We start from the raw sequence: 272,000 nt of genomic DNA, 5'->3' as shown, positions 1-272,000 counted from the left end.
ATGTAGCTATATCTATTATCTATATTATCTAATATATAGATATATATCTAATATATATCTACCAATAAAATATTATATTATATTATATATTATACTTATAAAATCTATATTATCTATGTCTATATCTATAGATATATATTATATATCATATTCTCTATAATATATTTATTATTTAAATCTTATTTATTTATCAATCCCCCCCCTTATTTATGACATTTACTATTTATAAAGAAACACATTTTCAAAGCTTTCAGGAGGTCAGTATTGACAAAATCAACTGGAATTTTTTTGCTACAAAATCAGTAACATGCAGTCAGTGATAAATTACATGTTATTTGTTTAAAGGCAAAAGGGCCACTGCAACAGTCAGGAGTTTTTTGTAGTTATTTGGGAGATAAGCAGAATTTTTTTGTACTTACAGATAAGCAGAATTCTGAGCGTTTCTCTGACCACAGAGTTCTGCAGCTGGGGCTGAGCTGCCATCAGGGGTGGCTGGGCTGCTCTGCAGTTTCATGATCATTTCTTTAGCTCGGTCAGGGATAACCATGGAAGTGGTTATCCCTGACCGAGCTAAAGAAATGATCCTGAAAGCTAAAGAAATGATCCTTGGGGTAGGAATTAGGTGACGTTTCTTTGCTCCCTGCACAGTCACAGCCTGTGCTGGGTCTCACACTGTGACAATCAGTTCACGCCGTGAACACAGTTGTTCTTTGGGCAGTCCCCGCTTGAACAAACGTGTTAAAGCATCTCTTTTCCTCCTTGGAATGGGCAGAGGAGCTGGACAAGCTGATCACCGACAGACCCGAGAGCTGCAGGCGGCCCAACAAGCCGGCAGAGCCCGAGGGGCCCCCCCTGGGCCGGATCCCCGTGTCCCAGCTCCAGCCCCAGCCCATCATGACGCTGTCCCTGCAGCCCCTCCCGCTGCACCACCAGCTCCAGACCCAGGCTCGCCTCGCCCCCAACTCTCCAGCACCTGCACAAACCCCTCCTCTGCACACCCTGCCTGACATGAGCCACAGCCCCCTGCCCCACCACCCCATGGGACGCGCCCCGGACTTCCCCAACGTGGCGCTGGACATGAGCACGGAGGTGGACGCTCTGGATCCCAGCATCATGGATTTCGCACTGCAAGGTACAGGGCAAGGCACTGGGGGAGCAGAGCTGGGGTTTGTGGATGTGTTAACGCTGAATATCCAGCCAGGATCCTCAGTGGGATGTTCTGGAATGGGGTTGGGTGGTGGCATCTGCAGGGTGACTTCCTGGGTGGCCCTTAGTGGATTTTTGTCCTTGCGCCAGGTGGGACAGCAAAGCACTTTCCTGGCTCCAGTGGGGGGAAGCAGGGGTGTCCAACCAGCTGGATCTGGGACACCACATCTCTCTGCCCCTGGGAAAACACAGCTCTGTTGTGCTTTGGGGTTCTCCTTCTGTGCAAGTAGAACTTCTCTGGTTTGTGGCAATGCCTGACATGGTCCTGGGTAGAGCACAGGTAGAGAGGTGCTGTCTGGAAAGGTCTGGAAGCAGAGGATCTGGGAGATAGACACACTTCCTTCCCAGAAAGATCTGGAATCACAGGAACTGGGGGGGGGGAGGATCAGACACACTTGCTACCCAGAAAGGTCTGGAATCACAGGATTTGGGGGATCAGACACACTTGCTGGAGAAAGGCCTGGAATCACAGGATTTGGGGGATCAGACACTTGCTGGAGAAAGGTCTGCAATCACAGGATTTGGGGGATCAGACACTTGCTGCCCAGAAAGGTCTGGAATCACAGGATTTGGGGGATCAGACTTGCTTCCCAGAAAGGTCTGGAATCACAGGATTTGGGGGATCAGACTTGCTTCCCAGAAAGGTCAGGAATCACAGGATTTGGGGGATCAGACACTTGCTGGAGAAAGGTCTGGAATCACAGGATTTGGGGGATCAGACTTGCTGCCCCTTGCACCACCGTGGTCCCACCCTCGAGCAGTGAATACAGCCCTTTAGCCCCAGCCCCAGGGGACCTGGGGATGTGCTGCTGTGAGCTTGATCCCATCTTTTCCAGGGAACATTTGGGAGGAGATGAAAGACGACAGCTTCAGCCTGGACACCCTGGGCGCCTTCAGCAACTCCCCCCTGCATCTCTCCGACTGCGAGCTGGGCACGCCCGGCCTCACGCCCGTGTCCAGCGGCAGCGACCGCTCCTTCTCCGACCTGCAGGTCACTGGCCTTTACACCACCTACACCACCCTGGACAATGTGGCAGCTGCTCAGTACATGAACCCCCAAGGCAACAAACCCATCCCTCTGCTCTGAGCTTGGCACCGTTCCACGGATCCCGAGGGAACGGTTCTTCCCCATGGTTAAAATCCGACTGGGAAGCTCCAAGGGCTCGTCCAGCTTTGGGATATGTTGGCTGCTTCCAGCGTGTGAGGCCAAAATAAATCAAGCTGGGACTTGTAAAACCACTTTCCCCCATGGCAAGGGCGTGGACATTTGTGTTGTGGGACTGGGGAGCTCTCCAGGAGGACCTGGAAGGCAGCAGGAACTTTCACCGGAATGTAGCTGAGCTAAAAATCACCTGGTTAAGGGAATTAAATTTATTCCACACCGTGGTGGAGCTGCTGTGTCACCACTGCCACAGAAGCCACCACAAGCCAAGGGGCTGGCCAGCCCCAAGTGTGTTGATTGTGCCCCCCTGGTGTGTCATTTTTTCTTAATTTGCCAAATTGGACAAAGACCTCCCCCAGTTCCTGGAGATGTTTGCACCACTAACACTTTTCTGATGTAACTGTTGTTAATTTATTGTTAGGAGGTAGGAAAAAGGAGCAAAACCACTAAAAAAGGAAAACTCACCTCCCTAGCAGACCACTGTTATATCTAGATTTGTAAAAGTCCTCATCCCTGAAGGAAGTGGTACTACTGAACTATTAAACTGATCACTGACTAGAGGATTTTAGGAATTATGTCAATTTTTAGGATTTAAAAAAAAAATAGATTTATAGTCTTGTGTATTGTGCTTCTGTCTATTCTTGTGCTAGGCAGTATTACTATTTGTAAATTTATTTATATTTATTGTTATGAAAAGAAATTATGTGAACTGAGCACTGTTCAATTTGTATAATGCTGCAGTAACCTTTCTTACAGCCACTAAATTATTCATCATCAGAACCACAACCATCTTATCAGTTTTTACACTACATTTCTTTAATAAGCACTTTTGATACTGTGAAACTCATGCTTTTTAAAAAATTCAGAGACCAAATATTGTCACTGTACCTTTCATAATAGTCTTTGCTAATTAACTAAAAAACCTGATTCTAATGTTGCTTTTAAAAAAAAAACTTCAAACCCTGCTTTGTACTTGTTAACATACACTGAAAATAATGTGATGAAACATCTGAAATATGTTGGAATTTAGCATTTAGTCTACTTATACCTCTGTGAGCAAAAAGTGATATTTATATCTTGGGTTTTGTCTGTTCCTGTGCATTCAGAGAATTTCCCGGTGCCGTATCCAGGTGCTCCCAGGCTTTTCTCTCCCACACCCATCCATGGATGAAAGCTGGAGGGTGCAGGATGCTGGATTGGCCCCACAGGGCACTTCCTTGCTTGAAAAATATGAAGATTGGAAACATCTGTGCTTGTATCCTCCTAGTGCATCCCTCCATGGCAACCTCTTCCAAAGGGCACCGTGATGCTCCACGTCATAATTTATTGCCCAAGGACAAAATGTGATGAATGATCCTTTGCTGTGACTGGTGTCACCTACAATGTCTTTGCTTTTTTAAATAAACATTTCTTAGCACTATGCCTGGGGCATTCTGGATGTGCTGTGTGGTGCCTGCTCTGGTGTCATGCTGGGTTTTCCCCATGCTTCATTCCCTTTACAGACCCTATGGCCAAGTTGAAGGTGGATCCTTGGCTCAAATCCTCCAGGAGAATAAGAGTTTACAGGTGTTTACTGTAAGAGTTTACAGGTATTTACTGTAAGAGTTTACAGGTGTTTACTGTAAGAGTTTACAGATATTTACTGTAAGAGTTTACAAGTGTTTACTCTAAGAGTTCTTCCTCTGTGGTGTCACCCTGTTCCTGAAACCCTCTGAAATGCCTGGAAAAGCTCTGGAGTGGGGACAGGGGCTGGCAGGAGGGATGCTCAGAGCTGCCCCACCCCAAACAGGTCCTGTGCCACAGAAAAGGGGCTGCGCAGTGCCAGAGACACCAGGCCCTGCTCAGGACAATGACAGAAGGCACAGAGATCAGGGAGTTCTTTGGGAGCTGAGCTCAGTTTATTGCCTGTCAGCAGTGACACCTTCCAGCCAGGAAGGGACCCACAAGACCATTCCCATCTCCATCCCAGGACAGGGAGACCTCCTACAGACTCTGTGGGATCCCCCAACCCCAGGAGGTGTCCAACACCTTCACCCCAGGGCAATACCAGCACTGCACTTGAGCCAGGTGTGCCACCTTCCATTGCCATCCCACCTCCTCCTTTTGAGCCCAAGGTAAATCTGTGCTGGGGAAATGACACACCCAGAGGCACCGGAAAACTTCAAATTTCCCCTCCATGACCGAGATGATCGAAGGCTACCTGAGCAGCAGGGTACAGGTCCCAGCAGGTGACAGCTCCCCCTGGCTCTGCTGCTTCCAAGGAGGAACCAGGTCACTGGGGCAGGAGCACCTGGAGCCATCCTCCCTCCTCTCCATGCTCTGCAGGAGCCAGAAGGGACTCGAGATGGGAGAGAGGCACAGCCAGGTCAGCCAAAGCCTGGTGGATCCTTGGACATTCCCATGGGAGCAGCTCCCAGATTAGCTCACTGAGGTCTTTCCTGGACCATCAGCTACTCATGGCCACATCTACTCTTTGCCCCCTAGGGAGGGGAAGGATGACAGAAATTGCTCCTCATAGTTTATAAAGCATCACTTGGAGGCTGCTTCTCATTTCCTGGTCTTGGTGCCTGGTCAGCTTGAACCCAGCCAGCTGGACACTGGCCCTGGCCAGGGGTCTGTGCCTCCAGCTCTGTCCAGTCTCATGAAACGTGTCTGACCTGGTGCTTGTCTGAAAGACCAAGGGCTGGCAACTAAAACAGGAAAATATTTTGGATTCTTTTTAAAACCAAGTTCTGCACCAGGTCCAGATTCCAGGCTTGGCTCAGGACAAGTTCATCTTCTGCCAATCTGCCCCTCTGGCAGCACTCCCAGTGCCAGAGGGGACTCTGTATGGATGGCAAGATCATCTCCATGGCTTAAAATACTTAAAAGCACTGGTGTCCTTTATTTAGGCACATGAGCAAGAGTCCAAGGCTTCAGTTCAAGGGCTGAGGAGCCAGGTGGGCAGGTGAGGTCTGGCTGTGTCCTGGTGCTTCTCCTACCCTGTGGTGATTGTCCAGCTCAGGAGGGATCATCAGTGTCCACCCTGGACAGGAGATGGGCAACCTGGGCCTTCTGTGGGCCGGTGATGTGCTGAGCCATCTGCACGATGCAGTCCATGGTCAGCTCGGGGTTGGCCTGGAGCAAGCTGCAAGGCACAGGGCAGAGAGAGGTTTCCTGAGAGGCTGCAGTGAGAACTGCCTGGTCTCCACCACCTGCTGTTCCCATGCCAGGGACCCCCTTCTCATCCCAGCTCCCACAGGCTCTCACCTCCGGATGTGTTTGAGGATGTAGTCCCGCTTCAGATACTTGATGTTCTCCCTGATGGCTGACTGGGTGCCATCCTCCTCCTGCATGTGCTTCTCCAGCCACTCCACCACCACCTGGTTGTTGTCCCAGAGGTAGCCCTGGAGAAAGCAGCCCTGTGGGCAGGGGGTTCTGCTGCCTGCACAGCCCAAGCCCTTCCCCTCCTCCTGGAGCCCCAAATCCAGGCCACAGGATTTTTCTTCCCTGACCTGCACCTATTGGCAAACCACTTAAAAAGCAAAAAGCTAAAACATTGTTCCTTAGCAAGTCCTGCTTCCTGAGGCAGGCACAGCAACCTGAGTGTCATTTGAGAACAGCTCAAATGCTAAAAACACCATTTTTGCCCTGGGAAGCCCTGTCATGGTAAAAAATATTTATCTGGGGACCATTTTGCCATCGCTGAGCACCAGCACCCAACTGGAGTCACCTGATTTGAAGAGCCAGCCCCAGCCTAGGGCTGCTTCACTGCCCATCCTCACATATTCCCATCACACATTGAAACACTCAAACCTCTGAATGGTGGCAGAGCGAGGTGAGATCCCTCGGGATGCCCTGGCTGTGGAGGTGCCTCAGGAAGCCGGGGCTGGGGGTACCTTCTCAGCTCCCTCCGTCTCCATGAACCAGCGCCGCAGCATGGACTGGATGTGGATGTGGCTGAGCTCGCTGTTGGCCTTCAGCACCTCCCCCTTCACCATCTCCTCCAGCAGCAGCCGCCGCAGCCTCCAGTAGAGGAAGGAGCGGGCGCTTTTCCACTCCAGGATGTCCTGCGGAAAGCGGAGCACAGCCCGGGTTTGCCGGCGGCTGCCGGCTCCCGGCTCCGGCGGGATGGAGGGCAGAGGGCAGGGATGTCACAGCGAAGGGACTTTCCCCCCACCTTTGCCTGTCACCTCAGAGCCCCTCCCCGGCGCCCGGCTCACCGTGATGACCCCTTTCTCCTGCATGCGGCCCGGGGTGTCGTGCAGGTCTGCGAAGCGCACGGCCACCTGGTGGTACACGGGCAGCAGCAGCTCCTCCCGCGCCTTCAGCTGCTTCTCCAGCTGCTTGCGCTGCGCCTCCGACAGCTCGGGGGAGCCTGCGGGACACAGCGGGCTGAGCAGCCCCCCGGTGATGCCACCAGGGCGTCGCCTCTGTGCTCCCACATCGGCCACCACGCCCAGTGCCACGGCTCTTTCCTTGGCACACCGACACCACAGCCATACAAGCCATGGCCACAAAGAAATCACACCACACTCAGTGCTTGCTACATGAGAGGGGAGAGGGCATTTGCCAGGGGGACCACGCTGTAGCAGGCTGGAGGGACATGAGGGAAAGGAACTCTCAATGCAGCAGGAACCAGTTGAATGCAGCCATGGCCATCCTTCATCTCAAAGCATGGGAGAAGACCCCAGCCCCATTTAACCCGCAGACAAAGCCCCCAGGAGATACCAGGTGTTCTAAAGTACCACCACATCCTCTCAGCTCCCTCCACAGAAAAGACAAAAAGAGTTTTCCCAGGACACTGGTGGTTGCCACCAAAGCGCTTGAGCCTCATGTTTAACTTACCACCACCAATGTCCACAACCCCAAACCCCCCTTCCTTACCCAGCTGTTCAACAAGCTTGGCATAAACTGTGTCAATCCTTCTCATGGTCTTCACCAAATCCTTCTTTCTGAACTTGATCTCCACTGTTCCTCCAGGCTCCAAAATGCCTCCCCTGGAAGGGAAGTTTGGTAAAGCAAGGACTGGTGTGCATAGGAGAATAAATCCTAGGACAAGGTGTCCAGGCAGCTGACACACACGGGTATTTTGGATGACACACAGAGAGGTGTCCAGGATGCTGACCTGCTCTCCTTGTCAGCGTAGAGCTCCACGTGCAGGGGGTTGATGGTGGAGTCGATGACCACCCAGGAGCCGCCGCGCAGCTCGGCGTGAGGGGGGATGTACACCAGCACCGGCTGCTTGAAGTCCCGCAGGCTGTCCACGATGAAGGCGCCGAACTTCAGCATCTGATCGTACATGTCTGAAAGCCAAAGGGACTCAGGGGATGGGTGTCCCATTGCCACCGTCCCAGCCTCCTCCCAGCTGCCCAAAGCCACCTTGTCTATTGGAGAGACAAAGCAGCCTGCAAAACCAGCCAGCAGGAAGCCACCAAGCCCTGGGACCTCTGCCCTGTGATTGATCCCCCATGACCTCCCCAGCCCAACCCAACCCCACATCCCAGAGTGGTGCATACCCTGGTAGGCTGGGCCATCTCAGGACCCTGTGGGGTGGCAGGGGTGACAGAGTTTTGTCACACACCACGGGAATGTGGGCATCCCAAGCACAGGTACCTTTCATGCCGCTGGAGAAGCCTCTCCAGTTGGCAAAGATCATCAGTGGGAGGTGCTCCCGGTTGAAGTCCCGAATGGCCTGGGCTGTTTTAAAAGCAGAGTCTGGGAACCAGACCTGTCCAGCCTGCTGGATTATCTGGAAAAGACAGAGAGCAGCTGAGACTGTGCCAGTTCTTCCTGGCATGCCGCATGAAACAGCTGCAAGAAAACCAACTGCCCCAGCATCCTTGATTTCATCTGAATCAAGGAAAATTATGCCCAAGGATCATGCTGAGCTATTACTCCTCCCTTCCCTCCAGCTCCTCTCAGATGCCACCTGGCCCCAGCTGTACCCCTCTCACCTTTGCCTCTGAGTCCAGGTTGGCAGGGTCAGCAGGTATTGTCACCTCCACGGTGCGGGTCTCAACAGCGATGACACCCACGGGGAGACCTCCCAGCCTGTGGCAGGGCAGGGTGGGCTCAGCAAGGCCAGTTCCTCTCCACCCCAGCCCCACCAGAGAGCTGCTCCCTCTCCACCATCCCAAAAGCAGTGCCACAGACAGGGATTGAAGGTGAGGGGCCACACATGCAGGATCCCAGCTCCATCCCCTGCTCCTGGCAGTACCTTGCTCTGCCAACCACCACGGTCTGAGCCCACGGCTTCATGATCTCCATGAAGCTGCCCTGGTCGAAGAAGCCGCTCTGCCAGGTCCCTTTGAGAGCTGCAGAGCACAGGAAAACATGGAGTGGTGCAAGGGCAAGCCCTGAAGGGTTCCTGAGCACCAACCCACAGCCAAGAGCATCTTCTGCACCTAGAGGATCATTTGGGAGCAGTGCTGCACAGGCCTTGGGTTGTTCTCACTTACTTGGATGGGGTCTCCCTGCCAGCATCCACCTGGGGTCATAGGGGACTTTGGAAGGGACAAAACCAATTTCTCTTTCAACAGGGTCAACTATGGCAGTGACAGGCACCGGGCTCTGGTTATCCTGTAAGGGAGACCCCGAGGGCAGGTCACCAGCCAGGTAGGGGTGACATCCCCCTCCTTCCCCCCTGCAGCACCCTCCTACCTTGGGTATGTATGAGAGCCACTGCAGGATGGTGTAGACCCCCTCAAAGTCATCTGGGACAGTGACATGAGAAACACCATTGTTGTGCATGATCTGCACTCCTCCCAGCTGGTTGTTGGATGTGTAAACCTCCCGTCCCAGCACCTAGGGAAACACATGGGGCTCTGCTGACACAGGAGCTGCTCCCTTGCTCTGTTTGTCAGCCCAAACCTCTGCACAGGCAAATTCCCTCTAGGCTGAGGCTGAACTTCCACCTCTATCCAGGCTGATGTTCCATGGGACAGGGAAGGAGCCCACACAGGTAGTGGTGAGAAGGACAGTGCCATGGAGGACATGCAGCCAGAGCTTGGTACCTTGTTGAGAGCTGTGACACCTGTGAGGATGATGTGGGAGTTCTCCACCTGGATGACACGCTGGCCCAGCCTCACCAGGTAGGCACCGATCCCGATGGCACGACAACTCACCTGGGCACACACAAAGGGACACCTGGGGTCACTGGGGCTGCAGCACAGACCTGGAGAAGGATGCTGTGAAGGGCTTGTTGCATCCTGTCACCCCTCCCATGGTGACTTTAAGAGCCAGCAGGAGAGAGGGGAGGAGCAGAGAAGGGAAGGGCCCCACTGTACCATGCTGATGGTCACTATTTCATCATAGGCACGGGAGGATTCCCCAGCAATGGTACCAGCAGCTCTCAGGTTTTCTACCCCAAATCCATTGTCCTTCCCAATGATGTCCAGCAGGACATACCTGCAGGGAAAGTGGAGCTGTGGTGTGGGAAGCACTCACGGCATCCCCTGTGCCTGGCAGGATGCTGAGGTGGGAGTTGCATCCTGGTGGGGTGTAGGGCAGAGCTTGGGGTGGCTCTGTGTGTCTCATGGGATACGGGACTCACCTGGACTCTCCACCTTCCTCCACGTGCTCACAGCGCACCGAGTTCATGGCACTGATCCTCGTGTAGTCCTGGGGAGTCAGGTACAGGTACCTGAACCCCTGCAAGGAAAGAGGAGAAGGATGACTTGTGGAGCCCTCTACACACATGCTCACGTGGAACATGGCCCTTTCCCAAACCTATCCCAAACCATGCTGTGCAGCAGCTCAGGGACCAGAGCTGGACAGAGCAGCCATGCCAGCACTGACACCTTCACCTCCATCACGTGGGAGAAGCCAAAGGAACCATCCCCATGGTGCTGGGTGCAGGTATGGCCTCACTCCTGCTCTAATCCCACAACTTGACATCCCAGCTTAACTCTGCTCATCCCTTCCCCAGCTAGACCCTCTGTTGTTTCCTGTGTTGCAGAAGGGGAGGTGCCCACACACCTTGTAGGGCTCGGCTGGGTCCACCCAGGCCACCTGGAACATGTGCTTGATCTCATCAGCGAAGCCGATGCGGGCACCGCTGTTGGCGGCAATGTAGATGCGGGGGATGCCCTCGGCCCGTGCCAGCTCTGAGGCCCTCAGGAACACCAGGTCCTCCTCAGGCCCAAAGGAGCCAATCTTGTGTGTGATGTCGTTGCAGATGAGCACAATGTCCCGGCCTTTGGGGTACTCGGGGGTCTTGAGCTTCATTTTGAAAGCAACCATCCCCACCTGCCTCGAAATGGCACAAGGTTACAAGGAAGAATTTCCAGAGAGTCATAGAGTCATAGAGGCATTTACAGAACCACAGAATTAACCAGGTTGGAAAAGACCTCCAAGATCATTGAGTCCTATGCTTGACTGATCACCACCTTGTCAACTAGACCAGAGCACTGAGTGCCACGTCCAAGAGACACGGGGGCTGAGCTGCAGGTGGCATTTACCAACAGACAAAATGGTTGAGGAGCATCCCGCAAGCTTTAAACACAGCCAGACTAAGTCACCAGCCATTCCCACCTGCTTTCTCTGCCCAATTCCAAATCATTCCCTGCTACCTCATTCCCTCCAGGGACCCTGTTCATCTGCACAAGGTGCCCCTGAGAGTCCAGGACCAGCTCAGTGTAGGTCATGATGTCCTTGGGAAACACGTCCGAGGAGCCCCACAGCTTGAAGAGAGCCTGTGAAAACACAGCACATTGCCTGGAATGGTTTGGCTTGGAAGAGACCTTAAAGACCATCTAGTTTCAGGAATTTCAAGAGCTAGGAATCGGTTTAGAAATGTTTCATACAACCAAAAATGTTGGAGCTTGGTTCTTTTTGTTTTCTCATTCAACAGCCCAAGGAGAGGGACCTTTTCCTCAGGTGGCAATATTTGGGGATAAAGAGCAATAATTTGGAGCCTCTTTCTGCTCAGCCAGACTCACCTGCCTGATCATCTCTGGGAAGTCGTACACGTAGGTGGTGCCCAAGGACTGTGCCTGGAAGCGCTTGGCCTGAAGCAGGTCCTTGGTGACATAGGGGGTGTTGATGAGCATCCCATGCTGTGGCCCCTGCTTGTCCCCGTATGACTGGAACATGATCTGGAAAGGAGAGCAGAGCATTGGTTGCCTTCCCTGGATGTCATGGTGACTCTTCTTCCAGAGCACTGCTGAGCCCTGCTTGGTCAAGGTGATTTTCCACCCATTTTTTTGCTGTTGAGGGGACTGCCACACTGATGTGCTGCCAGTACTAGTGACACCCCAACAGTGACCATCACCTCCAGCATTCAAAACTGCCCAGCTCCACACCAGCATCAACCCAAGGAACCCAGCTGGATACAGACAGATGGGATGAAACCAACCCAGCTGTGGGAATGCTGTTGGAAGTCTAGGGTGTCTGGGCAGACCAGCACTGCAGGTTCACAAGGAATTTTGCAGAAGCCTCCCCAAAGCTCTGCTGGAGCTGGCAGCACTCGGGCAGCCATGGCTGGGTTCCTGCAGTCACTGCTGGGGTTACTCACACTGCCAGTGCCGGGATCCCTCACTTCCTTGTACAGGCTGATGTCCAGGTAATATCCGGACTCGTTGGTGAGGAAGAGGCGGATGGGGATGGCGGTGGCAGTGGGCGTCAGGCGGATGTTGATCTTCACCTCAGCCTGCAGCACCCGCAGCTTCCAGAGGCGGCTGCCGTAGCGCATCACCATGGAGCGCACCGACTCCTCAATCTGCACGGGGACGGCACAAAAAGGGGTTGGTGACCTCAGGGACAACACTGAGCACACAATGCCAAGGCTGGAGCAGCCCTGTTGCATGTCCACCCCAAACAGCCATTTTGGATTTGCTTTGGGTGAGCCCCTTCTGTCTCTCCATGCCTCCTGGTGGGGCCTGGTGCTGATATTCACCCTCTCCATTGGGGACAGGGAAAGATGGTGGGGGGTGGTTGCCCATCTGTGCAGTGGTCCTGAGCATAGGAGATGACAGAGTAACTTTTCCAGGACAGAGGAAGCAGGACCCCAAGAAACACACCTTGGACGGGTCCATGATGACGGTGGGCACAAAGTTGAGGAAGATGTGGTTGCAGTCAGTGCGCACGATGGTGTTGTTGAAGGCCACCTCCAGCTCATCCATGGCCTCCAGGAGCAGCCGCTCGCCCTCGTTCTGCAGGTACTCGAAGGAAGCCTCCTGTGATGGAGCAGGTGGCTCAGCAGGGGCCAGGCCACCCCTGCACCCTCACTGTGCCCCCGGGTGCCACCCTGCCTTGGTGATGAGGTCGGAGTGGCGCACGATGGCGCGGATGAAGAAGCGGTAGTCGGTGGCCTCGGTGCCCGCCTGAACCTTGGCAGCCCCCAGGTACAGGTGCATCTTGTGGTTGGCACAGGGGATGGCCGTCAGGTCGAAGTTGCGCATGCGGCTCAGCTCCAGCTGGAAGGCGAGCGCCGGCTCCAGGTGACGGTAGATCCGATCCTCTGCGAACTGCCAGGCACAGCCGTGAGCCAGGGCCGCGCCGGCGCCGCGCCAGCACCGCTCCCACGGGATCTTACCTCGTCCCTGGCTCTGAACGTGAAGAACTTTGGGAATTCTCTCTGCAGCAAAAGGGAGAGAGAAGCAATGTGAATAGGCCTGGCCCACAGAGGTTTGTTGATTCTCCATTGATTGATCCTCCATTAAAAAAAAAACCTTGCAGGCTTTGTTCTGCCCCAAAGGGAAAAGAGCTGGGAGGGATTGATTAGATTGGATTTTAGGAAGAAATTGTTCCCTGCGAGGGAGGTGAGCCCTTGGCACAGGCTGCCCAGAGAAGCTGTAGCTGCCTCATCCCTGGAAGTGTCCCAGGCAAGGCTGGAAAGGGCTTGGAGAAACCTGGGAAAGTGGAGAGTTCCACCCCATGGCAGAGAGTGGAACAGGATGAACTCTAAGGTCTCTTCCCACCCAAACCACTCTGGGCTTCTATTCTGTGATGGCTTCTAAAGGCAACTCAAAGCTATGGAGTGGCTCTGCAGGAACCACGTTACTGGAAACATGAGCAGGATAAAGGATGATACAGGAATCTCTCATTGAATTGCTCATTAATTAATTCCCAGCTCCTGAAGCACAGTGGGTCCATCCATCACTCAGTGCTGTGCCTGTAAGGTATTTATAGATGCCAGAATCTCGGTTGCACTCACCTGCTGGGCAATGAGGAATGTGATTCTCCGGAGACCACGTTCAACGAGGATATTTTTCTACACAGAAACAGAAGATGCCACCAGTTAAGAGAGCTTAAACATTTCCACCAAGGGAGCAAACAAAACCTAAATTGCAGCATTTTGGGGTGCACTGTGTGGAGAGGAGGCAGTGCCTTAGGTACAGCGTTCTGGCTTGCAGGGTTTACAAAAAGAGGGTCCAGCCCCAGCAACAGACCTTGGACTGGGCAAAGGCTCTGAAGATGGGCACCAGCTTCTCATCTTCCACGTGGTCAGCTGAGCAGAGCGCGATGTTGAGGATGTGGATTGGCTCCTCACGGATGTTCTGGCAACAAAACCCTACAGTCAACCCTGGCCAGCAGCATCAGTGCTGTCCCAACCTCACCCGGGGGTACCAGCAGCAGCTTCACGCCCACCTTGGTGTCCTCCTCATCGTAGGTAGTGGCCTTTGCATCACTGAGGAGCCCGCTGTCCGACGAGGAGTTGGAGAAGCACGAGATCACTTCATCAAAGTTCCTGCCCAAACAGCAGAGGTGGGGTCACAAGCCAGCACATTGTACCCACCTCCTGCCTGAAGGGACAGCACCAGGGACCCACTGTGACAGTGTGACAGGGACACAGGTACCAGCACAATGGCCCCACCATCCCACAGCAAACCCACAGCTTAAGAAATGCAGCTCTGAGCTCTGCTGCATTAATGTTCAAATGTAAGCTGTGCATGTAAGCTTTCCCCACGTTCCTCATGTCCCCACAAGGTAAGTGGTGTACTGAGAATACCCAGTCTGTAGCTATGCTGGGAACTGGAGCTGCTTCTAGCACGGCCCAGCTTCCCCCTGTTGTGGCTCTTCCACCCCAGTTTGCTCTCCAATGACCCAAAATGCACAAACACTGTGGCCAGGTGTGTCCCTGCACCCCCACCTTGTGAAGTCCTCAAATCTGCGGAAGGCCACCATGACTCCCATCCTCTGGCTCGTGGGGGAAAAGCCACTGTCCATGAAGAGCTCAGTGCTGTGCCGGGCCAGGTCAGGGTTGGTGATGCTGATAGGGACGGATATCCTGCCACGGGGAGCAAGTGTCAGCTCTGGGGAAGGCACCATGTGGGACCACACAGCTCCCACAGGGGACCTTGACCTGTAGAGGGCTCATCCTGCTCCACTGGCAACAGGACAGTGTGGTGGCAGCACCCACTTTGCACAGAGGGGATGATACAAACCCCAAAGCTTTGTGAAAAGAAAGGCTTTGTGTCCAGGGGAGCAGGACAGGTGTGTGGGAGGGACTCCTGTACCTGTTGGGGTGAGAGGAGGGCAGCATGAACTGGAACTCCACGAGGCAGGTGCCATCAGAGAGCTGCTGGTGCTGCAGGCTGTGCAGCTCGTAGGCGATGTACCCCCGCCGCACGTACACCTGTGAGGGGACACAGGAGGTACCACCTTGCCCCTGCCACCCCTGGGCTCCCCATGCCACCCTCAGGCCCTCTCTGTGCCCCCCAGGCCTCACCTCCAGCGCTGCCATGCGCACCACCTTGTTGGTGTGGTAGAAGAACACGGGGAGCACATCAAAGATGGAGGTTTCTGACAGGATCAGTTTCTGCGGGAAGAAAGCAAAATTTAGAGCAAGGATGAAGTGAGATTTAGGGGGTCCCTCAGTGTGGAGGGACTGGTCACTAGGGTGCCATGGAACACCCAGCCCACCATGGGGAAACCACTAGAGCCAGACATGAATCCACACATCTATCCGCACATCTGTTCCCTCCCAAATGGAACACGGAGCAATGGATAGGGACTGGCAGCACTGGGGTGCACCCCCTCCTCTGCTCAACACAGCCACTACAACAGGGCTTTGAGTGATTTTTAGCTGTTTTTAGGACTAAACCACTTGCAGCCAGACCCCTTCCCCAAAGCCACCCAAATTCCCTCTGGAAAAACACATAATTCCCAACCTTCAGGTTCTCAGGGCAGTACTCATGTCCGTACATGTCGATAGCAGAGATGAAGATGGACTCAACCTGGTTGTGCCGCAGCTCGTAGGAGGGCATGTGAGAGGCAATGAGCACCTGCCAGGGGAGAGAGGAGCTGGGAGCCTGGGGGACAGGGATGGGGACAGGGATGGGGTGGCACTGCATGGTGCTGGCTGACCTGCCGGGCTCTCAGTGCCACTTTGGAGTGCTCGGTCTTGCTGAGCTGTGTCAGCTCATGGAGGATGGTCGTCAGCTCATCTGTCAGCGTGGGGTCACGGCCACACAGCTGGTCCTGCAATGTCACAACCACCATGGCTCAGCTCAGGCTCCTCACTGTGTGGGATGGCTTCGTCCTGCATCCCAGCCCCATACAGCCAAAGGGGACAAGACCCAAAGCACAAAAATGGGCTCTCTCTGACCCAAGAGTAGCCACACAACACGACAGAGGGAAGATAATTAAAATAAAGCGATAATGAGGCAGGAATGGACACTTAAGCAGTGCAGAGCTGCCTTGACTGTTCCCTGCCACCAGCCTTTGCTCCTGGAGTCTCAGGCATGGGCTGTACTCACAATTAACATGATGACCAGCTGGTTCTTCTTGGCCACCTGGGCATGGGAGAAGATGCTCTCCAGCACAGGGGTCATGTTGGGTTTGCACTGCTCCCTCAGGCTGATGACACACTTGTCGTAGTGAGCTGTGGGGCAGGGTCTGGTGAGCCCTGCAGCTCCTCCAGAGAGCCCTGCAGCTCCCCCAGAGAGCCCCGAGTCCTCACCATGCTGGAATTGTGTCTCCACTTGCAGGTAGCGCCTGAGCAGGTCCAGCACCACTGCCTTCATGTAGCCCCGGATGCCACTGCGGTACCTGGGGAGCAAAGAGCCCATCATGCTGTGAGGAGGTGCCCCTGGGGGGACATGGGGGTCACAGACAGCATGGGGCTCACCTCTGCACCAGCTGCACCAGGCTCTGTGTGTTCATGAAGAAGACCTCCCGCTCAGCCTTCCTCTGCAGCGTGGCTGCATGGGTGTCCAGCACGTTGGCGATCTGTGGGGAGAGGGGACGGGGTCCAGGGTGGCTCAGGGGCATGAGGCCGCCATCTCCCCCTTTGCTTACTCCACCCAGAGCCTTTCCCTTGTTTGTTTAGTTTTTTTCCCCCCAAAGTGAAAAATGCAAAGTGACAAATGAATATAAAAAAGAAAGGCACACATAGAAGCAAATACACGTACAAAACCAAACACACATACAAAATATAAACCTCCACATATTTCCCTCACTCATTTCATTTGTTATAAAATCCTGGCAGCACAAATTGAGGCAGGAGCTCCCATCTGGCTCCAGTGAGGAGGATGTGAGCCCCCTTTGCCACTCACCTGCTGGCTGGGGAAGCGGCAGAGCACGGAGGTGATGTTGCTGGCGTACTGCGCCATCACCTTCCGGATGGATTTCTCCACAGCCAGCGGGATCCGTCCCGAAATGCTCGTCATGATCTCCTGCAGCTCCAGCAGGGGCAGGGCAGGGTCCCGCAGGGTCTTCATCAGCTGTGCCACCCACTCCTTCACCTGCAGGAGCAGAAGCTGGTGCTGCTGGACTTGCCCTCGTGGCAACTGGGTGGTACCCATGGTGCCTGGCACCCACCTTGGTCTTGAAGTAGGGCTCGGGCAGGCAGTAGCCGTTCATGACGTTGGTCAGGTTGTCCAGAACATTGCGCAGAACCTGGTGCTGCTTCTCACCAGTGATGGGGAGGGTCTGCTGGGATGGGAGCCCCCCTGTGAATGGCTGTGCCTGGAGAGGGCAGAGGGAGGTTGGCTGAACTGTTGTTGTTGGCAGAAACAGAGCTCCTGAGAGCTGCAGGTGCCCCAGAAACCCAGCACAATCCATGATTTGGGTCAGATATGAGCAAGCACTTGACATTGAGCATAAAGGATCTGCCAGTGTCTCACGATGAAAATAACATGGAAAAACTGGAGATTTTAGTGCTATAAATGCACTTTTTTAGTGCATGTGAGCGCCTGCACATCGAGGAAGCAGAGCAATCCATGTGGAGCAGCACTTGAACCCAAAGACAACCCAAGGACATGGCATGACCTTCACTGTGATGCCCCACCAGAGCATCTCCTCCATTTTGTCCCCTAGGGAGCATTCCCAGGATGCCAGCTGGGAGCTGGCAGGAGGCGATGGCCACCCCTAGGAGACTCACAGGCTTCACTTTGGAGGGATCATCCAGCTGGAGGCGGGCGATGATACAGCCGGCCTCCAGCAGCGCTCCCGGCCGCTTGACGTAGTGCAGCTGCCCCGCCTCCTCCACCGCCAGCGTCATGATGATCTTCATCACCTGGCAAGGAAGGGACGCGGTCACCAAGCCAGCAGCACCAAAAACGTTGCTCCTCCAGATCTTCTGCAAAGCTCACCTCGATCTCTGCATAAACCTTCCCCCCGTCCACGTGGCCGCCGTCCTCCACCGTGTACTGCAGCAGCTTCCCCGCGCAGGGCGAGCGCAGCACCGTCGGGTCCTTCTCCTTCTCGAAGGTGCACGTTTTGTTGCCGATGGTGATCCGGTACCTAAGGGACAAGGAAAGGTGTCACCAGCCAGCTGGTGGCCTCTGGGGAGGGGATATGGCAGCCCTGGCAGGGGGTACCTGTCGATCTCCTCTTTCATGTAGGTGGTGTAGCTGCAGCCGTCGTAGGAGAGCAGCAGCCCCCCGTCGTTGAGGCGGTGCACGTCGATCTCGATGTGCGTGCGGTTCATGATGACCACATAGGTGGTCAGAGACTGGCGGGCCACCTGCGGGCAGGGGACACCCTCAGTGCAACACCAAAACACTCTGGACAGCAAGGCTGGAGGCTGGGGGCCACCTCCCCATGCTCAGTGCAATGGCTGCTGCCATGGGATGGGGCTGTGCTGGGAAGGCAGGAGGCATAACCTCAGGCTGCACCCAGGAGCTGTTCAACTCTGCCCAGAGCTGGTTTAACTGACAGCCCAGAACTGGTTTAACTCAACTCACAGCCCAGAACTGGTGAAACACATGGCTCACCGGCCACTTTCATTCTGAGTAAGGAGTTTTGCATGAAGTCCAACTAATTTGGTTTAAAAGCAAGAAAATGAAGTCCCTTAATAAACTCAGGGCAACGGGGTGTATGAAAATGTCTGTCAGGTTAAAATGAGGTTATTAAGGTTATGAGGTTATTAAGCTCATTTTTATGCTGCTCATTTTTAAAGGACAGTTTTGTATTTATTTCAGTTTTCTCCCCTGGGACAGAAGCATGTCCCTGACCCCTTGAGAAGCACTGTGGCCGGTTTGGGGGGAGCACAGCCCTGCCCTCACCTGCAGAATGTACTTCACACCCTCATAGAGGAGCTCCACATCAACGATGTTCAGCAGAGAGGCTGCTGGCAGCACCTGGCCCCTGAAACACAATGGAGGGATCAGGCCCCAGGGCATTCCCAGCCTCTCCAAGCATGTGGGATGTCAGCAGTGCTCCCAGTCCTGGTGGGAGGGCACAATGGTGACCAGAGGGGACAAGTGTCAGCTTTAAGTGACCCACATGAGCACCATGCACAGCCAGATCTGGAGGGAGGCCAGGCACTGGGAAAACACTCAGATAAGGCACATGGGAGAGCCCTGGGAGTCCTCCAAGGCTGGAGGAATAACCTTGATATTCAACAACAAAAGCAAACTGCACAGCCAAGCCACTTCCCCTTGAAAACTGTCTTCCCAGCCATGGGAAACCTTTTCTACTGTCCAGACAAACTGATAGCTGAGGATCCAGATACCCCTGTCCCTGCCTGTCACTGAATTTGTAAAGCCAAACTGGAAGGAAGATGTCCCAGAAGAACAACACTCAGGTGTCCATTGTGGCTGCCCCAGTCCTGGAATTCCTCAAGGCCAGGTTGGATGAGGCTTGGAGCAACCTGATCTGGTGGAAGGTGCCTCCCACATGACTGAGCCCCCCCTGGGCAGCCCCCACTCCGCACCTCTCCAGCGTGTGCAGGAAGTCGCTCATGCACGTTCTGAAAGCAGCATCTGCCACGTTCAGGGCACCACAGACAACCCCCAGCATCGTGTCTGGCTTCTCTGCCTGTGGGGGCAAAACCAACAGGGTTTGGGTCCTAGCCCAAGGGAGGGGAGTGGTGACCCCGGGGCATCATCCCCACCTGCACTTTCTCGGCGATCAGGTGGTCCAGCCAGCCCGTGTGTATCTCGTTGTTCTGGAAGCTCTCCGTCTCCAGCAGCTTGATCAGGTACTCCACCGTGGTCCGGAAATCCCCACGGATAGACAGCTCCTTCAGGGCCACCACCATGTTCCTTTCAGGGAGAAAAGTCCTTCATTAATGACTGAGAAGGTGGCACTTGGCTCCCAGCAGAGGGAACTGGGGAGCTTCAGGGCCTAGGCTGATGAGCTCCTGAGCCCCCAGCACCTTTATCACCACTGCATGGTTTGGGTTGAAAGGGACCTTAAAAATTCTCTTAATCCACCCCCTGCCATGGACAGGGACACCTTCCACTGGATCACGTTACTCCAAGCCCCATCAGCTTGTCCATGAAACTGCTGCTCAGTTCCTGATGGACACTGCTGCTTGTGAGCACTAAGCAATGCTCAGCAGATGACTTCAACATGTCCTTGAGGACCAGGGGGATGAAGTGGGACTGTAGCATTACCATAGTCCAAAACATTTTGGCTTTGGCCAGACAGCCAGGTGCTTAGCACAGCAGCACTGTTCTGGTCCTGTCAGATAAAAACCACTTTTCCCAGCTCACACACCAACTGTGACTCCTCCCAAGGCCACATGCCCTCCAGCTCATCCTGCCACACTCACGAGGTGGCCTCCTCCCGGTTCTCTCCCCATGAGAAGCAGTGTCCAAACTGGGAATCAGCAAACTCGTGCAGCCCCCCGGCTGCTGCCACACTGAAATACCCCCAGACGTTCTTGCTGCTGCGGAAGTTCAGCTCCTGCACCGTTCCCGAGCTGGGCTTGAAACCCTGAGCCAAAACAGAGCAGAGATGGAGGAACCAGGATTGAGACTCGTGCAGCAAGACAGGGAAGGGGAACCCCCATGGACTGCACCAATCCCATTGTCTGGCTGGGGAGGACCATACCCAGTTCAACCCCACAGGTGGCAGAGTCCCCTTGTCCCCACCCCGAGCCCAGCTCACCTCCTCGGGGTTCTCGCTGGTGATCCGGGCAGCAATGACGTGGCCCCTGGGCACGGGGGGGTTGGAGGGGCTGTGGAAGGAGATGGGGGTGTCCCCCCAGGGGCTCTCCCCATACAGCACCCGGATGTCTTTTATCCTGTGCAAGGGGATGCCCATTGCAATCTGCAGGAGAGACAAAGGCCTGAGCTGCCAGGGAGACACCGCCAGAGTCTGAATGGAGAGTTCCCAATGGGAAGTCAGAGTAGAAGGAAAGCTGCCACACCTCTTTCACCTGCACCCTCCGTGCTGGGATATGGGACAGCTTCCCTCTGCCAGGCTCCAGCCCAATGCCCCTCCCTAAATGCCCAAAGTGCTTCCTCTAACACCCCTGGAGCGAGCCCTGCGTGCAGGTACCTGCAGCTGGGCCGCCGGGAGGTTCACGTCCGCCACCATCTCCGTGCACGGGTGCTCCACCTGCAGCCGGGGGTTCAGCTCCAGGAAGTGGAAGCTCCCGTCCTCTCCGTACAGATACTCCACGGTGCCTGCACTGACGTACCCAACCATCTGCGCCAGGCGGACAGCGCACTGCGGGAGAGGGAAACCCCTGGGTCACGGAATCCTGGCTGGGAAGGGACCCGCAGGATCGGCATCCAGCTCCTGCTTGTGCAGAGGACACCCCCAAAACCCCACCGTGTGCCTGGAAGTCCAAACGCCCCCTGGACTCTGGCACACTTAGGGCTGTGATCGCTTCCCTGGGGAGGCCGTTCCTGTACCCGACCACCCTGGACAGGGAGTCCTGCTCAGCTCAGGGGTCCCTCCCCCTCTTAAAACCCCAATAAACCCAGCCCAGTTTCCCATTAAAACCTCATGCTGCCCTTAGATCAGGCCACCCACCTTCTCCATCATCTCGGTGACAGCGGGAGCAGCGATGGTGGCGGGTGCCTCCTCAATGATCTTCTGGTGGCGGCGCTGGATGGAGCAGTCCCGGCTGAAGAGGGAGATGGCGTTGCCGTACTCATCTGCCAGGACCTGCACCTCCAGGTGCCGAGCGTGCTGCGCCAGCTGCATCAGGAAAATGGGGGATCCGGGCGCCTCCGCCTGCACCTGCAGTGGGGGACAGGGTCCTGCTCTGGCATCACCCCCCAAAATCCATCCCAGGATGGAGGCAGAGCTGCGGCAGGAAGTGGGAGGTGCCCCGGCTGGGAGTAGGACCCTGCCGGGATGGGATGGAACAGGGATGGGGGTTCCAGGCACCTCTCACCTGCCGGAAACAGGCACTAAATTCCTCTGCTGCCTCCACTTTTCGGATGCCTTTTCCCCCACCACCTTCTGCTGCCTTGATCATCAGGGGGTAGCCGATCCTCATGGCCACCTGGGAGGGTCAGGGCTGGGGTGACTGTAGTGTTTTGGACGCCAGCACACCACCCTGACGGCCCACACAACTCCAGGCATCCCTGAGCAGGATTATCCCAAGTGACATTCATTCAGTGGGACAAACTGCTGCTGGCACAGCCTTGTGTCACTGTGGTGTGTGCTGGGAGGCCAGAAGGGCCAGGGCAGGCAGGCTCTGAGGAGGAATCATGGTGGGCAAGAGATAAGCAGCTGCCTACAGGCTCAGCTTTACCTCCAGGCCTTCCTCCACGTCCTTCACGCAGCCCTGCGCGTACGTCTCCAGGGGGATGCTGATGGCCTGCTGATGATTCTGGTCCTCCTCAGACCACTGAGCCACCAGACCTGCAGATATGGCCAGGGCTGTGGTCACTACCAGGGTGGCACAACTGGGGTGGCATGCTGGGTGTGCTCAGGGAGCTGAGGCTTCCATCATTTCTCTTGTTTCCTTGCACTCCATCTCCAAAAAATCCCTCTCCCCAAATCAGCTGCTGCAATGGGGTCCCCAATATGTGTGGCCAGATGGAGCAAGGACCCCAATGCTGGTGCTTGTTTTGTGGGGAAGGAGAGGCAGGAAGGAGGGAAGAGGGGAGCAGGGAGAGTGTGGGGGCTGTGAGGAGGCACTCACCACTCCCGCTCCACGGCAGTGTGGGGATCTCCAGGGTCTGAGCCACGATGGTGGAAGCGACTTTGTCCCCCAGCGCCCACATGGCATCACTGGGGGGACCTTTGGAGAGGGAGAGAAGAGTTGAGGAGGTGCCCAATCCACCACCCACATCACTGAGTCGGCCCCACCAGCCTTCTGCAAGGACTGGGGATGCAGGAAAGGAACCTCCCCAAACCCACTGCTCAGCTCAGGACTGGGAATCCCACAAGGTCTGCTCCCACCCAATGTTCCTCTGTGAACTGCATCAGCCTGAACATTACAGGGAAAACCCAAAAACCAGCAGGATTCCTGGGAATCCTGGGAATTCCAGCCCCAGGAAACCAGCGTGAGGACTGCCACTCCATGGGCTGGGCATGCCAGAGGCACCAAAGGGGCATTCCCAGTGCAGTGTCCCTGGCAGTGACTGTGAGTGCACACACCAGCCCAACAGCCAGCACGGAGAAGCAGTGAGACCTTACCTAGGAAAGCTATCCCATTTTTCTGCAGCAGCTCTGGCAGCTTGTGGTTCTCTGAGGCGTGTCCCCAGCCAGCCCACACCGCCTGGCACAAGGAGAAGCAGCAGTGGGAGCATTACCCCTGTGCTGGCATCTCCCACCATGCCCAACTCCTCAGCACACAGGGACATCACCCCCTTTTGGGGTGTCCCCTCTGCCCAGGAACCGCCCTTGCAAGGAGGTGGGAGATACACAAATGGCCACTACCTGGACTGGGATCCGTTTGGAAATGTCCACGATCAGCTCCACGTTGGCGTAGTTGTTGTTGTTCGTCCCTCCAGGGACTGGCACGTAGTGATCTGCCATCTTGATGTACTCTGCAAGAGAGCACGGGGAGTGGTAGGAGCCAGATCCCCTGAGCCAGATCCCCTTCCCAAATCCTCCATCCCGGAGCAGGGAAAAATTATTTACTCCTGCATTTGGCTGTGCGGGAGTAAACTGTGTGACTCCAGGCTGTGCAGAACCCTCACATGCCAGACAGGAAAGGGCTGCCCCAGCTCAGCTCCAGGTAGGGAACTTCCTTTTTGGGGATATTTTCAGGAATTACCTGCATTAGCCTTGAGGTCCTCGGGGGTGACCATGACCACGAAGCGAATGGCGCGCTCGTTGCGGAACATCTCGTAGGCCCAGCGGCGGATGGAGCGCATGCACTTCACAGCAGCGATGCCATTGTTGGCAATGAGGACCTGGGGGCACAGGGACAGGGGGTGAGGGCAGGGTGAGCCCTGTCCTTGCTACCTCAAGGGATGGCAGTGTGTGGTAATGTTCCTCACTCGAGGTCACCAAATCTGGTAACGCTCCTCACTCGAGGTCACCAAATGTAGGAATTGCGGGCATCCCCGACGTGGGAAGAGATGAGAATCTTGACTCCATGTTTCAGAATGCTGATTTATTATTTTATGATATATATTATATTAAAAGAAAATGACATATTAAAACTATACTAAAGAATAGAAGAAAGGCTTTCATCAGAATGCTTGAAAGGAATAGAAAAGAATGATAATAAAATATTGTGACTGCTCACAGCCTCGACACAGGTGGCTGTCATTGGTCATCAAGTAAAAACAATTTCACAAGCTGGGTAAACAATTCTCCAAATCACACTCCAAAGCAGCAAAACATGGAGAAGCTGAAGCTTCTCAGCTTCTCAGGAGAAAAGATCCTAAAGAAAGGATTTTTCATAAAATATGTCTGTGACAGCAGTGCAGGGGCAAGGGGTAAGTGTGGAGCAAAGCAGGGGGGTTGTGCTAATCAGGAGATTTCCAACAGCTGGTTGTACATCCCAGCAGAGCATGAGACTCCTCAATAACACTGCTGATGTCTGGCACTGGCTATAACCAAGGATGGGATTTTCACCATCGTTTGTGCCAAGCTGCTGCCTGGGGTTCCCTCTCCCAGCCCATGAGAGCGAGTGAAGCCATGGAATGAACAGCTCTGGGCTGCCATTTCTACAAGCCTGGCAGACACAGGACATTTGGGCAGTGACCCCCTAGCCAGGCACAAGCAGGGATGTGTGGGGACAGACCTTCTCGATGACACGGTTGCCCCCAAAGCGGGTGATGAACTCGGCTGGGGAGGCAACGGAAAAATCCCGCTGCAGGTCCATCTTCCTGTGGCTCCTCTTCGCCAGGCTCAGCCCCGACATGCTGGGCCTGTGGTGGGATGTGGTGGCTGTCACTGAGCCCAGGGCCACCCCAGAGAGCCCAGAGCCACTCCAGCGAGCCCTCCCCCAGCCCCTGCAACCCTGCAAAGCCTGTCCTGAAAAGGTCACCAACCATATCTACAATGTGATTCAAGAAATTCTTTGTGGAAGGATGGAAGAGCAGCACGGATCCTGCTGGCAGCACCACCTCAAACCCTGTGTGGCAAGAGCCACCATCGGGCTGTAGAGTGTCACAACATGTCCCTGCAGCTAAAGGTTTGTTATTTTTAGCCAGAGCAGAGCAGCTGGAGGAGGCAGGCAGCAGCATTTGGCTTCCAAGTCGTTTCTTCTGGATATCATCTGTGCTCCCATGGCAGCTGCCCAGTGCAGCCAGCAGGGAGTCAGCTGCCCCACATCCAAACTACAGATTTTGGAGAGCACCCCCTGCCCTAGTTCTTGCAGGTGGCACTGCTGTCACACAGCCAAGGACACTGGCTCTCCTCCCTCAAAGGGAGCAGGACTGGGGGCATCACCTTGTGGTTCCGAGGAGCACCAGCACATGTCGACCCCAATTTTACCAACAGCAATGTACTCACCACAAGTACCCGCCCTCCCTAACCGGGACATCCCTACCCGACCACGCTCCGACCATCGGGGGTTGCCATCCGTACCTGATGCCGGCACTGGGCTCCACAATGGTGCTTACGGTGGGCGGCTCGGGGACGGTACCCGCCACCCCGGCCAGGCTGCTGCGCCGCCGGCCCACCCTGAAGGCCGTGGCCATGAGCTCATCATCGGAGGAGTTGTCGTCGAAGGAGCCCAGCACGAACTTGGCGAGGGCCGGGCGGCGCAGCGCCGCGGGGTTGTACACGGCGAGCTGCTCCTGCTCCGCGCCCGCCCGCCCGGCCCGCGGCGGCGGCGGCGGCTGCGGCTGCTGGCCCGGGGGGCTCTGCTGGCCCGGGGGGCTCTGCTGGCCCGGGAGGCTCTGCTGGCCCGGGAGGCTCGGCCCGGCGGGGCTCTCCTCCGGCTCCTTCTCCTGCTCGCACCGAGAATTGGACATTTTGGCCCAAAGGAGCAGCAGCAGCAAACCGAGCAGGAGCAGCGCAGCCGGCAGCATTCACGGGCCCTGGGGGAGACGGAGCACGGCGGTCACGGCTGTGCCGCTGAAAACAACGGCCCCGTCCCAAACGCTCCAGCACCGGCCGCCCTCGGCCGGAGCGGAGCTCCGTGAGGAGCCGGGGGTGACACGGCCTGGCCTGGCCGGCCCTCACAGCACCCTCAGGATGGCGGCCCCCAGCCCGGCCCTCACACGGGGGGCGTTGAACGGGACCCCCGAAGCGCGGTAAGTGCGGGCGATTATCCCCGTGAGAGCTGGGCATGGGGGTGAGAGAAAAGCGCCTCCCCTTCCCCTCAGCCCCTCACCTTCCCCTCAGCCCTCGCCCCCTCACCATGGCTACCAGCCCCGAGCCCCCTCCTCGCCAGACCCCGCCGGTCACGCAGGGCTCCCGGCTGGCTGCGGTGTCAGCGGTCAGTCCGTGTGTCCATCTGTCCCTCCCCGCTCTCCCCGGGCCGGAGCCCACGCGGTGCCAGGGCCGCCCCCGAGGGAAGCACGGGCCCCCCCCCCTCTGCCCGGCTGTTCCAGTTTGGTCTCGCACGTGACGGTCACGTCAAGCAGAAATATTTCCCTGCTAACGTGTCTGGAAAACTTCTGCTGGAGATGAGGGTGGAGGGAGGGAGGGGGACACCCGATCCTTGGGGGACAAAGGTGCCCTGGCCCTGTGCCTGGTCACGGGGACGGGGACAAGGACATGCTCATGGGTTTGGCTCCTTGGGGGGAACAGGGACTCCCCATTCCAACCCCCCTCCCTGCCCGAGTTAAAATACCAATGCAAGATCATGTAAACAAAGTCATTTTTATTTTAAAAAACACACTGGGGGAAAAAAACCCAAGCAAACATATACAGCAAGGCCACAGCCAGTGTAAATTCACTGGTGATAGTGTCAGCTCAGAGAGAACACCAGAGGAAGGGTTACAAGGACATTCTATAAAAACTGGTATCATTTCAAAAACAACAAAAGGGCTTTTCACTTCCATTAAAGTAATCACAAAGTCAAAGATGGGCTGGAAACCCAGGAGTAGGAAGTCAACACCTCTCCCTCCTGCAAATCCTAACAGTTCTTGCCAACACTAGGTGGAAACTTGAATTTCCTCCCGGGTGGCAAAGCACAAAGTTCCCTCTTTGAAGATCTTAAAAAGATCTGAAGTAATTTGCAGCTCTCAGTCCCTGAATTGGGAGATGTCAATGAACAAACCTTTGCTGCTGCCATCAGCAAATACCCCCAGGTCCTTGCTCAGCACAGCTCACCTGTCATCCAGGTGATTCCACACCCGGGAAGAACCTAAAACCTTTTGATTTTCCTGTCTAAATGCCAACAAAACATTCAAAAGCATTACCAAGGGTCTTGGTCACAGCCTCCCTGTGGCTGAACAGAGGATTTATCCCAAATTCTTGAGATCATGGATACACCAAGCAACACTCCTAACCCTGTATTTTCTTTACAGCCTTCAGAAGCCATTTTTGTAATAAATCTGTAGCAAAAAGCTAAAACCAAAAGCCTTTTCCTCCCATGGAGACAGCTCCATTCCCCCTAAATAGGCAAACTGGATTTGTGTGGGATGGAGGAAGCAGAGCATGCACAAAAGCTGAGCAGCTCAGTAAGAACTGACATCCCTTCACCAGAGTCTGAAACTAAATTCCCATTGCCACAAAGACCACAAATTAATACAGAACTCTGGTGTCTGGGGTCTTTTTTTTTGGCTTCAAACCAGGCTCTCTCTACTTCTCCTTTCCTTCTCCCCGTATTCGCCTTCTCTCGCTCCCTTTCCCCCATTCCCTCTCCCCCCACAAACCCGGCTCCTTCCTGTCCTGTCCCTACCCCGCTACTCCTTTCTGTTCCCCCCTCTCTCCCTCCTCTGTCCACCCTCCCGGGCTTTCCCTTCCCGTCCCGCTTTCCTGCACAGCCCGAGCTCCCTCGCCGCCCTTTCTCGTGCCCTGCTCTCGCTCCTCTCTTCCCGTGCCCCCTTTCCTTCTTTGCCCCGCAGCCGCGGGGCTCGGGCTGCCGGAGAATAAAGCCCCGAGGGCCGGAGCCCGGCGCCCCTGGGCCCTTGCGGGAGTCCCCGCGCGGGGCCGGAGGCTCTCGGCGGATCCCCCCGTGCCGCTCAAGCACCCCCTGCCCGACAGCGCCGGAGCTGCGGCTTTGCCGGCATCGCGCTGAGAGCGGCCCCCGCTCCGTGCCGGGCCGTCCCCGCCGTCTGTGCCGCTCCCTCTCTCGCTGCCCCTGGCCCGTGACAGCGAGGCTGGGCAGGAACCTCAACCCTTCTGGGGGCTGCCCCCCCTTTCTTGTTGCAGCAGAATCCCTTGCTGGGGGGATTCTGTGGGAAGGGCTTGGGGGAAGCGCTGCGCTGCTGTCCAGGGCAGTCGGATTCGTTCTGAGCCTTCTTTGGGGGTCAGGAAAAGGGGGGGTGAAGACTCGGGGCTCTGATGCCGTTGGGGGCACCCCAAGGTGCCCAGGAGAGGGAGCCCCACTGCGGTGCAGGAGCAGGTGGGGGGCGGGCGAGGGGCGGGGGTCACACTGGGTGCCGTCCCCCAGAGGGACCCAAAGCTGCCACCAAATGCACAGGGAGGGGTGAGTGGGTGTAGAATGCTAAAACCTGTCAAGTTATTCGGTTTTATAGGTATTGGTAAAGAATAGGAATTTGTCTCTAAATTCATTTGGGGAGAAACCTTCTCTATCCACTCATTTGTTTACAGGAATGTAGGAAACTCTGACTGGAGATGGGTAGTAGTTTTGAAAATATTGCCCTAGCGTTTTTATCTAAGAATGGACCAAGCTGTGCCCTGAAACCATCAGAACAGCTGCAGGGGCTGAAGGCAATAGAAAGGGCTCTCTGGCACCTTTTGCCTCCGTTCTCTGCCAGTCCCCAAATCATGTCGCAGTCCTGGAAGAGGCGCTTGTCATCCAGAGAGCCAAAAGGAAGACCTGTAAAATCCCAGCTCTGCATTGTGGAATCAGACGGACTAAGAAAAGCCAGCACCCGTAGCAGATTCTGTTTGCTCTGTGCCTGTGAGAAGCGGGCTGTGTGCTGGACAGGGAGAGGCACTGTTGGAGAGTGGCATCAGCCCCAGCTGTGAGTGTGAGGATGATGGGGGTTCGGAGCAGCCCCAGGTGTGAGTGTGAGGATGACGGGGGCTCGGAGCAGCCCCAGGTGTGAGTGTGAGGATGATGAGGGGCTGGCTCCTGCCGGGGGGAGGCTGTTTTAGGGGGAGGGTTTGCCTCTGCTCCCTTTTGCATGGAGCCAATTCCATCACCACTCCAGGTTTATCTCTTGACAAACACTTCCAGCCCAGCAAAACCAACCCTGTAGGGTCAGACCTGTGTCCCTTGGCTTCTCAGGGCTGCCTTGTGCCAGCACCAGGTGGCTGCAGGAACCGCCCAGTGCCCACCAGCTGTGCCCAGGCCCTGGGAACTTCCCTGGGACCCACCTGGGTGGGTTGGGCAGGGAAATGCTTCACTGGGAAGGGGGATATGGAGGAGAATACAGCTGGATATAGAAAGGTTGAGGGTGGAAGGGACCAGTGGGGGTCATCCAGGCCACCCTCCTGCCCAAGCAGGGTCTCCAAGAGCTCTGTCCAGGCCCTTCGGGAGGCCTCCCTGGACAGCCCGTGCTGCAGCACGCTCACAGGGCAGGAATATACCTTCGAAATACTCCACCTCCTTCTCCAGCTCCTGGAAGATCTCGTCCGCCTCGGCCTTGCCGAAGAGGATGCGGTAATCACAGCTGAGCCCCTCGGCGCGGATCTCCCGCGGCAGCGGCCGCTCCGGACCAGGCTTCTCCAGCCGCGGCCTCTTCCCGCCGCTGCCGCCGCCATCCCCCGCCGGCCCGCGGGGCAATTTGACCACGAACGCGTCCATGGGCGCACCCGGGACCGGGAGCGATGCCTGGGAGCGAAGGAACGGGAGCCGCGATCCCGCGGGAAATGGGTGCACGCGAAGCCCCGCCCCCTCTCCAGCTGGCCACGCCCCGGAGCGCACGCGCGCGGTTTTAGCGCCAAATCCGAGTCCCACCCCCCCCCTCCGTTCCGCGCCGCTGCCGCCCCTCACTCAGCCCCGGCCGCCCTCGCTCGCTGCCTGTCCCGCACCGCCGTAGCCATGATCGGGCAGAGGACGCTGCACTCCTTCTTCAGCCCCGTGCCGGCCAAGAAGCGCGGGCGCTCCCCGGAGCCGGGCGGCGATTCTGAGGTAGCGGTCGGGGGGCTGAGGGGGCCCGCGGCTGCGGAGGAGGGGAGAGCGGAGGGAGGAGAGGGGTCTGGTGGCGGCATGTCCGTGCCTGGCTCTGTGTGGCGCTCTGAGAGGGCTGGGGGCGCTGCCGGCCTTTTCTGAGGGGAGTTTGGGGGGGCGGGGGGGCACAATGTCAAAACTCCCGCGCCTCTCCACGCGTGGTTGAGCTGCCAATCAAGCGGCCACGCTCCGCTGCCGCCCAATGGGCGCTGACCCCCCTCCGTGACGTCACAGTTACTAGGTGAAAACCTCCCCTCCAGTCGCGGCGAGCCAGTGGAGAGACGCGAGCTTTTTTCCCCGGTGACCAATAGCGAGCGGGCGTTTGTGCTCTCTGCTGCGGGCGGCCAATGGGGGCACGTTTTGTGTTTTGCCGCGCAACCGCCGCGTACGGCGGGGCCGCCCCTTGGGCGGGGCGCGTCCCGCTATGGCCGCGCGTTGTGCAGGCATGGCCGGTGCCGCCGTGGCCGCGCGTTGTGCAGCCGTGGCCGTGGCCGCGCGTTCTGCCATGGCTGGTTCCGCCGCCGCCGGTGCCGCGCGTTGTGCAACCGTGGCCGGTGCCGCCTTAGCCGCGCGTTGTGCAGCCGTGGCCGGTGGCGCCGTGGCCGCGCCGCTCTCCCGCCCCGGGCCGCTCCTCCGCCCCAGGCTGCACTCCCGCACCAGGCTGTCCCCGCTGCCCTCCCGCACCCTCCGCAGCCACCCCCCTGCCCGCTGCTTCCAGGTGAGCGCCGCCAAGAAGGCGAAGGAATCCGGCGGTAACGCGAGCCAAGCGCTGAGCGCGGAGCAGCAGGAGCGCATCCGCAAGAACAAGGAGGCGGCGCGGCAGCTGCTGGCGGAGCGGAACGTGCCCCCGGGCTTCGGCGACAGCTGGCGGCGGCAGCTGGCCGGGGAGTTCTCCAAGCCCTATTTCGTGGAGGTGAGCGGCATTCCCCGACCCCCCCCCCACCGCCCCGAGCGGCCGCTGAGCCCCCCTGAGCCCCCGCTGCCCCCGCAGCTGATGGCGTTCGTGGCCGAGGAGAGGAAGCGCTACACGGTGTATCCGCCCCCCGAGCAGGTCTTCACCTGGACGCAGATGTGCGACATCTGGGATGTGAGTAGGGCCGTGGTGTGGGGGTCTCTGAGCTGGTCAGGGCAGTTTAAAACCCTGGAGGTGCAGGGTGGGTGCACAGACTCGTTCCTTACGTGTTTTGTCCCTTAAACTTGGGTCCCATGGGATGGGGACATTGTTGTTTGGCTCACCTAACTCATAAATCCACTCTTCGCTTTCATGTCTGCTAAGAAACCATGATTTTATGGTTTTATTACCCTCACAAGCCACCGAGCATCCTCTGGTTCTTTTGATCTTTTTTCTGGTGTTAACAGCTTAACCTAGCTCATAGCTTTTTGATCTTGTGCATCTCTTGTTCTTAAGGACTATTAAAGAAAATAAGACGACACAAGGTAATGTTATTTCCAATAAAAGCTGTCAAAAATATCACAGCAAGTGTGGCATAAAGCTGAAATGGGATGACACTTACTTGGAAAATAACAAGGTGCTTTTTTGTGACTGTGAAAGTGTTGGTCTTCTGCTCTCAGATTGTACTAGTTGTATTCATTATTTTGGCAGCAAAGCCATAGGATATTAATCCCTAGTATTAGGTGGGCTCTGTGCTCTTTAGCAATGAGATATCTGGGGTTTAACTTCAGTTTCTTGGAGGGGTTGGTTTGTGGCAATTTTTGTCTCTATTTTAGGATAAAGCTCATTTATAAACCTTTTTTTCCTCACTCTCTGGGGAATAATACTGATTACAATTCAGTGCTAAGCAAGGTCTGCTTTCAGGTGAAGGTTGTTATTTTGGGACAAGATCCATACCATGGACCTAAGCAAGCTCATGGGCTCTGCTTCAGTGTCCAGAAACCTGTTCCACCTCCCCCCAGGTATGAACATTTACAAAATCCCTTTTGTTATTTAATGATTTGCAGTTCTGTGGTGCTCAGGGCTGGGCAAATTGATGTGAAGCGGTTTGCAACTACTTAAATCTGAGTTGTGCATCACCTGGAAGGATAATTCTGTGTAGTTTTGGTGATATTCTGGATGTAAATTTTCATTTCCAGTCTCATTAAAGCTTCCAGGCAGACACACAGAGTCCCTGCCTCTGCAAATGGCTTTATTATCTTAAATAATAAGCTTAAAATCCATGCTCTTCTTGCCTGCTTAGAGCAATAGGTGGTGCTGCTTGCTCTTGTCATATTACAAATCTTCTGCTGGTTTGGTTTGCAGCTTGGAGAATATTTACAAGGAGCTCTCTGAGGACATTGAGGGCTTCACCCACCCTGGCCATGGGGACCTGACGGGCTGGGCCAAGCAAGGTGAGCTCAGAGACACTCAGTGATGTGCCCCCTGTGGAGCAGGAAAGAATCTTATCCAAACACCAGCCCTGTGGCTGGAAATAATCCAACTGTAGGAGAGAAAATCACTTCTGAGCGCCTTAAAATGAAAATTTGCTTCAGCAGGAAAAAAAAGAAGTTTGGATCCCAGAATGGTTTGGGTTGGAAAGGAGCTTCAAGCTTATCCAAGGGACACCTTCCACTCTCCCAGGTTGCTCAGAGCTCCCTCCAGCCCGGCCTTGGGCAGTGCAGGGATGGATTAAGCCTTGTTTCACCCTCTGGGGGTGCTTTGTTTGCCAGGGGTGCTCCTGCTCAACGCGGTGCTGACGGTTCAGGCTCACCAGGCCACGTCCCACAAGGAGAGGGGCTGGGAGCAGTTCACAGATGCTGTGGTGTCCTGGCTCAACAAGAACTTGCACGGGCTCGTCTTCATGCTCTGGGGAGCCTATGCCCAGAGGAAAGGCAGCTCCATCGACAGGGTACACCTCCTTCTCCTCAGCCCTTCCCTCTCCCTGCTTTTCCCCGCGGGTTGGTGGACACTAGAGGGCACTTCCCTTACAGAATTGGGAATTTTTCCTGCCTGAACTCTGTCAGCTCGAGCTCTGCTTCTGCTCCAGCTTAGCCTTTGCCAGAATGAAGCAAGAAAAGTGGAGCAAGTGTAAGCTCCTGTTGTCAGCAGTGTCCCACAAGGACAGAGCTGTTTTGTCCTAGCTGAGGGCTCATGAATCAATATTGAAATCTGCTGGTGGCTTGACAGCAATTGGGAAATGCGAGGGCATTTGTGGCTTTGCTTAGTGGGACAGAAGTCTTGGTCCTTGTGGCTGGATCTTTGGGTCTCAGGCTGGAGCAGGAGGGCGTGTAAGGGGAGATCCCACCTGCCCAGGAGGAGGAAAAGGAGGAATGGGGATAAATCACACCTGTCCTGGAGCAGGAATGGGGGTAAATCACACCTGCCCTGGAGCAGTAGGAGAAGGAATATGGGTAAATCACACCTGCCCTGGAGCAGGTAAAGGAGGAATGGGGCTGAATCACCTGTCCTGGCGGAGCAGGAATGGGAGTAAATCACCTGCTCTGGAGCAGAAAGAGCAGGGCTGGGGGTAAATCACAGCTGCCCTGGAGCAGGAGCAGCCCAAAGCCTGCAAATCAAACAAGTGGTTTCCTCTGCTGTCCCCAGAAGCGTCACCACGTCCTGCAGACGGTTCATCCCTCACCCCTCTCTGTCAACAGAGGGTTCTTTGGCTGCCGGCACTTCTCCAAGACCAATGAATTCCTCAGGAAATCTGGGAAGAAGCCCATTGACTGGAAAGCACTCTGAGCAGGGGCTGAGGCTTGGGAGCAGCCCCTGGGCCATTTCTGAGAAACTCCTGCTGACCTGAGAATTGCTCTTTGAGTCTTGATCAATTTCCAGACTTTCTGAGATGGTTCTAGTTTTGTTTGAAATGTTTATTTTCTGAGAGCACGTGGGAGTGTTTGATGGACAGCTCTGCTGCTGAAACAAATCTTAGCCTGGTTTGAAGCCAAAAAAAAGACCCCAGACACCAGAGTTCTGTATTAATTTGTGGTCTTTGTGGCAATGGGAATTTAGTTTCAGACTCTGGTGAAGGGATGTCAGTTCTTACTGAGCTGCTCAGCTTTTGTGCATGCTCTGCTTCCTCCATCCCACACAAATCCAGTTTGCCTATTTAGGGGGAATGGAGCTGTCTCCAGCTTTTGGTTTTAGCTTTTTGCTACAGATTTATTACAAAAATGGCTTCTGAAGGCTGTAAAGAAAATACAGGGTCAGGAGTGTTGCTTGGTGTATCCATGATCTCAAGAATTTGGGATAAATCCTCTGTTCAGCCACAGGGAGGCTGTGACCAAGACCCTTGGTAATGCTTTTGAATTTTTTGTTGGCATTTAGACAGGAAAATCAAAAGGTTTTAGGTTCTTCCCGGGTGTGGGATCACCTGGATGACAGGTGAGCTGTGCTGAGCAAGGACCTGGGGGTATTTGCTGATGGCAGCAGCAAAGGTTTGTTCATTGACATCTCCCAGTTCAGGGACTGAGAGCTGCAAATTACTTCAGATCTTTTTAAGATCTTCAAAGAGGGAACTTTGTGCTTTGCCACCTTGGGAGCAAATTCAAGTTTCCACCTACTGTTGGCAAGAACTGTTAGGATTTGCAGGAGGGAGAGGTGTTGACTTCCTACTCCTGGGTTTCCAGCCCATCTTTGACTTTGTAATTACTTTAATGGAAGTGAAAAGCCCTTTTGTTGTTTTTGAAATGACACCAGTTTTTATAGAATGTCCTTGTAACCCTTCCTCTGGTGTTCTCTCTGAGCTGACACTATCACCAGTGAATTTCCACTGGCTGTGGCCTTGCTGTATATGTTTGCTTGGGTTTTTTTCCCCCAGTGTGTTTTTTAAAATAAAAATGACTTTGTTTACATGATCTTGCATTGGTATTTTAACTCGGGCAGGGAGGGGTTGGAATGGGGAGTCCCTGTTCCCCCCAAGGAGCCAAACCCATGAGCATGTCCTTGTCCCCGTCCCCGTGACCAGGCACAGGGCCAGGCACCTTTGTCCCCCAAGGATCGGGTGTCCCCTCCCTCCCTCCCTCCCTCCCTCCACCCTCAACTGCAGCAGAAGTTTTCCAGACACGTTAGCAGGGAAATATTTCTGCACAGCTGTCATAAAACTGCCATAAAGCGTGACTGTCGTAAAAAAAATTAAAAAAAGAAATAAAAATAAAATTAGAAAAATAAAATAAATACTTTAAAAATAGAAAAATTAGAAATAAAAATAAAATAAACAATAAAATTAGAAAAATAAAATTAAAAGCTTTAAAAATAGAAAAATTAACAAAAATTAAATAAAAAATTAAAATTAGAAAAATAAAATGAATGCTTTAAAATTAGAAAAATTAGAAAACAAAATTTAAAAAAATAAAATAAAAAAAAAGAATGCTTTAAAAATAGAAAAATTAGAAATAAAAATTAAATAAAAAATTAGAAAAATAAAATCAGAAGCTTTAAAATTTGAAAAATTTAAATAAATTTTAAATAAAAAATAAAATTAAAAAACCCCTTTAAAAATAGAAAAAATAAAAATCAAAAATTAAATGAAAAATAAAATTAGAAAAATAAATACTTTAAAAATAGAAAAACTAAAAATAAAAATAAATAAAAAATAAAAAATAAAATGAAAAACTTTAAAAATAGAAAAATTAAAAATAAAAATTAAAAAAAATAAAATTAGAAAAATAAAATCAAAAATTTTAAAATTAGATAAATTAGAAATAAAAATTAAATAAAAAATAAAATTAGAAAAATAAAATGCTTTAAAAATAGCAAAATTAGAAATAAAAATTAAATAAAAAATTAAAATTAGAAAAATAAAATCAAAAGCTTTAAAATTAAAAAAAATTTTAAAAAATTAAATTAAAAAAAAATGAAAACCTTTAAAATTAGAAAAATAAAAATAAATAATTAAATAAAAAATGAAATTAAAAAAATAAAAGAAATACTTTAAAAATAGCAAAATTAGAAATAAAAATTAAATAAAAAATAAAATTAGAAAAATAAAATCAAAAGCTTTAAATTAGAAAAATTAAAAATAAATATTAAATTAAAATTTTAAAAATTAAAAATAGAGAAATTAAAAATCAAAAATTAAATAAAAAATAAAATTAGAAAAATAAAAAAAACTAAAAATAGAAAAACTAAACATAAAAATTTAATAAAAAGTAAAAAAAAAATAAAAATCTTTAAAAATAGAAAAATTAAAAATAGAAATTAAATAAAAAATAAAATTAGAAAAATAAAATAAATACTTTAAAAATAGAAAAATTAAAAATCAAAAATTAAATAAAAAATATAATTAGAAAAATAAAATAAATACTTTAGAAATAGAAAGACTAAAAAAAAAAAAGAAAAAAAATGAAAAGCTTTAAAAATAGAAAAATTAAAAATAAAAATGAAATAAAAAATATAATAAATACTTAAAAAATAGAAAAACTAAAAAAACAATTAAATAAAAAATAAAATTAAAAAAATAAAATGAAAAGTTTTAAAAATAAAAAAATTAAAAATAAAAATTAAATAAAAAATGAAATTTAAAAAAAATTAATTAAAAATAAATGAAAAACAAAATAAAAACCGTAAAGCAGAACTGTCGTAAAAGATGCCGTAAAGAAACACTGTCGTAAAAGGTGCCGTAAAGCGCGACTGTCGTAAAAGGTGCCATAAAGCGCGACTGTCGTAAAAGGTGCCGTAAAGCAACACTGTCGTAAAAGGTGCCGTAAAGCAGAACTGTCGCAAAACTGCCGTAAAGCGCGACTGTCGTAAAAGGTGCCGTAAAGCAACACTGTCGTAAAAGGTGCCGTAAAGCGCGACTGTCGCAAAACTGCCGTAAAGCGCGACTGTCGTAAAAGGTGCCGTAAAGCAACACTGTCGTAAAAGGTGCCGTAAAGCAACACTGTCGTAAAAGGTGCCGTAAAGCGCGACTGTCGTAAAAGGTGCCGTAAAGCAACACTGTCGTAAAAGGTGCCGTAAAGCAGAACTGTCGCAAAACTGCCGTAAAGCGCGACTGTCGTAAAAGGTGCCGTAAAGCAGAACTGTCGTAAAAGGTGCCGTAAAGCAACACTGTCGTAAAAGGTGCCGTAAAGCGCGACTGTCGCAAAACTGCCGTAAAGCGCGACTGTCGCAAAACTGCCGTAAAGCGCGACTGTCGTAAAAAGGTGCCGTAAAGCAACACTGTCGTAAAAGGTGCCGTAAAGCAACACTGTCGTAAAAGGTGCCGTAAAGCAGAACTGTCGCAAAACTGCCGTAAAGCGCGACTGTCGTAAAAGGTGCCGTAAAGCGCGACTGTCGTAAAAGGTGCCGTAAAGCGCGACTGTCGTAAAAGGTGCCGTAAAGCGCGACTGTCGTAAAAGGTGCCGTAAAGCGCGACTGTCGTAAAGTGTCGTAAAAGGTGCCGTAAAGCGCGACTGTCGTAAAAGGTGCCGTAAAGCGCGACTGTCGTAAAAGGTGCCGTAAAGCGCGACTGTCGTAAAAGGTGCCGTAAAGCGCGACTGTCGTAAAAGGTGCCGTAAAGCGCGACTGTCGTAAAAGGTGCCGTAAAGCGCGACTGTCGTAAAAGGTGCCGTAAAGCGCGACTGTCGTAAAAGGTGCCGTAAAGCGCGACTGTCGTAAAAGGTGCCGTAAAGCAGAACTGTCGTAAAAGGTGCCGTAAAGCAACACTGTCGTAAAAGGTGCCGTAAAGCGCGACTGTCGTAAAAGGTGCCGTAAAGCAACACTGTCGTAAAAGGTGCCGTAAAGCGCGACTGTCGTAAAAGGTGCCGTAAAGCAGAACTGTCGTAAAAGGTGCCGTAAAGCGCGACTGTCGTAAAGTGTCGTAAAAGGTGCCGTAAAGCGCGACTGTCGTAAAAGGTGCCGTAAAGCGCGACTGTCGTAAAAGGTGTCGTAAAGCGCGACTGTCGTAAAAGGTGCCGTAAAGCAACACTGTCGTAAAAGGTGCCGTAAAGCGCGACTGTCGTAAAAGGTGCCGTAACGCAGAACTGTCGTAAAAGGTGCCGTAAAGCGCGACTGCCGTAGTGTCGTAAAAGGTGCCGTAAAGCGCGACTGCCGTAAAAGGTGACGTAAAGCAAGACTGTCGTAAAGTGACGTAAAATGAGCGTTTTACGACCGTTTTGCTTCACGGCACCACCATTTATGGAACTTTTATGGTACTTTACAGCACTTTACGGTTTTTAGTTTGTTTTTCATTTACTTTTAATTAATTTTTTTTTATTCAATTTTTTTTTACTTTTTCTATTTTTGAAGTATTTATTTTTTTCTAATTTTAGTTTTTATTTAATGTTTATTTTTAATTATTCTATTTTTAAATATTTTCATTTTATTTTTCTAGTTTTTTTAATTTAAATTTTTTTTTAATTTTTCTATTTTTAAAGCTTTTCATTTTGTTTTTTTAATTTTTTTTAATTTAAATTTTTAATTTTAATTATTCTATTTTTAAAGCTTTTAATTTTATTTTTCTAATATTATTTTTTATTTACTTAATTTTTCTAATTTTAAAGCTTTTCATTTTATTTTTTTAATTTTATTTTTTATATAATGTTTATTTTTAATTTTTTCTATTTTTAAAGATTTTCATTTTATTTTTCTAATTTTTTTTAATTTAAATTTTATTTTTAATTTTTCTATTTTTAAAGTATTTTATTTTTTAATTTTTTTTACTTTAATTTTTCTTTTAAATTTTTCTAATTTTAAAGCTTTTCATTTTATTTTTCTAATTTTTATTTTTATTTAATTTTTATTTTTAATTCTTCTATTTTTAAAGCTTTTCATATTATTTTTCTGATTTTATTTTTATTTAATTTTTATTTAATTTTTCTATTTTTAAAGATTTTCATATTATTATTCTGATTTTTTTTCAAATTTTAAAGCTTTTCATTTTATTTATTTAATTTTTTTTGTATTTTTAAAGCCTTTCATTTCATTTTTCTGTTTTATTTTTTAATTCATTTCTATTTCTAATTTTTCTATTTTTAAAGTATTTTTTTTATTTTTATAATTTTTATTTTTTTAAATGTTTAATTTTAATTTTTCTATTTTTAAAGCTTTTCATATTATTTTTCTGATTTTATTTTTATTTAATTTTTTAAATTTTTCTAATTTTAAAGCTTTTCATTTTATTTTTTTAATTTTTTTTTCTATTTTTAAAGCCTTTCATTTCGTTTTTCTATTTTTATTTTTTATTTAATTTTTATTTCTAATTTTTCTATTGTTAAAGTATTTATTTTTCTAATTTTTATTTTTTATTTAATTTTTTTTAATTTTTCTATTTTTAAAGATTTTCATATTATTTTTCTGATTTTATTTTTATTTTTTATTTTTAATTTTTCTGTTTTTAAAGATTTTCATTTTATTTTTCTGATTTTATTTTTAATTTTTATTTTTATTTTTTCTATTTTTAAAACTTTTCATTTTATTTTTCTAATTTTATTTTTTATTTAATTTTTATTTCTAATTTTTCTGTTTTTAAAGTATTTATTTTATTTGTCTAATTTTTATTATTTATTTAATGTTTTTAAAAGAATTTCTATTTTTAAAGATTTTCATATTATTTTTCTAATTTTATTTTTATTTTTTATTTTTAATTTTTCTACTTTTAAAGCTTTTCATTTTATTTTTCTAATTTCATTTTTTATTTAATTTTTTTTAATTTTTCTGTTTTTAAAGATTTTAATTTTATTTTTTGATTTTATTTTTATTTAGTTTTTATTTTTATTTTTTCTATATTTAAAGATTTTCATTCTATTTTTCTAATTTTATTTATTTAATTTTTATTTTTAATTTTTCTATTTCTTAAGCTTTTCATTTTATTTTTCTAATTTTATTTTTTATTTTATTTTAATTTTTAATTTTTCTATTTCTTAAGCTTTTCATTTTATTTTTCTAATTTTATTTTTTAGTTAATTTTTATTTTTAAATTTTCTCTTTTTAAAGTATTTATTTTATTTTTCTAATTTTATTTTTATTTCATTTTTATTTTTAATTTTTTTACGACAGTCACGCTTTACAGCAGTTTTATGACAGCTGTGCAGAAATATTTCCCTGCTAACGTGTCTGGAAAACTTCTGCTGCAGATGAGGGTGGAGGGAGGGAGGGAGGGAGGGAGGGGACACCCGATCCTTGGGGGACAAAGGTGCCCTGGCCCCGTGCCTGGTCACGGGGACGGGGACAAGGACATGCTCATGGGTTTGGCTCCTTGGGGGGAACAGGGACTCCCCATTCCAACCCCTCCCTGCCCGAGTTAAAATACCAATGCAAGATCATGTAAACAAAGTCATTTTTATTTTAAAAAACACACTGGGGGAAAAAAACCCAAGCAAACATATACAGCAAGGCCACAGCCAGTGGAAATTCACTGGTGATAGTGTCAGCTCAGAGAGAACACCAGAGGAAGGGTTACAAGGACATTCTATAAAAACTGGTGTCATTTCAAAAACAACAAAAGGGCTTTTCGCTTCCATTAAAGTAATTACAAAGTCAAAGATGGGCTGGAAACCCAGGAGTAGGAAGTCAACACCTCTCCCTCCTGCAAATCCTAACAGTTCTTGCCAACAGTAGGTGGAAACTTGAATTTGCTCCCAAGGTGGCAAAGCACAAAGTTCCCTCTTTGAAGATCTTAAAAAGATCTGAAGTAATTTGCAGCTGTCAGTCCCTGAATTGGGAGATGTCAATGAACAAACCTTTGCTGCTGCCCTCAGCAAATACCCCCAGGTCCTTGCTCAGCACAGCTCACCTGTCATCCAGGTGATCCCACACCCGGGAAGAACCTAAAACCTTTTGATTTTCCTGTCTAAATGCCAACAAAACATTCAAAAGCATTACCAAGGGTCTTGGTCACAGCCTCCCTGTGGCTGAACAGAGGATTTATCCCAAATTCTTGGGATCATGGATACACCAAGCAACACTCCTGACCCTGTATTTTCTTTGCAGCCTTCAGAAGCCATTTTTGCATTAAATCTGTAGCAAAAAGCTAAAACCAAAAGCCTTTTCCTCCCATGGAGACAGCTCCATCCCCCCTAAATAGGCAAACTGGATTTGTGTGGGATGGAGGAAGCAGAGCATGCACAAAAGCTGAGCAGCTCAGTAAGAACTGACATCCCTTCACCAGAGTCTGAAAATAAATTCCCATTGCCACAAAGACCACAAATTAATACAGAACTCTGGTGTCTGGGGTCTTTGCTTCAAACCAGGCTAAGATTTGTTCCATCAAACACTCCCACGTGCTCTCAGAAAATAAACATTTCAAACAAAACTAGAACCATCTCAGAAGGTCTGGAAATTGATCAAGACTCAAAGAGCAATTCTCAGGTCAGCAGGAGTTTCTCAGAAATGGCCCAGGGGCTGCTCCCAAGCCTCAGCCCCTGCTCAGAGTGCTTTCCAGTCAATGGGCTTCTTCCCAGATTTCCTGAGGAATTCATTGGTCTTGGAGAAGTGCCGGCAGCCAAAGAACCCTCTGTTGACAGAGAGGGGTGAGGGATGAACCGTCTGCAGGACGTGGTGACGCTTCTGGGGACAGCAGAGGAAACCACTTGTTGGATTTGCAGGCTTTGGGCTGCTCCTGCTCCAGGGCAGCTGTGATTTACCCCCAGCCCTGCTCTTTCTGCTCCAGAGCAGGTGATTTACTCCCATTCCTGCTCCGCCAGGACAGGTGATTCAGCCCCATTCCTCCTTTACCTGCTCCAGGGCAGGTGTGATTTACCCATATTCCTTCTCCTACTGCTCCAGGGCAGGTGTGATTTACCCCCATTCCTGCTCCAGGACAGGTGTGATTTACCCCCATTCCTCCTTTTCCTCCTCCTGGGCAGGTGGGATCTCCCCTTACACGCCCTCCTGCTCCAGCCTGAGACCCAAAGATCCAGCCACAAGGACCAAGACTTCTGTCCCACTAAGCAAAGCCACAAATGCCCTGGCATTTCCCAATTGCTGTCAAGCCACCAGCAGATTTCCTATTGATTCATGAGCCCTCAGCTAGGACAAAACAGCTCTGTCCTTGTGGGACACTGCTGACAACAGGAGCTTACACTTGCTCCACTTTTCTTGCTTCATTCTGGCAAAGGCTAAGCTGGAGCAGAAGCAGAGCTCGAGCTGACAGAGTTCAGGCAGGAAAAATTCCCAATTCTGTAAGGGAAGTGCCCTCTAGTGTCCACCAACCCGCGGGGAAAAGCAGGGAGAGGGAAGGGCTGAGGAGGAGGAGGTGTACCCTGTCGATGGAGCTGCCTTTCCTCTGGGCATAGGCTCCCCAGAGCATGAAGACGAGCCCGTGCAGGTTCTTGTTGAGCCAGGACACCACAGCATCTGTGAACTGCTCCCAGCCCCTCTCCTTGTGGGACGTGGCCTGGTGAGCCCGAACCGTCAGCACCGCGTTGAGCAGGAGCACCCCTGGCAAACAAAGCACCCCCAGAGGGTGAAACAAGGCTTAATCCATCCCTGCACTGCCCAAGGCCGGGCTGGAGGGAGCCCTGAGGAACCTGGGAGAGTGGAAGGTGTCCCCTGGATAAGCTTGAAGCTCCTTTCCAACCCAAACCATTCTGGGATCCAAACTTCTTTTTTTTCCTGCTGAAGCAAATTTTCATTTTAAGGTGCTCAGAAGTGATTTTCTCTCCTACAGGTGGATTATTTCAGCCACAGGGCTGGTGTTTGGATAAGATTCTTTCCTGCTCCACAGGGGGCACATCATTGAGTGTCTCTGAGCTCACCTTGCTTGGCCCAGCCCGTCAGGTCCCCATGGCCAGGGTGGGTGAAGCCCTCAATGTCCTCAGAGAGCTCCTTGTAAATATTCTCCAAGCTGCAAACCAAACCAGCAGAAGATTTGTAATATGACAAGAGCAAGCAGCACCACCTATTGCTCTAAGCAGGCAAGAAGAGCATGGATTTTAAGCTTATTATTTAAGATAATAAAGCCATTTGCAGAGGCAGGGACTCTGTGTGTCTGCCTGGAAGCTTTAATGAGACTGGAAATGAAAATTTACATCCAGAATATCACCAAAACTACACAGAATTATCCTTCCAGGTGATGCACAACTCAGATTTAAGTAGTTGCAAACCGCTTCACATCAATTTGCCCAGCCCTGAGCACCACAGAACTGCAAATCATTAAATAACAAAAGGGATTTTGTAAATGTTCATACCTGGGGGGAGGTGGAACAGGTTTCTGGACACTGAAGCAGAGCCCATGAGCTTGCTTAGGTCCATGGTATGGATCTTGTCCCAAAATAACAACCTTCACCTGAAAGCAGACCTTGCTTAGCACTGAATTGTAATCAGTATTATTCCCCAGAGAGCGAGGAAAAAAAGGTTTATAAACGAGCTTTATCCCAAAATAGAGACCAAAATTGCCACAAACCAACCCCTCCAAGAAACTGAAGTTAAACCCCAGGTATTTCATTGCTAAAGAGCACAGAGCCCACCTAACACTAGGGATTAATATTCCTATGGCTTTGCTGCCAAAATAATGAATATAACTAGTACAATCTGAGAGCAGAAGACCAACATTTTCACAGTCACAAAAAAGCACCTTGTTATTTTCCAAGTAAGTTTCATCCCATTTCAGCTTTATGCCACACTTGCTGTGATATTTTTGACAGCCTTTATTGGAAATAACATTACCTTGTGTTGTCTTATTTTCTTTAACAGTCCTTAAGAACAAGAGATGTGCAAGATCAAAAAGCTATGAGCTAGGTTAAGCTGTTAACACCAGAAAAAAGATCAAAAGAACCAGAGGATGCTCGGTGGCTTGTAAGGGTAATAAAACCATAAAATCACGGTTTCTTAGCAGACATGAAAGCGAAGGGTGGATTTATGAGTTAGGTGAGCCAAACAACAATGTCCCCATCCCATGGGACCCAAGTTTAAGGGACAAAACACGTAAGGAATGAGTCTGTGCACCCACCCTGCACCTCCAGGGTTTTAAACTGCCCTGACCAGCTCAGAGACCCCCACACCACGGCCCTACTCACATCCCAGATGTCGCACATCTGCGTCCAGGTGAAGACCTGCTCGGGGGGCGGATACACCGTGTAGCGCTTCCTCTCCTCGGCCACGAACGCCATCAGCTGCGGGGGCAGCGGGGGCTCAGGGGGGCTCAGCGGCCGCTCGGGACGGTGGGGGGGGGGGTCGGGGAATGCCGCTCACCTCCACGAAATAGGGCTTGGAGAACTCCCCGGCCAGCTGCCGCCGCCAGCTGTCGCCGAAGCCCGGGGGCACGTTCCGCTCCGCCAGCAGCTGCCGCGCCGCCTCCTTGTTCTTGCGGATGCGCTCCTGCTGCTCCGCGCTCAGCGCTTGGCTCGCGTTACCGCCGGCTTCCTTCGCCTTCTTGGCGGCGCTCACCTGGAAGCAGCGGGCAGGGAGGTGGCTGCGGAGGGTGCGGGAGGGCAGCGGGGACAGCCTGGTGCGGGAGTGCAGCCTGGGGCGGAGGAGCGGCCCGGGGCGGGAGAGCGGCGCGGCCACGGCGCCACCGGCCACGGCTGCACAACGCGCGGCTAAGGCGGCGGCGGAACCAGCCATGGCAGAACGCGCGGCCACGGCCACGGCTGCACAACGCGCGGCCACGGCGGCACCGGCCATGCCTGCACAACGCGCGGCCATAGCGGGACACGCCCCGCCCAAGGGGCGGCCCCGCCGTACGCGGCGGTTGCGCGGCAAAACACAAAACGTGCCCCCATTGGCCGCCCGCAGCCGAGAGCACAAACGCCCGCTCGCTATTGGTCACCGGGGAAAAAAGCTCGCGTCTCTCCACTGGCTCGCCGCGGCTGGAGAGGAGGTTTTCACCTAGTAACTGTGACGTCACGGAGGGGCTCAGCCTCCATTGGGCGGCAGCGGAGCGTGGCCGCTTGATTGGCAGCTCAGCCACGCGTGGAGAGGCGCGGGAGTTTGGACATTGTGCCCCCCCGCCCCCCCGAACTCCCCTCAGAAAAGGCCGGCAGCGCCCCCAGCCCTCTCAGAGCGCCACACAGAGCCAGGCACGGACATGCCGCCACCAGACCCCTCTCCTCCCTCCGCTCTCCCCTCCTCCGCAGCCGCGGGCCCCCTCAGCCCCCCAACCGCTACCTCAGAATCGCCGCCCGGCTCCGGGGAGCGCCCGCGCTTCTTGGCCGGCACGGGGCTGAAGAAGGAGTGCAGCGTCCTCTGCCCGATCATGGCTGTGACGGAGCGGGGCAGGCAGCGAGCGAGGGCGGCCGGGGCTGAGTGAGGGGCGGCAGCGGCGCGGAACGGAGGGGGGGCGGGACTCGGATTTGGCGCTAAAACCGCGCGCGTGCGCTCCGGGGCGTGGCCAGCTGGAGAGGGGGCGGGGCTTCGCGTGCACCCATTTCCCGCGGGATCGCGGCTCCCGTTCCTTCGCTCCCGGGTATCGCTCCCGGTCCCGGGTGCGCCCATGGACGCGTTCGTGGTCAAACTGCCCCGCGGGCCGGCGGGGGATGGCGGCGGCGGCGGCGGGAAGAGGCCGCGGCTGGAGAAGCCTGGCCCGGAGCGGCCGCCGCCGCGGGAGATCCGCGCCGAGGGGCTCAGCTGTGATTACCGCATCCTCTTCGGCAAGGCCGAGGCGGACGAGATCTTCCAGGAGCTGGAGAAGGAGGTGGAGTATTTCGAAGGTATATTACTGCCCTGTGAGCGTGCTGCAGCACGGGCTGTCCAGGGAGGCCTCCCGAAGGGCCTGGACAGAGCTCTTGGAGACCCTGCTTGGGCAGGAGGGTGGCCTGGATGACCCCCACTGGTCCCTTCCACCCTCAACCTTTCTATGTCCAGCTGTATTCTCCTCCATATCCCCCTTCCCAGTGAAGCATTTCCCTGCCCAACCCACCCAGGTGGGTCCCAGGGCAGTTCCCAGGGCCTGGGCACAGCTGGTGGGCACTGGGAGGTTCCTGCAGCCACCTGGTGCTGGCACAAGGCAGCCCTGAGAAGCCAAGGGACACAGGTCTGACCCCGCAGGGTTGGTTTTGCTGGGCTGGAAGTGTTTGTCAAGGGATAATCCTGCAATGGTGACTGGAATTTTCTGGAGATGCAGTGGTTGAGGGATGTGATGGGGGAGGACAAGACAGAGTCCAGCTTTGCTGGGACACAAACCCTGGGAGCAGGGATGACAGCTTTTGGCTTGACATGAGCCTCCTCATTCCTATTTGGAGATTCCCAGAAGCTGCAGATCCAGGAGAATCCTGGACTGTTCAGACACAATACAAACCCCAGGTTTGATCCTTCCCCCAGATGAGATGACAAAGCTGCAGGTGTTTGGCACGTGGCACAAGATTCCCAGGAAGAAGGTGACCTATGGAGACCCCGGCCTGTCCTACACTTACTCAGGGGTCACGTTCCACCCCAAGCCCTGGATCCCGGTGCTGACCCGGATCCGGGAGCGCGTCACCTCAGAGACAGGACACACCTTCAACTTCGTCCTCATCAACAGGTACAGCCCCTTCCCAGCTGCACCCAGCGGCTTTTTCTTCAAATGTAACAAAATAACCCCCAAATTTATATGTTGGAATCTGAAATGCAGGCAACTCTCAGGGATTTAGGCCTGTAAGTTAAAGCTTAGAATTAAACATAGAATTTAAGACCTTAGGAAAATGCTTTCAAACTTAAGTGCTAGAAGCAAGAATGTGGATTTGTGGTTTAAAGCAGAGACACTAATAAAACTAAGTAAATCTAAGTTTAAATTAAGGAAAAGGAAGTTGAGAATTTTAGAGTTTAAAATATAGAAAATATAAAAGTAGTTAGAAAGATAAACAAGAAGTTTGGAATGCAGCACTATAAATTAATTATTCTTAAATAATTGATTTAAGAATTTGGTAATTATTAATGAAATAAATTATTAAAGCAATTTAATTATCTATTATTAAATTAATAAATTATATATAGTATATATTTATATGTTATATAATTAAGTATAAAATTCAATATAAAATGTAAAATTAACATATATAAATATATAAAATATATAAATATAAAATATTTTAAAATAAAATTTATTAAAAATATATTAAATATAAATATATATTTAGATATATATTTAAAAATATATTTAAATATTTTTATTTTTAATATATTTAAATCAAATATATTAAAAATAAAAATATATAATTAAGTATAGAGTTAAATTTAAAATATTAAGTTTATATATTTATAATATATAAATATACAAATATAAGATATAAATATGTAACTATATAAAATTATAAATATAAAATATTTCGGAAATAAAAACATAATTAAGTATAAAATTAATATGTATTTATAATATAAAATTATATATAGACTAATACATGTAATACAGAAAGATAAATATTAATTTAATTATAATTATTAAATTAATGATGATAAATTTAATAATTTAAATTAAATCAATGACCAACCCAGAGTTAATTCCCAGGTATAAAGATGGCCTGGACCACATTGGGGAGCACCGTGACGACGAGAAGGAGCTGGTTCCGCTCAGCCCCATCGCCTCGGTTTCCTTCGGGGCCTGCCGGGATTTCGTGTTCCGGCGCCGGGGCCGGGCCGGGGCTCGGGGCCCGGGCAGGATCTGCCTGCAGCTGGCCCACGGCAGCCTGCTCCTCATGAAGCACCCCACCAACGTGCACTGGTACCACAGCCTGCCCCCACGCAGGAGGGTGCTGGCCCCCAGGGTCAACCTCACCTTCAGGAACGTCCTGCCCGTCTCCAGGAGGGGAAATGTTCAGCCAGGGGGGACTCTGGGCTCTGAGAAGTGAATTTAGTTCCTGCTGGAACTGTGGATTCATCTATTCCAGCAGGTGAATTCTGGATTCACCCCCTGGTCCATCACCTAATGGACAAAATTTAATAATTTTGCTGCTGAAACCTGTGACCACTGATTTCAATGGCAAGGTTCTTCCCTCTGGGAATTGTTGCTCTGGTCCTGCTGATCCCTGTTTTTGCTGATTGTTCCCCTTGTTTTGCTCGGGGAGAAGTTTCTTCTCAGCTGATCTTTATCTAAGCAGTGTTCCAAGAAGATGAAAATGCTCTGTGGCCTGGAGGCAGCAGTTTATAAACACTGTGAGCCACAAGCTGTGGTTATTTAAAGCTGATATTCTACAGGTGGCACTTTCTGTCAATGAGCTCTGGTTTGCTTGGGCTTTTTTAAATTAAAATAAAAGCAAAATGAGCCTGACATGGAGAAGGGGAGTGCTGAGATGTGAGGACTGGGTGTGGCTGGATGTTTCACTCCTGTCTGCTTGAATTCCTCTGCTCCTGAGGGAGGCTCCTCTTGCAGAAGAAGCACAAGATTTTCCCTCTCTCAGGTCCTTTAAAAACCAGGCAGCAGAAAATGCCCTTGTGGGGAATAACTGGGTTGGTCCCATCTCCGTTGGAAGGCTGTCACTCTGAGAGTTTATTTTCCTAAATAATTATCCCTAGGGATCTCCTCCTGACTGCCTGAAAGCCACCACCTCCCACACCCACAGGGAATCCTGCTGGAAAGGAGGGAATTCTGTCCAGTCCCCAAGAGATCTTGAACCATCAAGGAATGGTAAGTTCTGGGTGAGAGTGGGAACCAGGTTACCAATCCTGTGTAACCTGGCTACAGCCACTGGAATTGGGGCTCTGGCCTTCAGTGGTGGGTCCATTATTCCTATGGAATTAAGGCCTGGTACTTCCCACCCTCTGCCACTCTGAGATGCTCTGTGGAGCTTGGAAATCTTTCTTATCCAGGGCCTGTGAAGTGTTGTTTCAACCCCTTTGGCTCCCAGCTTGGTGTTTGTTTCAAGACATTCCCACACTGATTTTTCTACCAAGTTTGTTCTTTTATTGCTACTGTACAGTTACAAAAATACCCTGAAGTGGAAAAAAAAAAAAAGCAACTTCAAACAGCAGTGCAGTGCTTGGACTGGAACAGACATTTTTAAATTAACACACAAAATAAGACAAGAATAATCCAAACACAGAAATGTCATCTTGGAGCTCTTAATTCTTTACAATTTATTAACATCTTCTCCACCATGGCAGCTTGGGAGGGACGAGTACCAGAGTTTGAGCCTTGTGGCTGCACAGAGCCCTCCCAGATGGGAAGTTTGGCTGGAAAACAGATCCCAGTGACCTCCAGAGGGGAGGTTTGGCTGGAAAACAGAATTCTGTGACTTCTGGAAAGACAGATCCCAGTGACCTCCAAAGGGAGGCTGGGCTGGCAAACACAGAGCCCTGGGACCTGCAAAGGGGAGGGCTGGTTCCCAAACACCTGCACAAATTCCAGTGATCTCCACAGGTGTGGTTGGCTGGAAAACAGATCCCAGTGACCTCCAGAGGGGAGGATGAGCTCCCAAAGCCCTGCACAGATCCCCAGCTCACAGGGGGCTGGCAGGACCTGGCACAGCTCAGGGCCAGGACTGAGGTGCTGGGCTTTGCTCCCTTCCTCACCTGAGGGTTAAGCCAAGCTCATTTACTCCTCCCCACCAAGCAAAGCCAGAAAAAAGGCTCAACCCTCCCCTTGATAGCCCTTGAGGGAGATTCAGAGTCAATCCACAGCCCAGGGGAACAGCTCTTGGCAAAGAAAACCTGCTGGTCCCAGCTGCCAGATTTCAGGTTTCAGTCCATAGTGTGCGTGTCCTCTGCCCCTCCTCCAGCACAACCAAGAGGCTGCTCAGCTGAACCCCCAAATCCAAGAGAAACCCCCAAATCCAGGAAAAACCCCTAAGCAGAGCATTGAGCCTGGAGAATGCAGGACAGCCACTGCTGGCACTGGGAATGGTTTCAGTTCTGAGGTGCAGGGGCAGATGTGCTGGAGGGAGATGTTGGGGTGATGGTTTTAGATGGGAGGGCTGGCTCCTTCTCCAGCTCTGTCAGCTCTCCCTTCAGTGGCCAGAGCAAATTTTTGGCATTTTGCATCCTTCGAGGTTTTTTTTTGTTTGTTTGTTTGTTTTCTTGGTTTTCTGTAAATTAAAGCAGGTTAAAACCAAGCTACTGCTCGTGCAGCACAACCAGGAAACCAGGTCCCAGTCCAGCAGTGGATTTATCAATATTTATGTACTATGAGCATTACCTGGGCCAGGAATTGTGCTCCAGACTCTGGAATGATGAGTTGTGTAAATAATTTTGCATATCCACCCATTTTACCACTCCTGCTTTGGCTGGTTTGGAGCCTCTCCTGAGGAAGTGTGAACACCCCCGAGCTTTGGGCAGCACTATGAATTCATGAGGTACAAAGTTGCCCTAAAAAAGCTATTTAAGACAGTTGTTCTTTGAAAACTTCACACTGAAAAAAAAGCTTGTCTGATGAGGGATTTTTCTCCTCCAAGCTTACAAGGACAGAAAAGAGCTAAAAACAACCTACATATTTTATTCCTGGTCATTTAAAAGCAGGTTTTTAAAGGAGGAATTTTGCTGCTTCTCCCTCTGTGCTTTGGGATTTTTTTTTTTTTTTTTTTGCACATCAAACAATCCAGAGCAGCAGAATTCCCCTTATTTCTATTTACAGGGCAGCTGATGCAGGATTCCCAGATTTCTTCATGAGACCAGTAAGTGCCCACCAGTCCTGGCCCTCTTGTTCATATTCCATTTAACAAGGCCAGGGGCTGCTCTACAGCTGAGCTGCAAGCCAGGAGCATGGATCCCAATGCTGGGAATAGCAGATTCCAGCAATAAAATGGGAAGGGCAAGTCTAGAACAGTTACAGCAGCTTGGAAATCACAGCATTAAAAGTTGTAGTTGATGCTACAAAACAACTGGATTCAACAGTGCTGAAGGAAATGACAACACTGAGCACTAGCAAACACTTCCATGTGCTGATTCCAGCTAGATTCCAAAGGTATGGAGCAATAAATTAAAGTTTCAGCTCTTAATAGATACAAAATTATATCTCCTGGATAAAGCAATTTAGATCAGGAGAAGGACTTTATATTATAAAGGGGGAGGAAAATTGTGTGACATGGGAAATCTTTTGGATGGGGGCAGTTTGTGGAGATGCCTTGACTTGATGGGTCAGGAGAAATGGGACTCCATGGGTTCATCCCATGGGTGTGAGGCATTCCCAGGACACAGTGGGCATGCAGAGGGCTGGGCCAGTGGCAATGCAGCTGCTCAGGGAAGCTCAAGGCACTTTGTGTCTTAAATCATTGCCAACAGCAGCTTCCCATCACCCCCTCCCAGGGCTCCCCACTGGGAAACATTGGGAATAGAGCCTTGGTATGATAAAATCCCTGCCTGACAGACAAAGGCTGCTCAACAAACGCTTGGGGCTGGAACAGCTCTGGGAATTTTGGTACAAAACACAATTCCCAGCCATTGCCACGGGAAGGGAACCTGGAGGGGCTGGTGCATCGTGGAGAGGTGCCAGGGGAGGGATTGGGATGGGGAGGGGCTCCTCAACAGCACTTGACATCAACCCTTTGCAGGGCTCCCCCTTGGGAAGTGAAATGTGTGGGATAAAGCATCTCCCTGGGAAAAGTGCGGTGTCAGGACATGGAACAGAGACTTGGCACAGGCAGAAAACACTTCTCAAACACACACCTGGGGCTGCACGGTGCTGGCACAGCAGGATCTGGGTACAAACCACAACTCCCAGCTGCCCCCACCGGCAAGGGAGCCTGGAGAGGGGGAGGTTTGCATAATGGAGAGGCTCCATCCAAGGGCTGGGACCATCCCAGGGGCTGGGATGACCCCGAGGGCTGGGACCATCCCAGGGGCTGGGGTGATCCTGAGGGCTGGGACCATCCCAGGGGCTGGGACCATCCCGGCAGCGCTGGCTCAGCTCTGGGCCGGGCTCTGGGGCTGGCCCCGGCCGTGCACGCGCTCGTAGAACAGCAGGTAGGCGCTGGCTGCCAGCACCTCGTGCAGGCTGGCCCTGCGCACGGACTCGTCCGAGATCCAGAGCCACTGGCTGCCGCGGGCGCCCGGCGCGCGCCGGAAGGTGACGAAGTGTCCCGAGTGCATGTCCCCGTGGTGCACCACCACGGCCATCAGGCGGTACAGGTACAGCGGGGCCCTGCGGGGACACGAGTCAGCCTGGCCACACACACACACAAACGCCAGAGCAGCCACAGTTCCTGCCTGGAGCAAGGGCGTGGCTCCCTGTGCGGCTGCTCCGCCCCTGCTCTAATGGAAGGTGTCCCTGCCCTTGGTGAGTGGTGGGATGGGATCATCTCAAAGTTCCCTTCCAACCCAAATCATTTTGTGATCCAAACTGCTTTTTCCTGCTGCTCCATCCCTGGAAGTACTCAAGGACAGGCTGGATGAGGTTTGGAGTGACCTGGGATAGTGGAAGGTGTCCTTGCCCATGGTAAGTGGTGGGATGGGATGATCTCCAAGTTCCCTTCCAACCCAAACCATTCTGTGATCCAAACTGCTTTTTCCTGCTGCTCCATCCCTGGAAGTGTGTAGGAAAGGCATTTTGTGCTGTTCTTGTGAGCCAGCAAAGGCTTCCTAAAGATAAGGAAAGCCCCGTATCTCTCTCAAGGAAGACACCAAGGCTATCCCCATGACAACATGATGGAAGAGAGGAAGTTAAAAGATACAGACTCCAGCTGGCTCACAGAATGACGTGGCTCCTTGTTCACCTATTGAGAATTTGTTTCTTTCTTATGACCAATGGGCAGTGAATGTGTCTGTTAAGTAAATGTAAATATCTTGAAAAACTATAAAGGCAACATGTTGCTCTAATAAATCTCTCTTGTGCACCCTTCTGATGGAGTCTTGGTGCTTTGCACCATGTCATGCTCTATAGTGACATAAGTGTCCAAGGCCAGGTTGGACAGGGTTTGGAGCAGCCTGGGATAGTGGAAGGTGTCCCTGCCAATGGCATCTCCAAGTCTCCTTTCAACCCAAGCCATTCTGGGATTATGGGATTCAAACCTGCTGCTCCATGCCTGGAAGTACTCAAGGACAGGCTGGATGGGGTTTGGAGTCACCTGGGATAGAAGAAGGTGTCACTGCCCATGGGAAGGGGCCTGCACTGGATGGTCTCTAAGTCCCCTACCAACCTAAACCATTCTGGAATTCTCCAGAAAAGGGTTATCAGCAGAAGGACAAGGACAGAAGAAAAGGAGACAATTTGAAGGACAGAATTGAACAGACAGGGTACAAATCTCTAACTTACCTGCACTCAGGGAATGCAGCAAGTGGGAAAGTTCCTGGGGACATTAAAAATGAGGGAGAGGAGGAAGAAGAGGAGGCACCATTCATGAAGAGAGGTTTGGTACCAGCTGGTTGTTCTGCATCTGCCAAAAGAAGGAGAAATTCAAGGATTTAATTTGAATGCTGTTGCTAAGAACAGAATCCCTGCTCCTCAACATGGGATATGAAGGTATTTTATTGTTTTTTACATCCAAGGCAATGGATATTTTATTCAAATTAATTTTACATGACAAACATGGAAATTGCCATGTGTCCAAAATCCCAATTAAAGGAATAATCAGCTGCCTAAGGACAGACTTCTACTGCTGGATTTTCCAACTGTTTTTGAAGAATTCACCATTCCCAGCATTCCCTCTCTGCTTGTCCTGAGGCCTTGGGAGAGATCTCTAACAAGAAAAACCCTGGGACATCCCAAGTTCAACACTACTTTGGACTTAACCTTTTTTAAAATACATATATATATATATTTAGTAGGATCAAAATGAAATTTTCCAAGCTGAACTGTAAATTTGGGAATGGCAAAGGGATTTCTGTCCCCTTTGCAGAGCCCCACACCAAGATGCCGCTCATGGCTTGATCCTGCAGAGAATGTTTGATCCCTGACATGCAGAAAGAGCTGCACTATTTTATTGGCAAAGGAGGTACCTGAAGGTTTCCCTGCTCTCCCATCCTTTATTCCAGACATTGTCTCCTCAGGGTTTTTCTGGCTGAGCTGCTCCTGGCAGGATTTGGCACCAGGAACTCGATATTTGTAGATGTCCATGACCAGGAACTCGTTGAACTGGACGTGCTCGTGTCTCTTCAGGGGAGTGCCTTGGTTGGACCAGCTCAGCCTTTGCAGGTGGATGCACAAACACTGGGGCAGCTTCAGGAAAGGAAAATCCACATTTTTTCATGGAAAGAAACAGCTGGTAAGTCCAGGGAATAAGGAAATGCATTTCCCTTATGTCTGTGTAAGCTCAGTGGCAACACTGTCCTTAAAATGTGACAATAATTCTTGTGATATTCCTGGTATCTCCTAATCCCCAAAAATTAATGGCTTTGCACAGGGGAAAACCAAAAACATTAATTGTTATAAAGAGCTGAAATTCAAAATCATTGCTGTAGCAAGAAGTACATTATTATTATTATTATTATTATTATTATTATTATTATTATTATTATTATTATTATTGGCACCTAAGGCTCCTAATTGCCCTGCTGGCCTCTGCGTGACAGGATTACAGAGCAAAAAAACCTGAGTTTTCTCAAAGAAATCACACCTGATGTTTACTCACCAGCTGTATTCAGAATATTTTAATTTCTCTGAAATGGGGAATTGCTAAGATGCTACAAACCCTGTCAATATAAATCAATTTGCTCACTGAAGAGCAAATGTAAAATTAATGTAAAATCTAAGACATGACACAGAGCCAAATTCACATTTAAGTGTTTTTTCTAAATAACAGAAGAATATTCACATCCTGTAAGTGTTTAATGTGGATGTTTTGCTGAGTTGAAGCCTCAATGCCCACAGTTATTTGCCAGGTGAGTTTACTTTGAAAAATAAAACATTTGTGGTCTAGCAGCAAGAAATGGGCACAACCAGCTCCAAGAGAGAAGTTACTGTGACAGGATTTAGGAGATTTGGAGGGGTTTTTTTTGCCTCACCTTTCCTAATTTTAATTGCTTAACAAATGTTGTTCTCTGGTTTTCTATGCTCTGCCCATTCAGAATTCCTTGTGCCTGGATCTGGAATGAAAAGGGAAAAAAAAAAATGAAGGCACCTGCAGACAGGAGCAGTCAATTGTCTGGTTTATGCTCAGTGCATTAATCACACCCAGGAATGCTCTTCAGAATTCCTAAAGGGTCAAAATTCTAAACCAAAACCAAGCAGAAATGAGCATTTAGAGAACTCCATCCATTCAGAACTGCACTCATTTGCCTCTTCTGTTGATTTTTAAACAGAATTGATTTTTAATACCAGAGCAAAATAATTATCCCTGGTGATAATCCCTGGCAAGTACAGAATAAAATATTTGTAGATTTTTGTAACAGCAGTAGTAAGTAAAGTAGTAAGTAAATAAGTAGTGCCAATAGTTCGTGAGGTAAGAACTCCTTGTGAAATATCTGAAATCCCAGAGCCTTTCCCCAAGTCCTGAAGAAAAAAAGAGGTGGAAAATGAAGCCAGGGTTTTGTCAGCAGGCCCAAAACTGAGCAGGGAGGTGACAGGAATTAAAGTGACAAGAATCAAAGGGGACCTACTTTGGTGCAGTTGTCACACACAACATCCTTGACAGACTCTGAGGAGATGAAGTGATGGAGGCAATGGTCCAGTGTCATGGGACGACCCTGAGTGCCAAGAAAAACCAGAATTATTTGCAGGAATTTTAGGGTGCAATCCCACTGGATTTTGGGAAGGGATTTTTAATAATTCCTTCCATAGAAAAACTACAGAGCTGCGGATTTATTTCATGAAAGAACTGACTAAATGGCTTTGGGTGATCGTGGAACTGTGGGGATTCTACTTTAGCCTGGATTAAACATGAAAAACTTTGCAGCCTTTTGATAACAGCAGCAGTGAGTCCCTGTGTGAGCCCTCCAGTGGGGTTTTAAACCACAGATTTCTGTCCTATTCCTATTTATCTCTCATTCCAGCACTTCAGGGGTCACTTCATGCTCTCTGGCCCTCTCCATAGGACAGATACAGCTTTTAATGGGATTTAGGCCTCTTTGCTGCCCTTCCTCATATCCTGCCCTGCCAAGGATTGGATAAAACAAAACACAAAGAGCAGAAGATGTGTCCAGATTTCAATCCTGCCTGTCCAGGAGGGCACTCTGCAAACAGGAATCACAATTTCCATGAGCTGTGGAAAGGAATCACTACCAGACATGAAGTAACAAACTCTTACAGTCCAAAAATATCCTGCAGATGTTGCCCTAAAAACCCACAATGTTTTGTCATTTTGAAGTTTTTCAGAGCCAGAAAGAAACGGAAACAATTCCCAGTTGAATTCACCCCCTGGAAAAGCCTGGATGGGGTAAGGTGTGAACTGCCAGCTGAAGGTCACCTTCCCAGCCCTTGGGATATGATCTGGGCTCTTCAAATTTGTGGGATTTGTGCAAAAGACCAAATTCTCCACCAGGAGAAACAGAAAGCTCTGGTGGCATCACCAAGTTCTGCTTGTTGGGCTCATCAGAAGCTCTTACACCAGTTAGGGAGAAGGAGCACAGGATTGTAACAGAGCAGGAAAATCAAGTCCTAAAGGAGCTCTGAGTGTTTCCTGCACCTGAGGAAGGGCTGGGAAGGGCAGGGAGGATCAGGAGCAGGGGGATACGTACCCACACAGCTGCTGGAATGCTCAGGGAGAGGCTGTCAAAGGTGTCAAACCTCACAGGGCTCTGCAAGAGAACATTCCAGAGCCAGCATTTATGTCAGTGATGCCTTCACTTTTAGCTTTCATATTTTCCACATTCTGCACTGCACTAGGATGTAACTCTGGAATTCACAGAAAGTGTTAGCAAGTTCTCCTCACAGCTCAGACAAAGCAATCCTTCTCCAGCCCCAGAAGCAAGGACACTGCTGCAGCTTCTAAAAAGTGTAAACAACAAAAAGACCCCAAAAGTTCAAAAAGTGTAAATTGAGGCGAGCAAACTGGGAGGATGGGACTTCATAACCTGAAGTTGTAATTGGACAATTAACCCCAATATGGAAATGGACAAAAACTTATAAAAAAGGGTGAAAACTCGTGACCATCTTGGGTGTAGCCCTGGCCAAGCTCTTGTACTGCCCAAGGTGTATCCTGTCAAGGCCTTTTTAATAAATATCTACTTTATTCTTTAACACTGTGTAGTCTCTGTTCAAAGTAGCCTTCAAGGCATCATCAGTCCCCAAAAAATCCAACCCAGCTCTCCCAAGGTGAGCCTGTGCCCTGTGCTGTCCATAATTCCCTGGAGGAACAGGATCCAAACCCCTCAGTTTCCCAGCCGGGCCAGGGCACATCAGGAATGTTCTGCTCAGCCTCCTCCTCCTCACTCCCATTTGTCTGGGAGGTTTTGAGAAATAAAATGCAAATGTTTTCTTGGTTTGGGCTATAAATGAGGTTTATTTTCTGTATTTTTTTCCATTGTTCAGGTTATCTGCATCTCCTTATTTGGGATAAGTGGATTTTGCAAAATGTGCTGAACGAGCAGCGAGTCCTAAACTCACCCAGGTGAGTGGGTTTTCAGGTAATATTATGAATTAATTAATTGTTAATTCAATGATAGAATAAAACAACCATTATTCTGGTTGATGAAGGAGCTGTTGCCCCCACAAGGTGCATCACATGGATTTTTTTTTAGTCTATTTAGGGATAAATCCTTGTTCATCACCAAGGGATGATGGTTCCAGGAAGCACTCTGAGTGTTGGAAATCCCTCCTCACATGACAATAATAATAATAATAATAATAATAATAATAATAATAATAATAATAATAATAATAATAATAATAATAATAATAATAATAAATATTATCTATTTCCACACCTGGTGCTCACAGTGTTTGCAGACCATGTTGCTGGTCAGCCTTCCATGGAAAGGGTGCTGAGATTTCCAGTGGTTGGACACAGGGGGAAGTGATCCTGCAACAAAAAAATTGTCCTTGGATTTTCCATTCATCCACTTTCATCACTCCAATCCCACACTTTTGCCCTTCAGTTACAAAATTAATGCATCCAAAGCACATTTTTGTCTCAGTGATTAATAATTAATTGAGGTTTATTTGTATTTTTGATTTCTATTTCAGTTCAGTACAAAGATCAATTAATATTATCCCTTTAATAAACAAAACTACCCTATGAATATTCAGAATATCCAGAAGGGATAAAATCCTACCTCTTGTTCTGCAGCTTATTTGCTTTTGGATTATTTCTGGTTGCTACAGAGGAAGATAAAAACATTTCATTAACCCTACCTCAGCAACATTGAAAAGATTCAGAAATTTAATACATGAAGTATTAAATGTGCTCCTATTTCATCCCTAGTTGGCTTTTCTGCCATTAGAAAAATTGTGGCTCTTTTTTAATTGTAAGAACAAAAAAAAAAACTGGTACAAAACAAATTTATAATTGACAATTGTTTGAAAAAGGAATCATTAATCTGCAGAACTCTCTGCCTCAGAGTATTAAAATAGGAGATTTTGTCTTTTTTTTTTTTTGGTCTATATTTTAGGCAAAACCAGATTTTGCCTAAAATTTTCCATCTGCATCAAGTTTATCAGCAAGCTGGAGGATAAGATCTATTTTACCTCCATAAAACTCTTCCAGAAATGCCCTTTTTTACAGTTTTCAACTCTTTTTCAGGTAGGAACTACAGATCAGAGAGTAACTAAATTAAATCCCTACATCCCATGGATTTAGGGATGCAAAACCCTCAGGAAAGCAGGAACACTGCAAATTCAAAGATATTTTATTTGGAAAACCTGAGAATTCTTTAAATTTGACTTATTGGCGAGTCCCTATCAAAGGATTAAAGAACAGCTTTGGGAACAGAATCAAAATATCCTAAATATGCACTTTCTACTTGGGAATCTGGGCAGGTGACAGGAATTTCTGAGAAGAAAATGAGTGGGATCACCTCCAGGGAATGCACATCAAACAGATGGGCCACACGGGGCTGCCGATCCCGCTCGTCCTCCAGGGAAGAGGTCAGGACATGGAACAGCTCATGGGCATCCTGGAAACGGAGTCAGGGGAAAAAAGACATCAAAAAACCACCCCAGGAAGGCTGGAATTCCACAGGAAATTCAGGAAAAATTACAGCTCAGAGCCTGGATTTGTATTTCTATTTATGCCTATATTTATATTGATACTTCTAATTTTGTATGGATAATTTTATAGAAATATAAAACATAAAATAGAAAAATTTAAGCACATCTAAAATGTCTAATCTAGATTATATCATATATAATATTATATATAAATATATAAGTACATACTAAATATAAATAATCATGAAAAATAAAGTTTCTAAAGAAATGTATTAAATATAGTTATTCAATTATATATATTAAGTATATATTATATTTTATATAAGTTTTATATAGCTACTATATACAATTACTATTGTATATAACTTTTATATAGATATATTATTTATATTATAATATATTGTAAAAATTATATATCATATATATATTATTATTACATATATATTATTATATACAATTACTATTATATATCACTATTATAACTTCTTCTTCTTCTTCTTCTTCTTCTTCTTCTTCTTCTTCTTCTTCTTATTATTATTATTATTATTATTATTATTATTATTATTATATTTGTGTTTATATTGAATACATTTTGTTGTGCCCAAAAGCTCCCTAACAGCACAAGGTACTCAAGACATTCTGGGCCATATAAACTCACAAAAAAAACTAAAACACTTGGGAGGAAAAAATAGCCCCCAAATGAATTCCCAAATCCCTGTTTTTTCTGGATTCTGAGGGAAGCATAATTGAAATCTATCCTTGGAAATCAGGAATATGTTTTAGGAGTGGGATAACTGATGAAGTGCACTGGAAATACTGACAAAAATTGCAAATAATTAGGATTACTGAAAAAAAATGGGAACAGATCCGTTATCCAGAGGGAAATCAGGGATCTGCTCTGCTTAAATCTTCCTGGCCCTGCTGGTAAGGACAAGGTTTGGAATTCCCTGAGGTATTCCCAGCCCACTGAAAGCCCCATTCCCATTCCCAAGCTGGGGATGTTTCCCATCAGTTTTTGGAGCAGGATCCAGGTCTGACCCTCCAGCCCTGGGGATTTTCCGTTTTCCCAGCTTGCTGCACTCAGCTGCTCCTCAAAGGAGGAGATGTGCTAAGGACAAGGTTTGGAATTCCCTGAGGAACTCCCAGCCCACTGAAAGCCCCATTCCCATTCCCAAGCTGGGGAGTTTCCCATCAGTTTTTGGAGCAGGATCCAGCTCTGAGAGCCCCAGCCCTGAGGGTTTTCCATTTTCCCAGCTTGCTGCACTCACCTGCTCCTCAAAGGAGGAGATCTGCCACCTGTTCATCCTGAGCACCTCCAGCAGGCAGCTGGCATCCAGGACATCGTCCTCTGGCACCTCCTGGCACGACAGAGCTGGGGAAGGGAAGGCAAGAGTGTCAGGAGGAGCCAAAAATGGGGAAAAATCTGTGGTTTGTGGGGTTAAAGCACCACCAGCCTCACACCACTTCCACAGGAACGTCCCAAGGCAGAAATTTCCTTTAAAAACAACCTGTGAGGGAAGCCAGGAGGTTGCTTGAGGGTGTCAGAGATTAATTTAGACCAAAAATTAATCACCTTGAGCTTAAAATCTTAAATATTTTACAATAATATTTTGCATTTTACATAATATTTATTATATAAACTCATTTATAAAGATATTTATTTATTAGTTTATTCATCTAAATAAATAAATTACAGTTAAATTACATAAATGTATATAAAATTCTGTTATTTATTTTATAAGAAAATTTCATATTTATATATTTTATAACAATATTTTGCATATTATATAATATCTATTATATAAGTTTATTTATATAGTTTATTTATCAATTTATTTCAATAATTTATTTATTGTATAAATTTGTTATATAGAATTATATTATTTCTTTTATATTTAATATTTTATAGTTTATATTTTCTAATAATATTTTGTATGTTATATAATACCTATTATATAAACAGGTATTAATAGAAATAATAATTATATATAATTAATACATATAAATTTACTTATATAGTTTATTTACTAATTTATCTATTTACAGAACGTATTTCTTATATGAATTTATAATATACAAGTATATTATTTATTTTATAATAATATTTCATATTTATATTTTATCTCTTATAATAATTTTTAATATCCAAAACCTTGCAAAGTGAGGTTGAATAGCCACAGGTTTTTAGGAAAATAGTAAGCTTGGGGAAAACAAAAAAGCTTAAATTATTTGCCAAGATTTTTTTAATAGAATTCTAAATTTCTTGAATCCTATGGAATTCAACCTTTTTGTGAAAGGTGCCTGAACTTTGCCCAAGGCATTTCAATTAATCTATAAATTAGAGAGGGAAATAACACAGGGAATACAAACCCCACGAGCTTCTTTCTTTGGGAAAAGAGCCTAAAAATGACAACACTTCTCCTTAAACATTTAACCCTTGCTTTGCCACAAGAGGAAATGTCCCAGTACCTCTGAGGAGCTGCAGCAGAGTCACTGAGAGGTGCTGGGGCTGCTCCTGGGGCTGCTCCTGCTCCGTCCTGTACTGGGCTGTGAACTCCTCCAGCCACCTGATGAAGGAGGGGCAGGAGGACAAGCCCTGCAGCAGGGAATTCATGAAACACGTGTTGCCCAGGTTCAGGAGGCCTGGCACGAGCCCTGCAAAGAGAATTGTGAGAGTTTCCACCACGAAATCCGGGGCAAACATCCTGGTTTTCAGTAGGAATGCTGTGTAATTACAGAAAAAGGAATTTCAGTTAGTTCCGTTTTCAGTTTGTGGTGTTTCAGTTGATTTTTGGTCCTCCAAAAATTTCACAATTTTTTTCAGTATCCATATAATTAATATATGGTGCATATATAATTAATATGGTGCATGTTTGTATAATATGGTGTATATGTGTAATATGTGTATAATTACTATGGTGTAATATAATTAATATATGGTGTATACGTAACTAATATATGGTGGTATTATATATTAATATATATAATTAATAGATATAATAATAGATATCATTAATATATGGTGTATATGTGTATAATATGGTGTATATATAATTAATATATGGTGGTGTTATATATTAATTAATATATATAATTAATATATATAATAATATGTGAAATTAATATGGTGTATATATAATTAATATATAGTGTATATATAGTTAATATATGGTGGTATTCTGTATTAATTATTATATAACTAATATATATGAATGTATTAATTAATATATAATTAATTAATGTAATATAATTAACCCCAGCCCCCCGGTACCTCTCCGCCGCCGTTTCCTGCCGCTGATGGGGCCCCACAGGACATAAATCCCGGCCGCCAGCGCCGCCGCCGCGCCCCCGAGCACCCCCCAGCTCCGCATGGCTCGGTGCCTGCCTCGGGAAAAACGGGAATAGGGTCAGGAGCTGCGGGAATAACGGGAATAGGGGCAGGAGCTGCGGGAAAAACGGGAATACGGGTCAGGAGCTGCGGGAAAAACGGGAAAGGGAAGGGGTCAGGAGCTGCGGGAACAGCGGGTCAGGCTCAGGAGCTGCGGGAACCCCGAGAGCCCGCAGCCCCCCGGGCCTGCCCCGGGAACCGGAGCGCAAAGAGAATGCGGATATGGGAAAGGGGAAATGGAGCAGGAAAAGGGAAGGGGAGAAGGGAAGAAGGAAAGGAAAGGGAGAAAAGAAGGGGAAAGGGAAATGAAGGAGGTGAGCGAAGAAAGGAGGCGCTCGGCCGAGGCTTCGCCCCGATCAGCCCGAGCCCCCCTCCCCCCGCCAGCCCTGCCCTCGGACCCGGCACCCTCTCGGCTCATTCCGAGCCCCTTCCCGCTCCGTCCCGACCCTCTCCGGTGGCAGCCGCCCCCTCCCCTCGGACCTGGCCCCCTCCCCCGCCCGCAGCAGCCGCCGCACCGGCCCGTCCGCCAGCATGGCCGCGCCGGAACGCGGGCGCGCGGCCGGGCGGAGCCGGGGGGACGGCAGCAGCGCGCGGACCGGCCGGGCTGTGGTGCCGGAAGTGGTGCGGGGGGGGCCCATCATGGAGGGGACCGGCCATGGCGGCGGGCGGTACCGGGGGCGGCACCGGGGGCGGGCCCGGAGCGGTGTGGGCGGCCCGGAGCGGGGGTAACCGGCCCGTTCCCGGTGTGACAGCGGCTGTGCTGGGCAGTCCCGTGGGGCTCCGGTCCCTGTGTGACGGGCCGGATCCCCGCGCTGTCTGGCCCTCACGGGGTGTCTCAGGGCCGGGGCTCAGCGCTCCGGGAGAACAGCGGGACAACACCGCAGTCCCGCCGCTCCCGTGGCTCTCTGGTTGGGATACTGAGGGCAAACCCTCCTGGAAGGGTTGTGCAGCCCTGGCAGCGCTGGGTGCGGTGCCCGGGGATTGCCGGTGCCGCTGGATGTGACCCCCGGGGACACGGCCCGGGCCGGCCCCGGCAGCGCTGGCAGCGCCCGGGCTCGGGGATTTACCCGGTACAGCCCCGCTGGGGCAATGGGGAAACCGCGGCTGAGCCGAGCTCAGCCAAACCGAGCTCAGGCAAACGCTGCAAGCCGAGCCGAGCTGTGCTGAGCTGAGCCGTGCCAAACCCCGCTGAGCTGAGCTAAGCCAGGCCCGGCCATGGCCAGGGCGGGAACCGAGCCGAGCTGAGCTAAACCGAGCCACGCTAAACCGTGCCAAACAGAGCTGAGTTAAACCGAGCTGAGCTGAGCTGAGCCGTGCCAAACCAAGCCACGCTGAGCCGAGCCGAGCCAAACCATGCCGAGCTGAGCTGAGCTGTGCCAAAGCAGCCGAGCCGCGCTGAGCCGTGCCGTGCCAGGCTGAGCCCGGCTAAGCCGAGCCCAGGCGCGGCGGTTCCTGCGGAGCTGTCCAGCCCTTCCAGCCTCTCCAGCCCTTCCAGGCGCTCCAGCCCGCAGCCCGAGCCCGCCATGCGGGAGCGATGAGCGCAGCCGCCGCCCGGCCATGGAGGAGGATTTGTTCCAGCTGAAGCAGCTGCCGTGAGTAGCTCCGGGGGGGCTCCTGCCCCTCCGGCCGCGGGGATCCCGCCGGGGAGCGGCCGATTCCGCCGGGGAGCCGCTCACAGCCCGGCGGGCAAGGCCATTTTCCCGCTGGAGCTGCCCGGGTGGAGCATCCCGAGGGATGCAGGAGCTGTTTGTTACATAAATTCACTCGTCTCGTTTCGTTTTTTGGATTTTTTTTTCCTGTTTGTTTTGTGGGGTTTTTTTGTTGTTTGTTTGTTTTTGGTTTTTTCCTCGGTGTGGTTTTTACCACCATTTTTTTGGTGGCAGTAAAAAAATCAGCAAGGGTTGGGATAAAATCGTGGGGATTTTGGGAGAGGAGACGTTGGGATCGCCTCTGCAGGGGGGTTTGGCTGTAAATAACGTTGTGCTTCCTCGCCATCCTCCTCCTCCTCCTCCTCGCCAGGGAGGAATCGCAGAGCAGAACCTGCCCTGCCAAGGTGGGGTGGGGGGGACCCCAAAAACCCCCTTGGGACTGGCAGCGTTTCTGGAAAGCTGCACCAGGAAAATGCTGATTTTTGGGATGTGGTTGCTGGATCTGTGAAAAAAAAAAAAAAATTAAAAAAAAAAGGCAAAACCCCAACCCCAAACCTGATAAAATCTTTGGTGCCTTAAACCCCAGGAATTCCTTCCTTTCCCCTCAAATCCTTCCTTTAAAACCAACCTGCTTTTTTCCTAATGCTCCATTCTCAGGTGTTTTGCAACATATTTCCTATTTATAAATCATGGGCTCAGCCAGGCAGGGAAGGAATGTTTCAAGTTGGTGTTAAATATTCATGAGCTCGTGTCAATGACAGAGCACCCTGTCCCAAAACATTCCTGCTAACTTGGACAGGAGCTCCAGCTCTTTTCCAGCCCTTGGTTAGGATTGAGCTTGTCAGGGAAAAGAATCTGAGGTTATTTTATCTGAGGTTATTATTTTGTCAAGAGCTTTTTTTTTTTTTCCATTTTTAAGACCAAAACCTGGGAATACATTCCAAAGTACCTTCCAGTGCAGCTGTTTTGGTGCTGTGAGATTTTGCAAATAAATGCAGCAGCTCCCTGAGATGTCCCAGATGTGAAAAATTTGGCAAATATGGAACAGAAATTTTACCTGTGGAGTTTTTTCCTTTGTTTGTATCAGTTTTTTTTTTTTTTTATCTATCCCTAAACTATACACCTATATTTTTATTTTCTGTGCTGAGGAATGTGGCAGTCTGGATTTGTGATTCTCAGATTTTGTAGGATCCATCACCTCCAAAGCTGGAATGATCTTTAAGGTCCCTCCCTGTGATTCTGGGATAATTTAATTTATTTCCAAAACTATTTCGCTTAAATCCAAGGGATTTCCACTTTCCAAAGGGAGAAAGCTCTGCTGTGTTGCAGATAAAGTGAAGGAACTTTGAGGGATCTGTTCCCAAATCTTTGGCCACAGAAAACCTCATAAATGGGAAAAGAACCTTCTCTGTGGGAAGGGAGCAAATCCCTCTGACCAAAACATCAAAGCTGTGTCAATTTAGCAAATTCTGGTCTTAAAATACAGATATTTCATTAATGACATGATATTAAATAATTCTGTTTAAGATGCAAGCAGAGTCACAGAATCATCATCCTGCTGGAAAAAAAAAATTCCATCCATTCAGCTCATCCAATGAATGAGCTCAGTAATTGTATTTCACCAAATAACATTTCAAATTCTGGTGCATTTCTGGAGTTTCTGATCACAGAAACAGCTCAGGAAATGGAATTTGGGCTCTTCCTGCCTGGACAAAACCCCTGAAATTCAATGAGACAGCAATGCCTAATTCCAATTAAATCCAGTTCAATGACACAGCAATGCCTAATTCCAATTAAACCCAGGCACACCAGACATGGATCTCATTAAATATGCATCATTCCATCATATTTTTATGATCTCAGTGGTTTTATAACTTTGTGGATAGCACAATAACAACCTCTGTGTCCAATCCCAAGGATGAGGACACCTCAAACCAGACCCAAACCCAAATCCCAGCGTTCCCAGTGGAGAATGGAGACAGGGAATGAGGAGAAACCTCGATGCAAAAAGGGTTTCAATCCTCCCCAGCTGGGAAATCCTCCTGGAAGGATCCATCCCGGTGTTTTTTTGTGCTTTCAGGGTGGTGAAGTTCCGCCGCACGGGGGAGAGCTCGAGGTCGGAGGAGGATGGAATTTCAGGAGAGCACGAGGTGCAGATCGAGGGGGTGAGGACGGAGCTGGAGCCCGTGGAGCTGGAGGATGGAGCTGCGGTGCCCAAGGAATTTGCCAACCCCACGGATGGTGAGCAGGGCTCGTTTTCCTGCAGGAAGAGCCTTGTGGGATCTCTTCATCCCAGTCAGGCTGGGTGCAGGGAGTTTGGAATTTTCCAACCCCGTGGATGGTGAGCAGGGCTCGTTTTCCTGCTGGGAGAGCCTTGTGGGGTCTCTTCATCCCAGTCAGGCTGGGTGCAGGAGGTTTGGAATTTTCCAACGTCACCCATGGTGAGCAGGGCTCGTTTTCCTGCTGGAAGAGCCTTTGGGATCTCTTCATCCCAGTCAGGCTGGGTGCAGGGGGTTTGGAGAAGTTAAGGATGCCCAGATATAAATAATAACTCATGGAAATTGGGTTAGAGCTGGAAATGGTGGTTTGATCAGCCCATTCCCTGGGGGGTGCTCTCTGTGCTCCTTTTTGTGTCCCCAGTGCTGGATGCTCCTGTCAGGGAGTTGTGGATCCAGCTGCCACACTGCAATTTGAATTCTGAGTTCCCTCTGGAGCTGGCTCTCCTTCAAGGCTGAGATGAATCTGCAGAGTTCTTGGCTCCTCTTTTCCTAGAGGACATCAGGAATGTCCATCTCAGCCTCTCTTCCTGCCTGGAGGCATCACTGCTTTAGGAGAGAGGAGAAATTTGAGTTTGTCTTAGCACAGTGTGAAAATTTGGTGTTATTATTCTTGTTTTTGTGCTTTATCCCTTGGATTTTGTTTTATTTTCTCTTGGTTTGTGTTGTTGTTGTGGGGATCTCACAGCTCTGAGCCAAAGCTTTTCCTGAGGAATGTCCTTTCCAAGCTGATGCAAGTGTTAGAACTGTGAGACTGAAATTGATTTAAACAACTCAAATATCAAAATGTGTTTTTCTTGGTCATTTCATTTTGCATTTGAGCAAAAGAATTTGAGGCACCTCAAATTTGAGACATCTTTGAGCACCTTCAGCTAGGAACAAACTAAAGAGCTTCATGGCAGTAGGTGGGAAACAACCAGCAGCATTTTGAACAGAAGCTGGGTTCAAGATTTGTGTGTTTTGGAGAAATTATTGATTTAAATAATGAGAGGTTGCACTGAAATATTCCCTGCAGCTCCCAGCCCTGCTGTGGGCTGGGGCAGAGCTGTTTCTCCCCACAGAAAGCTGCACTCCAGTGGCTGCAGGAGTCACTCCCAGGAGGAAGAGGTTGAACATGGGCTGGATTTGTGGGTGCCACACTGATTTACCTCCATGTGAATAAAATATTCTAGGAATAATTCAAATTATTTTGGCTTTGGAAGAACACAAAGATTTTCCTGAGTAGGAATTGTATAATTACAACTAAGTAGCTCTGTTATAGATTTGAGATCTCAGCAGATTAGCCAATTAATTAGTAATTAAACCAGGAAATTCTCTCTCAAGGGCTGGCTTTTCTCAGGAAGAAATCCACTGGAATTTTTTTCTTTGCAGATACTTTCATGGTGGAGGATGCAGTGGAAGCCATTGGATTTGGGAAGTTCCAGTGGAAGCTCTCTGTCATTACTGGATTGGCATGGGCAAGTAATTGGGATCAGGATCAATTCCTGATCATCCCTTAGAGAATCTCAGGGATTTCAAATAATGGTGGCAGAGAATCTCCAAGCAGATAAATGCACAATAAAGCAGGAATTTCCCTGGGAATTCTAAACCAACAGCAGCACCCAGCCTTGCTGTGAGGGGTAATGATGGATTTCTTTGTCTCTGAAGTTCTTAGAAATCAGGGTTTGGAAAACCATTCCAATTCTGCACTTCAGTTTGGTTTCAAATGAAGGAGGTTCCAGGCTGCTCCTGCAGAACCTGAGGTTTCCTGCAGTGATTCTGCTACATTCCTCTCATCAGCTGCCACCTCAGTTGTCTGTAGCAGTCAGGATTGCTGTAATCTCAATTTCAGAGGAGCAGCAACTCAGCACTTCCACTTTTAACTTTGATATCAACAACAAAAAAAAGTCTTGGTTTGCATTTTTCTGCTTTCTCTGAAGCTTTGTGTTCCATCTCCTGTGGTGTGTTTCAGGATCCTGATACCTGGAGCTGTATTAACTGGCTTTTATCCATGTAAAAAGCTGGAATCTGCCATGGTTTAGATCCTAAACCAGCTGTGGAATTTGGTTTGCAGGTGAAAAATGCAAACCCAGGAGTGTTTAAGGGAATAAGTTACAAGGTATTAAACACTCTTGACTGAACCCATGTGGGAAGGAGCTGGAAGCTGGAATTTGTACTATGGAAGTGACTGAACTGTGTCACTGACCAGCCAAACCTCCTCAAAACCTTTGCATTCAGTTCTTTCAATCCTCTCTGCCAGAGTTACTAAAAGTGCTGACAATCAGAAATGACTTCAAATGTTAAATATTCAACATTTTCTTCGACCACAAGCTGGGAACATCACGGAAATGTCACCAAGGCTTATGATTGACTCCTAAATCCACCTGATTTGCAGGCACTTGTTGATTTTTGCTTTCTCTTCCCCCTGCAGATGGCAGATGCCATGGAAATGATGATTTTAAGTATCCTTGCTCCTCAGCTGCACTGTGAGTGGCGCTTACCCAGCTGGCAGGTTGCATTGCTCACCTCGGTAGGAAAAATACCTGACAGCTCCTGTCTCCCCTGAGCTTTTGCCATCATTGTTATCCAGACATTTTGCTTTGTGTCCCCCAAAATTAAATCTCCTCGTGGCCTTTGCGGGTTGCCTTCAGCTTGGAAGTTTATAGGAGGTTTTAAAAAAAGATTTATAGGAGTTTTTTTTTTAAAGATTGACGTAATAAAATTCAGTGAGAACTGAGGGCATTTTGCAGGTTTCAGGCTCAATGTTTTATGTCATTTCCAGGAAAACCTATGAATTCACTCAGATTCATCCTAAAATTCAAGCCATTTGATGAATTTTTTAAAAATTGGTAAATTTTTAATATCTTGCTTGCAAATCTTTCTCTCTCCTCACATTTAAGCTTTCTGACATGCTGAGAGCTGTGAGAGAGAACAAACAGTTGATTTTTGAGGTTGGACTCAATGACATCAGAAATCTTTTCCAGCCTAAATAATTCTGGGATTATCCAGTGATCTTTGGAAGCAGAGATCTTACAACACCACCTCCAAGGATGGTGCTGTGATGTTGGAATCCTGCAGTGCCTTTAGGGATAAGAAAACAAATTTGGGAACCCTTTTCTGAGCACAGGCCACTGCTGAATGCAGGGACTTTTCCCCCTGAATTTCCCTTTCCTTTAGCTTTTAATGCCCTTTCTTTGATTGTGTAAAATCCCTCAAATGCTCAGCAGATTGAAATGGTGTCCTTGAATCCCATGAATGTCCCATCCCTGAGTGCAGCTCAGCACAAGAGTGTCACCTCTGAAAAGGCTTCAGGGGTATTTTCTTTCACACTTCAGACTTTTGTAAACTTTTAAGGTGTAATTTTATCTCAGTTCAAACCTGGGAGCTGCTGAGGATGGTGGTAGGAGGCTGGAGGAGAGCTCTGTCCTGCAGATCTCAACCAACAGCTCCTCAGCTTTTATTCAGGAATATTTTCCTTGGAGCTGGAGAGCTCTGTGTCTTCCAGGACCGGACTCACAATGGGACAATACCAGTGTTCCCAGTCCTGCCAGACTGGGATTCTCTGGGTTGTCACTGATGGATTTTTTAATGCAAAGCTGACTTGAGGAGGGACCTTGTTTGCTTCCCTGCTCCAGCCCAGAGAGACCTGGATGATCTTTAAGGCCCTTTCCAACCCAAAGCATTCTCTGACCTCCTGCCCATCTCACTCTGTTGTGGGCTGAAATGTTCTGGTTTCATTGGAAATTTGTGTTCTGTGTTTGTCACACTGGAATTTCACTTGTTAAGGGAAAGATTTTTTTTTCCTCCTGTTGTTCCACAGGTGGTGTTTGTGGGAATGATGTCCAGCTCCACACTCTGGGGAAACATTTCAGACCAGTATGGGAGGAAAACAGTAAGTCTGCAGCTCCTGCTGGGATCTATCCCAATATTTCTGCAGCATGGACATTTCAGTGCAACTGGCCCAGAGAAGCTGTGGCTGCCTCATCCCTGCAAGTGTTTGGGGCCAGGTTGGAGCACCCTGGGATAGTGGCAGGTGTTCCTACACCTGGGATGGGGTGAGCTTTGAGGTCCCTTCCAGCCCAAACCCTCCCAGGATTCCATATTCCCAAATGTGCACGTGTACAAAGCAGCACTAAGCACATCCAGAACTGAGCCCCTACGAAACAGAAGGCATCTGAAGCTCTGTTTTACATTTTATTTTAATTAAATGAATTTGTGTTACAGTGATTTTTAACTCTTGCTGAACACAGGGCCTGAAGATCAGCGTGCTGTGGACACTCTACTATGGGATCCTCAGTGGATTTGCTCCCATTTACAGCTGGATCCTGGTGCTGAGGGGCCTGGTGGGCTTTGGGATTGGAGGAGTGCCTCAGTCGTAAGTAAATACTCACAACTCCAAACTTCCTCATTTCTCTTTCTTTCTTATGAGATTCTCCTGTAGGACTGAAGTCTTGTTTCTGTTCAGCCACCCCAAACCTTGGTCTTGTTGCAGGGCAGGTCATGCCTTGAACAGAGCAGGATTTAGAGGCAGAGCTGAGCCCTGAGTCTGATTGTAAAACCCCAGATTGTTGCTCAGTCAGAGCCTGAACTTCCCCACCTCACCCTGAGCTGGAATTTCAAACCCACACAGCCCAGACCTGAGCACTGGAGATGCTGGGATGGCTCAGAAGGAAAAGGAAGGGCCAGGATATTTTCTCTTATCATTGTGTGGTTCCTTTCACTGAAGAGAGGGATCCATAAATTTTCCACCTGCAATAAATAACCCTGCTCTAGGCTTTTAATTATAAATGTAAAGAGAAGGGTGCAGCCATTCTCTCTCTCTGTAGTGTTTTATCCTTACCAACAATTGATTTTTTTGCCTTCTGGAGGTGCTATTTTGGAGCAGGAGAGCCTGGCTTGCATTGATGGCTCACAGATTCCTTCCCAGTGGCTTTTCCATGGCCACTCCCAGATAAAAACCCAGAGCTGCAGGTGCAGCCCAGCCAGGGCCACTGGACTGGGCTCACTGAGGTTCTGTGGCTTCATGAGAGAAAAGCCAGAGGCAGTTACAGATCTCCAGGTGGATCCCATCCTCCCTGAGTCTGTTTCCTGTTCTGACTATAAAAGGGTTTATTTGACAGAGGGGTAAACATGGATGAAGCAGGACAAGTAGCTCCTTTCTAATATCCTTAAGCTGTGTGATTTTGGAGGTGAGTGCCTGGATCTCCATGGAGTGAGAGTCATTGCCTCCTCTGGATTGGCTCCAACAATTCCATGTCCTTCTTTTGCTGGGGTCATTCACCAGCTCCTGTTTTCTCTGCACTGCAGAGGGGCCTGAGCCACACTTCAAGATGTGATTTGAGTTCTCTAAATCTCTGCTTGAATGAAATATTGTGTGAAACTTCCTGCTTTCCACAAACTGGGCAACTCCTCAGAGATCAATCCACTCTTTAAGTTAGCAGGAATTCTGTCCCAAACCTCAAAGGAAGCAGGAACAGACTGAGTCAATGGAATGCAAACAGAGCAAAGGCAAACCTTTCCAGTTTGAAAGAGATGACAGAGCCTGGACTGGCTGCTGCCTGAATTCCTCCTCAGGAATTCCTCCTGGAGAAGCTTTGCCATCACTCCTTGGCACAGGCATGAAACAAAGCCTCAGTGGTTGCTCTTTGAATCCCACAGTAAAAGAATGCAAATTATTTTATATCAGTGACATGAAAGTATTCCCCTCTTGGAGAATTGAACCCTGGCACAGGAGATGGATGGGAATTCTCTGAGCCAGTTGTAAAGCCCTGAAGAAATTCTTTATCCAGCAAGAGTTTGTGTTGAATTCTGATGGACCACACTGAATATACCAGATAAAATGGTATTTCCAATGGGCTATGAAAACATGGGCATCAAGATCTGCATATAACTGATGACCATGGGGTCACAAAGCCACACAAAAAGAGCAAACTGTGTCCTCTCTTGCAATGTTGAAGTGTTTGTTCTGGGGTGGAAGGGGGATGTGACCCAGTGTCACAGCCTGGCTGGCTCTGGGGACAGGGAGAGCTTTGAGTTGCTGCTCTGAATTTGGCAGTTTTATTAAAAGGCAAAAGAGCTGTTTGTACCTGTGGCATTTCCCTCTTTATGCTGACGTTTTCCTCTCTGTTCCCTCTTTTAGGGTAACTTTATATGCTGAGTTCCTTCCAATGAAAGCCAGAGCAAAATGCATTTTATTAATAGAGGTGAGTGGGTGCATCCTGATCCTTGAGGGACAAATCCTCTGGGTGGTCACATCCCTTCCATCCTCCTGCCTGGAAATCCCCTCAGAGCTGCAGCCAGGCCTGGCCTGTCCATCTTGGTGGAGCTCCTGAGCTCTGCTACCAGCCCAGCTCCAAGAGCAGCAAAAACTTTTCCTGTCACACTCCGCTCTTGGTGTTGAATTTGCCTTTTTTCCAAATTATTTTGCACCCAGGGCTGTAGAGTGAGCACAAGAGGGGCATTAGGTGTCCATGATTTTGTGGTGATGGATTTGGTGATGGATTTGGAGAGCTGACAGCTCCACAAAGTCAGTGCTAAATCCCACTCCACATCTTCATCCAAACCTGTCAAAGTCACTCAGGGCAGAATTTTGGCCTTGGAATATTTTAAGACAGAATTCGAACCCCTGGAATTTCTCCCTCCAGCCATCCCTGCTGAGCACAGCCTGGAATGTTCCAAAGAAGAGGCTTTGGGAGCACTCCATTCCTCATTTTTTCCTGTTGGTTTTCCCTCTTGCAGGTGTTCTGGGCCCTTGGGACAGTGTTTGAAGTGCTCCTGGCAGTGGTGGTGATGCCCACGCTCGGCTGGCGCTGGCTCCTCATCCTCTCTGCCCTCCCACTCCTGCTCTTTGCTGGCCTGTGTTTTGTAGGTATTCCTCATGGGTTCATGGAATTCCTGCGATTCCCATTCCTCCACCCCGTTCTGTGACCCAGCTGAAGGAAATCAGGGCAGATTTGAGCTCTCTGGTCGTGTCTTCTGTGAAATAACTGAAATAATGACCAAAAAATGCAGTTTCAACAGGGTGGTGGGAAAAACATTCCAGGGAGAGTTGTGTTGATGTGACTGTAATTTCTGCAGGGCTGGAACTGGGGTGAAATCAGACCTGAAACCCTCTCCAATTTAATTATTTTGTTTCAACTAAGCTCAGTGGAATTAACATTTTATCAAAAGCTGTTGCTATTTCCCTAAATTCTCTTTAGATTTTGTCACTTCTAGAATCAGTTTCCACTTAAGAATCCTCCCAAATCAGGGATAGAATCTGCAGAGTGCAGGCCAGATTCTAAAATAAGTTAAACCTGAGCTTCAGTGATATATTTTATTATTTATTAGGTGATATCTTTGCCAATCACTCAGTCTCCTCAAAGATAAATGTCCTTGTCAGGTGGTTTAGCAGCCTTTTTTATTCCTTAGTTTTTCAGGAATACTTCCAGTTTTCTAGGTGATCATAAGCTTGTTCTAAATTAAAAGGAGCCTAAACTCATAAATTTTATTCCATTTTATTCCAAAAATTCCATAAATTTTTGGAATGCCAGGAGCATCTTGTTATCTGACTTGGATGCCTTGCCATTCCTGCACAGAAGGGATAATGTAAAAAACCTGCAAAAATTCCCAACAGCTCTCAGGGCTAAACCCAAAGGAATGGAAGGGAAAGAGTCCTGAGTGATGGGAAAAGTGGGGGGTTGCAGTTTTTAAAGCCTGTTGAGATGAATTCTGTAATCCTTTGTTAAGTGAGAATCTGCTGGAGTCGCTGAGATTCCCCCCAAGGAAAATCCCAGATTTGTTTATTTCTGGTTGTGACACCCTCCTGTGTGTGTGACCTGCTCTGCTCCCTTAGTGGCTGCCAGAGAGTGCCAGGTATGATGTGTTATCTGGGAACCAGGAGAAGGCTCTGGCCACTTTGAAGAGGATTGCCACAGAAAACGGAGCTCCAATGCCCTTGGGAAAACTGGTGGTTTCCAGGCAGGTATGTCCAGGTGACAGAGCAGTGAAACTGAGGGGGTTTGTAAGCAAATAATCAATGTGCTGTTCAATTTTAATGTCTCAGGCAGAAAAAAAAAAAAAAAGTTTGATCATTTAGGCCTCTTTTCCACTGAGGAAGAGTTAATTTCTCATTTGGAAGTGAAAAGCAGCTTTAAAATGGGCATTGAATGTTATTTAACCTCACTGTTATTAAAGAAAACCAAACCTTGAGGTTGTTAAAGAGCTCAGGTTGGAATTCCTGGATGTGAATGCATGAAACAAGATGAAGTTTGACACTTCAGCTGTCCCTCATCACCCACCTTCTGCTTGTTCCCAACAGGAGGACCGAGGCAAAATGAGGGATCTTTTCACCCCCCATTTCCGCTGGACCACGGTGTTGCTCTGGTTTATTTGGTAAGAGAAAACCTCAAGGTTCAGTGTCAGCACAGCTCTAAATGGGTTTGACTGAAGGGATTTTACTCAATACAGCAACTTCCTCCTCATAAAAATACCAACCAAACAAAAAAAAACCCCAACTTGTATCGATTTGTAATTTATTCAACCACCCAAGCATTCCAAATCAAATTTCCCTTTAATTTTCTGAATGCTGAAATAGCTTTGAGGTAGGACTTTTGATTGGTGGTGTTTCTTTTGAGTTGGACCAGCTGAAACTTCCTCTCTCATTTGCTTCCTTGCAGGTTTTCCAATGCTTTTTCATATTATGGGTTAGTTTTATTAACTACAGAGCTCTTCCAAGCAGGAGATGTTTGCAGCAGTGAGTATTGCTCCATCTTTTCTTTTTAAATATGTCCTGTTAAAACTGCTGGAATATCTTTTATTAGATCACCTTCTGCTGGTGGTTTGGAAAGGGAACATGGCTGAGTTTTAAGTTTATTTTATTTTAAATATTTCCTCATCTCTGCCCAGTGCAGAGAGGTCCTGAAGTGGTTTTGAGCCCAAAATGTCAAACAGGAAGACAACCTTCAAGGCAGACCTGTTATCTGTTCCTCTTGATTAAAAAAAAAAAAAGTTATTAAATAAATAGAAGTTTGCAGATTTGACAGGTCTAATTAGTTCTGAGAGAAAGAAACTGCTGCTGTGGAGCTCCTGGGTTCTCAAGATGGGAAAACCTGCTGAGAAAAAAGATAATGGTGGGAAATCAACATCCTTTGTGTTGCAGAATTTTTTGGGGGAAAAAAGAAGGTGCTTTGACTGAGTTAAGAAGAGGCTTGAACAGTTTGATTCCCCAGGGGAGAAATGATTGCATTCAGAACATTTGTAATTAGGGAAAACTGCCTGGAAGTTGGGAAATGATAAAAGGTGGATGGGGAGTGTTGGAGCAGCCCCAGAATCCAGGGCTGAAGAGAAATGATGAGCTCTGAGAGCTCTGACTCAGGTTTGCCTCCCCAGAGGAGGATGTAGCCCTCAAAAACCCTTGTTTTTATAAGGACATGGGGTTTTTCAGTATTCTCAGAGTGTAGGAAGTGTTGGGATCCCAATTTGTGGTGGGAGAAACTGAATCATTAGAATTAATTCTGTCCTGAGCCCTGGACTGGAAAATAATTCTGGCTGTACAGCTGATAAGGAGGTGGAATTTTCACCGAGCTGAGACATCCTGCCACAGAAAATATTACAAATGTTCATTGTTTTCAGGCAAAATCACCCAGCATTGCTCTTCAATGCCCCTCTGACTCTGAATTTCATCCCAGCAGCACTGCAGGCACTCAGAAGAGGAACAACAATTAAATCAAAAGGGCAGAATCACTTGAATTTCTATCCCTAAACAACTTCCCAGAAGTATTTTAAAGGATGCTGGGTGCAGTGAATCCATACCAGTCCTTCCAGCCCATCCCTTCCTAAATTTCAGCAGTAAAGATGAGAGACCCAGCAGGAAGGGTAAACAGGGAAAAAATTGCTTAAAATATATTGAATATTTGTGCTTTTTTTTTCCCTGCAGTATCCAGCAGAAGGCAGGAAGTAAAAGCCAAGTGCAGCCTGACCTGTGAGTACCTGACAGAGGAAGATTACACTGACCTGCTCTGGACAACCCTGTCAGAATTCCCTGGTAAGGAGCAATGGGAAGCTCCAGTTTTTCCTTGGAATGGCTCAGGGTGTGGAAATGAGCTCTGGAAGCTGCAGTGGGACTGGGATTTCTGGCCTGATGCTTTCCACAGCGCTCAGAGCTCCTTGCTGTAGCTGTGGATTCTCCCTGCCCTGGGATCACTCCAGAAAAAAAATCAGTCATTGCTCTGGAATGGCCCCTCTGTGTGTTCCAACCCAGCAACACTTCAGGAGGAGGAAAACCTCAATCAAAGGGGCAGAAACACTGGAATTTCTATCCATAAGTGACTTTCCAGAAGTATTTTCAAGGGATGATGTGTACAGTGAATCCATGGAGAACTTGCTCCCTAAATCCCTGTGTCCAGCCTCAGTCCTGACCCTGTGATTTTCAGGCAATTCCAGCAAATTTCAATGGACACTCTGGCACAGGACAAGCAAAATAGTGTGAAACAGCTATTGATCCTTCAGATGGAGGGGATCTCCCAGTGTTAATCTGATTGAAACAACACCAGAAACAGGGATCAGGATATTTCCACTCTCCTGGATCATCATTTCAGGGCTAAAAGCTCAAGGAGAAGCCATTTAATGAATGATAATTTCTGAGAAATATGCACAGTCATTCCCAAGAGGAGTGTGCTGCCAAACAGGAATTTTGGGAGGGATACCCAGGAAAAAAGAATGGGTGCCTGGAGTGGTGCTGTGGCTGCAAGGTCTGGTTTGATCCTCACACACACACACTGAGGTGGGAGTGAGAAATATTGACAGGGTACCTCTGGATGTGACACTGATGCTGGAATAATCCCCACTCCTGCTGGGCATCAGCTTTCAAAAGGATCTGGGAGAATTGCAGTAGAGGGAAGACCTAATAGTGAGATTTACTGAGCTTGATCTATTTCCTATCAAAAATCAGGGGAAAAATGATTTGGTGAAACATCTAAATAACAGAACCGAAAGAAAATACCACATTCTAAAGAGCCTTTAAATCCAACAGGAACAATGGCCAGAAGTTGAGCAGAAGTTATTTTCTTCCAGTGAGCCATGAGCAGGTGTTTTAGGCATTCCCATCAGTAATCCTTGGATGGGAGTGGGGATTTGTGGAGCAGCTGGGACACAGAATTCCTGTTTCCACATGGCACCAGCAGCAATCCATCCCACAGTCTGCCTGGGGCCAGCAAAGGACTGGAAAGAGAGCCCAAAATTTCCAATCTAAACCACCCAGGCTGTGTTAAATCTGCTGCAACCCCTCTTTTCTTGATTCCCAAGGGTTTCCTGGTCTCTTCCCACAGGTGTGTTGGTGACTCTGTGGATCATTGACCGCATCGGCCGCAAGAAAACCATGGCCCTGTCCTTCCTTGTCTTCTCCTTCTGCAGCCTCCTGCTCTTTCTCTGTGTTGGAAGGTGAGTCCAGCACAAGGAACAGCTGGAGGAGAGGATTTCTCCATGTCCTCTCTTGGTTGTGGTGGGAGAACTGGTTTGAAAAGCTGTGGCATGGTCATGCTCAGCTGGAGAATTTAAGGCTGGGGTTGGGTTTTGTCACCAGATTTTGGGAGGGAAGTAAAAGTGAAATCCAAGTGAACCCAAGCTCTGCTCTCCTCTTTCTCCTCACAGAAATGTTCTTACTGTGCTGCTCTTCATTGCAAGAGCTTTTATTTCAGGAGGATTTCAGGCTGCCTATGTTTACACTCCTGAGGTAAGGGGGTTGTTGTGGTGATGGGAATATTCAAGGAGAGTGAGAACAGGGTGGGAAAGTCATTTTGATGACCTGTTCCCAATGGACCTCACCCCAGACTGGAGCTGTAGACCCCATTGTCATTGTCTGACAGAACGTGCTGTAGCACCCTTTATTAATTCCCATTGATTTAGGAATGGAAGGAGGAAAACTTCCCACTGGGATTGATGGGATGGGTTTTTTTTTCCACAGGTTTATCCCACAGCCACACGTGCTTTGGGCCTGGGAACATGCAGTGGAATGGCCAGAGTGGGAGCCCTCATAACCCCGTTCATTGCACAGGTAAATCCCTTCTCCTCTCAGACTGGACACACAGGAAGCTTGGACTGATGATCTGGGAGGTCTTTTCCAGCTTTTGCAATTCCATGATTCTGTGAAGGTGATGTAGAACCTGCTTTTCTTTCACTATCCCAGGTTGCTCCAAGCTCTGTCCTTGGACATTTCCAGGGATGGAGCAGCCACAGCTTCTCTGGGCAACCTGTGCCAGGACCTCCCACCCTCACAGGGAAGAATTCCTTCCTAAAATCCAGTCTAATCCTGCCCTTTGAGAGTTTAAAACAACTGTCCCTTGTCCTGGCACGATCTGTAAAATCTCCCTCCTTTCCAGAAACTTCAAATTGAACTTTATTCCCAATACTACGATTAAAATTCCTGTTGCTCCACCAATGTGTTTCCATGCTGAGGTGCTGTTTTGCACTCCCTGCCTTTCTCCTGCAGGTGATGTTGGAATCTTCAGTCTATCTGACTCTGCTGGTTTACAGTGGCTGCTGCCTGCTGGCTGCCCTGGCCTCCTGCTTCCTGCCCATCGAGACCAAGGGCCGTGGCCTGCAGGAGTCCAGCCACAAGGAATGGGGCCAGGAGATGGTGGGCAGAGGATCTCATTCCCCAGGGGAATCACAGGAATGATGGGACATGGAAACCTGCTGGAAAAAACGAAGGATAGGAGCAAGATGTCTCACAAAACCTCCGAGCCTGAAGCATGGAAAGCTGACCACCATCACTGCCATCCTCACGTGTCAAACTGCAGGAGTTTGGGGTTGAACCTCAGCAAATTGTGTTTTCTGCTGCTCTTTGCTCACACTCATAAAAACTTTTTTGGATGGAGAGGCCTTTGATCCAGATATCCTTGGAAGTTTAGCAGGAGGGGTTTCTCTTCAGTCTGTCGTGCTTGCATGGTCAGCTCTTCAGCTTAAAATGTCCTGTGCCAAGCAAATGCCAAGTGACTGCAGCCCAGCATAAGCTGTCATTAAAACACTGAGCTCTTGATGCCTAAAACCAAGAGGTTCATCTTTAGTGTGGCCCTGGCCTGGCACAGGGTGGATTCCATCCCTACCACTATGGATTAAATGCCTGCCTTGCACTTTTAGCCATCAAAACCATCACCAAAATGTGATCCTGTCAAACCAACCCAGGCTTTCCAGTTGGGTTTTGTTTCTGGAGAGTGGATTGTTTGGAAATTGATTCCTGACTGTTTCTCCCATCCCAGGTGGGTAGTTGGAGCAGGGAGGGTGGTGTTGCTGCAGAGCTGGGGCCTTGTAGCAGAAATGTAAACCACAGAGTCATTAAGGTTGGAAGAGACCTCCAAGCTCATCGAGTCCAATGCATAAATCCTCGTGTTTTGGAGCAGAATTGGACTTCTCTGGTATTGCCAGGGACCTTGAGCTCTCTGTCTGTTGCTTGGAGTGAGGAGGTTCTCACTCCTGGGGTTCTCTGTGTGGATCCAGGTGTGTCCCTGCTCCATTACCTGGGCACACCCTCATGGTGGGGTAGCCCCAGCTGCTGTTGGGATGGAGCCACTCCCTGACAGCTGGGCAGGACCTTTCCTGCTGATTGTACTGGTGACAGAGGAATGTAGCTGGAATAAATGAACAAAACCATGGGAAGAGCCCATCTGCAGTGCCCTTGGATGAGGAACATCCCTCCTTCAGGTGTGGCTCCTCAAGGGATGATCCTGCTCTTGTCAGGGAATGTAACAGAGCTCAGGTGAGGACAAGGTGAGGACAAGCTCATCTGGTTTGTCACAAACCTGTCCCTGGGCACAGGTCAGGTGGCAGAGTCTGTGGGAATGTGTAGAGATCTGAGATGTAGCTCAGTGGATGTTCAGGATTCCAGACCTTGGGACACACAACTAAATGTGGGTGAGATGGACTTGGTGAGGCTGTGGGAGCAGTGAGGGTTTGTGGTCTGTCTGACAAGTGACTCACCTGAACACAGGTAAATGTGCAGCACATTTTTACACTTGAACATTTTAAGTATCCTGGGAAGCAGGTCCCATTCCTGGGGTCGGGAATGGGTCTCCAAGTCCATGTTTGGTGCAGTACAAGTGAGCACTGTGGGGCACAGCTGTCACTGAGGGGCACAGCTCTGAGGTCACTCAAAGCTCCACCACGTGCCAGGCTGCTTGCTTGGAGACTGAGGGGAAAACAGGAGTGGAAAATTCCTTAAAGAAAGCCAGGAAACTCAGGCTGATGGAAAAGGCCAAAGAGGTTGAAATTGGGTGAGGGGGGATTTCTGCTGAGAACTGAGTTTGCCAAGGCACCAAGTGTCCATCCAGTCCCACTGGAGGATGGTGACTCAGTGAAGGATTCCAGGAATGGTTGGTGGAAACAGGCAAACTTGGCTTTTCCCAGCGAGATGAAAATGAATTCAGCTCCCAAGGGATCCCTGGGATCCCTGGGCTCAGCTGTGGGTGGTGGCACAGAACCCTCTGTCCCTTCCAGCTGGGTTGGTTCCCCTTGTGTGCCCTGTCCCTGTGTCCTCATGCTGCACCAAAGTCAAGCTCCAGCTGATCCCAGTAAACAGACAGGGCTCTCGTGGCACTGACACCAACCACAGCTCATCTGTTCCCCTCCTTCTGCCAGGCTGGAGTTGGATCCTTCTCCCTGTGGGCCTGGAGCAGCCTGGAGCAGCCTGGAGCAGAGCCAGAGGGATTTGTTCCATGGAATACCAGAATTCCAGAGGGATTTGGCTTGGGAGACACCTTAAAGCTCATCCAGGCAGGGACACTTTCCACTAGACCAGGCTGCTCCAATCCCCATCCACACCTGACCTTGAACACTTCCAGGGATGGGGAACCTCTCTGTCATCACTTGGAGTGGCCTCTGATGTGCTGGATATGGGACACAGCAGTGAGGAAGCAGATCCTGGGTGGGTTTAATCAGATATTACCCCACACATGTGGCCAGAGAGCTGGAAAAGCTGCTGGAGCTGGGTGTGCCTGTGCACAACCAGGCTGTTCACCCTTCAGTGGCAGCTCTGACATCCCATCCTCACCCTGCTGCTGCTGGAGGCCCTCAGGCCATTCCAGTCCCCCAGGTGTTTCCATGCTTCCTTCCCTGGCCTTGCCATGGGCTGTGTTTGCATCCCAAAACTCTGGAACTGAGCCTGGGTAGAGGTGACAGAGAATCCAAAGTGCAGGACAGGCCTGGCCCAGTTTGTTAATCAATGCCTTGAGTTAAAATTCTGCTTTCCCAGGGTAATGTTCACATCTCACTCCATTTTTTTTAGGTCAATATTCAGCAGTTTTAAGGAATTGCATTCAACGGCCTTTAGAGAGTTTTAGGTGAAGTTTCTCTGTTCATGCACACCTGGATCCTACAGATAAGCCACTTCCCAGGTAAAGATTTATAGGGGATGCAACATTTTCCATGCTGTTGAATAGATCAGTTTTAACCTGTGAAATTTACAGTGTTAACCAAAAAAATGGAAGGCGTTTTTGCTTTTCACTTTTTATGAATTCTGCACTAAAAAAAAAAAAATCTATTTAAGGATAGAAATACCAAGATTGGTGTTGCTGGATTTTTGATTTTTTTTTTTTTAAAGCTTGATCCAAAGCTCACTGAAATCTGGGAAAATCTCCTGTGGATTTCCATGGGCTTTGGATCAGCTGAATGAAAGGGAGAGGTAGGAGCCCACCACAGCTGATCCCACCTGGCTGAATTCAGCAGGAGCCCATTGGGCACTGCAGAAACAGAGCTGGAATTGAGGATTTGCAGGAATTTGCATGTAATTAATAAGAGAAGGCCATTTTAGCTTGTTCACTGAGAACACTGGGGTCGACACGCACCAGTTCTAAACCACCACCTCTAGATTTTATCAGTAGGGCAGCACCATTTAGGTACAAAATAAACTTCCAAAGAATCCTTTTCCACACTGGGTATTTCTCACTGGTAAAGGAATTGCTGCAACTGCTTTGTTTCAAACAGGAAAGTGAGGTCCTTTGGAATTCAAACAGAATTGTGGGATTTGGTTTTGCCAAGCTGGTGTGGGAATGTAATTCCCCAAGTGTGCTTGGATGGGATGATTTGTTATTCCCAAATACTTGCTGAAAGAGCAGTGAATGTTTCCATGTCTGAATGTACAGTTTCTAAGCTGGATTTACATTTTAATGTTGAAAAACTTGGTGTATCTCAAGCTTGTTGTAAAATACTCCTCTGGTTCCTGTTCCTGACATGGCATTGGAGAGTTGAAGTCCACATTAGATATTTTATGTTAAACAAATAAATAGTTTTTTCAGGAAATAAGTTTTTGGCTCTTTTGGGGGATGTTTAGGAGGGGTCATAGCTTTGCTTTCTTTTTGGTTTTTGTGTTCAGAGGTTTGATCTACAGGGCTCAGCACTCTGCAGGTCTGACTCATTTTCTGTCTGTTTTGTGTATTTAGATGTAAAGAAAAGTCACAGGATTCCTGTTCCCATTGTAAGTAACCTCACTACAGCAAAATATTGTGGATGCTGCATCCCTGGAAATGTTCCAGGCAAGGTTGGACAGGGCTTGGAGCAACCTGGGCTAGAGGAAGTTGTCCCTGCCCATGGCAGGGGTTGGACTGGATGAGCTTCAAGATCCCTTCTCACCCAAACCATTCTGGGATTCTATAATTTTTAAAATTTTCTTAAATCTTTAATTGATTTTCATATTTAATTCAGTTTGGACGCTAAACCCCAGCCAGTTTGGCCTCTTCCCTGGGTGTGCTGGCATCAGGTGGCTCCACATGTGTCTGGACTTTGGGGCAGGGAGGGTTCTTTCTACTCATTTCCATTTCAGTATAAACCCTTCATTTCCCTATCACTTTTCTAAACCATAATTAAGTGCCCAAGCCTATTTTCCTCCACCCTGTCACTGATATTCTTATTTTGATGCCCGATTATTTACAGGCAGGAGGTGGTTGAAGGATGAGTCAAAATGACTCAGGAGCTGCAAATCCTTCTCATGCTAATGCAGGGTGTTCTCATCCCAGAGTGCTTCCATCTTCCTTCTCCCAGCCTGGGATCCCAGCAGAGCCTCCTTCCTGGGAATGGAAATAATTGGGAACTGGAAGGGTTTGTGTGGCTGAAGCAATGCTGGGGGGAATATTCTTACATCTGTGGTTACTTTTTGGCATCCTCGGGCATTTCTAAAGCTCATACTCAGGATTATGGAATATCCTGAGCTGGAAGGGACTCCAGGGATCATCCAGTCCAACTCCCCAACAGTCCCACCCTGTGCATCCCTGGGAGTGGTGTCCAAACACTCTTTGAGCTCTGGCAGGAGTTTTCCCAAATGCCAGAGCTGCTGTTTGCTGACTCTCCTGATACTTGATGTGCTTCCAGCTTTGTTCTGGGTCACGGGAGATCCTTGTGGAGTTTCTAAAATGTGCTGACACTGGACATGGGAGGTATTGCTTTGTGTGTGTCAGAGGACATGCAGGAATTGTCCAGGTCCCATTCCCTGACCTTCCCTGGCCTCAAAATGAATTTTAATCCCTCTGATCAAAATCGATTTTGATAATTGATTAAAATTGATAAAACTGATAAAAAGTGGGGATTTGCCCAGGGAAGCTGTGGCTGCCCCATCCCTGGAAGTGTCCAAGGCCAGGTTGGAGGAGGCTTGGAGAAACCTGGGATAGTAGAAGGTGTCCCTGCCCTGGACTGGATGATCTTCAAGGTCCCTTCCCATCCAAATCCACGATTCTGTGATTTCTGTGACTTCTTTATGCCCTGGGGACTGTCAGCAACCACAGACCTTCACAGGATGATATTCCAGGTTCCCTGGTCTGCTTGGAATTTGGACTGATGACTCCTACTCCTCCAGGATCAAATGTTTAGGAAAGATGTGTGTGGAGACATGGAATGATGATCTCCTGGGACATTTCTGTGGAATCGGCATTTGAGGCCTTTCCTGTGCCATCACTAAGAGGAAGAACCATCATGCACAAGAGATTTGAACATTCCCTTTATTGGTCACACAGATCAAATTGAGGCCTTTAGAAAACAAACAGAGTTAAACCTGCAAATAAAATTACAGATCAGCTCGTTCCTGTTTGCCAAGAGGCCACGTGAGATCACAGGGCTCCTGCAGGCTCTGAGATCAAAGAATCAGCTGCTTCTTGTCAGGTGTACAATGATTTCCTACACCCCTCTTTGTCCAGTGGAATTTTCCCAAAATCACCAAAGTGGGGCTGGATTTACAGCAGAGGATGTGCTCCTGAATGTCTCACACTTGGAATAAGTGAAACCAAGGGGATCCAGATCCCCTGAATGGCTTTTCCTGAGGTGGGATCACAGACCCTTGGGTTCAGCATTAATCAGCAGGGAATTTTCTCCAGCCTTTGTTTTCCTTTTCCTGACTTTACCTAGTGACTGCAACATTTCCAAGGAAGCTGGAAATTCTTTTGGACAGTGGCTCCCAATTTCCCCAGCCCAGCTGTGTCTGCTAAGCCCAGCAGGGAGATGCCCACGCTGCTGAGCTATTCCTGGCACACAGAGTCAGCAGGAGAGAGGAGCTGCACCACGGATGAGTAAGGAACACTTGGCTTATCCACACAGGAGAGTGAGCCAGGCTCTGTGCTGGGCTCACAACAGCCTTTGGATTTGAGGCTTCCTCACCATCCTGTCTGGGATTGGTTTGTAAAGCAGGAAAGACACGTGGCATGGGAAGGTCAGCCAGGCTGTATCTTCAGAACAGTGTGTTGGGTCCCCAGCAGCATCCCTTAACACCCCAAAAAGTCCTGCTCCTCCTCTGAGAAGCACAACCTTCCCCAGGCCAGGCCCTCTCTCTCTGAGAGGGAGAAGTGGGAAGCTGAGGGGCCCGTGGGAGTTTTAGGGACAAGAAGAGCTATTTTCTTATGCTCTCTGCTATATATAGAGTCTGGCAAGCCAACAGGGCTGGAACAAGTTGCTTTTGTTGCTAAAACATCGTTTGGAAAGGCCATTTTAGGCAAGTGCTGCTGTCTGGTTCCAGCTACACTAAGCAGGTGCTGTGGCCCGAGCTTTGTCCTGGCAGGAATGTGAGGAAGACTGGAGTAAGCCAGGCACGTGCTCCCAGAGCTGCTGTTACTTCCCTGGGAGCCTCAGAGCTTCTTCCTACTAAGGAGCTTTTACCTCCTGGGGGGGAGCCTGTAAATCTAATTACACACTGGGTGTTGGAGTGGCCAGCAGAGACCTCAGGTGTCCCCAGCTCTGTTTCAGATCCTGTCCCCTGGTGCAGATGAACTGCAGGACTGCCCAGGGTTCAGCTGAACCCAGCCTGCCCTTTGCAGCCTGATCCCAGACAGCCCTCGGTGCACTTTGCCACGGATGATTAGTCTATATTTGAAAGCCCTTCCTCCAGGCAGGTTGTGGAGGGAGTGGAGCCACCTGGAAAATGGCAGCGACCTGGAAATGAGACACTGAGAGCCAGAGCTGGGTCAAGCCCTGTGTGGATCCCTGTGCTGTTCCCATCCTCCTGCTGTGATCCCTAAGCCACTGCTGCCACCCATTCCAGGGGAGCAGTGCTCACAGGCGGGGCCCTGGGGGGGTGGCCAGCTGCTTCTTCTCCTGCAGGATGGTCCCCAAGAGCCGAGCTGCTGCCATGGCACAGCCCCAGTGGATGGTGAGCCCAAAGCCGCCGTGGCCGTAGTTGTGAATCACCTGGGGGAGAAGCACAGAATCCCAGCATGGGCTGGGGGAATCTCAAAGCCCTTCTTGTCCCATCCCCTGCTGTGGGCAGGGACATCTCCCACAAGCCCAGGTTACTCCAACTGATCCCTGAGCCCTTCCAGGGATGGGGCAGCCACATCAATCATTTGTTTCAGTATCTCTGACATTTATCCCTGGACTCAAAGATTCCCTCGCTCTTGGTGGGGAGATGGAGAGAGGGATGATACAGGAACAGGGCTTGTTTATCGCTGCCCCAGGCACAATTAACACGGTGATTAATTACACTCAACCCCGGGGCTGGGCGGGTACCTCTGCCTGGAGATTGCCGAGCCGGATGCTCTCCCTCTCCAGGCGGACCGAGGGCCGTGCTGGCCTCAGGCCGCTCCACTCCCCGACGATCTTTGCCTTCTGGAAGCAAAAGCACGTCAGCACTGCACAGCATTCCTTGGAATCCCACCAGCCAAACCTCACGGCACCAGCTGAGCCCTGAGATGAGCAGGGACAGGGGGCTCCCCATCCTGCAGCAGCTCCAGGCAGAACGGTTTGGGATGGCAGCGCCAGCTTGAAACTGAAGAAAATCCCTGTGCCCAAGCCCCACACCACCTTTCCTGCTAATCCAGGGAATAACAGCAGCACTGGGAGTGGACACAACCCAGCCTCACCCCACACAACCCTTCTCTAAAGGTGTGGGGACAATGGGCTGGAACCTCCCAAAGCTCTGGTTCTATACATGAGTAATTATTATCCCTACAAACCTTGTCTCAGTACCAGCCCCAGCCCTGCCTGTCCCTCAGCCAGGTGGAAGAGCCCTGGGTGGGCACACAGAAACCCTGATGATGGACACACAGAAACCCTGACTCATGGAAACAGCTCCTGTGGTTTGTCCCAGCACTCATTCCTGCATCCTGAGCCCCCCAGCTCCCCGTGCCCCATGCTGGCAGTCAGGTCACCCACCTGGAGAGCCGGCAGCAGCTGGCAGCAGCTGTCCCAGATGGATTTGTGGTCCTTGGCACTGTTCTCCTCGCTCCAGTTTCCGTGCTGGTAAATCCCTCCCAGCACTGTGAACTCGCTCCTGTACCAGGAGCCAAAGGAGACACACGGTGGTGGCTTGTCCCCAGCTGTCCCCTGTGGGGCCACCACGTGGAGGGACACTGTGTGAGTGTGGTGATGGATCCTGCTACACCCTGAGCCTGCAAAACATTCCTGTGGGAGAAACTCCCGCATGGAGCAGGCAGAGAGAGGAGCCTGCACATCTGCTCGTGAGCAAGTCACTCATTAAATCCTGTCAGCCATTCTTTGTCTAGGCAAAGCAGACAGATAATTCCATCCTTATCAAACAGGTCTGCCCCTGCCTGGCTCAGGAAGAGCTGGAAGGAGCAGGATGGCTCTGGAGGGAGCACAGAGATTGGTGCAAACTCCTGTGGAATAACAGAGGACAAGAGGCAGGTTAAGGCTGAGGGGGGCCTGGAGGGGTTTGTGCTGGCTGGACCCTTCCAAAACCCTGCTTGATCATTGGGAAGCACGGAAGCAAAAGGAGGGACCCTCCAGGGCTGAGCTGCCCAGCAGGAAAGGGTGCCCTCCACATGAGAACTGGATCCAGCTCTTCCTTTGGGATCAGCCTGGTGGCCAGCCCTGACAGCTCCAGCTAAAACAAGCACAGGCAGAGGAATTCATCTGGGACTGTGATCAGCAATCACTCAGAATATGCTGCATGGGGGCTTCGAGCCTGCAAAGCTCCTGTTTGCATCCTGGCTTACTGCCTAAGCCTGAAATGTTAGGACAATAGGAAGTGTCAGAGATGCAGCATTCAAATTCCAGCTTAAAGACCCCTCTCCACTGCCAGAGCAGAGTTGCTGCAGGCCCTTGGGAGGAAGCAGAGCTGGGATGAACAGCAGATGGATTTATTTATCCCACAGTGTAGCTCCCTGGGCAGAGCCAGGAGCTGGATTCCATCCTTGTGGTCCCTTTCAGCTCAGGATATTCCATGATACACCCAATGAGATGCCCCCAGGCTCACCAGCAGCTCAGGGGACAGTGAGGGGAAGGCTGAGCTTTCCCAGGGAGATTTTGTTGAAGTAGAAGAATTCCTGCCTTATTTTTATGGGAGCATGGATCAGCAGTGCCTTTCCCCACCCTGAGCTGCAGCACCAGTTTGGTCCACTGGTTGATGATAAAGATGGCTACAGATGTGAAAACAGAACATCTCCCCCAAAATATCCACTCCACTGTCAGTGTTTGGCTGGTTTGGGGACTTGGCCAGGGTGGAGTTTGCCTTGGTAGGGTTTGGTCCTTGGAAAAGGACAGGACATGGAAGCACCGTGGTGCTGGGTGCTCTCTGTGCTGACTGGAGCTCCCTGGCTTTGCTGCCCATGTCCTTCTGCTCTCCTCCCACACAGCCAAGAACAGCACCAGGGATGAAGCCAGGCCTGGCAGACACAGCAGGAGCCATGTCCCAGACCAGGCTTTGGGGACAGTGACAGAGGAATGCCACTGGTGCCAGCCAGGCCTGGTCACCTACCCCGGGATGACGTAGGGCGAGTTGTAGATCCCAGATTTCAGGTCATGAGTGATGATGAAATGCTTCACCCACGGGGCCAGCACCTGGGACATGAAGGGAGGAAGTCAGAGCTGGAGAGTGGGTGCCAGGCTCAGGGGACAGCAGGAGGGACATGAGGATGCAGATATGGGACCCTCCCTTAGCTCGGTGTTCCCTGTGCTGGCTTCCCTGGGAAGATGGGAAAACAGGAGTGCAGGTGTTTCTCCAAATAATCACCATCTTCCCCCAAAGATTTTATCTTTTCATTATCAGCATTGTGCCTCTGAGCTCCCCCAGCCCTCACCCTGTGGGGAAACAGTCTGGAGGCTGAGGGCATTCCCACAGCTGAACCAGGAATGGGATCTGGTTGGTTCCACGTGAGCAGTGTTCACTGGGAATCAGGACCTGATCCCAGTGTGGGCCCAGCCACAAGCCCATGGTTTTCCCCAGAGGACACAGCCACTCCTCATGGTACAGATGGGTTTTTGGGAAGCCCCCAGGCCTGCCCCAGCTCACCCTGATGATCTGGCCCCGGCCAGGCTGCAGCTCTGGGTCGGGCTGCAGGTCCCCTGAGCGCATCCCACTGCAGTTCAGCACCACATCCACACCCTGGGAGAACAGCTGAGGAGAGAGGGAGCAGCACACAGGGATGTTGCCACAGAGGCACAACATTCCTGCTTCCAAATGAGCTCTTTCCAACAGTCAGGAAATGGATAAACCATAAGGGGCAGATCCAGGGCACAGCTTCTTCCCCAGCCAGCTCCTGCTGACATCCCATGTGTGCCACCAAACCATTCCAGGGAAAGCTGCCAGTCCAGGCTGGATAAATGCTCTACCCCATCCTCTGTCAGCCATCCCTCAATACCCAAAACCTTTTATCTTTCCTGGTAGAATTTATTTCCTGGACTTTGGAATAGTCTTGCTGCTGTTCCCTGTCCCATCATTCCTGCCAAGGAATATCCCAGAGCAGCCCCTGCCTGCTGGATGCTGCTTCTCCACTCTGGGATGGGGCTGTGCCCTCTGCCCTGGCTCCACATCCCCACTCACCTCCTGGAAAGACTCAACCTTCTTATGGAAAAACTTCACTCCCCTCTGCGTCAGCCTGGGAAGCACAAGTTCATTTGTTACTGGCAAATTAAAAGGAAATGTTCAATACCGGGACACCTGCTCAGCATTAGAAATTAAAGGAATAAAATCAAACCCCAAATTCTTCCAAAGCCAAAAGCACTTGGATGCAGCTCCAAGTGCCCCCATTACTTTCATTTTTGCCATGCAAAAAATACACTCCTGTGCTCACTTTTAATGTGTTACCCCACTGGGGCAATGAGCAGGAATTCCAGAGCCTCTTCCCAGGGATGCATCTCTCCCACCCTATCCTGATGTGCAGGGTGAAAATCCACACCTGCAGCCAGAGGAAGCAGGAGCAGCTGCACTCACCTGTTGGTGAGCCAGGGCAGGTAACTCCTGCCCTCCAGCATCAGCGCCGTGTTGAACCAGCCATGGCTGAAACAGGAGGAGAGGAGGCTGTGAGGACCTGCAGGAGCCTCCTGCCCCAACATTCCTGACAGCCACTGTGGATCTGGGACCCCAATTCCCCTTGGGAGCCTCCTCACATGAGTGCGTGATATTTCCTCCCTTTTTACAGCATAAAACACCTTCTGGTTTTCCTCCCCTGTTTTGACATTGAGGTAAGGGGAGGTAAGAGAGGAGCTGGAATGGTTTCTGTGCTGTGTTGCTGCTTTTTTGGCCATTTGAGCTGTTTCTTACTCATTTGAAGGGAAGCATTTTTAAAGAAGTGAGGACATTTCTACGCCTGCAGCTCCTTGTCCCACTGCCTCATGCCAGAGCTGTATTCAGGAGGTATCCAGGACTGTCCTACCTGAGTCTCCAAAAAAACTCACTGAAAAATACCTGTAACCAGGGAAGAGTTCGAGTTCTTTTGGGGTCAAGTTCCTGAATCCCAGGACAATGTTCTTCCAGGATGGATCCTGAAGAGAAAGAGGTGAGATCATTAATGAGCCAGGAAATAAAGTCCTGAGATCATTAATGAGCCGGGATCACCGTGGGACAGGGGCTATGGGGAGTTGATGGGACACACCCCATGGGACACAGCCCATCCCAGAGGGACACAGCTGGATGTGCAGCTGCCAGCACAGCTGGACAGGCTCTGTCACTCCCCTATTGGATCCTCACACCAGTATTGCCTCGGGAGCACAGAAAACACCATGTCCCAAGGCAAATTTGGAAATATTGGGAAGCGCTGGCTGGAAGGAGCAGAGCCCCTGAAACCCTCCCCAGCCCCAGCTGGGACCTGCTCCTTCCTTACCGGCGGTGGCTCCCTGAACAGGTTGTAGCCAGAAATGAGGAAAAGTCCCATTTCCTTGGCTGCTGGCGAGTGCAGCTCCCCGAGGAGGTGATCGAACGTCTCTTTATTCCAGAGCCTGGGATGAGAATGGGACAGTGGTGGCTCTGCCAGCCCCATGGAGCTGTGCCAGGGCAGCTCATGGCACACAGGGAGAGGGACAGGCAGCATCCTCCTCCTCCTCCTGCTGCTGCTGCCTTACGTCTCCTGCAGGTTGCCGTGGTCACTCAGGTAGGGCTGCCACAGCCCGGCTGCCCCGTCGCTGGTGGTGTGGGGGGTGAAGAGGTCGGCGTAGACCTCCAGCTGCAGGGAAGGCAGCAGGCTCTGGAACTGCTCCTGGATGCACAGGGCGCTGGAGAGCCCGATCACCCCGGCCCCGATGACGGCCACGCGCATGGCTCCGGCTCCAAGGGCTGCTGGACAAGCTGGGGACAGCACGAGGGAGCATCAGCTCCTGCAGGAGCTCAGCTGCTCTGGCAGTGGAGCTGAGCTCCTCACGGTTCATTCTTGTAAAGCCTCCCAGCCCTCCTCAAGAAGCTCTGATCCAGGAATCATGGATGGGGCGTTTGTGGTTCCTCCCAGTGGCTGGGGAATGTGTCTCCACCCCTGGCTGTGCCAGCAGAAAAGCTGCAGCCCAGCTGGCAGGGCGGCACTGCTGGCACAAGGAGCTCCAGGTGTGTCCTGCCCCAGGGATCCTCCTCTGTGTCCCACCAGCCACAGGCTGAGCAGCCAGGGAGATGCTGGAGCACCCACCACAGCTCCATCTCCCCAGGGACACTGGGAACCCTCCATTCCCAGTGACCCAACCCTGCTCTGAGCGGGCATGGATGAAAAAGATGGGAAGCAGCAGTTGTTTCCCAGGGAGCAATGCCAGCTGTGATGAGTGCAAGGTTGGATCCTCACACCACTGCCACCCACAGGGCTGCACAGGAGGGTGGCTGTGCCACCACCTCAAACCCTTCCAGGCACAGCTGGGAGGATGGCTGCGGGTGAATTCTGGCTGCAAATCACAGAATCTCAGAATCCCAGAATTCACAGAATCTCAGAATCACAGAATCCACAGAATCACTGGGTTGGAAGTGACCTTCAAGACCATTGAGTCCAACCCAGCCCCAACACCTCAACCCTGGCCCCCAGTGCCACATCCAGGCTTTGTTAAACACATCCAGGGATGGTGACTGCACCACCTCCCCGGGGCAGCCACTCCAGAACTTTATCACTCTTTCCATAAAAAAACTGTTTCCTAATACCCAACTTATATTTCCCTTGGTGCAGCTTGAGACTGTGTCCTCTGGTTCTATCAGTTCCTGGAGAAAGAGCCCAACCCCACCATACCAAAAACCATCTTTCAGAGAGTTATAGAGAGTGACAAGGCCACCCTTGAGTCTCCTTTTCTCCAGGCTAAACACCCCCAGCTCCCTCAGTTGCTCCTCACAGAGTTTGTGTTCCAGGCCCCTCACCAGCCCTGTTGCCTCCTCTGGATGTGCTCAAGAGTCACAATGTCCTTCCCAAACTGAGGGGCCACCAGAACTGGACACTGCTGCAGCCCCTCTCCATCCTCTGGTTCCCTCCTGACAGAACTTTCCTGCCTTGGAAAAGCCCTGTGGTCACTGCCTGTGCACAGAATGGACAAAAACCAGTATGGGGAAGAGCTGAGAGTGCAGATCCTGGGCTGGTTCTGGGAGCAGGAATAAATTCCAGCCTACAGGGTTTTTTTGGGCAAGTCCAGCATCTCTGCTGTGACAACAGGGGGATGACATTTGCCAGGACGGAGGGATGAGTCATTGGAACAGCACAGTGGGAGCTGTTTCCCATCTGCCATGGTTTTAAAACCCTCAGGAACCAGGGTCACCTCCTCCACCAGGGACAGGGACTCACCTCACTGTCCCTGCAGTGCCAGCTGAGGAGGATCTGCCAAAAAATAACGTGAATACACATTTTCCACCAGTTTACCTGCAGAGTGTGGGGTCCCTGGAGCAGTCAGTGCCGTGTCCGGAGGCTTCAGAGTCAGAGTTGTTGCAGCTCAGCAGGGCAAGGTCTGAGTGTCCAGGGCAGCAGGGCCAAAGTCTGCTCTCGCTCTGGGAGGTGGAGTTCCCGCGTGATGCCACTGGCAGGAGGCCCCAGAGTCATGGAAAACGGGGTCACCACCATTGGTGGCAAAGTGCCACCCCTGCCTCTTGTCTCCATGGTGACCACTGGCAGACCAGGGCACGGGGATGTGTTTATGGGCATGGTCCTGGAGGTCTTTTCCAGCAGCAGTGATTCTGTGACTTCCTGGGGTGTGGATTTGCAGAATCCCTTAGACTGGGAAAGATGACTGAGGTCAACCTTTGACTGATCACCATCTTGTCAACTAGACCACAGCACTAATGTCACATCCAGTTGCTTCTTGAACACAAGATTCCTGTGGAATCTGGAAAAATTGAGTGCTTCTGGCTCAGTTTTTGAGTAGGAAGAGAGGCTGAGGGCATCAGGATTGTTCAGCCTGGAAAAGAAAAGGCATCAGAGGGACCTAATTGTGGCCTTCCAGTACCTGAAGGCAGCCTGATGGAAAAATGGAGAGTGTCTATTTACAAGGGCCTGGAGTGACAGGACAAGGGGGAACAGCTTCCCACTGCCAGAGGCAGGGTTAGACGGGATACTGGGAAGAAATTCCTCCCTGTGAGGCTGGGGAGGCCCTGGCTCAGGCTACCCAGAGCAGCTGTGGCTGCCCCATCCCTGGAAGTGTCCCAGGCCAGGTCGGACAGGGTTTGGAGCAACCTGGGCCAGTGGAAGGCGTCCCTGCCATGGAATGGGATATTGGGGGCGGGATTTGGGGGGGGTGGGATGGGCCGGACAACCCCGCCCACCACATAAACCCCCGCCTACCGCCGCAAACGAGCCACGCCCATAGAGAGGAGCTCCTCCCCTTTCAGGCCCCGCCCTTTCCCTCGCAGGCCCCGCCCCGGGCCCGCCCCTTCCCGGCGTGAGGGGGAGGCGGCCGCAGCCCCGCAGCTGCAGCCATGGCGCTGGTCACCCTGCAGCGCTCGCCGACCCCCAGCGCCGCCTCCTCGGCCAGCACGAGCGAGGTGAGCGGGGACGGCATGGGCAGGGACGGGGAGGGAAGGGGAGGATGAGCCCCGGGGGCGGCGGCGGCGAATGGGGAGCGGGGAGGGGCGGGGTGAGGCCCCGCTCGGGGCCAGGCCCCTGCAGCCCCCCCAGCATCCCGTAACCCAGAGCTTCTGGCTCCATCACCCTCATGCTCTCGGCCTCCCAGCTCTGGCCCTTCACAGCTTTCCCCTTCCAGCCCCTGGTTCCACCCCCTCGCGGCCCCTTGGCCCTCCACAACCACTTGTCCCCTGTCTTCATCCCCCCGCTGTCCCCATGGCCTGACTTCCCACAGCCCCCTGGCACCAGCTCAGCCCCTCACAGGCTCCCCAGCCCCTGGTTTCATGCCCTTCACAGGCGCTGGTCCCTCATGGCTGCCAGCCCTACAGCCCCCTGGTCCCCCATAGCCCCTTCCCCTCAGCGTTCCTCCCTTACAGCCCCCATGGCCCTGAGCCTCACAACCCCCATCAGTCCCCGGCCCAGCTCAGCCCCTCACAGCCCCCACCATCCCAGTCGCCTCTCATAGCCCCCGATGCTGCCCAGCCCCAGCCTTTTGATGCTGCCAGGCTGAGCCAAGCCTGGCTCTGTCCTGCCATCCCCCCACACACAGCTCCATTCCCTTGTGGATGTCCCCCATTCCAGCCCTCAGCTGGCAGGGAGCCTGAGCTCCCTAAACCCTGGGGCAGCCTGCTTCACCTCTCTCTTGGCAGGCAAATCTCTGGGCAGAGTGCTGGGCCTGTCTTCATGGAGCAGCTGTGCTGGCCCTTGTCCCTGCTTGGCAGCCCAGAGCTGCCACCACCTCCTGCCCCAGGGATGCTCTGCTTTGCCCTGTGTTATCGCTCTGTCCATGGCACGACCTTTCCCCACACCTGCCCCTGCATGCAAGAATTCCCTCCAGGGTGTCCATTGTCAATTCTCCAGGAGCAGCTCCCATCCTGCTGCACCCCATACCTGTGCCACACCTCCACTGTCCTGCTGCCCTCTCTCTCCTTCCCCCAGCTCTGCTGCTCCAGGACCTGGACCTGCCACTTCACCTGCCCTATGGTGCCATCCGTGTTCTGCTGGCCTGGCTCTCTGTGTGTCCCAGCTCTGCTGCACACCCCCTCCACTCCTGTGCCCAAGGAATGCCCTCTCCTATCTCTGCCCAGCCTTGGGCTTCTGCTTTCCCCCTCACAGCTCCCACGTGCCATCCAAACACAGCTGCACCTCCAGTTTCTCTTTCTTCTCACCTTTTTCCCTCCTAACCCATCTCCTTTGTCACCCTCAAAGACAGGCCTGCTGTTTCCCTGCACATCCTCCCCGTGCATCCCTCTCCCCCCAGGCTTCTTTCCTTTGATGTTCACTGCCCTTGGCTTCGCTCTGTCCCCACTCCTGCCAGGTAAACAATCCTATTTGTCACCTGTCAGGTCCCTGTGACTCCCCCGATTAGCTGGGCTGAGGGGGGAGCAGGAGGGGGGAGCCACAAAGCTCCCGGGTTCTCCCTGGCCCCAGGGGCTTTGGAGGGGGTCCCTGGCTGCAGGGACCCAGTTTGGGCCATGCTGTGCCAACTGTGGAACTTGGAGATGTGAGCTGCACTTTTTGAAGGAGTTTTCAGAAGGAATTTTGTAGGATCTCATTTAGACAGGGTCTTAAACAAGACCTAGTGGCCTCCCAGTCTAGAGAGATGAAAATGAGCTGTAACCCCAGAGCAGGCAGTGGAATTAGACTGGATTTAACTGCTGCAGGTGGGAGAGGAGTCAAAGCAGGCCTTGCCATGTACATCTGTCTTAGGCACTGCTTTGTGGCAGAGCTGCTGCTAGTGATTGTATTTTCTGTGGGGTGACCATACAATTCTCCTTTTTCCTCTCAAAAATGCTGCCCCAAATTTGCCACCAGGTGTTGTCCATGGCAGGGCACTTCTGCCACCAGCACCCACAGCTCAGCAGTGCTGTGGTGGCTCCCAAAGGAAGACACTGAGTCCTGATAGAATGATCTTTTCTGGCATGAAATAAAATTATGATTTCCAGATTCTTTTTCCAGGTTCAGCATGTTGCTTTTAGCAAAGTTAATTTAAAGAAAAATCCCATCAAAAACTGCCAGCCTGCTCCTGTTCTTTTAGGATCTTTCTTGCAAGGAAAACCAGGGGTCATTTGGACTTTTAGCTGAATAATTACTAGAAGATCTTTTAATGGGAATTGATGGCCACACATCCTTGCTAATTGTGACTGTGCTGTTGTGGCCTCTCCTAACTCAGGAGCCCAAAGGAATTTATAAAATGGATGCTGCTGCAAATTCTTAGGTGAGAGTGGTTCACACACACGTGCAAACTTGCACTGCTTGTGCACCTGCCTTGCACACACCTCCCACTCCCCGTGGTCCTTCAGAGTGGCCACGCTCAGCACAGTCCCCAGGGAGGGACAGGCAGTGCCTGCTGGGGTCTGCCCATGCTGGGATGAGCAGCTGCAGCTCCAGAGCATCACCCCAGTGTGTGGTGCACCCCAAACCCTGCCAGCTCCCAGGGCTGCTCTCAGCAGGACAGGCCAGGCCAGGCCAGGAGGGCTCGGCGTGGCAGCCTCGCTGATGCCTTCCTTTGGTTTTCCTGCAGGTTTTAGTAGAAAATACAGGGAAAATCAGCTTTGGGAACAGCTCAGCTCCTGCAGGAGAGGAGCCCACAGCAGCTCCAGGCCCAGCCCTGCTGCCGAGCCCCAGCTGACGACATCCAAGAGTCGTCATCCTCACAGTCATGTTTGTTTAAAAAGGAAAAAAGTTTTTCTCCCCTTTGTTGCTACGTGACGGCCCCAAACAAACAGGAGGGTGACCCTGCAAAGGTCCCAAACCTGCCAGACCTCCAGAGCTTCCAGGGCTGGGGGATCTGCCAGTGGGGGTACTGGGACTTGGGGTGCTCTGGGGCCCTGCCTGCAGCCCAGCTCTGCACTGTAAACAGACTAAAAATAGCCATGGTATGCTCCTCACCCTCTGCTGGGTCAGTCGGGACAGCCTTGTGCATCTCCCCTCCTCCAAATGGCCACACTTCCAATATCCAGCCTCTGCTCTTGCATTTGCAGGATTTTTTTTTTCCCCCCGGCTTTACTTGGTTCTCACAGATTGTCAGCAGAGCAGCTCCTGTGCCCTCCACCATCCCAGATCCTAACTTGAGAGGATGGGGAGCGATCCAGGTCCACTCATCCCTCCAAAGCTCCAGTCTTGAACATTTGAAACGATGCAATTTGCTTGTTTTTAACTTGTACAAAACCACCTGGAAACAAGTAATTCCCAGGGGGATCCTTATTTGATGTGGGTTCTGAGCAAGGCTGTAGGAAATACCAGGATGTTCCCCAAGAGTCAGCACTGATGGAGCCTGATTCCTGCAAGGCTTGTGTCCCTCCAGCTTTGTCAGGATCAGGTGTGTTGTGAGTGTGAAGGATTTTCTGTAAGGCCCCTGCTTTGCTTTTAGGGCCCAAATCTTCTCCCCAGCACAGCCCTGCTCTCCAAGGGGATGCTCCCAGCCCTTTCTCCTCTGCACTCACACAGGACCAAAGCAGAACTATCTCAGAGCCTGTTGTTTTGGTTGCTTTTTTTTTGTCAGCTCTGGATGCAATTAGCCCCAACCCTGCTTTTCTCTAATAAGGAATTTTGTCTAAAAGCTACTAGGGAACTTGAAGGGGATGACTGCAAAGCATGACTCTGTGAAAATGCTTGGGTTTGGAAGCAGGCTGAGGTCACACTTCTCTTTTGAGGAGACTCAATAAAGTCTAGTGTCACCTGAGCAGCCAGATTTGCTTCCAGGGAGGCTTCCTACAAGTGCCTGGTGCAGAAGTGCCCATTTTAATCCACTCCTGCCACCAAAGCAGCGTGTTCCCCTGGAAGGCAGCAGGCATGGGACGTGCATTGTTCCATCCTGGGGACACGTGTGCCAGCACCGGCTGGAGGTGGCCTCCTTGTCCTGGCAGTGTGATCATCCCTGGAGCTGCACATCAGGGACAGTCCCGGGGAGCACTTTTGGCTGTGTCCTGGTGCTTGGGACATCCCCAGTGCCAGTTATTTGTGGCTGCCAGCTGCTCCCCTCACGTGTGTGCGCGGCGGCAGCGAGGTGTGCGCCGGTGACGTCGGGGCTGGCGCTCTTCAAAGCGCTCTGCGCTCCAGGACCAGCTTGCAGGATTAGGACCTAATAGCTTTAAAATCCCCCTGAGCCCCTTTGTCACCCGGCACCGGGTGCTGGTACCGTACAGGACTAGGGAGTCTCATTTATCCCTGGCTCCAGGAGGAAAAACCCTGCAGAAAACAGCCCCTCACTCCCTGTTGGTGCAGGGATTTTAGTTAAAGGTGTCATGTGCAAATAACCAACGTGTGACTCTTGTGTCCTTTCCTCCCCTCAGGCGGAGGCCGGCAGTGATGAAGAGCGTAGACTGAATGTGAGGTAAGCTGAGCTTTTGGGCTCTAAGTTTGCACTGTTGTTAATTGTCTGCCCAGCATCTGAGCCCTGACCCTGCAGAGATCCCCTTGCCTAAAGGATCCCCTCCAGGTGCTTTTTGCAGAGAGCTGAATGTGGGGATGCTCTCTCCCTCATCAGTTTTAAGATGAGCATTGAACCAGGTGAAAGAATAAAAGAGAGTTTGTGATCCTTTTTTCCACTCCTGAGAAGACACTGGAAAATTACTGGTCAGCTCTGGCCACAGCACTTTGGTGTTATCACAGCATCTCTGGCTCTGCTGCTGCTCCCTGAGGCTGGGGCTCCACTCAGGAAGGGGCTCTGCTCCCAGGGCGGACAGAGGAGAACTCTGCTCATTCCTGCCTATTATCTACCAGGAATTTGCCTCCTTGGGGTCATGCAGAGCCACTGTGTTCATGTGAGGCTAAGAAAAGGCTGAGCTGTCCTGCCAGAGAGGAGAGAGGCTCCTCTTGCTGACATTGTGCAGATCTAAAGTGGTGACACGAGCTCATGTGCCAGGGCCCTGGATAATGGGCTCTGAGTAATGCTGTGGATGGTTCACTCTAAGCCTGGCTCTTGCAGGCAGCTCTTACCCTCTAACCTGTAAACCACAGCCCAGGGGAGCAGTGTAAAGGCACAGCAGTGGTTCAGCACTCAGTCTCTTCTCCTTGTCCCTCCTTCCTGCTTTCTTTAGCCTGGCTGCAGGAAAAGCAAAGCTGCTCATGCTGCTGCTTGGACTGTGTTTGCCCTGCAAGTGAAGTCAGAGCCCAGAAAGCAGGGCTGCTCGTGGACAGAGGAGGAAATTGTTGCACTTTTTTGTTTCTGAGTTCTGGGATGGTGTCTCCTGGCTGCAGCCTGCCTGGGAGGCCTGGAATTCCATGGCTCACACATGGATTCCATGCACACACATGGATTGCAGACAGAAGTGCTGTGTGTCTGCTCTGTGTGCTGTCCTGTGTGTATGGGCATTTCATGGCTGTCTGTAATGCCATTTGAGAGCTGACCCTGTGGGGAATGGATTTTGTATTGGTAAAATCAAAATTCCTTGTTCTGCTCCTTGTCCAATGCAAGGCCCCAGCAGGAACCTGCTGAAGCCATGAACAGCCACAGAGCCCTAATTCTTGTGCTTTTCCTCAGGTGGTATTAAACAGTTACATGTAACCAAGCAGGATGGCAGCCTCCTCTTTTGGGTATACAGTTCTGTGCTAAAAGAGAAAATACAGCTTTATCCTCTTCACTGCAAATGTTGTCACTGTTCAAACAAATCCTGGTGAGATCCTTGGATTTGTGGCCACCTTTGGTCTGTCTGGCCTCTTTGCAATCTGGGCATGTGCATCCACCACTGACCAGAGCCATCAGGAGTGTAGATGCACTTAAACCAGGCTTAAAGGCCGATGCTTTTCTCCTGGCTGTTGAAAAATGCTGCAGCACTGACGTTGGACACTGAGATCCCATGAGCTTCCTCTGTCCTGCAGTCTCCTGGGGCTGCTCTTCCGTATACGATTGTCAGGATAAGAATCTGGTAATTAAATAGCCAGACAGGGCTGGAGAATCAGATGGCTCTCACGAACAGCCTCTGCTGTCCTCAGGGGGAAACACTGCCAAGAGCTGCAGGAAATATGCAGACATAACTCAGATGATGAATGGAGCTCCTCTTGGTTTGGTGGGTTGATCCTGTCCCCTTCCCACTGGCTGCTGTCCCCTTCCCTGCTCTGCTTCGATCTGCTGAGACTCTGCCTGGTGCCCAGGGGGTGGCAGAGTTGTTCAACTTCATTGTGCTCTGAAAAATCCCTGCAGCATGGCCTGTGCTGGTGTTTGTGCCTCCTTCAATCCTGGTCTAGTCTTGGTGACAGCTGGGCTTTGTCCCACATGCCCTGAGCACAGGGGTCAGCAGTCCAGCCCCTGGCTCTGCAGACTTTGGAGATCTGAGGGTGAAGGGAAAGGAAGGATTGTTGGAAACACGTCCCCAGCGTGCTGCCAGCTCAAGCTGTGTCTCATCAATACAGGATGGCTGTGCTAGTACACGTTTATGACATTATGTATTCATCTGCCTGCTGAACAATTATTTTTGTTCATTCCAAAACATTCCGGGATTTTCTTTTGAGGTTGCATAGTTGGATCTGGTTCCATGAGCTATCTGATTGTTTTCTTGGAAGAACAGGTCTCTATCATGGTTTTGCACCCAGCCATGTCTTGCTGCTCCCTGATCATCCTTCCTTGTGGTTTCTGTCATTCCAAAATGCTTTTCTTTCTCCCTGGAACAGCTTCTACCCCAGAACAGACCTAGGGGACATGGTTTAGGTTCAAAGATATTGCTGCTATCTGCATTTTCTTAGACGTTAATCTGCTTTTAGCTGTGTTACCAAAAATTTTGTGGAAGCTTTGACAATATAACATCCACACTGCTCCAGGCAGCAGGCAGCCAGGGGTTTGTATTGCTCCCTGAGGGTAAAGAATCAGAGCAGAAGGAAAACTAAGAGATCTGAGAGTCCTGTTGGGCTCAGTGGAGCCAAAAGCTGCACGTCTGAGCTGTGTTATCAGTGTCTGCTCAAACCTCCCCTCCTGGATAAGCATCAGGGAGATGCTGTGGCTTGATCCCTTTTCCCCCTACTGGTGCAGTGCCCCTACAGCACACCCAAATCTTTGTAAAATTGCTGTCAGGGCTAGGCCAAGCCCGTGGGAGGATGTGTTAGCCCAGGCTTAAGCACAGCCCTAAGTCCTCTGAGATCAAGTTCCGTGCGAGCCTCATGCGTGCGGTGCCTGTGGCCTTATCTCAGCCCCAGATCCTGCTGCTCCAGAGCAAACTCTGAGGAGATGCTATCAAGGAGGAGGCAGAGCAGAGCCCAGCTCTTTCCCAGCTGCCTGCTCTGGCACAGGGCTGGATGTGCAGTTTTTCCTTTTTGGTGTGACCCGGTTGATTCTCACTCCTGGCCCTGTGCTGGCTCTGTCACAGCGAGGCACAGGAGATGTTGTACAACCCAGATCGCTCTGTGAGTGTTGGCTGGTTCTCAGATGTGGTTGGCAAACACAGCAAGATAATCACTGGTTTTAATTACAAATATAAATAGGTTTGTTTAGCCAGTCATTCTGTAATCTTTGCCATTATTGGCTTTCCAATCACAGCCTGAATGCAGGGCTGGGTGAATGTTTTCAGGCACCTTCTGCAGAGATAGAGGTTGAACCACTGCAGAAGGCCTGGAAGTTGGTTATCTCCAGGCTCTGATCAAGCCTGAAAATGGTTATGCAAAGAATTGTTCTTGTTTGGCTCCTCTAAACCAAATTTTAAGAGCTGGCAAGAGCAGCTGTGGGAGGTAGAGGTTTACAGGGTAGGGCTTGTGTATATTTGCAGATCAGTGATCAACAGGAGGAGTCATTGGAGCAGACAAACTCCTAGCAGAGCAACTGCAGGTTTAGATTGGATATCAGGAAAATTCCTTCATGGAAAGAGTTGTCAAGCATTGGAACAGAGTTCCCAGGACAGTGATGGACTCCTCATCCCTGGAGGAATTGAAAAGCTGTGTGGGTCTGGCACTTGGGAACATGGTTTAGTGGTGGCCTTGGCAGAGCTGCAAGAACAGCAAGACTTGATCTTGGAAGTCTTTTCCAACCTAAATAATTCCATGATCATCTCTCTGACACACACCACAGGACACCATTGTATCTTATATCACATACGTATATATTTTACACACTTGATGGATATTTGATGTTTATTATATTTTAGTGCACCAAAAAGATATTTTAACACCTTAATCCTTAATTTCTTTAGGGATTTAGGAGCATGTTTCGCTGGAGCAGCACTGAGTGAACACCTTGTACCCACGGTTGTGTCCACGGTGCTGGGCAGGCACTCAGGGCAGGGGGGAACACGGGGGCAGCTGCCTCGAGGATTTATTTGTGGGGCCAGCAGCTCATTACAGCCTTGACAAGTCCTGCTGGCTGCAGACTGAGTGTGTCCCGGGGAGCTGGTGGGAGATCTCGGGGCAGAAGTTGCTGACTTCATGAAGTGTTCAAAACAGGACGCTGAATCACATCCTGGCCGGCGGCAGCATCCTGCCCTAGCGTGCTCCGTACAATGGGGAGGCACCGGCCCAGCCCCCGGCCCTCGGGAGCTCTCAGCCCGGAGGTGTGGCCCTGGAAGCTCAGGAAGGTGTAATTAGACCTTTCCATTTTGTGGTGGGCTGTGTGTGGATGTTCAAAGGCCACAGAGCTGGGGAAACGCTCACTTATTTGACACTTATTTAAGATCTGGCCTTTCCAGGAAATTGTTGCTGACTTGAAATTGAGCAATATGAGGAGTTTACTTGGATGTAGGTAGAGGAACAGCAGGGAGCTGCCAATTTAAAGATGTGATGATCAGACTCTTTTGGAATTATATCTAAATCTTTTGGGGTTTTTTTTCTTCCATGAAACCTCAGCAGTTTGGCAGAACCCAAATCATGAGGCCCTATTATCAGAGGTGCTGGCTGTGCACTGAGCACTTGTTCCTGTAAAAGGCCAGTGTGGTCACTGTTTATTTAGGTGTTAGAGCTGGGTCAGAACAATATTTTGGTTTCAAATGCCTCTAGATTTTAAATATCTTAATCTTTGATAATTGTCTGCCAAGATCTGTGAGTCAAGCATTTCTCATACAGATCAGAGCTGTGCTCTGCCTGGCAAATACTCCTAAAATGTTTTTGGAATGGGGAATGGACATAACACCTTCCCAGGCCTGGTTTTAGTTCTAATGAAGAGTGTTGAGATTATTTCCTGAGAGCACTGATTTTTTTCCCAAACATTTACACATCCCTTTGCAGCATTTAAATCCCTGACACAGAATCACTTTACCACTGCACAAAAATAAGCCCAGATTTGAACAGATTAGGGTGCACATCACATCCATCATTTGTTTAGGTTTATCTGGGATCAGAACTCTCCTCTGCAGGGCTTGTCTTCCCCCTCTGAAAATTTTAGTTTCTTGAAGAAATCCTTGCTGCAAGAACTGCTGGTGAAGGAAACCTTCATATCAGGGACCAAGTCAGCCAGAAATGCAGAGAATGGGACAAAACGTCCCGTTCAGATTTCCCAAAAAGCTGCCAGGTTCCTTGTTTGTTCTGTCTGCCATCCAAATGGTCACATCCAACCGTGTCCAACACTTGCATCCCAGTGGAGACTGCTGCCCATGGCTTGGCATCTCCCTCCCAGCCCTGCAAAACCTCCTGACCTCCAGCTGTCAGCTTCCCTCTGCAACACCACCCTGCTTGGAAAAGATGCCTTTGGAGCGGAGGGGGAAAAGAAGGATGATCCTGGGGTTTTTACCACCACTTTTCCATTGTCAGTGAGCTTTGCCCCTGCCTGGCACTCTCCTGATTTTGGGAATGCTGGCTGTGTACCCTCAGGGGGTGCAGTCCAGTCAAACACTCGAGGTGTCAGGGCTGAGCCAGAACTTTTCTCACTCTGCTCTCACCGCGCGTGATCCGCCTGGATTTATTTTGTTTTGTTTTTTCCACATTACCAATGTGTCAAGTACTCCCTGGTCTCTGCTGCCTTTTTTGGAGCCGTTCTGAAACCTGGCAGCTCAGCTGGGTTTTTGGGTTGCTGTGCCACCAAGATTCCCAGCCATGCTTCCAATGCCATTGTCTGAGTCCTGGCTGAACTTCGCTCGCACCGCTCGGGAGCTGCTCCCTTAATCCTTCAAGCTGTTCCTCACCTGCCTTTTCTTTTCCAGCAGCGCCCTTGGAGAGTTTCTGCTTGTTTCTCTGGGAGACACTGAGTGGGTGAAGTGGGGTGACTTAATAAAATAGTTTCAAGGATTAAAACAATGGGCTGACAGGAGGAATGCAGGAGGATGGGCCCATGTGCTGACAGCTTGGCTAGGGAGGAGGACAGGAGCAGGATCAGCTCCTGCCAGGAGCATGGGTGGAGCTCTGCCTCTGGTGTGCCCTCCATGGTGGGCATCATCCCACCTCTCCTTCAGCTCAGACACTGCTCTGGGACAGCTCCAGGGCTTGTGGCCTGGCTCCCCCCTTACCTGTGGTCATGGAACAGCAATGGCAGGAACGTGGCAACACCCACAACAGTGACTTGTAGGAAAATACAGGGAGCCAGTGTTTTGGGAATAGTCAGACCACCAGGGAAATCCATATTGTAGCTGATGCTGGGATCTCTGTGTGTTCCCCTCTGCCAGCTGCTGCTTTCCCAAGCCTTGTTCTCCAAGTCCATGACTCCAGGTGAGGGTGAGCTGCTGTGTGGAGCAGCTCTGGCCAGCCCCCATGGCAGGGTGGGTGGCCCTGGGGCTGGCACAGCAGGCTGGGGACAGTCCAGGGCATGCACTGGGGACACCGGTGCTGGGGTGCTCGTAGGGTTAATACTCCTCTTCCTAGCATCTCCTGCAGGCTGAGGTTAGAGAGGATCTGGCCTGGCCTCCTGAGACAGTGACTGTCACCAAAATGCCATCGTGTTCCAGTGGGAATCTCAGAAATGCTCCTGGGGATTCAGAGCGAGTTCCAAGCCCATGGCGTAGCTGGGTGATGCTGGGATCAGCCTCGTGCCTTTTTGAACTCTGCAATTAATGGGATGAGCAGAAAGGATTTCTTTTTCCTTGTGAAACAATCTCTTATTTTATTTGGCTTTTCACCATCCAAGTACTAGGGATTCCTAGAATTTTCTCATTCCTGGCTGTTTGGGAGCAGTTCTGTCAATTTACTTTGTGCAAGTCTGCTGGAATGGGGAATGATCCATGATCCTGCTCATTTGTTTGTTTCCCTCTTCCTGACCTTTCTCTTGGAGGGTTTATCCCAGCTGCTCCAGGCTTGTCTGCAGGCACAGCCTGGATCCTGGGGTTGTCCCCAGGGTGGGATACTCAGAGCTGAGCTGGTTCTGCTCTGTGCAGATCTGGATCTGTGCTGATCACCGCTCCAGCCCAGTGCATCCCAGGAGTGGCTGGAGGGACATCATCACCAGTCTATTTCTGTTGGGAAATTGGCTTTTGTGGGCTTCATGATTGATTTCATTTTTGTCTCTTTGCCCTTTGTGCCAGAGGAGCGTTTGTGTGTGAATGGCCTGCAGTGTCTGCAGCCCTGTCAGCATTCCTGCTGGGCTGTGGCCCACGATCCCCACGCCTCCGAGCCCAACAATGCACACTCACACTCCCCTTGCTCCCTGCTCTGCTGACAACAGCAAGTTGAGTTTTTTGGTCTCCCCAACATCTCACTTCCTTCAGAATAGAGGGGGGAGATGTTTGCTCCTGCAGGGAGGCTTTACAACCAACACCCCCCAGCTGGAGCTGCTGCCTGACCCCTTCCCAGCACAGAGATGCCCTGGCTGTGTCTGAGGAAGGGGAGATGTTCTCCTTGTGAACCTGCAGCCCACATTTTGCTTTTCTTCTGGGGGTGACTTGTCTTCAGCTCAGGAGGTCTGGGAATGATGACTTTGGGTGTGGAAGTCATGGGTATGGAAAGAGCTTTCCTGCCTTGCATTTCTGGTAATAAAAACACCTCAATCCAAGTGGTCCTGAGCAGATCTCTCTGACCTCGCCAGGTGTTTTGGGCCTCTGCAGTCCTGACCACGGGTCAGTCTGTCAGCATATCCCAATCCTACACATGTGCAAGAGCTCTTTGTTCTAAACCATCTTTGCAGTGTTGGAACTGGGCTTTTCCAGGTGCTGCTCCCTGGGGAGCACACTGCTCCTGTGGCAGCCCTGCTCCACGTGGGGCTGAGCTGGGATGGCTGTGCTGATATTCCCACCTCTGTTTGTCCCTTTAATCTTTGTGTGACACGGAGCAAAGGCCACTTGGACACACTTCATTAAGAGCAGCAGAAGGGACTTGCTGCTGCTGCTGCTGCTGCTGTCCCTGGGGCTGTGCAGTGCCATGGGAAGGAGCAGCTGTGAAGTCCCTTTTTCCCCTCTGCTGTTTTGTGTTGCTCAGGGCCCTTCCAAAGGCCCCTCTGGGGATCAGGAAGTGTTATCAGATGTGCCTCTATCAGCCCAGAGCAAGCAGTGCCTCTGCCTTAACCGTCGGCTTTTTTGGGGAGCAGGAGCCACACAGCTGCTCTCAACTCTTCCTGTTTCTCTCCTTTCTCTTTGATGTGCTCCTGCCCAGCTTGGGTTGTGCTGCTGTTGTGGTGTGGCTGTGGGACGATGCCAGTCTCCTCTGCTCGCTGCAGTGTCCTGCCTAAAATCCACCCTTGGGATATGGAGGGTCTGGCTGGGCTATGGGAGCATCCAGCAGGGCTGGCTCACCCCTCTCCAGGGTTGGTTTTTGTTCTTTCTCAGTTGCCTTGAGGTGGCCAAGCTTGTTCCAGACCAAGCAGCAAAGGAGGGAAGAAAAAGGAGAAAAAAAAATCAGTTCTCTTCCTCCTTATCAACAGGGCTATAGAAGAGGGAAGTGTGTTCCATTCTGTGGTGCTCACAAGGCCTGTTTTTCCATCACCTTATCAGTTTGGAAATGTTTTGAGTCGAAGATGCCATGAAACCCAAAGAACTGGGAGGCATTACCATGTTTGCCTTTGTAAAATCATGACCAATTTTGAGAGAAGCGAATATTCTTTTTCCTGTGGGAGTTGGGGTTTCTTTTCTTCCTTAAACACAGACCTGGTTGCAGGAGGCTGCTCACTCACCTCAGGCTTGCCTGGGTCTTCCCAGGAAAAGTGGCTTTCTTTCTCCAGACTGTTTGTGGATCTTTATTTTGAGATGAGTTCTGTAGCTATAAGATGTGTTAACAGAGTGTTTTCTTGTGTCCTGCAAGATGATTATGGCTTATGTGAGATTCCCCCATTAAAGCATGAAACTCAGGCACATGAGGCATGCAAGGATTCCTCCTGGGACACCCCACAGCTGGAGCCACGATGGCAAAGCAAACTGCCTGGGGAAAGCTCTTGTGGGACTGGCATCTGCCTGCCCAGGAGCATGAGCAGCTCTGTCTCTTTTCCCAAAACGCGGTGTTTGTACGGGATTGCTTTCTGGCATTCCTGGCCCCGGGGGGTGGCAGTTTGTACCGCCGGGAAGGCGCTGCCTATTGTGTTCCTCAGCCACTCCAAGTGGGGCTGATGTGTGTTGTAGCCACGCTCCTCTGCAGCTTTCCCAAAGGGGAAGAAATATTTCCTTTTCAAGTTGAGCAGCACGGAGCCAACGGATGGAGCAACAGCCTCTGGTGCCCTCTCAGGCAGGGCTGTGGCCAAGAGCACCCTGTCCTTGCCAGCCTCTGGGGGCAGCAGGGACTGTCACTGTCTGTACCCTCCTCCTGACACTCCTGGCGTTTCCCAGGTGTTGGAAGTGTTGGTTTTTCCCTCTTTTGGGGTAATAATTTCCTGTGTTTGGTAAGCCGAGGTCAAGGAGTGGGAGGAGAGCTGGCCTGCAGCTGTATTGGAGCATCGGGGTCCTGGGGCTGTGAGTGGGCTCTGTGTTTATTCGAGAGCCTGAAGTGACTCCTTGTAAAGAAGTTGTGCTGGTCAGGATTCCTGGAAGGGCATCCAGGGATTGGGTGGTTTCTGTGGTGTGTGCCAGTCAAACTGGGTGAAAACTGGCTGAGAATGCACAGAGAGCTCCTCATTCCCCTGGTCAGGCTGGTGGGACCTGAGGGGCCTTATGGTGTGTGCCTGCAGAAAGAATTGGGGTTTGTAAGGAACAAATATTCAGGGAATTCAGTGCTCCCCATCCCCTAACACACAAACACCGAGCACCTGAGAGACTCCTTGTCCAGCAGGAGCTCAGGAACGGCTCTGAAAATCCAACGGGGGAGCTGTACACTGAGGGAAGGACCATTTAAATGTCCTGTATCTGTACTGAAGCATTGCTTTAACTGTAAAGGAACGATCAGGCACCAGTCCCTGGGATGCTTTTCCTCTCGTCTGTCCCTCCCAGGGAATGTGGACTTCCCGCAGGCAGGGGCTGTGTGGGTGCTGATAGGAGCCTCTGGAGCACGAGGGGGGAAGCAAACAAACAAACAAGTCTGGAGGAGGGAAACGATTAGCCGAGCCTCAGCTGCTTGTTTCCCCTCTTGAATGGCTCTTTCATCAGGATGTGTTGGGACAAGTGCTTTTTCAAGGCAGGATATCAGTGGAAGACACAGTGTTCCCTAAAAGCCATCCAGTTCCCGGGGAGCATCGGCAGCCGCGATTCCTCTGCTCCACACAGAAAATACGCTTGACCTTTTCTTTGCCATCTGCTGGGTTTTTTTTATGGGTTTAGAAGCAAAAGTATGTGAGTTTTCCAGCTGGTTATGAATCTTTTCGATTTTGCTGACTTCTGTCTGACGCTGGGGCCACCACGATGCTGCCGCCGTGCAAAGAAAACCAGCCCGAATTAGTATGTATGGGTTGTGCTTCGGGGCATCTGTCACCCCTGCCGAGGGGCAGAGAGGATGGGGATGTTCTTTAATGCCAGGATTTGGGTGCTCTTTAGGAGTTTAAAAAAGAAAAAATGCTCGGAGTTTGTTGTTTACTGGGATTGCAGGATTTACAAGGGAGTTGAGCCTGGCCTTTCTCGCTGAGCTGTGCCCAGAGCAGTTGTGAGAAGTGGCAGAGCGCAGACAGTTCCCGGAGCGGAGATAAGGGCTGGGCTTGGGTAACGTTGTTGTTACAATGTGGTGTAAACTGTGAGCAAAGAGGCGTTTGGGTGTGTTCCCTGTGCCTGGCACCGTGCTGGGCACATGGAAAGCGGAGCTGGTGTGGAGATGGGCAGCGCTGGGGGGACGGGAGGGTTTGTGCAGGGTAGGAACGGGGATCTCAGTGGGAATGGAAACCTTGCTCTCAGCAGGCTCCTGGCTTTGCTTTCTGGTTCATTTCCATGCACATGGATACACGGGAACAAATATTTTGCTCTGTGAATTGTCCTTTTCCTGGACCACTCTGCTCCAGCAGCACAGCTTTCCCTTTTGCCTGCAACTGGGAATATTCTGCTTTATTGTCACAGATTTCCTGACTGCAGGAGAGGAGAACATCTGTCAAGATGTATCATCAGAGCAGGAGATCCTGATAACTTTGGGAAGGAGCTCTGCTTTTTCCAAGCTTTTTCCTGCTGTAGAAATCCTAGGCAGTACTTTGAGATCAAAGATCCTTTGGGGTAAAACACTGGAGTAAAATATCCTATTTCAGGATATTTTTTTGCTTTCCCAAAGAAATTTTCCCCCAGATTCTCAGGGTGGGAATGCTGTGAATTATCTCCTGGTGCATGATCTAAGCATTCCCTGCCTCTTGTGAGTGCTGAATATCCCATACATTGTGTGGGGGTCGCTGCCTTTGTGTCACTTCTGGCCTTTTTTAACGCTTTCCTGTGAGGTCTGGGGTGAAAAGGAAACAAGGCTCTTCCTGGCTAGCTCTTGGAAGGAGCCACATTCCCATTTGTTCCCATTTGCAGCCGTTATCCTGAGCCAGGCTGAGCTCGGATCCTGCTCATACCCAGCCAGTGAGGTGAGGGGGGAGTGCTGGAACCCTGTGGGAATGGAGGTGGAGAATTGTTGGAATTAGAGTGTTCTTCTCCTGCTGTGCTTTACTGATCTTGTGGAGCCTGAAGTTCAGGCAAAAGTTTTAGTTCACTTTTTAAAAGCAACTGAAATCTCTAATTTAAACCTGATCCATATTTTTCTGGGGAATTCTTGAAATTCAGTGGAACAGGAGGAAACTTTTCCTGGGAACTTGGACTGTGTTCTTAAGAAGTTAAAAAATCTGAAATTATGTGAATTTCATGTCTGTCCTCACAAAAATGCTGAGGTAGAACAGAGCATTGGGAGCATTACCACTCACTCCTACCCCCAAGGCAAAGACCATGGATAAAATATGGAATAGATGAGTGCTGGGAGTAGTTACTCCAGTGGGATCATTTGCTGGAGCATGAGGAGCTCCTGTGTAGCACAGTCTCATAATGGAGCATTTCTGTGTAGTGGATGCAGACAGTAATTGATGGTGATCTATGGCTGCAAGCGTGGGGTGGTGGAAAGTTGGGCTTTGGAGCAACAGCTGGCTCTTGTGCTGTTTGGGGAGCAGAGCAAACACATCCCAGGCAATTCCTGTGCAGCTGAAAGGTGTCTCAGGAGACAGGGATTTCCAGCTATGTGGGAAATGCAGCTTCACTGCTTCTGGCCAAAGCTGCTTCTGAAGGATTTCCGAGGTTCTCCTGTGAAATCTGACTCTGACAGTGCTGTTCTACCTTCTCCTCCTTTATGCTCCTGGGTGTCATTTCCCTCTGGAAATGTCACTGTGTTTGCCCAGACTCTATCCCAGGATGCTGATCCAGCCACAGCACAGCCAAACCTCTGCTCCTGTGCTGCTTGTTTTTCCCTGAGGGTCCAGAGCTGTGTCCTCTCCCTTGGGATGTGCAGCTTCCATCTCCCTTCCCCTTTAAATCTACACAGTCGCAGGTTCTTGTTTTTGCATTCCAGAGAAATGTCAAGAACTGCAATCAGCAGGAAGTGATGGGCTCAGAACCTGCTCTCCAGTCCATTACAGGTCTCAGCCTGTAAAAAGTCCAACCCTTTGCTTCTTTTGAGTTGCAGAATTCTAGAATCAAGTGATAAAGTCATTTCCAGCCCATGACAGCTCAGGCAAGTATCTCCTGCAGGGGCCAAGTAATAAAACAGTGCTGGAAAATGACAGATGAATAATCCATGAATAATCCCAGAGTCATGCTGTGCAAGTGGCTGTGGCAAAATCCTACTATTTTAGTGAGGAAAGCACTTCCTTTCCCAGATGTGCACATTTTGCTGCTCTTTCCTTTCAGCTGACTCCTGTGTGTTTTGTTTTTTATTTTCCAGCCTCAGTGAGAGCTTTTTCATGGTGAAAGGTGCAGCTCTTTTCTTACAGCAAGGAAACAGCTCCCAGGGCCAGAGAAGCCTCCAGCATCCCCACAAGCATGCAGGTAATGATTCAATCCCCTCTGGAGATCCTTTTCCCTCCCATCCAAAGGGACAGGCTGATGGCACAGGTGGGTGACACCCCAGCTTGTCCTGGTGAGCCTTGTACAACCTGCTGAGCAAACCCAGGGTTTCAAATTCCTGAGTTTTTTATTGGGATCATTGAGTTTTGGTTTAAACTTTTATCATTCTCTTGAAACTGTGACTGGAATAGAAACTTATTCTCTGTGAAAACCATGGCATTTTGCATGGCTTTCTTCAGGCAGGGAAGCCTGTGCAGCCAGAAGGGCTGTGTGGAATATCTCTCCATTTCCCTCAGCCACAGAGGAGGAAATGTCACTTGTGCTTCAGTGAGTTAATCTCTGCCTCCCCTTTGGCTTGTGGCAGGGCTGAGTCACAGAGCTCAGCACCCCTTGGGCACTTGGGGATGTCCTGGACGTTCCTCCAGGGGCTCTCCCAGCCTCCAGTCATCTGAAGCTTGGGACTTTTTGCTTTGGAACTTCCTGTTGCTGGTTTTGTCTGGATGTTGCTGGTCAGATTAAGGGATGTTTGATCAGGATTTGGGTATCTGGACAGATGTACATTTGATAGCTCCTCATATCCTGGTTTCAGGAAAACCCCCTTTCCTGTCAGCTCACCACAATCTGTTGGAGTTTATCATGGTTTAAGAACAGACTGTCCTGCTTCCCCCAGGCCCTTCCAGCTGCCAGCTGGTGGGAAGAAATGGCAGGGAGTGGTGTGGTGAGTGTACACAGAGATTTGGATGCAGATAAGGGCATCCAGGGAAGTTGATTCTGCTTCCCCAGATTTACACCCTTTGCCTTTGGCACTTTAGGAATAGGTGGGTACTGGGCAAGAAGAGCTGGGGTTTTGGGGCATTTTGAGGGCAGGAGCCTGTGGGAAAGGCACAGTGTGGTACTGTGTGGTGCTGCTTAGCAAACACTCCAGCACAAAGGGGGTGTTTGAGTGCCAAGCTTGGCTTTGGGTTTCTTTAACTGTCAGCAATTCCACATACCCAGCAAACAGCCTACGGAAGGAATTTTATCTCCCATGGAAAGTTATGAGTGCATTACTGAGTTATTAGATGGGAACTTGGTTTGTTTTCCTGTAGATTCCTTGTTCCTTTCGTCTGCTTTCCCCAAACAGAAATGTACCCACAGGATTGGAGCTGAGGGGACTCAGTGCACGAGCAGAACTTGGAGACAGAAGGGCTCCATCACCCAAGCCAGGCCATTGCTGCAGCCCTTCCCTCTGGAGGTCACTCATGCTCAGTCACACCCTCTGCAGGGCTGGTGGGGCTGATCCCACCAGCTGGGGGTGATTCACTGCTCAAAGTTGTTCTTTTCTCCTTTGTTCCTGTTTCTTTAATCAGAGTTTTTCCTTCTCTTCTTCCTCACCTGTTCTCATGGCCAAACTTTTCTGTCCTCTCTAGGGTGCTGTGACAGGAAGAGAAATCCTCCCTTGTGCCAGGCACTGGTGGTTTCAATTGATTTGGTGGCTTCCAAATTCTGTAAGGTTGGGTTCTCACCCATCCAGGGAATGCCCATCCAAGAATCTCATTGCTCTTAGTGCTCTCTGGGACAGCAAAGCTAATTGACCTCCTTAATTAGTATTTGTTTTGACTCAAAACCATCTAATTTCTTTAAAGGTCAAGACTCTGCTGATTCCTAGTGCAGCAGGAGCCCCTTTGTGATGATTGCTGTGCTTTCTGTGCAGGTGACTTGCCCCAGCACCTCCAGGTGATGATCAACCTCCTGCGCTGTGAGGACAGGATCAAACTGGTAAGGACAGGTGCATTTTCCTGCTCTCTTTTCTCTTGGAAGTGTTTGCAACAGACCTGTAGAGGAGCAGGAAAAGCATTGGCAAATCCTGGATTTCAGAGCTGCTTTAACTCTGTGCTGGTTTCCAGCCCTACCCCTTTTCCTGACCCCTCCTGTTGTCCTGGTCCTTGTGTCCAGGTATGAGTTGGCTCAGGGAACTGCTCTGCCTGAAATGGGTTGTTGTGTTAGATTTCATTTTCCATCCAGCTGACAAACAGTAATGCAGGAGGAGAGACAGGACCTTGCTGATTCTCTTGGACACTTTTAAGTCAGCCTTGAAATTGCTTGCATCAGCTGGGCTGGGCTTTCTTTTGAAGAAATCTGCAGATAAAAATCTGCTGTAAAAGTCACTTCTCTGCAGAGAAGTTGATGCCAGTTGTGCCTCCTGCAGGACTGAGCTATTTCAGTGAAGGTTTGGGTGTGGGAGAAGCCTGCCTGTTTTCAGTTCAGTGCATGAAGTATTTTAACACTTCCTGCTTGAAACTTCAGAGCAAACCTTTGGGTTACATTCTGTAGCGTTTCCCCAACCTGTAATCTCAGCTCATCTTCCCCTCACCAAAACAGCAACAAGCCTTGCTGTATCTTCCATACTGCACTAAATAAAGCTTTTGGGGGTAGTCAGACCTTGCAAAGCCCTGTGGCAGCACTAATGAGGCAGAGGGGCTTTGCAGGCCGTGCGTTTGGAGAGCGTGTGGAGCGACCGCGTGCGCTACATGGTGGTGGTGTACAGCAACGGGCGGCAGGACACCGAGGAGAACATCCTGCTGGGAGTGGACTTCTCCAGCAAGGAGAGGTAGGTCTGAGCTGGCAACCAGGCAGGATGGGCTCTCTGGCAGCACCAAAATGTCCCTGAGCAGGTGGGTTACCTGCATCTGCAGATTGCAGCGAGGGAAAGGACACGGAGATTGTCACAGACACATTTTATGAAAAATCCTTTCCTTAGGATTTTTTCTCCTGAGAAGCTGAGAGGCCTCAGGAACAAAATGTAAGCAATGGTTATCTGCTGCTGTGGAATGCAACAGGTGCATCTGGGATTGGTCTCATGTGGTTGTTTCTAATTAATGGCCAATCACAGCCCAGCTGTCTGGACTGTTTCAGTCAGTCACAAGCCTTTGTTATCATTCCTTTTCTATTCTTAGCCAGCCTTCTGATGAAATCCTTTCTTCTATTCTTTTAGTATAGTTTTAATACAATATAGATCATAAAATAATAAATCAAGCCTTCTGAAACATGGAGTCAGATCCTCATCTCTTCCCCCATCCTAAGACCTCTGCAAACACCATCACAGGGGATGAGTCTCTTTCAGCCTCTGTGGAATCAAAGGCTGTGGCATCCACCTCACCAGTGGGAGTTTGCTGCCTGTTCCCTACAAAATGCTCTTGCAGACACATTTGCAAAACTGGAACTCATTCTCTCCCCCAGACTCCAGTGTGTTGATGGAATGATGCAATGGAGCTGCTTTTGTAGTAGCTTTGTTGCCAAATAACGTCAAAAAACAATACTGCAGAAGTGGCTCCAAAACCAACAAACAACTGTGTCAGCAACGAGCTGTTCCTTTTGTCTGACTGATAAGAGCACACAGTATTTGGAAAAGCAAGTGAAATATTTTGTTATTGCAGCCTCTCTCAGATTATTCCAGTTCTGGTGAGTAAACCAAGGCAGAAAAGCTCTTGGCTTAGGGAGAAGGGGCTGGTTTGGCAGAACTGGAGTCAGAGGCTGGAGCTGCCAGGCTGTTGTGTGTGTTCTCCCAGGATTTAACAAGCTGCCCTGTCCTTGTGGTGCAGCTTCTGTGAGCTTTGTTTCATTCTGGAAAACCTTAGTGGTGGTTTCCCCTGGAAGGTAGGAAGGGGAAGCTCTGTACAGCAGAGGGATCTGTAGGGAAGCTCCCAGCCTTGTCAGATTATTGTCATTGGCTTTGATGCTGCCTCTGTTCTGCTCTGAAATTCCCATGTGGCATTCCCTTGGTGTGCCACAGCAGGGGAGGTTTGCCATGTCACCCTCCACTCTGAAACAGCCTTACATTAATTGGCTCCTGGTGATTATTGATGTGAGGCAAGAGGAAGGATGGATTTCTGTTGCTGTCTGCATCCCAATTTCCTTTAAACCCTGAATATCTCAGTAGCTTAATTATTTATGGCTGGAAGTTCCTGGCCTTCATTATAGCAGGGTTTTCTTGCCAGATTGCCTGTCTGAACTGAAAGTGTTCTTTTGGGTCAGATAAACCCCTAAAATCCATTTTCATCTGTTCCACCTGTTAGAGTGATCCCATGGAGCAATCACCACGAGTTATCACCTTGTCAGACCTTCAGACTCCAGCTTCCAGTTTTATTTAATGGCCTGAAATATTACAAGAGATTACTAGAGCAAGGCTTGAGGATTTTAAAATTTAAAGAGTATTAATAATTTAGGCTATTGGCATGACCACATTGTGGCCTATATTTAACTTCCTGTCTCACCATCTCTCTTCCAGTAAAAGCTGCACTATAGGAATGGTTCTTCGCCTGTGGAGTGATACTAAAATCCATCTGGATGGGGATGGGTAAGAAACCACATTGAAAGGATAAATGTGAATGTCCTTCCCTACCTGGGGGCTGCTCTAGGAGAGATTCTCCATCACCTTGCAAATGAAGTGCCCATTTTGGATTCATGGCTGCAGAGTCCTCTTATTCAGACAGTGAGTTCTTGTCTTGCTGCCCTCACACTGCTCCTGTGGCTCCAGGGAATGCTCTGAAACCCCACTGAGGACTGGAGCTCCCCTTCCTGGCAGCCTCTTGCCATTCATACTTGGGAGGTTGGAAAATCAGTGAGAGAAATTCTCATCCTGATGCTTTTGGCCTTTGTGTGCAGTGGCTGTTTGTGGAGGGCAGGTTGGGGTGCAGAGAAAAGCAGTTTTTGACTCAATTTTCCCTCTCTCCATCAGTGGCTTCAGCGTGAGCACTGCAGGGAGGATGCACATCTTCAAACCTGTGTCAGTGCAAGCCATGTGGTACGTGAGGGGTGGGCTCAGGGAGACACTCTCCTTTCTGTCAGTAAATTTTAGAAAAATCAGCTGCATTTTAGCCTTCTCCACAGTGGGTATTTAGTGAGCTGCAGCAGAGATCTGCTTCCCTGTGTCAGCAGAGGGGCTGTGGGAATCCTGATCCCAAAGCAGGATCTGCTGCTTCAGTTCAGAGCAGCTCTGCGTCCTTCAGCATGGGAGAAGTGGCACCAGGGAGATGAATAAATATGAAAGATGAGCTCGAATTCCAAGAATTTCCTCTCTCTGCATGTTTCTCTCACTGGCTAACAGAGGAGGTTCAGGGCCCATTGCCAGCCTGTGGCATTCCCAGTGTCCTGCCCCATTCCTGGGGTTCCTGCAGCCCCAGGTGTCCATTCCCCTTCCAGCTCCTGCCACCCCTCCCCTGTGCAGGGATTCCAAACCCCTGAGCCAGCAAATTCCTCCCTGAAGAGGCTGCTCCACATGGAACTGCATCTCCCTCTGCCTGGGCAATGCTGTGTCCCCTTGGAGCCTGGAGAGATTCCTGTCCCTGCAGCATCTCCTAGGGAGGAGATACAGCTGTGCAGCAGGATGTTGTGCTGGGGATGGTTTGGTACAAAAACAAACAAATCTCCTGTTCCTGTCAGTTTTGAATTTGGCCCCTTCTGTTGCCAGCCTTGGATGTGGTTGATGTGTTCAGTGCAACAACTTCAGAGTAGAGCCTTAAAGAAAGGAAAAATTGAGGAGGGAAGAAAGGAAAAAGTAATGTTAGGATTTGCAAAAACAAATGACCCAATCTGGGCCCTGTCCCTGGAGCCTGTCAGGGGCCAGGAATGCTGGTAAATATGCATCAGGCTCCTTGCTGGAGGTGGTTGGAAAATTGTCCCTGTTCTTTATCTTCCTTTGGCTGTACAAGCTGGTTCATGATTACATCCCAGAGCGACTTGTGCCTCCTTCTTCCCTATTAATTAGGAGAAGATTTCAGCCCCTGACTCAGCCCTGCTGTGAGAAGCCCCCAAGGTGCAGTTTGTGCCTCTTTGAGCTCTGGCACTATAAATTTCCTGCTTTCAAAGAGCAAACTGCAACAACTAAAGCTGAAAATCACTTTTCTCTATGAAACTCTCTCAGCTCCTGCTTTGTCTGCTCACAGCTGCCCAAATCTCTTCTCCCACCGTGCAGGTCTGCTTTACAGATCCTCCACAAAGCCTGTGAAGTTGCCAGGAGGTACAACTACTTCCCAGGGGGGGTGGCCTTGGTGTGGGCCACCTACTACGAGAGCTGCATCAGCTCGGAGCAGAGCTGCATCAACGAGTGGAACGCCATGCAGGACCTGGAGTCCACCCGCCCCGACTCCCCCGCCCTCTTTGTTGACAAGTCAGTGCAGCATTTTATTTGGGAAAGTTTTCTTGGCTCATGAAGGAAATCTTCCCTTCTCCCTGTTCTTCCTGGCCTGGTTCTTTTCTGGGGCTACAAAAGAGAATTTGTGTGAAATAATCAGACCCGAAACTTTAGCTTGTGATATAATGTATAAGCACCAACAAACTGCTTTTTTTCTTTTTTTTTCTATGATTCCCATAAAGATTCCCTTTAACCCAAGCCTTTCCCCTCACTCCTCAGTGCTGTGCAGGTGCTGCCAGCCTGGATTCATCCTCTCCTCTTCCTGTTCCTCCCCAGGCCGACAGAAAGGGAACGAACGGAGCGGCTCATTAAAGCCAAGCTCCGGAGCATCATGACCAGCAAGGACCTGGAAAATGTGACTTCCAAGGAGGTAAATACAAAAAATTCTCACTCTTCTTCTTCCTGCCAGACTCCCTCTCTAGAGACTGGTGAGCAGGCACCAGATGCCTGGGTGTCCCTGGCTTTGGAATGTGCATTTCAACCGTTCTGTAAAGGCTCTGCTCTGGCTTTGCTGCAGCTCCCTCCTGAGAAATCAGGATAATCCCAGCATCACAACTGTCTGTCAGGACCTCAGTAACAGCTGTGTGACTTTCAAATTAGATTTGAAGGTTTTATTTCCTTTTTTTTTTTCCTGGACAAATGTCAGAGGACCTTGCAGACAGCATTTTGCTGGTGAGTTTATGGATGGAAAATCACAAATCAAGGCTAGAGCTCTTTGGGATCCATCCCCCAGGCTGGTGTAATCCATCCACCCACAGTGCAGACGTGATCAGAATGGGAATGGTTCTTTTTGGGGTGGTTTTTGGTTTTTAAGGCAGGTTATTAACATGCAAGTGGTAGGAGGAAGCTGAGAACGTGTCTGTCTGTGGATGTGTTCACTCCTCCTGCAGACAAGCTCTTGTTCTTTATCTCTCAAATTACTATTTTTAAGGAGCAGGTACCCCAAAATACTTCTTTTCCCCTCAGATGTTATCTGAAGCTTTATTTACAGCTCCATAGTTTGGGGATTTAGGATACCAGGATGCCAGGGCAAAGGACAGTGGTTTTAAACTGGCAGAGGGGAGGGATAGATGGGATATTGGGAAGGAATCCTTCCTGGTGAGGGGCTGGGATGGAATTCCCAGAGAAGCTGGAATCCCTGGAAGTGTCCAAGGCCAGGTTGGACAGGGCTTGGAGCAGCCTGGGATAGTGGAAGGTGTGGAATGAGATGAGCTTTAAGCTCCCTTCCCACACAAACCATTCTGGGATAATTGGAGAGATGCCACCTTCTGAAATTCCTGGTCTCCAGAAGGCTGAGTCCCTGTTGCTGTTTTTAATGAAAAAGTGAAAAGTGTTCTGCAGGGAAGTGCCCACAAATATTTGTGTTGGACACCAAGATTCCAATGCCATCCTTTGCGTTTGCTCTGCAGATCCGAAATGAGCTGGAGAAACACATGAACTGCAACTTGAAGGAATTCAAGGAATTTATAGACAATGAGATGCTGCTGATCCTGGGTCAGATGGACAAACCATCCCTGATTTTTGATCATTTGTACCTGGTGAGTGGCAGGAGCTCCAGGAGAGCTCTGCTGTGCTGTGTCCAATCCTTTGCCACTAGATGGTACTCCAGGCAAAACCAGGCTCTGCCTCTGGAACAAAGACTTCCCAGAGATGAGCACTTTGTGCCCATTGGGTCTTTTTGTTGTTGTTCTGGATAGAGTCAGAAGAATTGCTCGTGTTTCAGGGCAAAATCTGCTTTTTAAAAGTTTAAAGCTTTCTCTTGCGAAGGTCTGGGGAGAATCCAAGATGTAACTACGCCCAGGGTTTCAGGATTTGCCTCACTTCTCATGGGTGGCATGTCTGGGATCACAGGTGCATTCACTTCGTTTCCCTGAATTATTTCTCCCCGTGTTTAAAACTGCAGAGTGGCCAGGGGCAGTGATTTGGGATGAGCTCAGTCTCACCCTGGCCTGGAACTAACTCTGTGGGTGAGCTGTGCCCTGGTCCCTCCTTCAGCAGGACAGGACATCAATGCCCTATTTCTGTCTCAGAGGCTCAGGAGGATGGCTGGGGCTGGGGGATTGCAGAACCTGAGGGAAAAGGGGCTGTTTTGGGGTCCCTTGGGAACGTGTTTTTATGGCTGTTGCAGGGCTCCGAGTGGAACGCTTCCAACCTGGAGGAGCTGCAGGGCTCGGGGTGAGTACTGCTCCTCCCAGCTCCAAACCCTCCACTGTGTGCCTGCAATTCCCCCAGGACTCTGCAGAGGACATTTGCAGGCTCTAAGGATGATTTTACCCCTCAGCCACATGGTAACTTCCCACCAGCAGCTGTGTGGAGAAATCTCTCCAACCTCAGAGAGTGAAAATAACAAAACTTGTCATTGCTGAGGTCCATCAGGATCTCCATCCCCCAGTGTTCCCAGTGCTGTGCCAGGTGTGAATTCCTGCAGGCTGCAGAGGAGCAAAGGTTGCAGCACTAAGGAAAAAAAATCTCCATTCAGATGGAGCAGAGCTGCCTGTGGATGAGCAAACTCCTCCTCACCTGCCTGCACAGGCAGCTCCAGGTGTCTCTCCCATCCCCATGGTGCTGCTTGGCTCCATTCCCTGCCACACTTTTTGGATCAGGAAGAATTCTGCCCATAAATATTTGCTGGTCACTCAAGGCCTGCACCAACCTTGCTGTAAGGAACTGAAATTCTTCACAATTTCAGCACAGCTGAAAATGTTTCATTTGGAGTCCTTGGGAGCAGATGTCTGCACATCTTGGGACAAGGAAATCAAGCAGGGTATTAATGATTATGTCTTGCATTGGGATATGCAGTGTCCAAAGGCAAAGCTGGACAAATTCTGAGACAAATATCCTGTGTCCTTGATTTTTCTCAGTGATAGGAGGTGATAAATCAATCTGGACATTCATTCTGGGGTACATTGTTATCCCTGCTGTGATATTTGGCAGGAATCAGGAGATAACATGTGGCTCTCATGGTTTTGGTCAGAAAGAAGGGGAAGGGATGGGATTGCAGCTAAAACCTGCAGCTGGAGATGGTGATTCCTGGGCTGTGGTCCCAGATGATTCACTTCTTTCTGCATCCCCAGAGCTGTGTAACTCAGCAAGGAGTTCCCGGTTGGGTTACACAGACTCAGAGACAATAAATGAGATAAAATAAACTTCTCCCTCCTGTGCCTAGGGTGTTTGGACACTTGGGATGTGCTGGCAGTGAGAGGTGGCACAACAGCCCCTGTGTGCCCTGTGTACCAGGAGTTTAGGATTAGGGCTTAGGCAAAACCTTACAGCTCGTGTTGGGTTGGATAGCATGGATTCACAGTGTCCCTCAGGGCCTGTTTGGTGACCATGGCAGCTCAGGGTGTCTCTCCTGGTCCCACAGCATTGACTACATCCTGAATGTCACCCGGGAGATCGACAACTTCTTCCCGGGCCTGTTCGCGTACCACAACATCCGCGTGTACGACGAGGAGACCACGGACCTGCTGGCACACTGGAACGAGGCTTATCACTTCATCAACAAGGCCAAGTGAGTGCTGGCACACCTGGCCCTGGGGGAGGGCACATCCCAGCTCTCTGTGCCTCATCTTGGGCCCTCACAAAGCCACAGGAACTGCAGGGCCTTGCATCATTCCAGTTCCTGGAGCTCCCTCGTGCCCTGTCCCTTCCTGGACTGGCATTAACCTGTTCTAGCCCAGCATTTTTGTCACTACTTTGTTTTGCTTCCGAAAGGAAATGAGGATGTTTCCTCTTCTGGAGACATTCTGGAGCTGCTCCAGCTGTGTCTGTGTTGGATCTGCCCCAGCTGTCTCTGCAGACATGGCCTGTCAAACCCTGTTGAGCCTCTACACTCAGTCTTTTCCCAGTGATCCCAGTATCCAAAGACTTGGATGGAGGCATGGTGGTCTCTGAAATGAATGAGGCTGCCCATCTCTAACTCCCAGCTTTTGTGGACAGGGACTCTTCTCCTGGCCCTCCTCATCCCAAGCGTTCTCCCCTCCAGAGCCATGGTGCAGGGTGGGCAGAGCAGGGAGTGCTGTCCCTCCTTTAGTGAATCCATAACAGATCCATAACCAGTGACATGGGATTTATTCTCCTGTTTGTCCTGCTGCAGGAAGAACCACTCCAAGTGCCTGGTGCACTGCAAGATGGGCGTGAGCCGCTCGGCATCCACGGTCATCGCCTACGCCATGAAGGAGTTTGGCTGGTCCCTGGAGAAGGCCTACAACTACGTGAAGCAGAAGCGCAGCATCACGCGGCCCAACGCCGGCTTCATGCGGCAGCTGCTGGAGTACGAGGGCATTTTGGATGCCAGGTAAGGCTGGGCATGACTGGGAAGGAAAGGAGCTGGTTGTGGGTAACATCACAAAGGCTCTGTTGGTGTCATGGCCACAGATGTGGGAGGGGTGTAGCCTGAAGGGTCCCTTGAGAAGGGACCCTGGGCCAATCATGCTTTTCTTAAACCTTCCCTGTGCCAGGCTCCCTGTGTGGAAATTAGCTGGGAGAGATGCTCTGGTGTAATTCAGGGAGGGTTTCTCCGTGCTTGGGAAGCACGTTTGGATTTCTCAGCAGTCAGGGCTGCTCAGCACAGCATTGTTCTTGTTTTATGAGGCAGAACTGAGCTCGGGCCATTCCGGAGGCAAAGTGTTCGTGCTTCTGTGCCAACCCCAGGGCTCTGTCACTGCAAGGGCCGTAGTATTTATCTTCTAAGGACAGAGGAGAGAATTCTGTCCCCTGGTTCAGCAGGAACTGTGCCACGGGACGTGCAGAGGGGTCAGTTTGGGCTGTTGTGCTCTGAGGGGGCTTCTGTGCCCTGAGGGGTCTCCCAAGGTCTGATCCCACCCTGGCTGCACTCAGGGAACTGCTCTGGAATGGGCAGGTGGGGGCAAAAATCCCAATGGTGAAGATATTTTGTGCAAGTGGGATCTCAGGTCTGGGCCCAGCCCCTGTGTTCTGAGCTGTGGAGACAGAAGGAAGCTCCTGGCACTGGGCATCCTGCAGGGCAGTCACTCATGTCCTTGTCCTCTCCCCAGCAAGCAGCGCCACAATAAGCTATGGAAGCAGCAGGCAGAGAGCAACCTGCCCCAGAACACCGACGGCACCACGGGCTCGGGAGACTTCCTACTGGAGAGCTTGGACATTGACCTGGAAAACCGCCTGGCTGACCTGGACATGCCTTCCCAGTCTGCCTACCTGGACAACCGGGCCGGCTCCGAGGGCTTCGGGTACTGCTTCCGCCGCCTCTCGGACACGCTGCTGGAGAACAAAATTCCCGGCGACAGGGAGGGCTTCTTCCACATGGAGCAGCTGGAGCGGGATGCCCTGGTGGGACAGCCTCCATCTGCACCTTCCCAGGGGAGGCTGCTGGAGATGGAAAAGGCCCCAGAGAGAGCGGAGCCACTGGCAGAGCTGGGCGGCTTCTGTGAGAAAGAGGCAAAGAAGAAGCTGGACTTCAGCCCCAGGAAGGGAAGGATGGTCCTTGGGGAGCCAGGGGAGGACGGTGTGAGGGAGGAAAATCCCATGGAAAAGTGGAAGCGGCGTTTGTCCATGCACAAGGAGGAGAGCAGGCTCAATAGGGAGAACTTGAATAACAACAACAGCAAAAGGAGTTGCCCAGAGGATTTTGAGGTGCGTATGGAGGTGAGATGGAGGGGATTGGCATGGCTGACTCTGCTGCAAGTGAAACTGCTCTTCTCATCCTCATAGCCCAGTTTCATTTGACTTGGATAAAGCCTTTCATTCCATGATGAGCTTCTCCCCTTTCGAGGCGCTTCTCACCAGGGCTTTGCTTGCCCGAGCTGTGGATGTAGATGCCAGAGAGTGCCCAGTGAGTGCCCTGTAAAGTGCTGGGGGCAGCTCGCTTGCATGACCCTCGCTTGGCACGGTAGGTATTCCTTGGAGACACTGTCTGCTGGGAAAGCACGTGGCTTTAGTTCCTGCTGCAGGGCCTGAGGTGGAAATGGGCTTTGTTCCAGATCTCTTTGGCTGTCCCATCCCTTGTGGGCTGTGCTGGTGTGTGTTCCGTGCTCGTTGATCTGTCCCTGTTTTCTCTCCTGCAGCACGATGCCGTGTTTGGGATCCTCAGCAAGGTGAAGCCTTCCTACCAGTCCTGCACTGACTGCATGTACTCCTCAGCGGGGTTGGCCCCCGACCCCTTTGGGGAGCAGTGCGAGAGGCTCGGCGCCGGCGCCGCGCGGCGCAGCAGCACCATCTGCACCCAGCCCCCCCTGCTGTCCCACCTGCACTCCCACCTGATGGAACACCTGCCCAGCAGGGCACCCCCCGAGGAGCCAGGCAGGACTAAACATAACGAGGCTCCACTCCCTCTGGCACCAGGAGCCGGGGCCGCGGAGGTTGGCACATGCAGGTCCCTGGATCAGCACTGCGGCCTTTTGGAGAGAGGGAAAGATGCGCCAAAAACCCCCGAGAAAACTCTGCTGCCCAGGAGAAACTCCCACTGTGACAGGAGCCTCTTTCACGCAGAGGTGGTGAGGGAAGAGTCTCTGGCCAGAAAGGACCCCAGACCTACCAAGGACCTGAAGTACCTGTTGTTCAGCAAAGACTTGGAAAAGCCGAGCGCCAACAGTTACTTGATGCAGCACCAGGAGTCGCTGCTCCAGCTGCAGAAAGCAGGGTTGGTCAGGAAGCACACCAAAGAGCTGGAGCGCCTCAAGAGCCTGCCCTCAGACCCCTCAGCACTGCTCAGGGACAGCCCCCTGGGCAGGGTGGACTCCAGCATCGTGGAGGAAAGCGAGGACTTGATGGCCCATCCTGGCCTTGTGCCTCTCCTGGCACCGGCCCCGCTGGTGCCCGGAGATGCCGAGAACGACGTGGAGAAGCTGGGGGTGAAGCGTGTCCTGGAGGGGATCTCCCAGAAAACCTCCACACCAGCCAGCTGCCGCCTGGAGCACACAAGCAGCTTCACCAAGGACTTCCTGAAGACCATCTGCTACACCCCCTCCTCCTCCCGCAGCTCCAACCTGACCCGGAGCTCCAGCAGCGACAGCATCCACAGCGTGCGGGGCAAGCCCGGCCTGGTGAAGCAGCGCACGCAGGAGATCGAGACCAGGCTGCGCCTGGCCGGCCTCACCGTGTCCTCCCCCCTGAAAAGGTCCAACTCCCTCGCCAAGCTGGGGTGTCTGAACCTGTCCTCCGAGGATTTGTCGAGTGACGTGGACGTGGCCACCATCACAGACTCCAAGGAGGCCGTGTCCAGCGAGTGCTCCGTGCTCTGTGAGCCCCTGCCGAGGAGCGCGGACGGCACCTCCAAACCAGGGGTGAAGCCTCTGCCTGGGAACTTGAAGAACACGCTGTGGATGGGCAAAAGTTGATGCTTTGCAGGGGGAGGAGGGGGCTGGATTTTGGGGGTTTGCAGCATTTATTCATTACACCAGTGCTGTTTTATCATCTGACTTGCAGCAGCTCATCTGGTGCCACCTCCTCGTCCCCTCTTTGTGCTCCAAGAGAGGAGGAAAGAACCATGATGGGTCACAATGAAGGGCACAAGGGAAATAAAATGTGTTGCATGGCTTAGAGGAGGATTTGGTGTGTGACTTGCCTGTTGTCCTGCAGGATACTCTTCCTAGTACTGTTTGCCAAGTGTAATAATGTGGATTTGTGTGTGGTTATGGATAGATATTTGTATCTCTATCTATATCTAAAATGCTGAAATACTCTGTTTCAATGACTCAAAATAATTATTCATGACTTTTTTTTACAGAACAAACACAAGTCTCTGTTTAAACAGGGCACTTGTGGAAAATCCTTAAGATGGTGACACGCACACTACCTCTGTTCTCGCTGGCTTTTTGTCCTGGTTTATTGTTTGGGGCTTTTATCCAAAAGGTTTTTCCCAGAATTCTTGCTGTTGTTTGAAGGAATTCCTTTAGCTGTAAAGGCCTGGAGCAGTGTGGACACAGAGGCTTCCCCAGGCCTTGCTGGGAGGTGACAGAGTGCTGAGCTGTGGGGACACTGTGGCCTGATGTCACCCTGGCTGTTGCTGTCACAGGTGTTGTGTTCTTGGGGTGTTTTGCTGTCGTTGTGGTTGGTGTTGTCCCAGTGCTGACAGAGCCTGGCCAGTGGTTGCCTGTGGACCCTCGTGATGTGAAGCTGTGTCAGTGTCGTGGGTGCTCTGGGGACCCTCTGTCACTGGGCTGGGGGTGACGTGAGGTGGCCGAGCAGGGGTGGCTCTCCTGGACCCCGGCAGGTGACAGAGCGTCTTTTGTGGTTGTGCTGTTGGTTTTGTAGGATGGTCCCTGTGCCCAGGGAGTTGCTGGAGGAGTCCTGGGTGTTGTTTATGGTGGGCATCAGGAGTTTGGGTGCCACAGCCAGGCTGGGCCTGTCCCAGAGCTCACAGGGCTGTGAGAGCCACATGAACCCTGCTGGGGGGAGCAGTTGGACGGAAACACGGACACGCTCTGAGAGAGGAATGTTGGAGCAAGGATGGGCAGCCAGGGGCTGTCCATGCTCTCAGTCCAGTGTTACCCCCTCCTGCCAGGGCTGATGCTTGGATTCCATAGGGAATTCACATTTTCTTTGAATCATTTTGGCAACCAGCGTGGTCGAGAGCTGCTCCATGTAAGCCCTTGCTGAGTCCAGAGGGAATTGCTTGGGAAGTGAGCAGTGGATGTGCTCCAAACCTCTGATCCCATCTGAGGCCTTGTGCCTTTGGGTGATGTTTTGAAGTAGATTTGGGGGGTCAAAGAGGTGGATTTGCTCACCCTGGCTGCGAGTGTGAGTATTCCCACATTTTAAAATCTCCATGGAAAGGCTTTCTTACAACTCCCCTCTGAGGTGGGGCAGAGCAAGGCTGCAGCAGCTGCTCTGAACTGTACTGATTGAAAATCCAGTGTCTTGAGGAAGGGAGCTGTGCATTTTCCTGCCCTAAATGCCTGGAGTTCCCTTTTTCCCCTTAAGCATAAGATCCTGCATGTTTCATTTGTGTGAGGAATTGTAGGGACAGGCAATCAGTGAATAATTGTCCCTCCTGAAAGAGTCTGAATTTGATTTGCACTTGCTCCACCCGGGAGTGCTGCTGTGGAGCAAAAGCTGCTCTGGAAGTTTTGGAGGAGCCTCCGCTTGTTTGGGCTGAGGCTGTGCTGGGTCGTGCTCAGGGCAGGATGAAACCCCACAAGCCCAGGGCTGGATCCATTCCCTGTGTTTGGATCATCTTCATCCTCCTTTGCACCCAGATTCAGATTTGGGAAGGGGCAAACGGGAGGCCTGGGGCTGTTGGGTGCCGCAGGGTCGGAGCAGCACCTGGGGAACCTCCCTGTCCCCTCCCCGGGACAATTCCACCGTCACCCCCGGCTCGCCAGGGCTGCCCACGGGTTATTGTTCTGTGTGTGCTGCCGACCCTTCCCATCACTGCCTGCCTGAGGGAGGAGGTGCTGGGAACGGTTTTGAATGAATTTGGAAAATTCCGTGAACTGATACAAGCGAACATCTGATTTCCTTCCTGTTTCTCGAGTGCCTGCCGGGTTCTGCCGCGTCCATCCCGCCGCGTTCCGGGCTCAGCTCGGCACCCGCCGCCTTCCCCCGCTGCTGCTCCCGCCTGGCTCCGGCTGGATCAGCCCCAGGCTTCGCTCCGGGCCCGGGACTCCCTCCCCGCGTGCCCGGGATGCGGACACGGCTTGGTGGGAGCTGCTCCGGGAGCTCCGCTGTGCCATTCCCGGGGGGCTGTAGCCAAACTCCCCCGTCCCGTCGGGTTTGTTGCATGACAAGGTTGATGTGCTTGTCCTCCCCACGTGTCGTACGTGTCCTTACGATGGAGTGCCTTACTCATAGTTTACAAACACTGTGTATCTGCTGAGCTGTTGGACTCTGCTGTTTGCTGTTCTCTAGGGAGTTTTTGGTGCTTTTGGTGTTTCCGATGGCAGTGAGGCCGTCCCTCCTCCTGTCCTGCCCTCCTGTCCCCGCCGAGCTCGGCACTGCTCACCCGCTGCCGCTTCCCTCTGCTCTGGGCATGGCAGAACCGAAGGGCTCCGTGACAGCCGCGGTGCCAGCGGCTGCTCCCGGTGTCCCCATTTATCCCATTTATCCCATTTATCCCATTTATCCCATTTTTCCCATTTATCTATGCATCGCTGCCGGAACGCGGGCGGGGTGTGCAGGGACACATCCCATCACCGACCACGCTTTGCTCGGCAGACCCAAACCCTGTCCCGTCCTGCCAGAATTCCTGAAATGCACAAGCCGGCACCTTATTCCCGGTCCAGGTGGTGTCGCTCCGTGTGGCAGCAGTGCCCGACCTCCGGAGCCCTTCCCGTGCCGGCGGGGTTGGTCCCGGCCGTGTCACCGAGCGGTGGGGACAGTCCCGGTCAGGCCCTGAGGAGGGGGTGAGTGATGTGTAGCTGTTCTGTGCATTGCTGTACTCCATAACAACGTTCCTTTATTCCATGGTATTTCTTATCCCAATTTTATATGGAAATCTGCAGGATTTTTGTACTGTATGCCCGCGGGAGGGATGCATCATGCACTTTTTTTTTTTTTTTTTTTTTTTACTTTTGTTTGTAAAAATGTCCTGGATATTTTATGTTCATCTTGTGAGGAAAAACAAATAAACTTTTTTTTTTTTTCCTTTTACAAATGAGTCTTGTAGCTTTGTTTGGAGGTGGGGAAGGAACAGATGCTGAGGGGGTGGAAAGAAAAGAAGGGAATGGAATCTATCCCAGGAGCCACTGCCTGCCCTGAGTTATCATTGCCCATCTATCCTGGCTCTGCTTCCCTCATTTTTGGGTCCTGGCTGTTTTCTGCTGCTCCTGAAGGCTGGACCCAGAGGAGCAGGATGGAAATCAGTCATTCTCCCCTGGTTTCTTCAGAGACCTCAGCCTGGCTTCAGGAGAAGCTGCTCACCTTCTGGAAAGGATGCCAGCTGTGGAGCAGTGGCACATGGAAAAATGACACCTGCACCTTGCTGAGCCTGGAAAATCCCACCTGGGAGAGGCCTTGATGCTGCCACAGCAAGGTGGGCTGTGGGATTCCACAGGCCTGTGCTGCTCTCTTCAGCAGAGCCTGGTGCCAGGTGTGCAAGCCCAGGAGCTCCCACAGGGCCTCGCATGGACAGCAGCTCCCTGGCTGGGGAAATCACCTGCAAACGATCCAGGGCACTGCCCTGGCTCACCAGGGGTGGGTTTGGAGCATTTGGGCCTCCTTCACCCGAGGATATCCCCAGGGGAGGGATGGATCTGCAGGTGTGGGAGCAGCTCTGGCACGGCCTGGGCAGGTGAAGAGCAGCTTCCTGCTGCTGTTTGAGATCCTGGAGCACAGCCTGCCCCTCAGCCAGCACCGTTTTGGGGGCAGTGTTTGTCCCCAAACTCACACATCCCTTGGCTGGGTCGACAGAGGCATCACTCCCTGCTCAGCTCAGCTTCCTGAAGATGGAGCCTCCCCACGGAGCCATTCCTGGCTCCAGAGGTGGGTGTGAGTTGGGTATGGGGAACCACAAGCTGGGACTGTGGAATGGCTGGAGCATGCCCATGGCTGGAGCATGCCCGGTGAGTCCCTGGCTGGTTTTTTGTTCTTGTTAGGATTGGAAATTGGTCCTTTTCGGAGCGGTTCCTCACGGCTGAATGTTACATCCTGTTGTGATGTTGCCATGGCAAAACCAGGCAACATCTGGAGCAACACAAATTCTCTCTGGCGACCAGGGAGGGTTTATTTATAGCCTCGCTGACCAGAGGAGATGCCTGAGCCTGGAGCTGCCGTGGGCAGGGGCAGCTGGCACTGGGTGCCCTCCTGGCTGGGATCTGGGAAGGTGCAGGGTCCAGCTGTGCCCCTCGTCTCTCCCCCATGGAGGAGCTGCAGGTGCTCCACAGCTGATCTCAGGGACCCTCTGATGGGAGATGGTTCCCTGGCAGCATTCCCAGTTCCATGTGGAGTTGGGGTGGTGAGCAGGTACTCTAGTGGTGGTTTTGGGTGAAAAGATGAGGTTTAGCAGGAGGGTGAGGCCGATTGCAGCACACAGAGAAGCTGCAGTAAGGACTCCGGGTGGCTGTGGCTGCATCTCCACTCTGGCACAGGAGAAGCTGCTCTCTGGCAGTGGTTCTCCAGCTGCCTGCAGCCCCAGGATGATGCCTCTGCATCCATTCCTGCTTGGCTGTGGCTGAACAGCCACTCTGGCCCCTGGAAAGGTGGAAATGTAAATATTTTTCTAAGCAGAAGCTGCAAGTCGGTGCTGCCAAGGCCAGAGGAGCTGGTTCCTGCAGCGGGCACAGGCCAAGCTGTGCTGCCAGTCAGGTTTGCTCCCGCCTCAGTGTGTATTCCCTAAAAGTCTCTTCCTCCCTCTGTTTGAAGGACAGGACAGCAGCAATGCTGCAGCAGCTGCCATTTCCTTTTATGCAGAGGGTTCAGGAGCAGAACCACGTTGGTGCTGTGTCAGAGTTCTGAGCAGCTCCCTGGAACGTGGGACACAGCACCCAGGGCAGGTCCCAGGACATGGTTGTGTCCCTTCCACACCAACCCTGGGCTCTGCAGTCCCCACACAGGACAAGCCCACACCACCACAATATCCCCAAATCGTGAGGGTTTGTGAGAAGTATAGAAGGAATTTGGTTTTGTCACGAGGCCTTAGGGGAACACCCAGAATTACTGATCGGGTCACAGTGCAAATGGTGAGTGAGTTCATCCCATGGGAGAGGTGACTTGGCTGTGAATTTCCTCACTCCTGCACCTGCCAGCACACCTTGCTCAGCATTTCTCTACCTGTCAGGGCTGCTGCTGCCAGGTGCTCCTGTTGCTGTTGGCAGGAGCAGCAGGAGCCCGGCCACCAGCCCTGATCCCACTGGGAGCTGGTTGTGTTTGCTCTGGGCAGCCTTGGCGGGGATTTAAGACTTCCAGTGGAAACAAACGGGGTTTTGTCTGTGCAGAGCAGCTCTGCAATGTGCACTGATAAAGAACAGTCCCAGCGAGGGGCCTGGCTGCCTCCAGGCCGATAAGGGCTGGGATAACCCTCATCCCTCACTCCTTCCCCTCGAGAGTGGCCGGGACTCACTCCTGGCATGGGACACAGGATGAGGCAGTGTCATCGTGACCGTGGTCCAGGTGTCACCCATGCAGCTGCTGTGTGTCTGTGGTGCTCAGAGTTGTCTGGGTCCTTGAGGTCTCTTGATGAGGCCCTGCAGGATTTTCCTCATGGAATATCAGGGGACGCCTTTGGGCTGGGGCCAGGCTCTGTTTGCCAACTCTTTAGGTGACACTGGGTAACTCAGCCCCAACAATGCAGAGGTGCTGTGCAGGCACCTCTTTTGGGATGATCTAGGTGTTTTCCTGCATGCTGCCTCGGGATGCTTCCCAGCTCGGGGAACCATAAAAGGCAAAGCACAGGGCAGCGGCTGGGCTGGGAGCTGAGCTGGGAGCTGCGGCTCACTGCAATGCCAGGCATCCCAGCTGTGTACAAATGGATTAGAGCCCTCCAGCTCCCCGGCTCCACCGCCATCCGGAGGGGTGTCCAAAGGGAGCAACGTTCTGCTCAGAGAGTTATTTAGAGAAGTGCCCAATGCATTAATAGGGATTTTTGCTAAGTTGTGTTTTGGAGTTTCTACAGGGAAAGTTGTGTCTCAGGCTGCTGTCGGGCTCCCGTGTTTATCTCGGGCAGCCGGTCTCTGTCACAGCAATTCCCTTTTCCATAACGTATTCCCACAGATCATTCCAGCTCTCCGGCTCTGCCCCGCGTGCTCTGTGCAGGCAGCATCTCTCCCTCAAGCTCTGGGACGCAGCCCAAGGCTGAGTGCTGCTTCCAAGGAAGGAGCACTGGGGGAGCCGCTCCGCGTCCCACGGCGCGGGGCAGGGAGGAGGGAACAGTGCCAGGGGAACGGATACGGGTTCCCTTCTCTCCGTGGAACCCACAAGGAGCTGGCAGAGGTGATTCTGCCCAGACAGCCTGGCAGAAAATCCCTCTGGAAGCTGCAAAATTGGAGGCAAGCCAGGATTGCTGCACAGGACTGTGGGGAGCTGTTGCTGGAGTAGGTTGGGGAAAGAGGAGAATCCCTGGAGAAGGATGCAGATGGGAAGCAAGTCCTGACTGTGAAGTGCCATGGACCAGCAAATTAGCAGCTGGAGGGGATTTTTCCAGTTATCCAGGTGGGATGTGTTTGGGTAGGGACCAGCTGTGCTGGGTGTGGTGTCAGGAGTGGCAGAGCACGGGCTCCATCGTGCCAATGGGATGTTCCTCTCCGCTGGCCATGAGGCCAAGGAACGCCGGTTCACATGACCCAGGCTCCGACGCTTCCAAGTGCCGCCGTCTCCCAGAGCAGAGCGAGGAGGAGGCGGTGCTGAAAGCCCGCCGAGACCCAAGGTGGGAAAAATCTTGGCTGGCCAGTCCCAAAGCATTTGGAACCAGGAATTATAGTGACAGATCTCCCGGCCATGGAAGCCTCCACCTGGCAGTACCGTGGATATTTACGGGATGACACAAGTAAGGCGAGGGGGAGAGACTGCCCAGCTTCCCGGGGAGACTCTGCAGGCACCTGTGAGGATTATCCACTGCTGCAGCTCAGCCAGGAGGGCCTGGGACACAGCCGGGAGCGGGGGGACCGCCCCGACCTCCGCAGCGACACCGCAGGCCTTGCCAAGAGGTCAGAGATGAGCAGCAGTGGGCAGAGAGGGCAGCGGGGGCCGGCAGGGGAGCTGTGCCTGGAAGAACATCCCGTGTCCAAAGGGTGCCGGAGAGGGCGGGAGGGAGAAGCCCCTCCAAAGGTGTACGAGCTGGAGGTGGTGCCCAGGCGGGTGGGCACGGGCAGGACGGTGAGGCCGGTGGTCTACAGGCTGGAGGAGAGCGAGTACCGGCGCCTCATCCAGGAGGCAGAAACGGAACCTGAGGAGGAATGGGAAGAGGCAGAGGACACGCTACCCTTGATTCAGGAGGGGTATGCAGGGGATGGGAAGGTGGCGAGCCCGAGCCTCAGCAGGCTCAACTCCTTGGAAAGAGTCCTGAGGAGGCAGATGAGCCGCTCGGACTCGGAAAGCAGCGTGGAGGGCAGGCAAGCGACCAAACTGAGCCCCAAGGGCCCCTCGGAGGGGAACAAGCCGACCGTGCCCGTCAGGTCCGACAGCTTCGAGCTCATGGATTACATCCTGCAAAGCAAGCAGGAAGCAGGCACACCTGTCTCCTACATCCCCAGGGACAGCAGCAGGGACAGCCTGAGGCAGGCACGGAGCTTCGCCCCCCAGCCCGATGGAGCACTTGAGCTGTGTCAGAACGGCCAGGCCGGTGAGGAGGATCCAGCCAGGAAGCCCGAGCCGGAGCAGCAGGTAGTGAAGAGCCTCGAGAGAATGGTCCCTGCGGTCACAAATTATCATCCCTCGGTGGCCAGAGACACCGGGAAGCTTTCGAGACAGAGCAGCAGCCAGCTCCCGGACAGCAGGGAGCAGCTCGGAGGTGAAGCCGATGAACTCGATTCCTACATCCCGAAAAGAACCCCCCCGGCCCCCCCTGTCAGGACCCACAGCAAGGAGTGCCTGGCTCTGAGTATGAGCAAGGCTGTGGCGCTGACGGAGGCGCTGCTGGAGCCCCTCGGCGATGAGGCCAAGGCTGGCAGGGAGCAGCGGGCAGCGGCGGGCACGGAGCTGCTCCCTGGAGGCAGGACTGCGGGAGGAGGGGGCTCGGAGGAGCCGGAGCGGAAGGGGAGGCAGAGTCAGGAGGATGAGAATGTGCTTAAAGTTGCCGATGCCAAGAAAACCTTCGAAAAGCCCAAGGCGTCGGAGGGGACGGCAGCAGCACCAGCGCCCAAAAAAGGTGAGGAGTGAGGGGTCCCAGCTGTGCCGTGGGGCTGGGGGGTCCTGGAGGTGGCAGTTCCAGGGGAGGTGGGAGCATTGCCGTGGGTGGGAAATAGCTGCCGGCAACAGCCGGGTGACAGACGGGATGTGCTCAGGGCACACGGAGTCTCCTAAGGAGGCAGGATGGGAATCAGGTGTTGGTTCAAAGTCCTTTGTGCAGTGAAAGTGTTTTGGGGAAAGATTTGTTTTGTCAGACTCCTGTGCTGTGTAGGAATAAGTACAATTTACTGCTTCTCACAGCAGCTACAGTGCAGCAGCGTCCATAGGGTGCATCCTCCCACTGCCATGTGGGATTATTTGCCTCTATCTCTCCAGGCACTGGGTGAGCCATTGTAATTTTATTTTAGCTATAAAAAAGCAGCATTATTTTCTCTAAGTTCTTTTTCTCCTGCACCGTGACTTCACTGAATAAGCCATTCAGGAGAATGACATCAACTTGGAAACCCTTTCACTGAAAAAAAATATGGAGAAGTGAACTCTGTTGAAATTTTCCTGGTAAAACAGCAGTTCTGCAAAAATAGGAAGGATAGAAATGAGTGTTTGTGTGAGAGTTTGCATCCTGCAAGGAGCCACCCGACCCACGCTGCTTAACTCCCATCCTCTGTTCAGTGACAATCTGCAATTGTGCATTTCCTTATAAGGGAAAATAAGTGTTTTAAGGCACAGGAAATCTGTGGTGGCTTTGAACTGAGTTTGCTTAAAAAATAGGTGTGATGTGTTATGGTCACGACAGAGTCGGAGCGAGAACGTGGCACAGTTTGTGCGTGTCAGGGATGACAAAAGCCCTGCAGGGATGACAAACAGCTCCTGTGCCTCAGGAAGCAGCTGAGGACACACTGCAGGATGTAAGGAGATGGAGGTGGGAGATGTTTGTCAGTGCAAGCATTGCCAGGCTCAGAGCACGGAGCAGAGTGGTGGTGTCTGTGTGGATCTCCACACCCCTCGAGGTGGAGGCTCTCTGGTGTCACCGGCACAGCTGAGCTGGAGCTTCCCCTCAGCCACACCGGGCACGGGGGTGTTTGATCAGCTCATCCTTCCCGGGATGAAGGAGCAGGTGGATGGAATAGGTCTGGCAGAAGAAGGGGTGAGAAGGGATACAAGGAATCAGCTCCCTCCCCAAGGCAATACCAGCTGCAGCCCAATCCCTCCTGACACATTTTTACCTCCTCGTTCTCCAGAAGAAACAGGGAGGGAGGGTTGAGACAATATTTCAGTGCTGAACTGTGGAAATGTTGCAATAAAAAACCACAGACTCACGGAATTGCTCTGGTTGGGAGGGACCTCAAAGCTCATCTCGTTCCTCCCCCTGCATGGGCAGGGACACCTTCCACTGCAGCAGGAACAGCTCCCATTTTGCTCTATCCATGGCAGCCTGTTGGGGTTTTAAAAACTGGGTTAAACATTGATCTTCCCAAATCTCAAACACCTCACCTGGATGTACCCTTATGTGTTTCCTTTCTTATATCTCTGATTTTTCCAGCACCTTTGGTCCAACCTGATCCTAGACAGCAGAGAGAGAAACAGAAGGAGATGGCAAAAGAATTCCAAAGTGCTTGAATAGTGAGGCTCTGTGATCAGTGCCCAGGAACCCAACACCCAGCCCTGGCTTCTTCCCTGATTTTTTCCTGCTGTTCAGGATGATAGGAATTGTCAATCCCAACATATTCATGTTGTAAATAAAATACAGCTTGCTTTTTGCTTTTTTGCTTTTTTTTTTTGCTTTTTTCTTTTTTTTTCTCTTTTTTTTTTTTTTTTTTCAGTTCTGCTTTCTTGTCTCTCTCCTCCTCGTTAATCATCCGGAGACATCAACAAAGGAAATCCCATCTGTTGCAAGCAATTGCTTTGGGTTTATTTGGTGGCCCAACATTTTAATTAGGTATTGGGACCTACCTCCTTTTCACTGCAGAAATAGAAAAGAAATGAAAATATATTTCACAATCCTCTCTAATGATACATGGGGAAATAGATTAGCTCGAAATTAGAGGTTTCTTTTTGCTGTAAAAGCTCATTTTTTGATGCCTTTCTTCCAGCTGAGTTGGGAGGGACGTGTTTGACACCGATATTGCTGCACAAAGGTGTGAGAGTGGGGAGATGCAGTAATAGATGTGCTGGATGAAATCTATTGTAAATCATTAATAACAATAGCATTAATTATTAATGCACATCCTGGCCTAATGTTCACTCATTCCTTATCCATCTCCAGCATCCTCCAGCCTTTCCCGTGGCTCAGGAGCGATGTCAGCACAGGCCCTGATTCCCCACAGTGGATTTTATTGCCCTTTGGGGAGGGGGCTGTGACTGACCCCAGTTCTGGGGTCTGGAAGTAGCCCAGTGATGGTTCCACATCACACAGAGCTGGCAATAAAGCTCAGGGGTGGTAGCTCCCAACCCTGTCCTTTAATCCATGATTTCCTCTTTCCTTGTTGCCACACTCAGACACTTCTCCCTTCCTGGCTGTTGTTTCAAAGCATCTGATGGAACGTTTTGCTCTCCTTATCTTCATTCCCTAATTCTACAGCTCCCCTTTCTGGCCAAGGATTGAATAGGGCCGGTCCAAAGGGATTTTGCTCTCCCTGTCTCTCCAGCCAAACCCCCTGCAGGAGCTGGGGAACACTTCCCTGGGCACAGCACATCCTCCCAGCCAGACACAGAATCGATTTTCCATTATCCAGAGCCCTTTTGTGGTGCCTCTGAGGACAATTTCATCTTGGCAGCTGCTCAACAGTTGATGATCATGGAAATGTCTCCTAAAAACCAGGATTGGGAGTAGTTTCGTAAAGCTGCCCCTGGCACTTGCTCTGTGCCCACACTCATGGAGGCATCAAGGCAGAGAAAGGAAATTAATGCTGAGAGTAAATCTAATTCCACTCAGGGAAAGTGAAGTGGGGAGGATTTGTCACTGCAATCAGTCCAGAGATTCTCAGAATGGTTTGGGCTGAATGGGACTTTAAAGACCATCTTATTCCAACCCCCTGCTATGGGCAGGGGACATTTCCCTGCACTAAATCCCAGTAATGTTCAGTGAAAGGTAAGATCACATTCCTGATTTCAGCAGGAGCAGCTCTTCCCAATGCTGCTGGGCCTGGCCTTGATGGGATCCCTAAATTATGGAAGCCATGGAAGAAGAAATATAAAAAAATTCAAATTTCATGTGGAATAACCTAGTACTTCCTGGTAAATAAATATTATGATAGAGTAAATATAATAATAATAATAATAAATCAAAAAGCTTCAGGAAATAAATAGATAAATAGGGACATAAAAGTCCTTGGAAAGCCGTATAACTTGGATATGTGCAAAACCAGGGTTCAAGACTGTCCTGTCTGGCATATTTTGCTTGATTTAGAAGTTAAGCTGCAAAATAACAGGACTTTAAATTGCTGATCTCTCTAAGCCCTCCCTAAGCCATTTCCCTCCATTCAGAATATATTTAGCAATGAGGATTTCAGCAAAACGAAATGTTTGAGACAAATTCATCCCTCCAGCGACCTCGCTGGTTCCAAAAATGGGGTTTGTCACCCCTTTGGGATGGCTCAGAGACACCAAACGGAAGAAATCAATCAAAATTTCTCCTTTAAAAAAGGTGCTCCAGGTGTTTCTTTTCCTCTTCCAACCACAAACACGGCCTTGGTGGGGAAGGCTGTGGGACACACCTGATGTGAGCCTTGGGGAGCACATCAGGCTCATCCCAGGAGCAAAGCAGGGGGATTTATTGCAGGGATGGAATTGATGCATATTTGCAGGAGGCTAAATTTAGCAGCTGACATAAGTTTCAGAGGTGGAGTCTGTAGCCACGGTGCTGTTTCCCTATAAAGGCTGTGAGATAGTTTGCAGCAATCCTGCAGTGATGTAGCTGAGGGGAAAATATGTGGGATGGCTAAAAGTGGATTTTTTTTTTTTTTTTTTAATAAATCCTGAATTTCTGCAATATGTGCTAACCAGGTGCTGGTAAAATGGGGTAAATTTTGGTGTGTTTCTCCTTGTAGCTGAAAGGGTTTGGCGTTTTTTCTGTAGAAAAATTAGGATTTGTGGCATATTTTGACAAGTTGTTTCACTTGCAGCACTGTGGATAACATTTTAAATTGTTTGTTAGGGTGGTTTTACTCATCTGAAGTGATGAAAATTAGTGGTTACAGCAGAACCCAAGAGCACATGTAAAACCTGAGCTGTTTCTTCTGTTTGTTGGAGAATTCAGCCTAAAATTCCTGTAATTTCTTCATCACTTTGTCATCTAAACAGCTCATTAATCCCAGACAGGATCTGGGTGTTCTTTGGAGCGTTTCCATCCAGCTGTTTTAGGAAGCTCAGGTAAAAATTCCACAGGTATTATTTCCACCTGAGTCCATCTTTAGCTACTCTTCCAGCACTGTGTCGAGCAAGGAATTTTCATCTCTGCAGGATCCACCCTTCCCAAGGCAGCTCTTGAGAGGATTAGGCTTCAATCAGATTTCTCAGGACAAATTTCACTTTTGTGTCCTCTGTGCGTCACTTTCTTTTCAGCTGGAGGCCAAAAATCTTCTTTGGTTCTCTTTCTGAGCTGGTGGGCAGTGCTGGGTGCTGCTGCCTTCGTTCCTGTTTTCCAGCCCAGGCTTGGTACATTATTAAAATGTCGGTTTTATAAAATTTAATTCCCACACACAGTTTTGAGACTTCTAATAAATTAAGGATGGGCAAGCAGGACTCTCAGCTCTATCACTGACTCATTCTGTGACCTTCAACACATCATGTACGTACGTGGAAAATGTGAATCACAACCTAAACTCCCTAAACTCTGGGTTACCTTCAGCTCTGGTCCAAAGCTGCTTTCGTTTTCTCCTCTTTTAGCTTTAAAGGGATTGTTTGAGGGAGCAGAGTGGTGTAATTGTGCTGGGCTGGTTTTCAGAAAGAAACTATTGATTAATTTCAGGGCAATTGTTGTCATGGGCAAGGGTGCAGCCTTGCCACTCCAATCTCTGTTTGTGTAATTTTTTTATCAAGGTGTTGCTCAGTAGGTGAGAGAGGTTTTCTCCTTTGTTGGATCAGCAGTGACACTTAGTGTCAAAGGTTAATAAACTCAGGATAACATTTGTTTAATCTGTAGCTACTGATGTTTCCATCAGCTGTGACAGTCAGACCAGGACAAATGTATCTGGGGGTTTTAACACCAGCTATCACTCACAGGGGGTAACTCATGGTCCTGTCGCTGCTCCATGGGGGAAGAGCAGGGCTCTCAGCTCAGCTCATCACCACACATATTCCTCCAAATTCTGAAGGGTTAGAAGAGAAATTAGCGGGGTGATGCTCCCCTGAAACATCACCTCCCCCCTTAAGCATCAAACCACATGCAAATGAACGTGCAAACGTCGGCCCAAGCGGATGAGGAAGCTCGAGGAGTTTTGGTTTTGGCCATGTATGGTAACACTGAGGGCTGTGGGCTCTGCTCGGGTGTTGCTCACCCGCCCCTCGGGCTCCCTGAGGCCGCGATGGCCCCGAGTGTGGCGGCGTCACCTGTGTGCAGCCAGGTGTGTGTGCAAAGTGCTCGTCTGACCTGTCACAACAGATACAAACCTTACACCTTGAAGAGCAGCATCCCCAAATTGCCACAGTGCAATGGGGAGAACCTCTGGTCTCAAAGCTCTGCCATGGGTGTCTCATTGGAGTGTGGTTCTTAGCTGGGATCAAGCTCTGCAGTCTTTAGCAGGGGTTTTTGTCACTGTCCTGTTTTTAACCACAGCCACTGTGATTTGGTGTGACAGCGTGAGGTGACGTGGTTGTTTTCTTGTGGAGCTCCTGGTTCTCCTCAGCATTGCCTCTGAGGACAGCAGGCTCATCTCACCCCTCAGGGCAGACACGGCCGATCCCTCAGGAAGGACACGATCCGTCCCTCAGGGAGAACAAGACTGGTCCCTCAGGGAGGACATGACCAAACCCACAGGGATGTCATGACCGTTCCCTCAGGGAGGACACAACCGTTCCCTCAGGGAGGACATGACCGTTCCCTCAGGGAGGACACAACCGGTCTCTCAGGGAGGACACAGTCGGTCCCTTAGGGATGAGGCGATCCGTGCCTCAGGGATGACATGATCGATCCCTCAGGGCAGACACGGCCAATCCCTCAGGCATGAGATGATTGATCCCCAGGGATGACATGACGGGGTCCCTCGGAGCGGACAGGACTGGTTCACAGGGAGGGCATGGCCGGTCCCCAGGGCAGACACTATCGACCCCTCAGGTCCCTCATGACCTCCCGCCCCCACTCGCCGCTGAGGGGCGGCGGGGCGGGGCCCGAGAGCGCGCGACCGCGCGTGGTGGCGAGAGCCGCACGGCCATTGGCTGACCGAGCCGTCACTCACACCTTCGACCCGCCCCCACAGCGCGCGGCTGGAGCGGGCGGGGCCAGACTGAAGGGGCGTGGTCGTTTGTGGGCGTGGTCACTGAAGGGGCGGGACCCGCGGCCGCTCTGCCCCGCCCCGCCCCGCGGCGCTCAGTCGGGCGGCGGCGGCGGGCGGAGGAGGAGGCGGAGGCGGCGGCTCCGCCGGGCTGAGGAGCGGACGCGGGAGGCGGCTCGGGATCGCGGTGCGGCTCGGGGGCGGTGAGGGCGAGCGGGGAGAACTGAGCAGCACCGGCCAGCGGCGCTGCGGCAGGGCGGGCGGCGCGGTGCCCGTGGGAGGGAGCCGGGCAGGGCGGGGGTCTGGCCGGGCGGGCCCTTCCCGCGCGGGGCCGCCGAGCCCTCCGTGAGGCGGCGGCCGCTGTCAGCGCGGGGCCCGCGGCGGCAGCGCCTTCCCCGCACCGCCTCGGCCCCGGCCGCTCCCCGCTCCCTCCTTATTAGGCAGCGGCGCGGGGTCGCCGCCGCATCCGCATCCGGCCGGGGCCGCCGGGCAGGGCAAGCCCGGGGCGGGGCGGCGGCGCCGGGCGCTCCCGCCGCGCACCTGATGCCGCGGCGAGGACAGCGCTGGGGGGCTTTTGTTCGGCACGTTTTCCCTTTTTTTTTTTTTTTCCCCTTCCTTCTTTTCCGCCCGGCAATGCCGCAGCCGCTCGGTGCCACCGGCGTGTGCCGCCCCCGGAGCGCCCGTCCCCGCCGTGCTCCATGGCAGAGGACAAAAGATGAGCGCCCTGATGGGGATTTAGTTTGGGGTTATTTTTCGGAGGCTCCTGTAGAACAGGTCCTTGTCACGCTGTTATTAGGGGCTCTTTGGAGGCTGTGCAGATGTGTGGACTCCTCCTGGGCTGTGTGACATGTCATTGAATCACCAGGGCATCCCAGAATGGTTTGGGTTGGAAAGGACCCTAAGGACCATCTCATCCTATCCCTTTCCTGTGGGCAGATGTCCCTGGGCTTTGTTTTCCTATGCAGGAAGCCACGTTGTTTAACAGGGATATGCCAAAGGTTGGAATTTAAATGCTGGTCCATACCTGTGCTTTATCAAATTCCCATTGATTCCGTTAACAGCACGAGGGAAGATCTCAGACACATGGGCAGGTGTCTGACACCACCACACAGAGAGAGGTTCAGCTGTAGGACATTGTGATGCCTTAACTGACTGATTGCACAGGAGACAGGTCTGAAAAAAGCAGAAAATAAAAAAAAGGCAGCGAAAGGTGCCAGGAAACAAAAGTGAACCCGATGGAAGCAGTTTTATTGTTGAAGATAAGTGAGATGCGTTAGGGTTGGGGTTTTTTTAGCAGCTGGAGTTGGTCTGAGCACGTCTGTTCGTGCAGATGTGCGTGGGGATTCCTGGAGCAAGACCAAGGACGGTGGCAAAATCAGAGGGGGATGTTCTGAGCACACCAGGCTGCAGTTGATTTTTCAGTCCGCTGCTGAATTTCCCGATTTCGTTTTAATTTTAGGCCAGGCTGTTCCTAAATTACCTGGTGCCATCCTCTCCCTCTGTGTGTGCCTCGGTGGCAGGCACGAGGGAAGCTCTGGAGTGTGGGAAAATGGTGTGAACTGGCACAGCACGTCCTGGGAGCAGCGTGTTTGGATGTGGGGAAAGCAGCGGGTGTCGTGTGCGGGAGGCAGGAGAGGGTTTATTCCATTTTCATTTGAATAACCAGCATTGAATCATCTTTTCTGCTCGAGGAGGAGAGGGAAAAATCCAGATGGCTGTGTGCTTGCAGGAAGGTTTTATTGCAGCTAATAGTGGTGTTTGCTAAGGACTGTGTACACAAAGGTAGAAGATCAAATACTTTTGTGGCAATGCGTGTTTATTTTGGGTCTATGTGTTTTTCTGTGTTTTCAGTAGCCCCAGTAAGACCTGACATACGTGGGGACACGTCAGGCAGCATTTGCTTGGTGTTTGTTTCAGTGCAGGACTTGATAATAGTAATTTTTCAATGGTCACTTGTAGCCTTTTATCCAGATTGCTTTAATCAGCATTTGTGCTCTCTGTTGGCATTGCTCTGTCTTCTCCTGAGCTGTCTTTTCAAACATCATTGGATTTTTTCAAGTGAAATCTTCATGCTTATTGCATCTGTCACTTCTGGGACTCACTCCAAGCGAAAGGCAGGGATTCAGTTTAATGGCAATGAGGAGGAATGTGCAGAAGGGGGAAATATCAGCTTTTCTCTGGGTGATGCAGCACAGGGTGCCGAGCTCTGCCCTCGGTGGCACTGTGCTGGCCACGTCCAACATTTGACTTAAATGGCTCATTAAGCCAAAATGTTGTGTTGTGATGGGGAGGGAATTTCTGCTCCTGGTTTTCATTTGGTAATCAATTCCCAGGAATATCCCTGGGATGCCAGCTTCCTATTCTGAAGACACGAGCAAAACACTTCCTGGCCTGAGTCTGCAGCTCGGTGAGGTCATCAGTGCACCACTCCCAGGGCCAGGAATGTCCTCTTGGGCAAGCTCACAGGCACATTTTCACTTGACTTTTAAAGTCTGGGTTTGTTTGTTTTGATTTTGTTTTACTGAGGTTTTTTGTGATAATCTCAGCCCTTCTCCGAGGATGTGTTGGAACAGAAACTCACTGAGGATTTGCAGTGCCCCAGTTTAAGCCTTTGCAGGGCATAGGAACAAGAATTAAATGTCTGTGTTCTCCTCTAGCTTGCTCCCTGTAGTCTCCCCCACTCAGTATTTTTGGGCTGGCATATTCTGGTGGGTAACTGTGAAATTGGTATGATTAGAAACTGCTTAGAGCTTCATTTTGGGCAGCTCCTGGAGCCATGTGTGAAGAGTCAGGCTGCTGGTGGCTCGTGGCTGACGAGATGGGAACTGCTGAGTTTTTCTCACATTCTGCACAGTTGCTGGTGGTCATGAACACCAAGTTAAAATGAAGCAGAAAAAGGTTTTGGGCTTAGCTGAGTGACTCAGGAAAGCAGCAGTGAAAGTTCATTTTTCTGGATGTGTTGGCCCCACCAGTATGGTTGGGAATTGTTTACTGGGCCCTTTCTTTTTATCTGTTAATGGGATTGCTTTGTTCTGCTTTTCCTCCTGTGAGTAACTGTGCAAGAAAAAAAAAAAAAAAGATTATTTGTTTCTTTTTGAGGTTATAATTGTTCAGTACATGACTTTTTGTGGCTTTTCTCATCTCAAACCACACATAGGCATGTGAAATACCAGCGTGACACAGAACTGCTCAGCTGCTCCCAGGTTCCTCTGGCAGCTTTGCAGGGCCTGTCCTTGGAGGAACAAATTGTCTGGAGAGGATCCTAATGGAATATACCAGCCATTAGTTGTGTTCATGGGGTTGTGTAGGGAATATAAATCCAATCAGGATTAATGGCTGGAGATAATGATGTAGCTGGGAAGTAGAAGGTGGCTGTTGGTGTGGCAAGTGGATAATTTAACTTTATTCCCCTCCCATGAAATTCCTGATGCCAGTAAGACAGGAGGAATCCCTTGGAGCAAACACCTTCCTAAGGAGTCACAAAGTGCTCCTCAAATGGAAGAGGATTTTGTGATGGAACATCCTGAAAACTTCAAAATCCTGCTCTGTAGGTCAGGAAATTGGCAGAGAAATATTGAAAATAGCAACTGCTGCTCCCTCCAGAGGGGAAAACCTGTGGGTTTTGAAGGTCTCTGATGTGCCCATGGTGGATAGAAGAGATCTCCTTGGTCTGAAAGTGACAAAATGTGGCCTTTTGGACAATTTATCCTCTGTGCTGATCGTTTGGAGAGAGAATCAAGGCAGAATCACTGCCCTAGGGAAAGGACAATTTCTTCAGCATGACCACTCTGCTTCTTCAGCACCCCTGGCTTTGTTGGTGATAACAATAAGTGATCTCTAATCTGCTTTTTGCTGAGCCTGTGGTGATGTTTGAGGTCTGGCTCTTGGTGGGAGAAGTTGCAGTGACTCTGACGTTGAGCCGGGCCTCTCAGCCCAGCATAATTAGGTTTGTCTTGTTTTCCTTTTTTAATAATTGAATTTGAAAGAGCAATGGAAATAAACCAGTGGTGGGATCTGACTTAAAGTGATTAAAGCTCAGCCTGATGCTGAGATGAGCTCACAGCTCTCCTTGGGGTGTTGCTGAGCTGTGCTTGAGGCCAAATGTTCCCCTTAGGAAGGACCAGGCTTTCCCTGTGGTTTTCCAGATTTTGGCTGCCATCTATGTAGGAACAAGCACATAGGTAATAATTCTTCTGAGCTGAACATTAAGGCACATTTCTGCATTTTTAGCAGATATGCCTGAGCAGGATTTCCTAAAACTCCATGGGAATGTTGTGCCTGAAACCATTCCTTGTTTGCATCCCTGTATGAACCTGGGCAGTGCATTGCACCTGCAATTGCTGGTTTAAGTAATCCCTGAAAAATGGAGTTCAGTTCTGAGTATTTGGAAATATGGGAACTTCCCCTCCCTCCCCCCTGGTTCTGCATATAGTTGCCATGGAGACCGTGTTCCGGAGCCCTTGAAAATCCATTGTTTCTCCCAAATAAACATAAAATCTGCAGTATTAAAGCAGCACATTTTGCATCATCCTATTCCTAAGCATTCCTTCATCTGGAACTGTTGTGACAGAACAAGGAGCAATGGACTCCAACTGAAAAAGAGGAAATTTGACTTCAATTTAAGGAAGACATTCTTGCCTGTGAGGGTGGCAAGGCCCTGTCACGGGGTGCCCAGACCAGCCCCATCCCTGGAAGTCTCCAGGGCCAGGTTGGATGGGGTTTGGAACAACCTAGGAGCATGGAAGGTGCCCTTGCATGGCAGCAGCTGGAATGGGTTGGGCTTTAAGGTCCCTGTTAACCCAAACCAGTCTGTAAACCTGATGGGGACTTGACATTTTACAGCGTGCCAGAGCTGGATGCTGGACAAACTGATAATGGGTGTAATTAGCAGCTCCAGGGATTAGCAGGCAGTAACAAATTCAATCCCTGGGAAGCAGCGTGTCCCTTGGGAACTGGGCAAACTGGCCATGCTGGGCAGACCATGGCTTGATAGGGAAGATTGTCATCAGGCACCTGCTCAGGCCTGGAATTACCTCCTGGAGTCACTTTTTTTCCTCCCCTTTTCACTTGAAATACTTAAAAATCCCTCATGCTTTGTTGCTTCCTGCTGGAATCTGGATCCCCCAGCTGACTCAGGGTGTCTGCTTGGCATTTCCTTGGCATTTTTCATCATACCTGTGTGAAACAGATTGCTGTTCTTCCTTCCAAGCTGGGAATGGGAAGTGACACGTTTTACTCAGGGTCTGGCAGGTCCTAGGCTGGGAATACTTTTAGCATGTACTACTTGTAGCACGTACTACTAAGTGGAGTTGTTGTTTTACACACGCTTCAGGTATTTGCCCCAGCACCCATAGTGGGATGGGTACGTGTGGAAAAATGACCATTGTTACACTTTAAATTTCTTAATTCCCTTCTGCAGTACTTATATAATGATGCCATATCATGGAGGCTGGAGGCCCCAAAGCTGTCTCATTCACAACAGGAGGTGTATTGCATTTTTTTTTAAAGTTTTCAGTGATACTTTTTAAAGTTATTTGAATTTTTGGATCTGCTGAGATCAATTTGCAAGGCAGGAGAGAATCCTGAGCCAACTTAGGCAAACACAAGTTGCCAGACATTCCTCTGCAATATATTCTGCTTTAGCACAGCCTGAAGGGTGGGCATAAAAACTCTTCTAGCTCAGTGTTGCTGTGCTTCCAGCATCTTTTTCCTGGCCACTGCCAGGAAAATTGCTCCTTTCTGGAACTCTTTGTTCTGTGTGGTGTTTTAAGGTGCTGCTGTTTAAGGTGGGTGCCCCTGGTTAGGGTCAGGCTACCCTGGGGTTATCTCTCTGTTTTTTCCCTTGGCTCCCTGATGTTTCTTTGGGGGTAAAGGTTATCTTTTTGTTCTTTGTATCCCTGCTTTGCCACATCCATCTTCTGCTCTACTCAAAATATTCTTAAGTGCTCTGCAAGCTCCCATAAAAACCAGCTGGGCTTATCTGGGTGTAATTGTGTTGTTTTGGCTGGGCTCCTCTGGAGCTGCTGGAAATGCCACAGGGATTCCCAAAGGACTGGAAGTGTGGGCTGCACGTGCAGCAACGTGACTGTCAAACCAACAGGTAAGTAAAGCTTAAAGGTCATCAAGGCACAGGCTGTAATTCTTCTCTGGAAACCAGTTCTCCAGCTGAGAGCAGCCAGCTGAAGGTCCAAGAATTCCCCAAGGAATCAGCCTTTGCCCAGTGCTGGGGTGGGTGTGATTCTCCTGTCAGGGAAGCTCAGAGGTGGATGTGGGGCCACAGAGGTGTCAAGGACATGGGTAGGAATCTGAAATCTGAAATCTTGACGGCCTAGAATGTTTATTAAAGCTCCTTAATAGACTAAATCCACCTCTCTAAGTTAATTTTTGGTTTCTTGTCTGCCCAGAAAAGTGAGAAAGGTGCTTTGTGTCACCCTCATAGGGTTGTGCCCCCTCATTGTCATCCCATGACAGGTCAGTGAGAAAGAACATCTGTAGGACAGAGGAAATGTGTTTGAACTTGGAAGCCTCTGCTAAAGCAGATGTTTGGGGGGGCTGTAATTGGCACCATGAGACAGGGATTTAAAATCAAGTGAGCAGATTGAACTATCTGGATTTGAGTTTCAACCTCCTCCAGCCCCGTCCTCCCTCCCCCAGCCCTGATTTCAAATTGCACGTTACGGAAACAGGACGGAATGACAATGGTGCTCTTGGAATTATAGGCTGCTTGGCCAGAAGAGCTGGCAGGGCAGCAAATGGAAATGTGGAGAAGCACACGCCAGTTCCAACTGGGAGCACTGAGATTCATTTTGCAGCTTGTTTGTACTGCATTAAAATCTGAGATGTTGGCATTGTCCAGCCCAAACCTCCCACGTCCTGGGGTGAGGATGTTGTCTTGTCTTTGACAATTCACTGTTGTTTGGGTTATTTTGAGAACATTAAAAGCAGCTCAGTGTGGGGCCTCACCTGTTGGGTGGGTGTTGTTGAGAAGTGTTACTCAGGATGTGCCAGCCAAGCTCCCTGTCACTTTTTGGAGCAGAGTGTGTCCCCTGGAGATTCCAGTGTGATGGACCACGCTGCTCTGTGCTGTACCTCCAGTCTTCCTGAGATGTTCTCCAGGACTCCAGCCCATCCTGTCTGCTGTTTCAGCAGGAGATGTGGTGTTATCCATTGCACTTGGTCATCCTGCTGCTCCCAGCTCACATTGCCCAAGGCAGCTCTGGCTTCTCCCAGCAGGGCTGGAGCTGAGCTCGGTCCAGCAGAGCTCGGAGCCGCTGTGGTCAGGCCAGGTCATGTGGAGAACGCTGCTCCTCTCTTGGTCAGTCTGACTCACTCTTGGCCAGGCTCTTTGGGAGCCTTGGTTGTGCTGATCTGTTGTTTCTGCCTTATTCTGGAGTTGGGAGGAATTTTGTTAATTTGGTGTTTGGAGCAGCGGGTTCTGCAGGTCCTGGTTCCCTGATGGTGCAGTGCTCTAGGAGAACTGGGAACCTGCAACCTTTTATCTGTGAGACTGTCTATCTCTTAAAACACCTTTAATGTTTAGAATTTTTTCCTATGGATGCCAAGGGATGTTACAATTGAGGAATAAAAACAGCTTATCTATTCCTTTGGGGATTGGGCTGGAGGCCCTCTGCCATGGAGCCAGGCTGGGAGAGCTGGGGTTGTTCATCTGGACAAGAAAAGGCTCCAGGGAGACCTTAGAGCCCCTTCCAGTGCCTAAAGGGGTTCCAGGAGAGCTGGAGAGGGACTTTGGACAAGGGACAACATCTTTTCTGTTAGAAAAAGGTGCTTGCTTGGTTGATTGGGAATGCTGGGATCTGGTGCTGATTTGGTGAGAATTTCATGAAGCTGCGCTGGGGAACAGCTCTTTTTCTGTTCATAACCACCAACCTTAGCCCAAAAGAAAGAAAAGCCTCCAACGTATCTCAGGAATATGGTCTGGAAAACGTTGGCATGTAACCTTTGAGTGAGAGAGGAATCCAGCGGGCTGGGGCAGCAGCTCTGACCAGATTGCTACTTCCCTGTTAGCTCTGATAACAGAACTAGGTCAGTGCTGGGGAGAAGCATTTTATCACTGGATTCCCTTTGCTGGAATCCTGGGAGAGCCTTGCACTCCTGCTTGTGTTTCCCTTGGGATCACAGCGTGGTCTGGAGCCCTGTTCTTCCCTGCTCCCCATGGGTGTCAGGAGCATCCCTGGGGCTGCTCCGTGTCTCTGGCTGCAGCTCCCAGAGCTGTTGTTCAGGATATTGCTCTGTCTCTTGGCAGTGGATGAGATACAAGAAGCTTCTCTGGTGTTTATTCCAGTGGAAAAGAAAAGGCAGGATTTTTGCAGGGGATGATGCGAAAGGCCACGACCTTCTGCGGTCGGCTGCTGGAACGGCGGTGTCGGAGGTGGGAGTGTGTGGGAGGCTTCCCTTTCCTTGTCCAGCAAAAAGCTTCTGTGGTGTCCAACCACTGTGCAACTGTCTCTGCTGGCAGCACGAGTGGAAGCTGAAATGCAGAGATCACAGAATCCCAGAATGGTTTGGGTTGGAAGGGACCTTAAAGCTCATTCTCCTTCCTCCCCTGCCATGGGCAGGGACACCTTCCATGAATGCACCGAGGCACCTGGAATGTTCAATCCCTGCTCTCTTTGCCCTGTACTTTGTATGCTACTTGCCTTGATGAGGTTTTGTCCTTAGTTTTAATCCTTTCTTTTTAGCTCCACTTTGCTCTCCTCTTTTCATTTGAACTCCCTTTTTTGTCCAGCCTGTGGTAACATCCCCCACCACCTCTGTGGTGCCAGCTGCCAGAGGATGCTCTAAAAGATATAAACCCAAAAGAAGAGGTTGTTTGGAGTGCAGCAGAACTCCCCTTCCTGCTGGTGTCTCCCTTTGCTGGTTCCCCATCACTCTATGGCTCCTGCTGAATTATTTTGTGTAATGATTTTTGTGTGCATTCATTGCTCTGCCTTTCTGGTAGATGACACAGATTAAATGAAGCCAGACAACGCTCTCAGTTCAGGGTAATGACTTTAACTGCAGCGTCCTTTTGTCACTGCAAATTATGGTCAATGATGTAATGCTGGATGTGGAGATACAGTGACAGTGTGTGGGAGTGGTAAGATCATCCCAGAAGGGTTTGGCTTACAAGGGAGCTTCAAGCTCATCTCATTCCACCCCCCTGCCACAGGCAGGGACACCTTCCACAAGCAGGTGATTCCCCAAGAAGATGAATTCTATATCCCTGGAAATCTTCAAGTGAAAATAGCCCCGGGGGGGAGATGTGAGATGAGCACACACAGGTAAACCCTCAGGAAATAACGAGGCCTTGGTGATCCTGGGAGATTTGAGCTCTACAGGCACTTCTGACTCAAGAGTTCTTCATATTCTGAAGGTTTTCATACGATCATTTCAGGTTACAGCTCTGAAATCCAGAGTTGTATCAAGTGTTTCACAGGTTGCAGCCAACACCTTGCGCTTCGTCCAGAACAGAAATTTCAGAGTATCCAAAGTTTGGGTTGTGTTACATTTTTGAATGTGCTGGGCTTCCCAGTTGAGATATAATCAAATTCCCTGGTAGTTTGTGGTTTAGGTTCCCATCCCAAAATAGAATCTTGCCAGTGGTAGAACAGCTGGAAATTTCAGTATTAAGTTCATATTCCAGCTTTTTGTCTTTAAAATGAAGTGAAATCAGATGGCAGGGTCTTGCTCAACCTAGGCTCAAATAACCAAAGGCTGAAAATAATCTGCACACAAATATGATGTGTTTTGGAATTGTGACCATCTGTAGTAGTGTTCACCTTTGTTTTAAATAACTCTGAACAGCTGAAAACAACAGTTCTGTCAGCAATGGACTGGATATGGATTGATTGGAAAAGGGATACACAGAGGGAACAGAATTGTGTTTAAGAACACAGAAACTGCATCAAGGCATTTGCTCTGTTCCCTTTTTCTGCTGAGCTTTCATGTGAAGTCGTGGGGTGAGCTGAACTTTTTGTGGCCATGTGACATTGCTTCCCCCCACTTCCTTCTTTGCCCAAGTCTTGCAAGACTTCGAGTCACGAGACTGAGTTCTTGGGTTCCATGGATTCTTGTAGAGGGAGATGAAGTTTTCCAAGAGCATGGGGTGACAGGACAACTGGGAATGGGTTCAAACTGAACCAAAGGAAGGTTCAGAGGAGATATTAGGAGAAATTGTTCCCTGTGAGGGTGGTGAGGCCCAAGCTGTCCAGAGAAGCTGTGGCTGCTCCATCCCTGGAAATGTCCAATGCCAGGTTGGACAGGGCTTGTGGAACCTGGCACTGGACATTTCCAGGGATGGTGGAAGGTGTCCCTGCCCATGCTAGGGGGTGGAACTGGGTGAGCTTTAGTGCCCCTTCCAACCCAAACCTTTCTGGGATTTTATTACATGGATTCCTCCTCCAGCCTTGCTGGTGACAGTGGTGGTAGGATTTCCCTGGAATAGGTGGGCAGCTGGACTGAGCCCAGGGCACCGTGTGTCCCTGTGGCTGGGCATGGCCCTGGGTCACTGAGAACCCCAGAGCTTGCACAACCAAGGCTCTGGAGTGAAAAAAATGCCAGAAGGGAGGGATTAGGAAATAACCTGGAGGTCTCTGTGCCTGTTCTCAGTGGGTGCAGCTCTTGGCTCAGTCCCTGCTTCCTTGGGCCCACAGTGGTGGAGCCATCCTTGCTGTGAGGAGCACGAGGGGATGGAGGTGTTTCCATGGCCTCAAACCCCCTGAATGCCTCTGCCCTCCCTTCCAGTGTGGCTCTGTACTTCATCTTCCATAGGATGTTCAAAGTACTCCGAGGAAGGAATTAGCAGATTCCTTGTGGGCTTCTCTCTGGTGCTTATCTCCATGATGGCCAACTGCTCTGCAGGTGTGGCTCAGCCCTGCTCCCAGAGGGTGTTCTCTCCATGCTAGGGGCAGCTTGGAACATCCATGGCCTGGTTTGGGGTTAGGATTATAACACACTTCCTAGGTTTTTTTGTAAAATCAGCTCTGAGCACAGACCTGGTTTGCTGGTGAGGTTTTGCTGATGAGGCCACTGAGGCCTCACAGTTGGTATTTGGGAATCCTCTGGGCTGTCCCATGTTGCAGTTTCACCAGTGGGGCCATGCCCTGTCGCTGCTGACCCCAGCACCCCATCCATCCCATAACATCATTCATAACTGCTGCTGGTGCACTGCCTATAAAACCATGGAATTATTGGAAAAGACCTTTAAGATCATCAAGGTCAACCACTGACCTCTTAATTTTTTTAATTTTCCTAATCTGCTTCTCATTTTTTAACAACTAAGACTGGACCTTTATTCCAAAGTTCCTCAGCAAGGCTCAGACTGGGAGTTTGGGGATTCACCATCAACAGCTGCAACTTGACTTTTTCCACTTAAGGAAGAGCCTTTCTAGTCCCAAATACCAACCTTTTATAAATGCTGCTCTCCCTATCCACTGGATTTGTATCTCCTCACCCCCCTTAACAGTAGCCTCTGGCGTTCTGACTTCAACTGGCCTTTTATTCCAATGCCTCCCCATCCAGAAGGGATCACAATCACATGGGCTGAGCAGGATTTTGCCATTAGTGGGGGGTTTTCCTGTAAGTGTTCCCTAGCAGGATGCATTTCCTCTTGCATAAGCAGGCTGCAAACCCTCCGAAGCCACAGAAATCCATCTGTTGGATTCTTGAGACAGATAAATCCTTTATAAACAGGAAAATGGGCAAACTCATGGTAGCTGTTGTGACACATCGTGATGGGAGATCAGAAAGGAGTGGGATGAAAAGTGTCCCTGTGTGAGCATGGCCAGCAGCATCCAGGCTCCTTTCAAAAGCTGCCACAAGGGCTGGGCTCTTCAGAGGGCACACACTTGGCAGATGAACCCCAAGTTTTGGTAAAATTCAGCTGGAATTCACTCAGGGAGGGAATGAATAAGAGGTTTGCTCTGTCCCCACCAAGATGCCGTGTGTGGCCGAGCGGGATCCAGGAGCTCAGCAGCTGTAGATCTGTCAGCACATCTATTGTGGAGGCCTTTGCAGGGTGTCCAAAGCTTCTGTTTTAATTTTGCTGAGGGTTGTAACTCTGGCAAAATTTAAAGGCCTTTCAGCTCCCAGTCAGGAGGTTTTAAATCCTCTAATTTTGCACTTTACCCCCCAAAAATATATTCTGTCTAGCAAGTGGGTAGGGAGTTCCTTAGCCAAGGTTTAACAGCATAGATAATGATCTAATTAACTCCTTTTTTTAATGCTCATGTTCCAAGTCCACTTCCTAAGAGAAAATCCCCAGCACAGCCCCGTTAGCCATGGATACATTTCCTTACCCATTTGGGTATTTCCAAAGTCACTTCCCAAGGGTTCCCTGAACCACCCAGGTCATCCTTCTGCAAGTGTGATAGAGGCTGAATCAGCCTTTCCTTAGGGTGAATCATCTCAGGTGTTGGTGTCTCACTTGATAATCCTAAAAGTGGCACAAAAAAGACACGGACCTGTTAGAGCAGGTCCAGAGGAGGTCACAGAGGTGCTCTGAGGGCTGGAGCCCCTGTGCTCTGGAGCCAGGCTGGGGGTGTTCACCTGGAGAAGAGAAGGCTCCAGGGACACCTCAGAGCCCCTTCCAGTGCCTAAAGGGGCTCCAGGAGAGCTGGAGAGGGACTTGGGATAAAGGATGGAGTGACAGGACAAGGGGGAATGGCTTTAAAACAAGAGAGGGTAGATTTAGATGGGATACTGGGAAGAAATTCCTGACCATGAAGGTGCTGAGGCCCTGGCTCAGGTTTCCTGGAGAAGCTGTGATCCCCCTGGACCCCTGGCAGTGCCCAAGGCCAGGCTGGGATGTGTCCCTGCCCATGGCAGGGGTGGAATGGGGTGACCTTTCAGGTTCCTTCCAAACCATCCCATGAATTGGCCAAGCCTGGAGCTCCTGCCCGTGACTCTGCTGAGAGAATTTGCGGGAACCAAACTGAGCTGTGGATTTTCTTGGAGATGGATGAGGAGGAAGAGGAGAAGGGAGGGCATCCTCTGCACGGCAGGATTGAGAAGCAAAAAGGAAACAGAACACTCTTCCCATTTCGGGACAGCCTGTGGCAGGGCTAGGACTTTTTTGGGGTGGTCATCTCCCCTTCCCCCTGTTGGGTTTTTCACCTGCTCTCCCTGGTGAGCTGAAAGAGCCACAGTCGCTGCTCCTTCCTACCACAAGCAGCACATTCCCCCCTCCTTCTCCTTGGAGAGCTGCCAGATCAAAATGGCTCTGATCCAACGCCAAGAATCGCTCCCTTTGCTATGGAAATGAGCACTTGGAGGCTGCTCACCATGTGTTGATCAGAGAGTTCCTGCTAAGGATGACGAGCTGTAGGTGGGGAAGAGGGCAGGGAAGGTGTGTTCCAACAGATCCCTTTGGAACAAATAAGGATATTTTTGGAGGCATCTGAACTCTCTGCATTTTTAAAAGGTAATTTATAGAAAATCAAATGATTACCCTTTGCATCAGAGGGTGAAAAATGAGGGAAATCAAATACTAGGATTTCACCATGGGGTAAAGAGTTTCTCTTCTTTGGAAGAAGGAAGGGAAATTGGAAGAGGTGACAGATCTCCAGCATCTGATATTTGAAATTTAATATTTTTTCCTGCTGTTCTGGTATTGATCAAGTGAAGAAGTGATACAATTATCCAAGTGATACAAATAATCCTTTGTAACCATCACACCTGAACTGCCAGCACTGGAGCAGGCCCATTCCCAGCCCCCTGGCTCTGTGGGATGTGATTCCAGGCAATTTGCTGTGCTGGCTCAGCACGACAAGTTCAAACCTTCACTTTACCTTCTTCCCAGCAATCTGATTTTAATCTGGATTCACAGCAGGGTGGGAATGCTTCCAGGGGGTGAACACTCCTGGAAATCCACCCTGCACAGAGCAGGAGCCTTTTCCCTGCTCCTGGATGAGTTGTGCAGGCAGATGAGGAGAAGGGTTTGCTGCAAGGGGTGGCAAAGGGCTGAGGGGTCACACTGGGCTTGGGAGAACATTCCCAATGTCCTGGGGGTGGCCTGGGGTCACCTGCAATGCTGGGGAGATGGGGGAGATGCTGCTCTTGCATGGTGCTCACTGCCAGACCTGGCCATGGCCTCAGAGGTTCTGCTGAGCCTTCCCAGCCCTGGGAGGAGCCCTGGGGATGGAATTGTATGAGAGGGCTCGGAATGAGTCGACACAAATCAGTAACTGGGTGTGGAACTGCATTTTTTATCATGTGTCTTATCTGAACCTTGAGACTTCAGCATTTCTAGTCATTTGGGCATCTTGGAGTTGAAATTCAACTTTTCTTTGTGCGTGATTTGGTGAGGCTGGGGTTGTGCTGGAAGTGTCCAAGGCCAGGCTGGACAGGAGTAGTGCAAGGTGTCCCTGCCCATGGCAGGGAGTGGAACTGGATGGGTTTTAAGGTCCCTTCCAACCCAAACCATTCCATGATTTTGTTTTGTGCTCTCACCTGCTGGCTGGGGCTGGAGAGCAGCTCCTGGTTCATGACTTCCTATCACACTCTGGTGTTCCTGGGTGTGCCCAGCGTGGAACAGGCCTTAGATTTGTGCTCTGAGGGAAACAGTTGGCAGAAAGTTCATTACACAATTCCAGTAACTGATGGAAATAGGGAGGGAGCCCAAGTTTAGCTGCAATAGGACAGAAATCATTAACAATTTCCATATAGCTCTTTTCTGTTGACACCTTAAACACCTCAGTTCTTCCCAAAATTTTATATTTAAAACCTATTTTTTTCCTTAAATATTCTTAATTCTCTTTAAAATATCAGCATGGAAGAGGTACTGTGGGGAACCCCTACCTGTTCTCCATGGCTGGGAATGACCATGGAGCCCATGGAGCATGAAGGTGTTCGGTGGCCTCCACCCCACACCTGGGCCAGGTGTTCCCAGCACACAACTGACCCCAAATCTGCCTTTACTGGGCACACTGGTGACTCCACTGGTGCCTCCCTGTCCCAGCAGCTGAGCCACCATGGAAGTGACCAGTGCCAGTTCCCAAACGGGCTCTGGTGCAAAACAAATCCCCTGCTCCTTCTCCCTTACCTCTGCAGAAGTGGAGAGTTTCACTGCAGAGCTGTCTGTTTGGTTAATTGGAACATTTGCCTCCTCTTCAAACACATTCCGTGGCATTTCCCGCCTCTGATGAGCGCTTCCCTGCAGTTATCCTGCTTTTTGTCGTGGTTAATTTTTTATTTCACCTCCCAGACTACAAAACAGCCATCAGCACTCACTCAGCTCTTCCCTTGGAAGCCTTTGCAGTCACAGACAGCCCTGGGAGCTTTCATCACGTTTGCAGCAGACAGCCTGGGAGCAGGGATTTGGGATAGAACCACATTCCCGGTCTCTCACTCTGGAACATTGCACTGGAGTGAGGACCTCCAGGGACTGGGCAGTTTTTCCCAGCCTCTCCATGTGCTTGGGGACCTTCTAGGAGGAGAGATAGGAGGTGGATTCTGCTTATTTTTATTTTTTTTTTCCCTTTTTTTTTTTTTTTTTTGCTATCCCTAGAGACTGGGGCAGAAATATTTTTCCCATATGTAAAAGCAAGATGCTCTATGGAGGCTCCTCTTCTGCTCCATCTTCTCTGAGGGAAAAAGTCTGGGATGATGGGAAAAGCCCTTCCCAGATATGAGGGCTCCATAGGTTGTATCCCTATTCCAAGAGTTGTGCCTGTGTCTTCTCCCAGGTGCTGGAATTTTCCACACCAATTCCCTTTCCCTCTATTCTAACTCCAGCATTCTTGAAAATAATTTTTCTCAAGAAATGCTACAGACACACCAAGTTAATTGGAGTCATTAACTTGTTTCCATTACTCCTTTCTGCCTAGGAAACAATTTTTTTTAGGGTGATTTTGGAGTTAGAAGAAAGAACTGGAAGCTAGGGAACATGTGGAACCACTTCACAGGAACACCGGATTTTGAGAGCTTGCATTTTTATTTACATCTTCTGGACCCTGTCTGACTTGAAAGTAAACAAGTTCAATCCAAGACTAGATTTATCCCTGAAAATATGTGGAGACTTGTCTAAAAACTGCTTTTGGGATTAGGAACTTCCTTTACTGCAGTCAGGGAACACATTTACAGTGGGGAAATTAACGCTTAACTGGCAAATTCTGTAAAAACCCCCTGGAAATACAGTTGGGTTGGGTTGGGTGCAAAACAACCTTAAATTTTAGTTAATAAAAGAAGGAAAAGGCAAAGCTGGCTGAGAATTTGGCAGGTCTTAAGGTGGAGGTGTCCAAGGCCAGGTTGGATGGGGCTTGGAACAACCTGGGATGGTGGAGAGTGTCCCTGCCCATGGCAGGGGGTGGAACGGGATAAATTTTAAGGTCTTTGGTGCCAAGAGGACAGTGCCAGACTCTTTCCAGCAGTGCCCAACAACAGGCTGAGGAGCAATGGCCATAAACTAAACCATGTGGAATTCCACCTCAACATGAGGAAGAACCTCTTCCCATGGAGGGTGGCTGAGCACTGGAACGGCCCAGGGAGGGTGTGGAGTCTCCCTGTCTGGAGAAATCCCAAACCCACCCGGATGCATTCCTGTGTCACCTGCTCTGGGTGACCCTGCTGTGGCAGGGGGGATCTCCAGAGATCCCTTCCCACCCCAACCATTCTGGGATTCTCCCAACCCAAACCATCCCACAAACAGCGAGCGAATCTCCGTTTCCGCATCGCCAAAAGCGCGGCCGCGGAGCTGCTGAGAACATCCAGCGCTGATCCCTGTCCAGGAAATCTCCTGGACAAGCAGGACATCCCTTTCCCTGGAACTGACCCTCTCCTTTTGCAGACACCATGAGGCGGGTGGTACGGCAGAGCAAATTCCGGCACGTCTTTGGCCAGGCGGTGAAGAACGACCAGTGCTACGACGACATCCGCGTGTCCCGCGTCACCTGGGACAGCTCCTTCTGCGCCGTCAACCCCCGCTTCGTGGCCATCATCGTGGATGCCAGCGGCGGGGGAGCCTTCCTGGTGCTGCCTCTGCACAAGGTAAGAGCTGCTGGAATGTTTCTGGAGTTCCCTGCTCGGCTGTGCTGTCACCCCAGCGTTTCTTTGGGGATAATGAAGGCTGTGGTGACAGCGGGTGCTCAGTGGTGCCATGTAGGAATGTGTTTAATGTCTGTAATCAGTCTGATGCTTTCTGTACGTTAAACACAACAAACAAGCTGTTTGCTTGACTCATCTGAGCTGATTCTGGCAGAACTTTCCACGTAGAATCGTGTTTTAGAAGCCTTTTTATGATCAAGTCTGGTTTTTCTACTGTCAGGGATTCAGCTTTTTTTTGAACCACCTGAATCAAATGGCTCCTTACAGATTTAAACCAGGAACCACCTGAGCCCAACTGCTCCTTGCAGAGTTGAAGCAGGAACCACCTGAGCCCAGCTTCTCCTTGAGACTTAAACCAGGACCTATCTGAATCCAGCTGCTCCTTGCTGAATTCATTCAGGAACTATCTGAGCCCAACTGCTCCTTGCAGATTTAATTCAGGAATACACCTGAGCCAAATTGCTCCTTGCAGCCCCACATTGGAGGGGTGCAAAGGAATGAGCTGGTTCCAAGAAGGGCATTCCTGTTGCCCCTGGTCCTGCATGGAAAAGTCACATCCATCCTCTAGAGGAGATTCTTCTCATCTCTTTCTGTAATGCTTAACCAGCAAATTCTTGTGATCAAAAGACTTTTTTTTGCAACATCCTTTTCTCTGTGACACTCAAACTCCTCTCTTAAGCCTGTGGTTAAGTTGTCCTCAGTCTGTCATCAGTTCCCAGCTCCACTTCCAGATCTGCCCTGTGGAACACAGAATTAGTGTCCAGGATTGAGCACAACTTCCCTCCCGGCCAGGGCAGAGCGGGGGCAGCGACGTCTCCATCGCGCTCAGCAAAGCCAAACCCCAACCTCCCAAAATAGCTCAGTTTGCTGCTCTGATGAGCAGCCCTTCCCTGCTTAGGGCTCATCCTCAGGCCACGTGTCCTCCTCCTGCCTGGACCACGCGTGGTGGCACTTGGTGGCACTGCCCTGGATTGGGAATTCCTGGTTCAGCTGCATCACAGCACAGATGTTGACAGCTGGGGATGTGCATCCCTCTTTTCCTCTCTTAAATCCCAATGTTTGGAGCACAAATCTGATGAGGGAGATTGAGGGCTCAGCCTGGAAGAAAGGAGGCTCAGGGGGGACCCCCTGGTTCTCCACAACTCCCTGACAGGAGGGGGTCAGGCTCTGATCCCAGGGAACAGGGACAGATCCAGAGGGAACGGCCTCAAGCTGTGCAAAGGGAGGTTTAGATTGGATATTGTGGAAAATTTCTTCATGGAAAGGGTTGTCAGGCATTGGAACAGGCTGCCCTGAGCAGTGATGGAGTCCCCATCCCTGGAGAGATTTAAAAGCTGTGTGGATGTGGCACTTGGGGACACAATGGCCTTGGCAGTGCTGGGGGAACAGTTGGACTCAGTGGTCTCAGAGGGCTTTTCCAACATTAATGATTCCATGATTCTGTGTTTTCCCAGTCCCTGGCAGAAATTCCTGTTATTTCTGAGTGCCCTTTTGCATTTTTAAGTGCCATCTTTGGCGTTATGTTCTCATCCATTCTGTTCTTCCTCCCACCCTCTTATTTCTCACTGCCTTGGTGCCCTCAGCTCCATTCCTGCCTTCCACAGGCATTAATATCCACATCTGAGGAGGTTCCATGGGAAGCTGGAGGAGCTGTGGCCCTCACCCCCAGCCTGACACGTTCTTTTGCAATGCAGTGCTTTGCTGGCTCTGCTCTAACCAGTTCCTGTGTTCCGCATTTATTTTTATAGCCTGGGCTGATGAAATTGTTCCTTTAGTTCCTTCAACACCCTAAATAACATTTGGATTTCTCTTTGAGCCTGTTTAGCACAGATACTTATTAAGCTCCCCGCAGCAAAATCTTTGTTGTTATAGTCAAAAAAAAAAAAAAGGCAATTTTAAACCATGGGATTGGGCTGATTTTAAAATTGAGCCATAAAAATACACTTGCTGCATTTCTGCAGGGGAAAAGTCCCATAACGACATCGTGGCTGCTCAAACCCAGCGCTTTGCGGCTCACTGGGAATTACCTGGGACGTGGCTGACCCTTGGTGCAGGGTGAGCACAGAAAAGGGGCGATTTTACTCCTTTTAATGTGCTTTCCTTGCCAATTCTCAGTGACATTACAGGGTGTTGTTACGGCCGGGGTTTGTCGCTGCCAGGCTGGTGGCTCCCAGCTCCCTGCCGGCGTTGAGCGGGAGCTCCGGGGGTGTTTTTGGGGCGGGATGAGCCCCCCGGGACCCCGCTCCATGTGCTCGGGGGGGGGGGGGGGGGGCGGACACCGGCGGGAGGGGAGGCCCCGCCCCTCGGCGCAAGCCCCGCCCCTCCGCGCGCGCGCACCCGCGCTCGCCGCAGCGGCACTGCGGCGGCCGCGGCTTTTTACCTTATATGGTCATGGCAGCGCTCGCGGCCGCCGCGCTGATTGGCGGGGGCGGGGGCGCGGCGCGGCAAGTGCGCGGGAATTAACCCGTGTGCGCGGGAATGCATTAACCCTTGCGTGTGTGTGCGCGGGAATTAACCCGTGTGCGCGGGAATGCATTAACCCTTGCGTGTGTGTGCGCGGGAATGGATTAACCCTTGTGTGTGTGTGTGCGGGGATTCATTAACCCGTGTGCGCGGGAATGGATTAACCCTTGTGTGTGTGCGCGGGAATGAATTAACCCGTGTGTGTGCGGGAATGGATTAACCCTTGTGTGCGGGGATTCATTAACCCGTGTGTGTGCGCGGGCTTTAACCCGTGAGCGCGGGATTTAGCCAGTGTGTGCGCGTGGGAATTCATTAACCATTAACCCGTTTGCGGGAATTAACGCGTCTGTGTGCGCCAATTCACCCCTGTCACCCACGTCCCCGCCGCGTCCCCAGCTCCCCCGTGCTGCCGAGGGTCTCTCCGTCCCCCCGCGCCAATGGGGGACGCAGGGGCTGCATCCTCTTTGCTCCCTGCATCCTCTTTCCATCCCCGCAGCTCCCGGAGCAGCCGCAGCCGGCGTGGCCGAGCCGGCTTTGCTGCCTGTGGAAATGCTTTGTCTGAACTTCCTGTTTTCTTGCACGCACATGTGCAGGGGCTTTGCCAGGAACTCGCCATTCCCATGCTCCGGCAGGAGCTGCTGAGCATCAGACAATCTGATTCCCACAGGTTGCTCGGTCTGGGGGGGTTGGCCTCTGTTGGAATGAGCCACATAGTTTGGAAAAGCTGTAATTCCTCCCGGTCAGGGTTGTGGAGGTGATAAGAGCCAGGGTAATCAGCGTTAACTCTGCTCACCAGGGAAGGAGCTGGAAACCTCACTGCTTGTTCTGGGCTCTGGCTGTAGAGTTGGTTTTCTCCGAGGCTTATCCCAGGGAAAGCTCTGGGTACACAGGGAAGGTACCAGATAAAAATTCTCTGGGTTTTCTGGTATGTTGGGCAGGATGACTTGGAAACACCTGGGTTCAGGGGTTGGTTCTGATGCTGGATGTGTGCTCCAGCAGAACTGGAGAAAAATTTCTTTTTTCCCCTCCTCAAAAACTCTTTGCAGTTTTTATCTGCACAGAAAAACCTGCTGCAAATGTTCCTTTTTGTTTGAGTTCATGCAGAAAGATCCATTCAGCCACGAGTTGTGTTACATAAGGCCTTTACCAGAGGTTTATTCAGTCCCTTTTGGATATAGCTTTTATTAGATTTTTCCATTTTCCTGATCCCTTCCTGCACCCCCTTCACAGCAGGATCTGGGATCAGATGGTGCCCTCAGAGGCAATTAGCATGTGGGTGGGGGCGTGCACACCTCGGGAATGATCTCCTCCAAGGAATATGTTGTTCTGCAAGTGACAGGCCTTGGTGTTCATCCATGGCATATGAGAGCTGTTAAGCAGCTCTTCTCCAATTCCTATTCCACCAGGAAGGATTTTAGGGAAAGAAAATCATCCTTTTCTGAACTGTGTGTAGAATAAAATCAGGAGGTTTTTGCTGTGATGGGTTTATTGAGCCTTTCCTGCCATTTTAGGGGAAGTGTGATGGATTTTGTCCTTTTATTTCACCTTGGATTTTTCTCTATAAAAAGAAGTTTATATTTATCACTGTCAGCTTGATTCCAATGGATCATCAGGTTCTAATGCAGTAGGGAAGAGAGGGCAGCAGAGGGGCTAATGGATCTCATTCCTCCAGGGAAAAAAAGCAGCAAATTCCACCCCTGTCTTACAGCCAGAGGTTTGCACAAAAATATCTCTGCAATTTTAAGGTTTTGTCCAATAATAAAAATGGAAGTTTTACTTGGTGGAGCTCTGGATTATCTGTTCCCAGCTCGTGGAGATGATCCCTGTGGATCCCTGTGGATCCTTGCCCAGCAACTCTGCTCTCTCTGGGTGGATGCTCATCCTCCAAACAGCAGCAGGATTTTTCCACTTTATCCAGAGCCCTCAGCTTCTGGGAATACCCATTGGCTTTCCTGCAGTTGGGAAGGAGCAGGGGGATGAACTGCTCTGGAAATCATATTTTAGAGAGGGGAAAAAAGCACTGACTCTGTCTCTTTTTAATTGTAATGTCATTTGTGGGACAGATATCCGTGGAAATGCTGGAGCTGTGCTGCACTCCCAGCTCCTAGAGATGGGATTTTGCAGGTTGGGTTGGTTGTGAGGGCTGTTTGTGTTGGGTTTTTTTGGGTTTTTTAAACTATTTAAAGCCAGCATGTGTCCATTCTGTGTCAGCCTGGGACAGAATCACAGAATCATGGAATCCTTGAGGTTGGAAAAGCCCTCCAAGCTCATCAAGCCCAACCTTTGAGCAAGTGAACCACATCACAAAGTGCCCCAGCTGCTTGTGTTTTAACATTTCCAGGGATGGTGACTCTCCCACTTCCCTGGGGAGCCTCTTCCATGCTTGCCCACCCTTCCAGTGTGGAAATTTTCCCCAACATCCAATGTCACGGCCCTGCAGCTGCCAAAGTGACAACAGGAGCACTGCTGGGGGATTCTTGGAGAGCACAGTGGCCTCTTATTGCCTGACTTTCCAGTGGATCTCTAGGGAATAACACTTGCTAATCTTCCAGATTAGTTCAGGATGCCAGGACTGGGCTGTGATGGCTGCTGGGCATGGGCAGGAATTTCCATTTCAGCCCAGTTCTCTCCCAGTTGCCTCCTCCAGGCCCAGCTGCTGCAGCCAGAGATGGAGGCTCAGTGCTCAGAAGTTCCCTGGATGAAATTCAGGAGTTTTTTTTTTTTTGAGGAAAATCCACAATCTAAAGAAAAGAGGAGCATTTTCTCTAGCAGACAAAAGGTGCAGTTGGTTGGGGTTTCAAACTTTGCAGTTGTGACCTGATTTCCTTCCTCAAACTTGTGCAGGGTGAGGGGGGGGAGCTGCTTTGGCTTGTGCAACTCGATGCCACTTCCCTAATTGAAATGGAGATTTCAAGGAGCACAGCCATGGGCTGGGGAAGCAGCTGTTCTCCCTGATATTTTTACCATAATCCATGAGCTGTTTCCTGCCACCAAATGCCCTTTTCTGGCAGAGAAACGATCACAAGACACTCAAATTAATTCATAAAACTCCCACTTTTAGGAACAGTTTTCTTAGGTTGCTTATCCATCCCTTTTGGATTTAATCCTATTTTTTTCTTCTCATCTCTCACTTTTTTTCTGGTCTGGGTTTAATATTTCTGATGATTTAACTTCTTTTTTTTTTTGTTTTTGATCTGGAATACATGAAATACATTAAAATTTAATTTTAATAACTAAAATTTATTTAATAAGGCAAATTTTCCCCTTGCTGAAACACCTGAATATTGAATGTGTATTCAGACAACACCAACTTTATAAAAAAAATCCTCAAATTGCATCATTTTATAAAATACAACTCCAGATTTCAAAAGTTATCAGGGATAACTTTTGTTGTCAAACCACAACCCTGGTGGATTATGAGAAGGATTGAATTTCTTGAAGTTAATTTTAATCTGTGTATCAGCACTTGAGATTTATTTTAAATCCTCTCCTAATTATAAGATTACATTTTCCAAATAAATAAATAAATCCCCAAACCTGGGAGCTTTAGGGTCGCATGGAAACACACCCAGCTGCCAAACCTCGTGGTGTGTCCTGCTTGCAGAGGAATTGTGTTGAAAACCATGGGATTGGTGATTTTGCAGCCTGGTGGGTTTTCTATAACCCTGCTGCAGCTTTCCCTTTTGGCAAATCCCTTAAAACACTGATTTTTCTGAGCACAGTGCAATGCTGGGAACTGGGGCTCCCTCCTCCAGGGGGCTGAATCTGATGGAGAAATCTCCGGGAGGAGGAACCTGCTGGATGGAATTGGCCAAAGCGATGCTGAGAGGTGGTAAAAACACAGCCCTGAGTCCCAAGCTGCTCATGGCTCACTCTGAGGGGTCAGTCCTGGCGTGGTGCTGTCCTGTGCTGTCCTGTGCTGTCCCCTGAGGGGGTGGCAGGGTCCCTGCTGGAGGTGACGAGAGGCGGATGCAGCGCCGAGCTCTCGGGTGCTCAGGAAGACACCGTGGTTTCCTCTGCCCTGCAGAGACCGTTTGGTGCCTCTGACCACAAGGCAGGAGCTTCTCTCCAAGGGTTGGGGCTCGTGCTCGCCCTGCTGGGGCCTCCTGCAGCACTTTTATGTCCTTATTTAGTCTTGTTTTGATGTTTGCTGCTCATTTTTGTGCATCTCCAGAGGCGGCCAAGGAAGGGCCGGACGTGGCACTCTGGGTGACAAGGTGGGGATTGCTCACAGGTTGGATGATCTTGGGGGTCTTTCCAACCTGAATGATTCTGGGATTATTCCCAATCTGAATGATTCTGGGATTATTCCCAACCTGAATGATTCTGGGATTATTCCCAACCTGAATGATTCTGGGATTATTTCCAACCTGAATGATTCTGGGATTATTCCTGGTGAGCAGCAGAGTCTCTCCTCTCATGCCCAAGTGAAGATGTTGATGCCCCCGGGCTCTTTATCTCCCTGGGATTGTCTTCCTCTGCCAGATCCCAGGGAGCTGCTGTGTGGGACATCTCCTGCTCTGCTTTGTCCTCTCTTCCTTGGTTTGATAATTCTTTGTGCATAAACAAGCTTGAGGTTGCTGCCTCTCCCCCACTGCTGCTAAATAACATCTCCTTTCCCCGTTGTCCCTGTCTATTCCCTGTTGGAAACGGGGTTTGGTGTCACTCTCCTGGTGCAGGCAGGGACAGGGGGTGTCTGTAGGTGATGCACAGGGAATTCTGTCCCTCTGCCCTGCTCAGGTGAGACCCCACCTGCAGCAGCTTTGGAGTCCCAGAAGAGGAAGGATGTGAAACTGTTGGAAAGAGTCCAGAGGAGGCCATGGAGATGCTCTGAGCCAGGCTGGGGGAGCTGGGGGTGTTCACCTGGAGAAGAGAAGGCTCCAGGGACACCTCAGAGCCCTTTCCAGAGCCTAAAGGGGCTCCAGGAGAGCTGGAGGAGACTTGGGATAAAGGATGGAATGACAGGACATGGGGGAATGGCTTTAAGATAAAAGAGGGTAGATTTAGATGGGATTCTGGGAGGAAATTCCTGACTGTGAAGGTGGTGAGGCCCTGGCTCAGATTTCCCAGAGAAACTGTGACTGCCCCTGGATCCCTGGCAGTGCCCAGGGCCGGGTTGGATGGGGCTTGGAGCAGCCTGGGATGGTGGAAGGTGTCCCATGCCAGGGACTGGATGATATTTAAGGTCCTTCCATGATTCTGGAAGCTCTGCTCCTTATGGAAGTGCAGGATCCTGGTTTAAGAGCCAAGCTCCATCACAGGTGGTGGGAAGCAGCTCCTGGGTGTCACTGCTGTCACAGGCTCTTGGCTGCTCCTGCTCAGGCTGTGCAGGTTCATTGTGATCAAGACTGAAAGGTGAAGTTTGGGGGTTAATTTGCTGAAATTTTTTTTTTTTTGCCTCCCCACAGTAATAAATGACTGTAAAAGCCCAAAACTGACCTGACAAGTGCTTGTGCTGTCTGGAAATAGTTACCAGGAGCTCCTCCTGGAGGATCCCACTGATTCCTGCCAGGGAGCCAGAACAGGCAGTCCCTGACATTTTGCATTATTATTCCTATTTTTCCTTTTTGGTTCAGGCCTGTATTTGTCTGTGGCCTGTCATGTGCCTTCTGCAGTTCATGTGCTCTGCATGGTTCTCCTTTTAATTGGGTAAATTAAAATGGATGAATTCTACATGGCAGTTGGGTGTATTAATTTTTTAAATCCTATTTCACATTATGGCATCCAAGAGGGATTACACAGGCTTTAATTTTTGAATGGCAGGTTTATGGCTTTTCATCTCCAACTCTTCCCCTTTTAATAATTCCAAAAGCAGCTGAATCACTGAGTCTTTTTTTACTTTTGAGGCCTAAATTTGGCCTTTTAGGAGCTAGTGGGATTTTTTTGGGGTCAATATCTTGTTTTGCTGTTTGTGGAGGGCTCCAGGTCAGTCATCCTCTAAAGCCAATGTCCAGCATTATTCTGGTTATCAGCCTTGAATAGGAGCAGCCTCCCACATGAAGCAGGGTGGGAGGCATAAATTAAGGAATGTCACCTCCAAGGTTGGGGAATGTTCCCATCCAATGGCACAAGTGAAATTCCAACCATTTCTTCTGCATGTTTAAACACAAAAGAAGACGACCCCATCCCAGACCTCTCCCTGCTGTGTCTCTTCTCCCATCACTCATCATGAAAAGGTCATTCCCTGGAAACAAAACCCCATGGAGCAGGACCAGGGCTGTGGCTGTGGCTGTGGAGGAGTTTCCTCCTCACCCTGCTGTTGCTGCTGTGCATCTTCAGTATTGTAAATATTGCTTCCCTTGTGGCCAAGAGAGAGAAGGATGATGAGAGTGATTTTCCTTTTCCTTCTTTGTGGCATCAGGTGCTTCAGGGGCTCCTCAGCAAAATGTAGGTCCAGGGGCAGAATTGGTGTTTCAGCATCACTGGATTTGTGCCAGTTCAGGTTTAAGTGGCTCATGAGCTCCTTTTCTTGGGAATGTTATCCCTGTAGGGAGCTTGGCATTGGTGGCCTCGGTCCTCTGGCCATGGAGAGGCAGGTGTGGCTGCCACAGTCCATTTTGGCAGCTTTTATTCTTCAAAACAATACTTTCCTCTGCTCAACTGCATCCTAAAATCATCCCATCCAAGCAAGATCTTTCTGTTTTAAGAAACCAAGCAGACCTGGTCAATTCAGTGACCAGCAACGCCCTCCAATGACATTTTTAGCTTGGTTGTCTTCAGCCATCTCCATTGGGAAGCAGATGAAACCAGAGCTTTGCTCTTCCCAGAAAGCTGGGGTGGAAAAAGGGATGGTGTGGCAGCATGTGCTGAGATGTGGGATCACAGCCCTGCTGTGCTGCATCTCTGAACCCTTTCCTGTGCTCCATGGGGAGTCTCCAGCTCATTGATGCTGGAGAGGAGCTGCTGGTCTGTTCCTCTGCTGGTCCGTGAGTTCAAATCTCATGGAACTGTGGATATGAAAAAGCAAACAGAGGGTTGGGAAGCACCTTCCTTCAGGATATCACAGCTCTCTTTCTTCTTCTTCCCTCCAGACAGGCAGGATTGACAAGTCCTACCCCACAGTGTGTGGCCACACGGGGCCGGTGCTGGACATCGATTGGTGTCCCCACAATGACCAGGTCATCGCCAGCGGCTCCGAGGACTGCACTGTCATGGTGAGTGTCCCTTCTGGGGTGGGCTTTGCTCCTGCTGCAGCTCCTGCTCCTAAGGACACTGGAATTCCTGGAGGTGTCTCCAGGAACCTTCTGTTCCAAGGTGAGGTGAGGGCAGAGTCGTCGTGGAAGGGTTTGGGTTGGAAGGACCTTAAAGCTCATCCCATTCCAACCCCTGCCATGGGCAGGGACACTTTCCATAGACCAGGTTGCTCCAAGCCCTGTCCAACCTGGCCTTGGACACATCCAACCTGTGCCAGGGCCTCATCACTCTCACAGGGAAGAATTTTTTTCCATTTTTCCTTCCCCTGGGCATTTGTTTGCTGTTTGGGAAGAGGAATGAGAGTGTCAGTCTATGGTGAGGTGTTCTGATTTGTTGAGCTTTGAGAAGACAAGTGGTTCCTTACCTCAAATATCCCAATGGATGTAGAGGTGTGTGCTGGGAGAAGGAAGGGATTGGAAGGGAATGAGCCCAGCTCATTGGTAGGAGCAGGGCATGGATGTGAGGAGCCCAGGGATCCAGGGTTGGAAGGTTCCAAGATTCCTTCAACCCTTGATTTAAGGAAGTGAAATTTTTCCTGTATCTCCAAGTTTTGAGCAGGTGTCAAAAGGTCTTTTTTTAATAAATAAGTAAAAAAATAATAATTTCACAAATTCTGCACCTGCCAACCTTGGATTGAGACCTGTTTTAAGTCAGGGATGGCCCAGCCGGGCTCGCTCCGTGACGGATGTGGAATCCCACGTATGCAAACACAGCAGAATCAGTGAAAGAAAATCCTTGGAAGATGAAATAATGCCAAATAACTCCAGGGATCTTTGGCCATATTTAGAAATGCTGTAGGCTGAATGTTATATTGAAATCTTATTATAGATCATGTCAGATAAATTCCTTTGCTTCTGTTCATCGTTAAAATGTTTGGGAGGGGATTCATCCCAAGAGGCTTTTCCTGGGACAGCTCTTGCCTGTGATCTCTGAGTCTTGGAAGCTGAAACATGTTAACAAAATGGGCTATATTTAATATTAAACAAAACAACAACTTCTATGTTAGCAACTCTCACTACTGGGCTGGAACTGAGCTTTGGAAGGATGCAGGAATGTTTCTCCAACCAGAATGCAGAAGGGCTGCACATGGGGAATGTTTCTGAAATGTGAGCATCAGTGAAGGGCCAGAGCTGCCTCCTTGGAGGCAAAATAAGTCTGTAATCCAAGTGCAATGAGAAATATGTTGGGAGGCTCCAGAGGGACTGAACTGTGGAGAAGAACTGACAGAGTTCAGTTACAAGTTGTCCAAGTGGACAAGCTCTCTCCCTCACACCATCCCAAATCCACTCTGTCCCTCACACCGTCCTGATGGGGACACAAACTGCAGGAATCTGCACCTCCTGCTGGTCTCTGGGGCTTCTCCACACATCCCAAGGTGGGGATGAGCTTCCCATCCATCCCTGGAGGCAGGAACCTGTGGGAAGGAGGGTGGAGCAGGGTGGAGCTCTCTGGGGTTTTGTGTTTGATGTGACCTGTCTGGAGTGGAAGGGGAAAAAGGTGAGTCCTTGCTGCACTCCCAGGATCAGGGATGTGCAGGGTTTGGGAGATGCTGGAGGTTTGCAATGGGGAGATGATGGATCCCAAGTCATTCAGGACAGCTGGGAACTGCACTGGTGTGTGAAGAGCACCCCTGGCTTGGACTTTTGGGAGTGAGCTAATGAACTTTCCCAACTTTAATCGCTTTTCTGGCCTGGCATGGACACTTCAGTGTCCTTCTTTCCTGGAGAAAGGGTTTGGGTTCTGATTCCTGAGCAGAATAAACCCAGGGAGCTTTACAGGACACGTGGCTGCTCACGGGCTCTGAGCTCTGCCGGGGGGAGACACAAAAAGTGACGTGGGGGATTCTGTGCAACTCCAGCTGCTGGAGAAAAGAGTTTGTTCTTAAAGACCATCTGTGCCCTGGCACTCAGGGATTTAGGATCTCACCCTCTGCCATAAGAAATCTCAGCTACGTCAGCCAGACGTGTATTGAGGGAGAGAGTGTGGATTTGGGATGGTGTGAGGGAGAAAATGTGGATTTGGGATGGTATTGAGGGGGAGAATGTGGAATTGAGAGAAGGAACATAGATTTGGGGCTGTGTGAGGGAGAGAGCATGGATTTGGGATGGTGTTGAGGGATAGAATATGGATTTGGGATGGTGTTGAGGGATAGAATACGGATTTGGGATGGTATTGAGGGATAGAACACAGATTTAGGATGGTATTAAGGGAGAGAACATGGATTTGAGGTGCAAACCACTGTCTCCAGGTGGACAGGGCTGGTTCCCTGCAGCCATAACTCTGCAGCCCCCCTGTGGCACAAGGAAGCTTCACTTGGCCCTATCCAAAGCCAGAAACCTTTTCCTCTAAAGAAATTCCTGGATTTTTACAAAAGCTGTCCATAAACCTTCAACAGGTTTGGTGTTAGGAATACCAGACAGCATTGGAGAGGGGACTGGGAAAGAGAGGACCTGGATCCCTCTCCAAAGACTTCCTTGCAAATACCTTCTGTGGCCTCTTCCCTTGGAGGAATTGTTTCCTTGTGCCAGCAAATGAGGAATTACTTAAATATTCCTGCTTGATGTTGTGCTGAATGGCTTTGATGTACTGCAGGCTTTTTGTTCAGCTGGAAAATGTTTTCGTGGATAAAGATTTCTAGATGGTATCGAGGCCCTTGCTCAGATATGGAAAATTTTCTTCATCAGAAGGTGGATTTTAAGGAATTTGTGTGGAAAGGCCAGAGCAGAGCTCATGTGATGGAGAAAATTCCTTTAAAAATCAAAGAGAGCCCTGGCAGTGACCTGAGCCACCAACCAGGACAGGGAGAATGAGAAGGTCTCACCCTGCAGAAATGATGCACCAAGAGCCTCTTCCTGCAGGGCCATGGATAAATCCAGGCCTCAAATTCAGTTGCTTCCTTATTTAAAGTGATAAAAATTGATATGTCTGATGCAGGAAGCAATGTTTTTTATAGACATGGATTTAATCTTCTTTTCAACTTGTGCAGAGCCAGAGGAGGCTGGTTTTGCTTCTCTTTAAAGGGGGTGAAAGAAAAGTTTGCTTTGTTTTCTTTCTCACGTGCTGTTTGTGCAAAACCTCCCCCTCCTGCCCTTCCTGCAGCCCCAAACCTCTCCCTCAGCTGTGCCACCACTCCACTTCCTCCTGCACAAACAAACAGCCTTGATAACATCAAACCCCCCCAAAAAACACTCAGACACCCACGGGAGGGAGAGCTGACAAACCCTTCCTAAAGCCCAGGCAACCCTGCAGCAATTTAAGGTTTCCTTGGAGTCATCCTGAGTCCTCCCTCTCAGCAGGGTAAGTTCTGCATCCAAAATTCTGTAATTTCCCTGTGAACCTGATTTGATCCCAGGCTGAGGCCAGACCCCCACCCTGTGCAGGAACGAGGGGCTGGGCCAGCTGGGACCATGCCCTGACCTTCCACATTTGTTTTTTTATTCTTTTTGGGAAGAGCAGGCAGGATTGTTGGGTCAGTAGTCTGAAATCTGCCCAGGATTGCAGTGCTCTGCAGCTGCTCCCAGCTACCAGGGCTTTACCTGACAGAAAATTCCATTTGTCCTCCAGAGGCTTTTTAAAAAAACCCTTTTTAAAAAAATAAAAAACCACTGGGATTTTGCCTCCCTTTCCATTCCCACCCCCTGCACTTGCTGTCTTATGTTTAAATTTGATCCTGGAGTTTTCTGGCTCCTTTGCACTTGCTCAGAGGGATCTCAGGATCCTTCCTGGCTGAGATGGTGCAGCACAGAACTGAGTCCTCCCCCTTGGCAGGGTAAGTCCTGCATCCAAAGTTCTGTAATTTCCCTGTGAACCTGGTTTGATCCTGGCCCTGCACAGACAACCCCAACAATCCCAGTCTGTGCCTGAGAGCCTTGTCCAAAGGCTCTGGAGCTCTGGCAGCCTTGGGGCTGTGACCATTTTCACCCCTTGCAGTGGAATCCTCTCCTGGGGAAGTGTTCCCATTGTGGTCATTCCTCCTGGGAGCCTGAGGGTGCTGGGAAGGATGGGAGCTGTGTCCACGAAAAACTAAATCAATTTTGGGTTATTTAGAGGTGAGCTGGTACCTACTGAGAATCTCAGCATCTTGCTGGGTTTTTTTCCCGAGCCAGTCATTCCTTTGAGAAGGGAAAAAATGGGATTAGCACAGAAATCCACGTGTCCATCTCAGTCTGCCTCACTTCCTAAATCCACTCCCTCACATCCCACAGCTTGCTGGGCATCGTGGGCAGGGGCTGGCCAGCCCCATTCTCCCAGCTCCAGGAAAAGCAAACAATGGGAAGCAAAGCAAACATGCTCTAATGCTGCCACCTACCTACAGCAGCTCCAACTGCTCCCCGAGGAGCTCTCCCTGAATTCCATGGCATTTTTTAATACGCTCTATGTAGGTCAAATTCAACTCCAAGATGATTGTCCAGTGCTGAATTGCAGGAATAGTTTTGGTGGGGCTGATCCTGCCCTGGGGCTTTGGGGTGATGGGTTTGTCTGTCCCACCCCTGGTCGCTGCCAGCTGCAAAAGCCACCTCCCTCCTGCTGGAATTCCAGTGCTCTGGCATCCTTGGGGGGCTGTTCCTGCTCCTGGTGGCCCTTCCCTGAGGAAGTTTGCAACAGAAGGGTTGTGTAACCAGGCAAGAAGTGAACAGGCAGTGCTGATTTGGGCTGCTCTGGCTTCTTCTTTCCTGATTAAATGGGATCAGGAAGAATCTTGAATCTAACAGGAAAATGAATTGCTGGTGTTCCTAAAGTAATCAAAAGTAGGCAGTGGTAGAGCTGCAGCATCATCCCTGTGAGGTTCAGGCATAGTTTGGAAAGACAGCAGCTTGTTCCCATGGAATTGGAGCTGCAGGGGAGATTTTCCAGACTCCCTGGGGAGCAGGAGCAGAGTGGGTCTGTGCACATGGAAATACAGGGCTTGCACCGTGAGGAGCTGTGGGTTTGTGCTGGTGCATGAGTGAGGAAGGATGTTCCTCATGGATCAGCCAAGGGTTTATTGACAGCTGGGAGTGATTGATTCCCTCCCTGATTCCCTCCCTGATTCCCTCCCTGATTCCCTCCCTGATTCCCTCTCTGATTCCCTCCCTGATTCCCTCTCTGATTCCCTCTCTGATTCCCTCCCTGTTTACACAAGAGGTGACAGCTCTGGCGGCTGCGGGACGCGGGAAGCAGCCAAGCTCTCCAGAGGGGCTGCCCTTGCCTGAGCAGCTTTCCTTTGCTTTCCTGTCCCTCCCAGGTGTGGCAGATACCCGAGAATGGGCTCACCCTGTCCCTGACAGAGCCCGTGGTGGTGCTAGAAGGGCATTCCAAGAGAGTTGGCATCGTGGCCTGGCACCCGACGGCGCGGAACGTGCTGCTCAGCGCAGGTAGGAGCACAGGAATGGGCAGCAGCTCCTCTCCCTGCCTTCCTTCCTCTCCAGCTTTTCCTTCTTCCCTCTCCCAGCTGCTCAGATCCCTGGGAATCACAAGACCTGTGGCAGTAGCACGTGGCTCACAGCCCCCTCTGTATCTCAGCCTTTTTCATCTTCAGTTTACAGGGATAAGCACCAAGGAATTGTCTGGAATTGGAGTATGAAAGTTGTTCCAGACTTTATTTGATCTGCAAGAACAATTGACATCTGCATTCCCTACATCCCTGTTCTCATATACTTTTAGAACAGGCCCAAGTGTTTCTCTTTTCTTTTGATTCCCTGCAAAGTATCCCAGAGTCCAGCTGTTCCTCCCACAAGCTCTCATGGTCAGCTTTTTCCAAATTGTCTCCTTGGCTGGTACAGTCCATGGTATGAGATTCTTTTGACCACTAAAAATCAGTCACATAATTATGGAAATAAATTGGATAATTCATTATCCATTGGTACCATCTGAGACTTCCATGGGTTGGGTCCCAAGGAAAGAATTGAGTCCTTTCAGCTGGATTGTTGGATCAGCTGGGTGTTTTCCATTGCTAAAAATCCCTCCTGAGCTCCCAGTCTGCATTTTGGCTTCCCCAAAAAAACCTTTGGAGCTGCAGGGGGTTTATCCCTCGTTCCACACCTCTGGCTTTGCCCCTGTGTCCCCCAGTTCTGTGACTGGAGCTGTTGTTTCCATTTTAGGCTGTGATAATGCCATCATCATCTGGAATGTGGGAACAGGAGAAGCCCTCATCAACCTGGATGACATGCACGTGGACATGATCTACAACGTGAGCTGGAATCGCAATGGCAGCCTCATCTGCACAGCTTCCAAAGACAAAAAAGTCCGAGTTATTGACCCCAGGAAACAAGAAATTGTTGCTGTAAGTTTGCTTAATCGTTAAAGAGACAACTGGATTCACTCCAGCAGGGAGTGAAGTAAATATGGCAGAAATATGTGGGTTTTACACACCACGTTCAGTCGCTTTCTTCAGAAATTACAGGAGGAATAGTAGGAGTTGGAGGATTTGTCTGGGTTTATTGGGATTAGTGTTTGAACTGGGATTTTAGGGCTCAGTTTTAAACCTGCAGGAGTGTAATTCCACATCTAATCCTTTTGTATAATTACAGTTCCAGAGTTGTGCATGCAAGGCAGAGCTTTAGTTGTAGCTTACAAAGAGGTTTTCCTTGCAAGAGGCCGATTGGCAAAGCTGGAATGAGCCAGGAATGTCCCCTTCTCCCGTGGCTCAGTGTTTGGGCTCTTCCCTCAGGCAGCAGGGGAGGAGGAGAGCTGGATGTTGGAGGAGCAGTGTGTCCAGAGAGGAGCCACCACTCCAAGGGTTTTTCTGTTCACTGCTGATCCTGACCTGCTCCTCTCTTCCAGGAGAAGGAGAAAACCCACGAGGGAGCCCGGCCCATGCGAGCCATTTTCCTGGCAGACGGGAACATCTTCACCACCGGCTTCAGCCGCATGAGCGAGCGGCAGCTGGCCCTGTGGAACCCGGTACGAGCCCAGCCCGGAGCCCTGGGCTCCTCACATCCCTGCCCTGCTCCTGCCAACCCAGCCCTGCAGCCATGGAATCGTGGGATGGGTTGGGTTGGATGGGGCATTAAAGCAAACCCCGTTCCAATCCATGGGCAGGGACACTTTCCACGAGCCCAGCCCCGTCCAAACTGGCCTTGGGATGGAGCAGCCACAGCTTCTCTGGGGCCTTCTTCTTCAGGGCTTCACCACCCTCAAAGGGAAGAATTCCTTCCTAAATTCATAGTTTATATACTTGAGGTTATTCCCACTCCATCTGCTGCCTGCTCCTGCTTCCATGATTTTGGCTGTGTGGTCACTCAGTGAAGGAACTGAGCAGGAGCTGCAGGTTGGAAGTGCCTGGGAAGATGCACAGGGAGCAGAGGGGCTGTGGGAAGGTCACTTCTCTCTGTGCATTGTGGAGAGCAGGCCAGCAGCAATCCCAGGAGGGTTCAGGGTGGAAGGGACCACCTGGATTGTGTCCAGGTGGCTTCTGAGTGTCCCCAGGGAAGGAGGCTCTGTCCCATCATCCATCCTACTGACACTAACTCACTGTGTCACATATTTCCCTTGACTTGGTGAATTTTCCTGGCTCCTGTTTTTATTTAATTTAGTGATTAAAATGCCCTTGGGGAATGAATCAGTTCATGAACATTCCCAGCATTTGTTGTAACACACGGATCCTTCTGGGTGGTGCAGACACCGCTGGGAGCTCACTGCCTGCAGAGTGTTAATAATTTAGACCCTCCCTCTATGAACAGAAGCTTTTCCAGTCTTTATTAACATTCCTGGCATTTTTATTTCCAGAAAAACATGGAGGAGCCAATAGCCCTTCACGAGATGGACACCAGCAACGGGGTCCTGCTGCCCTTCTACGACCCAGACACCAACATCATTTACCTGTGTGGGAAGGTAAGGAGAGGCTTTGGAGGCACCTGGAGGGAGTGGGGCCTGTGAAATGTTCTCCAAAATATCAGTGCTGCAGTGAATGTGGGGCTGCAGAGAGACCAGGCTGCTCTGGAATGGGTTTGATCCTCACTGCAGAACCTGGGAAGGACCTGGAAGTTTCTTGGAGATGGATTAGGTAAAGCTGCTCCTAATGCAACAAGTCCCACACTGTTGCCTAAACATTTCTTGCTGCTGTTGAACTGGATGATTTTACACTGGTATGGGAGGAAGGTGCATTTTGGGTGTTGTCCTTGGAGATGCTGGAGCATGTGGTGACTCTCTGTAATTTTACGGGGTTGAAGAATAGAAAACTGGAATTAGGTGCTCCTTTCTAAAAGTAATTTGTAGGAATTTGGTGCCCACATGTGATGGACTCCTACAAATAGGAGCCCAAGCCAAGATGAGCAAGGAATTACAAAGGAAGATCCATACAAGTACGTTCATAAATCCCATCTTTGTAGCAGCTGATGAGGAACACTTGGTTTCCATCTGCCAACCCTCCTGCAGTTTCAGAGACAGCAGTGTGGTGGAGTTGCTTGGAATTAAGGATAAACTGGTTTCTAGCCTTTCTGCCTGATTGTGGCAGGAGGTTTTTCCACAAGAGGTGAGGAAGAGGCCACTCCCAGCCTGGAAGCAGAGCTCAATCCCTGTCCCACAGTGTTTGGAACAGGACTTGGAGGAATTGTTCAGTTGATGGACTCAGATCGTGGAGGGCTTCAAAAACAGCTGTGAGCTGTCCATGGCAGCATTCCTGGAAGGAAATGGGAGCAGCAGTGTGGGCACAGGGAACACAGGTGCTGCAGCTTCTCCTGGGGTTCCTTGCAGGGTGACAGCAGCATCCGCTACTTCGAGATCACGGATGAGTCCCCGTACGTTCACTACCTCAACACCTTCAGCAGCAAAGAGCCGCAGAGGGGCATGGGGTTCATGCCAAAGAGGGGCCTTGATGTCAACAAGTGTGAGATTGCCAGGTGAGGAGAGCTCATCCCAGGGCTGGGAGCTGGGGCTGGGGATTTCAGGAGTGGTTAAAGCAGCAGAGCAATGAGCACAGGGCAGCCATGGATCAGAAAACCTGGGAAGGGCAGGAGACATCTCAGGATGTCACTGTAGTGGCTCCAGGAGGGAACCACTGGCTGGGAACATGAGCCATCTCTTCTCCCAGGAAACAAGTGATAGGACAAAGGGAAATGTCCTCAAATATTAGGAACAATTTCTTCATGGAAAGCAGGGTCAGGCATTGGAAGGGGCTGCCCAGGGCAGGGGTGGGGTCCCCATCCAGGAGGGATTTAACAGCACTTGGGGACGTGGGTTATGGTGGCGTTGGCAGGGAGAATGGTTGGACTTGATGGTCCCAGGGATTTCTGTGGTTCCTTGGGGTTGCTCCTTTCCCATCTCCTCCATCTCCCTGATCCTCACTCCCTGCCCCACCTCTCCTTTTCCACCAGGTTCTTCAAGCTCCACGAGAGGAAGTGTGAGCCCATCATCATGACGGTTCCGCGCAAGGTGAGCACTGCCCTGGGGCCAGGCTTTGGAGCAAGCTCCTGCCTCCCAGAGCTCCTGACTGATCCATGTCTCCTGCCTTGCAGTCTGACCTCTTCCAGGATGACCTGTACCCAGACACAGCCGGCCCAGAAGCAGCTCTGGAAGCAGAGGAGTGGTTTGAGGGGAAGAACGCTGATCCTCTCCTCATCTCCTTGAAGCACGGGTACATTCCAGGCAAAAACAGGGATCTCAAGGTGGTCAAGAAGAACATACTGGACAACAAACCTGCTGGGAACAAGAAGAGTGATCTCATAAACGCTCCAAAGAAAGCAGCGGATGCCTCAAACTCCGTGAGTAAACTCCAGGAATTGTGGGGGTGATGGCTTCAGGTGGGAATGCCAGGGTGGGACCAGTGACAGGACCTGTGGGCATGGCTGGAGCTCTGCCAGGGGAAGGTTAGGTTGGATATCAGAGGGTGCTGAGGCACTGACCAGGCTCCCCATGAGATGTCACAGCCCCAAGGCTGCCAGAGCTCCAGGAGCATTTGGAGGGGACAGCCTGGGATTGTTGGGGTGTCCTGGACAGGGCCAGGAGTTGGACTCGTTGATCCCTGTGGGTCCTTCCCAACTTGGGATATTCCATGATTCTGTGACTCTAATGCTTCTGTAGATATGGAAGATTACTTGAAATTGCTTTTTCTAAATCACAGAACCACTAAATGTTTGAAAAGATTTTCAAGATCCCCCAGTCCAACCCTAACTCAAGATCCCCCAGTCCAACCCTAATTCAAGATCCCCAAGTCCAACCCTAACCCAGCACCAGCACCTTGTTCACCACTAATCCCTGTCCTTTGGGACAGAGAGGAAAGTATGGCTTGAAGAGCAGGTACTGCTCCTGGATGGGGGCTGCTGGAGATGCTGCTCCATGCCCTGAGCATCCCAGCTGCTCCAGAGTCTGTCACACCCTCATCCCTCCAACAATCCCACTGGGAGGAGCCCTTTCCTTGGAGAACCCCAGAGCTCTCCCAACTCATCCCTTCTGATCTTCCAGCAAAACGACGCCAAATTGGACGAGATTTTGAAGGAGCTGAAATCCATCAAGGACACGATCTCCAGCCAGGACGAGCGCATCTCCAAGCTGGAGCAGCAGATGGCCAAGATCGCGGACTGACGGGGCCCAGCCCAGGCACATCCCAGCTCCCAGTTCAGCCAGCAGCAGCCTGCAGCATTCCAGTACGAGCTTTCCTGTTCTCCTAAATCCACGTCAAGAGAGCCGATGATTTCAAGCCAAGCTTTTTAGTGAAAGATCTTTTTCGTTTCCCAATGTTCCGATGAATTTCTGTGACTGTGTCAAAAACAAGAAGTGCTACTTTTACAGGGGTTTTTTTTGGGTTTTTTTTCCCAGATGTTATTATGAATCCTTGAAAAACGAATCCATTCTTGACTTCCAATGTTATGCCCAAATATCTTTTTCTAGATTTAGGGACCAACGCCACATTGTTCTTAAACTTTTTTTTTTTTTTTAGAGTTGCCAAAAAATAGAAAAAAAAATCGCTTTTATTTTTCTTATTTGCCACTTTTGCAGTATTTGTGTTTCCATTCCAAGGGACAGGGGGTGTGGGGGGGGTGTTTACACTGTGCAGAGAACAAAGCTGAAGCTATTTTGTATAAATCCTCCATTTGGAACAATCAGGTGGGTTCCCTTCCTTTTTCTCTTCCCTGTGGAATCCCCTTGGAGATGGGACCAGCTGCCTTTCCTGCTCCACAACATGTCCCCAGCCCTGTTGGCTGACAGAAAAATACAAATATATCATTCTGAATGAGGGGATTTATTTCCTACTGAAGTTTTAAGCCAGCACCATGTTCCCATTTTCCTACAATCCCAAGGTTTGTCTCCATGACCAAACTCACCTGTTTTACTTGCTCATTTTTATTTCCATTTCAAGGCAGAAGTGACTTCCATGCAGGAATGTTTTTATCCATGGAGCATGGAGTTCCAGGTGAGCTGTGGGATGCCAGCACTCATTGCTGTAAATCCTTGTTCTTGCCCCCCAACACTCCTGAGCTCATGGATTTTAAGGAGCTTTTGGAATCCATCAGCCCTTCCCACCAGTGCTGATAATAGGAATTTTCTGTGCTTCCAAAGCAGCATTAGCAGCAGAAAAGTGATTTTTCCATGATAATTCTCCACAAACAAAATGCCTCTGTTGTTACTTTTTTATCATTTGTTTTCTCCTGTCCATCATTCCCATTCCTGCCTCCCACCCTTCCATGCAGGAAAGGATTTGTTCCCAGATCAGATCCAACCCCAAACCCCCCCTCTGCACTCCCAACCCTTCAGAGCAGAAGGGACTGGGAGGGTGGATTTGATCCCACTTTGGAGAGCTGGTTTCTCACACAGCTCCTTTGGGATCCTGCAGGGAGAGGCCCTGTGAGTGCTCTAGGCTGGCGAGCTCCTCCTGGAATCCCATGGGAGCTCAGCTCAGCCAAGCTGTGCCCAGGCAGGCTCTGCCCTGTGGAGGAGCTGTCAGGGATGATGGGGCAGGCTGGCTCCCTGCTCCCAGGCTGTGTCCTTGTGCTGGGAATGGGATCCAGGACACCCCACAGAGCTGTGCCAGGCGGGATTGGTGCTGCCATTCCTGGCACAGCCCATCCCTGCAGTGCCAGGGAGTGCTGATAACCCATCCTGAATCCAAAGGTGGGCAGAGACCATCAGGTGTCTGAGAGCTCTGGATCCCTATCCCAGCTGGGCTCTGTCCCTGTGGCAGCTCCGTGTGCTCCCACCCGGAGCATCCCAGTGGACACGAGTCCCTCATTCAGGCTGAAGTGATTGATTTTTTTTTTTATTTTCCATTAGTTTAGCTAGGAATTCCCTGATTTTCCATTTTTCCCAGTGTTTGCATGTTCAGAATTCCAGGTTAAGGATTCCCTGTTGTGGAGGGATGTGTGTGTGGAGGCAGAATCGGCCGTAGAGGGGACGTAGCTGGAGAGGCACGAGGACGGGATGGAGGAGACAGAGGATGTGGTGGGATTGCAGAGCAGGAAAGCTTCAGAAAAGTGGGATTTCTGTGTTTTAGGGACAAGTGGCATCCCCTGCCCTGTGCCCGTGGATCCACAATCCGGCTGCTCCAGGTTCTTTGGCTGTTTGGTGATGTTTCTGTATTGCAGTAAATGCCTGAGATGTGTATTTTTATGGTTTTTTTTTTTTTTTCTTTTGGATCCCAAACCCGAAGGTTGTTCTCCCCACAGTGGTGATTTCTGTGTTGATTTGTACGTGTGACTTCAGGGTTGTGTGCTCGGGGACCTCGGGTTTGTTCCTAACATTGGAGGGAAATCAGTTTTGGGAGCCGCTGGATTGAGGTGCCCGGGGGTGGGGGTGTGGGAGATTTTAGTTCCTAGCCTGTATTTTATTTAAATGAACTGATGCCTCGCCAGGCTCAACCGGAGTCAGTGCCTGAAGCTTTTTGTAGCCGTGATATCCCGGGAGAGAACCAGCCCAGTCCGGAAAGACGCGCTCTTATAGAGCGGCCAGAGTATCTGTCCAAATATTTGCTTCCATTTTCAAAAGATAAAAGTCATTGATTATAAACTGCCTCTGCTTGGCTTTTCCTTTGGCTCTCGGCATTCCAGGTGTGATTGATAACTGGGATATGGGATGATGGACGCTTCAGTGGGGGACTGTGGATGACGGGGTCCTTAAGGACCTTCTGCTCTTGTCCCAGGAGAGCCAGGGCCCATTCCTGGTGTCACCCATGGAATCCTCCTGGTGATTCCCAGTGATGAGCCCAAGAGCTTGGCTGGGTGTGGGATGTGATGGGATCTCGGGGTGGAGGGGGGTGATGTGTTCCCAGGAAGGAACAGCCCTGCTTGGGAGCTACCCTGGAGCTGGGGGGCTCATTCTGCTCTTCCCCAGGTGAAATTTGTTTCCAGGCTGCAGGAAGTCTGAAATGACACAGAGCACGGGCTGGAAACAGCATCTCTTACTCCACCCAGGTTTGAGTTTTCTCAGGGCTGAGGCATTTCAGGGGATGTTGCACAACCGCCGCCCGAACACCCTGACCCCGGCGCCGCCCCAAAGCCGGGCAGGGATGCTCCCAGAGAATCAGTGCTCCCCGGGCACCATGGATCCATCCCAGGGATGCTCATCCCACATCCTGAGCCCCTTTTCCTCCCTTTTCCAGCCCCCTGGCCAGGTGTTTCGGAGCGGGGACGGGCCGGGGTTTCCGAGGGCGGGGGGTTGTTGACACCCCGAGCCCGTTCCTGCGGATGTGCCTCTTGCAGCACCTTCCTGCGGCTGCGGCTGCGCCTCCCGCCCGAGCCTGCGGTTGGGGCGGGGGGTTTCCTGTCGTGCCAATGCCACGAGGCCGGGACAACACCCAGGACAATACCAGGCAGCCCCTCCCGAGAGCCCCTCCGAGCATCCCGGGGATGGTGCAGAGAGAAGGAGCCCTGCGCAAGGGCCGTGCAAAGCATCAAGTCAGGCCCTCACCCTCCTCCACCTCGTTTCCGATACCCTGAGGTATCTCAGGGCACCCTGGCCCCCTCCCTGGCCATGCCCACACCGTGCCCGCGGGGGTGGCAGCCCTGGCACCAGGTTTGCCGTCACTTCTGCTTTCGGAGCGACGCGAGCCCCGGCGCGCAGCTGCTCCGGTGAGGCCGAGCCCTCCGAGGAAGCCCCTTTGTGGCGTGCAGCCCACACCCTGCCACCCTCCCCGGGGGTGCCCGCAGCCCCCAGCCCTCGCTGGCCCCGCTCTCGGCGTGACGTCCTTCCCTCCGCGGGCTCGAAACCGCAGCCGCTTTTCCGCGCTCCCTCCCTTCCCCGCCCGGACGGAGGTGCAGGCGGGGGGTGGCCCACGACGCCCCGCGGGTGCCGGTGATAAGGCTGCCCCCGCCCCTCCGTGCCAGCCCTCGCCGGTGATTCCTGCAGTTGGGATCCCACCGCGCCCATCAGCACAGGTGAGCCCTGCTGGGAAGGGGCTGGATCGCGGCTCGGCCCCGGGGATGCTCCGGGTGCAAAGGGGATGCTCAGGGTTCCTGAGGGTGCCACGCTCCGTGCTGGTCCCTGGGGGTCTGGGTGCTTTGGGGGTGTGGGAGCCTCCCGGGGATGCTCGGAGCATTCAGCCGTGTCTGGATGCTGGTGGGTGCGGGTCCTCGGGGACCTCGGTGGCTGCCACCCACCGGGGCTGCCAAGGGAGCTGGGGGAGGATTGGTGATGGAACAGGGGGATTTGGGGTGAGTTTGGGCTGGATTTGCCTCTCCTGCTCCAGCACAGAGACACAGGCTCATGGTGGCCTCAGCCCTGGAGGCCTGTGCCAGCCCGGAGGGTGGGAGGGGGGACAGGCACCCTGGCAGGGGGTGTCTGTCAGAATGAGGGTGACATCCCTGTGCTTTCATTTCCACACGGAGACTCATCCTGCAACTGCCCCGTCCCGCAGCAGCCACCTCCATCACGGCTGATTTCCCATTTCCAGACACTCAACTTCCTCATCCAAACTTGCTCCTGGAGCAGAGCCGGGCTGAGCTCCCGCAGGTGGGGGCTGTGGCAGGATACTGGGTGCCTCCTCCATCCCCCAAACCTGAAGGGGAAAGGAGGATCCTCGGTTGGAGTGTGATCCCACATTGGGGTTCAGCATTCTCCCGCAGGGAGCGGGACCCCGATGTCACCTGTCCTCTCTGTCCCCTGCAGGTCCCATGGCGCTGGGCCGGGCCCTGCTGGTGCTGCTGGTGCTGAGCCCCCTGTGGGCGTGTGGGGCTGAGCTGCTGGAGCCAGGGCTGCCCTGGGGCGGGCAGTGGGTCTGGGGGGAGGCCAAGCCCCTGCCCCTCTCCCGTGGGAAGAGGGATGACAGTGGGCAGGAGCCCGGTGCCACCGCAACGATCAGCAGAGACAAGAGCAATGGTGTCTCTGTGCCAGCACCCAGCACCAAGGCCAGCCTGCTCCAGGTGCCAACCACAGCCGATCCCATGGATGATTCCCCTGAGCCTGAGCTGCTCCTGAGCTCTGCAGCACCAGTACCCGGCACCAACACCAGCCTGCCCCAGGTGCTTGCAGTGTCCACCACAGCCGAGCCTATGGATGAGACAGATTCCCCTAAACCCGACTTACTGGAGGACTCTGTGGCACCAGCAGTGCCCAGTGCCACCACCAGTCTGGTCCGGATGCCCACCACAGCCGATCCCATGGATGAGACAGATCCCCCTGATCCTGATCTGCTCCCGAGCTCTGCCCCACCAGCAGCTCCCAGCACTGAGGCCAGCCGGGCACCCGTGGTGCCAACCACAGCTGATCCCATGGATGAGACTGATTCCCCTGCTCCCGATCTGCTGCTGCCAGGCTCAGAGCCTGGCACACCAGCAGCAGCCCAAAAGAGCATCCCCACCACCACCCCCAGCTGGCTCACGGCACTCATCGAGGAGGACACAGTGACCGATGGCCTGGACAGCGACTCCTCCACGGGGCCACGCTCAACAGCCCGCCCAGCCTTTGTCCTCACCAGCACGGGCTACAGGAAACCCAAGAAACCCGGAGCTCCGCCTGCATCGACCCTCCCGGCCACTTGGGACACGACGCCGGTGGGCACCGCGGTGCCCTGGGAGCCCAGCGGGGTGATGAGCAAGTGCCTGCTGGCCATCCTGCTGCTGGGGCTGGTGGCCGCCACCTTCCTGGTGAGCACGGGGGTGCTGGGGACGCTGCTGTGGCGGCGGGCGCGGACGGGGGAGCGCCGCTTCAGCCGCACCGAGATGGTTTGTATCTCCTCGCTGCTGCCCGACGCCGAGGCGGCCGCCGGCCCCCGTCCTGTCCCCGCCCGGCGGCACAAGCTGCTGCTGCCTGACGGCAGCTCCGAGGCCGATGGAGACAACCTGACTCTCAGCAGCTTCCTGCCGGAGCACTCCTGAGCCCCAGGGATGGCTCCTGCATCCCGCAGCGCTGCGGCCATCCCCGTTGGAGCCGCGGGCAGGGCGGGCGCCCCTGTCCCCCGGTGTTTTAGCTTGGACCAGTGTGACAGAGCTGCTCCCCCGCGGCCAGTTCAGCCTTCGAGTCCCACCCATCCCATTAAAGAGTTACCCGGACATGGTGGTCTCTTCCTGGCAGGGACCCGCCAGCCCCCTCCCGGCCCCGCCGCCTGCCCACATCCTGCTGCCAAAATTTCGCTTCTCCATCCTCCCCCTCAAGCCCCTGGGGGAGCAGAAATGAAACCCGCGGCCAGGCAGGGACCAGAGCCCGGGACCTTGGGGATGGGACCGCAGCCCCCGGGACCTCCTGCTCGGCCTCGTGGGAGCTGGAAGGGCGGGGGGGACGGGGCGGAAACGGGGGGGACGGGGACAGGGACAGGACGGGTGCGCTCGTGGCACAACGTGTTCCTGCCTGCGGTCGCTGCAGCGAGGCGGGGACGCCTCCGGGGCCGCCGCTGCCTGTCAGGTGCTCGGCGTCGGGGGGAACGGTGGCCGCAGGGGCTCGGCATCGTCCAGCTGGGACTGGGAGGGATGGGGAGAGCAAATCCATGAGAGGCCAGCAAAGGTCCCAGCGTTTCACTCGCTCAGGCAGGTGTCAGTCACCCCTCAGGCCACCAACTGATCCCTTCCTTGGGGGAGTGAAAATAGCCCGGGACTCTCCTTGTCCTGCCAGGCTCAATGTCCCCATTTTTCCATTTTGCTCCACCCAGGCTCCTCATCCCCACATCCCCACATCCCCATTCCTGCTGTGACCAGCTTCAATGTCCCCATCTCTCCATCCTCACCCCTGCCCCTCCGGATTCAGCATCCCCATTCCCACATCCCCACTCCCACATCCCCATATCCCCTTCCCCACATCCCCAAGCTTGCAGCCTCCTTGAAGGCCGCTCTGGGCTGGTTATCCAGGAGGAATTGCCAGCGTGGTCATTCACCTGCATCCCAGCCCTGCTGCCTGTTTACATTCACCCTGAGCTTGGGATATTTTCCATCTGGATCCTGGCAGCTGCACAGCCCCGCTCTGGCTGTGAATGTAAATGTTTATGGGTGAGTCAGCCGGGCCAGGGGACCCGCAGCTGGTGGCCATGGCCGGTCCCCATGCAGGACACCCTGGCCGTGGGCTCCTTGCTGATGCCACCCTGCTCTGTCCCACTGTGTCCCCCCGCCAGCCAAAGCAGCCATGGGGGAAGAGGGATGGATGCTCCCATCCTCTGGATTCACCCCACAGCAGCTCATCCAGCCTCTGCCCCCGCTGAGGATGAGGTGGGTGTGTCCTGAAGAATAGGATGGGGGCAGATCCGAGGGATTGCTCCCGTTCTCCCGGCCCTGTGCCGGCTGCTCTCCAGCAGGAGCCCAGCGAGGAGAAACTTTCCTCCACTGAGGGAGCCGGGAATCGCCCTATTTGGCGCAGTCAGCAGCTCCTGTCGGGCTGCCATCGCCTGCCTCACGGCACAGGAATTCATGGGAAGCCTGTGCGGTGTCACAGCAGGATCCTCAGGGCAGGGTGTGGTGGGGTGGCACCGGGCTATGATGGGTGACAGCGGACCGAGGGTGACACCGGGCTGTGGTGGGTGACAGGAGGCCATGGGTGGCACCGGGCTGTGAAGGGTGACAGGAGGCCATGGGTGGCACCGGGCCATGGTAGGTGACAGCGGACCGAGGGTGACACCGGGCTGTGGTGGGTGACAGGGGGCCGGGGGTGGCACCAGGCCGTGGTGGGTGACAGGGGGCTGGGAGCAGCACCGGGCTGTGAAGGGTGACAGGGGGCCGGAGGTGGCACCGGGCCATGGGGGGTGACAGGGGGTCGGGAATGGCACCGGGCTGTGGAGGGTGACAGGAGGCCATGGGTGGCACCGGGCTGTGGAGGGTGACAGGAGGCCATGGGTGGCACCGGGCTGTGGTGGGTGACAGGAGGCCATGGGTGGCACTGGGCTGTGGAGGGTGACAGGAGGCCATGGGTGGCACCGGGCCGTGGTGGGTGACAGGAGGCCATGGGTGGCACTGGGCTGTGAAGGGGGACAGGAGGCCATGGGTGGCACTGGGCCGTGGTGGGTGACAGGGGGCCGGGGGTGGCACTGGGCTGTGGTGGGTGACAGGAGGCCATGGGTGGCACCGAGCCGTGGTGGGTGACAGGAGGCCATGGGTGGCACCGGGCTGTGGTGGATGACAGGGGGCTGGGGGTGGCACCGGGCTGTGGAGGGGGACAATCCCACGCCGCACATGGAGCTCCACGCGCCCCGTGCAGCTCTGCAGGACGGGTGCCCTCCGGGTATTTTGCTGGCACAGCAAAGCGCAGCCCGGAGAAGCAAATTAGAAGCAGAGCAAGGCTGCAATGCCTCAAATTGCCGGTTCCCCGGGCGGGCTGTGCCGCCGAGCCCAGCCCTGCGCGGCCGCGCGTTCCTGCTGCCCCAAATTACACGGCGGGACCGGGCGGTCCCGGCCCTGCCCAGCTCGGAGGGGCCGGGCCCGCGCCCGCTGCAGGCAAAAACGGCATCGTAATGGGATGGTGGGAGCTGGCACCGGGAACTGGGCCGGGGATCCCGGCTGCGAGGGTGGGGACGCTGGGCAGGGAGGGATGAGGAGTGTGAGCAATGAAGGGTGGGAAGCGCGGGCAGCAAGGGTGGGATGTAGATCCTGGACAAGGAGGGATGGAGACTCTGGGCGAAGCAGGATGGGGATCCTGGCTGGGGTGGGATGGGGCTCTTGGATCAGTGGCAATGGGGACTCTGGACAATGTGGGATGCAGCCCCTGGGCAGGGTGGAATGGAGACGCTGGACAAGGAAATTGAGCCCAACTCCGGCATCACTGGGTGCGTGGGGGGAACTCAGCCCCATCCCCACCTGGGCTGCAGGAGCAGGGCCGGATGCTGCTGGAACTCCTCGCCCCCGGCCTCCCCTCGCCTTTCCCCCTTCCCCTCTAAGATTTCATCACTGAGCACTTAAGGCCGGGAAAAGCCGCCCGAGCAGCTGCAGGGAGCCGCCGGGGCAGCCAGACGGACGGAGCCTTTATTTCGGGGAGCGGCGGCGACGCCGGAGAAACCCCAGCGGCGCCAGCCCCACTCCGGCCGAGGGGACAGAATCCCGGCCCCTCACCCCGCGGGGGTCACGGCCCCCAGGCGCTGGCCACGGCTTTTTGGGGGGTCTGGCAGGTCCCCAGAGAAAAATAGCAACGGCATGAGGTCACACAGCGGCTGCAGCCTCTTGAGCAACTTCAGGCCAGGCCGAGGGGACCAGGGCAGGGGGAGAGAGAGATTGGGGGGGCTCAAGAGATGCCCGCAGACCCCAAGACTAGAGACCAGGACCGAGGGAGCTGAGCAGCTGCTGTGTTTGTCTGGGGAACCAGGGGGACCCCTGCCTGTGTCCCTGCCTGCACCCCAAGGCAGAGGTGCCCAGGCCAGAGCATTTCTAGGCTGGGATTTTAGGAAATGTTCTTCTGAAATTACGGGGATGATCCCAAGCCATGTTTGCCCCACTGCCTCAATAATGCCAGGGCACTGAGCTCACATCTCTCACTGTCCCCCTCGGGTGTGCATTACCCCCACCTTCGTGGATAAAAACAACATTAAAAACAACCCCCTGTGTGACTCTCATGCCACTTGCACCCCAAAATGTGGCCCCTTTTTGATGATGGGGTTTGATGATGGGGGGCACCGTGGCTCCTTTGCTGACGGGATAAGCCAGGAAACACCCCCAGCCCCAGCTGGATTTCATCTGGGAGGGGGCTGGGGGCTGCCTGCCTTTCCCTGGCCTCCCACACCCCCTCCCCATCCCGGCCGTAATGAGAACAAGCTGGTCCCGGGCTGCGACGCAGGAGGAGGAGGAGGAGAAGGAGGAGGAGAGGAGGGAGAAGGAGGAGGCTCCATCCCAGCAGGCTGCAGAAAGGGGCTCGAGGTGTGTGGGACAGATCCCGTCTTCCCGGCTGCCTCCCGCCGGCCGCGGGCAAGGTGAGGATCCCACTGGATGTGCCCAGCTGCTCCCCAATTTTCGGGGGGCTCCGGAGCAGGGCACAGGCTGTCCCACAGCCAGGGGTGCTGCAGTGAGGGCAGGGCATGGTCCCCACGGCGGGACACGGGATGGAGTCGGCCACATGGCTGCATTCCCAGGCGGGAATCGGAGCGTGCTGCGTCTGGACAACACCAAAACCCTGAATTTCTGGAGCGGTTGGAAAGCGGAGCTGGGAAGGAGCTGTGGGTCTGGGGGTGGGCAAGGAAGGGGCTGGAATGGGATTGGGATGGGGTGGAGGGTTGGCAATGCCCGCGGTGCCAGGCCCTGCTGTTGGCGCTGCTTTGGGCTTTGCTCAGCCCCTGCGTGGCCACGGCTGCTCCTCAGCTCTGATGGCTGCCGGGGAATCGGTGCCGTCCCCATCCCGGGACCCCTTTCCAGCTGAGGGGCCCCTGTCTGGGGTGGAGAGGAGGATGAAGGCCCTCATCTCAGCCCCTCAAACCCTTCATTCTCCTGGTGCTGGTCAGTGCTGTGACCCCAGAGCCACAGCAGTGCCTATGGGGAGCCAGGAGGGTTGGGGGTCAGGGCACCTCCCACCTCTGCTGCTGTTTTTTTGCACTGGATTAATGGAAACCAGATTGTGCAGCCAGGAGAGAGCCTGGAAGCCAAATCCTGCTGCTGGAGTCCCTCTTGTTCTGTAAAGCTGCTGGCTTGGGTTTGTTTGGGGGGAAAACGGGATGTGGGTTGGGATTTGGGGAGCCTGAGGTTGGGGAATTGTCATGGGGGGGTCCCTGCTGATGTACCTGGGGAGCTGTTTCCTGAGACCTCCCCATGGAGCTGTGTGGAGGGGAAGAGCCCTGGGAATGGCTCGATGGCGTTACGTGGCGTGGCACGCGTGGATCCCTCGGGAATGTCTCGTGGTGGAGACGGTCACGTCCCTGTCCCAAATCCCAAATCCCGTGGGGTGCAGAGCCCGGCAGGGGCTCACCCCGGTCATCGCTCCGGGCTGGGAAGCGCGTGTCCCGTGTCCTGCAGCGCACTGTGGGCTGTGGAATGGGGCAGATCCAGCCCCATCTGGGCGAGGAGCACGGCACAGGGACAAAGCCAGGCTTCCCCCCTTCCCAGGAACTCTCAGGCAGCTCGGACCCCATTCCCTGCTCCCCAGCTCTGGGGCTGCCCCTTTGTCCCACACCCCATCCCGGCTCCACTCAAGCACATGGTGGCACTAGGGTGAAATCCTGCCCCAAACTATTTTTAGCCGTGTTCCAGCTGGGAATTAACGGTCTGGGACGGCGGTTGGGAAATGCCTCTTGCACCAGGCCCAGCCCCTTTGTAGCGTCGCCTGTGTCAAAGTTTCCACTGCAAACCTCCATTTTTCAGGAATTCTCTAATCAGCCAAATGACCGTTGTCTGGAGCCGGGCGCTGGCAGCAGCCCCGGTCCCCAGCCTTGAGCAATCCCACTCAGCTGGCCTCCAGCTGTGCCCTTGGAAAACAAACAGAGCCCCCTGCTCTGTCGGGGCAAGAAAACCGGAGCTGCCTTTCCACTTCCATAAAGAAATTCAGGCAGGTGAGGGCTGGCTTGGGGGGCTCGCTCTGTTGGGGTATTAACGTGTCCCTCACCTCTCTGCATCCCACAGGTTTCCTGCAGGAATCCTGGGAATGGGCTCAGCCATGGGCACGTGGTTGCTGCTCTTGGTGCTGCTGGTGGCGGCCCCGGCTGAGGCGGCAGCGCCCCGGCACCGCCCGGTGCTGCCGGACACGGCGGGCAGCGGGGACGGGGACGAGGCGTCAGCCACGCTGCCCGCCCAGCCCGTGACCCCCCGGATCAGCCCCACCGTGGGGGAAGCACCGGGGACCACGGTGACCAACAGCTCGGCGCCGGGCGTGCTGGACGGGCTGGTGGACTTCTTCAAGGAGTACCTGCTGCTGGTGGTGGTGGTGGGCTCGCTGTCCTTCGTCCTCCTCTTCATCATCTGCGCCGCTGTCATCGTCCGGCAGAAGCACAAGGCCTCTGCCTACTATCCCTCCTCCTTTCCCAAAAAGAAATACGTGGATGAGCGGGACAAGTCGGGGGGAGCACGGGATTTCAGCGAGGTGCCAGACAAAGCCCTCGAGGCCGGCGCGGAGGAGCCGCTGGACGGTGGCCGGCAGCTCCAGGCCGACATCCTGACTGCTGCCCAGAACCTCAAATCCCCCCACAAGGCACCGCTGGCCAACGGGGCCCAGGGCGAGCAGAATTCCCCTCAGCAGGAGGAGGAGAAGGAGGAAGAGGAGGAAGGAAAGAAGAAGTTGGGGGATGAGCAACCCAAGCCCGCTGCCCAAAATCCGGGCGCAGAGGAAGGGGCGAGCGCAGGAAGCAAGGATGGAGGATGCACCCCTGATGTATCCCAGGATGGCTCCCAGGCTCCCTCTGGAATCTGAGGCAGGGACACGGTCCCGGGCAAGCCTGAGGAGCTGCTGCCTTGGGACACACGATGGACAGGGTGGATCAGGCTCCATACGTACGTGGTGGCTCAAGGAAGCCCCGATGAAGATCCCGCTCCCTCCCAGCTCCCCCGACCCTGGTGCTGATGGGATGCTCATGGGGGGGATTTGCCAGCTGGTGGCTTTCCCCAGCACTGGAACGCTCAGCCCCAGCTCCTGCTGCCCAAGGGGCTTCTCCCACCCCAGGCACTGGGTGGGTGCTTCCCCCCAGCTGCAGCTCTGCCCCCCCCGTGCCAACAGCTTCCTCCCAAATGTTATTTTAATCAGCAGCAGCGGCCTGGTCCGTGCCGGGCTCCTGGCTGGGAGCTGTGTCCCTCTGAGAGAAGGGATGGGACCAGGGCTGGAAGTCTGTAGGACACGGGTCAGCTTTGCCCAAGACCAACCAAGGGAAAGAGAGATGAGGATTTAGGGACAAGGACCCTCCTTTCCTTCTTCCACCCCAGAGCCCAGCTGGATTTTTGCCTCACTTCCTGAACCCCTTCAGCTAGAAATAAACATTTCTTCCGCACAGCTCCTCTCCCGTGTGTGTCTCAGCCGTGGGGCGGCCAGGGGACAGTCCCTGTGTCCCTGTGCTCCTCCAGGGACACAGCTGGATTGGACTCCAGGGCCAGTGGAGCCCTGGGCAGGGTGTTATCAATCCCCACATCAGCACATCACGTGCCCTTCCAGGAAACCTTTATCTTGTACCCACAGCTGTGGGGCTGAGGAGGGGCTGTGGGGACTCAGCCACAGCCCTGGGGTGCAGCTGCTGCAGTGGGGACAGCAGGGAAACCTGGCAGGTGAGTGAGGCTGTTCTGCCTCAAAAGCAGCACATCCCTGTACCCCTGAACCTCCTGCAATCCCTGTGTTTTATCCCATGATGTCCTTGCCTCAGGACAGCCTTCCTTCGGGAAGCGTGTGCCACCACAAAGAGCTGGTTTTGCCCCAAAGCAGATGTGAGTGGGTGAAACTTCTCTGATTTTTTTTAAACTGGGAAATAGCAGGATGGTTCCATGAGGGAGAGGTACATTCCTCACTGCTGGAGGGTGCCAGGAGCTGAGGAACCACAAGAGGGACCTTGTGAGTGACAAACTCACAGCAACGTGTGACCCTGTGTTAAAAATTACAATTATTGTGCCCGGATGGAGCAGGATGAGACAATTATTTTCTTTTTTAAATGTGGTTTTAAATGTTTAACAACACCCTCAATATGAAAAATGGGAAGTGATGTGTCTTGTGGGGGGGTTAGAAGGTTAAAAAGTGAAGTCTGCCACTGTGTTGTCTGCTTGGTTTGGAAATACTCCTCCAGAAAAGAGGAACTCTGGGAGCTCCCCCTCAGCTCTGCTATTCCCCACTGGGGCTCCAGTCTGAGGGTGTACTTTAGAGAATCTGGGAATGGTTGGGGTATGAAGGGATCTTAAAGGTCATCCAGTTGCAAACCTCTTCCTTGGGGTTTGTAAATCCCTTGGGGGACTTACAGCTCTAAGAGAGCACCTGGTGAGTGAAGAACTGAAATTCTGAGAGAAAACACCCTAAAATTCAGGCTGTTCCTCAAACAAGAGCTTCAAAAATTAAGTGGTGACAGGATGGGAGCAGAAACCACCAGTGTTTCCTGATCACTTTTCCCTTTGGCACCAGCAAAAGGTTCCCAGAATTCCAAGAGCAGGAATTTGCCCCCGGATTACGAAACCAACCCTGACACAGCCGGAGCCAGGGACGGCCCCACATCTCTCACACACGCATCCAAACCAGGGCAACACTTCCCACTAAATTCCATAAGATATTAGGCAAAACTAGACATCTTCCCAAAATAAAAATGAAAAGTGCAGCCCTTGCAGTACCGGACAGCGGGGTTTGGTCTCCGGAGCGGAGTCTTCCCGCGGCATTCCCGAGGGGACAGCAGCCCCATCCAGGTGAGCACTAGGGGGTGCCTGGACACCACAGGGACACGTTGTGCGTAACTTGTGCGTATCTTACAGCTTGAGTAGTGCACAGGGTCCTACAACAGCTCGGGAATTGCACTGCAGAGTGAGGAGGGAGTGAGGAGGGGAAGCTGCGCAGGCAGTTCAGGCATTGTCGGCTTTTTTGTCGGCTTTTTTGTCGGATTCTCTGTTTGGATCCTGCTTCAGTTTGTAGTCGGCCAAGGCGGCCTTGATGGCGTCTTCAGCCAGCACTGCAAAGCAAAAACAAAAAAAACCAACGAATTTTAAGGACAATTCAAGAGCTTTTAGGGGAAGAGATGAAGTAAAAACAAAAGCAGACAGCAGGGAGCAAACAAGACCAGCAGCGTAGACTGGTATTAGGAGTAGAATCTGAATGGAATTCCTAAAATATTGAATTCCTACAATGCTGATTTCATGTAATTAACTTCAGATAATAACAGAATTCAGAATCTGATTGTTTATTATCAGTCTGCTGAGCCACAGGCTCCAAAATATTGAAGTGCTCTGAAAATTCTTGAATTAACCCTGAAATCTGAACATGTTTTCTCTTAAGGACAATGTCGTACAGAAATTGTTTGGAAAACAGCATCCAGAAGCATCTGTGCTGTTTCCAGAGTATCTGAGATGCAGGGTTTTTACTTACTGGAGCAGTGCAGTTTGACAGGGGGAAGGCAGAGTTCCTTGGCAATATCTGTGTTCTTGATTTTCAGCGCTTCATCAACCTGAAACACAGGCAGAGGTGGTCAAAGGCCCTGTTGTTTGTTGTTTGTATCAGTGTCACACACTGTCCCCACTTGGCCTGTTTCAAGTCTGTTCATCTTCTATCACAACACTGAGGTGCGTTTGCTGCTGGCAGAAATGATCTAAAAGTTCTCTATAATTAAAATTTCTGCCATCAGCCTGGTTTTGCTCATTGCATAAGACACAAAGAAATTTCCTGGTGGAATTGTTCCATGTGGATGTGACACTTGGGGACATGGTGAGTGGTGGAGTTGTCAGTGCTAGGGGAACAGTCAGACTTGATGTTCTTAGACGGCTTTTCCAACCTTAATGATTCTCTGATGGTTGGTGAAAAAGACAATTATTGCCCTATAAGTGAAACCCTGACAGTGCTGGCAGTCACTGCTATAGCACAGAGCAGTGCAGGGACTCCCTGGAGAGCATTTCACCATGATCCCAACAGAGAACACAGGCACATGGGAAGCCCTGCAGCCTTCCCGGAGCTCCCTCACCGTTTTCCCTTTGACCCACTCCGTGGCCAGCGAGCTGGAGGCGATGGCTGAGCCACAGCCGAACGTTTTGAAGCGAGCGTCCACAATCTTGCCGTTCTCGTCCACTTCCACCTGCGGGAGCATTTTGGGGACACTTCAGTGCCCGGTTCAGCTCAGCCAGGTCCCCCCAGCCGGACCCGCGGGGAGCGGGACTGGCCCTGCCCCAGGCACAGGACACGGGCAGGGCGGGCATGAGGGAAGCCCATGAGGGAACACGGGCAGCTTTAACCCTGGCAACAGCCCCGTGTGACCCCACCCAGGTGCCAACGGGTCCCCAAGGTCACCTGCAGCTTCATGACGTCGCCGCAGGCCGGAGCGCCCACCAGGCCGGTACCCACGTTCTTGGAATTGCGGTCGAGGGAGCCGACGTTGCGCGGGTTCTCGTAGTGATCCACCACCTGCCAAGACACGGCGTCAGCGAGGGTCACCCCGCTCCCCCGTCCCTCCCCGCGTCACGCTCGCCCCTCACCTTCTTGTGGTAGCCCAGCACGGCCGGGGCCGGCCCGGCCCGGGGCCGCAGCAGCGCCGCCCCCGCCGCCCTCAGCGCCGCCATCTTGACTGAGGGGAGGGGCGGTGTCTGCGTGCCTTTTATAACCTCGGGTTTGGCCACGCCCCCTAGCACGCCCCGACCACGCCCCTTCGTCTCCGGAGCTCGCGTCTCACCCCGGTCATTCGTTGGCCGCGCAGACCGCGCGGGCGCTGGAGGCCGCGCTGCGGCTGAAACGATCAGTAAATAAATAAACGATGGGAACGGCCTTTCGGTCGCGCCAGGGTTTCCATCGCGACACACGGCGCGCGTGCGGCACGCGGCGCCACACTCAACATGGCGGGCGAGCGGCGCCGCGCACGCCACGGACCCTCTCGGAGGCCCCCTGATGGCCACACAGCGGGGTGCCCACGGCGCTGCCTGCGCCACGGACCAGAAGACAAAGGGTCGCGCCGCGGCCGCACTCGGCGCAGCGTGGCCCCGGTGCGCGGGCGAGCGCGGGGCTGGGCGGGCTGAGGATCCCGGTTCTTCCCGGCCGGTTCGGCCGGCGGTGGGGCGGAGCAGCGGGACGGGCGGCGCGGGGGCAGCCGCGGCGGCCGGCGGAGCGCGGCAGGCGGCGAGCGGAGCTGCATAAGATGGCGGCGGCGGGAGCTGAGGCGGCGGCCGAGGAGGAGAAGCGGCTGCCGGAGGGAGACCCCGAGTCGGGCGGGGACTCGGACGATGAAGGCGACTCGGATTCGTCTGGGGACGGCGAGGATGAGGAGAAGGAGAACGAGGCCGAGATCCAGCGGCTGGAGGAGCAGGTGGGCCCGGCGGGGAAGCGGGTGTGGCGGGAACGGGGATAATCCGTGTCTGCCCCGGCAGTTCGGTGCTGGCACCGTCAGGGTGTGAATTTCCCTGCTCCTTGTGAGTTTCCTCCAGCTTGGGATATTCATTGATTTTATGCCGTGAATGTTTGGTGTCTGAGATGGAGGTTGACCAGCTTGGGATTGTTTTGAGAGGAGGGAAGTCCTCGTAAGCAGTTGGCGTTCATTGAGAAATCTGAGCCGCTGCCCGCGGGTTTTTATTGCCTTTAAAAAAATTAAAGCATAATTCTGTGGCGGGACCCGAGGGAGCGGCCGGGACTGTGTCAGGTTTTTTATTAAATCTGAGAAAACTCTGCGTTGTCTGGTTCTGTGATCACACCACGATAATTGTATGATTTGTTTTCTGACTTCTTCGCGTCCGTCACTCAACACGGCTTTTAAAATGGATTTATTTTTATTTTATTTAAGCTTTCCATCAATGCTTTTGATTACAACTGTCACTTGGATCTGATCAAGCTGCTCCGGCAGGAGGGAGAGCTGGTGAAGCTCCGCAGAGCTCGGCAGAAGATGAGCGAGCTCTTCCCCCTCACTGAAGGTACGGAGCATCCTCTCCTCTCCACAGGTGCAGGATGTTTCAGCAGTGAAATAAAATATTTAGGCCAATTTTCAGCATCCTCAGTCAGGGAATGTGATCCAGACCTCAGCAAAGTCCTGCTAAAAATTTCATAGGCGGGCAGCAAAGAAAATTCCCTCTTGGTGGAAATTGTGGGTGCTTGAAGTGGGGATTTCTCTTTTTGCTCATAACTCAGAGGTGATGGAAATATTGCAGAGGCTGTGGGATTTTATTTTTGGGAAGGGACGGGGAGGCCCTGGCACAGGGTGCCCAGAGAAGCTGTGGCTGCCCCTGGATCCCTGGAAATGTCCAAGGCCAGGCTGGACTGGGCTTGGATCAGCCTGGGATAGTGGAAGGTGTCCCTGCCTATGGCAGGAGGTGAAATGGGATGATTTTCAAAGTCCTGAGAAATTCCAACTTCTCCCTTCAGTAAAAAGGTGCTTGTTTAGCACCAATTTAAGAGGTCTCTGTCCCACTTTTATTTGAAATTAATTAGGAAATGTGGAGGTTAAAATTCCTCTCTTTGCCTTGCTCCCCTTCCTTTGTTTGAAGTTTGTTGTAAAAACTCACCAAGTGGACATAAGTTATTATTTCTGGATATTAGTGATGTGTTGTAATTTTTTTTTCCTTTTAGAAATTTGGCTGGACTGGTTGAAGGATGAGATAAAAATGGCTTCAGAGATCTCGGAGAGAGAGAAGGTTTATGAGCTGTTTGAAAGAGCTGTCAAAGATTACATCTGTAAGTCACCCAAGAACATTCTAAAATGGCTTTTGTTGCATCCAGATTTGGCTTTGTAGGGAAATCTTTTGCTTCTGTTATAGTGAAGAAGTTGGGGGGAAATTTCAAATTAATTTCCAAAGTCTGAATGTGAAGTGATGCAAGGAAAGGCTGTGGTGTCTGGTCTCTCCATTCCTCAGGAGATGCTGCAGCTGTAGCTTAAAATTTTGGGGATAAATCCCTGAGTTCTTTGGGGACTGGGGTAAAGAGCTGGAAGAACAAAGCCCGAGGAAGTGGAGGGAATATGGAGGTAAATCCCCCTCAAAAGCTGTATACAAAATGTCACATCAGTGATATGGTGTTGGTGATCCCTCAGGGAGAAGGAATGGAGGTGAAGAAGTGAGGAATTATCCTCTGGATCTGCTGGATTGTATTTGGGGTTTGGAGGCACCTCTGGAACCCAGGGCAGTCCCAACCTGGGGGTCCCTGAATGGAATTTGGTGTTGGCGGGGATGGTGCCAGGCAGCCAGTGCTGTTCTCCCACCTCCCCTTCACCTGCAGGATTCAGGAGATGCTGAACAGGGAAGTTCAGGAGTTTGAAAGAGGAGGAGCAGCTGCTTTAATCTGAATTATTCCAGAGTGTGACAGCTCTGTGGTCCCAGCTCAGGAAACAGGAATCTGCTGTTCAGGCATCTTGGTGTGGTTTGTGTGGCAGAGGTGACAGGCAGGGCCAGTCCCTGTCAGCAAAACCACAGGAGTGACACCATTCAGAAGGAAACTGGGACTGCTGCTGCTGAATCAACAGCATAAATACAATTCCCAAATATTTTTTTAACTTTTTAGGATAAAAAAGAGCATTGCTACTTGTTTTTCTATTTATGCGCGGCACGTGAGGCATTTGGGGGAAGCAGAGCTACGTTTCCTCGTTATTATTTTTGAAAAAATCAAATCACCTGGTTCTCCTGACCTCGTTTAGGTCCTGAAATCTGGCTGGAATATGCCCAGTATTCCATTGGGGGCATTGGGCAGGAGGGAGGCATCGAGAGGGTCCGGTCCATCTTCGAGCGGGCTCTGACGGCTGTGGGGCTGCACGTGACCAAGGGCACGGCCCTGTGGGAAGCCTACAGGGAATTTGAGAATGCCATCCTGGAAACAGCACAGGTGAGCCCATTCCCCTTTGCTCCCATCCCCAAAAAAGCTGTGGTGCAGCTCCTGGAGTCACCTGGAGCTGTCTCCTCCCTGTCATGTCCCACTTGTTCCTTCCCAGCTGTAAAAACCAGCCTTGTTCTCCAGGAAAACCATTCTGTGGATTTGGCTGATAAAGTAATGGATTTGTGTTTCTGTAAAATCCTAAAATCATCTCGAATCCAGGAGCAAAGTTTGGCTCTGCTGCTGACTGAGGTGCCAAGAACAGCTTTAAATTGAAATGTTCCATTATTAAACAGTGTTCTGTGGCTGTTTCTGCACAGAGTCAACCAAGTTTTAATTCCTAGACTGTTCAGCTTTTGATTCATTCGTTATTCCACAATTTGTGGAGGAGGGTATTTTATCCACAGTGTTTTGGATGAGGGTATTTTATCCACAGACTTTTGGCTGAGAGTATTTTATGCCTGGAAAGTACAGTTTGATATCTGCAAAAGTCACCTTTCCAAGATGGCCAGAATGGAAATATTTCCTTATTTTTTATAATTTGCTACGTAAGAGATGGAAGTTTAAAGATGTCCCTGCTCATGGTGGCAGTGGGAACCATTTGGTCTTAAAAGGTCCTTTTCAACCCCAAACAAAGGAGTAACAGGAGGATGTTCTTTCATTCCCAAACACAATTAAGGCTGGAAGTTTTAGATCCTCTCCCCACACCCCAGGGATTTACTGAAACCCTCTTTGGCAGCACAGTGGGGTTGTGAAATGGCACAGTCACCTGCTGCTTCCTTGTTCTCAGGTGATCATTTCCCTGTGCTTGTGTCAGCTTTCACTCAGGAATGCTTTTCCCATTCATCCACCTTCCAAGGGCAGCAATTCCCAAGTTTTAGCTTTCCTGACAATGACTGAGGTGCAGCTTGGCCCTGTGTGCCCTTCAAGGATCGGATCTCAGTTCCCTCAGCTCATAAACAATTCCCTCTCATGCCCATCAGCCGGGGCAGGAGGATGGATTGAATTTCCCTGGTTTTTTTTTTGCTTGCAGCCAGCTCCTGGCAGCATTCCATCCCCGGAGCAGCAGCAGGTGCTGTGCAGCCAGCTCGAGAAGATCCACACGCTCTTCCGGCGCCAGCTGGGGATCCCACTGCTGGGTAAGGGCTGCACTGCTGGGACAGGAGCCTGGAGCAGCTGGGGGATGCTCCAGGCATCAGGATTCTCCTGGCACAGCCTCACCAAGCGCAGCTGGAGGTCTTGTGCTCCCTTGGATGAGGCACAGATCCCTCCGGGTCAGGAATGTTCTGAGTCGTTGGGACTTGGCTCACCGGGTTGGGAGTTTGAGGATGTTCAAAGTGCAAGCAAGGAGTACAAAATGTGACTGAAAAATGAGGAGTTCAGCTGTGATTGCTGCATAAAACTCCCTCGGTAGAGAGTATCTGGCAGCTGGATTGTTGGAATTCTGCCTTCTCTAGTTCCTGCTTTTAAACTCCTTGAGTCCCTTTTCTTGCTCATGGGAGAAAGCTAAGCACAGTTCTTTTGACTTCATTTCCATCTGGAAAGAATTTGGGTTCTCTTTTCTCTAAAGCCTTGGGGAAAATTTTGCCATTTTGGTTTTCTAATTCCAGTTGAGCAGCTTTAATACAACTTGCCCTCTGAGTTTGTTGTAGGACACTGTGTGAGATGAAATGTCATATCCTTTAAGAATGCAGCAGTGTGACAGTAAGGACCAAAAGAGAAGAAAAATTTAAATATTTGTTCCAAATAAATGATAAATATTATTTATATAAAAATAGGAATTTGTCTTAAAATCTGAATTTTCTTTCATAAATGCATTATTGATGGGATTTCATGTTTTAATAGACATGGAGGCTTCATATGCTGAATATGAGGAGTGGTCAGAAGAGCCCATTCCAGAAACCACAATAAAGAACTACAAAAAAGCTCTACAGCAGCTGGAGAAGTGTAAACCCTACGAGGAGGCACTGGTAATGCTGGCACTTACACCTTCCTTCAAAACTAAGAGGGAATTGCTTTGGGGGGATTTACTTTTTTTTTTTCCAAATTTAGTATTTTTCTAGTCCCCAGCTGGGGGACTTGGTCAGCAATGGGAATACTGACAATTATATACTGGGAATACTGGAAATTATGGGGTGCATTGAGTGTGCCAGACCACTCTGAGGTGCACATGAGGACTCTGGGTGTGTTTTTGGGTTAAAGGGAATAAACCCAGGATCTGGTTGATTTCAGGCCCATTCAGAGGTGTATGAAAATCAACAGCTGCTGATACAGAGACAAATCTCTTATGTGAAATCTTGCACAAGAGCTGCTCTGAGGAACAGCTGAACTGTTGGAGTCTTGCTTTGTTGAAGAGTTTGATGTTGTGTCTCCCTGGTTGTTTTCCAGCTGGGTGCTGAAACCCCAAAGCTGGCAGAATACCAAGCTTACATTGATTTTGAAATGAAAGCAGGTGACCCAGCTCGGATTCAGTTGATCTATGAGAGAGCTTTGGCTGAGAACTGCCTTGTCCCAGACCTCTGGGCACGCTACAACCAGTATTTGGTAAGGAAATAAACCCAGAAATGTTTGCAGATTTGTTTTCCTGCCTTTACTTTTGTTTATTTTTAATCTCAGTTGCTGATAAACAGGCATGAACTTCTACCTCAGTCCTGTCCTTTAATCTGTAAATCTTCCAGAAAACAGATTTTCACCCATCTTTGGTTTCCTCCTGTTTTCAGGGATGTGTTTATTCCTCTTGTGAGCATTTCTCACTTTTCTCTGCCCTAGCTGTGTTTTCTCTGCAGAATAACAGGGTGTGGGCACTGAAGCAAACCCAGATGTTCAGCCCCTGTTTCCAGGGGGGTTTCTTAGTGCAGTTTGAGCTCCAGAGGCAGGACAGAAGGTGGCTGGATTAAGGGATTAGGGTTGACTCCCTGCAGGAGCTTATCCAGGCTCAGTTTTTCCATCATCTCTTTCTGTTCCCAGCTGGACACAGCAGGTTGCAGGTGGAACAACACCTGCACAAATAGGCTGGGTGTGCTCCTTTGTATCCTTGACATTCTAGGAACAGTTGGGAATTCACTCAATGCCTTTATTGTATTTATTTATTTGGCAGAAAACACCTCACTGGCCTGGTAGTTCTTTCATGAGCATATTCTTCCTCATGGGAAGGTGTTCACTGGGTTTTTAGGAACACAATTTAAAATACCCATCTGAGCTTTTTAAATATAAAATGAAAACGCTAGGGTCTGGGTGTTGGCTCTTAAAAGCTGAGGTTTGTCTCAGGTGGTCCCTGTGGCTGACAGGAACTTCACTTTTCTTGTGTGATTCTTTCAGGACAGGCAGCTGAAGGTGAAGGAATTGGTTTTATCCGCTCACGACCGCGCTGTCAGGAACTGCCCCTGGACTGTTGGGCTGTGGATTCGGTACCTGCTGGCCATGGAGAGGCACAGGGTTGAGCACAGCATCATTTCAGGTGAGGAAAGAACCAGCAAATTGCACTTCAGAGCTGCTCTCTGCCCCCAAACAGCCTGGGACAGAAATGGGACTTGCAGGATCTGTTCTCAGCCCGCAGGTCCTGCGAGGGCAAAGCTGCTTTGGTTGAGCAGCTGCACCCTGAGCAAACAATGAACAGCTTGGAATGAAGATCCCTCAATTCAGCTGCCTTTAAATTCACTTCCCAAACCAATTTATTGTGTAGGATTTCTCTTCCTGTCTTCCTAGAAACGATTGGTGTTTGTGTAGGTATTTCTTTGTGCTATCACTGCAGCTTGCTAATTTTGACTGTATATGGGAAGTAACTGTTTTATCCCCATTTTTTCTTTCAGAAATGTTTGAAAAAGCTCTGAATGCAGGTTTTATTCAAGCAACTGACTATGTAGAGATCTGGCAGGCCTACCTGGATTACCTGAGGAGAAGGGTGGATTTTACACAAGGTCTGTATGATAAATACAGAATAAATATCTATACCATTTTCTTTGTACTTCTTGGATATTGCTTTTTTAAAAGAAAATTAACAGCATTTTCATCTTTCACAAAAATTATTTTCTGGCCAGTTAATGTCTATAAAAAAAGGAATTTGGTTGGTTTGCTATTGCAAAAATGCCCTGTCTTATATTTTTGATAATTTTAAAAATTATTCATGTAGTGAGTTTTACTCATTATAAAATCATAAATTTAAGCAATAATAACAATGAGAAATAATAAATTTATTCTCCCCCTGCTATCCAATGAAATCATTGTGGGTGTTAAGGAGATGGTTTTATTGGGTGGGAAATGAAAACTAAATTATTATTTTAAGGCTGTTCTTTCTTTTTTTTCCCTGCAGACTCCAGTAAGGAGCTGGAGGAGCTGCGCTCTGCGTTCGCACGAGCTGTGGAGTACTTGAAGCAAGAAGTAGAAGAAAGTAAGTGAAATAATCTCAAGTATTGTTTTCTCCTCTTCAAAATCTTTTTTATAAGATCAGTTCTCCACACAATATTTGTCTTCAAGAATCTTGAACATTTCATAAAGCTGCAGATAAAGATTTCATCTCTGTGTGGGACCTGTTTAATAAACAGTTTTATTTCTGAGAGCCAAGTGCAGCAAACAACCCTTGTTTTTCTTCTTAGGGTTCAGTGAAAGTGGAGATCCATCCTGCACCATCATGCAGAACTGGGCAAGAGTTGAGGTGATGTTTCTCTCTGCTGTATATAAATTGCTGAACCTGATGAAATGGATTTAAAATAAAATATTTTAACATTCCAACCGTGGAATGCATTCCTTTCCCAATCCATTTCCCCTCTTCCTAAACACAAACCAAGTTCTCAGTCTGAGACGTTATTAGGTATATTAATCAAAAACAAAAGGAAGAAATTCAGAAAACAGCTCTCTAATTTATTTTATAATCACCAAAATCCAATGGATGTGGGAGCCAGAACCAAGACTAATGGGAGAGGTGGGCAGGGAAGGATTATTCAGTAGTAGGATTGTGTCAGGTGATATTTTGACCACTGTAAGGGTCAGATGTACCTTGCTGGGTCTGTCTGCAGCATCTGTGGGGTGTTATTGGTTTGAAATTAATGATATTGAACAAATCATCCTGAAGGACATTTTGGATGCTCCGTTGCAGGCCCGCTTGTGTAACAACATGCAGAAAGCCAGGGAGCTCTGGGACAACATCATGACTAAAGGAAATGCCAAATATGCCAACATGTGGCTGGAATATTACAACCTGGAAAGGTAATAATTCATTTTTTAGTTTTCTCATCTGTGGGAGAAAACAGTTTAGAACAAATGTGTTTTGTTCGGGTTTACAAAACACCTCGGAGCTTCTTGGGGTGGCTCCGCTGTGGCTCCCAGGAGTGTCACAGCAGCTGGGGAAGGAGGGGGAACGTTTGCATGGCTGGAACTGTGTGTGGTTTGTCCCCTCAGTGCCCTGTCCCCTCCTGCAGGGCCCATGGGGACACCCAGCACTGCAGGAAGGCCCTGCACCGGGCAGTGCAGTGCACCAGTGACTACCCCGAGCACGTCTGCGAGGTGCTGCTCACCCTGGAGAGGATAGAAGGTACCTGGGCACTGCCAGGGGGTGACTCAGTGACAGAAGGTCACTGGGGGACAGGCAGGGGGTAATTAATTAACAGAAGGTAACTCAGTGACTGGCAGAAGGTGATTAATTACTGCATCTCTTAGCCTGGTTAGGCAGAGGTGGCACACGGGCGTTTGATCCTGTGTTTTGTGCTCCACTGAAGTCTCACTTTTCACTGCTGTCAAATCCACAGACAGCTCTTTTCTTCCTTGCTTTTCTGAAATCACTGGATTTTTCCATGCCTTTTTGGAGTCTTGCATTATTAATGAGAGGTTTTTGCTCTGCTTGGCTCTTGGTTTTTTTTTTTTTTTACCTTGCAGGCTAGTTGTTATAATTAGAATTTTCATGTGGAATGTTAAGTATGAACAGCAAGTGCCATGAACTCGGTGACTCTTATTTTTCCAGAATTGTATCTTTGAATTATGAGAAAGCTAAATAAAAGGCTTTTAAAATTTATTTTAATTTTATCCTTTAGGAACGCTGGAAGACTGGGATGCAGCTGTTCAGAAAACTGAGAACAGATTGGCTCGAGTGAATGAACAAAGAGCAAAGGTCAGAACTTTCTGTGAGCTACCAAAGCATTTTATACCCCTAAATTAAGTCCATGCTTCTCTGAATGTCACATTTGTAATGTGGCTTCCCCCCAGATAAGCCTGACATGCCTTCAAGCCCTAGAACTATTGATTTCTACTTTAAAACTATGATTAACAACCTCTTGCTGCTTTTTATCTTTCTCCTTTTGCCACTTGGATGGCCACAAGAGTGATGTGCCGTCCAGGAAAGCTGTGAGAGCACAGAATTGGGATGAGCTTTAAATGATGTCCCCGTTAGTGCTGGGGTTAGGAGAAAACCCTCTGGGCTCAGTGCTCTGGAAAATGCTCTGCAATCTGCAGCCAGTGGGAGAAAAAAAAGAAATAAATCTTGTGTGTTTTAGGCTGCTGAGAAAGAAGCTGCTCTGGCAAAGCAGGAGGAGGAGAGAGCTGAGCAGAGAAAGCAAGCAAGGGCAGAGAAGAAAGCTTCCAAAAAAGCCAAAAAAACCAGGACTGGGGACAAGCGCAAAGCAGACGAGGATGATGAGGGTGAATGGGGACAAGAAGAAGGTAAAAATAAAATTAAATTGAAACTTAGGGCTCTGGCAACAGGGTTATTGGTTGTCTTGTGGTAGAGGGAGCTGAGGAATTGCCAGCATTGGTGTCTTTCCAGGGCTGCTTTCTCCTGGGAAGTGTTCAGTGTGGGAGTGAAATGCAAACAAGGCTAAATGGTTTTATACCAAGAGAAAAACAGGTTTATAGGAGCTTCCAGAGTTTTCTTGGGGTTTCTTATTTTGGATATTGTGATTTTTGGTTTTTTCTTCCTTAATTTTCCTTTAAAGTAATTTTTCTGACTCATCCTATGATACTGAGCCATGTGTCTAAATTGGGTTATTCAGAATTGTAGCAGCTTCTTGGAGGTGGGAACAGAAGACTTTAATAGGTTGCTTCCCCTGGGATTTTTGTGAGCTTTTAGATTTCTTTTTTTTTTTTTAATAAAGAACCATTAGACAAAGAAAAGAACATGAATCAGCGACTGTCAGTTATGACTGGCTGAAAAAAGGAACAAATATTCCAGTTGCTTTCATCTAAAGCTGTCTTGGTGTGGAATAATCTGTTGTTATTTGTTCTTTAAAACCTGGGGGAGGTTTTTTTGTGGTGTCTTTAGGACCTGTCATTGTATTTGTGCTTCCATGTGCCATTTCCAAGCTCCACAGTGGGAATGGAGGGCAGAGGAGTTTCAGTGAGGAAGGGAATGGGGGAGTGGGGGGGAAAAGGAGGACAGAGTGAGGTGTTCCTGTAGTTAAATTTTGTAACAATGGTTTCTCAGATCTCAGAGAGAGGCCGAGTAGGAATTTATGATAGAATTTGTTTTGTTTTTAGGGTTGTGTTTTGCTTTTTGGGGGGTTTGGCAGTTGCGTCTAACCCGTCTCCTTATTATGGGGTGTTAGGGTTGCTTGTAGTGGCTGTTGCAGGGTGTGGTTGATTGGTGAGTTTGGGGGTTTCTTTTGTGTCCTTGGTGCTTGCTATGGTTTATTTAGGGGGGATGTTGGTGGTGTTTGTTTATTCGGTGTCGTTGGTGGCGGATCCTTACCCTGAGGCTTGGGCTACTTGGGGGCTTCTTGGTTACGGTCTTGGGATTTTCTAACAAGGGATTTTCTAACAATTCCATCAATCAGAGCTGCCCAGCAAGAGGCAGAGGGGAGAGGGTGATGGAATGCTCCCTGAAGAGGACATGGAAGTGGAGACGGGGCTCTCTGGCAGGAGCGAGCAGCCCGATGGCCCCGCAGCCCCGAAGGAAAAGGCGTCCACCAGCCGCAAGGACGTCCCCAAAGTGTTCCACGACAGCAGCAAGGACAAAGTCACCGTGTTTGTCAGCAACCTCTCCTACACCATGGCAGAGCCTGAAGCCAAGCTGAGGGAGCTCTTTGGGAGCTGTGGGGAGGTCGTGGAGGTCCGAGCAGTGTTCAACAACAAGGGCACCTTTCGGGGCTACTGCTACGTGCAGTTCAGGGAGGAGGAGGCTGCTCGGCAGGCCCTGGCCTTGGATCGCACGGCCGTGGAGGGCAGGCCCATGTTTGTGTCTCCTTGTGTTGACAAGAACAAGAATCCCGACTTTAAGGTAAAAGTTTTGGTGGTTCCTGTTGGACATTGGATGTGGGGAAGGGAGTTGGTGGAATCTGTTGTGTCCAATCAATTTGTGTTGTGCCTTTTGAAAATTTTTTGGGACTCTTTGCATCTTGTTACTCTACCAGACATCAGGATTGACATAATTTTTTTACTCAAGGTTTTCAGAAATCTGCTGATCTGAGCAGTTTAGTGGTGGGACCTACCCAGGTTCAACCTCTGAAGAGCTTTCTTGGTCAGCATTTGTTACCCAATCCCCTGGCTGGGGATGTTCTGTACCAGAACTCAGTTGTGTAACCGGGAGATTTCTGCATTCTGGAGTTTCTGCACAGAAAAATTCAATGTTTCCATAGTGATAGCTGAGTAAGAAGGCAATATTATAAATACATTATTATAGGAATTGGGCTCTGATCCTTCTGGATGCCTCCCAGCTCAGGATATTCTATGATTCTCAGTGTCTTTCCTCATTGGGAAGGGGTTTAGTAGCATTTAGTTGCAAGTCTTTGGTGTTTATATGCAAATATCTTCCAAAGCACTACTCATGGCTTTGAGGCAGTTTTGGATCCCACAAACAGGAATCACTTTTGGGGTGTGGAATTGAAATCCTTTGCATTTCTGGCTGGTTTGTGAACCAACATCCTTTTTGTTCCTCCAGGTGTTCAGGTACAGCACTACCCTGGAGAAGCATAAACTCTTTATATCTGGTTTGCCATTTTCCTGCACTAAGGAGGAGCTGGAGGAGGTGTGTAAAGCCCATGGGAATGTGAAGGACATTCGACTGGTCACCAACAGAGCTGGAAAACCCAAGGTAGGCATCCTTAACACACTCCTGGATTTAAGGAATGCTTCAAAAAGAAGCTTCTCATGGAGTCTGAGAGACAAAATTTGGGTTTGTTAAGTTGCCAGTGTGGTGGTGTATTAATACTTGTGGAAGAGCTTGGATTTATACAGCCCAGTGTACCTTTGTGCAGAAAACCAACAGGAATTTTTCCAAAATGCTTCTTAAATTGCGTAAGAAAAATGGGATGGAGGGGGAATTGTTTACAGCATTTTCAGTATTGTAAAAACAGGCAATCTGTAAAAGATTGGTTTTTAAATAACTGGCTAAATGGGGTTTACCTGGTGCAGCCAATTCCCATCCTCCTTTCCTCAATTTCCTGACGCTTTTGTTCCTAACATCTACTGCAGGAAGGGATTTGCCAGTGAGAAATGATCCCACTCTCTGGAAGGGCTCATTATTTCCATCCCTGAATAAATGACTCCTTGTTAAATAAGGGATTCTGAACCAGCTGCTGCTCTGCCAAAACTCTCTCTGATACCTGGGCTGCGTCTGTATGGTGGGTCCTGTCCACAGGGACATCCTGGGAATGGTGGACATGGATTTAAATTGAATTTTCTTACCCTCAGGTGAAGTTCCTGTTGTGTGCACACCTTGCAATGAGTGCTCTTGGGAACCCCAGCTCTTGTTCTGAGCCTAGTTTGAGCTGGGATTGTGTATAAACCACAAATACATGTATTTTGGGAAAGTTATGTAAAACCTGATGCCTCTCCTGTGAAACTGGATAATCCAAAAAATGCAGCTTAAGGCTTTGAATGTCGTTTAAAAGAGTAACAGCAGGCAGAGGTGATGCCCTTCTCTGTGTGAGTCTGCCATGGTACTTCATTATATTTATTTTATAGCATTTTTAGAGTGGTTCTTCCCTTTTTAATACACTTTTTCTATACATGAGGGCATCAGGAGTGAGAGACAAGAAATACAGGTTGTAAGGAGAACGGTGATTGCAGTGAGCCATGTTGAGTTTCCCTCATGTACAAACTCCTCACCAGCTTTTACAGAAGCACCGAAACCCCAATGTTGGTTCTTTTCTCAACTTAGGGCCTGGCTTATGTGGAATATGAGAACGAAGCCCAGGCCTCTCAGGCTGTGCTGAAGATGGATGGGCTGACAGTGAAGGACCACGTCATCAAGGTGATGATCAGCAACCCCCCTGTCCGGAAGCTTCCGGAGCGGCCCGACCCCAGCAAGGCCTCCCTGGTACCACCACGGCAGATCTATGGAGCGTGAGTGAGGGACGGGTGCCTAAAACTGCTTGGAAGGGAAATACTTTGGTTTCTTTATGTGCTGAAGTTGAGGAATCTTAGCTGGAATATGGGGGTTTAGGAAAAGGAGGAGAGGGATTTTTTATATGGGCAAGGGGGAAGGGCTTCCCGCTGCCAGAGGGCAGAGTTAGATGGGATATTGGGAAGGAATCCCTGTGAGGGTGGGGAGGCCTTGGCACAGCATGCCCAGAGAAGCTGTGGCTGCCCCTGGATCCCTGGAAGTGTCCAAGGCTGGGTTGGATTGGACTGGAGCAGCTTGCATAGTGGAAGGTGCCCCTGTCCATGGCAGGGGTGGGACTGGGTGATCTTCAAGGCCTCTTCCAAACCAAATCAGTGGAGGACCCTGTGAATCTGAAAGAACATTTAAAAGGTACTGCACCATAAAAAAAATGGGTTGTTGGATTGATGAGGAAAAGCAAATATTTTCTCTTTACTCACAGAAACATATCTGTAGCAGTGAGAGGATGAGGCACTGGCCATCCCCTTGGATCTGATGTTGGCACTGATCCCTAATAACCTCCACATCCTCTCCCTCTGGAGAAGTAGCCATTGTTCCCAGTGAGCATTAAAGCTGCTCCTTCATCTTTTTAGTGTTCCTGGATGGGATGAGCCCCTGTGGATAAACAGAGCTTGGGCCCTGGGGACCGTGGGGCAGCTGTTGTCTGCCAGAACTCGGGGGTGCTTCAAAGACACCCATGGAAAGCTTTATCCCTGAAACAAATGACAGGAATGATGTTAAAATGTGCATTCCTCATAGCAAACAAGTCCTTGTTGTTCCCCCAAGCTAAAAGAGTGTTTTTTAATGGGAATTTTTTCCCTTCCAGGCGAGGGAAGGGAAGGACCCAGCTCTCCATGATGCCCCGGGCACTGCAGCGTCAGAGCAACCCCGTGGCCAAGGCTGAGAATGGGATGGTCCAGAACTCACCAGCAGCGTCCTCTGAGGCCCCTGCAGAGCCTAAAAAGATGTCCAATGCTGATTTTGCCAAGATGCTCCTGAAAAAGTGAGCAAGGAGTGCGTACTCAGCGGGTCTGGTCCAATGTGAAATGCCTTTCTGGAAGCCATGTTGTGTCCTTAAGCTTTGCAAGGAGAGAACGCCCGTCCCAATCCCGTGTAAATACTGGACTGCTGCATTCCTCGGGATCAGTGGAGGATGGCACAAATCCAGGTGGTGGTTTTTTGTTTTTTTTTTTTTTGGTTTTTTTCTTTCCTCTAAGAGCAAAGAGTTACGCTTTTGTTCTGTTGAAACGGCGTTAATGTGATCCCTCATATTGAGGGTAACGAGGGGGGAAATATTTCCTGCACAGCTCGGATGCCACATGGAGTTTTTTGGAGTACTTTCCAACAATTTTCTCTTTCATTAACGAATGAGATGCCATGGGAGGACCTCAGCAAGCTCCACTGGTCAGCTCAGATTGGGATTGCAGACATTCTCTCTGCCAACAGCCCCATTCTTCACCCAAACCCACGCACGCAGGGACTGTCATCTCCTTCCATGCAGAATCCAACAGCAGATGCTCCAACTTCACCACAATGGCCTCTTTTAGTATTGGGAGAGTTTCTATACATATGTGTGTATATGTAGATACACAGATATACATATATATGTATCCAGTTCCTGTTCTGTTCCAGTTGACCTGTTTTTTATATGGTGTATTTGTAAAGGACATTGAGATGATTCTTTTTAAGTGTCAGGAGCTGATCCTTAGGTGGTAATTTTTGTTTCCCATGAAGCTGGACGTGCTGTTGCTGAGGACCAGGTTTTTTGGTTGTTTTTTTTTTTTTTTGGTTGTTTTACCTAGCTAGCTCATGTCTTTTTGCAGGTGGTTTCTGTATGGTTTTGTACAACTGTGAAGTGCAAGCTGACGTTTCTCGGTTTATTAAACTCAAGTTCTCAAAGGTTTTCTATAAATACTGTTGCTTCTGTTTAAGTGTGGGTGTTGGAACTGCATTTCTCTGGCAGTTGGGTGATAGTGATGTACCTCACCTCTCAGGTGTGCTCAGTGTCCCTCAGGCCTTGAAGCAACTCATTCCATCTGCTCTGAATATCCTGAAATCACTTCAGTCATCACCTCAGACTTTCCAACAGTGGTGTGACCCTGGCTAGAAACATCCCTGCTTGTCAAATACCCTGGAAGTCACCCCCCAGAGGGGTGGGTGTGAGGGGGGACCCCAGTGCTGAGTTCACTTGGACCACAGGAACACTGCTGCAAATAAACACTATTTTCTGTGCTGATTTCACTTGGCTTTGCTTTGCAATGATGACTCTGCTCGTGTTGTCACGTGGCTGAGGGAACCAGGATCTCTCCCATGGCTTCTCCTCCTCCACAACCACTTTGTTCACTGCAGCCAAGTGTGCTCTGACAACAGCCTCTTCCAAACAAAGACTTTCATATTAAAATAGTTTATTAATCTGTTACTAAAATAACATTTCCCCCCCCCCACAGAGCTCTAAAGTGCATTATTTATAGTCAGGTTGCACTACAAAAATAACATGCTTTGTAAGGACAGGACACCTTGCCTCCTGTATTGTCTGCTTTCCCTGGCATCAGTGCTCAGAGAACTCCCAGTCTCATCCTGGTTTCTGCTTCTCTAAAACAGGTTCTAAGCTCCCTGTCAGGTAAGAGAGAGTTAAAAGGGGAGAAAACTAAGCCTAGGGCAACCTGGCAGCTTTTGTCAAGGGGTTAAATGCTCTAAACTGGGATTTTAAATGGAAGTTTTGTGAGCGTGGAGGTGGTGGTGTCAATGATGCTGTTACAGACCTGGCAGGTTTGGGGTAGGGAGATCTGTGGGTACTTTTACCTTAAAAACCAAGGAAAAAGGGATTCTTTGAACTGCTCAGCAGCTCCAGGCACTGCACTGCCCCTGCAGCACACAGAGGCTTTGAGTGATTCTTGACACATTTATCAGAGTAATGACACAACCAGTGATTAATTGTGGAAGTTCCCTTACCTAGACTTGAGAAATGGAAGTTTTTGGCAAACTTCCTGTACACATTCTTCCCACATTGGCACAACTGGTGTCTCCTGGCTCTGCCTGATGACCTTTTCTGCCCACAGTTCTGCAGACAAGCTCCTTCCAACCCCTCCACTGAAATGTCTAAGGACAGTTGTGCTTTCCCAGGGCTCCTCTTGGCTGAGATTTTCTGAGTCCTCCCTCAAGTAAGTCAGAGCTTTTCTCCTCTTGTTCCACTCCTATCACCTGTAATCCCAAACCAAACACTTCCCACTTGTACAAAACTCACCCCAGGAAAGGCAGCTGAAAGTAAACATGCAAAGTGCCACAGAAAAACATGAACGGGAGGGGAGAGATGCCTTTGGGCTGGAGTTCAGCCTCCTTTGTGGTCAGTACCTGTGTGAATGACACCAAAGTGTCTGGTGGACACAGCTGGGAGCAGGCTGTTCCTTCAGGGATGTGTTTTGGAGCTACAGGGAAGAGGCCACAAAGAACCAACTCAGTTTAGGCTTTGCTGAGGTCAGACAGTAGAGTTGACTGCCTGGGTGAAGGGTTGTGATTGAAGCAGCTCCTCAAAGCTTAGTTCTAAGGGGAAATTCAATTTCAGTTCATCTTTTTGAGCCCTCTGACATCTCTCCCCCCCTCCTTCCAGTGCACGGCCACCATCCCCAGCTCCATTTGGCATCATGTATATAAATAAATAATATTAATTTAATCAAATTTAAATAAACAAAAATGCTCAAGTGACACCTCCCGTCCAGTCACCTCCCAGCAGGAACAGCTTGGAGTTCTGCTCTCCCACAGCTCCTGAATTTGCCCAAACCCCTCAAGTCTTGACGGGGATGGTTTGTTTGCAGCCAGCCTCGGGCAGGCCCACGGAGTACTCGGTGGTGGCGATGAGCAGCATGTCCAGCGTGGTCTCGGCGCACTTGGCGATGAAGCGGATGAAGGGCCGCACGTCGCCCTCGTTGGCCACCTCCAGCACGTGGTAATACTCAGCCCTCTGCTCCTTGCGGATGGTGATGGGCGGGTAGCCCGCCTGCATCAGGATCAGGTTCATCAGCAGCCGCGAGGTGCGGCCGTTGCCGTCCACGAAGGGGTGGATGTAAACCAGCTTGTAGTGCGCCAGCGCCGCGAACTCCACGGGGTGCAGGCTGCTGGCGTCCTCCGAGTTCATCCACTGCACGAACTCCTCCATCTGCTTCTCCACGTCCTGCGGGTGCGGCGGGATGTGGTGGCCCACAAAGACCTGCGTGGCTCGGAAGCGCCCGGCCTCCACGGGGTCGGCGTAGCCCAGCACGCGCCGGTGGATGTCCAGGATGTCCCTGCTGGTGACGGAGCCGATGCGCGACACCAGCGTGGTGTTGACGAACTTGAGGGCAGCGTGCATGCCCAGCACCTCGTTCTGCTCCGCCAGGCTCTTCCCGGGAACGGCGTACCTGTGGCACACATGGGTTTTATGAAAAATCTTTTTGGTAAGATTTTTTTTTTTGTTCTCCTGAGAAGCTGAGAGGCTGTGGGAATTCGCAGGCAGCCCCGACGTGGGAAGAGACGAGAATCTTGACTCCATGTTTCAGAAGGCTGATTTATTATTTTATTTTATTATATTATTCTAATCTTATATTATTTATTTATATTATTGTATTATTTTATTATTAATTTTATTATTTGTTTCTATTAGTTCATTATATTATTATATTATATAATTTATTTTATGTTTTTAAATTTTATTGTATTATTTGTTTATATTATTTTATTGTATTATATTACATTATTTAATTATTTTTTATACTAGTTTATTATATTATTATAATAATGTGTTATTTATTTATATTATTTTATTATATTATTTTATTATATTATAGTTTATTTTATTATTTGTTTATATTATTTTCTATTATTTATTTTCTTATTTATTTCTATTATTTTATTATATTATATTATTTATTTTATTATTTTTATATATGTATAAAATATATTAAAACTATACTAAAAGAATAGAAGAAAGGATTTCATCAAAAGGCTTAGCAAGGAAAAGGAAGGAATGGAATGATAACAAAAGCATGTGACTCTCAGAGAGTCTGGGATAGCTGGGCTGTGATTGGCCATTAATTAAAAACAACCACAGGAGACCAATCACAGATGCACCTGTTGCATTCCTCAGCAGCAGATAATTATTTTCTTTTCCTCTGAGGCTTCTCAGCTTCTCAGGAGAAAAATCCTGGCAAAGGGATTTTTCAGAAAATATCATGGCTACAAGAGGCCTCAGAAACGAAATGTGAACAATGGTTATCTGCTGCTGTGGAATGCAACAGGTGCATCTTTGATTGGTCTCCTGTGGTTGTTTTTAATTAATGGCCAATCACAGCCCAGCTGGCTCAGACTGTCTGAGAGTCACAAGATTTTATTATCATTCCATTTTCCTTTCTATTCCTTGCAAGCCTTCTGATGAAATCCTTTCTTCTATTCTTTTAGTATAGTTTAAATACATCATTTTCATATAATATAATATAATACCACAAAATAACAAATCAGCCTCCTGGAACATGGAGTCAAGATTCTCTTCCCTCGTCCTGGGACCCCTGCTAACACCCCCCCGTACCTGGTCTCGATGATGTGCCGGATCTCAGACAGCGTCAGCGTGTTCCCCTCGATGGCCACCGTGTGGTAGATGTGGTGGTAGTAGGATTCCTCCATCACCCGGCGCAGGGCAGAATTCCCCTTGGGAATGGCCATCACCTTCTTGACCTTGCTGTCGATGATGCTGAAGTACCTCTGGTCGATCTCCTCCACCAAGGGCAGCGTCCGGCCGCGGTTGCTCAGAGCCTTCTCGTTGTGGGGGGAGATGGTCAGAGCTTTGGAGTACAGGTAGTCAGCCTGCAGGATGTCCTTCTCCTCCTCTGAAAAGATCCCAAACTCGTTCAGGGCATCCACGTAATCCGGGTCCATTTTGAGGGCGTACAGGAAGAGTTTGTGGGCCTTCTCCCGCTTCCCTTGGCGCTTCATCTCCAGGGCTTGATTCAGAGCTGCTCTGGCTTCCAGCTTCACCTCTGGAATGAAGTAGTAACAGAAAAAGAGTGGTGAATTTTACTGGAAACCTCTGGAAATCTGGATTCCACCATCCTCCCTTCCCACTCAGGATATTCTATGACTGTCCACTGATATAAAAATTGAACAAGAACTGGAACAGAATTTGTGTTCCAGAGGTTTATGCCACGTTTCCAGACTGAGCATGAGGCAGCAGAGTCATTCTTGGCAGCAAGTGTGGGGAGGGCAGGACCTGTGGGCAGCAGGCTCAAGGTGACCACAGGTGGCCACCAAACTGCTTCATGTGGGAGGAAACAGTGTTTTAACAGTGTTCCCCTTGGCTTTCTTTTAAGTGAAATTATAATGTTAACATTATTATCTTGGCTGCCAACAGCACTTCTGGTTTTCCACTGAACTATCTAACGTTTTCCCAGCAGTAAGAGCTTTAATGCAAACAAAGATACAGTGCTGGAATTGTAATAATTCCTTTAAGTGTTTTCCAAATTAATGTCCTGGCTGATACTGGCCATGGCTGCAGCCTGACATTGCCTGAAAGGCTGTTCTGTGCCAGGATTTTGGGATTAACGCTGTGTAGCCCAGATTTCTGTGCATTAAACCACCTCTGTGTTCCAGTCGCCTCCACTGAAGTTCCTAGTACTGAAAACACGAGGAAAAACTCTGGAGAGACAGAGCAATGCCAGCACAGGGTCCTGGAATGCAGTCAAGGAGCTGGTGAGGGCCTGCCTGACCGCGGGGGCATTTACAGCCAGTGTTAATTGCAGTTAATTGCAGTTTGTTGCCATCAGAGTACGCTGTCACTCCCATCAGGGGTACAGGACATGGTCAGGAAGGGGGTGAGGATCTCTGGGTTGGTGTCAGGGTTGGAAGGGCCCTCTGGAAATCACTCCAAGGCAGGGTCACCTGGAGCAGGAAGGTGTCCAGGTGGGTTTGGAATGTCTCCATGATGGAGGGAGATTCCACCACTCCATGGGCAGCTGTCCCTCGTGGAAAGAGGGACAGCTCCCATTGCTCCTCATGTTGAGGTGGAACTTGTGTTTTAATTTATTGCTCCTTGTCACCACTGAACAGAGCCTGGCACCATCCTCTGGAGATGTTTGTGTGGATTGCTGAGATTCCCTCCTCCAGACTGACCAGGCCCTGCAGTCTCCCCTAATCACAAAGATGCTCCAGACCCCAAATCACCCCTGTGACCTCTGCTGGACCCTCTCCAGCACCTCCTTAACGCGAGGAGCTCAGCCATGCCCACCCAGCACCTCTCACCTGGGGATGCTTTTCCCTTCAGCACCAGCAGCTCCAGCCCGCGGGAGGTGACGCTCAGCTCGGTGCTCTGTCCCGTGAGCCTGCTGATTCCCGAGGAGGAGCCCAGCCTGTTCCTCAGCAAGGACAGGCCCTTGAGCACAGCCTGGCACTGGTTGTCCAGCGGCAGCAGCAGCATCACCAGCGAGCTCAGCAGCAGCACCAGCACGGCCGCCCAGCGCACACGGAGCCACAGGGACACCCACTGGAGCTCGGGATCGGTCGCCATCGCCACGAGATTCATCCTGAGTCCAGCACCGACACCTGGGGCATCTCCCCTGCCACTGCTCCCACCTGGGAATGCACAGATTTAGCCACAGCCCTGTGCCGGGTAAGAGTGGGTCTCAGTCGTGTGTTCTAGGTCTGGGTGATGTGCTCGGGGTCTGGGTGATGTGCTCGGGGTTTGTCACAGCTGTCCCTGCCGTCCCCTTCCCTGCCACCCCCCAGCCCCGTATGGGATCCGCTCTCGCATCCACTCCCACGGATGCCCGGGAGCAGCGTGGGCACGGGGCTCTACCAGTCGGTTCCGCGGGCATCACGGAGCTTCCCGTCCCTTCCCCATCCTCCTCCAGGCTTGTGCCCCCCGCCATGCCAAGGGTTCCTGGAACCCCTCCCCATGCTCCGCTTCTCCTGCAGCCACCGCTCCTTCCTCGAGCCCGAACCGGCCGGAATCCCCCCCAGCACCCCGGCTCCTCTCTGCCCGGTGCACCCCAGGCTTTCCCCCTGATCCCCTCTGCCCAAGACCCTCCAGTGCTGCCCGGCCCCCAGCCCGCTGTCCCCCCGATCCCCACTCACCTTTGCCGCCTCCCGGAGCCGCCCGCTGCCGGCTCTTGCAACCCCGCCCCCAGCCCCACCCCCGCGCGTTCCCATTGGCTGAGCCGCCGCCCGGTTCCTCTCCCATTGGCTGACGCAGCGGACGCGTCTCTCGCGCTCCTCCCCTCCGCTTCCTGCACCGGCTTCCGGGTAGCGCCGCGCCCCGGGCGCCAGAGAGGCTCGTGGAGGGTGGGGATTGGTGAGCATGCACGTCAACCAGGCGGCGCGCAGCCAATGAGAATTGAGGATGGGGAGTGGGCGGGCGTGGTTGCCATATAAGGGTATGGCGTGCTGTTGCTAGGCGATAGGAGCGCGGCGGGGCTCACAAAGGGTTAAATTCCATTGCCTTCAATTTCTGGCCATTTCCATGGAAAATCACCTCGTTCTGTTGATACAGAGTTCCTGTCGCCTCTCCGTGGCCCTTCTGGATGTTTCGCTCTTTATGTTTGGGCTTAAGCAGCAGCTGTTCCACACCTCTGCCTCTCCTGCTGGAGGCCAGGAATGGGGAGAGAGTGGAAAAAAGTTGAGGGAAAAGAGAATGTTTTAAATAATTGCAGGTAAATCCCTCAGAACCACTGTCTAGCAAGGTGATGAGGTGGTTTTCTACCAGGTGGAGATCATCAGCAGGAGGGAAAAATAACCTGGTTTGTCAGAAATGGATTCAGGGTATTTAAACTGTGTTCCAGAGGAAGATGAGGGGAGACCTCCACAGATGTGCCAAACAGATCCCATTCCCTTTAGGGGAATTTGCATTTGGAGCAGCGCTCCTGAGGGATCCTGGGAGCTTCAGCGGGGGGCTGGGGTTCTGGTCTTCCTTCTGCCATTTTACCTTGATTTCACTCACACGTGCCGGGTTTGAGTGCAGCAATAAATGCGTAATGTCTCTTTTTCTTTAACCATCCAGCCTTTGTTCAGTCCCCCTGTTGCTGTCTCCTGTCACTTCAGACTGTTAAGTTTCTCTTTGTTCTGCCAGGAAGACTGAAGCAAGTAATTCACAGACAGTTTCTTAGCAAGACTCTCCTCTGCACTATTTATCTGTGTTATTCCACGTACGTGGAAACACTTCTGTTTTTCTTCTCTACCCTATTCTTTTGCTCTTCATAAGCCACTTCTGAAAGCGATACTTAAAAGAATCAGCCAAAAAATAGTGGTTAAGCAGCTCTGTAATAACAACAATCATTATTTATTAATTTATATATTATTATATTATATATTAATATATATTATTACATATTATTATATAATATATTATTTTATATTATTATATTATGTTAAATATTACAATTAATATAATATAATAGAATATAATGTTAATTATATAGAAAATATATAAATTATATTATAATATATTGTATATATGATATATTTTATATTATATATTACAATACATTTAATATAATATAATTATATTATATTATATACTGTATAAATTTATATATAATTTATATAATGTATAATATTATACATATTATTATATATTAATTTATAAATCAATTATTTCTTGATTTACAAATGGATACTTGAAAATTAATCCGAATCATCAAGCTGTGTCATTGCTAACCTATGTAATGACCAGGAGCCCACTATTCCTGTGCACCCGGTGGGTTTGGGAGCGGCGGCGTCGCTGCAGCCGGCAGATGGCACTGACTCCTCTCGCTGCTCCACGGGAACATCCCAGCCTGCTGCATTCCCCCGCCAGGACCTGCCCAGCACCGATCCTGGAAAACATATCTGGAGCTTGAGTAAGGCCCTGGCTGCCTTCTGAACTGTTTGTGCTGGGGTAAAATTCCCTTGTATGAGCGCTCAGAGATTCCTGGGTGTACCAGCAGCTTGGAGCTTCCCAAAGCTTGCACATCCTTGGGATGATCTTCCCTGGCCTCCATGTGGAGGATGTGATCAGGCAGATACACCAGTGCTGTTGATTTCAGGGTGTGCTGGAGCATCCTGGGGTAGGGAAGGTGCCCTGGGATGATCTGGCCTTGGGATCTTTAGCTGCTCAGAGTGACCCTGAGATGTGTTGGGAAGTCTCTTTTCCCAGCCCTGTGGTTGAAGAAGGAGTCAGGGCTCTTCATTTCTCGTTCTCAAGGTTGTTTATTGTATCTTATCTATATAATTCTTTCTCCTGTCCAGCCGAGGTCTGCTCAGCACAACAGTCAGAGGCACTCTGCCTGCCCCTGGGGTGGTGTTATTTTTTTTATACTAAAAATCGACATTATTTACATTAACTTCCCAATACCCATCACCTGTGTTAGACAGTGAGCTTCTACTCTAAACCAATCTAAAAGTGCCAACATCACAGCAGAAGATGGAGGCCAAGAAGGAGAAAGGCTGGGCAAGCCCAGATCCCTTCATCTTGCCCCCTGAACCCCTATTCTAAAACCCCCAAAATCTACTTTTTCACCCTGTGATAAATTCACTATCATTCTACTAAAACTGTCATGGCTTGTAATCCTTCATGTAAAGGTTGGTAATTGTGTTTTTTCCAATTTTTCCAAGGGCTCAATCGAAGGCACAGGGGTCTGGGGCTCTGTGCCAGGGTCTCTGACTGGGCAGGGGCTCGAGCCCTCCAGGGCAGCCCGAGGGATTTCCTGGGTTCCCACACCAGAGGAGCAGTGGGAGCAGGGTGGGCGCCTCTCCTGCCACAGCCACACGCAGAGGGGACACCACCCCGAGCGCTGCATCCTTGAACAGCCACAATTCCTCCCATCTCCCACCCCCAGGGCTCCAATGTGGGACAGGGAGGGCTAAAACGGGCAGGGGGGTGGGAGTGCTGCGGCAGCAGGTTACAAAAGGAGCTATTTTTCCTTTCAGCTTCTCAGCTCGCCCCCTGCTTAGGTCCTGGCAGCTGTCAGAGCTCAGCAGGTGCCAGGGGAGATTTGGGGGGTGGCACAGAAGCAGCGTGGCACACTCGGGGGGTCACAGAAGCAGCTTGGCACACTCGGGGGTGGCAGTGCTGGTGGCTTCCCTGGTGCTGCCAGTGCCACCAGCTATGAGGGCACTGCTGGCCCCAAGATTTTCTATGCTCAAAGATCCTCTGCTGGTCTTGGATGGCCTCAAGCTCTTCCCTGCTTGGGTTTCACTTCAAACTCCCCCGGTTTAGGTGTGGATTATCCTGGATTTTTTTTTTCCTTGGTGATGGTCAGCTCCAGGCTGGAGCCAGCAGGAAATTCCTCATGGGCTGCAGTCCCTGTCCTGGGGAATGTCCTGGGTGCAGGAAGGGGCTGAGGCCACCTGGGAGTGCTCTGGGGACAGCCCTGTGCTGTAGAGGGACATTTTTTCCTTAAAGGTGGCAGGAGAGGGGACAATGCTTGGTCACCATGGCAACAGCAGTGCAGGGATGCTGGGGACACAGCTGAGTCCTGGCAGAGGTGTGGGGAGCTGCTGGAGCTCTCCTGTCCTGATCCTGGGCTGAATTCCAACATTTCAGGGGGTGTGAGCTACCTGGGAGGGGCTGTGCTCAGCCAGGATGCCCTGGGCAGGAGTTGCAAACAGGAATAAATTTTTTTTATATATATATATAATATATATAATATTTATAATATTTATATAGTATATATATACTATATTTATATATACATATATAGTATATATATTTTATATATATGTATGTATAGTATATATATTTTATATATATGTATGTGTATATATACACAATATTTTTATATATATATATATATATATATATATAGAGTATATAATAATAAAAATCCTGAGATTCAAGAGCTATTTAAATTTTTAAATAAAGAAAGAGAAACAGCAGCTCTGGAGCAGAGGAGGCCTCAGGAGCCACCTGCCACTCACATTTTTTATTCTCCATGGACACAAGTTTCCAAAGGCTCCCAGAGCCTGGGATTTGCAAATGACTCTTGATATGTGCTGATTGTGATAAATGGGAACCAAAGCAGGTGGGTGATCCTTTAGGAATCATAAATCCCCTCTGTGGTTGGTGCCATTGGCCTTGGAATTCTGCACCACTCTTTCCTCAGCACATTCACTCAGGAACAGGGCAGGAATTGGGAAAAAATGGGTTTGCAAATGGAAGAAATGGATTTGCAAATGGAAGAAATGAGTTTGCAAATGGAAGAAATGGATTTGCAAAGCTGTGCTGTCCAGCAGAGCTCAGAGAGCCCCTTTGGAAACAAGGAGACAGAACCTGTGTCATTCCCAGCTTTCCAGGGTGCTGTGTTCATTTTCCTGCTGGATAAAATGGATCCTCTGAAATTCCTCTAAACTGAAATCCCCCCTCTCCCACTGTCAGCAGGGAGCAGCCCCTGTTTGTGGAACTCTGCTGTTATCAGGTGCCTCCAGCACTCTGCAAAAACTCAGAGCTGGGAAATATTTCCCTTTTTAAGGCTGGGTTTTGATTCCTCCAGAGCTGGAATGTTAAATTCCCCCAGCTGGGCTTTGCTTCCCGCAGGAAGAGGCTGAGCTGGAGCAGGGGCTGGGTGTGATCCTCCCTGAGCACTGGGAGGGGGCAGTGCCAGGCTCCCTGTGCCTTCCCAAAAGGAATGCCACTGGTGCTGTTTGGCACCTGAATTTGGAAATAAACCCAGCAGATCTGGGGAGAAGCCCCAGGATCTGAAGCAAGCAAGAGAAATCTCATTTTCTCCTGGAATTTCAGGGGTCTGAGCAGCAAACAAACAATGATTTCCCTGTGCCTTTGCTGGGTAGGTCCATAATTCCTGAGAGACAGGAGAGCAGTGCTCCAAACATGAGCTGCTGGCTGGTGGAAAACTGGGATAATGGCCCAGATAAATTGGGATAATGGCCCAGATAAATCAGGAGAGGCCTGCAGGGCCTCCAGAGGTGCCTCCAGCCTTGCTCTGGGAGCCTTGGGAGAGCAGGGCTGAGCTCTGGCAAGGCAGGAGGGAGCAAAGCTGGGAAGGGAAGGAGAAGAAATTCCACGTTCTGCTCCCTTGATGTGAAATATGACATGCTGGGGTACAGGAACTGGAATTTTGGCTGGTATTTGGGCAGGGCAGTGCTGCTGAAGAGGAATCAAAAGGAATCGCTGTTTCTTTCCAGCACATCTTGGATTTCTCCCTATTCCCATGGCACAGAGGAATTCAAATGTTCTCCTGTTGGGAAGGAAAATTCCCTTTCCTTCACCTCTCGTAGTCATTTCACAAATTGGAGATAAACCAAGTGATTCCAGGAGGCTGCTGGGGGTGGGAAGGGGCTCAGACCTGCCAGGGAATGGCTCCAGCTCCTGCCTCCAGCAGCCTGTGGCAATTTCAATTCCCATGGAAAACCAGCCCAAGCCTTCCCAGCTCAGCTGGCATTTTTTCTGGTATCCCAGTGATGTTCAAATCAATTCTCTGCCTAATTAGCTCGTAAATATTATTCCAAGGGTTTGGGGTTTTTTTTCCTTCTTTTTTGGTGTGTTGGGCTGTGGAAGGAGAAATGCATTGGGAAAAGCACAAGGGAAAAGTGTCTGCATCTCCCTCTTGCATTTCCAGCACAACCTGCTGCTGAAATGGGATAAAGGCACAGCTCTGGAATTGCCTTTCCTTTGGGGAGGGCAGAGAGACTCTTGGGGGTGTTGAAATTGAGATTTTTCTGAAGGATTGGAGTTCCCAACACCAAAAGTGTTGGGAATCAGAGGCAGAGGGGAGGCTGTGGATGCACAGGGCAGGAGTGGGAGATGCATCAGCCTTGGGAAAAGTGTCTGAGGGTCTCATTCCAACAGGAATCAGGGAAGTGTCCCAGCATCAGCTGAGTTCCCTGTGCCTGGCATTCCTGGAGAATGGATCAGGACCCAGAGCCAGAGCACAACTTTTCTGGAAAAGGCACCCAAATAAGGGCAGCTTTGACAGCAGCATTATTTTCTTTGGCCAAGTGTTTGTGGAAAATCCATCAGGAATTTGCCTTTCACTGTGATTTTTTTATTGCACCTTTGGGGTCTGAGTGAGCTGTGCCCTCTCTCCAGGACCTGCCTGGGTGGGATAAGATCCAGGGAAAGCTGGAAACTTGGCAAACTCCAGCGGCAGAAAGTGAACCTGGTGTTGCTTTTTAAAGGCTGAGAGTAAACACATCCCAGGAACTGCCAGTCCATGGAAAACTGAGATAAGGGAGTCTCTGGGTGCCTCTCCTGGTTTCCCATATTTATTTGATAACTGGTGAATGCAGCAGGCACAGGTGGATAAAAATAAATGAGGGAGCTGCTCCGTGGCATCTGGGACAGGCTGGATTGGGAATGCTCCTTGGTGCCAGCTCAGGAATCCACCTTCCTGGTTCTTAGTGTGGATTTGCAGCAGGATCTTATCCCAGCTCAGTGTGGGTGTGCCCCACCATGCTGCTCTTACTGGTGTTACTGGTCCAACATTCCTTTTGGGATCCCTGTCCTGGGATTGCTGCTGTGTTCCCTCTTTCCCTGGCATCCTCTGGAGCAGCTCATGGAGCCCGCCCAGCCTCAGCACCATCCTGGCACTGGTTTGTACTGGAAGCACTGAGAGGGGGCGGCTGTGGCCACCTGGGATGGGGAAAGGGCTGATCCCTGAGCCTGGATGTACCTGGGGGATTCATTTTCCCTGTGGGAGTGATCTGGGTGTTGGGGACACCCAGGAATCCTTGGATCTGCCAGGATGAGCTCTGGATCCTCCACCCACAGCACTTATTCCCTCCCAGAACAGACCCCTGGATGGGGCCAGAAGCTTTTTCCCCATTTTTTTATCAATTTCTTTCCATCCTGGAGCAGCTCTGGGCTCCGTTTGGCCGCAGGATCCTGCACTTTTCCTTGGCAAGGGATGGAAATTTTCCCAAAGGAAGGGGAAGGGAAAGGGAATGCAGTGGTGCCATAAATCCCAGGAATGCCAGGAGCCATGCCAGGAGCTCTCCCATGGCCAATCCACTGCCAGGGCTGTTCCCAGTCTGAGCCCAGGGCTCCTGAAGGAGGAGCTGCACTTTGGATGTGCCAATGTCTAACGAAGGAAGAGCCTCCAGGCTTCCATTAATTAACAAATTAGCTCATCAAGAGGCTCCCTAATTTGTCGAATATAAAGCTGCCCTATTAATTAAACAAGAGGACAGATTTTAATTTGCCAGAGCACACATTTAATTGATAAATGACTCGTTTAAATCCTTCATGGTGGAATTTTCCAGGAGCAACGATGGGAGACGAGCAGGTGGGGTCCTCAGAGCAAGGAGGGATTTGGGATCTCCAAAATCCAATCACCTCTCTCTTAATTGACCCATCCACTAATTGGCTCTGCTTACATCCAACCTCTCATTCCTCTTCCCCTAAATCCCATTGGCTCCCTGTTTTCCACAGGGGAATTGTTTTGCAGGTGGTTGGGGATTTGCTGGGTTGGGAAGATGCCAGGGTGAGGGATACCCCACATTCCAGGTGGGATATCCAGGGCAATGCTTTCGTTTTAATTAGTTTTTAGTTTTAATTCCTTTTTGGGGATTGTGGCTCCTTGAAGGCAGCTTCTGCTGGTCTTGGGAGTGACCAGAATTCCATGGCCAGAATGAATTCCTGCACTTGAAGGCCAGGGATAAATCAGGGGTCCCCTGACATTCCAATGATCTCCACACTGAATCAATTCCTTGGACATCCTCTCCCCAGCCAGGTGTACCAGGGAAGCCACATCCAGCCAGGGAATCCCAAATTCCCTTTTCCCAACCTGTTTTTTCCCCAAAATTCTTAAAGGGAGAGTGGGTGAATTATGTGAAGTCCTGCCTGAATTTTCAATTTATCCCAATTGATTTATAAGGCATTCCCAAGGTGTGAATCCTTCTGGGAGCAGCTGGATGTGAGCTTCATTCTCCATCAGCCAGGGACAGAGCTGGGGACCCTCTGCACCCACTCCAGACCATGGATAACAGGGATTCCCTCTGCACTGTTTCAGGAATAAAAATCAGGAATTCCTTGGAGTTAGTGGATCTGGCTTCCATCAGCAGCACCCTCTGGGTAGATCCCTACATTTCTGAATCTATTTAAATAATTCTGAGGTAACAGCTGGGTTTGGGACTGTGCTCCTGTGTGGGAAAGGGTTGTATCCAGCACAGGGCTGAGCTCTGGGTATTGGGATCAGTGATCCAGATCCATCCGAGGGAGATGCTGTGGGGAACCCCAATGAGGGCACAGGTACCCCCACATCTCCCTGGCACTGCTGAGTGCTCCCTCACTTCAGAAATAATCCCAGCCTGGCAAAGGCTCAGGAATAAAACATATTTTGCTGTTATTTTAACAAATTCCAGGGCAAATGGAGCGCAGGGAACCTGCACCAAGGCCACCCCCAGCCAAAAAAACCCCGAAAAAGGCATGGATTGCTCAGAGCTGGCAGGAATGCTGAGCCTTCCCACAAGGAGCTGCTTCCCAGCCCAGAGCTGGGCTGTCCCTGTGCCCATCCCAGTGATGGGGAGCAGGATGGGGCCATTGGCAAAGCCAACTTCAGAAATACCTGTCCCTGCAAAGCTCCATGGAATGGTGAGTTCCCAGATGTTGATTGCAAGGAAAACTGGGGTTATGAATTAAAAAAAAAAAAAAATCATAAATAAAGCAGGTTTCCTTATGGATGTTTGAGAATTTGAAGGAATCTATTGTTATTAAGTCATTGTGATTAGACAAATGACAAATCCAGTTGGTGCCTTAAAGGATTGGGAGTTTCCTGAGGGGATTTTATCAAGCAGATCCCACTGATTTTTTTTTTTTTTTTTTTTCCTGGGAGATTTCAGGAATACTCCCCTCTATCCATGTTTGGTGTCCTCACTCAGCACACCAGCAGCAGGAAAAGCACATGCAGAGGATTTTAGGATGATGCTGAAGGAGTTCAGGGTGAAAGATGAGCCTGAATTCAGCTCCAGCAGTTCCCAGCACAAGGAATTGAAACCTGTCAGCATCTCCCATTTTCCAGTGGGATGTACAGCATCCAAACCTGGAGCCCTGTAGGCATTTTAATGGAATTCCTTATTTTTTGATTGATTTTTTTTTAATGGAATTTCTTTCTTTTTTTTTTTTTAATGGAATTTCTTATTCCAAGGCCAGGCTGGATGGAGCTTGGAGCAGCCTGGTCTGTGGAAGGTGTCCCTGTCCATGGCAGGTAATGGAATGGGATGAGTTTAAGGTTTTTCCAAACCCAACCACTTTGGGATTTGATGCCACCTCTGCTCACAAACCCCATGGCAGGTGACACATCCTGTCTGTCACCTGCTGAGGGGCTCCAAGGCAACAGTAAAGTGCCCATGCCTGGCAATTCCTCATCCCTGCTCCAGGAGCTGTCAGTGGCCTCTGACAGCTCCAGCAGGAATTGGAAATCATGGACAAATCTCCTGATGTGGCACTTCCATCACTCCTGGGGAGCAGGATGGGGATGGGAGCAGGTGGGTGATGCCACAGATGGGGGAATCCATGGAACAGGGCCCAGCTGTGCCCTGGGAATGTTCCCATCAATCCTCCTCTGCCAAGGGTGGGGTTTGGGAGCTGAGAGCTGGGAATTCTCCCCTGGCCTGTGGGTGTGCATCACTCACACCCAGCTCCTGGCACAGCTCTCAGGGAAGTGGAAAAATGGGAATGAGGCAAGACTGGAGGTAAAGAGAGGCTCTGTGAGGGTGTGTGGGGTCTGAACTCGGTGGAGGTCCCTGACCTGCCCATCCCAGGGGTGGGATGCAGGGGGATATGGAGCCAGCCTTAGGAACACAGATCCAGCTCTGGCACAGCTCTCAGAGAAGTGGAAAAATGGGGGAAATTGTGCAAGATTGGAGGTAAAGAGAGGCTCTGTGAGGGTGTGTGGGGGCTGAGCCAGTGGAGATCCCTGCCCTGCCCATCCCAGGGGTGGGATGCAGGGAGATATGGAGCCAGCCTTAGGAGCACAGCGGGGTTTGGCCACCCTGTCCCTGCCCCGCTGTGTTTCTGGGGCTATTTATAAACTCGAGTTGCACAAGGTTGGGACCGGGTGGTTTTTTTTTTCCGTGGTTATATCAAATCAGCGAAAAAAAGGGAACGGGAGCCGTCTCCTGAACATCCTGTCTGTGGCTGCTTTATTTGTGCAGGGAGTTTGCGCTCGGATCGGGAGGCGGTGACGGGATCCGGAGCTCGGGACCGCAGCGGGTGCGGAGCCAGGGATGAGCTCCCTGGGGAAAGGCAGGGCACAGTTATCCCTGGGCACGAACCCAGCTCTAAACCCCGGGGTTTGGAGCTGGGATATGCAGTGGGAGCCTCCTGCCTTGTCCTCGTAGCTGAGCTCAGCTCCTTTTCCAGCCATTCCCCTTTATCCCCACGGCTCTGCCCGGGGCGAGGGAAAGTGCTGCTGGATGCCTGAGAAAGCTCCCCCGGAGAGGGAAAACTTCCAAACTTCCTCCAATTTCTTCCCCATTGACTGCCACATCTGTTTCGGGATGAGTCAGGCGGGTTCCCAGCGCCTGTGTGGGAGGGAAGAAGGGCGAGAACCGGAGGGGTCGGATCGGACCTGCCGGGCTCCGGCCGCGCGTCCCGGCCCCATCCGCTCATCCCGGCCCCACCCGCTCATCCCGGCCCCATCCGCTCATCCCGGCCTCATCCGCACATCCCGGCCTCATCCGCGCATCCCAACCCCACCCGAACTTCCCATCCGCGCATCCCGGTTCCATCCGCGCATCCCGGCTCGATCCGCACATCCCGACCCCATCCGCGCATCCCGGCTCGTCAGGGAGCTGCTCCAGGGCGTTTAATGAGCCCAAATCAATTTAGAGCTTTAATTGCTTCGCTCGGTGTGGGTGGCACTCGGCGCTTGCCAAGGACATGACAACTGCCAAAGGCTGCGCCTGGAATTGCCGTTCCCGACGGCTGCTCCTGCCCTGATCCTGCTCCATCCCCAGCCCTGGGAGCGGGGATTTGTCGTTCCGCGGGCGCTGCTGCCGGCAGGGCTTTGCTGAGCCCCGCAGGGAAACCCCAACCCACAAAGGCTCGGGATGGGAAGTCACACCCCGAGTCAGCGTGTTTTCCTTTCATCTTGCCAAACACAGGGATGAGACCAGGATCCTGCATCCTGCCTGGACGTGGGGAAGTGGCAGGTGCCTGGGAAAGGAGGCAGTGCCAAGGGATGGGGATTGGTTCCGTGGGGCTGCAGAGCTCAGCCTTGCTGGGAACACTGGGATTGTGCTCTTGGGTCTGCCAGGATTTCAGTCATTGCTCGGTGTCCTGAGCTCAGCCCTTGGCAAGGCCACGTGCAGGAGCATCCATGGCCGAGCATTCCCAGCCCCAGCAGGCCCTGGGGTGGTTTTGGGAAGCCCAAAGATCCCCCCCAGGTCCCAGCTGGTGCCACCAGGAGCTGCCTGGGCTGAGCATCTCTTGGTGGCACCGCTGGACTCCAGGCACACAAGAGGAAATGCCATCAGTTTGTGGTTGGTTTTGTCCCTTGCTGGCTGGATTCAGGATGTTTTTTGCTCTGTCTTTACAGCTGGGGGTAATTAATTAGCCTTAATTAGTATCCTGTGGTAGACAAACCTCCTCTCTGCTGGGGAATGGCTGGTGACAAACTCAGGGCAGTGTTGCTTGTGCTGGGGTGTCCCAGTGGGGCAAATCCTGCTCCTTTTCCAGGCTGCAGGAGGCTGAGGGGGCATCCCTGCCAAATTTTCTTGTGTTTCTTTGTGCTGCCTTTGCTCCCAGCCCCTGCACTGGCTCTTATCCCACTGGGATGGATGCTGGGACTGGGATGGATGTTGGGATTGGGACTGGGATGGCTGCTGGGACTGGGATGCCTGAGGCTTGGGAGCGCGGGATCTGCGTGGGGAGGGAAGGAATTTTCCCAGTGCCACATCAAGCCCGGGGTTATCCAAACCTCCTGCTCTGTGTGGGTGGGGGCTGTGCTGCTCAGTGCTCCCAATCTGGGGGTCTGCCCCAAAAACCTCTTGTTTATCCCCCTGAGCCCCATCCCTGCATCCGGCCTTTCCCATCCCTCCCACCCAGGAGACCCTGGAGCCTCTCCCAGCCCCTCTGTGGCCCCCAAAGAACTTTTCTTGCAGGTGTCAGAGGGGCTGGGGGGTGACAGAGCTGCCACCACAGAGCCTCAGCGGGCTGGGGGGGCTGCCTGGAGGCAGCTGCAGCATCCTGGTGGTAATGAAATCCATCGGGAAAAGCAGCCCCTGAGCAGCAGGAGCGGCGTTTGGGAGCCAGATTTTGCCTGAAGGGGAAGTGACTCAACGTCTTGGAAGGAGTTGGGGGCGGTGGGGGGAGCGGAGGACAGCGGTTGACCCAGGGTGGGGACAGCACAGCCGGGGGGGCTGGCAGCCACCTGCCTCCCGTTGTGCTCCCGGCTGGAGCAGCATCCCCGCGGGGCGCGCTGGGCTCCGTTATCCCTCCGTGGGACGGCCCGGGGGGCGGCACAGGAAAGGAGGCCCCTCGGGAAGCAGCTTTGTTGCTTCCTCACGCTGGGTTGTGATCCAGGCCAGCGTTCCCAGCTCCCGCCGTCACACCCTCTCCCAGCTGTTGCCTCGCCGAGCATCGCGGGCGCTGCCAAGAAAACCTTTGGTGATGGATGCAACTCCCTCCCCGCTCCCTTAAAACCGGCGGGGAGCGGCCCCGTGCCTGTGTCTGTCCCGGCACGCCGGGATCCGCCTGGGAATGGGATCCCGCTGGCACCCAGGGCGCCCCCAGCTCGTCCTGCCCAGCGCGGAGCAGCGGGACAGCGTTGGCACCGCACGAGGTATCGGGAAATGTCACTCGGCGGGGACACCGGGGGAGCAGAAGGGACGGGATATGGTGGCAGAGCGATGGGGCAGATCCGTCCTGGGCCGGGTCCCTGTTTCTCATGGTTTTTATCATTTTGGGCTGCATTTCCCACTGTCCTGAGGCAGCTCCTCTGCACCTGGGGACCCGCCACAGGTGCCACAAGTGCGGAATATCCCAGAGCTGCCGCCCCATCCCGGGGGTCCTGGGATTAAAGGGACACCGGGGAGCCGGTGACGAGTCCCCAGCCTGGTTCCACAGTGGGGTTGGCACAGTGAACCCTGCCCGGTTCACGCTTCTGGGGCTTCTCCTTTCCCCGTAGCAGCCCCACGAACCGGCACATCAGCATTTTTTCAGCCCTGATTCAGCTCGGGGATGTTGCGACACAGAGTTGTGCAAAGCTGGCAGTGCCTCCGATTCCTCTTTCTGGGCTCTCACGGGAGCTGCTCCGCGTGGGACGGGGTCAATGTCCCCACGCCACGGGACCTGGGGGCCTCGAGCTCCCTCCCACCTGCCACCGCTCCCTGCTGGCATCGCCTCCTGTCCCCTGCTCACACGTGGGTGCTGCTTTCCCAGCTCTGAGGGAACTGGGATTTGTCCCCTGGTGGATCTTGGTGACACAGAGCAGGTGGGGGCTCTGCTGGAAGGGCCAGCACGGTGCAGCTTTTGCTCCAGGTGTTTTTTATCTCACTCTGGATGAGCTGTCCCGGCTCAGAGCAGGGATTTGTGTCCAGGGCTCGGCTGGTTCTGACCTGCACCTCTGGTAATTTCCAGCTCCTGGCAGGCGCAGGGTTGAGGTCAGGATGGTTGGGGACAGCCCTTGGCTGGTGGCCCTCTCTTTGGGGGTACAAACCATTCCAGGCTGATTTCCTCACTGGGAATGCACCGTGGGATGGGCAGGACCTGATGAGCAGCTTCTCTTCCTCCCTGCACCCCAGGAATGGCTTTGGGTCCCCCCTCTCCTGCGTGTGTGAGGCCAGGAGCCTCCCAGGAGCAGGGCATGGATTTGGGGTGCCTGGGGAGCAGGAATGAGGGGCAGCCAGGGTGGAGGAGCCCGAGGGGACCCTCTGAGGGTACCCAAACCCTTCCCAAAGGCTCCCAGGAGATTCCCAAGCCACTGTGGGCAGCCGTGGTGGACGGGACGTGTCACTGCTGCCACATCCCCTTCTGTGTCCAGCCAAACTCTGCAAACCCAACATCCTCCCCCAGAGCTTCCCCCTTCCCCCTGCAGCTCTGCTGAGGCCAGCAGCTGGTTTATTCCACGGGCTGCATTTATTTTCCTCATCCTCCCATCCCATGTGCTTCTCCTCGGGATGAGAAGGCTCGGCAATATCCGTGTCAGCTCCAGCTGGATGCCAAAGCCACGAGCCCAGGGTGGTTCCCATGCCAGCCCTAACGGGGCCATAGGAGAAGCAGAGGTGTCTGATCCAACCTCTAAATGCTGAAAATTCCTTGGGGATTTATCCAGCTCAGGTAAACACCTCTGGGTTTGTATATATTTGTTCATTTGTATTTTTTATAGGGATTTGGGAGGAAGGGTTTGCTGGAGATTTGCATCCAGTTGAGGTTTTTTGCTGCCCTGTTGTTATACAGTGGGTTTGGGATCCCCACTGTCCTTCACCCCAAACCCCCTAATTTTCCCTAAAATCCCAACCTCTTTTGGAAGCTGGGCTTTGCAGCCTGCAGGGTGGGAAAAAGCACAGAAGGGAGAGGAGCTGGCAGTGAATTTGGGGGGGGTTGATGCCCTGACAGTGTGGCAGTGTCCCCTGGCTGGGGACAGGGAGAACAGGGTGGCTTTTCTTCACTGTGCTGATCAGCATTCAGCTGGGGACACAGAGCACAGCTGGGAGGATGCTCCCATGGATCCAGGGTGACTTCCTCACTCGGGGGGGGGGCTGAGCCTGCTGTCCCCAGCCATGTCACATCCCCTGAGGGGTCACGTCCCTCCTGCAGCCCTATTTCTGTTTTCTTGGGTTTCTTTCCCTTTGTATGCCCCCAATCCAGAGCGATGTCCCCAAGGTTTTGTCCCCTGACCAAGCCCAAGCCATGGTTAGGGACAGCATCGCTGCTCTGCTGGGATGTAGCAGGGAGGATGCTCTGAAAAAGGGAGGTTTTATTGTCTTTTTATTGCCTGAGAAGCGCCAGGAGAAAACCTTGGATTATTAGAGGAGAGCAGAGGAGATGAAAGAACTTTCATTATCTTTGAAGCCAAGTCATTTTAGGCAGCTCAGAAGTACAAACTGCCCTGTTTCAAGGAAATCTTTGCCTGTGTAGGTGCAAACGCCCAAAATTTTCCCCTTTAATCCTCAAACCTTCCCAAGAACAGAAGGGATGGAGCAAAAGGCCAGGATTTTACCAACGGGGTGGCTCTTTCAACACTTGGTGCCAGGGAAGGCCGGGTTCCTCCGCCAGAGTTTCACCCTGGGAGGGGCCTTCCCTGACCCAAATTTTGAGGTTAAACCCCTTTTTCTGGCAGGATTGGGGCACTTTCCCCATGGGGGTGACCCCACACTGTGGCCAGAAGGATCTGTGGGATCCATCCCATCCTATCCTGCTCGGCCTGGCTGGCTGTGCCCAGATAAACACTGACTCATGTTTTTCTGTCCCACCCTGGGCACAGCAGCTTTTTTAAGGCTGCCTTTTCCAGCTATTCCCTTTTTCCTGTGCTGTTCACACGGGCGTGGTGCAGCCTCAGGGATGGAGGATCAGGCTGGGGATGCCCGAGGCTGCTGGATAGGGGGGTCCTGGATCCAGGATGGAGAACTGGGATGTGTCTGAGTGGATGCAGGTAGGGATTAAGCTGCCCACTGCCCTCTGTGCCTCAGTTTCCCCCTTAGCTGTGCCTCCTCCCTTGGCTCTGGGGGTCTCCAGGTGTTGGGGGAGGTTTGGGAGAATTTCCAGCCTGGATCCCCGCTGGCAGGAGCTCATTCTCAGCCTGCTGCTGCTGCTCCCATGGCACCCCACATCCCTGTGCCCTTCCCAGCCTGCTGGAGTGGGACACAGGGGTCAGGGGTGGTGGCAGGGCTGGAATCACAGCCAGGAGCAGCTTTTGGGCAGGCTGGAGCTCAGGGTTTGGAGGTTTGAGCTCCCTTTTGATGGGGTGGTGGTTGATTTACGCCCAGGAATGGGGGCTTCATCCCGGGTGTCCCAGTGGGGAGTGGGATGCTGGGCAGCCTCATCCCTGTGGCATCTGTTGCCATGGCAATCACCTGCTAAAATGAAGGGGGATTGGAGCTGGGTACCCAGAGCTGCTTTGCCATTTGGTGCCTTGCTCCCTGAGATTCCTGGGAGCTGGATCCCTGCAGGGACGTCCCTCCTGTGTAACCCCGGGCTGGAAGTACGTGGGGATTGATGGGGTGGCCTCCGGTGCCAGCTTGGAACGGGGTTTCCATCCACCTTCCCTGGGGCATGGGATGCCATGGAATTCTCAGGGATGCTGGGATCCAGCCCTCAGAGCTGACCCCACAGAACCGGGACCAGCACCTGCCACATGTCCCCAGGGACACCCCTGCCCTCCAGGGACATCCAGGGCTGTGGCAGGGCTCGGCGGGGGCTGGCCCCAGCAGCTCCAGAGGGACGTGAAGGTCCCATTTGACCCCCAGCCCTTCCCAGAGCTGAGCTCCGAACATCTGCCGGCAATTCCCCTCTCCCGGGGGCTGTGCCGGAGCTGCCCGCGCCTCCCACGCCAGGAGGAAGCGGGTTTGGGGTTTGGGGTGCGCTGGGACCTCGGAAACCTCGGTGGGAAGAGGAGAGGGAAGTGCTCCAAGGAAGGAAAGGCAGAGCAGCTGCCGGGGAGGAGGCGGCAGCAGGGCGGGCAGGGACCCGGCTGATCCCGGGGGATTTGTTTGCCCCGTGACGGGGACGAGAATTTTTTAGGGGGGACAAACACCGACCCGAGGGCTCCCCCAGTTTCCCCAGTGCTGCAGGGCCAGCCCTGGCAGGTCCCAGCCCGGATTCATTTCATGATATACATCAAAGCGTGATGCACTTTGACAGCTCAGGCAGGATCTGATGTACTCCAAAGCTGCTCTGCTGGTTTGATTTAATTTAATTTGATTTGATTTGATTAGGTTCTATCAGTTCTCCTCAACCTGCCCCACTAAAAGCCTGGCCCGGCGGGCAGGAGGCGGTGCTGGCAGCCTGCCCATCCCTATGAATTCCTGGAGCGGGGCTCTGGCACCGCCCTGCCCGCTGGGATCCGCTGGGATCCGCTGCCCGAGCATCCCCTGCCCTCCCCGTGTCCGATCCCGCCGCCTTTCCCCGCTCACATCCGTCCCCCGCCCGTCTGCCTTGGCCAGGGCAGAGTTTTTTCGCCCAGAAAAGCTGGATTTGAACATTTTCTGCCGTTCTCTCGGTTTCCTGTTGCCTTCCCAAGAACAACATCCCTGACCTCATCCTCCCCCGGTATGTGCCGGGATGCTGCCGGTGCTCGAGCCGCCCGTCGGGAATCCCACCCGGCCTTCCCTGGGTACCAAGACAAACACAGCTGCGGGAATGACGGAGAAAAGGCTATTTTGGGTAAATCCTCTGCTCCTTTTTGTTGAGGTAGGAGGACAAAGATTAATAGATTGAAGGGAGAACAGTGGTTTTGGCTTGAGCAGGGAATTTGCAGCCCGGAGAGGAGCGATGAAACGCTCTTAGTATTATGTGGCTTTTTTTTTTTTTTTTCGTCTTTCCTCCCAGACTTTGGAGTTTGTTTTTTTGCTGTGAGAAATGAGGAGGTTTCATGCAGCTGCCCCTGATATTCTCCATTTTTGGGAGAATTTTGGAGAGGCAGGTGGGAGTTTGCTGGGTGATTTTCCCGCAGGTCTGGGCTCCTGGTGCCCATCTGGAATGTTCATGGTGGGATTGGCCTGCTGCTCCTGTGGAGTTTGGGATTGCTCCTCATGAGCCCTGGAAACAAACCCATCATCCTCTGCCAAATCCCACAGGGAAGCAGAGTCCTGGTGTTCCCATTGCTCTCTGCCATCCTCACCCCGGCTCTCTGGGAACAGAGAGCAATCCCTGCCCAACCTGGCAGGGCAAAATTAACAGAGAATTCAGATAAATAATCCAATAAAATGAGCTCTGGAACGAGCTGAAAGTCATCAGGCCCAGCAATTAAAAATAATACTAAAGGGAGGATTTTACATTAAAAACATGGAAGTGGACACAGTGGGAGGAGGAGTGGGAGTTTCTCCTGTCCCTCTGGAGCAGGGGCTGAATGTGGGGTAAGAGAGAGGGGTGGGAGTGTCTCACTTGCCCCATGGATGACACCACAGTGGAAAAGGTGAAAAGGTGGCTGTGGAGCAAGTCCAGGGAGCTTTGGGGTTCTCTGGATGGTGGGAGGTGGGGATGGGGTGGGATTGGGATATGATGCAATGGGGTGTGGTGCAATGGGAGGCAGTGAAGTGGGATGGGATATGAGGCAATGGGGTGGGGTGGGATGGATATGGGGTTCTGGTCTCCCCCACCTTTCTGGAGCTCTGCCTTTGGGAAGGGGATGACCTGAAACCCCTGTTCCATAAAGCAATGCCTCGTTAATCACCATTAACATCTCTGGGAGAGTCAGTTCTGCTGATTCTGTTCCTTCCACCGGATCATTGACTTCAATTCATCTCTGTGGCCATCGAGCTTTTCCTGGGACGAGGCCTCTCCCCAGCTCCAGCTCATTCCCAAACTTTGCACTCGACCCTCGTTTGTTCTGGCTGCTTATCGAGCCCAGGAGCTCGGCCAGGGGGAGGTGACAGGGTGGGATTTCACCCCTGGCTGGGGACTCTGCAGCAGCAATGGCAGGAAGGAACAGCAGGAAAAGCCCAGGGAGAAACAATAGCTCCCAGCACAAACACCATGGGAATTTCAAAGCAGGGCTGGCGGGAGGGTGAGGCTCAGGGACCTTTGGGGTGAAATTCCTCGGGAACAGGGAGGGTCCTTGGACGTCCCCACATCCCTCCTGTGAGGACATTTCCCGGTGGGATGCTCTGTGCTTCTTGTCAGCCTTTGGGGATTTTGGTTTTAACCCCCCTGACTCAGGTAGGGGGTTTTATATCCTGGATTCTCATAGGGGAGAGGTTGAACCCCCTCAATCCAGGCTCTGGAGCCTGGAGTCTGGCACTGGCAGGTGATGCTGCTGGTTTACCACAATTAGCATATTTAAACATACAGGGCATCAATTGAATCGGGAAAACAACCCTGTGGGAATGCAGGATACAAAATAGATCGTGCAGACAATGTGCCCCTTATTTATACCTTGAATTAATTATTATTTAATTATGAGTAACCTGTGGTTGAGTGTTTGGTTCTTTGTGTGCACCTGAGCATGCTGCTCATGTTGGGTGCTTGTACAGAGAGGACAGGATGGGATTTCTGTCCTGGGTTATCCCGAAAGCTGCTGGGATCAGGACCCCACCTTCCCCAGACTGGAGGCGAGGAGGGTCCCAGGCCAGCACAGTCCCCAGAGGGAGGCTGCACAGGGTTAATTGTTGCCACACTCTGATTGGGTTTCCTCCCTTAACCCCACATCCGGAGGTGAGTGGCCCTTCTTTGATCCTGGCTTTAATGTTACAGCTCACGCCTTAGGCCAGTGTGGAGGGAGCTGCCGCTGTGCCCTGGGACACTGAAGTGCCACCTGTCCCCCATCCCGACAGAGAGGAGAGAGGTGAGAGGGGCCTGGTGTCAGTGGGGTGTCAGTGGGGTGCTTCCCTTTGGATTTTTAGTCCGATTCAGTACAAAAAACAAAAACAAACAAAAAAAAAGAGCCATAATATGTTGCAGATTGGAAAGTCAGAGCTGTTGATGAGCTGTTAATGAGCATTATCCCGGTTTTCCCCCTGGAAGTAGGCGGGCAATCAACGTTTTCTGCAGGATGAGGCTGCAGCCACATCCTGGTGGAGCTGAGGGACTGAATCACGTCCTGATGTCTCACGGATGGGGGTGGAAATCAGGGAGGAGCTGTGGGAGCATCTTGTTCGGGACCAGCGGGGTTCTCATGGGATCCCCCATTCCAGTGTTTGTCCCTTTGCTCCCTGTCCCCAATTCCCACACGTGTTGGGGGCCATTGTCCCTCCTGCTCTCCTCACTCACCAAGTGTTTGCTCAGCAGGGGAAGATCCCTGGCTGCAGATCCCAGCACCCCAACTCCCCAGGATCACACGGACCAGCTGCTGCTGCTCCCACGGACGATGGCACTTTCCAACCTGTCCGATTACCTGGACGGCCTCAACAATAACTACAGCGACTACCCCGACTACACCTACGAGGACACGGGCAGCGTGTGGGCAGACCCGGCCCACGACCCCAAGGACATCACCAGGATCCTGTCCGTCATCATCTACAGCGTGTCCTGCGTGCTGGGCATCCTGGGCAATGGCCTCGTCATCGCCATCATCACCCTGAAGATGAAGAAGTCGGTGAACGCCGTCTGGTTTCTCAACCTGGCCGTGGCCGACTTCCTCTTCAACATCTTCCTGCCCATCAACATCGCCTACACGGCCATGAGCTACCACTGGATCTTCGGCACGGTCATGTGCAAGCTCAACTCCTTCCTCCTCATCCTCAACATGTACACCAGCGTCCTGCTGCTCACCACCATCAGCTTCGACCGCTACGTGTCCGTGGTGTTCCCGGTGTGGTCGCAGAACCACCGCTCCACCAACCTGGCCTACGGGGTTTGTGTGGTCATCTGGACCCTGGGCATCGTCATGAGCTGCCCCTCGCTCGTCTTCCGGGACACGGCGCAGACCCGGAGCTCCGTGATTTGTTTCAGCAACTTCTCCCTCTCCAGGAATAAATCCTACGCAGGGCTGGCTCTGGCCAGGCACCGCACCGTGAACATCACCAGGTTCCTGGCCGGCTACATCCTCCCCATCACCATCATCACCTTCTGCTACGTCGCCATCGTCTTCAACCTGCGCCGCAACCGCCTGGCCAAGTCCAAGAAGCCCTTCAAGATCATTGTCACCATCATTGTCACCTTCTTCCTCTGCTGGAGCCCCTACCACCTGCTGAACCTGCTGGAGACGGTGCCCGACGCGGTGCCCTGGTCTGTGTTTGAGATCTTCATCCCGCTCACCACGGCTCTGGCAGCCTCCAACAGCTGCATGAACCCCGTCCTCTACGTCTTCATGGGCCAGGACTTCAAGAAGTTCAAGGTGACCCTCCTCTCCAGGCTGGTGAACGCCCTCAGCGAGGAGACAGGACACTCCAGCATCGTGCACAGGAGCTTCTCCAAGGTCTCCTCCATGACTGAGAAAGAGACAACAGTTGTGTAAACTCGGCCTGCAGGAGGGACAGAATCCCCTGGTGCTGGCACTGTGATGGTGACCAGCCCTGGTGTGGTCAAACATTGTCCAGCACTGTCCTACAGCCCATTTTTGACTGGTGTTGCTGCCTGGGGGCTGGCAGGGGATGGAGACCCCCAAAGTATGGAGAAGACACAACCGCCCTTGATCTTGTGTGGGATTGCAAAAACCTTTGCGCCAAACTAAGAAAATATTTTTGGGCATTCCCATCCAAACTGTGCATTGTCTGACCCGGGAAGGGCTTTCCTGGTGTTTCCAGAGGCACCGTGGTGGGGTGCAGGGTATAAGGAAGGCATCTCCTGTGCCATGGCCAAACTGGTGACACTGCTCTGTCCCATGTCTGTGTGTGGCTCCTCATGGTAAATTCCTGAGGTATTTTGGTACCAGAACAAGGTGTTTGTGACTTTTTTTGGGAAGTGTCCTTAGGAGGGGTTGGATTACCCCGCCTCAAAGAACTGGGAAGTCTCAAATGCCTTCTAAGTGATCCAGACCCAGGGCCACCTTCCAGTGTGGGGATTGGGCTCACCCACAGGGTCACCAGCATGGAAAAGAAAGAGGGAAAGGTCAATTTGAAACGTGTTTTTAACCCTCCTTTTGGTGGGCACATCCCAGACGGTACATCCTGCAGAAAAGATGGGTGTTTGGGACCAGGAACAGGCCCATGAGCTGGGAATGAGCTTCTGGGGAGGGCCTGCTGTCCCCTCATGCACATCTTGGGACACTCTGGGAATCTCCTGGGAGACTCTGCTGCCACACGCCGACCTCTGCAGCGAAGGATGGGCCAAGCCACCACCTCAATCCAGTTTCACACCCAGTTAATTTTGGAGCTCCTTCTCCATTAGAGCTCCTTCAGCACAGCCCTGGTGTCACCCTCATTTATGTATCACTCCCAGGACAGCAAGGAATCTCTGGAGCTGGAATTAGGCAGCCCCCAGTGGCCCTGGGGATATTTCAGGAGGCCCCTCGGGGGCTTTGTGCAGGTTTTGGCTGTTGAGAATCTGCTCCCAGGTGCCCACAGAGGCCGAAATATTTATTTATAGCTTTCCTTGGAAATCAGAAAATGGAAAATAAAATGGAGAGACATCTCCCAGGAAAAGGAAGGGAGCTATTTCCAGGCAGCAGATTCTGAAATCCTGTGGCAGGAGAAGGACTTCAGGTTTTTAGGATTTCAGGTTTTCAGGATTTCAGGATGCCAGGATTTCAGGATCTCAGGATTTCAGGATTTCAGATGGATTATCCAGCATCCTCTCTGCCCTGGCCCTCCTTGCTGCTCCGCCTTGATCTCATCACCTCCTCCGTGTGATGGGACACTCAGCACCTGGATTGTCCCTGTGTCTCCAGGGGCTGGGATGCACCCACTTCCCTGGGGAGCACTGCCAAGCCCAGGGCTACTCCCAGCCCCCATCCACAGAGATTTTTTCCCCCAAAATCCATGTTGGATCCATACCCATGGAAGATGCATTGCCTGAGGAGGCAGCAGGGCCTCTCTGGTGGTGGGAGGAGGCTCCTCTTGCTCATTTTCCCCAGTATTTAATTAATATTGCTGGAAGGTTGCCAGGATCCTATTAGGAGTGGGATAGGACAGATGGGATGAATGGGACAGATGGACACACAGGGACACACAGGACTTGCAGAGGATCTGTTTAGGGAGCAGTGGGAATGGGATGTACCCAGAGCCAGCAGCCTCTGGAGCTTTTTGGGCTCAGGGTTTGGAGGAGGCCCGGATGTGGGAGCAGTGGGATGAAGCCTCAAGGACTGGATGCCATCCCACAGCCCCTCAGGCTGGTGCTGGGATGTTCATAATGGATTCAGGATGCTCCTCACTAAATCTGGTGTCTGTTTTTTCCAAGCCCATCTGTTATTGCTCCAAACAGCTTAAAAAAAAGCAGTGCCTTGGTACTTACCCTGGGGTTAAATCATCCCTGTAATGGCAGCTTGGCCATCCCAAGTATCCCAAACATTTGGGTGCATCTTTGTAGCTGTTTGCTTATTTAATAAAACCTCTGTTTTCCAGACAAATACCTCGATGTGCGGAGTGGGAAGGATCCCGGGGTTTTTCACTGAGCAGTCACTTCCCTGTGTGTATTCCCGAGCCCTGGTGTCCAGTTTGGAATTGTGGAAAGAGGGATGGGGCTTGGGTGGGCTTTGGGAGATCCCCCATGCATGACCCGAGTGCTCCACCCCAACATCCATCCAGAGGATGCTGCTGCTCTGTGCCCTCCTGGTCCTGATTCTCCTCATCCTGACAGGGTCTGGGAAGAAAAGGGAAAAATCCACTGAGTTTTTCCTGCCGGACCCTGTTAGCCTTGAATTAAGCTTCCCAAGGAATATCAGTGATTTCTGTTCCTGTGTCACCCACTGAGACAGGCAGCAAACAGCTCACCCAGGCAGCATTAAAAAAAACCACATTTTTATATGTCTATAAAATAGAAGCAGGGGAAAAAAATAACATTCCTCAGAAAACTTCAGCCTCCTCAGCCAGGTTTTTTTTTTCCCCCATTTTGGCAGAGTGGCAGAGAAATGCAGCTCAGTATTGCCCCAATTCCTCTGATATTCCCAAAATACTGCAGGAGCTGCAGCTCTGGAATCTCCCAGGGTGCTGAGGGTGGATCCTGTCAGCATTCCTCGGGTTTTTTGCAGTGCTGGATATTTTGTTCGTGGAGGGGAGGGGGCCGCACTCCCCCGGAGCGCTGGGAAGCTCCAATAGATTAAATCAAGGATCCTTGGATGCATCCAGGTGACCCCAATCCCACCCCTGCGCCGCTCAGCTGGAGACATCCTTAGCTGTTAATTAACAAAGTCCTCTTGATTAACGGCAGCAGGAGGTTAATGACCACGGGCAGCTCCAGGGGAACGTGCACGAACTGGAATTAGCATCCAGGGAAAGGGCTGGGGCGGGGGGAGCTGCAGCTCCAGAGCTGATGGTGCCGGGATCTGCTGCACCTTTTGGGGCAGAAATCGGTGAAATTGGGATGCAGCTGGATTCAGCACCACCACCATCCCGTGAAATCTGGAATTAGGGCAGTTGTGGGGATTTTAGGGTCAGGCAAGGCTTGTGGTAAAGAAGAACAGCAGGTTTTGGAGATGGGGCACAAATCCCCCATCCCAGAGCCCCCATCCCCAGCTTTGGAGCACCAACCCCTGTCCGGGACCTTTATCCCAAACCCTGGGACCCCAACCTCCAGCCCAGGACCCCCACCCACATCCCTGTGATCCTCACCCCCAGCCCACAGCCTTGGGACCCCCCCGTCCCCACCTCCCAATTCCCGTTCCCAGCCATCCCCCTCTCCCTGCCCCGGGTCCCCCCTGTGCTGGGGGGTTCAGCACCCCCAGACCCCAGGGGTGTTGTTGCAGCCCAATGGGAGCTGTGCCAGGAGTGCCCCTCACCCAGCACATCCCAAACCTGCCCTATTCCCTCTGCTGCTTCCCTGGATTTCCCCCCTCACCCCAAACCCAAGGCTGGGTCTCATTTTCTGGGAGAAATTACCCTGGAATAAAACGAACGCTGCTCCTGTGGAATGTGTTACCATCCTTAATGACAGCTCTTTTTCACTTGGCTGTCACGGCCCTAAAATAAAGCTGTGCTTTCCCTCTCCCATAAATCACTGCCTTTATTCCGAGTTGGAATGAAATTTAAAATTAAGGGGTAAAAAAATGGACCAAACGTGTTCCCCTCTCCCTTTGCTGGGAGCCAGGCAGGTTGGAGCCAGGTTTAAATTATCCCTGCTGTGTTCAGGCACGTTGTCAGCCGTAAATTTCAGGGGAAATAGCCAAGCTGATACATAAACCTGTTGGTTTTGTCAGGGATGGAGATGGCTGCTCTCAGATTTATGGCCCATCTCCCCATTCTGGGGTTTGTTTTTGTTTTGTTTTGTTTTTTTTTTTTTTTAAACACAGCTTCATGGGATTTAATTTGGGAAGAGGGGGAATTCCTTCTCTCTGAGCCCCCCAGTGCTGTTTGCATCATACTGGGGGATTCCTGGATTCGGGGGATTCAGGAATTCCTGGATTCAGGAAGATCCAAAGGAGCATCCACTCCCTTTGCCAGAAAGGGATCCCACACTCGCCATCCCCTCCATCATCGCAGCGTCCAGGGAGCGCAAACCCCACCCGGAATTGGGGGAAATGCGGGAGTTTTTGGTGCAGACGCCGTTGCCACGGCAACAGCTGAGAAACCCCTGCAGCCCTGGAGGGAGGAACGCTGCAGCAGGACCGGGAGGCAGGGATGCGAGATTGCCAAAAATAGATGATTTTTCCTGCAGGAATCCGAGGGTCACGGTCCCCTGAGCCCCGCAGCAGGGCAGGGCGGGCTGTGCCCACCCAGGGATGCTCAGGCTGAGTCAAGAGGAAAGATTCCAGCTTCTCAAACCCTCATGGAAAGGCTGAGCGCTTCCTTCCCCGGGCAGCCGGGCAGGCTCTTAAATGTCAGGAGCTTTTCCCAGGAAAATGATGCGGGAGGGGTGGTTGGCTCCTTTTCCCAGGGGGAATAGGAATTTTATCCTCAAGTGCCAGTTCCACGCGGTTAAAATACAGCCCAGCGTTTAATAAATAAATAAATAAAAGCCCAGAGTGTGAAGCTCCGGGAGGGAGAAGCTGCTCCTGCATCAGTGGGATGAGGGGAAGGGGGAGTCCCAGAATCCAGAGGTGCAGCCAGATGTGCAGCACACCCTGACGTGGTCATGATATCTTCCAAGTGCTCCATTTCGGTGCAATTTAAATGTGTGGGGGAAAAAAAAATAAATTAAAAAAAAAAAAAAAGCAAAAAAAAAAAGCAATTGTGGCACAATAAAAGCAGGGAAAATAAAAGAGAAGATGGAAATTGGTGCTGCTGGAGGCTGGAGAAGATTCCCAGGGTGTTTTTTTGTGGGGTTTGTGGAGGTGCAGATGTGGGGTCCCCTCCCCTCCCTCCTCCCGAGCTGCAGCCCCGGCTCTAAGCGCCGCACGCGATGCCGTCCCTTAATTGTTTTATCTGGGTGATTAATTGGCTTTGAGGGGTTAATTACTTCCGAGGGGAGGGAGGCAGCGCTGCCCCTTCGGCGGCCGGGGCCTGTCAGAACAAATCAAGGCCGAGGCTGAGGCTTCATCCCTGCTAAAAAAAAAAATAAAAATAGGAATTGCATCAACTCCAGATTAGAAATAAAGGATAAATTGCACCCAGCTCTCACTCTGGTGCTGAGGAAGGTCAGGAATAAATCCTGCAGTGAATCTCCCCCTTCCTAGCACACATCCCATCAAATCTGTCTGTGAGGACACTCTCCAGGTACAGAAGCTCCCAAAAAGGAGCAGCTTTGGTTGTGTTGTCAGCGCAGAAATGACATTAATGGGATTTAAACACCTGTTAATGGGTTTAAATACAGAAATGGATTAATGGGATTAAAGGGGAGAGGAGCTGCTCTCCCCTTGCTCCCACAGCCCTTGTCTGGGATGAGTTGGGAGTGCTCAGGTGGTCCCACGAACACACAGGGAGGCAGAGCAGCAATGAAACCTCTCCTTTAATTGCTGGGTTACCCTGAGGGTTTGTTCTGACATGACAAACCCGGGGCTGCCATGAGCAAAGAAAAGTGGGCTCAGCTCCAATCCCACTGCCATGAATCCCAAAAGAACCTCCAGCTGTGTGTCAAGGGAAGAGTTAAAGAGTTAAAAAAGAGTTAAAAAGAGTTAAAAATGGGGCAGCTGCTCCCTCTGATCGCAATCCCCCACCTCCTTCAAAAAGAAAAAAACAAGGAGCAGCCCAGCTCTGCTCCACACACACATTAGAAAAATAGATTTTTATTGAAATTCTCCTTTTTTCTCCAGGGGGTTTTCTTCTCTCTTGGAATAGAGACCAAGCAGGGTCTCTGGATTCGACCTGTGCCTGCATTTCTATCAGGATCAAGAGTTAAAAGCCAACTGGTGAATCTCCAACTCTAGAAAAGGCTGCGTACAATATATGGCTTTTGCACCTACATCCAAGGGGTTTTGCGGGTTGGGAGCTTTGGGGAGCTCGTTTGGGACAAAGCCAGGATAGGGAGGGTGGCATGGGATGAGGGGACAGCCAGGGACCACATGCAGCTGTGCACAAAGCCAGCCGGGAAATGGGCACATTCCCGGTGTGTGGGATCCTTTGGTTTGGCTTTGGGACAGCCCAAAGCTCAGCCCCAGGGTTTGCTCCCCACGGGGGTTGGGTGCAGTGTGGACCCTGCTCCTATTCCCCTAAACTGCTCCTGGCCCCCCAGAAATGCTCCCGAGGGGATGATCTGGCTCACGGGCTCTGAAACAAGGCCTGGATGAGCTCGTGGGTCCCAGCAGCTCCAGGGAAATCTTCCCCCTCTGGAGCTGCATCCACAAGGAAGGGGAGCTTCCAGCTGGAGCCGCACTGGTGGGGGTCATGGGCCCCCGCAAGGGCTGGAGCAGCAACTTTGCCTGGTGCTGTGGCTGGGGAATTCCAGGGAATCCTCAGGGAGCCACAGGATGGCTCCATGGGCCACCAGGTCTGGGGACATTGCACAGCATGGCCTTGCCATCCCATAACCTCAGGCAGGATCCGCGAGAGTGCCACACCCTTGGTCCATCCTCCCTTGGGAAGGCTGAAGATTCCATCCAAGGACAAGTGGAATCCTTGCAGGGCTGGGATTTTGGGGACACCCACCCCAAGGAGCTCAGCTCTGGGTACACCAGAGCCTGAGCAGCTCGATGTCCCCAGGAGAGCATGAGGGGACACAAACATCCCACTGCCCTTCCCAGGAGGGCTGGGGCAGCCAGAACAGGAGCAGGGGACCCCGAGGGAAGCAGGGAGGGCACCCGTGTCCCCAGGTTGGCCAAAAAAAAAAGCTCAGCAGCGGCTGGGGACCTGCGGCGGCTCATGCAGGGAGTGACCGACAGCTACAGCAGCACATGGAGGGTTAAAAGAGGAGCCACCCACTGGGTGGAATTAGGCAGAATCTGGGAGGACAGAGCCACCCCTGGGCACCATCCCCCCGCTGTGGTCACCATCATCTGGGGTAATAATCCTCAGGGACCCCCGAGAGGTTGCGGAGCTTCAGGGCGGCGTCCACGGTGCGGATGTAGCCGCTGATGGCCTTCCTCATCTCGGCCGTGTAGGGGTCGTACTCCAGCTTCCTCAGCCCCGAGCGCTTGAAGTTGCCATCCTTCTGTCCCTCCACACACAGCAGCCTGTCCTCACAGGCCGTGACACCCAGCAGGGCCACCATCCTCTGCAGCTGCACGAAGAGGTCGCGTTTGAGGTCCTCGAAGTGCACCACCAGCACCTTCTTGCCGTAGCGCAGCCAGTCCAGAGTGTGGGTTGCCCACCAAGGGGCATAATTGGCCACGAATTCCGGCCATTCTGGGGGGAAAAAAAAAGGAGAAGGGGATGTGTGTTGGGATTTCAGCCAGTTAGAGAAAATGTTGGAGCCCAGGACATTCCTCTGGCTGCCCTGGAGGACTCGGGACCCTGGCAGGGGGCTTGGAGACCTTGGCATGGAGTCAAAGACACCTGTGCCTTTGATTTTAACCCATGGAAAAAACTACCAGCTTTGTAGGAAGATGTACAAGCCACAGGAATTTGAGTAGAGTGATAGTGAATTTATCACAGATTGAAAAATGTAGAATTTTGGGGGTTTTAGAATAGGGGTTCAGGAGGCAAGATGAAGGAATCTGGGCGTGCCCAGCCTTTCTCCTTCTTCTTCTTAGCCTCCATCTTCTGCTGTAATGGTGGCACTTTTGGATTGCTTTAGAGACAAACTCTCTAATATAGGTGATAGGTATTGGAAAATTATAATGGTAAATAATGTACAGGAAGTTTTTAGTATAAAAAGATAACACCGTCCTGAAGGCGGTCAGTGTGCCACGGACTGACTTGCTAGACAGACCTCAGCAGGTCAGAACAGGAATGTTACAGAAAACAGAAAATAAACAACTTTGAAAACCACAGCCAAAGAATCCTGACTCCTTCTTTGATCTCAGGGCTGGGAAAAGAGACTTTCTAACACCTCGGGGTCATCTTGACCACAGAGACTCCGAGAAGAAAACGACCCAGATTCCTGAAGAAGAAGGTGCAAAAAAGACATCTAACCCACGCCCAAAATCCTCCATCTTGACTCCCATATATCACCATATACTAAATCCCCAAATCTAAGTTTTTTCACACACTTCTAACCAACTCCACACCCATAATCCCAGTGCTGTTAATCAATTTTGGAAGCCCCGGGTCAAATGCAGTGTTCTCTTGGGGGTCTGTGCCTTTCGGCACAGAAAGTTTAAAATTCTCAGCATCCAGGGTTCCAACAGATGTGAGTGGATGTTCCCTGTGTCCTCTCCTATCCCTGCGGGAACATCTCAATTAACCTTCTGGCTAATTGATCCTGCCATTCAAATCAGGTGGTGAGAGGGATGATGAGACACCGATAATCAGCCGCCTCTCTCCTGGCAGCGCTGCATTAAAGCTCCAGGCATCTCCCTCCTCCTCGTGTCCTCCCCACAAAACCAAGGCCTGATTAACAGCTGGACTGGGTTAAATTCCCTGAGGAATCGTTAACCACAGGATGTGTTCCATTAAACAGATCCAGGACAATTCACCTTGTGTAATCACAGCACATAAAACTTTGCTTTGGAGCCGCTCCAGGGACGTTGTAAAATTAATGCCACGGAACCAAACAGGGGTTTGGCCTCTGCAGGGCTGGGAATGGGCTGGGAGAAATGGGAAAACACCCCCTCAGCACTGGGGGCGAGGCTGGAGAGAGGGCCTGGGGGTTTTTTTCCCAAATTTGCCCCAAAATTAGTTCTTGGGAGAAGAAAATAATTTGGAGAGCTGGGCTGCAGGGAAGGCTGGGAATGGGACCCTCAAGCTCCATGTTCAGGAGCCTCTCCAGCTGGGAATGGGGTCCCCAACCATGCAATGGAAAATCTCAATCTTTCCCAGTAGTGGTTAATTAACCTGACAATTAACCCTAATTACTCCACACATCCTCTGGAAAGAATTTGGTGATGTATTTGAAGTGCATCCAAACAAGGCTGTGCTAGCATGGTCCCCTCCCAGACACGAAGCCTGGGACAGGCTGGGGAGGGAGTTGGGATTGGGAAGGCTCAGGAGGCTCCCTGTGATGCTGGGATACCAATCCTGGCTCTATCCACAAATGGATGGGGGAAAAAATCAACCAAGAGGCTCTGTGCCACCTCAGTGAGGACAGTGCCAGCCCAGAGACACTGGCTGAGGAAGTGGGTGACACCACACCCCGCTGGTTTTATGGGATGGGGAGAGCAGGGCTGGGCTGTGCCCAGCACTGTGAGCACATGGAGATAACGAAATCCAGGCACATCCCAGCCACAGCAGCCAAAGCTCCCCTTAAATAAACTCGGAATTAAGGGTAGCAGATGTTCAATCAAGCTAAACATTTTAACTCTTTCCAATGAAGTCAATCCCACAACAGCAATTTAGAAATTGCTGTAATTAAGCAGCCTCTGGCACGCGCCTGTGCGTGGGAAAGGTGGTGGCTGGGGAGCAGCTGGACACATGGAAATAACACCTGGAAACCACAGGGATGGGCTGGGGACAGGAGATGCCCATCCCTGCCTGGTCCTGCTGTCCTGTTCCATCCCTTCCCCTCTTATCCCACCCAACACAGGAACCCACAACCAAGAGGCGACGCTTACACCAAGAAGTGTCCCCAGAATGGTGGCACAGCCCAAAATTTCCCCCATGCACACCCAACTCCTGCTCTGCTGGGCTTTCCCAGGCAATTCCCAGAGGGTTCCCTGCCCTACCTTTGCCCTTCCAGTGGGCGTGGGCGGCGAAGCCGATGTGCCCCCCGTACTTGCGGTTGAACTCGGCCATCAGGGCCTTGTAGGGGTTGCGGATGAGGAGGATGGCAGAGTCGAAGGACTCGATCTCCTTCTGCCCGCTCTCGTGGGTCTTGATGCAAATGGTCCTCCCACTCCTCCAGTGGTCCCGCTCGCCCTTGAATCCTGCCCGGATAGAGCTGGGATTAGTGGGAGTAACAGGGAGCTGGGAAAGGGGCTCAGCCTGGGGAAGAGGAGGCTCAGGGGGGACCTTCTGGGTCTGCACAAATCCCTGACAGGAGGGGACAGCCAGGGGGAGTTGGGCTCTGCTCCCAGGGGAAACCAGACATTAAAGGAAATTAACCAGGATTAAAACCTGGAAACCAGGATTAAAGGAAATGACCTCAGGCTGTGCTGGCAAGGTTTGGATGAGATATAAAAGAAAATATCCCCACCCAAAAGATGATCAATCCCTGGCACAGCTGCCCGGGGCAGTGATGGAGCTCCCATCCCTGCAGGGATTTAAATGCCGTGTGGATGTGGCACTTGGGGATGTGGTGGCCTTGGCAGTGCTGGGGGATCAGTTGGATTCAGCCTCAGAAGGCTTTTCCAACCCAAAGGATCCCAGGGTTCCATGAAAGGGAGCATCACAGGGATATCAGGTTGCAAAATCCAGTTGGATGATGAAAGCAGCTGGGGCGTGAAGGAGGATTTGCATCCCTCTCCCAGATGGAAATCATTTATTTTCCCATGTTATGAGTCTCATAAAATTGATGAGTGGGTGGCTCACAGGAACAGGGGCCTCTCAGGGTGACATCTCCCTGGCCACACTCAGTTCTTGTGCCTGTTCTGAGGGGTCAAGGGCAGATTTAATGGCTATAACCTCCCTGAGCACAGCTGAAACCTCTCCCAGTAATCACAGAATCACAGAATAATGAGGTTGGAAGAGACCTCTAATAAATAAAGAAGGGGAAATCCTTGTGCCTGTGGGGCTGCACATCAGCCCAAGGTGGGGGTGATGCCGTGGGGGGTCCAGAGAGGGGACCCTGCACTGAGCATGGGGCTGAGCCAGCATCAATCCCAGCCCCTGGAATGCACCTGGAGAGGGGGATAAGCTGGAAGGAGCTGTATTCCATCAATTAGAGAGGTGTAATTGGCTCTCAGCAGTGGATAAATCTGCTGGTTGCCTGGATACCTCCTGGCCCCCTCCAACAGGGAATGAACACGGAGCCCACGCTCGTGTGGCTCAGCAAAACCCAGCCAAGGCTTTTCCCGCTGCTGCTGCCTTCCCTGGGATGCTGCTGCACCCTGGGGGCTGGGACAGTGCTCCCTCACTGAGCATCTCCCTCCTGCAAGGCTGGATTTGGCAGGAATTGGGAAGGAATGTCAGGAAAATTTAGGGAATAGTCTGGGTACAGACCCCACCAACCACATGGCACAGATACAGATCCCAACTCCACCACAGCTGAGCAGGGACGGAGAATTTCCTCTCAAAGCCACAAAAAGTGAAGGAGCGACAGGAGAAACCTTCAAGGTGTCCAGGTGAAACTGTTGTGAGTGGTTCTAGACTGGGGGAGCTGGGAATGGGGTGGGTTATTAGAACCAGAATCCCCAAATGCTTTGGGCTGCAGAGGACCTTACAGCTCCTCTCATTCCGACCTCCTTGGAAAGGGACACCTTCCACTACCCCAGGTTGCTCCAAGCCCTGTCCAGCCTGGCCTTGGGCACTCCCAGGGATGGAGCAGCCACAGCTTCTCTGGGCTGGTCCCTGCCAGGACCTCCCCACCCTCCCAGGGAGGAGTTCCCTCACCAGGACACTCCACCCCAAACCACCCCATGGAGCAGCAGCGCTCACACCCAGCCCTGCTCCGCCCTTCCTGCAGCCCCGGGGATGTCACCAGGACTGTCCCCAGCTGGGGTGGCAGCCCAGGAGTGCCCTCCCCTCACCTTTGTTGTACAGGGAGCCATCAAAGTAGTAGCTGCCGGTGTAGAAGCCGGTGGCCAACTCGATCAGGTGCCGGGCCCAGGTGTTCCCAGCTCCAGGGAAACTGGCCAGGGCCACCAACTGCTTGGCACGGCTGGGCAGGAACCTCCTGTCCATGCAGCGGTTGTCTGCAGGGAGACACGTCAGGAATGTGTCACGGAAATCTGCTTGTCCCACTGGGATGTCTGAGGAAACGCCGCCTCTCCCGGGAAAACCTTGGGGAAGGGGCTGGGCCGGGAATAGGGGCCCTGCCTAAGGCTTAGAGGGACATCCCAAAGGGTTCTGGACACCTCAAAGAGTCCCAAACACCCAAAAAGTCCTAAGAGGATTTTTCCCAAGAGTTCTCTGTCATTCCCAGCTCTGCGTGCTTAGGGAAGAGTGACTAACAGGGATTCCTGTGCCAAGAAACGCTCCTGCTTTTTGGATGAATCAATGAACAGCATTTCCAGCACAGCCCCAAACACCAAAGGATTGTGACAAGACTGACCCAAAACCACCAGAATTTCGGTCCTCACTTGCTCCCTTCAGCCCTTTCCTCTCCCAGGAATGGTTTTCCTTTCTCCCAGTGCTTCCCTGGCTCACTGCTCTCTCGGGAATGTTCTGCCTGGTCACAGCCTTTTTCCACCCCACTTTTTTCCCTGGAGCATGTCTGGATAGCAGACTCCCATGGGATCACAGAGAGGTGGGGAAACCCTGGGAAGGAGGAATCCTGCCAGAGGCAGAATCTGCTGTGCCCTGCAGCTGAGCCAGGCAGCAGCCACAGCTCACCAGGGGAGCGCTGATTTCCCAGGGGAATTAAAACCCGCTCATTTTTAATGGGATCCTCACACTGAGGTTTGTTGGCAAGGATTAGGATGAGTATTGCAATTAGGAAAAATAGTAGGCAAGTGAGGAATTTGGTGATGTAAGGGTTTGAGGCAAATCATGCTGCAAATTGCAGGATAGATCACGATACGAACAGTGCCATAGGGAAGAAGGTGAGTGAGTAGAAGTCTCCCTTCTGTCACAGACACATTTTCTGAAAAATCCTTTCCTTAGGATTTTTTTCTCCTGAGAAGCTGAGAGGCCTCAGGAACAAAATGTGAACAATGGTTATCTGCTGCTGTGGAATGCAACAGGTGCATCTGGGATTGGTCTCATGTGGTTGTTTCTAATTAATGGCCAATCACAGCCCAGCTGGCTTGGACTGAGAGTCTGAGCCACAAGCCTTTGTTATCATTCCTTCTTATTCTATTCTTAGCCAGCCTTCTGATGAAATCCTTTCTTCTATTATTTTAGTATAGTTTTAATATAATATATATCATAAAATAATAAATCAAGCCTTCTGAAACATGGAGTCAGATCCTTGTCTCTCCCCTCATCCTCGGGCCCCTGTGAACACGGTCACACCCTTCTACTCACTCAAAATTCCCATCATTTTTAACCCGATGGGAATTTTGACCTTTATAATGCATTTTCATCCTCAGAAGGAGAACGAAAATTCATTTTTTTGGGGGGGGGGAGAAGCTCACCCTGCACTTGTGTCTGGTAGACCAGCAGGAAGTCGGCGGAGCCGCAGCTCTCGAACTCCTCGGCGGCGCATTTGTGGGCGCAGAGCTGCTCGTCCTCGCGCTCGTGCAGCGGGAACAGCGTGCTGGGGAATCCGCAGCGGCACGTGGTGCCCGCCAGCGCTGCCAGCGGGAATTCCTGCCGGGATGGGCAGAGGGAACGGCGCTGGCACCGCCCCCCAGCCGCGGCAGGGCCTTCGCGCCCCTGCGCCCGCCCTTGCCAGGCAGCGCGGAGTGGTCTGTAGCATCCTTCCAGAACATTCCAGAACATTCCAGCACCCTTCCAGACCATTACAGCATCACTCCAACGCCCTTCCAGACCATTCCAGCATCATTCCAATTCCAACATCCTTCCAGAACATTCCAGCACCCTTCCAGACCATTACAGCATCACTCCAATGTCCTTCCAGACCATTCCAGCATCATTCCAATCCCAGCACCATTTCAGACCATTTCCAGCATCCTTCCAATCATCCCAGCGTCATTCCAGACCATTCCAGCATCCTTCCATTTCCAGCACCATTCCAGACCATTCCAGCATCCTTCCAACTCCAGCATCTTTCACCTTATTTCTAACATCCTTCCAGCCCATTTCCAGCATTCTTCCAGACCATTCCACCATTCTTCCAATTCCAGCATCCTTCCAGACAATTCTAGTGTTGTTCTAGCCCATTCCATCCCATTCCAGCCTCCTTCCAGCCCTTTCCAGCATCCTTCCAGTTCCAGCATCATCTGCCTTATTGCCAGCATCCTTCCAACCTATTTCAAGCATCATTCCAGACCATTTCCAGCATCCTTCCAATCCCAGCATCATTCCAGACCACTTCCAGCATCCTTCCAGCCCACTCAAGCATCCACCCTCCATCAGTTCCCAACCTTTCCCCCCTGCTCAGAGGCACCGTGCCCCAGGATGAGACCCCTGGACAGAGCAGGACCCCATGAGGCTCCTTTAAATGTCTCTTCCAACCTAAACTCTGATTCTGGGATGCTCATTCCCAAACTCTCCCAGGGCTGCTGCTGGCTCCACTCCCTCCCGTGGCAGGGACACAAATCCATTTATCCCTTTTTTTGATAAATGATGTTCCTAAACTGGGTTCAGATCTCCCGGTGTGACTCTGATGATGATGATGATGGAAACAAAGAAGAAGAGGAGTTTATCCTAGTACCTTCTCTGTGCAGAAATCCACACATTTATCCACGGACATGTTGAGCATGAGCTGGCTGGCGGGCAGGGCGATGGAGACGTTTTCCGGCCGGCGGAAGCACCCCCGGAATATCGCGCTTCCATCTGGGAGAGAGAGAGACAGAGACAGGCCCCAGTGACACTCCAAAAATGACACTGCTGCCACTCTGTGTGACACGGCATTCCCAACTGCTCCAGCGGCTCCTGGCCCCTCCAGCAGTGCAGTCACAATCAGAGCAAAACCCCAGAGGCAAAGCCAGGGATATTTTATTTTCCTGGCTCTTTTTATCAGCTCCATGATCCCAGGGATCGAGCAGGGGCAGGGCCAGGGAGGAAAGCAGGGCCAGGTTTGGTCAGGCCTGGAATCCCATCCCTGGTCCTTGGAACCCTCAGCCCCTTGTGCATTCCTGGTTGTTGCCATCCTCTTTCCCATTCCTTGGATATGAGGAAAGGTGAGCAGGGAATGTGGGTGATTATAGAGCTGCCTAATTGGGAGCCAAACAAGGGAGCACCCTCAGCCTTGCCTGGAATTCCCACACATCCTTCATCCTGCAGCACACGCAGGAGACACTGATGGTCCTGTTCGGCCATGGGGAAAGAAACCTCCACCCAAAGCCTCCCAAAATTCCCTGAATCCCAGCAGGAGTCCTTGAGGCTCCTCATTCCACCCAACCCCAGCCAGCAGCATTCCCCACAAGGAGATTCCTGATGTTTGCAGCAGCAAAACCACCCCAGGACTCAAGAACCGCTCTCCAAAAACCTCCACGGAGCCACAACCTGGCTCGGGAAGGCCAGGATCACCCCTCCAGCACCAAGAGAATTCCCCCCCATCCCAGGGCTGAGCTGGGGCCAGCCCCCAACTTACACCTGCGGGCGGATTCCTGGGCCAGCTCCAGGCGGTAGATGGAGAGCCGGTTGATCCCGCCGCAGGTGTTGCTCCGCTCTCCCTTGCACTCCATGTTGCACTCGGACTCGCTGGCGTTGGATGCCTGGATCTTGTGCCCGCAGTAGCACTCGGCCCCGAATTCCAGCCCCGCGTACAGGTACCCCCTGCCCAGGGGAAACGGGGTCTCAGCACATCCCCCCCGGCTCCAGGGGAGTTGGGAGGAGCATTGCTGCTCTTCTGGGATCAGCAGCGCACCCCGGGGATTCCTTCTTGGGTTAGTGATCCTTTTAGGGCACTTCCAACTGAAAATATCCGATCCTATCCTATCCTACCCTACCCTATCCTATCCATTCCATTCCATGGAGCATTCCTGCTTATGGCCAGTGCTGGGATCAGCAGTGCATCCCAGGGATTTGTTTTTGGGCTAATGATCCTTTTAGGGCACTTCCAACTGAAAATATCCGATCCTATCCTATCCTACCCTACCCTATCCTATCCTATCCTATCCTATCCTATCCATTATTCCATCCCATTCTGCAAGTCTTTCCTATCCTATCCTATCCTATCCTATCCTATCCTATCCTATCCTATCCTATCCAATATTCCATCCCATTCTGCAATTCTTTCCTATCCTATCCTTATTCTTTCCTAGTCTGTTCTATCCTGTTACTACACTCCATTCTATCTCCTATCCTACCCTATTTTCCTATCATATCCTAATCCATCATATAATATAATATCAGATAATTCCATTCCATTCCATTCCATTCCGCATTCCTGCTTATGGCCAGTGCTGGGATCAGCAGTGCCTCCCAGTTAATGGGAGGTTTTTGGGTTAATGATCCTTTAGGGGCACTTGCCACTGAAAATATCCCATCCTATCCTATCCCATCCTATCCTATGAAAGGATTGATGGTATTCATGGAGGTGGTGGGAAAAGATCGATGGAGCTGGTGTGCAGGAATTGAGAGGGACAGTGTGCAGGGATTCATGGAGATGGTGGGAAAGGATTGCTGGAGCTGGTGTGCAGGGATTGGGAGGGACAGTGTGCAGGGATTCATGGAGATGGCGGGAAAGGATTGCTGGAGATGGGGTGCTGGGATTCATGGAGGCCCTGTCCCTGTCCCCACCTCTCGGCGCAGTTGTCCTGGCAGCGGAACACCGTCATCTTCTTGTAGTCGAAGAAGGACATCCCGCGCAGGGTCCTCTGCCGGGTGTTGTCCTCGTAGCAGCCGATGTACTGGGCTGGGGACACACAGGGGACAGGGTCACACCTCCCTGATCCCACCCCGCTTGGGTTTTTTCCTGAATAGGGATGTGCAGCAGCATTCCCTGTTTGTTTGCCTTGGAAACTCTGGGTCCAAACCAGGCAGGGGCACCTTCCACTATCCCAGAGTGCTCCAAGCCCTGTCCAGCCTGGCCTTGGACAGTTTCAGCCACAGCTTCTCTGGGCGCCCTGTGCCGTAGCCTGCCCATCCTCACAGGAAGGAATTTCTTTCACTGTGCCACTCCAATTCCAAGCCACACTCTGGGATAACACTTTTCGCCTCCCCCCTGCTTTCCACACCTCCGTGGGGTTCCTGAGCCACCTCACCCCATCCATGGTGGCACAGACCCCCCCATTCCCAATTATCCCAGCACAGCACAGACCCCACCAGTGCTGGAGCCACCTTCCCAAGCCAGCCTGGAGGCCAAAGAGGAGGAAGATGGAGAGAAATGTCCCAGGTAACTCCAACTAGCAGAGCCATCACTCCCAGTCATTCCACACAGCATTCCCACAGGGATGAGCAGGTCCTGGCAGGTCAGAGGATTCCAGTGGGTGTGGGATGGCTCCAGACATTCGCACAGATCCAGTGACTGATGTGCATTACCTTCAACCCAGTGCTCCTGACATATGCGTGCTGCCACTTATTGGGAGGCCAGCTGGAATAATTAGGGACAGACAAGGACATGAGAGAAGGGGGACTGGCAGTTTGTAGGGAGAGGTGGGCACCTCCAGGAGGAATTTTGGAGCCTGTTGGAAACACAGCTGTGAGCAGACACACACGTCCGCCCAGTGATTGCCATTAAATTCCCCAAGCACCCCATTTTTCCCAGTGCTGGGGATACAGGGATGGCTCCAGCTCCCTGCCTGGGGTGGCTGCTCCCTGCATCCTCATGGAACTGCTTGGTTGTGTATCACAGGTGGGAATGGCTGGGCTTGTCCAGGAAGGCACCAGAGATGGATGTGGCTGAGGGTTGGGGTCTGTTCCTGCTTCCCTTGGCTTCACTGCCTAAAAATCCACCCTGGCTGGAGGCAGGAGATGCCCCTTCCCACAGGGATTTGCATGCCCATGGGGATGAGGCCATTCCCTGGCAGGCAGGGCTGTTCTCCACCTACACCTTCACCTGACACTGCTGAGAGAGGGAGGAAGAGGAGGAAGAGGAGGGAGCTGCACATCACGCTCTAAACCAGAGCTGATTTTTGGAGCAGAATTCCCTCTGGAATGATTTCACGTGGCAGAGCCTCCACAACCACCTCGTTAAGCTGTCCCCACTTAATTACCAACACCATTAAATCCACCTGTTCCTGCCAGATATCCCAGTGCTCCAGAGGAGCAGGGAAGCGAGGGCAGCTCTGCCAGCCACACCAGGAACACCGGGCACGTGAGATTCCTCAAGTGCTGAATTTCTCTCCACACCATCCCACTCAGGAGCAGCCAAGATGCTCCAAGGGGAAAAAAATATTCCCAGAGCAGCTGGGAGCAGATAAACCCAGGAATCCCAAGCCCAGCATCCCATCCCTGCTGGCAGTGCTGGATGAGGTTAATCTTGGAGCACCTGGCACATATGGCCTGGGACACGGGCACTGCTTGGGGTCCTTATAGAGACAGACAGCCTGGGCTCAGGGACCATCTGCTGAGGCTGCACTGAAGTCAGTTTGCATTAAGAGAGAGACCAAAACACCCCAGAGACCCCTCAGAGCGGGGTCACAATGAGGGAACCCCTTCAGCTCCTTTTAGCAGGACAAAATCCTGTGAGCAGCACTTTTCCTTTGGCTTCCATGCCTGGACCGTGCATCATTCCTGGAATGAGCAAACCACGTCCTGCTGGAGGAGGAGGAGGAGGAGCCCTCCATGCCCTGGGAGCAGCCCAGGTTGGGGGGATCAAGCCTGGACCCCTGGGAAAGCCCCATTTTGCTGTGGGTTTGGGGTTTCCTGCTGGAGTCCAGCCACCCAAATCCCACAGAATGCACAGCTGTGGCTGCCTTCAGGATAAGTAAATGCCATTTTAAAAATCAATGGGAATCATTCCATTTTCTTATCTTTGATCATTAATAATGAATCCACTTGACAAGACCCCAGCCAGGCAGGGATCTCCTGGCTCCAGGGGCCACAGCCCAGCCCTGTCTGCACTTCCATGGGAATCACAGCCAGCCCCTGCCTCGACACAACACCCACACAAACCTGGACTTTGGGTTGATTCAGGCCAACAGAATGAAAACTGAATTTGGCCCCTGGCAGAGCCAAAGGGTGGGAGGAAGATGGGGCACAGCTGCCACCCCCAAAATCGCCTGTAACAGCTAGGGGGGGCTCAGTGATGCACCAGGGGGAAAGAGTGAAGATGGAAAAATAAAAGCACATTATTGGCACTTGGGGAGGGAGGAGAGGAAAGAAGGAGGGAGAAGATCCTTCTGGAAATATTCTCTGGGCTGGTGTTCTCCAGAGTGGGATGCTGCTCCCCAGAGCATCCCCGTGGGATGGGGGAAGAAAACCTCGGTGCTCCAGCAGCGCGTGCATGTGGTTTATAAATTAAAAAATAAACAAATAAATAATTACACATTTCCTGGGCGGGAATTGTGGTCCTGTCTAGCCCAGACACCACTTCCCCAACTCGTGATGCCCCCATGGAGAGGCAGAAGCAGGGACCCACCTCTGTCCTCCTCCTTCTCGCGGCCGCTCCTGCCCCGGAGCGCCCGGCTCCGGGGGCCGCCGTTTTCCCGGGATTTTCCCCTGTCCGACGGCTCCTTGGAGGTGCTTTTGAACCAGGGCCCGTGTCGTCGGCCCCCCGCCGGCATCGTGGCCGCCGCCTTGAAGCCGCGGCTGAGCTGCATCACCCCCAGGTAGGGCAGCCCCGGCCCCTCGGCGGCCGCGGGGCTGCGAGGGCTCCCCGGCACCGTGGGCTCCCCGGAGAAACCGGAGTGCAGGAAAACCAAGCTCCCCGCCGCCAGGTACAGAGCCAGCAGAGTGAAGAAACGCACGGGTTTGCGCCGAAAATACCGCTGGAGTTTCAGCAAAAGCTTGGCCATAGCGTCTTCATCCCTTCCCCGGCAGCCGGCGCCGCGGGGAAGCTGCTCTGCGGCTCCGGGGATGCTCCGAGGATGGGATTATCCCGCCTGGCCTGGAGGTGAATCCCGGCGAGCAAATGGGGTGAGGGCTGCGGGGCGAGGTCGTGCAAAGCCGTTGCCCGACCCTAAAAAAGTCTTGGAGTGCTGGGGAAGGTGGATTTTGAGTCCCCGCGTGGTGGCCGGGGTGTTCCAGCGCTGGCTGTCACCTCCAGCCCCGGGTTATTCTCCTGCCCGGCTGTGCCCCGGCGACTGCGCTGATGGAGGGATCATGTTAAGGAAATCGAGGTTTGGAGGTGATTTGAAAGCCGATCAGCTGCCGCAGCTCCTCGCTCCCGGCGGCACCGGCCCCGTCAGGCATCGCTGGAATGGGAACGGCCCCGCTGCCCTTTCAGACAAAGAATGGAAGGTGCCTGGACGCGCCTGGAGCCTGGAATGCTGCCTGGGAGCCTTTGTGTAAGGAAACCTCTTTCAGCTCACTCCCAGGGCAAGAAATCTCCACCTGCAAGTCAAAGAGAGAGAGAGGCGCACTCAGGAAAGCGTCCCGGGACACGGGAGGATGGTGGCCCCGTCCCTCCAGGCCGTGAGGAAGGCCACCTGTGGTCTTCATCACCTTCCAGCCCCGAGGAGGGGCAGTCCCACCTCTCGCAGGTGGGTAACTGGGTGCAGTGGGAGCGGTGCTGGTGGGGTGAGCCCAAATCCCAGAGCCTGCACGTCTCTGCCTTGTCGTGCAGGAGAGGTGCTCCAGGCTGGCTCTGGGACAGGGAAAATTTCCAGTTTCACACAATTTCACCCTCAGGAGGATGAGCTGTGCACACACACACACATTGCACCCCGAGATCCAAACATCTCTGCAGCAGCAGAGCCCAAGTGAAATCCATGCATGGGCAGTGCATGGATATCCCAGTCAATATTCCAGCATCCCACAGGGGCAGGAGCACGATGTTGCTGGGCGTCCCTCCAGCTCCTCATGTCCCCAGGGACTGGAGATTGCCATGACATCCTCTATCTTCCATCCAGGAGCATCCCCTGGTGGCATTCCCACCCTGCCACCAGGATGGTGCTGTCCCAGGAGCACCAGGACCATCCCTGGTGGCCCTTGGCACGGGAAGGGCAGAGATGGGACAGTCCCCTCCAGCCCCACCAGGATGGATTGCCCTATAAATCCAGCTGGATTTCTCTCCTTCCAACCCCCCCAGCTATGGAAGATTTGCTCCAGCCTTTTCTGGGAAAATGCCACGTGGGAAATGCCCCTGCTGACACATCCGAGTGCCCAGGGTGTGCTGCCTGTCACGGTCTCCTCTTATTTTAGGAAAGGAGACGGAAATAAATGGAAAGACAAAGTGCCATTAGTTTAATGGCCTCTATGTTCCTGCCATCTGTCTTCAGTTGATTAAATAAAAAATATTGGTGGAACATATGGCATGAATTATACATCAATATTTTAATTTGGTTTCCCAGAGTGGTTATTCAGATACCTCCGGCTCTGCCACGGGAATTTTGTGGAGCTCAGGGCTGGAGAGGCTGGGGCAGAGCAGTGGAAGGGCACAACCCCTAACCAGCCCTCCCCAACACAGCTGGAGTAAAGGCTGAGTAACCTCGGAGTAGCAGCAGTTTGGGTTTTCCATGGACGTGGCACCACCATGGTCATGCTGGCAGAGCAGCCCCCAGCCCGGTGGTCCCGGGGGTGTTTGGCTGCTCCCCTGCACTCCCTGACCAGGAATTCTGGCTCTCCCGTCTCCAGAACAAATCCTCCTTTCCGAGGTTGCGATGGGAGCTGGGTTCGGGGTGGTTTGGGGAGCAAAGGGAGCGTCCCCAGGGCTGTCCCTGCTCCCCAGTGTCCCCAGGGCCACCTCCCCTCCTCCCCTCCCTGGGCGCTGCCAGGCTCTGGCACAGAATATAAAGAAGGGGCTTAAATTACTCTCATTAAGCCATCTGGAGCTCATCCTTCTCCATCATGAACTGCGGAGTCACAGGTCAATTACTGCGCATTTGCATATATTCCATTAATGCTTCTGCTAATTGTCTGGAGCAGATAATGGGCTCGGCTCCGGGCTCCCGGGGGCGGCAGGGGGGGCCGGCACCAGTGCTCCCAGTACGGACACCAGCGCTCCCAGTATCAGCTGGGACAGGCGGTATCGGGAGCTGAGGGCTGCAGGAACCACCGAGAGCTCCATTCCCTGCCTCCCACCAGCGCTCTCTGGGCTTTAAGGATGGATCCACCCCGTGCAGCAGCGCTGGGGTGAAGGAGTGGCCACCCCTGGTCTCCACCGCCACCGCCACGGTGTCCCCAGGGGTCCCATCCTGTCCCCGACCCCGCTGTGCTCGGTGCCAGCGCAGCCCGCGGCATGGCCGGGGGACAGTGGTGACACACTTTGCCATCCAAGCTAATGAAGCAAACGGGGACAGTCCCCAGCCAGCGCAATGCAGCGGCCTCAGCCTGGCCTCCCCTCGGCTGCTTGGATGGAAAACTGCTAGGGAGCAGGGAACAGAGGGAATTATCCAACAGGGAATTACCTGCCAGCCCCCGCTCAGGTACGACCCGCTGTGATCCAGCCCCCTGCAGCATCCCAGGGGAGGGATCCAGCCCCGGGAGCTGCAGCGTTGGGAGAATCCCCCCCGGCTGGCAGTGCCAGGGTTGGGGAATCCCTCCCTGCCCCTCCAGAGCCAAAGCTCAGCGGTTTCCCAGGATGTGGGGCCAGCTGGGACCGGGGAATGGTTCCCTGCCTACATCCATCACCACACTCCCACCAGGAGCCAAAATCCTCATCCATCAATGGGACACCCGGCTCTGCCTCAGTATAATCCCACCAGGAGCCAAAATCCTCATCCATCAATGGGACACCCGGCTCTGCCTCAGCATAATCCCACCAGGAGCCAAAATCCTCATCCATCAATGGAACACCCAGCTCTGCCTCAGCATAATCCCACCCGGAGCCAAAATCCTCATCCCAGCCCCGGGATACCCGGCTCAGCATCACATCCAACCCACCTCCCTGAGCGGTGTCAGCTGTCCCCAGGGTGAGGAAATCCTCGATAATTTGCCAGCTTTACCCAGGTTTATCCATCCCTCTGCGCCTGGAGAGGTGGGAACAGGTCCGGGAGTGGCGGGAGCGGGATGAGTGAAGGGCCCATCAATTATGGATTTGGGGCTTGTCTTCAAATTGCTCTGCAATTATTGAGCCCCAAGGTTCAGGCGCCACCTCCCAAACACCCTCACGTGGCTCCCCCCCGGCCGGGAGAACAAAGGGCCCATTAAAACCAGCAAATTAACCACCACCAGAATTCCATTAGGAGGAGAAGGCCGCGGGAATATCCAATTTCACCCCCTCATTAACATTTCTTATCACAGGGACGGGGAGAGAATAGGGCTGGCAAGCAGAGGGGCGGTGACATCAGCGGGGTGACCCCACGGGAGGGCTGTGACGCAGGGCCTGACCTCAGTCCCACGCCACAGGACGTGGGGACAGCAGGTTCTGCGCCCCCCTGGGCACCCTGGGAATGCTGGAATGCCTCTGCCAAGCCTGGAATTGCAGGGAAGGACACAGGGGATGGGGTAAAAGAGCCCAATCCACGGGGTGCAGGATTTGTGGGACACGGGGCATGGAGGTTCCCTGGACATGCTGTCACTAAAAGCCACCGACCTGGGTGCAGGGACCACCAGAAATCCCCGTGTGCCTCCATCCCAGAGCAGCTCCTGCAGCTCCACATCCTCCCTAGCACCAAACAGGGACACCAGCACAAACCCCCAGTGACACTGGGCACCCTGGGCACTGCCATCCCTCAAAGCCTCCATGCCCCAGTGCCAGCCTGGAATTGCTGCCCAGGCGGAGTTTGGGCAGCCCAAATTCCAGGTGGAGCTGCCCATCCTCTTTTCCAGCCCCATGGAAATGGATTTTCACCCTTTTCCACCTGTTAAGGAAGCAGCAAATGAGATGCATGGGGCTGAATTTAAACCCCATTGTGGCTGGGAATGAAGCTGAGATAAACCAGGGTTATCCCATCCCAGCAGGGCAGACCTGGAGCATCCAGAACCTTCCAGCGCCTCTCCCAGGGGCCAGCCGAGCACAGGGAGCTGTCAGTCGCCCTCAAACGAAAGCCAAGTTTATTTGTTCAGCTTCTCTCTGCCTTCATTCTGCTGAGAAATGGATTCGTGCCTCCTCTACGCTGGGGAAGCCTTAAAAGCAGCTGAGTCAGCAGCTTCCAGACTCATCCCAGGAAGCTGCACTGGGATCAGATCCTCATCCTCAAGGGTGAGACACTTCCCAGGCCTGGGCTTCCCTGTGGAGCCACTAAATCCCCTCCACAGGCCAAACCAGCCAGAGATGCAAAGGAAAAACCTCTCCTTAGGGAATTATTGGCTCAGTTTGAAGATCCAGGGCAGGATTTGCCCATCTGCTGGTGGGTTTTTGTGGGGGATTTCCATTTTGTGGGGTTTGCAAATCCTCCTCCTTGCTGGGAATCCACGGAGGAGTTTGGACTGGAATTAAGGAGATGGTTTTGCTTATGGATGAAAACTGATTTTGAAATATTCTGGAGATTTATTGGTGCCCTCAGCACTTTCCCAGGGCATGAGGCACCGAGATCCAGAGGGATCCAGATCCAGGATCCATTTGGGGGTTGCCCCAGACTAATTGATTAAGGTCTAAAAGGCTCCTCTGAAATGAGGTCGTGCTAATTGCACAAGCTCCTCTCAGTGCTCCCTGTGCTCTCCAGAGGACAGAGCCCACAGGGCACCAGCCCCGTTTCTGCCAGGGCTGAGCTATAAATAAACCCAGGAACATCAGGATGGATCCTGCCCTGGCTTGTTCCAATCACTGGACAGAGCTGCATGAGCCCAGGGCCTGCAGCCTGGCCCAGAAAGGCAATTTTGCTTAATCAAGTTATTTAAGGAAGCTTAACCCCATTTTTAATTATGACATTGAGCTGCCTGGCATTGCAAATTCCCAGACCTCGACCTGAGGGATGCTGGTTCCTGCCCAAGGGATGCTGATCCCCACCCTGAGGATGCTGATTCCTGCCCAAGGGATGCTGATCCCCACCCTGAGGATGCTGATTCCTGCCCAAAGGATGCTGATCCCCACCCTGAGGATGCTGATTCCTGCCCAAGGGATGCTGATCCCCACCTTGAGGATGCCGATTCCTGCCCAAACCCCACATCCATGGGCTGGCACGGGATGGGATCACCATGATGGTGGTGGGAATTTGCTCTAGGACAGGTGAGACACTCCCAAAACCAATCCCAGCTGGGATGAGGAGGCTGCTCCAGCCCCCAGAAGCGAAGAAATGTTGTTCCCTCCAGGCCACTAATTCCCAGGTAATCCCATCTCCATGGCTCTGCTCCTTTCCCTGGGTATTCTCCTCCACAATGGCCCAAGTGGAGCTGAAAATGGGGAGTTTTTACTTCACATTCTGCTCCTCCACCCACAATTCCATCAAAGCCAGTTCCAGGTTCTTGGAGGCTGAATTCCCCTCACAAGTGTGAAAAGCAGCTCATAAAGAAAAATGGTTTAAGTCATGAATCATTTAAAAAGCACCCGGCACTGCCGAAGGCAGGGAAGGAAATAGGGGAGGAAATCGCCATGGATTGCAGAGACTGGGGCAGGGAGAGGGGCCAGGGAATGTGGGATGATGGAAATGAGGTGGCACAGCAGGGATCCAGCTGTGGGACTCGCTGTTCCCCTCCCAGCTTCGTTATGATTTTCATTAATTAATTAATCTGCAGCAACCCCGGGGGTGTGGGTGATCCAGTTCTCTCCAGCAGCATTATCCCATCTGCCCCGGGTGTTTGGGGTGGGGCTGTGGAAGGAGCAGGAAACTCCCTCCTTTGGGATCAGGGTCATTAAATTTGGGTGCAGGATCCCAACCTTCCCCCAGCACATCCCTGCCAGCTTCCAGCATCCCTCCCTGGGCATTCCTGCTGCCGGCATCAGCCCCATCCCTGCATCCAAGGCTGAGAAACCTCCACTTCCCCGTTAATTCCCTATTTTTGGGTGACACACACGGTGGTATTTGGAGAGGCCACCCCAGACTGCGGGGTCTCAGCGACACCCAGGGATGCTCCCAGACTCCCTCTCCCATTCCTTCCCACCCTCCCGACACTCAAGCCCTTGGAAAAGGTGATGTAATTCCTTCGGAGGACGCTGAGTGTCTGTGTCAGGCTTTAACCTAAGCAGTTTTCATGTCTCGCGTTCGGGGGGGTTTCATGCCCAGCCTGCAAAATCCAGGCACGGTTTTCAATCAGGCTTGGGGAGCCGGGACGTGCATCCCAGGGAGGGAGCCGGGAGGAGGAGGAGGAGGAGGGGGGCGGGAGGAAGGCCGGGGCTGTTCCCCAGGGAAGCACAGCTGGATCCCAGCCAGCTGCTGGCTCAGCAAAGCTCCCCCCAGACGGAGCTGCCTGAATCCCGGAGGAGCAGGAGGTTTAGGACACACGGGATGGACTTTTCCAGAGGCAGCGCCGGGGCTGGAGCCACCCCCGGGGGATGCACGGCCCTCCCTGCGCTGCTCATCCTCCCCAAATCCTCTGCCCACTCCATCCATGGTCGCCTGCACGTCCCTGTGGCTGTGGGGAAGCATTCCTGAGCTGCAGCTGCCAGCACATCCCGAGCTGACAGCTTCTGATTCCAGGGAAAGCCGGGATGCTGCTGTTTCCCTCCTTGTGCTTAACGAGGAGGAACAGCAGCAGCCAAAGGGTTTCATCCCGAGGTTTGGAGCACCAGAGCCCAGTCCTGGCTCCAGGATTCATAGGGAGGTGATAAGAAACACCAAAAGGAGATTGTCCCAAGGGAAATCCAGGTGCACCCAGCTGGACATGCCTAAATCCCATCCCTGTGGGATCCATGGGGACCATCGGGGGGGATTTGGGAAGCGACCCCTCGTGGGTGCAGCTCAGCCCCACAAAAACCTCTTCCCATGGGAGCACCCAGCACATCCAGCCCAGGATGCAGCCCCCAAGGGCTGCCCAGGTAGGGAAGAGCAGAATCCAATCTCCCCACAAATCCCACGCTCAGGTCTGCTCCATGGAGATTCGCCTCAGCCCTCGTTAATCTGGGATTACAGCAGCACTGGGGCAATTAACTAACGAGCTTTTCCAGCAGCAGACAATGCCTTGCACAGCCCACAGACATTAATGGAGTGAGAAGGAGGATTTCGTGCAACACTTCCCTCAAAACCTCCTTCCCCAGGAGAGCTGATTCCTTTCTTTCCCCTCATCCAGGGAGGGATCTGCCATTCCCATGGATGCTGCAGGCTCATCCCTCAGCCTGGGGCAGATCCTCCTGTCCCACACTCCTTCCCCAGCCCCAGGAGGGGCTCCTGGCTCCAGAGAGAGCCAACACATTGGGAGGGACAAATTCCCATCCCAGAGCTGCCTGCTCTGCTCAGTGGGTCCCTGCTGGTCCAAGGGGGGTGGGAAAAGCAGAGATTTTTCCCAGGATCTGGACTGAGCTGGGGATGGTGTTGAACGCTCCTGGATCCTGCCTCAGCCATGGGAATTGTGACTCTGGGTGGGAGCCTGGAGCTGCTGAGGCTTGGCCCAGCTGCCCACGGGGAAAAGATCCCCCAGGAAGAATGAAGCTTTTATCTGGGAGGAAAAATCCATCCCCAAATCCCCTTGGGGAATCAGGGGCTCCCATCTGCCAGCATCCCAAACATCAAGGACCCTAAAGGACAGGGATATTCACATGGATGAGCCTCACTGGACCCAGGCACCTGCAGCCCTGATGCTGCAGCTGGACTTGGGTCTTTCAGCACCAGGATTTGGGAAAGGCATCCCAAAAACCAGAGCAAAACTCCCTGGGGAATTCTCCTTGGGCCTAATACCTGCTAATAATATGTGGAATATTATAATGTAATGTATATAAAAACCATGGTAGGGGCTAATAGTATAGAAAATAGAATAATAAATATAAAACCATAGTGTCTGCTAATAGTATATTAAATAGATGTAATATAATCTGTACAAAACCACAATAATTGCTAGTAATATCTATAATATAATAATATACACTAAAAAACCTAACAAATGCTAACAAATCCTGTCTTGGAGGAGCCCCTGGAGCTCAACAGCTTTGGATGTTCCAAAGGAGAGCTCTTTGCTAAGGCCAGGGAAGGGACAGCCCCTCATGAAGGATAATTCCCAGCTAAATTCCCAGAGGAAGGAAGGATACAGCACTCACCAGATGAGCAGGTGCAGTGGGCCAGGGCCAGGCAGGGTAGGGGCACCCCGGGGCTGTAATTCCCAGGGCCAGGCTGGGATTCCCAGCTCTGGATTGCCAGGAAAGTTTCTTTAATCCTGCCTTGACGGAGGCCGGGGTTTACAGGGCTCAGCTCAAGGTTACCTTCACGCCGTTCTGCAACTGCCTCTGCTCTCCCTGCTCATCTTTATGTTAAATTATTCCCCCAAGTTGCCAGCATGGATGTGGGAAGAGGAAAATAAACAGGGGAGAGGCTTCTGGCAGGATTACGTTCCCTTATGTTCCTTATTTCCCCGGCGGAGACGTTCCTGCACAAAGTCTGGGAAGGAGGATGAGGATGAGGATGAGGAGAGCTCTCTCCTGCCTAGCTCCCTCAGCGAAGCAAAACCCTTCCCAAACCAGCGGAAACCAGCGAAAAATCCCTGCCGGGATGAGGCGGGAGCCATCAACTCCCGCAGAGCCGGGGGGGGACCCGCTGCCCCCCAAGTTCCCGCAGCCGCCGCTTCCCAGGCGCAATTCCCGGCGGGCCGGGCTCCTGCCGACCCCCGCTCGCGGAGCTCCCTGGTCCTTTTTAAAAAATTTTATTTTGCGCAGGGGATCTGGGGAGTGGGGGTGGTGTTGTTTGTTTTCTCCTCTTATTTTTTTCGGTTGTTAATTTGGGCTTTTTTTTTGCTTTTTTTTTTTTTTATCCCTTAACCCCGGTTTCAATGCTCTCCCCGCACCGGCAGCTCCTCTGCCCCCTCCCCCGAGCCCTTTTTCCTCCCCCGCCTCCTCCTCCTCACCGTCCCCGGGCCCTGCTCCCGGCCGCCGCCGCCGCCGCTCCATCCCTCGCTCCATCCATCCCTCGCTGCCTCCATCCGGGAGCGGCGGGGCCGGGGGGGCTCCGGGCGCTGCCCGCGGCCCGGCCCCGCTGCCGGGGGACTCTGACGGTGCCGGTACCGCCCGGGGGAGGTTCCGGTGCTGCCGGTGCCGGCCGAGGAGAGCCCAGCCCGGCCCGGCGGCTGCCGCTCGGCTCTGCCCGCAGCCGCTGCCGGGCGCCGCTTCTTAACGTCTCCATCCAGCGGCTCCGCTCCCTCCGCCGGCTGCCGGCCTTAACCCCTTCCCTCCCGCCGCCCCGGCGGGACATATATATATATATTTTTTTTTTTTTTTTTTTTTAAATTTTCTTTTAGTTTATTTCTTGTTTTCGCTGTTTTTCAGGGATGCGGCAGTGCCGGGAAGCAGCTCTCGGGTGGCCCCGGCCGCGCTGCTGCGCCCAAAGCGAGGGATGCTGAGGACCCCCGGGAATCCGGGTCCATCCTCCCGGCACCCGGGACCGGCCCGAGGATTATTGAATGGAGGCAGCAAGGATTAAACCTACATTTAAAATATAAATAAATAAAAAAATATATAGATAAACGCGTTCATTCCATATATAGCTACATATATAAATGTAAATACATTTATATGTGTATATATTTATTATAAAGTATATATTATAAAATACATATTATTATAAAGTATATATTTATTACTGATATATAATCAATAAATAACATATAAAATAGAAATAATATATCAATATATTTATTCTAAATAAATATATGTATTTATACTAAATATATATAGCTACATATATAAATGTAAATACATTGTATGTAAATACATTGTAATACATACTGTAATACATATATGTATATATATTGTAAAGTATATATTATAATATATATGTAATTATAAAGTATATATTTATTGTTTTTATATAAATAATAAATAATATATATATAATAGAAATAATGTATTAATATATTTATTCTAAATAAATATATAATAGCTAAATATATCAAAATAAATAGACATGTAAATATATCTGTGGGTATATTTGTTTGCATATGTGGATTTTTTTTTTTTTTTTGGTGCTGTCAGATCAATTAAAAATTAATTCCAAAACTTCCCGAGCCTGGGAATAAAAAAATTGCGACTCAAAAGGGATTAACTTGAGCGGGAATTTTTTCCCCACCCCTTTTATTGCCAACTTTAATCGCTGGGAGGGATTTTAGGGGGTGCTGGTGGCAGCTGGGACCCGCATCCCCTTCCGGGTGCTGGCTCTGCTGTGATCCCAATCCCTCAGAATTCCCAGCTGTGATCCCAATCCCTCAGAATTCCCAGCGGCTGGACCGCGGTGCTCGTTTCCATAGGAAAGCAGGCTGGGAATGCTCAGGGAATGCTCAGGGAATGCTCAGGGAATGCTGCCTCAGAGCCAGCCTGGGGGTGAGGAGCTGGTTTGTGCTATTCTAATCCTCCCGGGATTGTGTTCCCTCCCTCCGGCTAAACTCTGGGAATTGCGGGAATGGGGGGAGATGCAGCCTCCCACGGGCTGGGCCGTGGATCCCATTGCCCAAGGGCTTTACAAACTCGCCCATATCCCCCCAAACCCAGCGATTCGTCCTTGTATTTTCTAAAAACAGGGATACCCCTTCCCTCCTCAGCTCCCCAGGGGGTGTTGGCAACTCCAGATGCAATTCCAGATCCCTCTCCTGATGGGATCACCATCTGTTGGAATAAAGTTTGGCTTCCCAGGACCCTCCTGGGACAGCAAATCTATTTTCCTTATGGACCGTGGTGCAATGGAAGCGATTCCCAATCCCTGCTCCCAGTGATGCTGCGCCAGAAGGACCCAATCCCACAGGGTTTTCAGGGTTTTTTTAATCCCAAAAACATCGAGGTTATTGACGAGGGACTTTTGACATTGGCCTGAAGTGTCCCCAGATAAATCCCTACGTCAGGGACGCTGGGTTTTGAGCCAAAAGTGATTGTGGAGGTTCCTGGCGCCAGCCTTATCCAGGGAAATGCAGCCAGTGGCTCCCAGTGCCCAGCACTGGGGTGGATTTCACTGGAAAAGGGCAAATTCTGGGTCCCCACCCCTGTGGGGACACTGGAGTGACAGTCCCCTCCTCTCCACCCCTGCATCCCTCGTTTATGGGCACTTAAAAGCCTCCTAATTACCTGAGGGCTCGGGAAAAAGAGGATGCAGTGCATTTTAATATTGAAAAAGCTGCATCCAATCTCATTTGGAGGATTAGGAAGTGCCAGCGCACACACACACACACACAATTAAAAAAAAAAGCTGGGAACAGGATGGGCTGGAAAGATCCTCAGCAGAAAGGTCAGAATCTCCAATTTAAATGGGATGCCTGGTGCTGTTGTGCTCTGCTCCATAACGAGCAGGGGTGTGGGAAAACTAATTTGGGACTGAAGCCACATTTGGGGCATTTTGGGAGTGGAAATTCAACTTTATTTTTCAGCTGGGGGGTGCAGGGCACAGCTGAAAGGGAGTTTCTCTCCTGCTGTCTCTGCTATTCCCGTGGCAGATGCTGGAGCAGCATCCCAGAGCTTTTCCAGAGGTTTTGCCTCCTTCCCGAGGATGAGGCTGTGCTTGTGCTTCCAGGTCTGGGTTATCAGTGAGGTGACATCCAGGGAAGGGCAGGATGAGGGCCCTTATTTCATTTCCTGATGGATTCATATCCCTGGTGACCTCCCAGGGTGTTCCTCTGCAGGTGGAAAATGTCCCTGCAATCCCCAGGCTGGGGAGCTGGGCTGAGTTATCAGGGAATAAAAGTCAATTTATCGGCTGATTAAAAGTCAATAATTAGCTAATCTTGCGCTCTCGGTGCCTCTGCTCCACCTGGAGCCGTGTGGGGCAGGAAGGGGAATAAGGAATCAGGAAAGTTGTGGAATAAGGGGCTCCTGCTGCCCTTTCCTGCTCTTCCTTTCCACATTCATTTTCCAGCCACACAGCCTGGGCAGGAACGAGCTGGAATCACCGAGAAGGGGCTGAGCAGAGTTTCCCCGATGGGTTTGAACTGACTTTTAGGGACAAATTTTGGGATTTGGAGGCAGGAGATGCATGCAAGGAAAGGACGGGGCAGCCCCTGGCAGCGGCGGGGGAATTTTGGGAAGCCTCTCTTTGGAACGGGAATCCAACACCCCCTGATGGCCCTGGAGCTGCTGAAGGCTTTTCCTCGGTTCTGGTGTTCCCCTGCTCCCCCGGGAAGCAGCCACGGTTCCCTGGGAATTCCTGAGCCTCTCCCGGAGGGCCCGCACCTCTCCCGCCCTGATTTTCCTTAATTAACTCATTAGGATGCCAGGGACAGCGATGTCCCCAGGGGGGGAGCGGCTCTCCCGGCTCAGCCCGTGATGGATGTCCAATTCCTGCTGCCTGCAATCCCAAAAAACGCCCCGGGGCTGCAAATCCGGGGTCATTCTAGGGTAAAAAAGAGGGGGAAAAATAGGAATTGGGATGATGTAATGCTCAGGCTTTTGTGGATGCTCACGGAGCCGGGGGTTTGGGCACGGAGCTCTGGAGTCTTGGTGTTGGTTTTGTGATTATTTGGAGTGGGGGGAATTAATAAAAAACCAAACAAGAAAGAGGCAACCGTGTGGATTAGAGCTGGAAAGAAGAGGATTAAGGGATTGAAGGGGAAAGAAGTGCTTGGAATGCAGATGGAGGGGATATTTCCCCTTTCAGCCACAGTGCCTCTGGGAAAAGGGGGGAAAAAAAAGGTTTTGATAAGCTCTTTAAAAAATTCATGAGGTTTCCAGCGCTGTGTTTGTTTATTTGTTCCCCAGGGATAAACTCCTGGAATAAACTCCTGGAATACAGCATCCCATTTGTCAGCAGGGCCTAAATCAGATTGTCCTGCTAATAAATTATAAAAACCAACGTGCTGGGATTGTGCTGCTGGCACAGGGCAGGGGAGGAGCATTTTGGGTCAGGAAAGAAAGATTTAGGGCAGGAGGGGAAGCTCCATCCAGCCTGGCCTTGGACACTTCCAGGGATCCAGGGGCAGCCACAGCTCCTCTGGGCACCCTGTGCCAGGGCCTGCCCACCCTCCCAGGGAAGGATTTATTCCTGAAATCCAATCTAAATCTCTCCTTTTTTAGTTTAAAACCATCCCCCCCTTGTCCCCAGCAGCACAATCGTCTCCCTAAACACAAAGCATTCCTTAAGGCAGCAGGAATTCCCAAGCAATGGGCATCTTGCAATCCATGCCCCCGCCTCCTGCTGGTTTTGGGCTCAGGGTTTTGTTGTTTTCCAGAGCTGGTGAAACTCAAAATGTGACGGAGATTCCTATCAGGAGTGTCCTGAGTATTCCAGGTGCTCCAGGAGGATGGGAGGCACATCCCATTCCCCCAGCCCCCCTCAGGCACAGCACCTTCCCTTTAAACCTCAAAAAGGGATCAAATTTCCATTTCTTCCCACTAATTCATGGATCTGGGTTTGTCTCTCAGGTGCTGTTGTTGTTCCAAGCTGCCCTTGGAGTGCAGCAGGCACTGGGATGAGACTGTGCCAGGTCCTGCCAGGAGAATCCATGGATGGCATCACCAAACTGGAATTTCTTCCTGCCCTGCAAACTTGGGGCTACTGGAGGAAAAAATGCTTAAGGAGGGAATTTTTGGAGGGATGAGGGGTTTGGATCAGCCAGGGGTTCCCCAGCTGCACCCACCCTGGAAGGGCAGCATGTCCTGAATGCAGCATTGGGATGCAGGGGAATAAATCCTCCAGCAGTTCCTGGGAGCCTCTGGGATGATGAAATCCCCGGGATAAGGGTGATGGATGTGGGGAAGGGCTGGAGCACAGGCAGGGATGATGATCTGCCCTGACCTGGGCAAGAAGCAGCTCCATAAATCCTCAGTCATGGATGGACAGGACACAAGGCAGAGCTGGAGGTTTCCCAGTGAACATTTGGAGTTTTGAAGGCCGTGGCTGCTCCCGGCCATGGCCTTGGAGGTGCTTTTGGTCTGGATCAGGACGTTCCCAGCTGGAGCAGGTGCCCAAACCCTGGTGGCAGCGCAGGTGTTTGGCTGGGGGGGAGCAGAGGAGCCATCTGTGTGCACAGGGATCATCCCCACGCTTCCATGGAGCTGTGAATCCAGAGGCAAAGCTGCTTCCCCTGGCTTTGCCACAGGATTTTGGCTCTTCCCTCAGCTCGGGCTGATGAATGAGCTGTGAGCTGCTCCTCACCCTCCCTGGGGCAGGTTTGCACTCCAGAGGGGGAAAAGCTGGAGAACAGCGAGGCAAACCCAGATTTCTTCCAATGTGGAATGGAGAAATTCAGGAAAACCTTCCAAAATCCCAATTTTTGCCTCATTTTGCCACCCTCCCTTGGCAGCTCCTGGCAGAGGGGTTTGCTCTGCCCTCCTGAGGATGGGGAGCATTCCAGGGCCAGGGTGAGGGTGGTGGGGTGGTGGCAAGGAGGAAGAGCCACATCCCTGTGTGATGGCCCCCTCAAAGCAGGAGGAGATCCCAGGGGTTCCTGGGGGGATCCATTCCCTCCAAACTCTCCTCCCTGGATCTGGAGCCCCTGGAAAGCTGCTCCTGGCCAGAGAGCTCCCAGCATGATCATTCCCAAGCCTGGCCAAAGGCAGGAGATTATGGAGCTTTGGAGCAGGCACGTGGAGTGGCTGTGTCCTACTTTTGGAGAGCAGAATCCAGTATTTAAAAGGAAAAAAAAAAAAAAAAAAAAGAGAAAAAGCCACGGTTGTGGTGAGAGCAAACATAGCAATGGGCTCTTCTGGAGTGCTGCGAGTGACACAGCCCTGCCAGGGTGACATCCCCACCACAGTGACACCCCCACAGCCTGGGAAGATGGAAAAGGGGTGGTTTGTCCCCCAGAGTCTCCTCTCCCCACTGGGGAAGCAGCTCCAGACGCATTTCAGGCTGACACGAGCAGGGGCTCCTCTCCCTTCCCTGGGGATGAGCAGCCAAGAGGCTCCTTGGCAGCATCCCCCTCTTTGTCCTTGTGTTCCCATCCCTGTTCCTGCCCCTGTTCCTAGGTATGGCCCCACCCCTATCCTCACCCTGTTATCATCCCTCATTCCCCATTTAATCCCATCCCAGTCCCATTTCTCACCCCCATTCCCATCCCCATTCACCATTCCCCATCCCATCCCATTTCATCCCATCCTAATTCCCATCTCATCCCCTCCCATTCCCCATCCCATCCCATTTCTCCATTCTCATCCCCATCGTAATCCCCATCCCATTCCACCCTGCTCCTCATTCACCATTCCCCATCCCATCCCATCCTAATCCCCATCCCATCCCATATTCATCATCCCATATTCCCCAGGGTGATTCCACTCCCTGTCTGGGAGCCCTCCCTCGCCAATCCATGCCCAAACTGGAACCAATTAACCCCTTAATTAACAATTAACCAATTAACCCCTTAATCACCGGGTGGAGGCAGAGGGAGCTGTTGCATTCCCAACCTTCCCCCGGGAATTCTGTGACTCAGCCATGGATTTACTGCCTGTGCTCCATTATCCCCAATCAATAGAACAGTTATTACTTAATGGGCTAAAATTGTCATTCTGAGGGCCCAGATCTGCCTGTTCTGGCACTGCTAATTCTGGGGGGGGGGGGGGGGCTTAATGAAAATGTAAATCCAGGCCCATTAATCAAACAATTATTTGGGAATCATGAGACAGCCGGCGCTGAACCTAATTGAGAAATAAACAAAGTTAATCAGTGAGCAGAAAACATTTACTAATCAGAGAGGTAGGTTGTGAGCAAGAAATATCAGGCAATCATTTATTAAACATTCCCAAACCTGCTCCTCTCCTTAATAACCCGAAATTCTGGCTTCCAGGAAGGCCCATCCTGGGTTTATTAAAGCATTTGTTCTGCTTTAGGGTCCGCTGGGTACTGCAGAACAGAAACTTATTACTCTGCCAGAAGAATAATTGCATCCATTTCAAATAATAGGGCCAGGGCCCCATTGGGGACAGGGGGTGGCACCCGATCCTGGGGCTGTTTGGGTTTAATTATTGGCATTTAGAGTTCATCCAGCTCCAAAGTTAATTCTGATGAAAATAGAAAGATTGCAACGACACCTAAAGATGGAGCTGGTGACATTTCCTTTCCTGGAAAACCTGTTTGTCTGGGATAAATGGGAATACTCACTCTGAACTTCCTCCTGCCCAGTGCCACTTCCCATCATCTCCAACATTTCCAAAAATAGGAAAAGCTTCAGGTCCCTAAGCTGCTTTGCAGTTTCCCCTTTGACCCTGCAGCAGGGCTGGGATGTGGTCCTGGGGTTTTATCCATAAATCCAGGGCTAGGCAGGATTCTGGTGCTCCCATCTTGTTCCTACTCCTTTCCACCTCCAGGATGGAGAGGGGTGGGGCTGAAAACCCCCCTGGAATTGGGAGGGCTGGGAGGAGACCCCAGCTTTGATACCCCCAAAGCCCCCAGCACTCATCCCAATCCCTTTTCCTTGTCTTTTTCCAGAGCAACAATTGAGCTCATTTTCCCCCAGCCAGGCTTAGCAGCTGTTTATCCAAAACCTCCATCATTAGGTTAATGATTCTCAGCAAATTATTTCATCCACAGCCAGGCTCATCTCGAAAATGGAGCAGGAATGTCAGCAGCTCCATCAGGAGAGGTGGACACCAGAACCATGGGATAGTCAGTCCATTATCCCCCCCTGGATATCCCTTAAATAAATGTGCAGCATTCCAGGTGTTGCTCAGGACCCCAATCCCAGCTCCATTGGTGCAGGAACAGATCCACTAAGGAGTAAAGATTGTTTTGGTCTGTCTCCATCCATCCATCCATCCATCCATCCATCCATGCATCCATCCATCCATCCATCCATCCATCCATCCATCCATCCATCCATGGGACAATGGGACAGGCGCGCGGAGGGCACAAAGCTGCACTCCCCAGGCTCCTGCTTCCCAGTTTAGTGACAAACCCTCCCGCTCTCCACCTGTTCCTGCATCACACAATGCTGGAAACACTCCCTGGAAATCCACAGCCAAGAGGAATCCCGGGAGAGCAGCAGGATGCGAAGGGCAGGGACAGCAGCAAAGGAGCAGGGATGCTGCAGGGACAGCCCGAGGTGTCTGAGCTCCAGCCCTGGGGACACCTGGACATGGTGACCAGGACCTGTGGACAGGGTTTATTTGTCTATCAGCCCCTGGCTGCTCCTTGTCCTGGAGCCACCTCGGGTCCCCAAGGCCGCGGCACCACCCGCATCCCAAAGGAGCAGATTTCCCGCGCCAGCGCCGCGTCCCGGCCCATCCAACCTGGCCCCAGGGCT

At 51.3% G+C, this 272,000-nt stretch overlaps 17 protein-coding genes and 2 long non-coding RNA genes across 50 annotated transcripts in view; 12 read left to right on the top strand and 7 right to left on the bottom strand.

Annotated features, from left to right (window-relative positions):
• Positions 1-3,772, top strand: part of FOXN4 (forkhead box N4) — a 16,245-nt gene extending 12,473 nt beyond the window's left edge. The window contains exons 8-9 of the mRNA XM_071444899.1: positions 773-1,132; positions 2,043-3,772. Of these exons, the coding sequence (XP_071301000.1) occupies positions 773-1,132; positions 2,043-2,293 (611 nt within the window). The 3' untranslated portion in view covers positions 2,294-3,772. The remainder of the gene's footprint in view (positions 1-772; positions 1,133-2,042) is intronic.
• Positions 3,773-4,288: 516 nt separating this feature from the next.
• ACACB (acetyl-CoA carboxylase beta) lies at positions 4,289-27,758 on the bottom strand. Of its 4 annotated transcripts, none has more exons than XM_071445208.1 (52): positions 27,394-27,758; positions 24,687-24,815; positions 23,709-23,847; positions 23,369-23,478; positions 23,126-23,207; positions 22,629-22,727; positions 22,236-22,345; positions 21,873-21,983; positions 21,506-21,715; positions 21,026-21,196; positions 20,633-20,794; positions 20,295-20,458; positions 19,632-19,782; positions 19,452-19,555; positions 18,802-18,883; positions 18,115-18,260; positions 17,887-18,037; positions 17,676-17,810; positions 17,114-17,260; positions 16,849-17,037; positions 16,422-16,522; positions 16,254-16,342; positions 16,051-16,175; positions 15,659-15,772; positions 15,463-15,576; positions 15,021-15,110; positions 14,719-14,927; positions 14,442-14,531; positions 13,940-14,039; positions 13,741-13,848; positions 13,459-13,562; positions 12,885-12,924; positions 12,601-12,816; positions 12,370-12,525; positions 11,865-12,068; positions 11,290-11,445; positions 10,921-11,043; positions 10,328-10,597; positions 9,903-10,000; positions 9,637-9,757; positions 9,364-9,474; positions 9,011-9,154; positions 8,809-8,929; positions 8,568-8,664; positions 8,305-8,401; positions 7,964-8,099; positions 7,476-7,653; positions 7,235-7,347; positions 6,571-6,725; positions 6,247-6,417; positions 5,618-5,754; positions 4,289-5,495 (listed from the first exon to the last, which is right to left on the bottom strand). In XM_071445208.1, exons 1-52 carry the CDS (start codon positions 27,496-27,498, stop codon positions 5,369-5,371), a joined length of 6,912 nt encoding a protein of 2,303 aa, XP_071301309.1. In that variant the 5' UTR covers positions 27,499-27,758; the 3' UTR covers positions 4,289-5,368. The 4 variants fall into 4 exon arrangements, with proteins under 4 accessions (XP_071301309.1, XP_071301307.1, XP_071301308.1 ...); XM_071445206.1 differs by lacking the exon at positions 27,394-27,758 and adding an exon at positions 25,475-26,009 and having other exon boundaries at positions 7,235-7,380; positions 7,470-7,653; positions 12,885-12,926; ... (2 more) ...; positions 14,801-14,927; positions 24,687-24,813; XM_071445207.1 differs by lacking the exon at positions 27,394-27,758 and adding an exon at positions 25,475-26,009 and having other exon boundaries at positions 12,885-12,926; positions 13,506-13,562; positions 14,442-14,579; positions 14,809-14,927; positions 24,687-24,813.
• A 1,418-nt stretch (positions 27,759-29,176) lies between these two features.
• Positions 29,177-34,937, top strand: LOC139598616 (uracil-DNA glycosylase-like). The gene is made up of 7 exons (XM_071445214.1): positions 29,177-30,104; positions 30,862-31,056; positions 31,135-31,230; positions 31,960-32,057; positions 32,401-32,489; positions 32,808-32,986; positions 33,682-34,937. Exons 1-7 carry the CDS (start codon positions 29,391-29,393, stop codon positions 33,820-33,822), a joined length of 1,512 nt encoding a protein of 503 aa, XP_071301315.1. The 5' UTR covers positions 29,177-29,390; the 3' UTR covers positions 33,823-34,937.
• A 5,382-nt stretch (positions 34,938-40,319) lies between these two features.
• On the bottom strand, positions 40,320-45,432 carry UNG (uracil DNA glycosylase). Of its 3 annotated transcripts, none has more exons than XM_071445220.1 (7): positions 45,036-45,432; positions 44,191-44,336; positions 44,016-44,111; positions 43,188-43,285; positions 42,756-42,844; positions 42,260-42,438; positions 40,320-41,565 (listed from the first exon to the last, which is right to left on the bottom strand). In XM_071445220.1, the coding sequence occupies exons 1-7, from the start codon at positions 45,430-45,432 to the stop codon at positions 41,425-41,427; spliced, it is 1,146 nt and encodes a 381-aa protein (XP_071301321.1). In that variant the 3' UTR covers positions 40,320-41,424. The 3 variants fall into 3 exon arrangements, with proteins under 3 accessions (XP_071301321.1, XP_071301322.1, XP_071301320.1); XM_071445221.1 differs by having other exon boundaries at positions 44,191-44,385; positions 45,106-45,432; XM_071445219.1 differs by lacking the exon at positions 45,036-45,432 and having other exon boundaries at positions 44,191-44,677.
• On the top strand, positions 45,431-52,679 carry ALKBH2 (alkB homolog 2, alpha-ketoglutarate dependent dioxygenase). Of its 2 annotated transcripts, XM_071445223.1 has the most exons (4): positions 45,431-45,647; positions 46,258-46,456; positions 47,420-47,801; positions 48,424-52,679. In XM_071445223.1, the coding sequence occupies exons 1-3, from the start codon at positions 45,431-45,433 to the stop codon at positions 47,757-47,759; spliced, it is 756 nt and encodes a 251-aa protein (XP_071301324.1). In that variant the 3' UTR covers positions 47,760-47,801; positions 48,424-52,679. The 2 variants fall into 2 exon arrangements, with proteins under 2 accessions (XP_071301324.1, XP_071301323.1); XM_071445222.1 differs by lacking the exon at positions 48,424-52,679 and having other exon boundaries at positions 47,420-48,187.
• USP30 (ubiquitin specific peptidase 30) lies at positions 48,954-62,861 on the bottom strand. Of its 3 annotated transcripts, none has more exons than XM_071445212.1 (13): positions 62,765-62,861; positions 62,133-62,242; positions 61,331-61,516; positions 60,130-60,233; positions 58,729-58,827; positions 57,988-58,030; positions 57,640-57,734; positions 56,452-56,511; positions 55,375-55,461; positions 54,781-54,861; positions 53,776-53,995; positions 53,093-53,213; positions 48,954-51,982 (listed from the first exon to the last, which is right to left on the bottom strand). In XM_071445212.1, the coding sequence occupies exons 2-13, from the start codon at positions 62,230-62,232 to the stop codon at positions 51,745-51,747; spliced, it is 1,434 nt and encodes a 477-aa protein (XP_071301313.1). In that variant the 5' UTR covers positions 62,233-62,242; positions 62,765-62,861; the 3' UTR covers positions 48,954-51,744. The 3 variants fall into 3 exon arrangements, with proteins under 3 accessions (XP_071301313.1, XP_071301312.1, XP_071301314.1); XM_071445211.1 differs by lacking the exon at positions 62,765-62,861 and adding an exon at positions 62,730-62,748; XM_071445213.1 differs by lacking the exons at positions 54,781-54,861; positions 55,375-55,461; positions 56,452-56,511; positions 62,765-62,861 and adding an exon at positions 62,730-62,748.
• On the top strand, positions 59,218-60,595 carry LOC139598620 (uncharacterized). The gene is made up of 2 exons (XR_011681964.1): positions 59,218-59,813; positions 59,998-60,595. It is a non-coding gene; the product is annotated as an uncharacterized lncRNA (long non-coding RNA).
• A 43-nt stretch (positions 62,862-62,904) lies between the features above and the next one.
• SVOP (SV2 related protein) lies at positions 62,905-82,425 on the top strand. Of its 2 annotated transcripts, XR_011681962.1 has the most exons (17): positions 62,905-63,841; positions 65,979-66,139; positions 67,546-67,631; positions 68,585-68,683; positions 69,974-70,045; positions 70,404-70,528; positions 72,293-72,356; positions 72,892-73,017; positions 73,988-74,116; positions 74,453-74,526; positions 74,811-74,887; positions 76,070-76,177; positions 77,460-77,571; positions 77,782-77,863; positions 78,095-78,184; positions 78,620-79,388; positions 81,410-82,425. XR_011681962.1 is itself a non-coding variant. In XM_071445209.1 (16 exons), exons 1-16 carry the CDS (start codon positions 63,807-63,809, stop codon positions 78,806-78,808), a joined length of 1,629 nt encoding a protein of 542 aa, XP_071301310.1. In that variant the 5' UTR covers positions 62,905-63,806; the 3' UTR covers positions 78,809-82,425. The 2 variants fall into 2 exon arrangements, 1 of the variants encoding a protein (XP_071301310.1); XM_071445209.1 differs by having other exon boundaries at positions 78,620-82,425.
• A 2,686-nt stretch (positions 82,426-85,111) lies between these two features.
• On the bottom strand, positions 85,112-92,949 carry DAO (D-amino acid oxidase). 4 transcript variants are annotated; one of them, XM_071445215.1, is made up of 11 exons: positions 92,627-92,938; positions 90,895-91,108; positions 90,657-90,771; positions 90,242-90,318; positions 89,768-89,833; positions 89,378-89,432; positions 88,847-88,951; positions 88,313-88,395; positions 86,749-86,866; positions 86,104-86,202; positions 85,112-85,785 (listed from the first exon to the last, which is right to left on the bottom strand). In XM_071445215.1, the coding sequence occupies exons 1-11, from the start codon at positions 92,628-92,630 to the stop codon at positions 85,651-85,653; spliced, it is 1,071 nt and encodes a 356-aa protein (XP_071301316.1). In that variant the 5' UTR covers positions 92,631-92,938; the 3' UTR covers positions 85,112-85,650. The 4 variants fall into 4 exon arrangements, 3 of the variants coding, with proteins under 3 accessions (XP_071301316.1, XP_071301317.1, XP_071301318.1); XM_071445216.1 differs by having other exon boundaries at positions 90,895-91,117; positions 92,646-92,804; XR_011681963.1 differs by having other exon boundaries at positions 85,652-85,785; positions 86,749-86,919; positions 92,627-92,948.
• A 680-nt stretch (positions 92,950-93,629) lies between these two features.
• Positions 93,630-124,979, top strand: SSH1 (slingshot protein phosphatase 1). Of its 3 annotated transcripts, XM_071445192.1 has the most exons (15): positions 93,630-93,760; positions 98,135-98,175; positions 110,916-111,019; positions 112,731-112,795; positions 113,506-113,627; positions 115,305-115,373; positions 115,755-115,820; positions 116,991-117,185; positions 117,486-117,579; positions 118,619-118,747; positions 119,338-119,384; positions 120,574-120,720; positions 121,306-121,506; positions 122,225-122,819; positions 123,251-124,979. In XM_071445192.1, exons 1-15 carry the CDS (start codon positions 93,695-93,697, stop codon positions 124,520-124,522), a joined length of 3,213 nt encoding a protein of 1,070 aa, XP_071301293.1. In that variant the 5' UTR covers positions 93,630-93,694; the 3' UTR covers positions 124,523-124,979. The 3 variants fall into 3 exon arrangements, with proteins under 3 accessions (XP_071301293.1, XP_071301294.1, XP_071301295.1); XM_071445193.1 differs by lacking the exons at positions 93,630-93,760; positions 98,135-98,175 and adding an exon at positions 108,162-108,472; XM_071445194.1 differs by lacking the exons at positions 93,630-93,760; positions 98,135-98,175; positions 110,916-111,019; positions 112,731-112,795; positions 113,506-113,627 and adding an exon at positions 113,638-114,478.
• A 6,031-nt stretch (positions 124,980-131,010) lies between these two features.
• CORO1C (coronin 1C) lies at positions 131,011-178,948 on the top strand. 3 transcript variants are annotated; one of them, XM_071445195.1, is made up of 11 exons: positions 132,792-132,924; positions 156,117-156,316; positions 165,868-165,990; positions 171,255-171,384; positions 172,111-172,292; positions 172,793-172,912; positions 173,738-173,842; positions 174,704-174,849; positions 175,324-175,381; positions 175,465-175,710; positions 176,411-178,948. In XM_071445195.1, the coding sequence occupies exons 2-11, from the start codon at positions 156,122-156,124 to the stop codon at positions 176,528-176,530; spliced, it is 1,425 nt and encodes a 474-aa protein (XP_071301296.1). In that variant the 5' UTR covers positions 132,792-132,924; positions 156,117-156,121; the 3' UTR covers positions 176,531-178,948. The 3 variants fall into 3 exon arrangements, with proteins under 3 accessions (XP_071301297.1, XP_071301296.1, XP_071301298.1); XM_071445197.1 differs by lacking the exon at positions 132,792-132,924 and adding an exon at positions 139,373-139,520; XM_071445196.1 differs by lacking the exons at positions 156,117-156,316; positions 165,868-165,990; positions 171,255-171,384; ... (5 more) ...; positions 175,465-175,710; positions 176,411-178,948 and adding an exon at positions 134,446-134,905 and having other exon boundaries at positions 131,011-132,924.
• Positions 178,949-179,374: 426 nt separating this feature from the next.
• On the top strand, positions 179,375-182,427 carry SELPLG (selectin P ligand). Its single transcript, XM_071445201.1, has 2 exons — positions 179,375-180,315; positions 181,046-182,427. Exon 2 carries the CDS (start codon positions 181,051-181,053, stop codon positions 182,251-182,253), a length of 1,203 nt encoding a protein of 400 aa, XP_071301302.1. The 5' UTR covers positions 179,375-180,315; positions 181,046-181,050; the 3' UTR covers positions 182,254-182,427.
• A 2,443-nt stretch (positions 182,428-184,870) lies between these two features.
• On the top strand, positions 184,871-189,244 carry TMEM119 (transmembrane protein 119). Its single transcript, XM_071445203.1, has 2 exons — positions 184,871-186,251; positions 187,888-189,244. The coding sequence occupies exons 1-2, from the start codon at positions 185,932-185,934 to the stop codon at positions 188,669-188,671; spliced, it is 1,104 nt and encodes a 367-aa protein (XP_071301304.1). The 5' UTR covers positions 184,871-185,931; the 3' UTR covers positions 188,672-189,244.
• Positions 189,245-190,473: 1,229 nt separating this feature from the next.
• Positions 190,474-192,552, bottom strand: ISCU (iron-sulfur cluster assembly enzyme). Its single transcript, XM_071445204.1, has 5 exons — positions 192,397-192,552; positions 192,212-192,325; positions 191,889-191,999; positions 191,300-191,378; positions 190,474-190,886 (listed from the first exon to the last, which is right to left on the bottom strand). Exons 1-5 carry the CDS (start codon positions 192,478-192,480, stop codon positions 190,780-190,782), a joined length of 495 nt encoding a protein of 164 aa, XP_071301305.1. The 5' UTR covers positions 192,481-192,552; the 3' UTR covers positions 190,474-190,779.
• Positions 192,553-192,697: 145 nt separating this feature from the next.
• On the top strand, positions 192,698-209,955 carry SART3 (spliceosome associated factor 3, U4/U6 recycling protein). Of its 5 annotated transcripts, XR_011681957.1 has the most exons (21): positions 192,698-193,217; positions 193,689-193,815; positions 194,468-194,572; positions 195,528-195,712; positions 196,734-196,839; positions 197,546-197,670; positions 198,089-198,244; positions 199,019-199,157; positions 199,510-199,617; positions 200,010-200,087; positions 200,293-200,351; positions 200,793-200,902; positions 201,115-201,227; positions 201,724-201,800; positions 202,183-202,348; positions 203,458-203,900; positions 204,561-204,713; positions 205,782-205,966; positions 206,830-207,171; positions 209,063-209,164; positions 209,816-209,955. XR_011681957.1 is itself a non-coding variant. In XM_071445198.1 (19 exons), the coding sequence occupies exons 1-19, from the start codon at positions 193,050-193,052 to the stop codon at positions 207,008-207,010; spliced, it is 2,784 nt and encodes a 927-aa protein (XP_071301299.1). In that variant the 5' UTR covers positions 192,698-193,049; the 3' UTR covers positions 207,011-207,915. The 5 variants fall into 5 exon arrangements, 2 of the variants coding, with proteins under 2 accessions (XP_071301299.1, XP_071301300.1); XR_011681958.1 differs by lacking the exon at positions 209,063-209,164 and having other exon boundaries at positions 209,816-209,900; XR_011681959.1 differs by lacking the exons at positions 206,830-207,171; positions 209,063-209,164; positions 209,816-209,955 and adding an exon at positions 205,094-205,312 and having other exon boundaries at positions 205,782-205,868.
• On the bottom strand, positions 209,650-213,546 carry FICD (FIC domain protein adenylyltransferase). The gene is made up of 3 exons (XM_071445200.1): positions 213,267-213,546; positions 211,561-212,008; positions 209,650-210,397 (listed from the first exon to the last, which is right to left on the bottom strand). Exons 1-3 carry the CDS (start codon positions 213,544-213,546, stop codon positions 209,785-209,787), a joined length of 1,341 nt encoding a protein of 446 aa, XP_071301301.1. The 3' UTR covers positions 209,650-209,784.
• On the top strand, positions 211,965-213,405 carry LOC139598612 (uncharacterized). The gene is made up of 3 exons (XR_011681961.1): positions 211,965-212,038; positions 212,619-212,717; positions 213,289-213,405. It is a non-coding gene; the product is annotated as an uncharacterized lncRNA (long non-coding RNA).
• Positions 213,547-226,379: 12,833 nt separating the features above from the next.
• Positions 226,380-237,060, top strand: CMKLR1 (chemerin chemokine-like receptor 1). Of its 11 annotated transcripts, XM_071445186.1 has the most exons (4): positions 227,813-228,234; positions 231,137-231,279; positions 233,308-233,398; positions 233,842-237,060. In XM_071445186.1, the coding sequence occupies exon 4, from the start codon at positions 233,921-233,923 to the stop codon at positions 235,007-235,009; it is 1,089 nt and encodes a 362-aa protein (XP_071301287.1). In that variant the 5' UTR covers positions 227,813-228,234; positions 231,137-231,279; positions 233,308-233,398; positions 233,842-233,920; the 3' UTR covers positions 235,010-237,060. The 11 variants fall into 11 exon arrangements, with proteins under 11 accessions (XP_071301289.1, XP_071301282.1, XP_071301288.1 ...); XM_071445188.1 differs by lacking the exons at positions 227,813-228,234; positions 231,137-231,279 and adding an exon at positions 226,380-226,738 and having other exon boundaries at positions 233,839-237,060; XM_071445181.1 differs by lacking the exons at positions 227,813-228,234; positions 231,137-231,279 and adding an exon at positions 226,381-226,738.
• Positions 237,061-240,792: 3,732 nt separating this feature from the next.
• On the bottom strand, positions 240,793-263,981 carry WSCD2 (WSC domain containing 2). Of its 2 annotated transcripts, none has more exons than XM_071445179.1 (9): positions 263,697-263,981; positions 254,308-255,221; positions 251,526-251,640; positions 250,375-250,559; positions 249,493-249,614; positions 248,291-248,465; positions 246,743-246,907; positions 244,781-244,981; positions 240,793-242,363 (listed from the first exon to the last, which is right to left on the bottom strand). In XM_071445179.1, exons 2-9 carry the CDS (start codon positions 254,681-254,683, stop codon positions 242,011-242,013), a joined length of 1,692 nt encoding a protein of 563 aa, XP_071301280.1. In that variant the 5' UTR covers positions 254,684-255,221; positions 263,697-263,981; the 3' UTR covers positions 240,793-242,010. The 2 variants fall into 2 exon arrangements, with proteins under 2 accessions (XP_071301280.1, XP_071301281.1); XM_071445180.1 differs by lacking the exon at positions 263,697-263,981 and adding an exon at positions 262,897-263,046.
• Between the last annotated feature and the right edge of the window lie 8,019 nt (positions 263,982-272,000).

The sequence above is a fragment of the Agelaius tricolor genome, unplaced genomic scaffold, assembly GCF_023055355.1.
Source record: "Agelaius tricolor isolate 1412-34295 unplaced genomic scaffold, bAgeTri1.0.p SCAF_20, whole genome shotgun sequence".
Taxonomy (NCBI): Eukaryota; Metazoa; Chordata; class Aves; order Passeriformes; family Icteridae; genus Agelaius; species Agelaius tricolor.
Note: the sequence above shows the minus strand (reverse complement) of the source record. Positions and strands in the feature narration are given on the sequence as shown.

Coding starts and splice junctions, on each gene's coding strand:
- ACACB (XM_071445205.1), bottom strand. CDS start 25,920: ATGCTGCCGGCTGCGCTGCTCCTGCTCGGTTTGCTGCTGCTGCTCCTT. Junction 13,563..13,740: donor GAGCCTTTGCCCAGTCCAAG/GTCTGTTGCTGG, acceptor GTTTCTGTGTAG/AAAAATATCCTCGTTGAACG. Junction 9,155..9,363: donor GTGTCACAGCTCTCAACAAG/GTACCAAGCTCT, acceptor GTGTTTCCCTAG/GTGCTGGGACGGGAGGTTTA.
- LOC139598616 (XM_071445214.1), top strand. CDS start 29,391: ATGGAGGAGAATACAGCTGGATATAGAAAGGTTGAGGGTGGAAGGGAC. Junction 31,231..31,959: donor AGATGTGCGACATCTGGGAT/GTGAGTAGGGCC, acceptor GTCTGCTTTCAG/GTGAAGGTTGTTATTTTGGG. Junction 32,987..33,681: donor AAGGCAGCTCCATCGACAGG/GTACACCTCCTT, acceptor TGCTGTCCCCAG/AAGCGTCACCACGTCCTGCA.
- ALKBH2 (XM_071445223.1), top strand. CDS start 45,431: ATGGACGCGTTCGTGGTCAAACTGCCCCGCGGGCCGGCGGGGGATGGC. Junction 45,648..46,257: donor GGAGGTGGAGTATTTCGAAG/GTATATTACTGC, acceptor TCCTTCCCCCAG/ATGAGATGACAAAGCTGCAG. Junction 46,457..47,419: donor AACTTCGTCCTCATCAACAG/GTACAGCCCCTT, acceptor GTTAATTCCCAG/GTATAAAGATGGCCTGGACC.
- UNG (XM_071445220.1), bottom strand. CDS start 45,432: ATGGGCGCACCCGGGACCGGGAGCGATACCCGGGAGCGAAGGAACGGG. Junction 44,337..45,035: donor GGAGGGAGGAGAGGGGTCTG/GTGGCGGCATGT, acceptor ACGCGAGCCAAG/CGCTGAGCGCGGAGCAGCAG. Junction 42,439..42,755: donor GACGGGCTGGGCCAAGCAAG/GTGAGCTCAGAG, acceptor TTTGTTTGCCAG/GGGTGCTCCTGCTCAACGCG.
- USP30 (XM_071445212.1), bottom strand. CDS start 62,232: ATGCGGAGCTGGGGGGTGCTCGGGGGCGCGGCGGCGGCGCTGGCGGCC. Junction 61,517..62,132: donor CAGGAAACGGCGGCGGAGAG/GTACCGGGGGGC, acceptor TTCTCTTTGCAG/GGCTCGTGCCAGGCCTCCTG. Junction 58,031..58,728: donor TTGATGTGCATTCCCTGGAG/GTGATCCCACTC, acceptor CTTCCTCTGTAG/CAACCAGAAATAATCCAAAA.
- SVOP (XM_071445209.1), top strand. CDS start 63,807: ATGGAGGAGGATTTGTTCCAGCTGAAGCAGCTGCC. Junction 74,527..74,810: donor GTGTTGCTCTGGTTTATTTG/GTAAGAGAAAAC, acceptor GCTTCCTTGCAG/GTTTTCCAATGCTTTTTCAT. Junction 77,864..78,094: donor CCTATGTTTACACTCCTGAG/GTAAGGGGGTTG, acceptor TTTTTTCCACAG/GTTTATCCCACAGCCACACG.
- DAO (XM_071445215.1), bottom strand. Junction 90,772..90,894: donor CACGGCAACCTGCAGGAGAC/GTAAGGCAGCAG, acceptor TTCTCATCCCAG/GCTCTGGAATAAAGAGACGT. Junction 90,319..90,656: donor TGTTCAGGGAGCCACCGCCG/GTAAGGAAGGAG, acceptor CTTTCTCTTCAG/GATCCATCCTGGAAGAACAT.
- SSH1 (XM_071445192.1), top strand. CDS start 93,695: ATGGCGCTGGTCACCCTGCAGCGCTCGCCGACCCCCAGCGCCGCCTCC. Junction 120,721..121,305: donor CACTTCATCAACAAGGCCAA/GTGAGTGCTGGC, acceptor GTCCTGCTGCAG/GAAGAACCACTCCAAGTGCC. Junction 121,507..122,224: donor GAGGGCATTTTGGATGCCAG/GTAAGGCTGGGC, acceptor TCCTCTCCCCAG/CAAGCAGCGCCACAATAAGC.
- CORO1C (XM_071445196.1), top strand. CDS start 131,556: ATGGAAGCCTCCACCTGGCAGTACCGTGGATATTTACGGGATGACACA. Junction 132,925..134,445: donor AGCACCAGCGCCCAAAAAAG/GTGAGGAGTGAG, acceptor TGATTTTTCCAG/CACCTTTGGTCCAACCTGAT.
- SELPLG (XM_071445201.1), top strand. CDS start 181,051: ATGGCGCTGGGCCGGGCCCTGCTGGTGCTGCTGGTGCTGAGCCCCCTG.
- TMEM119 (XM_071445203.1), top strand. CDS start 185,932: ATGATGGGGTTTGATGATGGGGGGCACCGTGGCTCCTTTGCTGACGGG. Junction 186,252..187,887: donor TCCCGCCGGCCGCGGGCAAG/GTGAGGATCCCA, acceptor TGCATCCCACAG/GTTTCCTGCAGGAATCCTGG.
- ISCU (XM_071445204.1), bottom strand. CDS start 192,480: ATGGCGGCGCTGAGGGCGGCGGGGGCGGCGCTGCTGCGGCCCCGGGCC. Junction 191,379..191,888: donor AGTGGGTCAAAGGGAAAACG/GTGAGGGAGCTC, acceptor CCTGTGTTTCAG/GTTGATGAAGCGCTGAAAAT. Junction 190,887..191,299: donor TGTCAAACTGCACTGCTCCA/GTAAGTAAAAAC, acceptor TTTGCTTTGCAG/TGCTGGCTGAAGACGCCATC.
- SART3 (XM_071445198.1), top strand. CDS start 193,050: ATGGCGGCGGCGGGAGCTGAGGCGGCGGCCGAGGAGGAGAAGCGGCTG. Junction 194,573..195,527: donor AGCTGTCAAAGATTACATCT/GTAAGTCACCCA, acceptor GACCTCGTTTAG/GTCCTGAAATCTGGCTGGAA. Junction 200,088..200,292: donor GAAGCAAGAAGTAGAAGAAA/GTAAGTGAAATA, acceptor TTTTCTTCTTAG/GGTTCAGTGAAAGTGGAGAT.
- FICD (XM_071445200.1), bottom strand. CDS start 213,546: ATGAATCTCGTGGCGATGGCGACCGATCCCGAGCTCCAGTGGGTGTCC. Junction 212,009..213,266: donor GAAGGGAAAAGCATCCCCAG/GTGAGAGGTGCT, acceptor ACTTCATTCCAG/AGGTGAAGCTGGAAGCCAGA. Junction 210,398..211,560: donor CGGCACATCATCGAGACCAG/GTACGGGGGGGT, acceptor TGTGTGCCACAG/GTACGCCGTTCCCGGGAAGA.
- CMKLR1 (XM_071445188.1), top strand. CDS start 233,921: ATGGCACTTTCCAACCTGTCCGATTACCTGGACGGCCTCAACAATAAC.
- WSCD2 (XM_071445179.1), bottom strand. CDS start 254,683: ATGGCCAAGCTTTTGCTGAAACTCCAGCGGTATTTTCGGCGCAAACCC. Junction 248,466..249,492: donor TGGATTTCTGCACAGAGAAG/GTACTAGGATAA, acceptor CCATCCCGGCAG/GAATTCCCGCTGGCAGCGCT. Junction 246,908..248,290: donor CTACCAGACACAAGTGCAGG/GTGAGCTTCTCC, acceptor GTCTCCCTGCAG/ACAACCGCTGCATGGACAGG.